The sequence below is a fragment of the Capra hircus genome, chromosome 4, assembly GCF_001704415.2.
Source record: "Capra hircus breed San Clemente chromosome 4, ASM170441v1, whole genome shotgun sequence".
In the NCBI taxonomy this organism is placed as follows: Eukaryota; Metazoa; Chordata; class Mammalia; order Artiodactyla; family Bovidae; genus Capra; species Capra hircus.
In genome coordinates, this window is record NC_030811.1 from 17,697,371 (window position 1) to 17,966,618 (window position 269,248).

A 269,248-nucleotide genomic window follows, 5' to 3' on the forward strand; every position below is an offset into this window, starting at 1 on the left:
TATACGGTGGCTCAGATGGTGAAGACTATGCCTGCAAATGTGGGAGACCTGGGTTCGATCCCTGGGTTGGGAAGTTCTGCAAAAGGGAACAGCTACCCACTCCAGTATTCTGGCCTGGAGAATTACATGGACAGACAAGCCTGGTGGACTACAGTCCATGGAATCCCCAGGAGCCAGACAGACTGAGCAACTTTCACTTTCACTTTTTTCTTTTATACCAACTCTGTGGGCTTAAGGGAGTCCCCACCGAAGGGGAAAAGATCGTGTCCAAATATTCAAAGAGAGGATATCTAGCTTAAGTCCTGGGATCTGTCTAAGCATGCCCGACAGTGACTAATTGCTATCAGAAATTAAGCCTTGCCTGGGGCACCTCTGTTGATGGTTATAGACAGGCAAGAATGTGTCAAGAAGTGGTTCTTCAAAGAACTCAAAAAAAGGTGAAAAAGCGGGAAAGCAATAATGATTGTTCTTGGAGAAGGTCGGGTGCTGAGAGAGACACTACCCAGTGGTCCCCGCCAGGCAGACCTCAATCTGGAGTCTGGGGGCCAGATTTGGGAAACCTTGGGTAGTATTCTGGCTCCAGCTGTTGGCTGTTTGCTCAGATTACTTCCTGGAGGAGAGTGAGGATAACACTATCTAACTCGTGGAGCTGTGAAGATTACTGATGCTGAAGCTGAAGCTCCAATACTCCGGCCACCTGATGTGAAGAGCTCAATCATTGGGAAAGACCCTGATGCTGAGAAAGACTGAGGGCAGGGAGAGAAAGGGGCGACAGAGGACGAGATGGTTGGGTGGCATCACCGACTCGATGGACATGAGTTTGGGCAAACTCCAGGAGATGGTGAAGGACAGGGAAGCCTGGCGGGCTGCAGTCCATGCGGTCACAAAGAGTCGGCCTGAGCGACTGAACAACAACAACTAATATCGGAGGCAGGGCGCGGGGCTCAGAGCAGGCGCTCTCTTGGGTCCGTTCTTTCCGGGGATGGGTGGGGTAGAGAACAGAGGGCTCCTCAAGAGGGCTCCCAAGACTCGCGTCATTCGCCGCCGCTTCGTCTGGCTTATAAAAGCTCTGCCGGAGCCGAGAGGTCATTTTTTTTTCCCCCTTTTAGTTTCTCTTCTTTCCGAAGAAGCCTCTCGGCGCCCAGCTGGGGAACCTAACCCTCCAGGAGACTGGAGACGAGGGGGCAGCCGTCCGGTGGTCTCCACGGTCGCCCGCAGACAAGCCCGCACTTGTTCGCTCTCTTTGCACGAGGTGGCCGTCGCGATCGGCTTTTGATCTGACGCAGGGACCGGGGTCGGTGAGATCTGGCCTCTCGACCCGAGCTTTTCGGAAACCGAAACCGACAGGCTAGGCTAACGGGCGGCGGACAGCGCACGCTCGCTCGCTGGCCCCGGGCGCGCCCAACCCGCGCTGCGCCCGCCCCCAGCCTCAGGGACTCTAGTAAGTTTCGATTCTCCCGGCAGCCGAGTCCCGCGCGGAGGTCAGACCAGTATAGTGCGCCATGGCGGACCCCGGGGTGTGCAGCTTCATCACCAAGATCCTGTGCGCCCACGGGGGGCGCATGGCCCTGGAAGCTCTGCTCCGCGAGATGCAGCTCTCCGAGGCGCAGCTCTGCGAGGTGCTGGAGGAGGCCGGGCCCGACCGCTTCGTGGTGTTGGAGATGGGCGGCAAGGAAGGGGTCACCCGGTCCGTGGTAGCCACCACTCGAGCCCGGGTCTGCCGTCGCAAGTACTGCAACAAACCCTGCGGGAACCTGCACCTCTGCAAGCTCAACCTGCTGGGCCGGTGCCACTATTCGCAGTCGGAGCGGTGAGTGCCGTGAGCGGGAGGGGCGGCTTCCCCGGGTCCCGGCTCTGGGAGGACGGTGGCTGCTGCTCTGGAGGGGCGCGCCCTCGCTGGGACCGCGCGCCCTATGCCTCTGCCTTGCTTCTCGCGGGGCCCGCGCTTTGTCTCTTGGAGGTTTCCTCCCCTCCAGCGTCGTCGGACCTTTCCTCCAGTATGGCTAGGGCGCTATTGCCCCGGTGAAGACTACGATGAACTCCCCACTTCCATAAGGGTCTGTCTGCAATGCGGAACACCCGGGGTCGATCCCTGGGTCGGGAAGATCCCTTGGAGGAAGGTATAGCAACCTCCTCCAGTACTCTTGCCAGAGGAGCCTGGGGGGCTACAGTCCATGGAGTTGCAAAGAGTCGGACACGACTGAGCAACTAACACTTTCGCTTTTCTCGTAAGAATAAATTTCTTTTGGGCATGCCAGGTTCTAGAGGGTTTGGAGGCAGGTTTGGGAACCACCGAAAATGCCTCCATCCTCTGGAAACTTAAGTATCTCCCTCTAGGCTACCTTACCCGCTAGGGCTTTTTGTGTGGTCTTCCCAGACCCCCAGGCGCGCCTGGCCCCTGGGATCTGTGTCCATCGCGGTGCCTGCGGGGCTCTGCTTTGGCCCTCCATTCCTAGCCACCTCTCTCCCCCCTCTTATTGTCCCTTTTTTTATACCTGACCCTAGACCGCTCCACTGGACCCGAATGGTCCTATTCAAGGTTACCAACGATGGGTCCGCTCACAGATCCTTCCTCGTGGTCGCTTACAGATCCTTCCTCGTGGTCGCCAAGGTGGCCTGAACATTTGGCCAACCACCCTTTGACCAAACCACTCTTGGGACCACTTTGAGACGGTGCTGCAGTGTCTCCCAGGCAGCCGCTTCTGTGTTTCCACTTGTTTTGTCTCCTGAATATAGGTATGCCCCAACGTTTGGGTTAACCTTTTTGATGGGCCTGCCTTCCACTTCTCTCCCCAAAAGCCCTGACACCACTGGGATCAGTTGTCACATTTACAAAGATGGCTCCCTTGTGTACTTCCACAGGCGTTTAGTAGACTCTAGGTTCTTCATCTCCAGGTGTCTGAGAAGTATCTGCATCTAAATATCGTACCAGTCGGAGTCAAACCCATTTTCTTTCCCCCAGGGCAGGGTTTCTGACACTCCCCTCAGCCTCTTCTTCCTCCTTCACATTACCTTAACCATTAATCAGTAAGTCCTTTCATTGAGCACTCCTAAACCTTCCCTTTCTATTTCCTACTTTTCAATCTCACTTCTAAATGAATGTCTTGTTGAATTAGTGAATGATTTTCTCTGACCACAGTCTTTCTCCCCATCTTCCCTATCTGTATGTACTTCTGCTAAATTGTTTTTCTTCATGTAGCATTTGTCATACTTCCTCCCTCCTTAAAAACTTTCAGTGGTGTCTTAGTGTCCAAAATGGTGGGTGGTCTTCAAACTTTTCAGCCTGCACATATTCACCAAGAACTTTAGATTTCTCACTCCCAATACTTGTGTGATAAAACATACAAGACAGAGGTTGTAAATGGATGAGATTAGATGAGATTATTATTTTTTTTAATTCGTTTAGAGCAAAATTTTCAAAATATGCTCCGTTGTTATTAAAAAGAGATATTTATTGTGTTGCGAGGCAACAATTTGAAAGTCTGTTTCTGAGTTTTAGGAAGGTATGAGTTTGGAAGAAGTCATCTAAGTCAGTAACAGATGAAACCAGGAAGGAGGAAAAGAGGGTAGAGATTAAGACAAAAAAAAAAAAAAGGAAGGAACGTTCTAGTGCTCTACCAAATAACAACGGGGATGAAAGGCTTTGTAGTCTTTCCTGTTTTGTTGTGAAAAATTCTTCACCAGTTAGTGCTGGCTTTTAGTTTAAAATACGTAAGCTTCTTGTCTTTACATTTTTTTTTTTACTATGAGTATTTTCCACATACGCTAAAGTAGAGAGGAGAGAATGATGAACCCCTATGTACCCATAGTTTCAACAGTTTTCAAAGTAAGGCCAGTCTTGGCTCATTTACTCTCCCCTTCGCATCCCCATTCCCAACACCAATGTGTTATTTTAAGCCAAATGCCAGAGTTTAGTTGCTTTGTAAAATACTCTAGTATCTCCAAGGATGAAGGACTCTATTAATATAACTGCAGTGCAATGATCACTTTTTTTACAATTATAATTTTAATATCATATAATATCTAGTTGGTTTTCAAATTTCTCTGACTGCCGTATATTTGGACTTGCATTTACAGGGAATAAAACCTGTGCAGACATAATCCATAATTGTTTTAATATGTTGCAATATATGTATTATATTTAGAAACAGTTTTATCACACACACTACATTTAGAAACTTTAGTTTGTTTCTTTATAATTATTATTCTTTGTTGTTTGAAACATCAAAACTGTTTTAAGTTCATAAATTGGGTAGTTGACCTGCACTTTTCTATATTTTAAAAGGGGAATAATATGTACTATATGAATAATATGGTCTGTAGGAATAATTTAGCTTATGCAAGTTTGGGTGGATTTTCTGGAGAATTCATGAAAGTCTTTTTTCTTTTTTTTAGTTGAGTGATAAAGTCTTATTTCTTAAGTGTATTGGTCTAGTCATATTTTTAAATTGTTTATATATCACTTTTGAGTTTGAGGATTAAAAAGTTTTAATCCATTAATGTAAATCATGTGCTCATAATAAGGACCATTGGAGAATTCTTTTTCTTTTGCCTCAAAGCCTAGAAAATATGTTTTTGCCCCAAGTATGTTTTAAAATATTCTCCCTTTCTTAGCAACTTATAAAACCTTATCTTCTAAAAGATGGGTTTGACGCATGGGAGTCTAAGGGCTTTTTTTGTGGATTACAGGGTGATGGGCTCTGTTGACCAATCGATGCCCATGTTGAGATTAACATTTAGTTCAGTAACTGTTCTCTGTTTGCGTGAGGACTTGTTTGCCTTTTGCTGGCCTTATAAATTTTCCTCTGTTTTACTATTATTTATAAATTGGATTTCTGCTATAAATTCTGCAGTTCTGATTTTTTTAAGTTGCTTTTAGCTAGACATTTTAGTTGATGACAGGGCTTGCTTCAGTTTCAGTTTCAGTTTAATGTAAGGAAACTCAGGCCTAGAGCTATTTAAAATTTTACCAAAGGTCACATAACAGATAGCTGACAAAGTTAGTGTTGAACCCAGATCTACATAACTTCTTTTTTAAAAAATATTTGTTTATTTACTTGACTGCAGTGGGCCTTAGTTGCGGATTTCAGGATCTTAGTTCCCTGACCAAGGATCAAACCCAGGCCCCCTGTACTGAGAGCACAGAGTCTTAGCCATTGGACCACCAGGGCAGTCCCCTGGAGAACTTAACTTAGCTACTGGCATTGGCAAGTAGCTGTAGGAAGTGTGATCTTTCATTAATTCAGGTTCAAGACATTTTTTGTAAGCATATTTTCTGTTTAACTGTTTAAAGCAGACTGAGTGCTTTCAACTAGCTTTGCGGCTTCTGCTGCTGTGGGTGTATCCTCTGGGCTCTTCCTGTTTGTGTGACTTTCCTGTTTGCGTAATTGAAACTTTGGGTGGGGGTGGGTAGATAGGAAGAGAATGAATCAATTATTCCATAAATTTAAAAAATTGCAAAGAATCGTATAACAAGCATCAGAGTCTATATATTCTGAGTATATTCCAAAAGCTACACTATATAAAACAATATATAGTATAATAAGCTTATAATTCACCTCTCAGAATAAATATTTACTTTTTCATTTTTGCTTCTTTTATTTTAAAATAAAATGAAAATCATAACATCCCTAAGGTTATTGTTTTTTTTGTCTTCATCTCATTTACCTCTTTCCCCAGAAACAACCTCAGTCATGATTTTGGTGTATATCCATGATTTTAAAATTTCCTCTCATCTATGTTTTTATTCATATACAAAATGTAGTGTTGCTTTACGTGTTTTAGAATTTTTACTCGGTGTCGTGTTTTGAAAATCGATTCATGCCGTTATACGGATCTAGTTTATTCATCTTAACAGCTGTATAGCATTTCATCGTATGATTTGTACCTATTCCCGCAATAATGGACTTTTAGAATATTTCTAATTTTTTGCTACAAAGAAGCATGCTACCAAGAGGATACTTGTCTCTTGGTGCTCATGGCAAAAGCTTCTCCAAGGTATATCATTGTGTTATGCTATACTTAGTTGCTCAGTCGTGCCTGACTCTGCGACCCCATGGACTGTAGCCACCAGCCTCCTCTGTCCATGGGGTTCTCCAGGCAAGGATACTGGAGTGGGTAGCCATGCCCTCCTCCAGGGGATCTTCCTAACCCAGGGATTGAACCCAGGTCTCCCACATGTCTGGGGAATTCTTTACCGTCTAAGTCACCACAGAAACCCATTAGGAAATGGAATTTCTGGGTTCAGTGCAGATTCTGACAAATCAGTGTAATAAATATTTTTACCTTGAAAGTGTTAGTCGTTGGGTCATGGCTGACTCTTTGTGACCCCATGGACTGTATGTAGCCCACCGGGCTCCACCGTCCATGAAATTTCTCAGGCAAAAATACTGGAGTGGGTTGCCATTCCTATCTTCAGGGGAATCTTTCTGACCCAGGGATTGAACCTGGGTCTTCTGCATTGCAGGTAGATTCTTTACCATCTGAACCATGGGGCCAGTTGACATTTTCATGTTTGGTAGTCTCACTTTCCTGATTTTATAGACAATTAGCACTTGGTATTATCAGACTTTTTCTTTTCTTTTCCTTTTAACTTTTTCACTGCACCTCACAGCATGTGAGATCTTAGTTCCCTGACCAGGGACTGAACCGCTGCCCAGACTTTGTATTTGTGCTAATCTGAAGGGTATACAATTGTATCTCATTGTTTTAATTTTAAAATTATTTTCTTATGAAAGTTTTAAATATGTGTTATTTGCTTATGACACTATATACATACAGTGAAAATCTGTGTATCCACAAGTCAGCTTCAGAAATAAAATATTACCAGTTAAAAGCCCAGAATTCTCACCTTTGATCAGTTCAGTCTAGTCGCTCAGTCGTGTCCGACTCTTGGCGACCCCATGGACTGCAGCACGCCAGGCTTCTCTGTCCATCACCAACCGGAGCTTGCTCAAACTCACATCCATCGAGTCGGTGATGCCATGAGATAGTTGGATGGCATCATCTTTCATTATCTCCCTCATTTTACAGGTGATAACTAGTGGTAAACATAACAGCTTTCAGTTTGTGCACATTTAGGATATACAATGTAGTATTTTGTCAAGGAAATGGCAACCCACTCCAGTACTCTTGCCTGGAGAGTCCCAGGGATGGGGGAGCCTGGTTGGCTTCCATCTATGGGATCGTACGGAGTTGGACACGACTGAAGTGACTTAGCAGCAGCAGCATACATTGTGTAGTGATTCCCTCTATCAAGCTGATTAACCTATTTATCACCTCATCTATTTACCCCCCATTTAAAAAAAGTTTATGTATTCATTTGGCTGTGCTGGGGTCTTAGTTGCAGCACGTGGATCTTAGATCTTCATTGTGACATGCGGACTCTGAGTTGTGGCATGAGGGATCTAGTTCCTTGACCAGGGATTAAACCAGGGCCCTGCAAGTTGGGAGTGGGAAGTCTTAGCCACTGAGGCCACCAGGGAAGTCCTATTTACCCCCATTTTTTTAAATGATGAGAACATTTAATAACAACTCTCTTAGCAAGTCTCAAGTATACGATATTTATTACCAACTACGATCACCAAGCTGTACCTTAGAGATCCAGAACTTCTCCATCTTACAGGTGAGCATTTGTACTCTCTGACCAACGTCCCTCCTCCTCCACTCAAATCCCTGGCAGCTACCATTTTACTCTCTTATTTGATGTGTGTGACTTTCTTAGATTCTGTGTGTAGGTGAGATCATGCAGTTTTTGTCTTTCTGTGTCTGGCTTATTTCATCTAGCATAAGGTCTTTTAGTTTCACACATGTCACAAATGGCAGTTTGCTTGTGTTTATGATTGAATAACATGTCATTTTGTGCATCTAAACCACATCTTCTTTATCCATGCATCTGCGAATGCACACTCAGATTGTCTCCATGTCTTGGCTATTGTGAATAATGCAGCGATCCACTTGGGAGTGCAGATATTTCTTCAAGATACTGATTTCATTTCCTTTGGATATACACCCAGCAGTGAGATCACTGGATCATATGTTGTTCTATTTTTAATTTTTTGAGGAACTCCATTCTGTTTTCCATAATGGCCATACCAGTTTACAATCCCACAACACGGTTCTGCATTTGATATTTATTTTCCCCCACATGTTTATTATCTTTCTACACATGCATTTATTTCTAAGCAATATTTAGGATTGTTTTGCCTGTTTTCAAGGCTGTAGATTACATCAGTGATTGGGTATGCAAATATTTGCTTTATTTCATCTTGTTTGCACAACTTAATGTTTGAGACTCACTCCTGCTAACAAAGCCCTGTTTCTATACACCTTGTGGCCCAGGCAAGACAAATTTCTGCCCTGTGCCCACTGCTGTATGGTCCTAGTTCTAGCCCAAGTCTATACCTACTCACCTTTTGAGGAGTCTGTGGAGTTAAGGAATCGTGCTCGTCTGGACCCAGTGGCCTCCCTCCAGGGCCCTCCCCCTCTCCCTCATCGTTCTAGACTATGCTGTGGATTCCCAGAACCCTAGAATTCCCAAGCCCATTTCCAGGGCCTGAGTGGGCCTCTTCCCTGTGTCTTCTGACATGCGGAAGGAATTTGGATGTACAGGCTGGCATGTTCATCGCCTCTGTCTGATGGCACTAGCAATGTGGGACAGAGCCTGATGGGGAGAAGAGAAGTGATGGACTGGAGGTGGGAGCCAGGGCTGACTTTCTTCATTCTACTGTTAATATATTCTATCACAGAACTCAAAGGAGTCTGAGCGTTCTAAATTTGAACTTGGCCTTCCAGGTCATTATGAAAGTGCGTTTGTCAAGATAGGAAGAGAGAACATATTTTATTGAACTATTTCTTAGCTTGATTAATTACTTCTAAGTGTCTAGGTACTTGAGTTCTGGATTGGAAAGATTCCCTGGAGAAGGAAATGGCAATCCACTCCAGTATTGTTACCTGGGAAATCCTGCGGACCAAGGAACCTGGCGGGCTACAGTCTGTGGGGTCACAAAAGAGTCAGACACGACTTAGCAACTAAACAACAGCAACACGGGCCTCCAAACCCCATCATTTTAAGAGAAGGGCTGCTCTAGTTCTTTCTTTTATAAACAATTGCTTTCTTTTGTACAAATGTACATGATTTTTGCATCAGTTTTCTTGTTATTAAAATGCAGGTTGTTTTCAGTTTTTTGTTATTATAAACTAATAATTTGGAATATCTTTCTTTGTGTATACATGGAAGAGTTACCTCGGTATCTAGTAGCAGAATTCCCATGCTTAAGTTTTAGAGGCCGATACCAAATCTCCAGGTGTGCACACCAAGTTTTAGTCCCACCAGGAAAATATGAACATTCCTTTGTTTCACATCCTTGCCAATTGATGGCATCAAATTGTGCCAGTACAAGGAACGTGAAGTTGTACCTCATTATGGTTTCAATACTTTCATATTTTATATATTGTTAGTTTATATATTGTTTATATAAATTTATTGTTTAGATACTGTTAGTTTATATATTGTTACTCTCTAGCACTTCTAAGTCATACTGCTTGTCTTAAAATTTCTTTTTTAAAAGTTTTAGGCAGTTTTTAAAAGTTTCTTTCCATTTATAGTTATTACAAAATATTGACCCTGTTCCCCAGTTTGTACAACATATCCTTGAGCCTATCTTACACCTAATAGTTTGTATCTCCTACTGCTACATTTCTCCTCCCCTTACCCCCACTGGAAACCACTCATTTGTTCTCTCTGTGTCTGTGAATCTGCTTCTTTTTGTTATATTCACTGTTGTACTTTTTTAGATTCATATATATGTGATATCACACAGTACTTTTCTTTCTCTGTCTGACTTATTTCAGTTAGTGTAAAGTCCTCCAAGTCCTTCTGTGTTTCTGCAAATGGCAAAATTTTGTTCTTTTTTATGGCTGAGTAGTGTTCCATTGTCAGAGAAGGCAATGGCACCCCACTCCATACTCTTGCCTGGAAAATCCCATGGACAACAGAGCCTGGTTGGCTATAGTCCATGGGGTCGCTAAGAGTCGGACACGACTGAGCGACTTCACTTTCACTTTTCACTTTGATGCATTGGAGAAGGAAATGGCAACCCACTCCAGTGTTCTTGCCTGGAGAATCCCAGGGTCGGGGGGGCCTGGTGGGCTGCCGTCTATGGGGTCACACAGAGTCGGACACGATTGAAGCGACTCAGCAGCAGCAGCAGCAGCAGCAGCAGCAGTGTTCCACTGTGGTATTCCAGAGTATACTACATTTTCTTTATCTGTCTGTCTGTTGATGGACACTTTGGTTTCATCCATAACTTGGCAATTGTAAATAGTGCTTCTGTGAATATCGGGTATGTATCCTTTTAAACTGGTGTTTTTGCTTTTTTCAGACATATACCCAGTAGTGGAATTAATGGATCATGTGGTAGTTTTTATTTTTAGTTTTCTGAGAGACCTCCATACTCTTCTCCACAATGGTTGCACCAATGTACATTCCCACCAACAGTGTATGAGGGTTCCATTTTCTCCACATCCTTGCCAACATTTGTTGTTTGTGTTCTTTTTGATGATAACCGTTCTGACAGGTGTAAAGTGCTATCTCATTGTGATTGTGATTTGCCTTTCCCTGATAATTAGTGATGCTGAGAATTTTTTCATGTGTTTGTTGGCTATCTGTATTTCCTCTTTGGAAAAATGTCTATTCAGTTGTGCCCATTTTTAAATTGTTTGATTTTGTTTTGATGTTGAGTTGTATGAGCTGTTTACATATGTTGGATATTATATACATTGGCTATTCATCCCTTATTGGTCATAGTGTTTGCAAATATTCTCTCCTATTCTGTAGGTTGTCTTCTCATTTTGCCGATGGCTTCCTTTGCTGTGCAAAATCTTTTCAGTTTAATTAGGTCCCATTTGTTTCTTTTTGCATTTATTCCCTTTGCTTCAAGAGACAGATCCAAGAAAAATATTGCTATGGCCTAATGCTTGTTTTTTAAGTTTGTCTTACGTGGTGTCTGATTCTTGGCAGTTGTTTCTTATTTGCATTGTTCTTTTTCTGTCCTCTTAGCAATATATTTTTGCCTGTAATTGCTTTTATTGTATTTTGTTTTTTATTGTAAACTGTACAGTTCAACAGCAGTAAGTACATTCACGATGTTGTGCAACCATCTCCACTTTCTGGTTCCAGAACATTTTCATAATCCCAAAAAGAAACCCCACACCCATCCATGGGCACACCTCATTCTTTCCTCTCCACAGCCTCTGGTAACCTCTAATCCACATTCTGTTTGCATGGATTTGGCTGTTTTGGAAATTTCCTGTAAATGGAATCATACAATATTTTTCCTGTTGTATCTGGCTTCTTTCACTTAGCACAATGTCTTCAAAGTTTGCCATTTACTTCTGCATGTTACATGTCTTTTGTGAGGGTATATACCCAGGAGGAATCTCCCTAGAAGTTCCCTTTGTTACTAATTGTGCTTTTCCCGTGGAGTCTTCCTGACATTTTAAATAAGTGATTAAAAAAGAATCTGATAACAAAATATTTTCTGCTTTTTACTTAATGTAGAGGTGACAGAATTAAACATTTAAGGTAAGTATAGATTTGTTTACATAAAAAGGTTCTAATTTGATTACTGCTCCTGACCACATTTATTTCCAAACTAGTATCTGTGACCTTTGGGCTTCTCCGCTAGCTCAGACGGTAAAGAATCCACCTGCAATTTGGGAGTCCTGGGTTTGATCCCTGGGTTGGGAAGATCTCCTGGGGAAGGGAATGGCTATCTACTCCAGTATTTTTGCCTGGGGAATCCCATGGACAGAAGAGCCTGGCAAGCTACAGTCCATGGGGTGACAAAGAATCTACAGACTACTTTAGAATTGGCAAGGTCCCAAGATGGTTTTAGAAAAGGAATAAAAGAAGAACTTCAGATCTCAAGTCCAGTGAGAAATCAGTTTAACCAAATTGGGGCACAAAAGTTGGACTCAGTTTGGGAGAAGAAAGTCGAGACCTCATTCATAATTTTTGAATGCTTCACTGAGAAAAAATTTTAATATGTTTCAGACCAAGGACTTACCTAGTGGTCTAGTGTTTAGGACTCCAGGCCTCCTCTGCAAGGGGGGGCCGGTTTGATCCCGGGTTAGGGAACTAAGATCCCACATGCTACATAGTATCTCCTGCTCTTCACCATCTTCCCTTGCTATGCTTTTTCCCAGTCCTGATGTGGACTTAGGGCAATGATGCCAAACTTTCCCTGCACATTGGAATCACTTGAGGAATCTTTTAAAGATACTGGTGCCCAGGTCCTACCCCTGGACGTTCTGATTTAATTGGTATAGGGTATGACTTGGGCATTGGGGTTCTTTTTAAAGGCCATGGGTGGGGCTTCCCTGGTGGCTCGGTGGTAAAGAAACTGCCTTGCCAATGCAGGGGATGGGTGTTCGATTCCCATTCCGGGAAGATCCCACATGTCTTGCAGCAACTAAGCTTACGCACTGCAAGTGTTGAGCCTGCACCCCAGAGCCTGTGCTTTACCACAAAAGCAGCCATGGTAATGAGAAGCTCTCGCACCACAGCTAGAGAGCAGGCCCTGTTCTCTGCAGCTAGAGAAAAGCCTGCACAGCAACCAAGACCCAGCACAGCCAAAATAAATAAAGACAATTATTAATTAAAAAAAAAAAAGGCCATGGGTGATTCTAACAGGGAGTAGAGTTTGAGAACCCCAGGACCAGAGAAATAGGTCAACCTGGGGAGCTTGTCTACAGTGTGTGGCACCTGTACAGTTTGCCTTACTTTTGGTACAATCAGAGATTACAGTCAGTTCCTCCGCCACGCGCCACAAGCAGAAATTACAGTCAGTTCCTCCACCCCGCCCCTCTCCCATTCTGGGAACCTTGGCCATCTGCACCTGCGCCTCACCACAGTCAGCGGTCAGGGGGCGCCTCTTCTTTGCAGCCGGTATACTCTGGGTAACACCGTTGTGGTTAAAGCAGACCCGTTTCTTCGGCTCCACCCTTTCCCTTCCTGCACACTGTTCCTTAGACTGCTCCTGTGTTCTCCGCTGGTCTACTCTGGTTTTCCCCCATCCGACTAGGAGTTCCAGATTTGGTGAATCATTCCTGCCTCTAGTAACTGGCAATCGAATCTCAAACATCAGAGGTACAGTCATATAGAGAATAGGAGTCTCATGACTTGGATACTTTTCACGGTTGGTTTGACTGACGCCATTTTACTCTGTAGACTAATGTTCTCTAGATTTTTATCTTTCACAGGTCTTGGTTTCTTTCTCTCTTGGCTGGCGTCGTGGTGAGCTATTTCCTGTGTTCTACGCAAACTGACTAACTCTTTGATTCTGTCCACCCTCCCCCCATGAGGTGTTGGGGAGCAGAGCAGGTGAAAGGAAGAGGTGTTTTGATACAAACAACTGTTGAAAAACAAGACTCTCTAGAGAATGGGCGTGTGGAGACAGCGGGGGAAGGAGAGAGCGGGATGGATTGAGAGAAGCACTGACATCTATGCACGACCACGGGCAAATTCGATAGCTAGTGAGAAGCTGCTGCGTAACACAGGGAGCTCAGCTCAGGGCTCTGTGATGACTTACAGGAGTGGCATGGGAGGGCGGCTCAAGAAGGATATGCGTATGGCTGATTCACCCGGCTGTACAGCAGAAACTAACGCAACATTGTAAAGCAATTGTATTCCAATTAAAAACACAAACTGGGGCTCCCCTGGTGGCTCAGTAGTAAAGAGCAGGCGGTAAGGGTTTGGTCCCTGGTCTGGGCAGATCCCACATGCCTCGGAGCAGCTAAGCTCATGTGCCTCAGCTATTGAGCCTGTGCTCTAAAGCGCATGAGCTGCAACTACTGAAGTCTGGGCTCTCTGTCTGTGCTTCACAAGAGAAGCCACCACATTAAGAATCCCCTACAACTAGAGAGTGGCTTCTGCATACCGCAACTAGAGAAAAGCGCTTGCAGTAACGAAGACCTAGCACAGGCCAAAAAAAAAAAAAAAAAAAGAGCGAGCAAGAAATAAAATTATTTTTAAAAATAAAAATAAAGTAAAACCAAGACTCTCCCTAAGGTTATCGTTTTCTCGTTGGTCTGGTTTAGGGTTGACCCTATGTTTATTGACTTGCGAAGTGCCAGAGCTCACACGTATGAATATCTAATTCAGGAACCTAGCTTAGAATTTCATCCAACAGGCCCAACCAGCAACTCCCAGCCCTGACTGTACACTGAAATCATCTGGGGTCCCACCTCCTGTCAAATTAAATAACCGTCTCTGAGGGTGTGGCCAGGCTTAGGTATTTCTCAGCACTGCCCAGTTGGTTATTATGTGTAGCCAGGGATGAGAACCTCTCTGCAGGCTAGACCTCATCTGTGGTTGGTGGAGCACTTCCTGCCAGGGTTAAAATAACCTTTCATTCCATGGCTGGAAGAAAAGAATGAAAAGATCATTTGTTTTTAGGCTTTTGGCTTGAGATTCCTGAGAGACCTTCTTGCCTCTCCCAAGGCCATCTTCGCTCTTTTTAGAAAAGTTATCATTTCCTATCCCAAATCATGCTGTTTGAAGTTTATCTGCTCCAAGGGCAGGCAGCCTTCTGCAAACCCTTGTCTCCCCCTGGGCAGCTCATAAGGGCTTATGGGTGAGCTCTTTTCTGTGTTGGGAGGTGGGGAGTCCCATGGCTGTGAGTCAACCTTTTGTTGGAGGAGGTCACCTTGAACATGCTTATCTAGGTGTGCCCTTTGGTCCAGCAGCATTAGCATCACCTAGGAGCTTGTAAGAAGTGTGCACTCAGCCCTTATCCCAGACCTCCTGATCAGGAACTCTGGGGGTGGTGTCTAGCAATCTGTGTTCTAACAAACCTTCTCAGCGATTCTGATGTGAGCTAGAAAGTTGAGACTCACTCTGTAGGTCTGGGACAGGGCCTGAGAATTTGCGTTTCTGACAGCCTCCTAGGTGATGCTGATCGGAGGACTTCACTTTGAGAACCACTGGTTTTGAGAACCTCAAGAGGCCTTGGGAGATTTTCACACCATTTCCTGGCTAAAGCCTCGTAGCCAGTATTAGGGACCTGGAACTGAGACAGAGTGATCAGAAGAAAATGAGAAGGAAGCTTCTGCATCTTAAACCTAAACATGACCTCCATCAAGCCCTGACCGTGACAGGTTCGGCTGAAGGTTGAATCAGTCAGCTGCTGAACTTGTCTCCTCAATGCCAATCATGAGAAACAGTTTCTTTTCTTTTTTAAAAAATAATTTATTAGATGTTCATATTTGCTTGATGAAGTACTAGACATAGCCTTTATGGATCTGGGAACTGCCATAGAAAATAGACTAGCATAAGTGAGCGTGCTCAGTCGTGTCTGACTCTGCAAACCCCATGGACTGTAGCCCACCAGGCTCCTTTGTCCATGGGATTTCTCAGGCAAGAATACTGGAGTGTGTTGCCGTTTCCTATTCCAGGGGACATTCCTGACCCAGGGAGCGAACCCTCGCCTGTTGAGTCTCCTGCATTGGCAGGAAGATTCTTTACCAAATGGCATCACCTGGGAAGCCCAAAATAGTTTCATTTTTTCTTTTGGCCTCGCTGAGATGCATGCAGGATCTTAGTTTTCCAACCAGGAATTGAAGCTGTGCCCCCTGCAGTGGAAGCATGGAGTCTTAACCACTGCACGGCCAGGGAAGTCCCAAGAAACAGTTTCTATCATTTATTGTGTCCCTCCTACACCATATTCTTCCTTGGTAGCTCAGATGGTAAAGAATCTGCTTGCAATGCAAGAGACCCAGGTTCGATCCCTGGAAAAGATCTCCTGGAGAAAGAAATGGCAATCTACTCCGGTATTCTTGTCTCCCGTGGACAGAGGAGCCTGGTGGGCTACAGTCCATGGGATTGCAAAGAACTGGACACGACTGAGCTGCCAAACAATAACAGCAACAAGGGAACAGTAACTGGGATGGTCTAGCATGGCTTTCTTTTTTTTCTTTTTGGTTTGGAAAATATTCAGTCCTGTTTGTTTTTATTTTTCCAGATTATGTTTTTAATTTTCTTGAGTTCTGAGTTCAGTGATGAGCTTTTCCTCTTATTTGAGTCACCTTTTATTTCTCATGTTACCTAGCCTCAGTTTCCCAAAATAAAAAGTAGAATATTTCCTCATAGGTTATAAATAACAGATCCAGTACCTGTCACTTAGAAACTATGTGATGAGTGTTAGCATCCGTACTTCTGGTCTTACTTGCATGCATATGGGCTAAGTCACTTCATTTGTGTCTGACTCTGTGGACTCTAGCCCACAGACTCCTCTGTCCATGGGATTCTCCAGGCAAGAATGCTGGGGAATGTTGGGGATCTTCCCAACCCAGCCATCAAACCTGAGTCTCTTAGGTCTCCGGGATTGGCAAGCAGGTTCTTTACCACTTCCCAGTGCCACCTGGGAAGTCCTTGGTCTTAGTCACTCCCCAGATAAGTGAGTGAGAACTGCCCCACTTTTTTGAAATTAGGGCGGAGATAAATCCTCTAAGAAGCTTGGAAAAGTCTAGGAAATGTGGGAAGACAGAGCAGGGCCTCCCAGGGATGGAGCTGCAGGTCAGAACCCAAGGCTAGATATGACATGCTGCTGACTGAAGCTGGGTTCAAGGTGAGGATAATAGAATCTAGAGGAATGAATAGATTGCCTGAGGATGGAGATGAGAAATGAAGAGTGATCTGGGCCCTCAGACAGGCAGCATCAAGGACCCAGCCAGCACCATGTGTGCTGGCTGAGCTCCTCCTATGGGCATGAGTGTCTTAGGTGGGCTGGGAAAGCCCAGACTCTTGGGGCTCCAGGCAGAGGGCTTCTCCATAGGCTTGCCTGGTTGCCTTTAGTTATTTAGAGGAAATACTGACTTCCAGGACCTTGGAAGTGCCCCACTGCCCCTTGGCAAGGGCAGAGCAGGTGCAAGACAGGTAAGACCGAGGCTGTGTGTTGCTGGAATCTGGAGAGGGGCTGGGTCTTCAAGTATGACTGTAATCCGGCCATAGGCGAGGTATGATCGTCTTGGTATTGTGACCACAACATCTGGACTGAAGCTCAAAGGAAAGAAAGGTTCTTAATTCCTCCCACCTACCCGCTGTCCGATATCTCTGAGCCAGAGGGTAGAAGCTGCCTAGGGGTGGGGTGTTTCAGTGAGCTCATTTTCTGCTCCGGATTGAGAGGGTCATTAGCGGCAATGCCCAGGGGAGTAAGAAGTCTAGAGAGGTAGGGAGGCTCACACATGTCTCGTAAAAGCTGTACTGGAGGGGTTTCCTGCTTTGGGGTGGAGGCTGGGCCCCTTCCTGCTGTAGAATCTCTTCGTAGATGCCCGCCTCCCGTGATGATTGGGAAAGAGATAAGGTGTAGTTTTGCGTAGCTGCTGAGGGCTCTGGGGAGTGGGGGCTGTGGGGGAGCAGTTATCTGAAACCACAAACCCCAAGAGCAAGCAGAGAGCTGATGTCAGCTTTATCAGGGAGTGCCAGAAACACACTAAAAGGCAGGACTCCTGGTGAAGAAAACCAGGAGAGTGCACGCCCTAGAAAATGGCTGGGATACAGGCTGTCAATAGAGCCTGACCACCTGCCTTTGACTTTTGCATGAAGCAGGGAGTGTGGGAGGGCTGGCTGGGTTTTAAGGGCTCAGGTGGCAGCTGCCATGGTTGTTGATTCTGACTTTTTTTTTGGGGTTCCTACAGCTAGATCCAAAAGCAATGCCAGAGTGTTTCAGAAATGCCTTACACACAGACAGTGGCATTTGAATAGTGACTTTCAAAGACCAGTTCTTAGAGAATAACTTTTATGTAGGTGTTTACATTACAAAAATCACTGTCAATTTCAATAAGATAATTTTGCAGTCAGTTGCATTTCTGTTTACAGTGACAACGAAAAACAATAGTGACAACTGATTTATGTTTAATATTTGGGAAATGAAAGAGAACTATGAAAAGAAAGATTTTAATTCTCAGTAAGAAAAATAGCGTAAGACTTGAATAAATGAAGAGATATTTTCTGTCCTAAAATCAGAAGATTTAAAATAGTAAGATGACATAATATCTAATCTAATGTATGGAGTTAAGACAAATTAGATTCCATATGATATTTTGTGGAAATTGACAAAACGATAATACAGTTTCTATAGAGAAAATAATACTTGAGCATATTAAGGAAATTTTTGAAAAGAACAGATAATAGGGTAAATTATTCTGTTAATATTTAAAATGTGGTACAAAGAGCATTTATATTGTATGGTATCAGATGCAAAGCAGAATAGTAAATTGATAAAACATAATAAGGATTCCCTGCATTCTAAATTTGCTAAAAAGTTAACAAACAATAGTTCTGGACAACAAAATAGTAAGAAAGGAATCCCATTCAATAGACATTACTGAGAAAAGATATAAAGCACGTCTGTCCTCTGATGCTGGTTTTCAAAATAAGCTCTAGATATTTTAAAGTTGAAAATATCTTTTTAAAAAGTGAAACAAAATGATATATTATAGTTATCCAGCTGTGGTGGAGGAATTAAGTTTTCAAGTATTAAAACAGTGGGCTAAATTACAAGTGGTGAATTGGAAGGATCTGACTGTATAAAAATTGAGCAATAGAAAGCTTAATAAGTTCTTGATAAAAAGGGAAAAGTGAAAAACTATTTGAAATAAACAAGGCTGGTAAAGATTAGCATTAAAATATAAAGAACAATTATAAATCTATAGATAAACAGTTAAAAGCTATGAACAAATAGTATAAGAGGAAATATGAGCATCAAACCTACATTTGGAATATTTCAGTCTTGCTAATAATTAAAGTGCAAATTAAAAGCATGAATCTGTTTTCTTAGTTAAGTAGCAAAAGTGATAAAACTCTATGTTAATGTGCTTGGAGGGAAAGAGACACACTCCCTAGATTTACTAGTATGTTTTCTGCAGAGCAGGAGGTCAAAATGAAACACCAACCACTTAGGCAATACTCTCAAATACATCTCAAGAAAATAATGTGAAAGAGGAAAGGTTTATGAAGGTTGTATAGTGAAAATCTGGCCATTACCTAACCACCTGACAATTTGATAATGGTTGTACAAACTGGAAGATATTAAGATCCCATCACATTAGCAACTATTAAAACCATAAATCTGAGGATGTTGGTGATATTATAGGGAATGTACGTATATAAGTTAAGAAGTAGAAGACATTTGTTAGGTGAACATTGCTAATTGTCAAGTTATGTTTGTCTGATGGAAACATCAGTGCTGTCAGCGTCTCAATGCTTGGTCTAATAACTCAGTGCTTGTGGGACATCAGTGTAATTATGATCTGGGGGTCTTGTTGAAAGGCAGATTTTGCTTCACTTGAGCTGGGGTGGAGCCTAGGATATTCTAAATTCGTGATAATGGTAAAGCTACTGCTCCCACCACATTTTTAAGAGCAAATGTTTAAATCTCTGCCATGCAGTCTTGTGGCCACTAGTCATATGAGGCTATTCAAATTTAGATTAATTGAAATAAAATGGAAAATTTAGTTTCCTAAGTCTTACTACCTATATTTCACGTGTGTGCTAGTCATGTCTGGCTTACATCTCAGAAAGCTCAGATTATAGAACAAGTCCATCATCACAGAAAGTTCTGTCAGACCTAAATCATCAGTCTTAAAGTGAAGGGGATTTTTATCACTTTCTTGGTAAAGTTGTTTGAAATATGCGATGACAAGCTTGTTGCATTCCTTTGTGGTCACAAATCACATAGGTATACATTCATAGAAGTGATAAAGCAAGGAACAGTTTCATCTAGTTTAGTTTGATCAATGAAATTCTCTTATCCCATTGATTTTATTGTCATTAGGATGTGTTATCCTAATTATTATTTGCCTCTCAATGAGCAGTCATTTCCACTAAATTGATTTCAGTTTCTTTGCTGTTTTTTCCTCGTCTTACGTAATTAACGTATACTAGAGGAGATGGCATCACTGACTCAATGGACGTGAGTCTGAGTGAACTCCGGGAGTTGGTGATGGACAGGGAGGCCTGGCATGCTGCGATTCATGGGGTCGCAAAGAGTCGGACACGACTGAGTGACTGAACTGAACTGAACTGACTGAGAGGAGACGTTTAAAGAAGGATTGCAATAAATTAAAGCATAACGTGTATGTTGTCAATCAGCTATACTCCGATACAAAATAAAAAGTTTAACAAAAAGAATACATGTGTGTAATTTATGAAGAGATCCTCATATTCTCTTTTCCTATCTACGTGTTTCATCAATTTATATTTTTAAAGTGTATTCTTGAAGCTGGACCAATCTTGTGTTAGTTACCCAAGGATGTGGGCATTGATTTTCACTTGAAAGGTTTCCTGGATGATTGCTTTTTCTTTATTTTCTGTGAAGTGGAAATGCTGACCATTGTTATTTTCTTCCAGGAATTTATGCAAATATTCTCACGAGGTTCTCTCAGAAGATAACTTCAGGGTCCTGACAAACCATGGGCTCTCTGGACTGAACCAAGAGGAATTGGCGGTGCTCCTCCTCCAAAGTGACCCTTTTTTTATGCCCGAGGTAAGTTCTGATTCCTCAGTTTGAAAAGCAAGCAGAATGCCTTTGGCAGTGTGGTGTCCTGTGTGTGTTGGCATGGGGGCAGAGAAAACCTGGCACCAGGGCTCAGCAGGTGGCAGTCAGCAGGTGGCTGTTGCTAAGTGACCTGGAGATTCCAACAGTTTCCTTCTTATTTGAAGTTTAATAAGTATTTGAGTCTGGAATTCCTCCTCCCCTGGGCTGCTAGGGGACCCTATGCGAGCAAGTGTGATCTGAAGAACTAACAATAAGACTAATTGATGACTTACATCCGAGGGACTTCCTGGAAGAGGTGGGCTTTGAAGCAAGATTTCGGAAGATGACAGGGTACATTGCTTGAGGCTAAGTTGTAACAAAGAGATCTCACAATGCAGTGATTCAAGTAAAATATTGCTTTGTTTCTCCATCTCTTGGTAGTGTAGATCTGAGGTCACCAAACTACTCCATGGACCACATCCCACCTGCCGCCTGTTTTTGTAGTTTAATTGGAACACAGTCACACTCATTCATTTATATATTGTCTATGACCGCTTTCTCATACAAGAGTGAGTTGAGTATTTGCAACAGAGATTGATGGCCTGCCAAGCCTAAACTATTTGATCATTTATGCTAATAGTTTGCTGACTTTTGGTCTTGCCTAGAGGTAGGCAGGCAGGTAGTCTGATGGTCAGGCAGCTGAATTCCATGATGTCATGTAGGGACTCGGACCAGTAGATCAGCCTTGTTATCTTATATATAATAGATCTGTTTTATTACTGGACCAGTAGATATCTCTGTTCTCTTTTAATATGTGGCTTCTTCCCCATGGTACAAGGAGGCTCTTCTCAGTGTCATCATTTTTCTAGCCAATAGGAACGTAGACAAGGAGTAAGTAAAAAACAAGCTGCTTCCTTTTTAAAAGGATGTGACTTGGATATTATATCTCATTCATTGTATGCTCCATCTCACTCGCCAGAACTTATCACATGATGGCACTTAGGGAGAAGGCATGCTGGGAAATGTAGTTTTCTGGCTGGGTAACTATGTGTCCAGCTAAAACTTGGAAGCTTCTATTATTAGAAGAAAGATAAGAATAATCTCAGATAATTAACAGTCTCATCCACCTAGGAATATTGACTTGAAAATCAGATGCTGCTGCTTAAAGAATGGTACCTGAGAATGATCTCAGAAAAATCCTTGTGTAAAGAAGTTAGCCTCACATTGGAAGAGTGGCGCAGAAACGTAATGGAAGCCTCAAATTGAGAGGGTGGAAGGGACTGAGATAAGATAACAAGGGTGAAATTCGGTCATACTTTTATGTATGACAAGATAGCTATTAGGGACTTCTGGAGGATTAAACATCTTTTGACTCTAAGCTCAGTGTGTTTCCCTGAGGACTTAGGAAAACTTAGGACACGTGGGGTGATTTTGTGTTGATTACTGAACTCAGGCAAGATAGGAATGCAAGACACTCTGTAAAAATGTCTTCAGAGAGGAAGGGTGGGGGAGGGATATTTAACTATATATAACTCACTTCCCCAGGCATTCTTTCATTTATGTACTTGAGTTTCTCTCTCTCTTATTCTCTCTGTTTCCAGGAACCCAAGGTTCAGAGGTCTTATCTTAGGATCTCTATGGCCCTTGGCCTATGTGCCAGCCAGCCCAGTCCTTCCTGGCTACCAGTATGGGGAAAATGCCTTACACCCTAACTCGTTAAAGGTCCCATTGACTAACAGAGGCACCCTCTCCTTTCCCTTTCATGTGAAAGAATGACAACAGTTGAACGCTTGTCATGACTCTTGAGAGAGTGTTGCCCGGGGTCTAACCTAGTGTTAAACTTGAAGGGTTGGAAACGTCACTCACCAGGTCAGCTCTCTGCTTCTGTTCTCCAGAATCACCAAGGACTTGCTATATCACGTCCCTGGAGAATAAGAGGAGCGGTGGCTCTTCCTTTCTCTAGGAAAGAACCTACTGGATGGTGCTGTTGCTGACTTAGCCCAGAAAAAGCCCATTGACAAAAGTGCTAGGAGGCTTCTCATAGGAGGACGCTGACCTTAATCACACAGAGAGTCTGAAGTGTCACCTGAGGCTCCCTTGCCGTACCCATGGATTTTAAGAATTCAGAACCCGTGATTAGAGGGTAGGGTGGAACGGTTTGTGCTTGAAGTTTATTTTTAGCTGATAACTTAATTGCCTTTTACCACCTGTTGGGGTAGGATCACAGATTAGCAGACTGTACTGCTTCCTGGGACCAGAAGTCTGAGAAGCTGGTTCCTGTGATGGGGAATCAACTAGAGCACCGATGACATAAGTCTCTGTTTGACTATTCTGGGCAAGAGTTGTCTCTGTAGGAGTGTTTTAACTTGGGGGAGTAAGGCGCAGTATTTCCAAGGTTTTAGCAGGGGAGGGGAGTGGTCAGCCAGAGTTCAACTAGTTCCAAGGATAGTTGATCAAGGATGGTTCCTCCATGTCTCTAAGTTCTGCCTTTGCCACCAACTACCTATGTGATCTTGGACAAGGCATTTCACCCTTCAGGGTCTCACTTAACTGTTTGCTTTGCAGTCATTCAGCTAACACTCAGGAGTGCAAGGGTAGCACTGAGTTAAATCCTGAAGCCACTGGTGGGCAAGGCACACGCCTGCCCTCAGATACCAAACACGTTCACACTTTTCCACTTTGCTTAACCTGTGAGAACATAAACGCATAAACCTGAACTTCTTGGTATATAAACATGGATAATTGAAGTGCATTTATTAAAAGGGAGAAATGGGTCTCATTTGTTCTGGCAGGAGCAGTCTTTTTTAAACATCAGAATAGTACTAGGAATGTTAACCAAAGTATCATTTGTGAAGTTGCTAATAATCCTTGTTTGACTTGAGCCCTGAGAATTCTGGCTCTTAAGCTTTAGAGTGGGTCAGAATCACCAGGAGTGTTTGTCAAACCCAGATTGCTGGGCTTCTCTGGCTGTTCTGACTGTAGATACAGGGAAGGGCCCAAGGGTTTGTATTTCTAGTTAGTTTTCAGTTGGAGCTGATGCTGTTGGTCCAGGGACCACACTTTGAGAACTGTTGGCCAAGAGTCTCGATTCTGGCTCCTAGACTCTATCACAATAATATGTATTTGCATCAGGTTTAGAAGTTGTTTGTATGGCTCAATCATGGTTGAATCCATGTCTTTCCCACCTGGATACACCACAGTGGCCCATGTTGATCTGGTTTGCTCAGAGTCTGTTGAAACAACTTACAAATGCTTTTGTGTTTAAGCCTCTTTGTGTAACGACTCAAACATTTGCATCACATTTTGTATTGTGCTCAAGACATTATGTATTTTATTATTTATCCTGCTCCACAACATGGTTAGGTGAAGGGAGCAAATATTTTTGTCTTCTACAGCAAGGGCAAGAGGCTGGGAGTAAGTAAGTAACTCAGATGTGAAGTCACTTATAGCTGCTTCCAGCTGCAGACTTCAACCAACATCCTCTAGTCCTGTATCACAGGGTCTGGCCTCACTGACGATATACTTCTCCTGCTCTCCTTTCAGTAAGAATTACATCTCTGTAGAGCTAGATATGTAGATATACCTATTTACATATAAAAATGTTCAACTAGCACTTGGTCTTTTGAGAAACTGCCACATTCTGCCCAGCTCCCAGCAGCTGAAAGTAAGACCTCACATCCTTTCTTTTCTTTTTGACTGTACTACATGGCATGCAGGATAACATGCGCCCCCTGCAGTGTTCTTCTAATTGAAGATGGTCTTTTAATTGAAGATGTGTTGATATCCAAAGGTGGGCCTTCCTCTTTGGGATTCCTTTATATGTAGGGCTCCCTTTGGGTCCTGTTTTGTTCTATCTATAGCTGGCCATCTTATATTGATTCTTCCAAAAGAGGTTAATAAAAGTCAAGTTCCTTTAAGTTAGTTTGTAGGCCTCTTCTTCCCCAAATAAGTCACTGATTGAATATAACTCAACAGAGATTACAGAGTTATACACATACAGTTTTTTTCCTTAGATATATCTCTGCTTCTGCTCATGTGCTCAGTCGTGTCTGACTCTGTGCGACCCCATGGACTGTAGCCCACCAGGCTCCTCCGTCCATGGGATTTCCCAGACAAGAATACTAGAGAGGGTTGCCGTTTCCTTCTCCAAGGGATCTTCCTGACACAGGGATTGAACCTGCATCTCCTGCAGCTCCTGCATTAAAGGAAGATTCTTTACCTGCTGAGTCGTCAGGGAAGTTTATATCTGTGCTTCTGTTTTTTTCTTTTTCTTTCAGGAAATAAGAAAATATGCATTTTTTTCTTACCAGGAAGTAAAAAAAAAAAAAAAAAAAATGCATTTTAATTATTTATTTATTTAATCAATATTTATTGGTGTATAGTTGTGTTAGTTTCAGGAGTGAATCAGTTATACCTATACCTAGACCCAACCTGTCCATCCTAAAGGAAATCGGTCCTGAATATTCATTGGAAGGACTGATGTGGATGCTGAAACTCCAATATTTTGGCTGCCTGATATGAAGAACTGACTCATTTGAAGACCCTGATGCTGGGAAAGATTGAAGGTGGGAGGAGAAGGGGACGACAGAGGATGAGATGATTGTATGGCATCACTGACTCAATGGACATGAGTTTGAGTAAACTCTGGGGGTTGGTGATGGACAGGGAGGCCTGGCATGCTGCAGTCCCTGGGGTTGCAAAGAGTTGGTCACGACTGAGCAACTGACTGAACTGATACATAGATCCACTCTTTTTTAGATTCTATTCCCATATAGATCATTATATTTACACAAACTTTCCTTAACGTGTGGCACATAGAGAAACAATGTTTTCTTTCTGGTTCTTGTTTCTTTCTTCTGTAGATATGCAAGAATTATAAGGGTGAGGGTGGAAGACAGGTTTGTAACCAGCAGCCCCCGTGTGAAAGACTCCACGTCTGTGAACATTTTACCCGAGGGAACTGTGGTTATGCCAATTGCTTCCGGTCCCATAACCTGATGGACAGAAGGGTGCTGGCCGTCATGAGGGAGCACGGGCTGAGCTCAAGCGTGGTCCAGAACATCCAGGACATCTGCAATAGCAGGCACCGCCGGAAGAAGCCCTCAGCGTGGAAAGGTAAGCTTGGTGGCCTTCTTAACAGGATAAACGGAAATAAACAGAAATCACAAGGGGAGGGAATCTCTACTTATACTCACCCTACCTCATCATGTAAAACTATTTTCCCTTTCAGACCTTGTCGATATGCATACACAATTTTTACATAATTATGATCATAGTATATGTGTGATTTTGCAGTTTGATTTCATGCTATCCCATGCATCCACGCCACACAGACACACTTCACACTTGGGCACGTTGCCAACATGTAAGGGACATGTGCCACACACCGTTTGTGCAAACCTCATGTACATACACATACACCCCTCACATGTCCACCACGTAGGCATATCACACACACACATGCACACACTTCACAGAAACATATATGAACCCCACATATAAACATCACATACAAGCACACCACACTTTTTGCACACACAAACACACGCACGCTCATTCCCTCCCTTCTCTTTGCTTCCCGGGGCTGTGACTTCAAATGTTTCTAGAAAGAGGTCAATTTTTTTTTTTTTTTTAAATTTTGGATATCGCTGACTTAAGCTTGGGGGCCAGATGAACAACTCTGGATAATTCCAAGCTTCAGTGAAATCAGACCTTTCCTTATTTTCTTTTTTTTTGTTGTTTTAGGTATTGTGACTTCTTAGCTTAGGTATGATTGTGTCAAAATATGGGTGAACTCTTAGTGATTTGGGGGCACTCGTCTCTGGTGAGCACTAGTCTATCTCTCCATTCACCCCAGCAGTGAATGTGGACTTGAACTTGAAGACTGTGGACAGCCCCACCTAAGACAGCGGGCATTTAGGAGCTGCGTCTAAGTCCCATGAGAGAAGCTGAGAAGAGCCAGGGTTAGCTCAACCTTTATCCTAGGCCAAAGGTGGTGTTTTCTGCTGGGCTGGCAGGAAGGGGGGATTTTTCCACCTTGACAAGATTTTCACACAAATTAATTTTTTTAAACTTTTTATTTGATTTTGGAGAATAGTCAGTTAACAATATTGCTATAGTTTCAGGTGCACAGCAGAGGGACTCAGCCTTATATATACATGTATCCATTCTCCCCCAAACTCCCCTCCCGTCTAGGCTGCCATGAACACTGAGCAGAGCTCTCTGTGCTACAGTAGGTCCTTGTTGGTTATCCACTTTAAATATAGCAGTGTGTATATGTTGATCTCAAATTCCCTAACCATCCCTTCCCTCCATCCTTCCGCCGCTGGTAGTCCTAAGTTCCTTCTCTAAGTCTATGAGTCCTTTTCTGTTTTGTGGATAAGTTCATTTGTATCATTTCTTTGAAGATTACCCATATAAGGCATGTCACAGGATGGTTCTCCTCTATTTGACTTGCTTCACTCTAGTGTGAAGTAGTATGACACTCTAGGCCCATCTGTATTGCTGCAAATGGCATTTTCCATCGTAGATAGGTACCGCGTCTTCTTTATCCATTCCTCTATCAATGGACGTTTAGGTTGCCTCCATGTCGTGGCTGGGCTTCCCTGGTAGCTCAGCAGGTAAAGAATCCGCCTGCAATGCAGGAGACACGGGTCCAATTTCTGGGTCGGGAAGATCCCCTGGAGGAGGAAATGGCAACCCTCTCCGGTATCCTCGCCTGGAGAATTCCTACGGAGAGCAGCCTGGTGGGCTACAGTCCATGGCGTTGCAAAGAGTCGGACACGACTGAGCGACTAAGCACAGCATGGCTCAGGTCCTGGCTGTTGCAAGCAGTGGCAGCGTTTGACTCTGCAGGATCGCCGAATGACAGTGCCAGGTTAATTCACCGCTTCTCCAGTGTGAACGTTTAGGGGTCCGAGGTGGAAAGAGTGAGATCCCTAAAAGTGGTCATGGGGACTTCCTGAAAAGATTTTTAGACCTCCAAATATACTTGCCCACAAAAACATCTGAACTTCTTTTGCCTGCTGACGGAGTCCTTCCTTTTCTTCTCTCCTGCTGACACTGTTTCTGCTTTACCCCACTCTCACTTCACCTGGCCCCTCTGAGGCCGAATGGGAGGCGGGTACAGAGTTAGTGACATTAAAGCTAACTTTTGTTGTTTGGTTTTTCTTTCCCAGCTCCTCCTCCCCATCGTAGAGACCCAGCATACAGAGGGAGGAGTAGGAGCAGAGACCGGGGCAGCGAGGAATTTCTTCCAGCAGCTTCAACTCCTGCCCAGAGGTCCTGCTCAGCAAGCCCAGAGCCTGCTGGCCACCGCGGCTCTGTCCCGAGTGACGGGCCTGTCGAGGATCTTGCCCACAAATTCTCGCATCTGGGAAGTCAGGAGTGTCCCCCGCCTGCCTCCGTCCCGTCTGCAGCTGTTGTTCTTGGAGGAACCCATCAAGGGGGAGGAAGCCAGAAGCTTGCAGAGAACGGCAGCGCAAAGGATCTTTTCTATGGGAATCATAGTGATTTGACACCAGCCTTCAACTGGAAGGGCCCTGCGTCCTGGCAGAATGACCAGGACACCGGTAAAAAGAGTTGGCTTTCCTCCAGTCCAGCCTTCTCCTTCTCTCCTCCCGGTTCTCCGCAAACACCTGAAACCATCACCACCAGAAAGAGCACCACTGTCCTTTCCTCGGACCATGTGAACGCGGAGTGCAGGAGTGGGAATCAAGACAGCCAGCATTTCCCGCTTTTTGATAATAAGGCTGATGGCATGGCCGTAGATACCACCTCCACGAGACTGGCAAATTACCAAACCCCAAGCAGTAGTCAGAGAGAAAAATCGTTACCTAGGAATCCAGACACCGGAACACCTCGGAGTCATCTGCCCACCGCTGGCAAGATGACTGGGGATGGAGCCGCGGCCTTTGTTAATGGTAATCACACAGAAGAGACCTTCTGGGCTAGTCAGTCTGTCCACAGTGCCAGTAGATGGATGGATAAAGTGATGGATAAAACTATCAATGTAGGTAAAACTGGTGCCACTGGGTTTGGCTTCATGGCGGCAGTCAGAGGAAAGAAAGATGTGTTATGTTCTGGAATTCGGGGGTTAACAAGCAGGTCCTGCCCACACGTGGGGAGCCCTCTGCCCCCGCACAAGGAACACTTGCTTTCCCCAAGGTCCCTTCTTTTTCTTTTGTATAAACATAATATTTTATACAAGGATGTTATAATAGTATTAATAATTGATATTAATGTAAGTAAAGATACTGTGGTTACACAAAGAAATGTATAATGAACTTTTCACTTATATTCTTTAATGTTTTTCTATACCTAGTTTGTTTACAGCTTAGGTGATCCTGCATAAGCAATTTTTTATGTTGCATACATTTTTTTACTGATTTATAATTTGGCACGTCTCACCTTGGTACAAGGATTCATAAACATCATTTTTACCAAGGTCCCTTCTGTTACACCTTCCTTAAGCAACAGAGCTGCAGCCTATGGGACCCATGGTCAGAACGCAGCTCAAATCCCTGTTACCCATGCCAGTGAGATGACAAGGCGGGCTCCAGGCTGGGTTCCGTGTGATCACTGAGGGACAAAGAGGGGCCCCATGTCTCGTGTTTGCGTAGAGTAGCCACGGCTGGTGGTTTCTCTTTGGATGTTCCTTAGCAGTACTAAAGGGCAAAGGGTTTGGGTTAAGCAGTGGTACTGATGAGGACATAGGAAGACAGAAGGACCAACCCTAGAACTGTGTAGAGTAAGTTGCTCCATTTATTTGAGAACAGGAGTAGTTCAGCCATGGTTTAAGAAAGCAGCATGACATGAAGTAACCCTGACTTTGATGTTTGTTTTCATATCTGGGCTCTCATGAGCAGTACATGAATCTTAGGAATTTTCTTGAACCTGGCCCCCATTTCAGATACTCTTTCCCACTGTTAGACCAAGTATCTTGTTTTTTGGTTTAAATGTTACAGTTCGCTTACATGCTTCCTCCCTGTCTTGTAGATTCTGTACCGGAGGCTGCCAGTACCATATCATCCAGGATGAAAGAACACAGCTCAAACGAAATTTGTCTTGACCATCTGTATAAGAGTTGTCAACTTAGTGAGTAACTACCTTAACGACTTTCTAGAAGCAGAAACATTATTAATAGCAGTATGGCTAGCATTTATTGAGTGCAGTGTGTCGAGCGCAGTGCTGAGAATCTTACATGCATCTTCTTTAACCTTCAAGTCAACTTTAGGTTCTGTTGTCAATTCATTTTACAGATGCACAAATAGAACTTGGGTTTTCACCCCAAACCACTTCACCACTGCGTGGTATTATACTTTCTCCTTTTACAATTCAGTTTTAGTTGAACTCTTACACTTAATCAGGGACCCCTCTTTTTACATACTAAAACCAAACAGAAGTAGCAGTTGTTGTTCAGTCACTAAGATGTGTCCAGCTCTTTGTGACCCCAGAGCCTGCAGCAGCCGGGCTTCCCTGGCATCTGTTTACTGTTCACTCTCCCCAAGCCTGCTGTAGAACTGTTTCCCACGGGACTGCCTGGGACACAGCACTTCCCTGTCACTCTTGCACCACGCTGTTCCTTTCCTGTCTCTGCCCCAGGCCTACGCCGCATGTCTGATTCACGTGTTTGATCACTTAGTGGTCTTAGAGTCATTCGCCTTGTGTCTGAGGAGGAGATTCTGCCCTGTGTTCTGTAAATCAAAAATCTTTAACTTCAACAAAAATTTATTTTTAACTAAGATAAAACACATCACATAGATTTTACCATCTTAACCTTTTTAAATGTATTGCTCAGTAGTGTTGCTGTGCGACCAATCTCCAGAACTCTTTTCATCTTTTGAAACTGAAGCTCTACCTCAGTTCAGTCGCTCAGTCTTGCCCAACCCTCTGTGACCCCATGGACTGCAGCATGCCAGGCTTCCCTGTCCCTCACCAACTCTCAGAGCTTACTCAAACTCATATCCATTGCGTCGGTGATGCCATCCCACCGTCTCATCCTCTGTTGTCCCCTTCTCCTCCCGCCTTCAGTCTTTCCCAGCATTAGTTCAGTTCGGTTCAGTTCAGTCACTCAGTCATGTCCGACTCTTTGCAACCCCATGAACTGCAGCACGCCAGGCATCCCTGTCATCACCAACTCCAGGAACTTATTCAAACCCATGTCCATTGCATCGGAGATGCCATCCAACCATCTCATCCTCTGTCATCCCCTTCTTCTGCCTTCAATCTTTCCCAGCATCAGGGTCTTTTCTAATGAGTCACTTCTTCGCATCAGGTGGCCAAAGTTTTAGAGTTTCAGCTTCAACATCAGTCCTTCCAATAGATATTCAGGACTGATCTCCTTTAAAACAGCAACTCTGTACCTATTAAACAACAGCTCCTCATTTCCCCCTTCTGGCAGGGAAGCCCCTGACAGCTGCCATTTTGCTTTCTGTCTACGAATATGACTCTTCTATGTCCCTCATATGAGTGATCTCACACAATATTTGTTTTTTCTGACACTGGCTTATTTCACTTAGTACAGTGTCCTCAAGGTTCACCCATATTATAGCCTTTGTGAGAGTTTCCTCCCTTATGAAGGTGGAACACTATTCAATTGTATTCTATCCCATTTTGTTTATCCACTCATCCACTGATGGGCACTTGAGTTGCTTCTACCTTTTAGCTATTGTGAATAATGCTGTTAGGAACACTGTACAAATATCAGTTCTTGCTTTCAGTTCTTTTGGGTATATACCCAGAAGTGGAATTGCTGGACTATGTGGTAAATCTGTGTTTAAGGTTTTAAGAAACTGCCACACAGTTTTCTATAGCAGCCTGTATCACTTTACATTTTTATCAGCAATGCACAAGGGCTCCAATTTCTCCATATCCTTGCCAACAATTGTAAATTTATTTTTGTTTGCTTATTTATATCAGCCATTCTAATGGGTGCGAGGAAGGTTATATTTTTCAATCAGTTAAATTCCTGGTGGTGACATTTCAAAATGATTTAAACAATGCAAATTGTGAAAAATAGAACTGTTTTCCGTTCTCCTGTATTATGAGCTTCTAACATTAATTCAGTATTCAGCAAGCAGTCATTGAAAGGGCATCCTTTGCTTGCCTACTCCTCTGCCAGTGAAGCAAGGAGACATAAGCTTAACACTGACAGAGGCCTTTCTTCAGGAAGTTTATCATTAAGTGAAAGTAGCTCAGTCGTGTCTGACTCTTTGCAACTCTTTGAATTCTCCAGGCCAGAATACTGTAGTGGGTAGCCTTTCCCTTCTCCAGGGGATCTTCCCAACCCAGGGATCGAACCCAGGCCTCCCGCATTGCGGGCGCATTCTTTCCCAGCTGAGCCACAGGGAAGCCCAAGTTTAAAGGTGGGCATCAAAACATCCACAAATTTGGGAATTCCCTGGCAGTCCAGTGGTTAGTCCAGTCTGTGCGCTCTCACTCCAAGGGCTTGGGTTCAATCCCTGGTCAAAGCACTAAGATCCCACAAGCTGTGCAGTGTGGCCCAAAACAAACAGAACATCCACAAATTAGAGAACGAATACAGCACAAACTGTGTCTAGAGCACTGGTTGAGGAAACATAAAACACGAGTCAGGTCAGAAGAGCACAAGATCAGCGGGGGAATTCTGGAAGAGATGAATTCCAGGCCAGGGCTTCCTAGAAAACACACAGGCAGTTGCCTCCAATAGAGAGCAGTTTGTCTCAATAAATGCATATAGAGGGAGGTGCAGAAAGGATAACCGGAGAAGAAAATGCAACCCACTCCAGTGTTCTTGCCTGGAGAATCCCAGGGATGTCACGACTGAAGCGACTTAGCGGCAGCAGCAGAAGAAGGGATAACTGTAAATTTCTAATGACCTCAGATTTCCATGTGGGTAACATGGTTCTTTTTTTGAAGGTGAGGGGAGAAGGGGACAACAGAGGATGAGATGGTTGGGTGGCATCACCAACTCAATGGACTTGAGTTTGAGCAAGCTCCGGGAGTTGATGATGGACAGGGAAGCCTGGCGTGCTGCAGTCCATGGGGTCGCAAAGACTTGGACACGACTGAGCAACTGAACTAAACTGAACATGGCTTTTGGGGGAGTGGAGAATTTTGTTTTCTGACGAGTCTACATGGGTAGTAAATGCATGTGGAAATAGGGGCTTGAGATGATGCAGGTAGGGGCTGGCATGAGCACAGGTGTAGATGGAAAGTGTGCCTACAGGGCTGGTAGGGTAAGAAAGGCAGGCCTTGATGGGGAGAGTCGGCAGTGAATTTGGTCGAATTGCTCAGACCTCTTTTCTATCTTTGTAGAGAGCTGCAACAAAGTTCATTTTCACCTGCCCTACCGGTGGCAGATGTTACTTGGAAACAGCTGGGTGGACCTTCCGTTCATGGAGGATATTGAGAAGGCCTTTTGTGACCCCAAAAACTGCAGGTAAGTTGGTGGCAGGTCTAGCTTTTGAAATCTGCAAGATCATCAAAGGGGAACCTAGTGCTGTGCTCATGGGAAGAAGAAAAAGCAGTTTTTCTTCAGAATCCCATTCAGGTTAACTCTTGAGATTAAGATGGCAAATGACTTCTAAGTTAATAAAGATAAAGGAATAGGTGGGCAGGTTTGAAGTCACCCAGAGCCTGGCTAATATGAGGGACTCTGGGAATATTTGCTAACTCAGGTGAAATAAACAGGGACACAAATATTTGTTCAGTTTATATTTGTCTGAACAACAAAATGCATAGGTTGGTTTGCAAACCTATGAGCTCAGAAGAGCCTTCGGCTTAATCTCATTGTTTGAGAAAATGATTTGAGTCATTTCATATAGTTCTAAGGAAGAATTTTGTTATATACTTCAGCATTTTATACCTGCCTCTATATTTGCTATTTTCTCTATCCTGGAGGTTTCTAAAAGGCTACTTTATATATATGTTGCTGTTAGGGCTGATATGGGTGATACTACCCATGACCATATTTATAAGCTGCATCCTACTTTATAAGGAAATACTTTAGGAGGGAAAATAAGGACTTGTCACCCTGTTCAAATTTAGTGAATCTCTGGTGGAGAGTGTGTTGCTGCATTTTGCCACTAGAGGGTGGCGTCAGCTGTTTTGTTTCTAGGTATGTGTCTCCTACCAGGTAAATCTGAAGCAGGGTTTTTCAACCTTAGCACTGTTGACTTTGGGGCCCAAATAATTATTTGGTTTGCTGGAGTATTTTAGCATCATCCCTGGTGTCTACCCACTACATGCCAGTTGCGAGAAACAAAAATATCTTTTGACATTGTCAATGTTTCCTGGGTCTAATATCATTCCTGGTTGAACATCACTGATCTAGGAGGTATTTTGTAGAGCAGTAACTCTCAAACTTTTTGGTTTCCAGAGCCTTTAATATTCTTAAAATGTACTGAGGATCCCAGCGATTTCAGTTTATGTGGATTTGTAGCTATTGATATTTCAGTTCAGTTCAGTCCCTCAGTCGTGTCCGACTCTTTGCGACCCCATGAATCGCAGCACGCCAGGCCTCCCTGTCCATCACCATCTCCCGGAGTTCACTCAGACTCGCGTCCATCGAGTCCGTGATGCCATCCAGCCATCTCATCCTCGGTCGTCCCCTTCTCCTCCTGCCCCCAATCCCTCCCAGCATCAGAGTCTTTTCCAATGAGTCAACTCTTCATATGAGGTGGCCAAAGTACTGGAGCTTCAGCTTTATCATCACTCCTTCCAAAGAGATCCCAGGGTTGATCTCCTTCAGAATGAACTGGTTGGATCTCCTTGCAGTCCAAGGGACTCTCAAGAGTCTTCTCCAACACCACAGTTCAAAAGCATCAATTCTTCGGCACTCAGCCTTCTTCACAGTCCAACTCTCACATCCATACATGACCACTGGAAAAACCATAGCCTTGACTAGACGGACCTTAGTCAGCAAAGTAATGTCTCTGCTTTTGAATATGCTATCTAGGTTACTCATAACTTTTCTTCCAAGGAGTAAGCGTCTTTTAATTTCATGGCTGCAGTCACCATCTGCAGTGATTTTGGAGCCCAGAAAAATGAAGTCTGACACTGTTTCTACTGTTTCCCCATCTATTTGCCATGAAGTGATGGGACCAGATGCCATGATCGTTGTTTTCTGAATGTTGAGCTTTAAGCCGACTTTTTCGCTCTCCTCTTTCACTTTCATCAAGAAGCTTTTTAGCTCCTCTTCACTTTCTGCCATAAGGGTGGTGTCCTCTGCATATCTGAGGTTATTCATATTTCTCCCTGCAATCTTGATTCCAGCTTGTGTTTCTTCCAACCCAGTGTTTCTCATGATGTACTCTGCATATAAGTTAAATAAGCAGGGTGACAATTTGGAACCAGTCTGTTGTTCCACGTCCTGTTCTAACTGTTGCATCCTGACCTGCATACAGATTTCTCAAGAGGTATGTTAGGTGGTCTGGTATTCCCATCTCTTTCAGAATTTTCCACAGTTCATTGTGATCCACACAGTCAAGGCTTTGGCATAGTCAATACAGCAGAAATAGATGTTTTCCAGGAACTCTCTTGCTTTTTCGATGGTCCAACGGATGTTGGCAATTTGATCTCTGGTTCCTCTGCCTTTTCTAAAACCAGCTTGAACATCAGGGAGTTCACGGTTCATGTATTGCTGAAGGCTGGCTTGGAGAATTTTAAGCATTACTTTACTAGCATGTGAGATGAGTGCAATCGTGTGGTAGTTTGAGCATTCTTTTGCATTGCCTTTCTTTGGAATTGGAATGAAAACTGACCTTTTCCAGTCCTGTGGCCACTGCTGAGTTTTCCAAATTTGCTGGCATATTGAGTGTAGCACTTTCACAGCATCATCTTTCAGGATTTGAAACAGCTCAACTGGAATTCCATCACCTCCACTAGCTTTGTTTGTAGTGATGCTTTCTAAGGCCCACTTGATTTCACATTCCAAGATGTCTGGCTCTAGATTAGTGATCACATCATCATGATTATCTGGGTTGTGAAGATCTTTTTTGTACAGTTCTTCTGTGTATTCTTGCCACCTCTTCTTAATATCTTCTGCTTCTGTTAGGTCCAGACCATTTCTGTCCTTTATCGAGCCCATCTTTGCATGAAATGTTCCCTTGGTATCTCTAATTTTCTTGACGAGATCTCTAGTCTTTCCCATACTGTTCTTTTCCTCTATTTCTTCGCATTGATCGCTGAAGAAGGCTTTCTTATCTCTTCTTGCTATTCTTTGGAACTCTGCATTCAGATGCTTATATCTTTCCTTTTCTCCTTTGCTTTTCGCCTCTCTTGTTTTCACAGCTGTTTGTAAGGCCTCCCCAGACAGCCATTTTGCTTTTTTGCATTTCTTTTCCATGGGGATGGTCTTGATCCCTGTCTCTTGTACAATGTCACGAACCTCATTCCATAGTTCATCAGGCACTCTATCTATTAGATCTAGACCCTTAAATCTATTTCTCACTTCCACTGTATAATCATAAGGGATTTGATTTAGGTCATACCTGAGTGGTCTAGCAGTTTTCCCTACTTTCTTCAATTTAAGTCTGAATTTGGCCATAAGGAGTTCATGATCTGAGCCATAGTCAGCTCCCAGTCTTGTTTTTGTTGACTGTATAGAGCTTCTCCATCTTTGGCTGCAAAGAATATACTCAATCTGATTTCGGTGTTGACCATCTGGTGATGTCCATGTGTAGAGTCTTCTCTTGTGTTGTTGGAAGAGGATGTTTGCTATGACCAGTGCATTTTCTTGGCAAAACTCTATTAGTCTTTGCCCTGCTTCATTCCGCATTCCAAAGCCAAATTTGCCTGTTACTCCAGGTGTTTCTTGACTTCCTACTTTTGCATTCCAGTCCCCTATAATGAAAAGGATATCTTTTTTGGGTGTTATTTCTAAAAGATCTTGTAGGTCTTCATGAAACTGTTCAACTTTAGTTTCTTCAGCGTTACTGGTTGGGGCATAGACTTGGATAACTGTGATATTGAATGGTTTGCCTTGGAGACGAACAGAGATCCTTCTGTCGTTTTTGAGATTGCATCCAAGTACTGCATTTTGGACTCTTTTGTTGACCATGATGGCTACTCCATTTCTTCTGAGGGATTCCTGCCCACAGTAGTAGTTACCATGTTAAAAGTCACAACTGAGAAAAATTGTTTATCGATTCATTAAAAAACAATGAGAATAAACTCATTCGTGTTAACATAACATTTTTAGATAATTATATATAGGTACATGCATACATAAATGTATATAAGTATAACTATAAAAATAACTTTTCCAAAACTAAAGCAAACCAAATTCACTGGGAAGAATGACATTGTTTTATATTTTCACAAATCTCTTTATGGTAAAATCAAACATTGTGTAGCCTTGAAAAACTCCACTGTGTACTTGTGAGGGTATGAAAGTGGAAAAGGTGGGTAATGTCCTAATATTATTATGAAAGTAACTTTGACCTTGCTGACTCCTTGAAAAGGTGTCCAACTACGCTTTGATAATGGAATTCTCCAGGGAAGGACACTGGAGTGCGTAGCCATTCCCCTCGCCAGGGGATCTTCCTGACCCAGGGATTGAATCCCAGTCTCCTGCATTGAAAGCAATTCTTTACCATCTTTGCCACCAGGGAAGCCCAACTATTTAAATAATGTGTAATAATTGAAAAAACTGACCTACTGTGAGTTTCAGAGTTTCTGACATCGAGCCAATCAATTGATTTCTTTGGGGGATATTTTTTGAGGGAAGAACATGTTCTGTGGTACCATTAGGTATGTGGCAGGTTACGTTCCCTCTCTGTATTTCCGTTTTTTCTCTTGTGTGTAAGATCGTAAACTGTATTAAGGGAATTCAGAGACCACTTTCAACTCTCAGTTTTTAATTCTGCCCTCTTATTAAGATCAGAGTAGAGAAAACGGAAGCGTTTTGCTTCAGTGAAGCATTTTATTAATGCTAAGCTTTTCCCTCTCAGCGTTTCTGTTGGCAATTATAACATCAGTTTCCAGAAGATGATTTGTGATTTTAATCCCGTCCGACGTATCTCCACACCTTCATCCGTCACAAAGCCGGCCAGTTCTCTGTTTACCACAAAATGGATTTGGTACTGGAGGAATGGAGCTGATGAATGGGTTCCATATGGGGAGAAGGTGAGTACCATTCCTTCTTGTGGATACTCTTGTATAAACTTGACAACTTCAGAAGAATCTAGTAGTACAGTGTCTGACACCTATGTGATTACCCATGGAGCATGGATGTGGTAGAGAAAGTGGTGGTTTTTTTATTATACTCAGCAAGCATGTATTCCAATTGCATTATAAAAAATTATAACTATTTTTAAGAAACTCCTTGATATATGAGCCAGCCAAATATCCCTCTTTCCTCGTTATCGGGGACTGTGGCAGAACCTTGAGATAGCTTTCTAGGTACTAGTACATAAATGGGCAGAGACTACCCCTTTCAGCCAGAAAAGTAGGCAAGAGTGAGAAATCAAAAGACTGATATATATGCTTGCTAGAATTTAGTCAGAGTCTGGATTCAGATGAACTAGAAGGTTCAGACTTAGCACACAGGGACATAGTAATAGGGGAGAGAAATTTAGATAGGCAGAGGTTCTGTCTCGTGTGCCTTCTCCCTTTAGATTCAGATGATTAAACAGAGAGGGAGGTAGCTAAAGTGGGCAATGAAATTGGAATGATGAGAAAGAAAAGAAAAGCAAGAGATGGAAGTGGAGCCAAAGACAAAAAAGGGATGAGGATATCTCAGCATAAGTCACTGGGCCATCCATTTGGTTCTGAGCTCCCAAGCTGCCAAAGCAATCAAAGAAACATACTCTATTACAAGATCCCTGGGGCTTCCCAGATAGTTCAGTGGTAGAGAACCTGTCTGCCAATGCAGAGATGCCAGAGATGTGGGTTCGATCCCTGGGTTGGGAAGATCCCCTGGAGAAGGAAATGGCACCTGCTCCAGTAGGAGCCTGGCAGGCTACAGTCCATAGAGTCAGAAAGAGTCACAAAGAGTCAGACACAACTGAAGCGACTTAGCACTCAGCACACAGTCAAGCTTAGTAGCGTCCCTTGAGGGGCAGGAGTGCACGACCTGAAGGAATTGCCCAAAGTGAGGGCGAGCCATAGCTCTAGAAAGCCAAAATCAAGGCTGTCATGTAGGCCCAAGGCAAAAGTAACAAGACCTAATTATTGAAACTGAGGTATAAATTCAAGTCTTGGAGAATATGTAACTGAAGGCTCTTACTCACTCATTCAGAACTGGAGTTCAGTGAGGGCAGGGCTAGAGGACGGTCCTGGAGATGGCTGGAGATTATATCTTTACATTTTGGGGGTGTTCCTTGCCCTGTCACTCTCGTTTGGACAGCGATACACCTCTAGGATGGAGAAGGAAATGGCAACCCACTCCAGTATTCTTGCCTGGGAAATCCATGGACAGAGAGGAGAGTGGTGGGCCACAGTCCATGGCCAAAGAGTGGCAAAGAGTCATGACTTAGCAACTAAATAACAAGGCACCTGTTGGAGTTTTATATGCCTTCTTTCCAGCTTTAGACTGTTCTTTCTCATTGTGTGATGAGACGATAGCTGTGATGGTCTACTTCATGACGTTTGTTAGACATCTTATATCAGGTGCAAGTTGCTCTGTACACTTGGATCATATTTTATGGAATATGTAAAAGACTATTGCAAAACAGCTCTATTTTTCAGGCCTCCACCTAGGGTATCGTCAGTTTCAGTAGCATCAACCCTGTACAGTGGAGACTAAAGACGGGTGTTGACTTGCCCCCACCCAGGAATCCTTGACAATCTGGTTTGGGTAGCAGGATGCATTCCTGTTCAAATCCCACAGCTGAAATAAAGTTACATAAGATATCATGATAGAAATTTCTTAAAAGCCTATCCTGAAGTTTTTACCTTTTTATTTTTATTTTTAATAGAAAGACAATGAGCACATTTCGAGCATTGACTCTTCATACCTGGAGTCTCTTTTTCTATCCTGTCGGAGGGGAGTTGTGCCGTTTCAGGCGGGTTCACGCAACTACGAGCTGAGTTTTCAAGGTAAGTGTCTGCATTTGGCAGTGGTACCTGTCTTTTCAGTCTGGCCTGTGGCATCCACGGGGGAGTGGGAATAGAGCCGTGGGCATGCTGCACTCAGGACCGGGTTCTTTCTAGCACGGCAGGACCAGTGGGTGGGAGCTGATGGCAGTCAGAAGGGCCGTGCTCTAAGCCTTGACTGTGACACAGAGTAGCTGGGAACAGCACCTGGCACCCTGTAAAATGGGGGGGATTGGAGTACATGGTCTCTGTGGACACTTCTGGTTCTGCCATTCTAAATTTCTTATTCTAGGTGGGCTGCTTCCCTGAGACAGACTTCAGGTGTTAGCGACTGCAGGAGAGACCTTGGGACGTGGGTCCTTCAGAATTTTAGAGCCATGCTGTTCCTCTTAGGCGTCATCATCTAGGTCAATGCTTTTATCCGTCACCTTTTCTAAAGACTTTGCTTTCTGCCATGTTTATTGGAGCCCCCATAGGAAGATTTGGTTACCTTCTGCCTGTCTGCCTGTTGTGTTTAGTAAGAAACCAAGGCAGAAACTGTTCTCCCTCTGAATGTAGTGTCCCATCGGCTGCCTCTGTGTCCCCCTGCCCCCAAATCCCGCCCCCGCCCCCCACACCCTTGCCAGCCCCATATATGGTCAGATATGTGCCCTTTCAGGACTGTCCTCATAGATGCTTTGAAAGAGATGAAAGAGACTTTTTCAGCTCCTTGACATTCCCAGGTGGTACCTGAGATTTGGGCCCTGTACCAATTACTGTGTTTTCATTCTTTTTCTTTTTTTTGCTGTGCCATGTGGGATGTGGGAGCTTAGCTCCCCAGTTAGGGATTGAACTTGTGCTCCACACATTGGAAGTGCAGAGTCTTAACCACTGGACTATCAGGGAAGACCCCAAATCACATAGCTTTGAGGGAGCATTAGACTAACTACTGTGGAAAGCATCCTGGCAGTACATATCAAGAGATATTAAAATATGCTTACTTTTTTATTCTCAGGAATCTTTCTAAGAAATAATTCACAAGGAAAAAAATAAGCTATAGAAATAAAGGTCTTTATTAAAGCCTCCTTATAGTACTAAAGAATAGGAATAGCCTGTGTACCAGTAGGATTGTGGCTGAACACATAAAAGTATTACATTGCAGTGGAGTATTAGGTAGTTGTTAAAAATTATGATTGTGAAAACTGTGCTATAAAAGCAAAATTTGATATTGTTAAATGAAGAAGGCCAAACCCCAAGTTTATGTTTCTGTAATTAAAACAGAAATAAATATTTTTTTCAGGAATGAATTTTTAAAAAATTTAATGTGTGTGGTAAGTGCAACAATGTGTGCATAAGGACCAAGACTAGAAAGCAATGGACGAAAATAAAAATTCCTTCTGTTGGGTTGTCAAATTAAAAATGGACTTAAAACATTTTTTTGCAGTGGTATTCTATTGTTCTGACTGTTTAAAAAGGTGGTGGAGAGATGAAAACCAATATATCTTGTTCCAGAATCTGGAGAAATTTTAATCCTATATATTTGTTCCCTTGGTTCATAGAAGCCAGTCTAGAGAAGTTTTCAGGGTTCCAGACTATTTCCTTTCTATTTCTAATATGCTCTTGTTCATTGAACTAGTATTTGAGCTGTGTTGCCAGGCACTAATCTGAATGCTGGCAAACCAGGCACCTTCAGAAAATAATAACAGCTACAGGAAGGATGAAGCAGTGTGATGAATCTGCCAGAGAATGGAGGGCTCGTGGGAGAGTGCCTGCTTTTATCTGGGGAGGACACTTTGGAAGGGAGTAGGCAGCCCATACATGCGGCAAGGAGGTGTGTAAGAGCTGAGAGTAGACACTGAAACTTAAATATTTTACAAGCTGGAAACGTCCAGAAGGTTTTGCGCGGAGTTACGGCAGGATCTGATTGCTCTTTTCCTTGTTGTTCATTTTGTTGATGTGGATGTAAACCTATGGTGAGGCATAACTGCTGCCATCAGGTATATCCATTTTAAGTGTCTAGTTGGATGAGTACTGACAAATGCATCCAGCTGCTATCCTAATCAAGATCTAGAACATTCCCATCAATCCAGAAAGTTTTCTCATGCTCCTTTGTGGTCAGTCTCCCCTCTGCAGCCCATTTACTTTCTGTCACTATAATTTAGTTTAGTCTGTTCTAGAACTTCATGTAATAGAACTCTGTGGTGTGTACTCTTCAGATGGCTGACTCCTCTCAGAATACTGTTTTTCACTCATCTATATTATTGCATGAAGAGAGGTCCTTTTTTGTTGCTGAGTAATATTCCATTGCATGGATATACAATGGTTTGTTTAACCATTAACCTGTTGATGGATATTTGGATTGTTTTCACATTCTGCTTATTATAATAATGTTACTAGGCACGTTGAAATGCAAATCTTTGTGTGGATGTAGATTTCTCTTGGATAAATACTAAGGAGTGGGTTTGTTGGATTGTATAGGTAGTGTATGTTTAACTTGGTAAGAAGCTTCCAAATTCTTTTCCAAAGTGGTTGTGCCATTTTATGCTTTTACTCACAATGTATGATGATTTACTTTTTAAAGAACTCAGGCTGCAGCGTAAACCCAGGTGTACAACGTGTGTGAATTAAAACTTAACATTTCACATTTGAGGTAGGAAAATACTTTCAAAATATACCTACCATGTTCCAACCCATAATCACTGATGCCTGGTTGAGGACAGTGGTCATGAGTGATGTAATCTGGCAGCCCTAGTTCCCTTTCCCACCTGACTTTGATTGAAAGATTTGATTAATTGCACTTTGCCCATTTACCTCTTTGTTTTCTGGGTCTTATACTAAGGCCAGTGAAGGATATTCATTTTTATCATGAGCAGTTTCCATCTAAAAGGATTTTCTCGATTCATGCATATATAGTTGAGTAATGAATATTAGCTATGTTAGTAGTCTCTGAAGAATAAAGATAAATCATTTCCTAGGACCAATTCATGATTTGTGTTTTCTCTTTGTTTTTCTGTCTAAAGGGATGATTCAGACAAATATAGCTTCCAAGACCCAAAAGGATGTCATTAGAAGGCCAACGTTTGTGTCTTACTGGGATGTGGAGCGGGTGAAACGCAGACAAGAGTGAGTGTCCGTGCTTGCTGGCACACATTGCGATGTTCGAGTCACTCATGAATCTGGACTCTGTTTTCTGAAATGTTCGTGCTCACAGAACACTGCAATTTCCTTTTGCTTTAACTATGAGTAAGGTACTGACTAAGGAGTACAATGTGACTAAAAGCATCCTAGAGTAGGAGGTGTGTCTTTTCTTCAGATTCACGGGGGACTTTGAGCAGACCTCTTACTCTGGGTTCAGTTTCTTCAGCTGAGAATGGCTGGCTGTGCCTAGGAAAGAATCAGATGCACAGTTACTGGGTTTTTGTTCTGTTCTGGGTTCTTCTGAGTATCTTTAGTTTTGTGGGATGGATTTACAGGGGGTGGGAGTTTGAGGGAGAAATGGGGAGAAAAAAGGGATGTAGCAGCTGCCTGGTAAAGCCTTTGAGGAAATAGAAAGTTGATGAAAATGGATTTTTAAAGGAAATGTTGCTAAGGGATTCAGTGTGACAGCTCTGTCTGCTCAAGAAACCCAGTCAAAACTACATTGCTGGAACTTCTCTGGTGGTCCAGAGGCCAGGACTTCATGCTCCCACCGCGGGACCTCAGTTTGATCCCTGGTCTGGGGACTAGATCCCACATGCCACAGCTAAAGATCCTGCATGCTGCGACTGTTTGATGCAGCCAAATAAATAAATATAAAATGAACTGAGAAAACTGTTTGTGGGTGTTTGTGGAAAGAAGTAGCTTGAATCCAATACTTTTGCCACCTGATGCGAAGAACTGACTCACTGGAAAAGACCGAGATGCTGGGAAAGATTGAAGGCAGAAGGAGAAGGGGACGACAGAGGATGAGATGGTTGATGGCATCACCAACTCCATGGATGTGAGTTTGAGCAAGCTTTGGGAGTTGGTGATGGACAGGGCAGCCTGGCGTGCTGCAGTCCGTGGGGTCACAAAGAATCAGACATGACTGATTGACTGAACTGAACTGAGCTTAAATCCTGCTATCACAAACCCAGAAGAGACACATGGCTTTAGGATAGAATAAAGGCTGTGAGTGCTACTCTGAACAATCTGAAGAGAAGTGAATGATAGCATTTTTGATGAGCACCTTACAACAAACATATTAATTGAATCTGTTTTGCACTATACCAGTACAGTATGAAAATCAGAGCTTAACATATAAACTGGGGCCAGCTTCTTTCTTTCCAAAAGAGTTTTCATTTTATGAAAGGAGGTTTTTAAAGAGTTTTTTCCTTAAAGCATTTTTTAAAATGTAATGTTCTCATAATGGAAAATATCAAACTTAAAGAAAATTATGTGATAAACCCCTATGTACATGTTAGGGGTTCTCTATTTGAGGGTGGAGAACCCTCCAATGTATGGTTACTCTTCCTGAAATACAGTTCATACAGGAAAGGCAGGATTCTTTTCCTATACCACTAAAGTATTTAAATATTTATCATTTGAGAGAGAAGCTGTAAGACAAACTTTTTAAATATTTTTTTTAATATTATTTTTTGACTATGCCTGGAGAATCCTATGGACCGAGGAGCCTGGTGGGCTATAGTCCATTGGGTCGCAATGAGTCGGACATGACTAACACAACACAAGGCATATGGTATCTTAGTTCTCCCACCAGGGATCAAACTCATGTCCCCCTTGTATTGGAAGCATGGATTCCTAACCATTGGACCACCAGGGAAGTCCCCTAGCCTTACTTAATGCTAACACATTAGGACTTAGAAAATTTCCAGAGGAACTTCAGCTTAGTTGGAGTTAAGCACAGAAAATCACTTGGGTGTATCAAACAGGGAGCCAGATAAATTTCTTTCTCTCTCTTGTTTCTAGCCCTCAGCAGGGGGAGACCTCCTCAGAACCTTTCGTCAATATATATCTTCCCCAACCGGACGCGAGCGTCTCAGTCTCGAATAGCTTTGAGGTACTTGCTTTTTACTCTGTAGTGGGTGAATTATTTAAAGATGCAACAAAGTACTTTGCTACAAATGTGTGTGGTTGAATGAATGAATGAATGAAGGAGTGAGTGAATCACTTCTGCAAAACTCTTGAAACGAGACTCAAAGGCTAACATCCGAATGGTGACTGTGTCACATGCCACTTTCCAAAGGAGAAGGGCACCTCGTTTTTTTCAGAGTTCTGGCACACACGATCTCCTTGGGACAGATGCTCGTGACAAACTTGTAAAATAGATATTTGCTTCTCTACCTTACAGGCGAGCAAACTGGAACTGACAGTAAGAGCAACTTGTTAACTCCTTTAATTGGAGTTAAAAAGCAGGTTTCTATGGGACTCAAAGTGGGCCTCAGCTTACCTGGTTGGGGCGACTCTTTAAAAAAATTTTGTTTAGTTATTTATTTTGGGGTATGCTGGGTCTTTGTTGTTAGTTGTCTCTAGTTGTGGCAAGCAGAGGCTAATCTCTAGTTGTGGTACACAAGCTTCTCATTGCAGTGGCCTTCTCTTGTTGCAGAACATGGGCTGTAGGGCATGCAGGCTTCAGTAGTCGCAGCACACGAGTTCAGTAGTTGTGGTGCCGGGCTTAGGTGCCCTGCAGCATGTGGAATCTTCCTGAACCAAGGATTGAACCCATGTCCCCTGCATTGGCAGGCGGATTGTTAACCACAGGATCACCAGGGAAGTCCAGGGGCAAGACTCTTCCTGGATCATTTAGCTACATCAGAGCCTAGCTTTGGGTGCAGGCTACTCTGCCTGGGCTCCTTGGGTACCTCCATTGCCTCTGCTCCTGCACTGGCTTTAAGCAAAGAACTCACCGGGTCACTGGACTGAATCACACACCTGGGGGTGTGGGGCTGGGAGGGGCGTGTGCTCCGTTTGCCTTCAGGCTAATGCTCTGCTAGCCTTGAACAGATGGGCTCCGGGCCATCTAGTTCATCACTGGAAGGAACTATCAGATGTGGAAACCCTAAGCCAGCTTATCCTACCTGCTGTCAGAGGGCTGGCAAGGGTACTCCATGGCATAGATGGCCACACATATGGACATGTGCTGTGCTAAGTCACTGCATCGTGTCCAATTCTTGGGAACCCTATGGACTATAGCCCTCCAGTCTCCTCTGTCCACGGGATTCTCTGGGCAAGAATACTAGAATGGGTTGCCATGCCTTCCTCCAGGGGCTCTTTCTGACCCAGGGATCGAACTCCCAGTCTCTTGGATCTCCTGCATTGGCAGGCAGGTTCTTTACCACTAGCGCCACCTGCGAAGCCCACATAGGGACATGGAGTGAAAGTGAAAGTTGCTCAGTCGTGTCCGACTCTTTGCGACCTCGTGGACTATACAGTCCATGGAATTCTCCAGGTCAAAATACTGGAGTAGGGAGCTGTTCCCTTCCCCGGGGGATCTTCCCAACCCAGGGATCGAACCCATGTCTCCCGCATTGCAGGTGGATTCTTTACCAGTTGAGCCACAAGGGAAGCCCCATCATGCCTTAAGTGTTTCCTGCTTCACATTTACATATTTTTAAATTTCTTTCAGTTGCTTGAAATCCCTAACAATACTCCAGAATATGCTAAAGTAAGTGATCATTTTAAAGCTTCCATGAGAAATTTCAAGATTGAAAAGATAAAGAAGGTCCAGAACTCACAGCTCTTGAAGGCTTTTAAAAGGTGGGTGGCCACCTTATCGGGCTTCTCTTGACATAAAGTTTGAAAGGATTAGTGAAGACCTATCTTTGAAGATTTATATTCACTTTTTTATTTTGGTGGTCAACAGTTTTTTCAATCTCTAGTTGTGTTTTCATAGTGTAAGCTCAAACTTCTCTGTTTCAGTTTTAGCTTTACAATTAAATGCTTTCATGCATCTATTATTTAAAAGTTTTCATGTATTTATTTTTTTTATAGCTGTTGCCTTAATGTTAGTAGCTCCATTCTGAAAGCTGGTGGAATACAATTTTACGATAATTAGACTTTAGTTGGGATTTATGTTATTAACTGGAGTGGGTGAGGAATGTTCTCCATGTTAAGTCTTACGTTTTCCGTATTAGCAAGAAAATGGAGATGAAGAGAGAAGAGCAAATCCTATTTTGTGCAGCAAGACGCAACAACGTGGCATCTATCTGTGAGAATAATTTTGACTGGTTCTTACATGGAAGTCATGACACCAAATATGGAAAAGGTTTGTATGGAATAGAGAAGCTGAACAAGGAGAGCCAACACTTGGCTCTACTGTACACTCTCCTATTATGAGATATATTATTTTGTATTAACCAGTACCTGCAGGCTTTTGCATTCCTGGGGAAAAAATAAGCTCATGTTAATCTGAAATTTCCAAATTAGAGTGGGAAGTCACTGTGGAACTTGGTTCCTGCACTTTAGCCCTGCTTCCTTCCTGTCTTCTGTGCTTTATGGGAAGGGTGGGGTGTGGAGACCAGAGCACCTCGTAGATCTTGCAAAGTCTTCTCTCTTGTTGATGACTTTGTCTACCGTTGCTACTCAGTTCTGGCCATGGCTCTTGCTGACCTATGTCCATCCCTTCTCTTGCCACTGATGGATTCTAATCAAAGGAGATGAGGTCTTTTCCCATCACAGGCCATGCTGGTCACACCAAATCTTTTTGGCTTTGTTTTTGTTCCTAAATTCCTTCATGCAACTCAAAAATCCAGAAACCCAACCAAACAAACACCAAAGAATTACTCACCTTAAGGCAACAAGTAATAGTTTATCAATATCAATTAATTTTTCACAGAATATCAGATTTTGCAATATAGACTCTTTTCCTTCAATGGGCAGAAAGACATTTTCTGTTGTTCAGTTGTTAAGTCATGTCTGATTCTTTGCAACCCCATGGACCGAAGCACGTCTGGCTCTTCTGTCCTCCACTATCTTCGGAAATCTGCTCACACTCATGTCTATTGAGTCAGTGATGTCATCCAACCATCTCATCCTCTGTTGCCCCCTTCTTCCACCCTCAGTCTTTTCCAGCATCAGGGCCTTTTCCAATGAGTCAGATCTTTGCATCAGGTGGCCAAAGTATTAGAGCTTCAGCTTCAGCATCAGTCCTTTCAACGAATATTCAGGGTTAATTTCCTTTAGAATCGATTGGTTTGATCTCCTTGCAGTCCAAGGGACTCTGAAGAGTTTTCTACAGCACCACTCCAACACCACAGTTCAAAAGCATCAATTCTTCGGCGTTCAGCCTTCTTCACAGTCCAACTCTCACATCCATACATGACCACAGGAAAAACCATAGCCTTGACTAGACGGACCTTAGTCGGCAAAGTAATGTCTCTGCTTTTGAATATATTATGAAGAATTGATGCTTTTGAACTGTGGTGTTGGAGAAGACTCTTGAGAGTCCCTTGGACTGCAAGGAGATCCAACCAGTCCATTCTGAAGGAGATCAACCCTGGGATTTCTTTGGAAGGAATGATGCTAAAGCTGAAACTCCAGTACTTTGGCCACCTCATGCGAAGAGTTGACTCATTGGAAAAGACTGATGCTGGGAGGGATTGGGGGCAGGAGGAGAAGGGGACGACCGAGGATGAGATGGCTGGATGGCATCACGGACTTGATGGACGTGAGTCTGAGTGAACTCCGGGAGATGGTGATGGACAGGGAGGCCTGGCGTGCTGCGATTCATGGGGTTGCAAAGAGTCGGACATGACTGAGCGACTGAACTGAACTGAACAATTGGAAAGCATCAGTTCTTCAATGCTCAGTCTTTTTGTGGTCCAACTCTCACATCTATACATGACTACTGGAAAAACCATAGTTTTGATTATATGGACCTTTGTTAGCAAACTGCTGTCTTTGCTTTTTAGTACGCTTTCTAGGTTTGTTATAGCTTTTCTTCCAAGGAGCAAGCATCTTTTTATTTAATGGCTGCAGTCACCATCCACAGTGATTTTGGAGCCCAAGAAAATAAAATCTGTAACTGTTTCTTTTTCCCCATCTATTTCCCATGAAGTGATGGAACCAGATGCCATGATCTTAGTTTTTTGAATGTTGAGTTCTAAGCCAGCTTTTCCGCTCTCCTCTTTCACCCTTGTCAAGAGGTTATTTCGTTCCCTTGGGAATAATAAAAATAAAAATAGGAAATTTGAATTTGTCAGGAAACGGTTGTTGCTCTGGTGAGTGTGGAGATATCAGTGATTATCAGAGGTTGTCTTGTAGTTGAGGACGATAGATTGAGCGTCTGACCAGCTCTGCCAGGGTCAAGTGTTGGCTCATGTCATATCTCTCCTCTCTCCCTTTTCCTTTCCCCAGGACCTTCCCACAGTAGTAAATGATGTTTCTTCCTTAAAATGTACACAATATAAAATGGCCTTTGTTGGAGTATCTTTGGTTTATTAGTTACAACTCAACTTGCTTGCATGAACTGGATTACTGTGATATCAACAGTTGGTTATTGTACCCAGTGGCTCAACATTGTACCTGTGAATTCCATAGAGTTGCAAATGTTTCTGTTAATTGTCAGGTTATACACCGTATTCAAGTGTACTTGCATAATAAACGTTTTCCTAAGTACAAAGGAAAGTTATTAGTATCAATAAGGTATTGCTGACATATACTTGGTCAATGCCTGTCATCTGATCATGTGTAAATAATCTTATAACTACATACCTTCTTTTATAATAATTCTTAACCTTTTTCTTCTGATTATTTCTAGGAAACTACTTCACAAGAGATGCCATTAGTTCCCATAAAAATTACCCGTTTGATTCCAAAAACATCGTTATGTTTGTAGCCCGAGTCCTGGTTGGAAATTTCATTGAAGGCCATATGGGTTACCAGAGTCCCCCTCCGCGGTATGACAGCTGTGTGGATACAAGATTGAATCCCTCTGTTTTTGTCATCTTTCAGAAAGATCAGATTTACCCAGAATATGTGATTGAATATACCGAACTAGAGAAATCAGAGAAACCAGAGAAACCCTGCGTGATTAGTTAGAAATGATGGCTACAGCCTCGTAAAGGATGTCATAACCATTCTGTTCACTTAAAGAACCCGATCTTCCACAAAGATAATAGTTACACTTATGTTTTCTCTCCTATAAATGCCTTGGATTAGTGGTTCCCAAACTTTGCTGCACATTTGAATCATCTAGGAAGCGCTAAACAACCCCACTGTCCAGGGGACTTCCCTAGTGTGGTTAAGGCTGTGCACTCCCAAGGTAGGGGCACGGGCTCAACCCCTGAACTAAGACCTGGCATGCTGCGCAGTGCGTGCAGCCTTAAAAACAATTAAAGATTTTTTTTTAGTGTCCAGATTACACACCACTCCAACTAAATCACTTTTTTGGGGTTGACCGCCAAGAAGAGGATTGAAATGTGTCATAAGTTTGGGAATCACTCATTACCTAGATGTAACTGGTAAAGACTCACTTCTAAAACTTCTGTTAATGCAGCAACCTTCTCTCCCCCAACTACTCTTAGTTGATTGCATGATTTGGTTTTGTTTCGGTTAAATTGAAAGAAAATTTATTTGGGAAATTTAAGTGAAATCTAAAAATTAAGGACATAAGACAGTACAGCCTTGGAAAATTGTGGAAAGCTGGGGGAAAATACATAGGAGTATAGTTGCGGCGGGTGGAAATGTCAGGGAAATTTAAATGCTAGCAAGACATAACTGCAGTACTGTACCTTATCTCTGGTGAGACTGATTTGAGGGCATGCATTTCTTTATCTCTACGTTTATTTACAGTACTTCATCCAAGTTGACGCTTTCTGAAACGCAATAAAAAGAGCTGCTAAGTATGGCTCAGAGCGCAGCAACCAACTGGAATTAACTGCCCATTTGGGCAAAGTAGACATTTATATTCTAACTAATATGATTACAGAGAAGGCTTTTTTTTCAGGTCAGACATACATGAAGTGCTGGTATTTTGGGTGGACCGAGTTGCAGTAACCAGATCCACACAATCACGACTGATAAATCCGAGTGCTGTTGTAGTTGTTCGCTGTGTTAGTTGAAGCTCACCAGGCAATTAGGGCCATTCTACCGAAGCACAGGCCCCCTGAGGAGGTGAGGTTAGTTTCCTTGGGAGACAGAATCAGGACGAAGGAACAGTGCTGCAAACAAGCCTCGCACCTGCGAGGGGCTTCTTTTTCTAAATATAACAGATTGTGTGGAATTGTAGCACAATCAGTTTTTAGAGCAGCTGAGGTGCCTGGACCAAGAGTTCCTTTCTTATTATGGATGAGGGTTTTCCTTCCAATTTTCAACATTCCATACCAGTCGCCAACATTTCATGTTATAATTACTTCCAGCAGATATGTTATAAAAATTAATTAGCATTAGAGTTGATTTTATATTAGATCTCTACAACTCTGGCTTAAAAGGGCTCCACCAGGGACTTACTTCCCTGGCAGTCCAAAGGTTAAGGCTTTAAGCTTCCACTGCAGGGGGCATGGGTTCAAACCCTTGTCAGGGAACCAAGATCCCATATGCCATGTGGCCGGACCAAAAAAAGTTTAAAAATCTAAAAAAAAAAAAAAGAGGAAATCTACAGATTGTCGAAATGGAGAAAATAAGGAAGTACTATATTCTTGCAGGCGAGCTGTAGGTCATACACGAATGTCTAGTGAGACATTCTACATTCGTATAGGGTGCAGAGCAATTCCTTACTGTAAGCAGCTGTCCAGTGCACTGCAAGATGGTCAGCATACTTCGCTCTCACATAATAAATGCCAGTAGCGCCCTCTCCCCCACCCGCATTATGATGGCAACAACAAACCTTATCAGATCTATTCACCATTTTCAGAGCAAATAATTTGTATGATAACATCCCCTTTGCTATCCTGAGATGATTCAAATACTACAATCTACATGAATTTTCTTCTTAAATAATCAATTTATTACCCTAACTATTATAATGGAGAAACAGAAGGCAAGAAATTTGTAATGATGATAAAATGAATATCAGTATATAAATGCTCCAGCATGACCACGCTATACGACATCATGAAATAGATATTTACTTCTACTGATAATGAATAGGTTTGGATTTAAGAGTCGATCGGAGGCTACTTCCTATAAAGAAGTACTGGAAAGATTAGAAGTATAGGTGACACCAGAATGAAAACCAGTATTAGGATAAGTCATAATAGACCATATATCTTTTCTGTATGTAGTTAGGGGAAGAACGAAATTATCTTAATTGAAATAAGTTTAGCAGGACAAGACCAATGACAGATTGTCTAAGAGGAAAAAAAGAATTATATCCTTTCAGGCGAGCTATGGATCCTATATAAGTGTCTAGTAGGACCTTAGAAAGTCGTATAGAGTACCGAATAAGTCTTCTTTGTATGGGACTGACCCATACACCATAGGGGCATCTCATCCCTAGCCGCATCCACTCAATGCCAGTAAAAGCCTGCAATTATTACAAAACCAACAAGCCATCAATTTCCAAAAGACCACAGTACGAGTCACTCAGTTAATACCTAGCATCTTTAGATTACTATCCTCCATAATGAGTCCTCCTATAGATTAAATTGGATGCTTGCCTCCTACATCCCTGGTTTTTAAAACACTTTGCATCTTGCTTTGATTATTTTTAGCACCTGTCTGACTTAAAGTTGTTCGCTTTTCGCGTTAGAGTGTAAGCTCCATGAGAGCCGAGTCAGCCTGTCCTGTTCACTGTGCCACACTGCATACCCAGCTGAGTGCTTGATACACTGGATAAATTTTGTTGAATAAAGTTCAACTGCTTATAATTCAGTAGCTGAGTTGTATTTCTTCTTGTTCTCCTCCCAGCTCCATTTGAGGTTCTAATACAAGAAAATAAATATTAACTTCGGCTCCACTGCTTGTATTTGCTCTATTTCCAGGTATCTCCTACAAGATAGTCACCTGCAGACACTTGTTCTTTCAGTGGGGGAGGAGGGCAGCTAAAGGATGTGAGTTGCCCCTTCCAGCTTCATCATTCCTGGACTCAGTGACCAAGGAGCCTTTAGCATACCGCCAGGGGAAGACCGGGTGGTGGTGATGGAGAAGCCCGCAGTGGGTTGGTACATCTTCTGTTTAGGGGAGAGGGAGACAGTGGAAACTGCTGACACCCCTTAGGAGTGGGAACAGGGCCAGTGGGAGGCAGCTAAAAACGTAAATGATCAGCAGAGTTGTCCAATTAGTAACGCCTTCAAAATTCTTTCTCCACTCTTCTTTTTTTTTTTTTTTTTTAAGGAAGGAGTATTTTTATTCATTTTTGGTGGCACTGGGTCTTTGTTACTGCATGTGTGCCTTCTCTAGTTGCAGAAAGCGTGGGCGTCTAATCATGTTGCCTTCTCTTGTTTCAGAGCACGGGCTCTAGGGCATGGGCTTAGTTGCCCCAGGGCATGTGTAATCTTCCTGGACCAGGGCGCGAACCCATGTGCCCTGCATTGGCAGGCAGCTTCTAGGGCTTCCCAGGTGGCGCTAGTGGTAAAGAACCTGCCGGCCAGTGCAGGAGACAAAAGAGACACGGGTTCGATCCCTGGTTTGGGAAGATCCCCTGGAGAAGGAAATGGCAACCCACTCCAGTACTCTTGCCTGGAGAATCCCGTGGTCAGAGGAGCCTGGCGGGCTGCAGTCCGAGGGGTTGCAGAGAGTTGGACACGACTGAAGTGACTTGGCACTAGCACTTCTTAACTGCCAGGAAGTCCCACCCATTTGTTTTTAATCACAAAGCTTTGGATGGAGACAGAAACCATCTGTATGGCAGCATGCGCTGCTCAGCTGTGCAGGACTCTCTGTGACCCCATGGACTGTAGCCTGCCAGGCTTCTCTGTCCATGGCAGTTCTCCAGTCTAGAATACTGGAGTAGGTTGCAACTTCCTCCTCCAGGGGATCTTCCCAACTCAGGGACGGAACCCATGTCTTCTAGACTGGCAGGCTGATTCTTTACCACTGAGCCACCTGGGAAATATGGTAGCATTCAGTTCGGTGCAGTTCAGTCACTCAGTCGGGTCTGACCCTTTGCGACCTCATGAACCGCAGCACGCCAGGCCTCCTTGTCCATCACCAACTCCCGGAGTTTACCCAAACTCATGTCCATAGATATGATTAAAGTGAAGGTAAAACTGCCATTTGATTTGGACCTCAATGGAAATAAAATAATATATAGCCAACCCATCACTGTCAAAGCACCCACACTCAAATATATAGAAGTGACATCAAATCAAGCAAATGTTTTGAGTTTTTCCATTTAGTTATATGTTCTATTTGTTTATTTGTCATAGCAGGCTCTCACATTTTTCAGAAATGTTTGATGTTGCTACTCCCCAAGGTTCGATCCTCCCACCTCTGCTTTTCTTTATTTGTGCTGAGTGAGCTTATCAACTGTCAAAGCTCCAATTTCCTTATACTCTGATGACACTCAAATCAATATTCTCTTCAATCTTTCTTAAGCTCTTGACCTGTAAATTCAACAGCCCACTGAGCATCTTCCCATGGACCATCCACTGCAAACTCAACACAATAAAAATTAAGACAATAATCCTTCAGCTGTTTCTCTTCTGTTTTTTCTTATTTCTGTCTTGGTTTTCTAGAAATCCATTCTTTATTATGGCCAGAGATCTTTCCAAAACATCTATCCCACATTAGAAGTGTTCAGGAAAATGACAGATACTTTGGTTAATTATGAAAATAAAGATTATGTAGGGAAATTACCATTTTTTAAAGTCATGCCTAATGAAGTATTTAGGATTGAAGTATCTAGAAATATCTACAAATTGAAGCTTATAAATTCTCAGCCCAAACAGTCAGGCACATAAAACAGGACAAAGTGTTAAGATTTTACAACTCGAGGAAATTGATATATATGGGTGCTTATTTCACGATCTTCTAATTTCCTGCTTGAAAAATTGTTTACTACTAATTAAAAAAAAAACAAAAACATAATTAAAAACACCTATCCTGGGACTTCCCTGGTAGTACACGGGTTAAAAAACTGCCTGCCAGTGCAAGGGACAATGGTTGGATCCCTGATCTAGGAAGATTCCACATGCCAAGAGGCAGCTAAGCCCGTGTGCCACAACTACTGGGCCTGTGTGCTCCAATTATTGAAGCCTGCGCTCTGCAACAAGAGAAGCCGCTGCAGTGAGAAGTCTGCGCACTGCAATGAAGAGGAGCCCCTGCTAGCTACAACTAGAAAAAACCTTCGCGTGGCAATGAAGACCCAGCACAGCCAAAAATAAGTATTAAATCAAATAACATTTATATGTAATATTATATATAATAATGTTATAATAGAATATTAAATAATCATAAAAAACACATCCTACAATATAGCCAAGCACTGTTGTTTCTTTTTTTTAAGATTTATTTTTTTATTTATTTTTGGCTGTGCTGGGTCTTCATTGCTGCATGAAGGCCTTAGTTGCAATGTGTAGACTTCTCATTGGAGTGGTTCCTCTTGTTTTGGAGCACAAGCTCTAGGTGCATGGGTTTCAGTAGTTGCCACATGTGGGCTCAGTAGTTGTGGCTCATGGCTTAGTTGCTTCTTGGCACATGGGATCTTCCTGGACCAGGGAGAGAACCTGTGTCCCCAGCACTGGCAGGTGGATTCTTTACCACTGAGCCACGAGGGAAGCCCCTAGCCAGGCACTGTTTTTAAGTGCTGGGGATACAGCAAGGAACACAAAATTCCTGCTCTCACAAGCTTGAATTCTACAAATATATAAATAAGAAGAAAAACATGAGTGATAAGTTCCATCCAGAGACCAGGGTGCTACTTTAGAGTGGAAGTTAGGAAAGGCCTTACCAAAGAGAAGACATTTAAGCTCAGTTTTGAATGACAAAAAGACTAGTAATTCTAGAGTGCGAGGCGATGATGATGCCGAGGAGCATTCTAGCCAGGCGATGATGCCGGGCAGCATTCTAGCCAGAGGGATCACTCCCCAGCTGAGATTCCTTCAGTTGCTTCCCAAAGTCTTCTGGAAGTCCAACTTTCTTAACATGGCAGAAAAGATCTTTGAGCATCTAGCCAGTGGACTTTCTCTTTAGCTTCTTCACGTGCCATTAACTTATTTAATCTTCACAACTACCTTGCAAGACAGCAACTCAATCAGGCGAGTTCCTCAATCATGTTTTATCCATCTCAGTACTCCATGGCTGCATTAAGAGTTGGCTCAAAAAATGCTCATTAAATCAGCATGGCCTTGGGCAAAAAGCTCTTTAACAAACATTTCCTGGTGGCTCAGACGGTATAGAATCTGCCTATAATGCAGGAGACCTGAGTTCAATCCCTGGTGGGGAAGATCCCCTAGAGAAGGGAATGGCAACCCACTCCAGCATTCTTGCCTGGAGAATTCCATGAACAGACTGTATTCCTGGCGGGCTACAGTCCCTGGGGTTACAAAGAGACAGAGAGGAGTAAGCCACCAACATTTAACAAACCTACAGGTCTAAACCAGTGCTGTCTAACAGAAACATTAAGTGAGCTTCGTGTGTAATTTTACATTTTCTCATAGCTGCCTTAGAAGTGAAAGAAACGATGAAATTATAACATTTTATTTAAATATTATCAATTTAACATCGTTAATATAAAATTTTACAGTTTCTGCATTCTAAAGCTTCCAAGTCCAGCGTATGTATATTTCACACATCCCACTGCAAACCGGTCACATTTCAGGCACCCAAAAGCCACCTGTGGCTAAGTTCTGAGATCGCCTCCCTAAGGCCGCCCAGCTATTCACCTTCTACCACATTACCTGTTCCATTTTTTTTGCAGCCCTTACTGCTGCTGCTCCTAAGTCGCTTCAGTCGTGTCCGACTCTGTGCGACCCCATAGACGGCAGCCCACCAGGCTCCCCCCTCCCTGGGATTCTCCAGGCAAGAACACTGGAGTGGGTTGCCATTTCCTTCTGCAATGCATGAAGGTGAAAAGAGAAAGTTAAGTCGCTCAGTCACGTCTGACTCTTAGCGACCCCATGGACTGCAGCCTACCAGGCAGCCCTTACTAGTATCTCCCAATTCCCTCCGACTATACAAGTCCCTCGAGGTGAGGACTTAACCTTGAAGGGTGCCTGACCCACAGCAGGCGCCGGATCAGGACTGTCCTCGCCTGATCTGAGCCCCTGATGGCCCAGGGTCCCAGGGCTGTTCTCTCGCACGGCCGCCCCTTGCCCGCCCTTTCCCAGGCCCTTCCCGGGAACCGGGTTTGAAGTCGTGGACGTGACTGGGAGGAGTCTGTCCGCCTCGGATTTCCGCACAGGGAGCCAGGCCGCGACCATGGCGGAGCCCACCGTGTGCTCCTTCCTCACCAAAGTGCTGTGCGCCCACGGCGGCCGCATGTTCCTGCAGGACCTGCGCGGCCACGTGGAGCTCTCCGAGGCCCGGCTGCGGGACGTGCTGCGCCAGGCCGGGCCCGACCGCTTCCTGCTGCAGGAGGTGGAGGTGCGCGAGGGCCCGTGGGACGCCGAGGCCGAGGTGGCGGCCGGCGCGGGCGGCGGCGGCGGCCCGGCGGCCTGGCGGGTGGTGGCCGTGTCCTCCGCGCGCCTCTGCGCCCGCTACCAGCGCGGCGAGTGCCAGGGCTGCGACCAGCTGCACCTCTGCCGCCGCCACATGCAGGGCAAGTGCCCGAACCGCGACTGCTGGTGAGGCTGCGGGCCGGGCGGGCCGGGGCGGGGCGGCGGGCGGGACGCGAAGGACTCCGCGCGGGGGCCGCGGGCCTGACCCGTCCAGCCGGGAGCGGGACCCAGAAGGAAAGGAGAACGGCGGTCGTCGATCCGGGCCGGACGACCTCTTCTGGAAGGGCCGAAGGGAAGCCCGCGGAAGGTGCCCCTCCGCGTCCTTCGGGCGGAGGCCTCCCCCGCGCTCCCAGCTGAGGAACGAGACGGAAGATCGTCTCAATTTGGGTTTCTCAACCACCTCTCTCCGCCTCCCCCCGCCCCAAATTTGCAGCTTCTTCCCCCTCCCCGCCCCCAGTTCTCCACATCAGGGCCGGGATAAATCAGGATTTGAGTTCCTTTCCTCCAGGGGCCTTTTTGCAGCCATTTACGGACCCCGTGGAATTCACGGATCCTTTGTCGAAGAGGTCGGCTCTTCCCACTTAAACACAGCTTTAGCAGAAGAGGGTCTGTGCTCTGTGGGTTTAGAACGCGCAATCTAGGTCGACCCCCGCCGGGAAACGGAGGGTGGGGTGATTTGTGGGAGGTCGTTTGAGTCTGCCTCCCGACTCCATTCTTCCTTGGTCGACTCGAGCGCCCCGAAGTGGGTGGGGGAGGAGGCATGCATTGTTTTTAAGCTTGGGGGATGGTGGGCTGGGCAGTCGTTTGGAGTGGAGAAGGCCAGTGCAGACGTCTGCCGACCCCACCGGCTGGGACCCTCCGTCAAAGCAGGTGACTGGGGGAGAGGGTCCCCTTGGCCATAAAGTGTCTTTGTTCAGCGTGAAATGGCTTTGGGAGGGGAGTTACTTTATCCCAGCTTTCTTATTATCAGAGCTTTCTAGACCGTAAGGGGGTCCAGGGTTTCCCTGGTGGCTTGGACCGTAAAGGATCTGCCTGCTATGCAGAATCTGCCTGCAATGCGGGAGATGGGGATTCGATCCCAGAGTCAGGAAGATCCCCTGGAGAAGGCAATGGGAACGGGCTATAGTCCATAGCGTCGCAAAGAGTCGGACACAACTGAGCGACTAACACACAGGATACACGCCAGACTGCAGTTGAAAGCCACCCTAGGATAGGGATTTGGCGATCTGGCTCCATCCTCGTCTGGGCCTCTGATCCAGACCTTTGTGGTTCTAGGTCCACCTGCACCCTTTCTCATGATATCCACACGCCTGTCAACATCCAGGTTCTGAAAAAACAGGGACTCTTTGGTCTCAACGAGGCCCAGCTTCGGGTCCTGCTTTTACAGAATGACCCCTGCCTTCTACCAGAGGTGAGTCACCAAGCAAAAAAGTCGGGGAAGAACATCAAATGTTTGCTTGCCCAGGACAGCCTGAGGGGAAGGGGGCAAGTGTGGTACAGTGGTGACCTTCCTGGACTCTGGTTTTATTGGGCTTTGATACACTTTGACATACAAGGAGTGATGGACCTGTATGGGACAGAAATAATAATAATGGTTTATGGAATTTTTTTTTTTTAGTTCTTACTAAATGCTAAGTATTGATAGTTCAATTATCTTAAGCTATTAGTAACTAATGAGTGAAGTATGCCTGTCCCCATTTTATAGGTGAGGCAACTGAGGTTTGATTAAATAACTTGCCCAAGGTCACAGTAAATGGCAGATTTGAGTTTAGTTTTGTCTGATTATGAAGCCTCGGTTTTGTAAATTACCTGTTTATACTTTTGCTGGTTTTTCTATCTAGGCATTTGTCTTTTTCTGTTAATTCATAAGATATCTTTAACTACAAATCCCTTTTTGGGTCACATTTGTTACAAGTATTCACCCCCATTTATTTTGGGGGATTTTAGATATTAATTTTAATTGCTTTGCAACTCCATAATGTAGTTTCAAATGCTTAAAAAGTACTCATTATAACTGCTATAATGGCAAAATTAGCACACTTGTATCTGTTATGCTATACACAAAGAATTTTTCAAACAAAAGAGTTGGAATCACCAAAGAAGATATTACAAGAGGTCTCCAATTAAAAGTAGAGTTTTCTAATCTAGCACAATGATTCTGTCATAGACACTTTCTATGTTGGTGACACTAGTGGTAAAGAACCTGCTTGCCACTTCAGGAGACATAAGGAGACACAGGGTCCATCCCTGGGTCAGGAAGACCCCCTGGAGGAGGGCATGGCAACCCACTCCAGTACCCTTGCCTGGAGAATCCCATGGACAGAGGAGCCCGATGGGCTATAGTCCATAGGGTTGCAAAGAGTCAGACGTGACCGAAACGACTTATCACACACACACACACCTTGCCAGAAAGGGGATGGGAAGAAGGGAGGATGTTAGGAAAACAGAATAGCTCATGATTGTGATCCCCCTTTAACTCAGAGGAATTTCAGGGTCTACAGGGAAGAAATTCAGAAGGCGGGAGGTTTGAGCTAGAATCTTTGGTAGCTCAAAAATGGGTAGAGCTCAGAAATTGGTAGCTGGTAGAGGCTGCCCTCCAGGCAGCAGTCTATACTCAGAAGTCTGGAGTCAGCCTTAGGGGCTGACAGGCTTCTACTCGGTGTCCATGTGCTTTCTGATTTCAGGTTCTGAAGCCAGGTTTGGTATGTCACGAGCCAGATTCGTTCCAGCCATGTTGCCTGATGCAGTCCCAGCAGCAGCTGGAGCAGGTGCTTGGCAGGAAGGGAGAGGAGGGTGCGGCACCTACCGGACAGTGCCAGTTCTATTTACCTTTAGTGTTAATGGATTTTTTTTTTTTTGACTAATAGAAACTTAGCGTTTTTATATTGTTAAACGTACTGAATTTTTTTCTTTATGGCTTCTCCCTGAGTGTCCTGGGTCCAGCCTCATCTTGTCATATTACTGTATGTCAGTGTTCTGTGAGCGGCTGAGGGGTTGGCTACATTTATGACAGGAGCCTGCCTTCAGGCTGATCATCTGAAGCTGGTGGTGTGTGTCATGGGGGCTTCCCAGGTGGCGCTAGTGGTAAAGAACCCACCTGCCAATGCAGGAGACATAATGAGACACTGGTTCGATCCCTGGGTAGGGAAGATCCTCTGGAGGAGGGCATGGCAACCCACTCCAGTATCCTTGCCTGGAGGATCTCATGGACAGAGGAGCGTGGTGGGCTACAGTCCATGGGGTCGCAAAGGGTTGGACACGACTGAGGCAACTTAGCACATAGCACAGTCATGTGGCGCAAAACACGGCCACTTAGCCAGCAGGGACCATGGACAAGCAGGTGGGTGAGGCAGAAATGGTACCTCGCGTCTCATGTGTGAAAATACCTGATGATCCCTTTTTACCTCTCTGCCAAAGATTCAGTACACAGTGCAGGTCCAGTATTTGTAAAACATCATAAGGGGTGGGACTTCCCCAGTGGTTCAGTGGTTAGGACCCTGCACCTCCATTGCAAGGGGCGCAAGTTCCATCCCTGAATGGAATAGGGGAACTAAGATCCTGCATGCCATGTGGCGCACCCCCCCACCCCAAAACAGCGGGGCCACGTATCGCAGTGTGTATGGACATGCTAAATTGCTTCAGTCGTGTCTGACTCTGTATGACCCTATGGACTATGGACCACTAGGCTCCTCTGTCCATGGGATTCTCCAGGCAGGAGTACTGAAATGTGTTGCCATGCCCTCTTCCAGGGTATCTTCCTGACCCAGGGATGGAGCCTGCATCTTTTACTTCTCCTGTATTGGCAGGCAGGTTCTTTACCACTAGTGCCACCTGGGAAGCCCAAATATTGTGATATTATGATTTATAATAAGAAATATTTATTTGCTTTTCATATCTGTCTCTGGTGCAGAGTTCCTAAAACTTTTGAAATTTCCTGAATATTGAGAGCAATAAAACATTACTTTTGTTATGTTCATGTGATGACTTTTGAAAAGTTCCTAGGTGACATGGGGACTGGTTTCCCTAAGAACCAATTACATGATTAGAAGGTTGGAACTTTCAGTCCCACGCCCAGTCCTGGGAGGGTAGCGGGCCTCGAGGTTGAGTTCAGTTACCAGTGGCCAGTGATTTAATCAAGGAAGTGTCAGTAAAACCCCAAAAGGATGGGCTTTAGAGAGCTTTCAGGCTGGTGAACACGTAGAGGTCCTGGGAGAGTGGTGGCCATAGAGAGTCTGGAAACTGCACCCTTCCCCCATGCCCTTTGTGTCTCTCCCATCCAGCTGTTCCTGAGTTATATCCGTTGATGCTTCCTCGGTGGTGCTAGTGGTAAGGAACTGGCCTGCCAGTGCAGAAGGAGGTCTAGTAGACGCCAGTTCGATCCTTGGGTCAGGAAGATCCCCTGGAGAAGGGAACGGCGATTCACTCCAGTATTTTTGCTTGGGAAATCCCATGGACAGAGGAGCCTGGTAGGCTGCAGTCCACAGGGATAATAAACTGGAAATTTAGCAAGTAAAATGTGTCTTTGAGTTATGTGAGCCTTTCTAGCAAATTAATTGAACACAGGGAAGGGGTTGTGGGAACTTCTAATCTGTAGCTGAAAGATCAGAAGCACAGGTGTCAACCTGGACTTATGATTTGTATCTGAAGTGAGGGCAGGCTCGTGAGTGGTGGTTGGGTTGCTAAGTCGTGTCCTTGTGATCCAATGGACTGTAGCCTGCTAGGCTCCTCTGTCCATGGGATTTTCCAAGCAACAATACTAGAGTGGCTTGCTATTCCTTCTCCAGAGGATCTTTCCAATCCAGGGATCGAACCTGGGTCTCCTGCACTGCAGGCAGATTTTTTTACCAACTGAGCTACCAGGAAAGTCCTGGGCTTGTGGGACCAAGCCCTAGCCCTTAACCTGTGTGATCTGACGCCACTCCAAGTCTGTCTCCTGGAGATCATGTCAGACTTGAGTTAAATTTGTGAGTACCTGGTCAGTGTCCACTGAGAATTGCTTGGTGGTGTTGGAAAACACACACATTGGAAATATGAAAATATACTTTGCTGATACATTTGAAAACTTTCATGAAATGGGCAAATCTCTAGAAAAATATTGCATGTCAATATTGATTCAAGAAGAAATAGGAAACCAGAATCACTTTAAAAAAAAATAAAAGCATTCAAATAAAAATGTAAAAAACTCACAAAATCAGAATGTTTGGTAAGTCTTCTACAAGGGAGTATTAAGCCCTTATGGATCTATTGCTCAACTTTAACATATCTTGAAGGAATAGATTATTCTGATATGGGGGCTAGATCTGGGATCTATTTTCTTTGATCTCCTGTACATTCTGGAACCAGTATTATACTGTTTAATGAAGGTATATTATATTTTAAGATATGATGTTATGAGTCTCTATGCCCTTAAGTCTTTTTCAATCGTTTTCCCTTTAATCGATTCTCACTTGTTTCCTTTTTTAGATACGTTTTTACAGTCATTTAAATTCCTAAAACTGGTTTATAGGAATTCTTTGGGGGAAGTAGGAATTGCACTAAAATTGTGTGTTCATTTCAGAAAATTGGCATCACAATTGCAGGTAGGAAGCCATTTTAAAAATTTATTGATTGAGATATAATTGATGTACAGTAAGTAGTATGTTAGTTTCACATGCATAATGTTTAAATACATTATGAAATGATCACCAAATAAGTCTAATAACCGTCTGTCTCCATACAATTTTTGTTGTTGTTCAGTCGCCAAGTTGTATCTGACTCTTTGTGACCCCAGGTTTGCCCAAGTTCATGTATGTCCAGTGAATCAATGATGTGTTGGATGGCATCATTCCATACAGTATTGACCATATTTTTATGCTGTATATTATATTTGTGTGACTTCCTTCAAGACAGGAAGCTTGTACCTCTCAATTCCCTTCTGCTGTTTCACCCATCGTCCACCTCTCTGTCCTTGGACAACCACCCCCTTGTTCTTTGATGTCATTTGTGGTATCAGTCCCTGGTCATCTGGTCATTTGTGTCCAGTAGAATTGCCCACATTTTAGGTTTGACTGATGTGTTCCTCTAGTATCATTTAACACGTTCCTGAATTTACTGTAAATTGATTGATCTGGAGCTTTGATTGGATTTAGGCTTGAATTATGTAGCAAGAATTTTTTGTACATGTGGTATATTGTTAGGGTGACTAATGGTCCCCATTTGCCTGGGACTGAGGGGTTTCCAGCCTTGTCAGACTTTCCTGCTAAAAGGTCATATTTCCTATTGCATCTTGTCAGGAGGTACACAATGTCTGGTCCCAATGCAAATATTAATAGTGCTCCTTTTAAAATGCCCTTGTCTGGATAATAAATTATCTGATCACGCTGCCTGTCCAGATTGGTTTCCCTGGAGGCAGAGGCTGACATAGGGATTGAGGTACGTGTGCTGTATTGAAGAAGGGATCCTTGGGAAAAATCTGTAAGGTAAAATAGTGGGAGGGGAGAGCTATAAGCAAGATGGAATGGCCTTGACTTGATTCACACAGAGGCTTGGGAGCAAATATTACTAACTTTGAGGTTCTAGCTTTGAGGCAGGGTCCAGCCTTTTCTACCTGCACTCATTGGCTACCGGCTTTGGGAGAGGAGGGCAGGCCAACTGTGAGTCAAGGTCAGAGAGGGGCAGCTGAATGTTAGTTGCAGCTAGGAGAGATGTGGGCCTTCCTAGGTGGCTCAGTGGTTAAGAATCTGCCTGCCAGTGCAAGAGACGTGGGTTCAATACCTGGGTCGGGAAGATCCCTTCAGGTAGGAGGAAATGGCAACCTGCTCCAGCCTGAAAAACTCCTTGGACAGAGGAGCCTGGTGGACTATAGTCCATGGGGTGACAAAGAGTCAGACACGACTGAGCCACTGAGTACACACAGGAGAGATGTGAGTGGAGGAACTATTTTATACCCATCTGCCTTTCACCCTTGGGGACTTTAACAGCCATCAATGATCCAAGGGTGCCATTTAGAGATACCGTCCTTTACTGTCTTGAGATACAGTGAACGCAAACATCCTTAGTGTTGCTTCATTTCTGTACCAGGTCTGTTTGCTCTACAACAAAGGTGAAGCCCTCTATGGTTACTGCAACCTCAAGGATAAATGCACCAAGTTGCACGTGTGCAAGTCCTTCGTCAGGGGAGAGTGCAGGCTGCAGAAATGCAAGCGGTCCCATCAACTCATTCATGCTACATCCCTGGAGCTGCTGCAGGACCAAGAACTGGAGATCTCAAGTGTCGTTAATTTTCAGATCATTTCCACCTACAAGCACATGAAGCTGCACAAGATGCTAGAAAATAAAGGTGAGACTATCAGAGATGGACAAAACACTATCCACAGTGCAGTGCTGAGCTGGAAGTGAGGAAAAAGCACTTTGTAGGTTGATGGCTGCTGGGTCCTTGGGAGGCTTTATCAGTCAGTGTTCTATAATATTGACCTGTGCTTCTAACCAAAGGAGGGAGGGTCGGGTTCGAGTTTATTTTCAGCACTACCCCCAAGTGTTTGGACAGTGTAGCTTCTTAGTAAGTTGGGGATCAGGAAGTAGGAAGAACAGCCTAACTTCTTTGTTAGGAAAAAAGAGGGCTTCCCTCGTAGCTCAGTCAGTAAAGAATCTACCTGCAATGCAGGATACCTGGGTTCGATTTCTGGGTCGGGAAGATCCCCTGGAGAAGGAAATGGCAACCCACTCCAGTATTCTTGCCTGGAGAATCCCATGGACAGAGGAGCCTGGCAGGCTACAGTCAGTGGGGTCGCAAGAGTCAGACATGCCTTAGCGACTAAACCACCAGGAAAAAAGAGGAGGAAGGTGGGCTAGAAACATATATAGTTATCCATACTGGAAACATAAGGATAATGTAGAGATGGCTTTCTTTTATTAAATTGAAATAAAATTTTTTTTCTTAAATTTTTAGGAGATTTTAAGCACATTACAGAAGAATTTGGAAAATAGAGAGTAGAACCAAAAATCACATATGACTCACCCTAATCCGCAATAATTGGTACCATTTAATTACAGGCCCTTGCAGTCTTATTACTAGAAAATACCAGTCCAGTGGTGGTCAGAGTCTGCGGCAGTTTAGTACCTTTTGTTCTCATGTTATACAGCATCGTAAATATCATCCCATATTACTGCATGGTCTGTCCTTTTTTAAGGTCTATAAAGTGTGAGCTTCCCTGGCGGCTCAGCGGTAAAGAATCCACCTACCAATGCAGGAGATTTGGGTTCAATCCTTGGGTTGGGAAGATCCCCAGGAGAAGGAAATGGCAACCCACTCCAGTATTCTTGCCTGGGGAATCCCATGGACAGAGGAGCCTGGCGGGCTTCAGTTCATGAAGTTGAAAAAGAGTCGGACACAACTTAGTGACTAAACAACAACAAAGTGTGGTTTGGTCTTTTTTTAATTATAGTGTGAGGGTATTTATTCCATGAGATTTGCTTATAGCTGAAAATCAGAGGGTAGTAGGCTTGGAAGAGTTGCTGACGGAAAAACCAGATATCCAAAATCAGAGCCTCTAAGCTTTAACATGGAAGTTCCTCGTGTTGGAATAGTAGAGACTGACCTGATGAGTGGTGGCTTGAAGGTAGGGAGGACTCTGTATGTATCAGTGTCAGAGGCTGTGTTGGTGGGTCCCTAAATGGTGGCAGGGACCTCCCAACCTATTTGATGAGTAGGGCCTGTCCCTGTCTTCATCTGGTCTTGTTTAATGGGTCTCTCGTAACTATGAATTGTGACTTTTTTCTTGCTGTCGAGTATATAAGTACATATGTAATTTTTTTTAATCCGGAAGACATGAACTCTCTAAATCCAGAGCACTGGGAGTCTTACCAGAGGTCTGACTAGCTTGGGCTGATGCTCCCAACATAAAACAAAATTTTGAGTGATAAAGGAGTATCTTAGGAAACCTCGTCTCTTTCTTCTTCTTTTTAGATAATTCAGCTTCTCCTGCTGAGCATTCCCAGGACCTTGAGAAACGAGGAGGACACGTAGCTGGGGCTGCAGAGGCTCGACCTCTGGTCTCTGGCCCTGCTGCCTCAGCCAAGAAGCCACGTGCAGGCAAACCTTAAGGGACGTCAGCAAGATAAGAAGATTGTCCAATCGGAAGGGCTAAAAACAGAGCTTCTGTTGAGATTCGATTTGTAACTGTTCATTCACTTAATCGTTTATTAATAATAGCCATAATAATATCTACCTCACAGGTTGTGGTGAGAATAAAAGAAGATGGGAAAGGAGAAGATGTCAGATTGGGAGGATGAAATTGGGGCTGAGTGGTTGGGGGTGAGGTTGGATGTTAAACAGGCTAAGAGAGTGTAAAACCTGGAGGGAGATAAGGTCAGTTCAGTTCAGTCAGTCCTGGGCAAATCCTGCAGTTCTGGAGAGCCTTCCCAGGCTGGCTGGGTAGAGTTCTTAAAGACACAGACTCCTGCTAACCTCTTCTGGAACCCAGCCAAGTGCCTATCTATACGTCCGTATACAGAGTTTACCTTGTGGTGTTCAGAGAGTACACACACTTTATACTGCTTTTTTTTTTAATAGTCCATAGCATTTCTCCATATGTGTTCACATTTATAAAGCATCATTTTTTATGCACAGATATACTCATATATCATCCTTTGTTTCACTAGTTCCATTATTCTGGGATATTTTGATTCTTCCAACAAATTTTGAATACAGCTCTTCTTAAAATCCACATAATATTAATTTTTAAGTTATTCTTTGCTTTTGCTTCACCTATATAGTTGCTGAACGATACTCTTGATTTTCACTTCTTTAAAAATATATGCAGGAATTCCCTGGCGGTCCAGTGGTTAGGACTCTGCATTTCCACTGCAGGGGGCACGAGTCAAAAATATATTGTCTATATATGTATGCCAGTAAATACTTTTCTGTGTGTCTTCTTTCTATATGTCTTTAGTTTGTACGTGCCCTTGAATTGCTGGAGCCCTCTGTGCTGATGTGAGTTGGCCTTTAATTAGGTTCCTTAAAGTTTTTATAAAAGGATGATGACTGTATATGATATGATATCCAGCCCTTGCGGATTCACCCTCAGCCAACACCGCAGAGAATTTAACTTTTGGGTGCTCACCAGAGATTTCTACCTCACTCTGTCTACTCTCCATTTCTTATTAAACTTTTATCAAAGCTCAGATTCCTATAGTGGGAAGGAAGGTAAAGGTAAGTCGCTCAGTCGTGTCCAGCTCTTTGCGACCCCATGGACTGTAGCCTACCAGGTTCCTCCGTCCGTGGGATTTTCCAGGCAAGAATACTGGAGTGGGTTGCCATTTCCTTCTCCAAGAGATCTTCCCAACCCAGGGATCGAACCCAGGTCTCCCGCGTTGTAGGCAGTTCCTCCAAGTTGTGTCCATTCTTTCTGTGATTAAGATGAACCATCAGAAATCTAAATACCTCGCCCATTCTGTACTGACTTCCTGCTTCCTCCTTTCTCTCTGCCCCTGCCTACCCAGCTGGCTCTGTCGAGTTATACCCCAGTTTAGTTCTTTGTTTTCATCAAGGGGTACCACAGAGATCAGCTTTGTGAATTTCTTTCCTGTGTTTGTTGTAGTAATAGCCCAAATATTGGTGTGTAAAGTTGTTTTCTTTCTTTTTTTTAAAATTTAACTGTCTGGCAATAACATAACATTTGAGGAATAGGCCAAATTGGTGAGCTTTTCATCCAGCTGAATTTATTTAATTTAGAAAATTTTTAATCATGAAAATTTTTCTTTTCCGTTGAGTGAGATGAGTAAATATGTCCTTTTAAAGTGAGAAAGTGCTGTGTTTTCTTCTGATGGACAATGAGAGCCGTGCGACTTAATGCTAATCCCTTCACTTTGATTGCCAACAACAGTATTTCTGAAAACTCTTAGGTTTTGCATATCTTGTTTCTTTTTTCCTTGTTATGATTGCTCCTGGTGATAACTTTGTAAGAAAAATATTCATATTTTATTATGACTTGCATTTTATTATTTTACTATTATATTTCTTTTGAAAGCCATGTGAAATCCTTAATGGAAACAGTGTAGCGTATAAAAGCATATTCTTTACATCTTTGGTAGATTCGTACATTATTGTGTTCTTTTTGTATATCTTTTTTATTTTTGTATATCTTATAATTATGCCTTTATATATGAAGTTATTGACTCTCTAATCTTTGTTGCAATATTTTATTCAATTCTGTAATATTCCATTTTAATCTTTGTTCCATTAGTAGTCATTCTGTATAAACATTTTATGTATTCGTACCTGTCTCTCTTATTTTAACTTGATGAGTCGGCTGTTGGAGAGTTAATCAGGTTAGAGTTTTCTTTGACAGTCCATCAGGGCTTATCAGATGAAGCTGCACGTCTATGGGCTCCCTCAACTCCAAATACCCTAAATTGAATGACTGACTTTCCTTCAGATTTGTTCCTCATTTTGTTCTTAATTTTGAAGTGTCCCCACTAAATGACTTAGGTGAAAACCCTGCAAAGTGTCCTCTACTTTTCTTTTCTCCTTATTCCGTGTCAGATTGGTTACCCCATGTTGGAGAATTTCCCACCTTAAAAATCTCTCACATTTTTGCCCTTCTCTACCTCTTTCTTTGCATCCCCAACCCACTGCCTTTATGTAAGCCCTCATCACTTCTTGTATTCATTTTATAGATGGATAACTGTGGTTTTCAAGTCATGTCTTGTTAGAATTTTGTGGTAGGAGTTGGTAGCCCCATTGTAATGTGCACTTCAAGGATGGTAGTGCCCTTGTAATTTTTCATGTAGGAGGCCTTTGCTGAGGGCATTGATCTCCTTACCACCCTTCTCTCTCTTTGCTGTCTGGTTAACCTTTTGAGATGCAAACCTAATGGCACTGCCATACCTAATGGCATTGCCATACCTTCATTGGTCCCCATCATGGAGAGTAGAAGCCGTAAAACTCAAATCCCTACAGGGACTAAAAAGTCAAGGTAAATGGATACAGTGAGATGCATGTGAGAGGAATGGGAGGGGAGAGGAGGTGCTGTGGCTGATTGTCCCATCTGAAAGGGGCACCTGCCACCTGCTTCCACGTGGGAATGCGGGACCCAATTTGACATATCGTCCAGTTTCTTAAAAGAAGCCAAAAATCCAGAAATTTTTATGAGCAGTTTGCTGATTTTTAAATATTGGCTTTTACTTGAGTTTTTAAAATGCAGGTCAATATTTTGTGAATTGACCTACTTGCAGTTTTTGGAATGTGCCATTTTATCTTGTGATTCTGTTTGTAAGTGATGCTTCTTCTAAGTAACGCTCTTTCCTTCCTCCTGCCTCAAAACCTGGCAAAATTAAGTTCTTTAAGGTTCCAGGTTAGCCTTTCCTGACCCCAAGACAGGCAGTTCTCCTCATGTTCTCAAAGCTCCAGCACTTACTACATTACATTGCAATGCTTTGTGTTTTTATTCCCTGGCTTTGAGCAAAGACATTATTTATTCTTCTAGCAAAATTATACACTTGGTGGTTAAATATTTTTTGCCGTATAATGAATTAAACTCTTCATTTTCATCTATTGAGTCAGTATCATATTGTTCTTCATTGATTCTCTCTCCTCACATATTTTTAATATTAAAAAATATTTTTCCCATAAGGAATGCCATATAAAGTAAACACCCTTTTGATTCTTCAATTTGAATTGTCTAGGTCTAAAATGACCTCTTTATGACCTATGTTTATGATGTAATTCCTTCCATCAAGGAATAAGTCTACATTATTGACATATTTCTTGATTTCTTTCTATATAATTTGTTCATGTTTTTGTCTAGATTTCAAATATACCTTATTGCATAAATTCTGTCCTGGCTAAATATGTCAGTATTGCTACTCTGTATGGGACTCTATCATTAGAATGCTATTGATTTTCAAAATATTTGTCTTTAGATGAATTGTCTTCATCCTGTCAGTATTAGATGGTTTGTATTTATCTTTTCTTATATATTTCTGTTATATCTTTGGTTAAATAAAATTGTAATAACATATTTTGGATATTCATTAAATATGAAGTTAATTCTTGGCTTTAAATAAATATTCTCTATTATAATAAGTGAAATAGCATCTTTTATTCTTGTTTATTGAAAGCTTTTGGTAGGAATTGTTATCTTTTGATATAATCGTAATTTTAATCATTTAAATCACCTAATATTATTATATTAATGGTTTTCATGATATTAAGGCATCTTTAAATTCTTGGGTAAGCTCCACTTGATAATGGTATATATTCTTTTAATGTATTTTTTTATCTTACTTGGTAATTTTCAAGTATACACTTCTAAACATTCATAAATAAAGTTCATTTACATATTATATGTGTAGTAAGTTCCTTTTATTGCTATATTCTGAAAAAAATATTCTAGGTACTGTTTTGACCTTTTGTAAATTGATGTGTAATGTTATTATAATTTTTATTAAAATTTTTGTCCAGCTTTATTGAGATGTAACTGACATATAACATTGTGTCAGTTTAAGATGTACAAGATGATCTGATCCGTCTGTATACATGCATATATTTCAAACTGTTTACCACGATAAAGCTGGTTAGCACATCCATCCCCTCACATTCATTATTAACTTTAAAATAATGGATTACTGTATCATTGAATTACTGTATTATTATTTAGGAATATTTTTCCCAAAGATTTTTTGGGGAGAAAAATACATCATTGTAGACGTTTTGGAGAGTACAGGAATTAAGTCGTAAGAGAGAAGTCATACGCACCCATAATACAACTGTGTAGAGACAATCACTGTTAATAATTTAGGATATTTTTTCAATCTTTTTTCATAAGCATTTTTTTAAAGTATTTGTTTGTTTGACTGCCTCAGGTCTTAGTTGTGGCACGTGGGCTCAGTAGTTGCAGCTTGCAGCCTTAGTTGCCCTGCAGCATGTGGGATCTTAGTTCCTTGATCGGGGATTGAACCTGCATCCCCTGCTTTGGAAGGTGGATTCTTAACCATTGGACCACCAGGGAAGTCCCTTATGCACATATTCTTAAACATTGAGAGTATACCATAAGTGCAACTTCATATTATGCACTTCTGGATTGATATTATTTTGTCAGCATTCCCCCACACAATTGCAAGCACTCATATTTGATAGCTGCATTATATTTTAAGGTATCATTTATTTAATCATAGTTCTATGGTTGGGCATTTATTATTATATTTTAGTACACGATTTCTTTTAGAGTAGTTTTAGATTTATGAGAGGAAGGTAGAGATTTCTCATATACCCTCTGCTCCCATACATGCATAGCCTCTCCCATTATGAACATCACTTACCAGAATAGTATATTTTTTTAGCAAGAATGTACCTACTTTCTGGAGAAGGAAATGGGAACCCATTCCAGTATTCTTGCCTGGAAAACCACGTGGACAGAGGAACCTGTCAGTCTACAGTCCTTGGGGTCGCAAAGAGTTGAACACAACTTTGAACAACAACAAAATTTACTTTTACACATCATTATCATCTAAGGTCCCTAGTTTACCTTAGGGTTCACTCTTAGTGTTGTATATTCTATAGGTTTAGATAAAAGTATAATAACCTATATCCATCATTATATTAATAAAGTGTGTGTGTTCAGTCTCTTCAGTGTATAGGACTCTCTAACCCCATGGACTGTAGCCTGCCAGGCTGCTCCATCCGTGGGATTTCCCAGGCAAGAATACTGGAGTGGGTTGCCATTTTCTTCTCCAAGGGATCTTCCTGATCCAAGGATTGAACCTGCCTCTCCTGCGGCCCCTGCATTGCAGGCGAGTTCTTTACCGCCTGAGCCGCCAGAGGCCATACAGAATATTTTTACTGCCTTAAAAAGTCTCTGCACTTTGCCTATCATCTCCCTTCCCCAACTTGGCAAACACTGATCTTTTGATTGTTTTCATGGTTTTGCTTTTTCCAGGATGTTATATAGTTGGAATTGTACAGTACATAGTTTTTTTAGATTGGTTTCTTTCACTTAGTATTATGCATTTAGGTTCCTCCATGTCTCTGGGGGCTCATTTCTTTATAGTGCTGTATAACATTCCATTGTCTGAATGTACCACAGTTTATCCATCCACCTACTGAAGGACATCTTGATTGCTTCCAATTTTGTAATTATGGCTAAAACTGCTAAATATGTCCATGTTGAGGTTTTTGTGTGGACATACTTTTTCAACATTGTTGGGTAAATACCAAGAAGTATAATTGCTAGATCATATGATAAAAGAATGTTTAGTTTTATGAGAAACTATCAAACTGTCTTCCAAAGTGACTGTACCACCCTTTTCTTGCCTTACCACATTAGCAAGGACTTCAGTTCTATATTGAAAAGAAGTGTTGAAAAGGGACATTCTTGTCTTAAAACTTTGAATTTCTCACCATTTAGTATGATGTTAGCTGTAGATTTTTTGTAGACAGTCTTTATCAACTTGAGAAAGTTCCCTTCTACTCCAGTTTACTGAGAGTTTTTATCACTGAGAGTTGGATTTTGCCAAATGTTTCTTCTGCATCTATCGATATAATCATGTGATTTTTCTTTTGTAGTCTGTCAATGTGATAGATGATAGTAACTGATTTTCAAATGTTGACCCAGTCATCTTGTGTATCTGTGATAAATCCCATTTGGTCATGGTGTATAATTTTTTTTGGACGTTTTTGGATTCAACTTGTTAATATTTTGTTGAGGACTTTTGCATCTGCGTTCTCAAGAGGTATTGATCTGTGTGTGCTTAGTCGCTCAGTCATGTTCGACTCTGTGACCCACTGGACTGTAGCCCGCCAGGCTCCTCTGTCCATGGGATTCTCCAGGAAAGAATACTGGAGTGGGTGCCATTTCCTTCTCCAGGGGATCTTCCCGACCCAGGGATTGAAACTGAGTCTCCTGTGTCTTGCATTGCAGGCAGATCCTGTACCTAATGAGCCATTCGGGAAGCTTTCTTATAGTATCTTTATCTGGTTTTGGTATTGGGTTAATGTTGGCATCATAGAATAAGTTACTAATTATTTCCTCTGCTTCTATTCTCTGAAAGAGACTATACAGAATTGGCATAATCTTTTTCTTAAATGTTTGGTATAATTCACCGATAAACCCTTCTGGGTCTCTTGCTTTCTGTTTTGGAGGACTATTCATTATTGATTCAATTACTTTATTGTCTATGTGATTTTTTAAAAATAATTACAATTATTACTTTGATAAACATAATAAAAGTTGTTTTTTTTTTAATGACATGAAATTGGAAAAAAAGAAACCAAACCCAGAACGATGCCAGTGGTCAGTCTACTGAGCATAATGAACTAGGATGTTTACAAACAGGACACAGAGATTTATTCCAGTGATTACCCTTTCACAGTTCAATAAGATTAGTCTGATATTTGACCAATTACTAGTGAAATGTCTCAATAAGGAAAGGCTCTTGTGCAAGTAGGTGGCACAAAGAGCCAGTTCTCTGGAACTAAGTCTATTCTTAAAAGGAAAAGAGCTGAAAACATTTTCCTTAATATTTGCCTCATTAAAATGACGCTGACTGATAAACTGTGCTTCTTGGTTCATATTCATTTAGTTAAAATATTTTATAAAGATGTTGATAGAATTAATTATGTCAATATTAAGAAGAACAATACACTAATGATTCTACATTTGTTACTGTTTTTTTAATCTCAAAGGTTGATCATGTGAACTGAAGGTTTCTAACATGGTTGATGCCCTAAATGTGAATTTACATTTTTTTAGCTTGTTTCTGAGATACAATGGATGCCCTACCAATAAAATGCAAGCACAGTTTTTTTGTTTTTTGTAGTATCTGCTAAAACTGACAAGATCTCCTAAAATACCAGTGAAAGCATTTGAAGCAAAATCCTCAACATCAAAGAGCAGTAGAAAAACACTCAAATAATGAAGGAAAGGAGAAAATAGCCTGAGGGGAAAAAAGTCATCTTACAAAAAGAACAATACCCAAACTAATTGTGGAAGTATTAAATTGTAAGCAGAATGTTAGATCTACTTGGGATCTCATGAAAATGCTAGAGGAAAAACAGATTAGGATGAAAAATATTTTAATGTATTTGTAAGTGCTATAAAAATTAAGATAATACTGAATTGTTTTGTGCTTAGTAGAAGTATATAACTATATAATTAAACCTATACTATATCTAATCAGCAATGCTAAAGATTAATTAAAAATTAAATTCAAGACACAGAGGGATTGAGTAAGAAGAGTTATAGTATGACTAGCAAAATTAGGCAACAGGACACAGAAATACAATTGAAGGTTAAAAAGAATTTCTGAGAAAGTGCTAGTCTAGCTGCATAAACAACATTGTAATAGAAGAGCATTTCCTAGGACTGGAAACAGAAATAAGTTGTGCTTGAAGTTCAAAAATACACCTGGGGTCCTGTCAAGTACTATCATTTAAAATAAGAAACCTGAATAAATATTTTAACTTGCTGAACTTATGAAGAATGCTTTAAGCAACCAAGAAGGGATAGATAACATTGAAAGAAATATCACAATACAACTATTTTTGGACTTGAAATCCAAATAAAAAACCACAGGGACTGAAATCAGGATCTTTAAGATATGTTGAGCTAATGGGTCTCATCAGCGATGAGAAATAGTGATAATTATGGCAGCTTCCCTTCATTGTACCTTTCCTGTGTGACAGGAAAGTCCTAAGTCCCTTTTAAAACAAATTTAATTGATTTATTTTTTGGCCGCGCAGCATGTGGGATCTTAGTTCCCTGGTCAGGGAACTAAGGGTTCCCTGAACCCTTGACCAAGATCCCCTGGAGGAGGGCATGGCAACCCACTCCAGTATTTTTGCCTGGACAGAGGAGTCTGGTAGGCTGCTCGCAGAGAATCAGATACAACTGAAGTGACTTAGCGTGCTCTCATGCCCTTGTGTTGGAAGTGTGGAGTCTTAACCACTGGACTGCCTGCGAAGTTCCCTAAGTCCTTTAAATAGGCTACCTTATTTAATTATCCAAACAGAGATGAGTTAGATCAGTACTGCCCTTAGAACTGGGCAAGGGCGTCTCTGCACTGGGCCTCGACTTTAGAAGCTCCTCTCTGCTGACAATTTACATCTTTTTAGGTCCCAGGAAAATCTTTCTCTACATCTCTTACACTCTGTCCTCAACACAAAAGGTGATCAAAGGACTTCCCCGGTGGTTTAGTGGTTGAGAAGCCACCTTGTAAAGCAGGGTGCTTGGGTCTGATCCCTGACTGGGGAACTAAGATCCCACATGTGGTGGAGCAATTGAGCCCACACGCCACAACTAGAGAATCCTTGCACTGCAACGAAAGATCCCTCATGACCCAACAAAGTTCAGGGATGTAGCAACTAACTTGTTGCAGCCAAAACAAAGTGATGGCTTCTGAAAGCTGTGCAGGTCTGTGGGTTGTACCCCTGCCAACAGTGGAGACAGGTATGGTTTTAGGCTTTGCAAAGGATTTCACTGGTGCAAATATGCAGGTAAGCAAAAACAAACGAACTCGTCAAGTCCTGCTTGTCAGAGGGGATGCAATAGAATCTTTTGAAATAGAATAACATTTCCCAGTAGTTTCCAGTGTCCGTTTCCCTTCCTCTTTGTGTTCCAATCAGCAGTTCTGCAGACGCAAATTAAATAGTATTTGCTCCTAGTACACACAGAGGCTGGGGAACATTTTTCATTATTAAACATTCCATACTACTCTTCAACATTTATAAAGTAGTTTTCCAGGTAATATATGAGACAAGATATTGAGTCCTTAGGCATTACACGCACACTGAATTGGGTACTGAATAGTATGATGTTTTATTTTTATTAAAGGATCCTTAAGATTTAACTAAATTTAACTAAAAATTGAATGGAGAGTTGCACTTCACCTCATGTTGCAGAAAGTCACAAGAAAAAGCCAGATCACCTACAAAATCATAACTTTTCTCTCTTTTTTAAAAGTTTTCATTTCTTTTTTGGCTGTTCCACGCAGCTTGCAGGATCTTGTTTCCCCAACCAGGAATCGAACCTGGGCCCCTGGCAGTGAAAGTGCTGAGTCTTAACCAGTGGACCACCAGGGAATCACCATAACCTTTCTTGAGCTCAGAAGAGAGCTGTGGTCACAAGTCAATCAACTTTACTGAAATCCAAAGAGTGACAAGATTCTGCCAAGAGAGACGTGACACAAAAACGAAGTCTCTTGAAAGAGCATGAGGGAAGGAATGGCCCCCATACAAATGGGTAAGATGAAATCACATAAATTTTAACAAATTCTTAAAGGCCGATTGTGGGCTAGCATGTCAGTTTATAGTAGGTGTAGCGGAGGAAAACACAGAAAGTTATGTAAGAACAGCCAAAACAAACAGACTGTGACGATTAATAGGTAATCTCTAACCCCAAAACTTTCAAAGATAAGATGACCTCCAGATTATAGAAATGTTTATGAATGCAGCAGAAGATAAAGAAATTATAATACCCAGTTGGACAAGGGGCTTGAAGGCTGTCACTCTTAGGCTCTGCGGGGAAAGGGTCACTGGAAGATAAGTTGGCAAGCTCATAAAAGGTCTTAAAAATACACATGTCATTGATCAAATAATCAGAAATTTGTCATGTGATAATAATAAAAAACATGTAGAGGGATTTACTTACAAAGTTGTTTATGTTTGTTAGGGTTGTGGTGAGAAAGACATGGCACACTTAAACTGGATAAGTGGGGCGAATTTAATGAAGGGCTCTTTACAAAGACATGGGTCAGGTGAAGGGAAACCTACCAGGGTTGGTGGAGTACATGGGCTAGCGGTGATGAGGGTGCCAGCCTGAGCATGAAGGAGCAAGGCGAGGGCCTGTTACAGGAGCCCAGGGAGAGTAGCCATGGGAGAGAACCTCCCACCGGGTACCGTCAAGCTCTTTCACTCATGGACACCAACAACTAGTAGCCCTTTAGGGAGGACCTGGGGAATAAATACCCTTGACTCCCTTTTCTCTATTGTCTAATTTCTTGCTCCCATTGATTGAACAGGAGGCCAGAGAAAAAAGAAGGTCGACGATGCAGTCTGGCAAAGGTCAGCTTCCTGAAGCAAACAGCATGGTGGAGAGGGAAGGATGGACGCCAGCTAATAAAACATTGAACACAGTGTCTGATGCAGCATTGCCTAGAATGGTAAAATATCGGAAACCACCTACATGTCCAATATTAGGGAACTCCTGAACAACTTAGGTTCATATCTGGGAATACAATGCCACCATTAAAAATGATGTCTGCAAGTATTTACTAAGATGGGAAGATATTATAGTGTTGAATGAAACAAAATTTTATCTACAGCGTGAACCCAATTTTATATTAGTATTGTGTGTGTGTGTGCGTGTGCGCACGTGCATGTGTACGTGTGCACACATATGCATTTGTAGTGTCTGGAAGAATATTAGGTCTAATGTTAACAGTGCTTCTTTTGGAGTGGTGAGATTACAGGGCATAACTTTGCTTTTTGGTATATTCTGCCTCTTCTGCAATGTGTAACAAAAAATTAAAGTTCTTTTTTGAAAAGTGAGAAATATGCCATAATCCCAAATTAATTCTGTGAGTTAAATAGGTGCTATTCTTAAAACTGATAAGGAAAATTCATTAAAAATTCTATTAGAAGCCAATTTCACTTTTGAACATGGTTACAACGTTCTTCAATGAAATTTTAGCAAAGAATTGAGCAACAATAATTACTATATATAATTAGATGCCAGTAATAATACCGAGTGACTTACCCAACTCTCTATATTTTTTATCCAACACTATGAAGTAGGTAGTAACATTTTCATTTTTAGGCAGAGAAACCAAGGCTCAGAAAAGTCATGCTCAAAGTCATGTGGTTATCAAATGACAAAACAGTATTCAAAGTCAGATCTGTCTTCATCTAAAATCTGTGTTTCAGGGAGCCCAGCCTGGCACTCTGTGATGACCTATAGGGGTGGGATGAGAGGAAGAGACAGAGGTTCAGGAGGGAAGGGATATATATATATAAAATTATGACTGATTTGTATTGTTGTATAGCAGAAACCAATACAAAATCATAAAGCAATTTTCCACCAATTAAAAAATAAATGAAAAAATAAATAAAATCTGTGTTGTTAACCACACTATGACTAAATAGAACTTATCTCCAAGTATAAGATGAGCAGATTGCAAAGAAAACTCTGAATACATTACTTCATGTCAACAACAGAATGATTAATGAACATCAGAAGATTATAAACACCGCACAGGCATTGTATAATATTTAAAAGACTCTCCGAAGCTAAAACCAGGTAGGTACTTGGCATCTATATCCTTAAAACGAGTTAAAGAGACTCACAGACAGAAAACTTATGGTTGCTGGGGGAGAAGGGATACTTAGGGAGTTTGGGAAGGTCATGTACACACTGTTATATTCAAAATAGATAACCAACAAAGACCTACTGTATAGCACATGGGGCTCTACTCAATGTTATGTGCCAGCCTGGATGCAGGGGGTTTGGGGAAGAATGGAGGCATGTGTATGCATGGCTGAGTCCCATACATACACGAGTCCCTTTGCTGTTCACCTGAAACGACCACATCATTGTTGATCGACTATACCCTAATGCAAAATAAAGAGCTTAAAGTCTGAAAAAATAAAAATAAAAACAAGTTAAGATGTGTGCATCAACTATACTTCAATTAAAAAAAAAGGTCAACATCGGATTAACCACAAATTAACTGGTCAATGTCATAATTATTTAGAATATTTTTAGGGATTATTGTCATTGCTTTCAAGATGGCAAGAGTAGTTAGGAAAAAACTCAGAACATTCATAGTACGGAAATTCAATCAGTAAATATTTGCTGGGAACATACTATGTGTCAGGCATTGCCCAAACAGTGTCAAAGGATAATAACAGTTGATATTAATGCAGAGCTTGTTTATATGCTAGACTAGGCTCTTTTCTGAGTGCTTTAGATACACCAACTCAGTTCTTATACAACCCCACGAGATAATGACTATTACTATTCTTCCATTTTATAGATGAGAACACTGAGGCACAGAGGGGCTAACATATCATATAGTTACTAAGTGGTGGGGCTGTGACACAAATATAGGTAACTCTGGCCTAAGAGTCTGAGCAAATAGCCATTGTGTAAAACGCCCCTCTCTAGACAAGGAGCAATGCCCTCTGTCCTCAGGAAGATTATGATTTAATGGCAAACACAGACATAAAACCAAACACAAAATTAAATATGTGGTTTCAAATAGTAAATGCTAAAAAGGGTAGAAGAGACTAACAGGAATGGCTTACTTAGATGGGGACAGGGCAGTCAGGGAAGGCTGGAGTCAGGAGAAGCCCATCAGAGGAAGGGCGGGTGAAGGACCGGGGCTAGTGGGAAAGCCTGTGAAGGGGCCCTGGGGCGGTGCCTGGAAGAATAGTCCCAGACACTGCTCATCCCTGAAGGAGTCTGTGAACATTTGCTGGTCAGGCCAAGCAACTGGTTTTATTTGAAGAGTGATGGGGAGATTTCGAAGTTTTGGTTTTTTATTTATGGAGTGTTTTTGTTCACTACAGATGCTTCATCTGCAGGTGTTTTTTATTTTTTTATTCACCTGATGGCTAAGCCATTCTGTCCATGGGACTCATGCCAGCATCTTCTGCGGTCACAGGTGACAGCGGCTGAGTTCCTTTCTGGCTGAGCCTCAGGCACACAGCCCGTCACATCCCAACGTAGAATTTCAAATTGATTCTTAGAAGGTTAGAGAGGTGGTGAGGGTGGTATGAGGTAGTTCAGCACAGTTCAGTCGCTCAGTTGTGTCCGACTCTTTGCGACCCCATGAATCGCAGCACGCCAGGCCTCCCTGTCCATCACCATCTCCCGAAGTTCACTCAAACCCACGTCCATCGAGTCGGTGATGCCATCCAGCCATCTCATCCTCTGTCGACCCCTTTTCCTCCTGCCCCCAATCCCTCCCAGCATCAGGGTCTTTCCCAATGAGTCAACTCATCTCATGCGGTGGCCAAAGTACTGGAGTTTCAGCTTTAGCATCAGTCCTTCCAATGAACACCCAGGACTGATCTCCTTCAGAATGGACTGGTTGGATCTCCTTGCAGTCCAAGGGACTCTCAAGAGTCTTCTCCAACACCATAGTTCAAAAGCATCAATTCTTCGGCACTCAGCTTTCTTCACAATCCAACTCTCACGTCCATACACGACCACTGGAAAAGCCATAGCCTTGACTAGATGGACCTTTGTTGGCAAAGTAATGTCTCTGCTTTTTAATATGCTATCTAGGTTGGTCATAACTTTCCTTCCAAAGAGTAAGCGTTTTTTAATTTCATGGCTGCTATTACCATCTGCAGTAATTTTGGAGCCCCCCAAAATAAAGTCTGACACTGTTTCCACCGTTTCCCCATCTATTTTCCATGAAGTGATGGGACCAGATGCCGTGATCTTCGTTTTCTGAATGTTGAGCTTTAAGCCAACTTTTTCACTCTCCTCTTTCACTTTCATCAAGAGGCTTTTTAGTTCCTCTTCACTTTACTTTTATGATTATTCCCATTTTTCAGATGAAGAAACTAATGTACAGAAAGCGGTGTTTGCCATAAATGTCAAATACCCATCATGGACCAGTGAAAATGAAAGTCGCTCAGTTGTGTTTGACTTTTTGTGAAACCATGGATGAATTCTCCAGGCCAGAATACTGGAGTGGGTAGCCTTTCCCTTCTCCAGGGGATCTTTCCAACCCAGGGATCGAACCCAGGTCTCCCACATTGCAGATGGATTCTTTACCAGCTGAGCCACCACGGAAGCCCAAGAATACTGGAGTGTGTGGCTTATCCCGTCTCCAGCATATTTTCCCAACCCAGGAATTGAACCAGGGTCTTCTGCAGTGCAGGCGAATTCTTTACCAACTGAGATACCAGGGAAGACAAAAATAGTGTATATCATGTGCTGTGCTGTGCTTAGTCATTTCCAACTCTTTGTGATCCCATGGACTGTAGTCAATCAGGCTCCTCTGCCCATGGGGATTCTCCAGGCAAGAATATTGGAGTGGGTTGCCATGCCCTCCTCCAAGGGGATCTTCCCAACTCAGGGACTGAGCCCAGGTCTCTGGCATTGCAGGCAGATTCTCTACCATCTGAGTTACTAGGCAAGCCCATCATGGACCAAGTCTAGGATTTATTAGCGAATCTGAATAGTGAGTTATAAGTTGGCAGTTTCTCTACTCAACTTACCACACAGCAGTTGTTGTACTTTGTCTTCATGATGGAGCTGTTCCATCCAATATGGTGGCCACATAGATATTCAACTTTAAATTCAGTAAACTGAATTAACATTAAAAATTCAGCTCCTTAGTCACACTTTGGATGCTCATAGCAGCTACTTCACTGGACAGAACAGATTTATAGAACAGTTCCATCATCGCATAAAGTTCTTCTTGACAGCACTGGCCTAGGAATTTCTTAATTTGCTCTTTTAAATGGTGGAGGAGTTCCACACACAGCTGTTTGTGGGCGGATAATTTTATCATCCAGCTTCGCACAATTTTCACCAGAGCCTATGAAATTCAAATTTTGTAAGCATATTTCATTGTCTGGAGATTGTCATCGCCTAAAGGGCAGAGATTGTGTTCTTTCTCTTTTTCTGTGAAGAGCTTTTAAAGTCATTCACTAAATTTAACAAGCTTTTGCTGATGCCAATGACTGTAGCTTACCAGACTCTACACAAGGCCAAGCTAATGTCATGTCTGAAGTGACCTTTTCTGTTTTTTAAGCGATCACTGGTTGATGGTTCATAGCGTAGAGAAGAGGAAGCCAGCATTTCTTTCCTTTTTTAAATTTTATTTATTTTTGGTTATGCTGGGTCTTCATTGCTGTGCACGGGCTTCCTCTAGTTGCAGCGAGCGGGGACTACCCTTTGTTGCAATGCATGGACTTCTCATTGCAATGGATTCTCTTGTTGTGAAGCACAGGCTCTAGGCCCATGGGCTTCAGTAGTTGCAGCATGCAGACTCCATAGCTGTGGCTCGTCTGCTCTAGAGTTTGGGCTCAGTAGTTGTGCTGCATGGGCTTAGTTGCTCTGAGGCATGTGGAATCTTCCCAGACCAGGGATCAAACCTGTGTCCCCTCATTGGAAGGTGGGTTTCCATCCACTGTACCACCAGGGAAGTCCCCAGCATTTCTTGATATTCTTTGAAGTCTGAGAAATTACTCTGTCTGTGTAAAGTTGGATAAGAAGATGCCCTGGTACATTTTTCTGGCTCTGATACCCAAGGACCATGGACAAACTCATGCTCTCCTAATTAATTTATTAGGTTAATTGTTCACAGGGGGCAGGGAAGGGTGAGCTTGGAGCTTAGTTCTTGTACATCCAAGTACTAACTGAGCCCTACAACCTGCCAAGTACTATGCTAGGCATCCAGGAATGAAAGAGGTGGAAACGACCTGGTCTCTGCCCTTGCAGAACTAGCAGACACATGTAGATTTACTCCACGTGGTCAGTGCCCTGACCAAGGCATCCCAGGGGCTGTGGGAACATAGAGGGAGAGCAACAGATCCAGGTTGGGGAGATTAAGGACCAATGAGTGGAAAAGTGAAGGATATAGCTCAAGAGCAGAGATCTCTCCTAGGAAGGGTATCCATCTAGGGATGTGCGTGAGCAAAGAGTTTTTTTAGAAAAGCAGGGAGATTAGGACAGATCGACAGAGTGGGTTTGGCTTTCCTTACTCAGGTCATTGATTCTCACTCAGGCCCAGCTGGAAGAACAAGGAAGGGAACTGAGTGATCATCATTTTCCTTCTCTGAAGTGGTGCCAGAGTTGATGAGTTCTAGAACCCAGTCATATGTGAGTTGGAGTTAGTAGAATGCCAGAGAAAGAGGGTGATTCTAAAAACAGCTTTCACCAACTGCTGCTACGGTTCTCCTATGGTGTTTTTTTTTTTTTTTTTTGCACATCTTAGGGGAGCTGCCTGTGGGTTTGGGGCTATAGTGGGAAACGGCCGAGGAGGGTGTGGGCAGAGGATTGAGCTGGTTGATCTGTGGCCATTTGTGTGCTGTGGGGAGGAGACTGGGGAAGGAGGTATGGGAAACTGCAACAGACAGGGAGGTGAGGCTGGGAAGCTTGCTTCAGGAACATTCTTATTGTCATTATGGCCAACAAATGGTGCGAGAGAGACAAAAGTCCCTGGCTTAGTCCATCTGAGACCAGGATCCTGGTTTTAAACCTTGTACTCTTGGTCACCAGCACTTGGAGGATCTCTTTCTCCACTGGCTTCACTTTTGATGGGCAGGAGGTCTTTCCTAGAGACTGAGGTCAATTTAGGTAGTTGTTTGGTTTAGAACATGGCAGGTCTAAACTTTGCTTGCCACAATCTGACCATACCTATTTGTTCTTCCCAAATTCCTCTAAATAGCTCTTCCTCCAGTTAGCAAGTGTCCCATCCTGTGCCCACATTCCACTCATTTCTACCTTCTTGTCTTTAGAATTTCTACCTTACCTTTCTTTGCCTTGTCTTCCTACCCTTGCTTTCTCTGCAATACCCTCTCTCCTTTTTTTTCAAAAAAACTTTTTGGCCACACTGCTCAGGCATGTGGGATCTTAGTGCCCCCATCCCCACCCCCACCAGAGATCGAACTCTCACCCCCTGCCGTGCAAGTGTGGAGTCTTAACTGTTATTTGGGGTTTTCCAAAAAAAAACCCCAAATTTATAGTCCCAAACCTGCCATGTAACACTGAGACTTAGAGTGTTGGAAAGGGAGAAATCATGTTAAGGACCACCAAACCCTTCATCTGAACTCATCTTTGTCTGTCCTTTCCTCTCCTCTCTTGGAGGAAGACACTTTTCAACACTTTTTTTATTGAAAACACAAATATGACAACATCTAAAGAGAGAATGGACTTCCCTGGTGGCTCAGATCGTAGAATACTCTTAATTTCATCTTAATACAACAATTTTAAGTATTACACCATTCCTTTCCAGTCATACTCATTGTTTTACATCATCTCATAAACCACTTTATATTTAGTTTTTCTCCATTTAACATCATAACCCAAACACGTCTTTAGTTTCCTCACAGTTCTTGTAGGGGAAGGATAATATTGCCTCTTGTTACTGTAATGTAATTATATCAAGCCACTCTCCTGATACTGGACAGGGGTTGCTGGCTCTTCCTTTCATTTTTTTTTTAAATCACAAATAATGCTTTTAATTATTTAGCTTCTTACAGTATTCACGTAACAGAAACTGAAAAATCTGTGTTGTTGTTTAGTCACTAAGTCGTGTCTGACTCTTTTGTGACCCCATGGACTGTAGCCCGCCAGGCTCCTCTGTCCATGGAATTTCCCAGGCCAGAATACTGGAGTGGGTGCTATTTTTGGCTCTATTTTTCAAAAGAATTACATGCTTCTCTTAATTCCATCTCCTCTGAATTTTGAGAATTTATATCAATTATCCTTCCCTTGTATTTTTTGAGGTTAATTTGTGCTTTTATTTGCCAGTATAATTTAAGTACAGTGGCCTGAAAAGTTTTTGACCTAAGAGATCAATTTTACATCACAATCCAACACACACACACACATATATAATGTGTATACATAAGTAAAAGTGAAACAAAAGTTTTGCCAAAAATGTCTACTCTGAGTGTTAATTATTTTGAGACTTTTTAAAAAAGCAGTTTTAGGTTCACAACAAAAATGACAAGAAGGTACAGAAATTCCTCATATACCCCCTCCACTGGAACACATAGCCATTATCAACCAGGTGGTACATTTTTTAAAAAAATCAAGAATGAACTGTATTGACACATTATAATTAACCAAGGCCCCCAGTTCATCTTAGGGTTCACTTTAAAGTGAGTAGTGTTATACATTCTATGGATTTGGACAAAAGTATGAAAACATATGAGCTTCCCCGGTAGCTCAGCTGGTAAAGAATCCACCTGTATTGCAGGAGACCTGGGTTTGATCCCTGCGTTGGGAAGATCCCCTGGAGGAGGGCATGGCTACCCACTCCAGTATTCTTACCTGGAGGATCTCATGAACCAAGGAGCCTGCCAGGCTACAGTCCATGGAGTCACAAAGAGTCGGACACGACTGAGCAACTAAGCACAGCACAGCACCATAAAAACATATATCCATAATTATAATGTCATTCAAAGTATTTTCCCTTGCATTTTATTTTCTCGCTGTTTTCGATACCTTCTCTTCTATCTACAGAGATGTTCAGGCTTATCTAACCTAAAACATATTTCAACCCTGCTGATACCATTCTCTGTAGCCTCCAGTGTTTTCCAATCAGTTCATTCTTTTAGTTACCCCTGTTATTACCCTCCTCCATCCCCATTTCGGCAGTCTCCTTTTAATGACCACATCATTGATACTTTTGAGCTGCGGTGTTGGAGAAGACTCTTGAGAGTCCCTTGGACTGCAAGGAGATCCAACCAGTCCATTCTGAAGGAGATCAGCCCTGGGATTTCTTTGGAAGGAATGATGCTAGAGCTGAAACTCCAGTACTTTGGCCACCTCATGCGAAGAGTTGACTCATTGGAAAAGACTCTGATGCTGGGAGGGACTGGGGGCAGGAGAAGAAGGGGATGACAGAAGATGAGATGCTGGATGGCATCATTGACTCGACGGACATGAGTCTGAGTGAACTCTGGGAGTTAGTGAGGACAGGGAGGCCTGGTGTGCTGCGATTCATGGGGTCGCAAAGAGTCAGACATGACTGAGCGACTGAACTGACTGATCAAGTCCAAAAAGATCTCAATTCTTACCACGCCTGACATTGACCATGCCCTTCTGAAGCAGTCCTCCAAGCCCTTGGTGATGTCACATTTCCTTTGTTCTCCAATGGCAACCCACTCCAGTACTCTTGCCTGGAAAATCCCATGGACAGAGGAGCCTGGTGGGCTGCAGTCCAGGGGGTCACTAGGAGTTCGGCACTACTGAGCAACTTCACTTTCACTTTTCACTTTCATGCATTGAAGAAGGAAATGGCAACCCATTCCAGTGTTCTTGCCTGGAGAATCCCAGGGACCAGGGAGCCCGGTGGGCTGCCATCTATGGGGTCGCACAGAGTCGGACACGACTGAAGCGACTTAGCAGCAGCAGCAGCCTCAGCTTTTGCTAGAGTCTTTCTCTGCTTTTATCGTAACCTCCTTTTTAGTTTTTCCAAAATGAAGGTCTTTCTAAAGATCTTCAGCCCTCTTCTCTGCTTTCCCCTTTTCTCAGGCATAGTCATTTACTTTCACATCTTTAGCTAATACTTCTGTGCAAATGATTTCCATATGTGTACTATTAACCCTACTGGCCTAATCCCCTAAACCCGAGGCTCACCTTCACCACCCACTTCTTGTGCTGACATCATTCCCTGTTAGCACTGGGTGCTAACCCAGCTCCTCAAATTTAGCTCCCAACCTCCTTCTTCCCCCACCCCAGTCTTTCTACTGGCTTCCTTTGGCTTACCCTTGCACATATGACCTCAAAACCTCTGCATCATCTTTTATTCTTTTCTTTCCTCATATTTCATCAGCTGATTTAACATCCAGAGTGGTGGTGGTGCTGTTCAGTCACTAAGTCGTGTTCAACTCTTTGCGATCCCATGAACTGCAGCGTGCCAGGCTTCCCTATCCTTTACGATCTCCCCGAGATGTGTGTGTCTCATCTGTTTTCTAATTTCCACTCAAACACACAGAGATTTTAGTTAAAATACAAAAGCATTATGCTTGTGTTAAAAATGCAAATGATATAATATTATTATACTATAATCAGATGTATTACCATATAGAGTTACAAATGAATGCTCCTCTCCGTAAAAGTGAACGTTCCTCTTCAAATATTTACTCCTCAATCCCTTTCCAAATATTAGTTCTTTTCCCAGTGGGAAAACTGGGGAAAAAATAATTTCCAATCAACACACTTTTTTCCATTAATGGGATTACACTATACTGTCTTGCTTTCTCTCCTCCCTTATGAGGTATATAGATCTCACATGGAACAGAATAGAAGGTCCAAGGTAAGACCCACATATATATTGTAATAAATTTTGAAAAGGTACAAAATTGGACTTCCCTTGTGGTCTAGTGGTTAAGAATCTACCTGCCAATGCAGGGGACGTGGGTTCCATCCTTGCTCTGGGACAATTTCACATGCCGCAGGGCAACTAACACCATGTACCACAACTACTGAAACCCATGTGCTCTCGAGCCCGTGCTCTGCAACAAAAACCAACTGCAATGAGATGCCCATACATCACAACCAGAGAGTGGCCCCCCATCACAACTGGAGAAAACCAGCATGTGGCAGTGAAGACTCAGGGCAGTAAAAACAAACATTAATTAACACTATAATTAATATTACTATATTAATAAAATAAAAATTTAAAAAGTATAAATAAATGGTGCTATAAAATAATGACTTTGTACGTGAAGGGTTAACGGCAACTTCTATTTAGCAAAATATATAGAAGTTGACTCAGATGAATTGAAGAGCTAAATATAAAAGCTAAACATTATATTTCTAAAACAAAACATAGAAAATATTTGTGACCTCGGGTTAGACAAAAATTTTCTTAGGACATAGAAAGCAAAAGCAAAAATATTTACAAATTGGACCTCATCAAAGTTAAAAATGTCTGCTTTTCAAAAGATATTGTTAAGAGAAAGACAAGTTATGGACTCAAAATATTTGCCAAAATAGTTGTCTGAAAAAGAATTTGTATCCAGGATAAATAAAGATACTTACAACTTGATAATAAGAAAACAGTGCAATTATAGAATGAGTAAAAGATTCACACAGGCACTTCATCAAAAAAGAAATATTAATGGAAAATGAACACACGGAAGGTGTTCAATAATATCACTCATCAGGAAAATGCAAATTAAAGACCATAACAAAATATCACTACATGCCTACCGTGTGCGTGCTCAGTCGATCAGCTGTGTCTGACTCTTTTGCGACCCTGTAGACCATAGCCCACCAAGTTCCTCTATCCATGGAATTTTCCAAGCAAGAATACTGGAGTGGGTTGCCATTTCCTACTCCAGGGATCTTCCTGACCCAGGGATTGAACCCACATCTCCTGCATTGGCAGGTGGATTCTTTAGCACTGAGCCACCTGGGAAGCCCCACATGCCTACTAGAATGGTCCAAATTAAAATGACTGATAAAAGCAAGTGCCGACATGGACATGGAACAACTGAAACTATCATACATGGCCAGTGAGAATGTAAAATATCATATCCATTTTGGAAGACAGTTTCACGTAAAGTTAAATATATTATTAGCCACATGACCTACCAACTCAAATCCAAGGTTTTTACCTAAGAGAAATGAAAACATTGTCACACAAAGACTTGGAAGCAAATGTTTATAGCAACTGTATTCATAACAGCCAAAACAAAACAAAACTGAAAACAAGCCAAATGTCCATCAATTGGTGAGTGGATTAACAAATTGTGGTATGGCCATTCAACAGAATACTAGTTAGCAACAGAAAGGGACAAATTGCTGATATACACAACAACCTGAATGAATCTCAAAGTAAACAAAAGAAACCAGCCACAAAAGGCTACATATCATATTATTCCATTTATATATGAAATTCTGGGAGAGGCAAAGCTATAGAAATAGAAAGCAGATTGGTGGTTGTTAGGGATTGGGAAAGGGGCACGGGATAGACTGTGGGCTGGCACAAGGGAACTTTGTAGGGCAGTAGAAATGCTCTGTGTCTTAAATGTGGTGGCAGTTACTTGTTTGTCAAAAATCAGTGAGCTGTAGGTATACTTTAAAGAGGTGAATTTTATCTGATTGAATTATTTGACTGAATTTACCTGTCTGAATTAAGCTTGATTTAAAAAAGGAAAAGCAATGAAGAAAAAGAAAGGAAGAAAAAGAAGCAGAAACCAAAGCATATATATTCCCAGGTGGTTCAGATGGTAAAACGTCTGCCTGCAATGCAAGAGACCTGGGTTTGATCCCTAGGTTAGGAAGATCCCCTGGAGAAGGCAATGGCACCCCACTCCAGTACTCTTGCCTGGAAAATTCCATGGACAGAGGAGCCTGGTAGGCTATAGTCCATGGGGTCACAAAGAGTCAGACACAACTGAGTGACTTCACTTCACTTTATATATATATATATAATATATATATTATATATATATGGAATTTTCTGTACCAGATGGTGAACTGATTTTAAATTTTGATAGATAAGGTTTAATCATCCTCCGAAATGGATATGCCAATTTACACCTCCACCACTAGAATCTGAGAGTGCCTGTTTCCCCACACTCTGGCACAAATGGATATAATCAATTTTTTAAAAAGGTCTATTTGATGGTGAAAAGCCTGTGATCTTTTATACTTCAGTCATGCACTGTTAAGATCTTGTTCTAATCAGTCTCTCCACTTGCAGTCTTTTCTCTCTCCAAATCATCTTATATATTGTTAATTGAGTAATCCTTCTTGTGTTTAGTTGTAATACTATCTCAAAAAAATCATTAATGATACCCCACTTGCTTACAAAGTTAAGTCTCGACCTTTTAGCCAGGTGTTTGAGTCCTTAGACTATCCCAGCTTCTCTACTAAGTTTCTGTCTTATTTTTAGTAGAAAGTTGGACTCAAACTTCTAGCTCAATGGTTCTTACCCCTTCCGGCTTTATTGAGGTGTAATTGACATATAACAAGGTATAAGTTGAAGCTGCACAAAGTGACAATTTGATACTCAGAAATATAGTGAAATGTTTACTGCAATAAGGTTAACACAACTTTCACCTCACATAATTACTATTTTGTTGTTATGTTAAGGCTATTAAAGCTCTGTGCTCACAACTTTAAACTATTATTGATTACAATCACTTTGCCGAACATTAGATCCCTGGAACTATTCATCTTTTAACTGAAAGTCTGTACTCTCTGACCAACATCTCCCCATTTCCCTCGGTCCTTGGTAACCACCACTCTACTCTGTTTCTATGAGCTCCATGTTTTTAGATTCCACAAATAAATGAGATCATACAGTATTTGTCTTTCTTTATTGCACTTAGCATAATGCCTGTAGAAAGTGAAAGTGAAGTCGCTCAGTCGTGTCCGACTCTTTGTGACCCCATAGACTGTAGCCTACCAGGCTCCTCTGTCCATGGGATTTTCCAGGCAAGAATACTGGAGTGGATTGCCATTCCCTTCTCCAGGGGATCTTCCCAACCCAGGGCTCGAACCCGGGTCTCCCACATTGTAGACAGACGCTTTACCGTCTGAGCCACAACATCACCACTCTAATGCCTGTAAGATCTATCCATGTTGTTGCAAATAACAGGATTTCCTTCTTTTCCATGGTTTAATAATAGTCATGTGTGTGTGTGTGATTACTTTACCATTCACCTGTTGATGAGTGCTTAGGTGGTTTCATATTGGGTCTTAGTTTTGACACATGGGCTCTCTATTTGTGTCTTGCAGGGTTAGCTGAGCCATTGCATGTGATGTCTTATTCCCCAACCAGGGATTGAACCCACATCCCCTGCACTGAAGGTGGATTCTTTTTAAAAATGTTTTAAAATATTTGGCTGTACTGAGTCTTCCTTGTTGATCTGGTTTTCTCTAGTTGAGGCGAGCAGGGGCTACTCTCTAGCTGTGGTGCAAGGGCTTCTCAGTGCCGTGGCTTCTCTTGTTGGATAGCACGGGCTCTAGGGCTTGAGGGCTTCAGTAGTTGTGGCTCACAAGCTCTATCTAGCTTGGTAGCCGTGGCAAATGGGCTTAGTTGCTCCTTGGCATGTGGGATCTTCCCTGACCAGGGATTGAACCCGTGTCCCCAGCATTGGCAGGCGGATTCTCAAGCACTGGACCAGCAGGGAAGTTTCATGCCTTCAAAGCTGGGATACTATGGGACACTAGGAATCTCATTTTCCTTAGAGAGTTGGTGGCCTTGCCTCATTCCTATCGAAGTTGCAATGTCTATTTCCAATTGATGTTGATCCTTTCTTAATGGCTGGGAAAATATTTCCTTTTTCTCGAATTGACTTACAATTTGTGAGGGCACCTCCCTTCTGTCACACCCTGTCTTCTAGGGTAGGTGGAAGCCTCCTGGAGGCTGGGGCCAGATCTGAAAGGTTGAACCTCTTCACTGGGCAGGTGGACTCTCTGATTCAAATCAACAAATGGATAACAAGGGCTGACTGGTGCTATGGGCAGTGCTAAACAGGATGACATCATCTTTGAGCTTCCTATCAATTTGGCTGGAGACACGAAGCATAAATTCATAAAAGATAACATTAACAGGACAAGAACAATTTAAGAATTACCCAAGGCAGAGGTCTGTGGTCAAATGAGGTGAAATCAGAAAATGAAGATCTAGGGCTGATATCCAAGGACCAGACATGCATGGATAGGCAGTGTCTCCATCTGAGTACTAACCTGTAGATTATGAGCTGGAAGCAAGGTTTGCAAAGCTCCTTATCTATGGAGAGTGGTGATGTTGTGGCTCAGACAGTAAAGTGTCTGTCTACAATGTGGGAGACCCGGGTTCGAGCCCTGGGTTGGGAAGATCCCCTGAAGAAGGAAATGGCAATCCACTCCAGTATTATTGCCTGGAAAATCCCATAGACAGAGGAGCCTGGTAGGCTACAACCTATGGGGTCGCAAAGAGTTGGACGTGACTGAGTGACTTCACTTTCACTTTATCTATGAAGGGACGTGATCAAGTGCTAAGAAAAAGGACTGTTTATGATAAGGAGGGATTAAAAAGTACAAAACCAAATAGGAATATCAACAAAAGTTATCTTTAACCTTTATTCTCAATTATCTTCTTCCCAATTTTTAGTATATGTGCTGCCGAAGCACTCAAATATCTTCCTTGAAACTAACAAGTAGGTACGTATAGGTAGGTACCTCAGCCTTATTCTGAGCAAGGGCTATTGCTGATTCTCCAATACTCTCACCACCAGACAGGAAGTTTAGTTGTGCTGGAGCTGCAAGGCTGGGCCTAGCAGGGAAACTGGACTGGAGAGCAATCTGCATCCTTTGTGGGTGATTCACATTCTCCACAGTCCACTGTAGTTTCCTGGGGCAATACAACAGTGTCCCCAACTCACACCTTTTATAATCTGACTGGTGCAAGCATTCCAACAGGATGCCAAGATCCAAAACTGTCAATTCCGTGTCCCAAGACCTTTAATCCATGGGGCGTCCTCGGAGTTAAGACACTCCACTTGCACAGCAGGCACCAGACAAATGTTAACTCATATCCTCGCTATTCTGATCCTCGCAACCAGTCCGAAAAATCCTCTGGCATTCTCTTCCCTTCCCAAGACCACTGCTTTCTCTAAGAGAGCCTGGGCGTGCGTGGTTCTCTCCCCAGTCAGTTCAGTTCAGTTCAGTCGCTCAGTCGTGTGCGACTCTTTGTGACCCCATGGACTGCCCTGTCCATCACCAACTCCCAGAGTTTACCATAACTCATGTCCATTGAGTCGGTGATGCCATCCAACCATCTCATCGTCTGTCGTCCCCTTCTCCTCCCGCCTTCAATCTTTCCCAGCATCAGGGTCTTTTCAAATGAGTCAGCTCTTCGCATCAGGTGGCCAAAGTATTGGAGTTTCAGCTTCAGCATCAGTCCTTGCAATGAATATTCAGGACTGATCTCCTTTAGAATGGACTGGTTGGATCTCCTTGCAGTCGAAGGGACTTTCAAGAGTCTTCTCCAACACCACAGTTCAAAAGCCTCAATTCTTCGGCGTTCTGCTTCAATTCGATTCTGTAGGCGCCTCCTGCAGGCCTACTACGTGCGCGATTTGCGGGCTTCCCGGGCGCAGAGCATCCTGTCTGTTCCTTTCCCAGTCACCTGGTCCGGAGGCAAGACCTGCAGGCGGGAGACAGGATGGGTAGGGCTGTGCGCGCGCTCTCCTCTACTGCACGTCGGACTCTTGGAAAGGGGCCGCCGATTTCTCCTTCGTTTTGTCCCCACTGCAGCCCCGAAGGCTGTCCTACCAACGCAGGAGCCCCAGTCACACCTGCTGCCCCGCACCGACTGGAGCCAGAGGAGGAACGAGAGGCCCGCCGCGCTCGCGCTGGCCAGGTTTTCCGGCTCTGACCCCTCCTCGCGGCGCCCCCTCCCTCCGGGCTCCCCCGGGGAACTGGACGCCGGGCCACCAGGGCGGCGGGACCCGGCGTTCGGTGCGGGTCCGGGCGGCGCCGGCCGCCCCCTGGTCCCAGGCCTCCCGCGTCCCGCGCGCCCCCTCCCAGGAGGCGGATCCCGGGGGCGGGCCGGGCTCGGGCCTTGCGCCGCGCAGCCCCCGCGCGCCCGCTCCCGCCGCCTGGCTGCCCCTCAGGCAGGTTCCCGGCCGGCCGGGAGGTGGTGCTCGCCTCCCCGCGCCCGGGCCCGCGCGTTGCCGGGCAGCGCCTCGGAGCCTCCGAAGGGGGCGGAGCGGCGAGGCCGGCGTGCGGCTGGCAGCCCCCGTCCGTCCGCGGTTCCGGCCCCCGGCCCGCCCCCGCCTCGCCGGCCTCTCTCCGCGCCGGTGCGCGGCGCCCCGTCCCAGCCGCCGCCGCCGCAGCGGCCGCCCCTCCCGGGCCTGAGAGTGCAGAGCCGCGAGGCCGGGCCGGGGCGCCGGCCGGGACTGCCGGGGGCGCGGCGCCGACGCCGAGGCGCGGCCATGGAGGGGAAGACCCGCGCCGGGGTCGCGCTGGTCCCGGGGCCGAGCGGCCGCGGGCCTTCCGCCCGCCGCGCCCGCCGCCGCCGCCGCCGCCGCTCCGGGCTGCTGCTGCTCCCTGGCCTCTGGCTGCTGCTGCTGGCCCGGCCGACCTCGTGCGCCCCAGGTAAGCTCCGCGGAGACCCTCCGGCGCGACCCTGCCTTTCCTTTATCGCTGCTCTTTTCAAAATCTGGCTTTCCCCGCCCATCCTCTTTTATTCTCCACCGCTCCCTCGCCCTCCTTTCTGGAGATGCTTTTCAATTCTCGTTGGGCCCAGCAGATAAAGGCACGGAAAAAATAATACGAAAAAGCAAGCAGATTCTGGCCAATCTTGCCAAAAGTCTGCAAAGCTTATTCTGCTATACACAGAGCCTGAGGCGGATCTGGCGGCTTCATCTCAGAATGTGTCTTTATTTTCCCCTGCAAAACGCAGGCACTGGAATTGTATTTATGCATGGCTGTATGAATTTGGTTACAGCAAATTCGGGGAAATACTTGATGGTCGGGGCTAAAGGGTACATTTGGTGTGTGTGCTTTAAAACAGTGTTGCATTACTCTGGGTGGCCCTGCGTCCCCCAGATGCAGGCAGCTGGCCGTGTCCCCCAGTGCACCAGGACACAAAGAACATTCAAAGAATATCTCTTGGAAAGAGCCCTGGCCATGGATCTTTCCAGGGAAATAGCTATTGCTGTTACTTCTGCAAAGGCATTGGTACAACAGAGTACTATTGAAAATATTGTGATTCTTAAGTGTCAGGGCATGAAAAGAGTAAGGGTTGTTTATAATAGAGGCAGTTTACTGACAGCGTGGAATTAAGAGGCATGATTTATGAAGAAGCATGTGGGCGGGTTTTGTTGTTGAGGAAATGATTTAATTCATATTGCTCCTCTGAAATGTTTATTTGTCCACCCTGAGCATACATGTAGGATGGTCTGCAAACCATCTCTGAGCTGACATGATGCAAGCCGGTGATTGCCCCAGCGCGCGCTTGTGCGCGTGCACACACAGACACAGACACACACACACACACACACAAGCGCGCACACGCACGACCACTTTGGGGGCAGAAAAGGTGGAGTGAGCAGTGTGCAGAGCGGCTGCACGCTGAACAAAACCAGAAAGCTGTGGAAGCAGCTCCAAACCCTCCCTTCTGGTGGGAGCAGTTCCAGGGGACCGCCAAGTGGCTCTGGGAGGAAATGGAACACGTTTGAAGGTGTCCCTGGACCTCACTGTTGGAATTATAACCAGTGCCACATAGAGGATGGGACACAAAAGCACAGGAAGGGACTTGAGGGATCACAGACGGGAACTGCTCCTCTTACTGAAGAGGAAATTGACACATAACTGACTTGCTCAAGGTCACAGGCTAGTTGGTGCAGAGTCCTCTGTTTTCCATTCGCCTCATGGCGCTTAACCTGTGAACTTAGGCACACCTGAGACCACCTCATAGCTTTCCCATAGCTGGGTGGAACCCTGCTCAGGGAGCCATAGCAGAACCAGGGGGACAAAATGGGTCTCTTTCGGGCATTTGAAAGAGACTGCGCTGCCTGACCCAGTGCCTCAGCTCTCAATCTGGTTCCTGTGTATTCTAGCCTGTGTGTCCAGAGAAATGGAGATCCTAGGTTTTTCGTGAGAAGAGGTAATCATCAAGTGGACTCTTGGCTTTAGTCAAGCAGTAAAGCCCATCTGATACTGATGGATTCATCTGCTATGGAACATGGCAAACTGATTGTTTCCATTTACTGAGTGCGTCCTGTGTGCCAGGCGCCGCATTTTATATACATGATCTGATACTCTGTGAGTTAGGCATTGTTATGCCCATTTTACAGATGAGAATACTAAGGCTCTTGATAAATTTAAAGTAAATGGAGCTGTTTGTATTGTCCCTCCATAATTTTCTCTTCTCTAGTCTTTTCCTGTTCCCTGTAACCTCCAATGCAAACATTAAATGCGGAGACTTGAAAGTCATTTTATTTCCGCTCTAGAGCCAACATCGCGGAAGCAGAGACTTCATCCTTTCTCTGGTTGGTGTATTGGGCCCCTCTGGTTTGCACAGCTGCTTCTAGGCTGCGTCATAGGATGGGAACTGAAGAAGGGGAGGACATAGTGCCTGTCCTCAGGGACCCTGTTGGGACCCAAAGTAGCTCATAAGCAAGAGACCTCACGTGGGCTGTCCCCGAGCAGGAGAGTCAGCAAGGGAAACAGCTTCCCAGGGAAGATCTCTTAAAAGGTGGAACCGATCCTCTGGAAGGCTGAGAGAGTGATAGTGGTGGAGGGTGGTTTCCTAATGTAGGACACCTGGGCATGGTGAGTGGCATGTGACCCTGAGGAGATGCTGCGTTTCAGTTGTTTGGCCCACATCTTGCTCTGTGCCACTAGGACCCTTGGGCTTCTCGTCCTGAGTGTTGTATTTTCCCAACTGGAGTGGGGCTGGAGGAGGCTATGCCAAACCCTGCTGTGCTGGTTCTCTTCCTGAAGAGTAAGTGGCACTAGAAAGTGTGTCTTTCTCCTGCCTTGGGTCTCCTAGGTTAGGCACTTGTTCCTTCTGTGGCTGCCTATAGACTCTCTCCTCCTTCCACAGGTTTGTCTTTCCTTGGTAACTTTGTTAAATGGAATCTGCCCTCCAGTTATCCCCATTTATTTCTGTCTTTATGTAAATTTCTGTGTCTTATTGATTTCTTGTCTATTTCTGTTTTATTCAGCATTTTGAATGTGCCCTTTTTTTTTTGTTGTTTGGTTTGTTTAAACATTTATAAGTTTGGTCTTGATGGTTCACTGTTGTGGAAACAAGATGTAATGCTTTGGACTTGTTTTTGAATGGAGTGCTTTAAGAATCCTACATCCCCGATGTAAAAAGAAAAGATTGTATCCCATTTCTTCATTTTATTCAGGGGTAAGTCTTTCTTAAGATAATAGTTATTATGAAAGTGAAACTTTGAAAATTATTGGAAGGTACAGATAACAGGTATCCTTAATCCCACAATCTATAGCCAACTCTGTAAATAACTTTGTCTTTGCTTTGTTAACATTAAAAAAAATTGAATTTATGTATTTACTTTTTTCACTCAATATTTAACTTAAGCATTTCCCTATTCATGAAATATTGTTTGCAAACACAGTTTCCATCCTAATAATTTACTCAATTATCCTTTTATTATTTCCAGCTTTTTTTTTTCCTGTTATAAATAATGCTGTGATGAATAGGTATGTAGGTAAGGCTTTGTCTAGATTTCTTTGTGTGTGGGCTCTTTTCCCCCTTTATAATACATTTCCAGAAGAGAAATTAGACTATTTTTAGATCTAAATCCACCAGCCTGGATCTTTGCATATTTTGTTTGGTGTGCTGGGTGTCTAATACGTGTCTCAGTAGGTGGTTGTTAAAGGAATCAGCTTCTGTAGTTCTGAAATTACCCCAAGCAGTCTATGCAGTTTACTGTTTCACTTCATCACCACCAGCATTATTACTTTTAAAACTTGTTAAATTTGTAACACATTGCTTTAATTTTTTATTACTTTTGAGTTGAATATTTTTTGTTTATTTTGTTTTTGTAGTCTGTGAATTTTCTGTTTTTGCTTTTTTATCCATGATATATATGTATAGTTTAGTCACTAAGTCATGTCTGACTCTTTTGTGACCCTGTGGACTGTAGCCAGCCAGGCTCCTCTGTCCTTGGAATTTCCCAGGCAAGAATACTGGAGTGGATTGCCATTTCTAGGTGATCTTCCCAACCCAGGAATCCAGCCCTCATCTCTGATGAGGTAGGTTCTTTATCACTGAGCCACCTGGGAAGCCCAATATATATGTATACACACATATATATGTAAATTTTTTTTAAGATAGCAACTGTTTTTTTCCCCTCCTTTTTGTTGTATTCTCCCCCTCCTAATGGATTTTCCTTTAAATTTTATATAGTCTTGAAATTTAATTATTTTAGTTAGCAAAATCTGCCATTTTGTTTTTTCATTGCGTGTATGCCTAATGGCATGTTAACTTTTTATCTTACTTAATGCACTGTTTTATTATGAACAATTTCAGTTGAATATTTGCTATACTTCTTGAGTGGTGTAGTAGCCTATAAGCGAAGACTTAGATAAATGTTCCGAAGGTGTGATCCCTAGACCCCCTGCATCATCATCATCCTTTGGGGACTTGGGGGTGCTTGTTAAGAATTTAGGTTTCTGTGGCTCTCCCTTCACCTACATTAGAATCTTTGGTGTTAGTAACTGGGAATCAGCTTATTTTTAGGCACTTCGACTTTTGGAACTGCTGATCCAGATGCCATAAACCCCTAGTTGAAAGTTGATGGCGTATGGGCAATATTCCACTTAATATCTTGCAATTGTCTTTTCACTATTGGAACAATTGATTTAAAACCATGACGTTGAAACTGTTTGGGATTCTATCTTGTTTGCTTGGTTGTCTCTGGGTTGAGAATCAAAGGGCACGGAGGACGTCATTTTAAATCCTCACCTCCCCAGCCCCTTGGGAACAGCTGCTGCAGTCTTTGTCAGGAAATGCCTCATTTAATCCTGAAAACAGAGCCCAGCCAGGGGTTGTGAAAAGTCACAGGGGACCTGGGAGCCACAGGTTTTTCTCTCAGTGCCCTGGGTGCTAGAGGCAGCTAATTACTGTAATTATAATTACACTAGGTTGATTTTCCCAGCTAGGAGATGCTGTTCTCACTGATCTAATTTGTTTCCAAGTTGTGACCACCCACCTTTCATCTGCGGGCTTGCAGTGACATGATTTCTCTTTCATGTGCTTAGGCAGCATGATTTGTTGGAAAGCACACCAAACTGAGTTAGCAGACCTGAGTGTGCTCTTCTCAGCCGATGACTTGCTGTGTGACTGTGGACAGGTCGCCCTGTGCTGGGTTATCTCATGGGTGTAAGAAGGGGTCACTGAGATGATGTCTCAGTACCCTTTAGCTCGTCTGTTTCAGGTCCAAGGTTGGATGCCTTGGGATGCATGTGTGATAGCAACTGTCCTGCTTCTACTGAATGTCTGTGTCACCATCTCACTGTCCTGAAGATGTTCTAGCCTAGTGACCTACTGAAGGCCATTGTGTTCAGTTCTTAAAAAAAAAAATACTCTTCCCTCCTGCATCCCCACCCCCAGGACACCCACTGTGTTAATTTTCTCACGAGCCCCTGCATCCTAGGTCCCTACTCCCAGCCCAGCTCATAAACCTCCTACTGAGAGTACAGGCTGTGGACTCAGACTTGGGGGATCTTGAGAAAAACAGGAGGCCCTACAGACGCAAAGAGGGCGGGAGGTGACCAGATTTGCCACTTATTGACTTCATGGGGTTGATGGAGATTTAGAAAACATATATAGACTTCATAGGTTATGTTCATAGGCATCATTGAAGAATCAGTAAAGAAGTGGTTGAAAATTTAAGAACGAGTAGAAGCACATAGAATCTCCAGTGGCTTCAGACGGTAAAGCATCTGCCTACAATGTGGGAGACCCGGGTTCGATCCTTGGGTCGGGAAGATCCCCTGGAGAAGGAAATGGCAACCCACTCCAGTACTCTTGCCTGGAAAATCCCATGGATGGAGGAGCCTGGTAGGCTGCAGTCCACAGGCTCGCAAAGAGTTGGACATGGCTGAGCACATAGAAGTAACTGAAGGATATTTCTCCAAAGTGAAGAAGTTCCTTTGGGCAGGCAGGCTTAAAATAGCTCATGTAGGAGAGAAATAATAATGGGAGAAGGAACTGGAGGGGACTGGTGGGAGTGAAGCCTGAGGCGACGGGAGATAGCGGTGGTGTTGCCAGGGCACATGTGATGGCGTTTGTCCGGTAGCATCTGACAGGCTGTGTGGGGCCAGGGGAGGGGGGCAGTTGGCTTGAGCCAGGGTGGGGAATCTTGGGCAGATGTAGTCAAGAGCCAAGGGGAGTGGGGGGATTTGTGAAGACATGGTCGGGTGGTGAGGTGCAGAGTTTGGGCTGGATGAGGAAGGAAGGGGAAGAGGAGGGGAGAAAGACTGAGAAAGGGGGTCCGGGGAGATCCCAGATAGCAGCGAGGTGGGAGGCGGGCTGGAGGGATGGCGGTTTCAGAGGTGAATCGGCGCTGGTGTTGGTCTCGGTTAAGGGTGTGGGGTGTGGCTGCAGGGATCGGTTGTCGGAGTGGACCGTGAATGCAGGCTCTGGGTGGATCCTCTGTGGGTGCCAGGTTCGCCAGGAGTGAGTTGAGAGAACCGGGAGCTGGGCACTGAGTCCTCAGTGAATGAAGGGCTGTGACCACCGGGGCCAGGGAGGAAGCGGCCCTTTAGTCTCTCCACCCCTCTCTCCATCACCACTGCCCCGTCCATGCTCCCGTCCTCTTCTCCCCCGTTCCTGCTCTGGCTCCAGCCAGTTCATCTCCCCACTTGCTCAGGTCACATCATCACTTTCTCGCTGAAACACCTGGGGGGCTCGCAGGGTTTCATGCTCCTTCAAGTCCGAGTCCACAGCCTGGGCGCTCAGGAGGAGGCTTGTGACCCGGGTGGGAGCAGGGAAGTAGGAGGGGGGCGTTCACGTGAACGTGCACACGGTGCAGGGTCTCCAGAGCGCTTGTGCCGGAAAGGGCCAACGAGAGGGGGAAGTGACAGGATCTGACGCCTGAAGGTCTCCCTCCTGAGATCCTCCATGGTTTCAACCTCGGGAGGCACTTGAGGATGACTGGCTGGCGGGGGGCAGGCAGGGGCCCCCAGTGCCGGTGAGGAGGGGCTGGGCTGGAAGGGGCGATGAGGGTGGGAGCGAAGGCTCCCGGGCTTTGGGGGGGGACGCAGCGGAGAGTGGAGGAGAGCTGGAGCTAGGTGGTGGGGGGACAGAGGTGGGCTGAGGAGCGGGTGACCGTTCCTGGGGATGGTGGGCCAGGACCTCTGCTGAGAAGAAGGCAGGTATGAGAGGGGACGGCGAGTGTGAGGAAATAACGCTGGTTTGTGGCGGGAAGCCGAGAGGAGGCGAGTGGACGAATGGCCAGGCCTCAAATGGTGTGGGTGGCAGGTGGGAGGCTGTCTCGGCAGTGGGTGAGGCGGGCACCATCCGCCTGCCTTTCCTGGTGGCCCCGGGGGCTGGACATGCACGGTGACAGCTCCCCTGGGCGGTGGGTGGCCCGTCCTGCCCGGGAGTCGGGGCCGGACAGGGGCTCCCGCTCTTGGTGCCGGGCAGGTGTTGGCCGCCCTGTGGAGTCCTGGGGAAGCCCTCCAGCTCCATTCTTTGCTCTCGTGTCGGGGCAGGCGGAGGGAGCCCTTCCTTACCGTGGTGCCGGGATTCACTTTGGAGCCACACAGCCTGAAGGGCCGTGTAAACACGGCCGGGAAGCCTCTGTAGAGGGATGCCTCACGCGCACACACAGCTAACGGGGAGCCCAGGAGACAGGAGTGAATTGTGGGGGGCGATGGCTAGGCCTTTGCTCCTGCAGGCTACGGGGCATGGAGCGGTCCCCAAAGCTCCCTGGGAGAGTGTGAGGAAGGCCCTTGCCCAGGTCTGCTTGGATCTATGGCGTATACCATAAGTCCAAGTCCACGTTTAAGTCCAAGTGGTGCTAGTGGTAATGAACCTGCCTGCCAGTGCAGGAGATGTAAGAGTCTCAGGTTCGATCCCTGGGTCGGGAAGATCCCCTGGAGGAAGGCACGGCAACCCACTCTAGTATTCTTGCCTGGAGAATCCCGTGGACAGAGGAGCCTGGTGGGCTGTGGTCCATAGGAGTTGCAGAGAGTTGGACACGAGAGGGACTTAGCACACTCAGGTTTGAGAAGCTCTGGCCTCATCAGTGTGTCCTTGAGGATGGGTACATTTCCCAGACTTGGTTTCACCTATCAGTAAGGAGTCTTTAACTGGTAAAAATTCAGGTTTTAACTTGGTTGGGAAGCAGGGAAGGAGCAGCAGCAGGTTCAGAACTGGGCTGGTGTCTGGCAGGTCGTGTAGCTCAGAACCGCCCCTGCTCCTTGTTTCCCCTCAGCCTGGGCATGTTTGGAGGCCTTTCGCTCCACCCTAGGTTGCCCTGCACTGATCTTGAACCACAAGGATTCCAGGAGCACCTGGAGGTGGCTGAAGGAAACAAGTGTCAAAAGCTAGGCGAAGGTGGAAGCAGCTCAGATGTCCATCAACAGACATAAACAAAATGCGATCTGTCCACACAAGGGACTAAGTATTCCTTCTTACAAAAAAATGGAAGTTCTAACTCAGGTTGCAACATGGATGGACCTTGACATTAATGCTAAGTGAAATAAGACAGTCACAAAAAAGACAAAATACCATGAGATTCCACTTGTATCTAGAGTTGCCAGAATTGCGGAAACTGAAAGTAGAGTGGAGCTGGCCAGGGGCAGAGGGAAGGAGGGCAGGGGGAGCTGTGCTCAGTGGGTGCAGAGTTTCACTTTTGCAGGATGAAAAGCGTTCTGGAAACGGGTTGTACAACCTTGTGAATGTACTAAACACTATGGTAAATTGTATGATACGTGGGTTTTTTTTAAATTGCAATTAAAAAAAAACCCAGAAGTGAGGCTGAATGGGAACTAGCTGGTCAGGTAGCAGGAGTGAACAGTTGTCAGAGCTGGGATCCACAGTGGCCTAGGGCAGGGCCAGAGCACAGGACAGGTGCTGGCTGACACAGGTGACTAGCAGAGGCCAGACCTGATGGGGACAGGTCGGCAGCTGGTGGCTAGGACAGCAGTCACATTCCCTGCTCTTGGCCCTAAGGCACCATCGGGGATCTCCAGGCTTCTCAGCCTCAGGACTGATTCACCTCACCTCACGTTCCTAGGTGGCGCTAGTGGTAAAGAACCTGCCCGCCCGTGTAGGAGATGTAGGAGTCACGGGTTCCATCCTTGGGTTGGGACCATCCCCTGGAGGAGGGCATGGCGAACCCACTCCAGTATTCTTGCTTGGAGAGTCCCATGGACAGAGAAACCTTGTGGGCTTTGGTCTATAGGGTCGCAAAGAGTCGGACACGAAAGAAGTGACTAAGCGAGCACCTTCACCTTATACTCTGTCTCTTATCTCACCTTTCACCTCATGTCACCTCACCTCAAAGCTTCTCACCTCATTTGTCACCTTCCACTTTCACTTCACTTTTCACCTCTCAACTCCCCCCGTTTTGTTGGAGGATAGGCTGGGGACAGGGCTGGGAAGGGGTTGAAATTTTCAGCCTGGGCCAGGATAGAGTCTTAAGAATTTATAAAGCCAGATTCTTCTTCCTTGCCCTTGGCATTGGGCTTTTAAATATTTGGATGCATTTTCAGACTTACAATAGCCTTATTATTATTATTTTTTCTATTCTGATTACACAAACAGTATGTGTTTATTGAACTAATCTGTACTTACTGTTCTCTGTGCCTGGAACATTCTTATCTCAGCTGTGATCTCCATGGTTTACGGGCGCCCCTTCCTTCAGGTCTGTGCTCAGATCTCACATCATCAGAGATGCCGTCCCTGACTCTGTTTTAAAGAAACAGCAGCCCTTCCTGAAATCCTTGCGCCTGACCCTGTCTTGGTGGCCTCCATGGTGCTTGTCACCACCTTCCACGTGTCTGCTTCTTCTGTCTCCCTCCACTAGAGAGTAAGCTAGGCTGGGCCAGCCTTGCTCTGTTTTGTCCTGTGTTGTTTCTCTGTGTAGCAGATCCTTCTTGAGTGCCTACTCTGTGCAGACCTTGTACTGGGCCCTGCGGATGCCTCTGTGAACAAAGGTGATTTCATGGCATGTTACTTGTTGGTAAATGCCAACAAGTAATGGAGCAGGTAGAGGGCTTGGGAGCGAGGGATGGAAGTGGGAGTCCAGTGGCGAGGGAGGCCTCGTTGAGCCCGTGACTGTGTTAATTGCTGGAGCCGCCATAATGAAAGGCCACAAAAATGGCAGCTTAAACAGCAGGAATTGATTGCAGCCCCGTGCTGGACGCTAGAAGTCCCCTGTCTGCAGGGCTGCAGCCCTCTGAAGGCGGGGGGTGGGAAGGGTCTGTCCTGTCCTCTCTCCTGGATCGTGGCGGGCCTTGGCTTGTGGCAGCGTCCAGTCTTCACGTGGGGCTCTCCCTGTGTTCAGATTTCCCCTTTTTGTAAGGACAGCCATTGGATTGAGGACCCACCCTACTCCAATATGACTTCCTCTTAGCTTCTTACATCTTCAGTGACCCTGTTTCCAAATAAGATCACATCCTGAGGTACTCGGGGTTAGGACTCCAACCTGTGAATTTGGGGACAGGGGACATGGTTCAACCTGTGACAGTTGCATTTACTCTTAAGATTTGAAGGAGGCCAGGGGACCAGCCAGCTAGGTCTTTGGGGGACAGTGTTTCCTGTGGATGAAGCAATCAGTGTGCAATTGTCCGGGCAATGGGGAATGGGAAGAAAGCTAATGTGCCCAAGGCAGAGAGGGTGAAGGTGAGGAGTAGGGGGCAGGGGCTCAGGTGTGGGAGAAAGTAAGTGTTGGGTGGAGCATCGTAGGTGTCACAGGACTCATCATCGCCCCCAGGTAAGGTGAGAATTAGAGGAGTGATGTGATGAGGCTTAACATGTCAGATTTATGGCAATTAAATGCATTCTTTTAGTATAAAAAGATGAAAGAAAGTGAAAACCACCCCAGATCCCTCCACTCAGAGATAACCACTATGCCACTCTGGTCTCTCCGTTCAGACTTTTTTTTTTTTAGCATGTGTAAGCCCACACACGTGAAGGAATGGTACTGTCTTCTAGTGTTGCTGGCTGACTTGCTTTTTATCACTTCACACTTGCTCATAGAATCTTCTTGTCAGGAAATACAGGTTCACATCATGATTTTACCCGATGCTGTGGATGTTCTATACTTTATTTAAGCGGTTCTCTGTTGATAGATAATTACATTGCTTTCAGCTTTGGTGTGATTAAAAAACACTGCTATGAGCGTCTTTGTATGTCTATCTTTATGCACTTTTCTAATTATTTCCTCAGGATAAATTCCCAGAAATAGAACTGCGGGACTAGACAGTATTCACGTATTAAATTTTAATATATATTACCAAATTGGTCTCTCAAAAGGTTGAAGCAATCAGCATTCTCCCTAGCAGTGACTTGAGTGCCAGTTTTACTCCACCTTTTTATAATACAGGCTATTCCCAATCTTAATTATTTTTACCAAAATCGTAGGTAAAAAACATCTCCTTTAAAGTTGCACTTCCTTGTTTGTTAGTAGGCACTTAGGCCTTTGTTTTTTTTTTGTTTTGTTTCTTAAAGACTTTTTTTTTTTGATATGGACCATTTAAAAAGTCTTTATTGGCCATCTGTGGCCCCTCACCAGCCCCCTGCCTGTGTCAGATGTCCTAGCTCTGAAGGCCAGCCCAGGGCTCAGCACATATGGGAAGGTGCTCACCAAATAGTGGTTAAGAGAAATGAAGGAGGCAGGCTTTTGAAAGTTAGGACATTATGTGAAGGTGCCATTTTTTTTTTTTAACACTAGCATATTAAAAATTTTTTAAAGTTTCAGAAAGTTAAAATTCATGTTGTGAACCCATATTCCATATCCTCCAACGCAGAGGATAATTATTTTCTTAATACCAAGTGACATTTTCTTATTGCATTTCCTTTTGTATCCTGTCTTGGATCATATCCTTGTGGTTTTGATAATATTTCTACTTTGTTTTTGACTATACTGTTTTTCTGTGGCTTGTTTCTGACAGCAGAGTGTGTGGGTTGTTACACATCCTCTTTGTTAATAAATTGGTGTATGCCGCTGGTTTAAAATCAATTTCTCATTAACTTTGAAATTTTGGTGGGAGGCAGTCGAGGCCTTAAAATTAATACGTTGTTTGAAACCCAGCCTGTGCACCGAGCTGCCCTACTTTCATTGTTTTCTATGCCCCTTGAGCCTTTTCAGTTCTTAATAAAACACAGTGTATTCATACCTTAAGGTATTGTCTGGGTCTGGCTTTAAAGTTTAACCTTCTAAATAATTCCCAGAAATCTTAGGCCTGAAACTGTTTTACTTATTTTTTACTGAGAGTTTTTATTAACTTTGACCATTGACATCTTTCAAGTTCCTCTTCTCCTTCTTCCAATTTAGGGTTCAGCTCCTCATGAGAACAAAGCTACATATACTTGTAGAAAATGTATTCCGTCCGTCAGGATAAACGAGTTGTGCTGCAGAAACAACCCTCAAAATTCAGTGGCTTTCATTCTGTGCATTTGACTGCACCATGCTGATTTTACCCTTTACCTCTTTCCTGCACCTTTTGACTTTTGTCTGGTTCTAGAAATTTTGCTTTCTTGGTTCCTATGTTAGTTTCCGTCTTCATCTTGGGTTTTCCAGTGCATGTCTGGGGTAAACCAGATGTATGGAGGTTCCCTTTATTTTACACATGCATACGCTATTCAGCTAACTTTTTTTTTTTTTGCCATGCCACACCAGCTGATGGAATTTTAGTTCCTCAACCAGGAATTGAGCCCAGACGCTTGGCAGTGAGAGGGTGGAGTCCTAACCATTGGACTTCCAGGGGAATTCCCTCAGCTAACATTTTTTTGGAGCACTCACGGCCACTTGTGGAATGTGCTAGCCGTGAGGATATTCAGATAGACATGACAGTCAGTCATGGCCCCAAGGAACTCTGTCCAGTAGGAGAGAGAGTCCTGTACATAAATGACCATCCAGCAGTGTGCTGAGTGCTATAACAGAAGACTGCAATGGTGATACAAAGACGTCAGTAACTGGTGGTAAACGCAGGGCTGAAGAACTGTGGGATATTCTGTTTTAAGATGGGATTACATGCTTGTAGTGCCGAAGGGGAGCATTGTTTCAGTTATCTCTTGTTGCATAACAGCTCACCCCAACATTGAGTGGTTTAAGACAATAATGGTATTTTATTTCTAGTGATTCCTGTGGGTCAGGAATTTGGACAGGGCTCAGATGGGCGATTCTTCTACTCCATGTAGCCTGGACTGTGGTCGCTGACTTGGCTTGTGGTTGGTACTGGAACTGGGCTGGAAGGTCCAAGAGGGTTTCCCTCACCTGTCTAGTATTTTTATGCTCTTCCACATACCCTCCTGCTCTCTTCCCATGTGGCTGTCGTGGGCTTCCTCAAAATGTAGTGGTCTCAGGATGGTAGGACATCATATTTGGCTTTCAATAGGGATAAAGCAGAAGCTGCCAGTTCACTTAAGATCTGGGGCTTGAAAGTTCCCCTGGTGCATTCACCTGGTCAGAACAAATCAGAAGGCCAGCCAAGATTCAAGAGGCAGTAGGGAAGAGAAGCTAACCACTGGTAGATGGAATAGCATATGCTTATGAATTGATGGTGGTCATCAAGATTATCTACCACAAGCACAAATTGTTTGAGGATAAAGGAGGAAAAGGTAAAATCCCCAGGGCAAGTTCTCAGAAGAGACACAAGTAAATTATAAAAGCAATAGCAATTATAATAACTTGTTCGTCATTCAGTCGCAAAGTTGTATCTGACTCTTTGTGACCCCCATGCAGCATGCCAGGCTTCCTGTCCCTCAGTATCTCCCAGAGTTTGCCCAAGTTCATGTCCACTGAGTCAGTGATCCTATCTAACCATCATATCCTCTGCTGCCCCATTATAATAGCTAACTCATGAGAAACACTGGACTGGAAGAAGCGCAAGCTGGAATCAAGATTGCCGGGAGAAATATCAATAACCTCAGATATGCAGATGATGCCACCCTTATGGCAGAAAGTGAAGAGGAACTAAAAAGCTTCTTGATGAAAGTGAAAGAGGAGAGTGAAAAAGTTGGCTTAAAGCTCCACATTCAGAAAGCTAAGATTATGGCATCTGGTCCCATCACTTCATGGCAAATAGATGGGGAAACGGTGGAAACAGTGTCAGACTTTATTTTTTGGTGCTCCAAAATCACTGCAGATGGTGACTGCAGCCATGAAATTAAAAGACACTTACTCCTTGGAAGAAAAGTTATGACCAACCTAGATAGCATATTGAAAAGCAGAGACATTACTTTGCCAACAAAGGTCCGTCTAGTCAAGGCTATGGTTTTTCCAGTGGTCATGTATGGATGTGAGAGTTGGACTGTGAAGAAAGCTGAGTGCCAAAGAATTGATGCTTTAAAACTGTGGTGTTGGAGAAGACTCTTGAGAGTCCATTCTAAAGGAGATCAGCTCTGGGTGTTCTTTGGAAGGAATGATGCTAAAGCTGAAACTCCAGTACTTTGGCCACCGCATGCGAAGAGTTTACCCAATGGAAAAGACTCTGATGCTGGGAGGGATTGGGGGCAGGAGGAGAAGGGGATGACAGAAGATGAGATGGCTGGATGGCATCACCGTCTTGATGGACATGAGTGTGAGTGAACTCCGGGAGTTGGTGATGGACAGGGAGGCCTGGCGTGCTGCGATTCATGGGGTCGCAGAGAGTCGGACAAGACTGAGCGACTGAACTGAACTGAACTCACATTTAATGTGCATTTACCCTGTGCTAGGCATTCTTCTAGCCACTTGACATGGATTAATAGTATTATTTTGTCCTGGAACAACTCTGTCAGCTACAACTATTAACTCCATTTTTCAGATGAGGAAACTGATACACAAGAAGATGATGTACCTCACCTTAGGTCACGCAGCTACTAACTGGGAGGGGAGGGATTCGAACTCCGGGGCACTCTTGGACAGGAAGACTAGTGCTGCTTCCACTGAGACAGATGGACTGGAAGGAGTGATGGGTACAGGTGTGGGTGGGTGCAGGTGAGGGGTGTGAGGATGATGCTGTGGAGGAACTTAGTGTTGGATTGCCTCTTTTTTTCTTTTTGATGGTAGGATGGTCATCGCTTCAGTGTGATGGGGCAGGGGCAGGTTGAACTTTGTGCAAAAGGTGTTTTTTAAGTGTAGTGTCTGTGGATCACAGCAGCAAGAGCAGAGCAGAAAGCTATAAGGCACATCGTCTGTACTCTCTCCCATGCCACGGAGTTCCAGGGGTCAACTCTTCTTCTCCTGGACCTGGTAACCCCATCAGCCTTTGACAATTGAGGTTGGGACATCACTCTAATTCCTGCTTTGATTCACCATATCCTGGATTAACTTTTGAAGCCTCTGACCAGACCAGATCTTATCCCTGTCAGGGAACTGGCAGTCTTTTCCATCTTTGCCCTCTAGTCCTGAGCACTGACCCGGTACAACACAGCTGTGACATTGTTGAAAATTGTTAGTGCTGGAGTGTTTGAAGATGGGTCACGTCGGGCTCAGAGACACAGTTCCTACCCAGGTGCCCCGTGATCACCACATACCCTTTGACCCTGCAGTTGAGCTTTTTGGAATTTACAAAGTTATAATTCTTTGACCGTAACACTTACATAATTTTATAAAGAGATTTGTTAATGGCTCCTCTAATTAAGAAAGTTTCTAATTTAACAGAAGTTTAAGTCTTATTTTGTAAACAAGCTTTCAAGATACATTTCATGCTGAAATAATTGATAACCAACGTCAAGGTTAAAGATGGTCATAACAATGATTACATATTTTCCGTTTATAAAATCAGGGTTCTAACTGCAGGCTTTTTATGGGAAATGAACACAAAGACCCTGTGCAGATTGGGCCTCTCAGCCACACACCCTCACTCCCTGTTTCCCACGGTGGGATCCCTGTTAGAGTTAGTCATCTGTATTCCATAGGGCTCAGCACTAGTAAATGAATGAGGAATTATCATCACTAGTGCTTATTTATTTATTACTTTTTTATTAAATTGTTTTTATCATTGGTACTTTTTCTAGTTGTTTATGGTCATGATTTCTGGTAGTCTTAGTTTTGATAGGTGGCTCATTGCCCAGAGGGAATAAATGAATCTACAGCAGGCTTTTATAATACTACTTAAGGTTGTTTGGTTAAAAAATAATGGATTAGAGGGACTTCCCTGGTGGTCCAGTGGTTGAGACTTTGTATTTCCAGTGCAGGGGGTTGCAGGTTGATCCCTGACTGAGGAGCTAAGGTCCTACATGTCCTGCAGTGTGGCCAAAAGGAAAAAGAAATATGAGTTAGAACTTTTGGCCACAGTGAAAAAACAAGTCCGTATTTCTTTAAATAGTGTAACTTGTGTGTCTGCCTGAACAGGAACAGTTTCTGAGCTCTGCTACGTTGTTTGGGTCATATCGGATTGTTGCTGAGTGAGGCAGAGTGTCTGCCGTCCATATTAGTCAGGGGCGACTAGGCGGAAGCTGGGCGTCTCCAGACCTGGAAGAGGAAGAGTAGGTAGTGGGACAGTGAGGCAGCGAGAAACTGAACCTGAGAGGGAGAAATACAAGTTTTAAAAATAATCCCAGGCAAAACTGTTGTCATGGGTAGAATATGACAGGGTGTTAAATAGTTCCTGAATCATAGAACTTTGCAGCTGGGAAGGTGTGTAAATATTCTTATGCGTGTCAATTTTTACTTCTGTGGTCCTGACAAGATGCCCCGGGGCCTGCACCTTGGGGATCCAGGCTGTAGGAGAGGGAGACCGTTCTTTAGGGCACAGCCAGTTGGGTGAATTTCAGCCTTTATGATTTTACTGTTCAGGATTCCAATTCTGAGGGGAGAGCCTGGGGCTTGGGCTAGGTGCCTGTCCCTTGGCCCTGAGGAAATGGACATCTTTAGTGACAAAGGCACCTTGATCATGGTGGAAGGAGTGTTCCCCAAAGCCATACTGGGGGAGTGGGTGCCAGGTGGGCTGAAACTGCAGATGACCACATCCCCACTCACGGTCAGTCAGCACATCTTTTCACCTGTTTCCATACATACGTGCACTCACAGATAAATATGCATGTATGTACCTCCAGAGGAAGACACTCAAAAGGTGAGGAAAGACAGAAATATGTGTTAACAGACATTTTCACAAATACTACATACACAGACATGTGAGTACATAAAAAAGCATCCTGTGTACAGGTACATAGGTTAATAGTAGCACATACAGAAATACACATGTATAGATACATGGACAATACATGATTAGTTAGACAGACTGGGGAGTACATGCCCTTGGCAGAGAGCCTGGGTGCTTGGAGAGAGAATGCATGGGGCAGGAAGGCTGAATAGTAGAGAGAGGATGAGGAGGAGAGTAGAGGGGACAGCAGAGATAAGGAGGGGACAGCAAGTGACATGCAATGTGAAAAGGGTCCACAGTTACATGCGTTAACAATGTAGTTGGCTGCGATTCATTAGTTGACTTTGGGCTTCTGCTTGCCTTGCTGTTCTTGGGCCTCTTGGCTCTGTTCCTGGTCAGCATGTTCGCTGAGTTCACTGGATCAGAAGGGCAGCGTGATGCCGCACGTGGCAGCGTTCCTGGCCTGTTCAGTCTTCATTTTTCTCGGTCTGCCTTTGCCAGTGGAACAGCCTTTCTTCGCTTTCCTGCTTCTTTCCTGTCCTCCACGACACCGCTCAGGCCACGTGTTCCTTCCCCATAAGGGGACCTGTGTTGAGTTCTTTATGTCTCCATGCCTTTGCACGTGCTGTCTCTGTGTTGTTCCTTCTCCTGGAATGCTCTTTCTCTTCCTCATTTCCTTGATTTTCCTCCATCCTCGAAAACTCAGCCCAAATATCACCTCCTGCAGGAAGCCTTCCAGAAATCCCAGAAAGGTTTAGATGGTCTGCGTACACTCCGTGATAGCACTGACCACTCTGTGCAGTATTTGTTTTTAATTAGATTGGAAGCTTCTTGGGGGTAGAAAAATGGTTCCTTTTCTAATTCGTGTCCTCACCACTTAGCACTGTGGCTGGCCCTCAGTGAATGTTTGTTGACTGATTAAATGGATGACTGAAGAGAGGAGTGATGCTGTCAGTGAAAGATTGAACAGAGATGTGATTGTGCTGTGTGTGCTAAGTCACTTCAGTCATGTCTGACTCTTTGCAACCCCATGGACTATAGCCCCTCAGGTTCCTCTGTTCATGGGATTCTCCAGGCAGGAATACTGGAGTGGGTTGCCATGCCCTCCTCCAAGGGATCTTCCCAACCCAGGGATCGAACCCATGTCTCTTACATCTCCTGCATTGGCAGGTGGGTTCTTTACCACTAGTGCCACCTGGAAAGCCCCAGATGTGATTATATGAATGGTTGATTGAACCAGAATAATGATTTAGTGAATGTAACAGGTGCTTCTGAAAGCCAGACTTCCTTTTATCTTTCACTGCCACTTACCATCTTCCTCCTCCTGAATCCTAACTCAGGACTCTTTTTCATACCCTCTTTTCTTTCTTGAAGATTTTACTCAGTCTCTTGGCCCCAGGAGTCCCCTCTATACTTTTGAGCCTCAAAAGTCCTCTGGGACATCTTTGTCCCAGACCTTGTCCTTGAACTTAAACCCATGTGGATATTAGATGTCATTTTAAATTTAATCCTGTCAGTGTCTGAGTTTCCTGCATGTCATTGATTCTTTCTTTCATGGGATAAGAGAAATTTATGTTTCTGATTATAACTAATACTTAGTCACAGGAGATGCAGGTTCCATCCCTGGGTCAGGAAGATCCCCTGGAGGAGGGCATGGCAACCCATTCCAGTATTCCTGCCTGGAGAATCCCAGGAACAGAGGAGCCTGATGGGCTATAGTCCATGGGGTTGCAAAGAGTCAGACATGACTGAAGCAACTTAGCACGCATAAATAATACTTATTTATATATTCTTTGGGAATATGGAAATATATTTAGATGAAAACAAGCACCTTTATTTTTACCATCTAACAATGACTATGGTATTTCATATACAGTTTGATATGTGTCTTTCTTATCTTTTAAAAAACATGTATCAGTTCAGTTCAGTCGCTCAGTCGTGTCCGACTCTTTGCGACCCCATGAACCACAGCATGCAAGGCCTCCCTGTCCATCACCAACTCCTGGAGTCCACCCAAACCCATGTCCATTGAGTCAGTGATGCCATCCAACCATCTGATCCTCTGTCGTCCCCTTCTCCTCCTTCCCTCAATCTTTCCCAGCATCAGGGTCTTTTCCAATGAGTCAGCTCTTCGCATCAGGTAGCCAAAGTATTGGAGTTTCAGCTTTAACATCAGTCCTTCCAATGAACACTCAGGATTGAGTCCCTTTAGGATGGACTGGTTGGATCTCCTTGTAGTCCAAAAACATGTATACAGGTATATATAATTAATAGACTGTTTTGTAAAATGTGGTCATACTATCTGTATAATTTTCCTTATTGCAATTTTCATTTGCAATGAAATGCAAAATATTTTCCAGGCCATTACATATCCTTTAAAGTATTTTTGATGGTTGCATAGTATCCCTTTATAGAGCAGAATTTTTCAAGCCATTCTTAGTTTGGTGTCTACATTGATCCTCATCCTTACCATTTTATGCATTTATGCTCTCATGAACCTCTTCGTACATAGATCTTTGGGCTTCTGGTTATTTCCTTTAGGATGAGATTATAGGAGAATTACTGGGTCAAAAACCCCTGTGTGTGTGTGTGTGTGTGTGTGTAAACCAGACTCATTTCCAGAAGAACTATCGCAAAATATGCCACTTGTATGGGAATTTAGAAACACGTTTATAGTTTGTATGAATGTGAAGAAAGGGCAAGCTGCTCAGTCGTGTCTTTGTCTTTGCAACCCCATGGACTGTACAGTCATGGAATTCTCCAGGCCAGAGTACTGGAGTGGGTAGCCTAGCCCTTCTCCGGGGGATTTTCCCGACCCAGGAATTGAACCAGGGTCTCCTGCATTGCAGGTGGATTCTTTACCAACTGAGCTACCAGGGAAGCCCATAGTTTGTATCATTCAGCAATTTTCAGAAAGAGAATCCCTGGCTGGGACTAATATTTCTTCCCTGCCGTGTTGCCTGATTATCTTCTCCTGCATTTCAGTGTGAACAGGTGTTTACCCATAAAGCAGTCATTACCCTGTGCACTCGTCTCGAGGTCCGGAGCCCAAGAGTCAGAGGGTATTTAGGAATCTTGGCCACACCGGAGATGTGAACAGCCATTGCCGTTACTTCCTGGGGGACGGGTGTGGGGGGTATGATCTCACGGTGAACGGATGGGAGTGAGAGGAACACATGCTCTTTTGGGAGCACGCTTTCTGCTCCTCTTCCGGGTTCAGCCCAGCTGTCTTTCCTTTGTTGAGCACCTCTTCCCTGATCCTCCTTTGTGCCACAACTATGTTCATTGTTTCCACTTGACTGTTCCTACTGTGTGTGTTACAGTGCTTCACTGGTTGGTTATTGTGGTAAAAATACCTAAGATTTCCTCTTTCACCATGATTAAGTGCACGGGTTTGCAGGGTACATTGTCGTGCAGCCATCGCTCATCCTTTCACAGCGAAACCCTTACAGTGACTTATTTTTAGTTCTGTTTTTACTATCAGACTAGCACCAACTTAGGGACAGGGACTGTGCCTGCAGATCCCAGAAGCCTGGTGCTGTCTCTGGCACATAGTGGGGCTGGTGACTTGAGTCCTGGGCGATCTGTTGGGGGGGGACTTTGCTGTGCTCAGCCTCTGGGGCATTGTGCCTCGAATGCTCCGTGGCTTTGCTGTCTTCTTGCCCTGGGTCGCTGGATCTGCCTTCCAGATGCCCCCTCACATCTGCAGCTTCTCTTCCCCACCTAAGTTCCCATCACGTGGTCCTGACATTGCTCAGTTTCTCCTGCACTACACGACTCTTCCTTATGATTCTTGCTTAAAGCCACCTTTCCCTGAAACTTGAGTAGCTCTGTATGATTCGTTCCCTTCCTGGAGAGGCAGAAGCTTTAGTGAGCCAGCAAGGATGGCTGAAGACAACTTTTGGAGGGGAAGCCGAGGTGGAAAACTGACTCTGGCATCCTTTGGGAGTAGAAGGGCCCAGAGGCAGAGAAGTACCCTGAAAGATGTAGGAGAGGAAGCAGACCATTTTTGGCCAGTGGGCAGGCACCCTGGGGAATTTCTTTTGGCTGTTGCAGAGAGCTTGCACCTTGGCAGGGGGCGGATGTTCAGGATGCCAGGCCAGCTTGTTCGATCAATTTGTAACTGCTTAGTCTGGCAGTTCAGGTCCTCAGGAGTCTCATCCCGTTATCCACCCCATCTCCCATTACATGTCTGAACTGCCCACCTGACCCAGGTTAATTATGCCCCAGATGGCCCCTCTGTGTTCTGTCTTTAACATCTTCCTCATGCTGTTGTCCCAAAAGGCAGCACCTGCCCAGGCTTTGCCAGTTTGCTAAATTCTTACCGTCTTCAGAGCAAAGTTCAAGACTGATTTTTACTGACAGAGTTCAATTGCTTGAATGCCCTCTGCTTCATAATCTTTTAGCAGTTTCTCTTGTTAGCACCCATACTACATACAGCCCCTTGTTTGGAACTAATTTTAATTATTATTCATCTAAGTTTCTCTGCATTCATCCTGTCTCCGTGACTATATTATTGGCCCCTTGCTGGCATAAAGCCTTGCCTGTAGTAATGTTATTGTCGATTACTAATATAACATTTCATTGGAACTAGGATGCCATCGAGAGTGAGATGGACTAGTTATTTTCTGTACTCTGAGGAAGAAAAGTCATGAAGATAAAACATCGCCACTTAAATGACAGCACACCCTTGGTTGCAAATGCATCCTAATTTCTTATAGACTGTGAAAAAAAGATGTGTCTTCGAATGAATGAATCATAATAGATGTGAAATAAGTGTTTATTTTGTTTCATGTGTATCTGTTTTCTTTTCGGGTTGTGTGGAAGATAGATGAGAAACTTTATGAAATTACAGGATAAAGTCTTAAAATTTTATTTCTTGAAGATTTTAAACTGCCATTCTCTCTCTTTTTGGGAATGGGAATCGCATAACCTCCTTTTTCGAATGGCGCACTACTACTTCCTTTCCTAACGCAGCTTTCCTCATTTTGTTCCCTCATGTTTTCTTTCATGTTCTTTTGTTTTCCCCTATAGAATTTTTTTCAGATTGAGGTTTTTTTGTGTGTGTGGGAGCAGTGCTTTCTGGAGGAAGGTGACCCTTAAAAAAAAAAGCCTATAGGACCTTCTAGAACACTTCATCAAGGAGCCAAGAATCTTTTCAAGTGACAGAAATGATCAGAGTTAGTGTCTGTGATGCCAGATGCAAATTTCAGTGGGTGAACAATGCATTTTTGGACTAGAGTATAACTGCTTTGCTAAAGTGGCCCATTTTTACTAGTGACTGGATAGAGCTTCAGGCCCTGGGGATTCACACCAACAATTTAGGTTCCTTCTCATTCATTCTGATTGATCTTCATGAACGTCACTTGATGTGTAGAGTCCTTAACTTATTCCTGGGAATGACATCTTTCTGATTTTACTATCCAAGAAGAGCGGAACAAACTTATTTCCCCTGAGGGTTCTTGGTTATTAAAATTCTCACTTGCCTTAGCCTGATTCTTTTAAGTGCCTCATCTTGTTTAGATCTGGAACCACGAATTCTTCCTTTCCCAGGCCATATTATAAATGATCGTACTAAAAGCTGGCATTTCGGAGGGATAGCTTTCCATACATTTGTTCAGTTTTTCTGGACTTTATGCACATTACAATCATCTGCAGAGTTTCCGAATTCCAGAGTATACCCAGACAGACTGAGTCAGAACCTCTGGGGGAGGGATTAAGGCACCAGTATTCTGTTCAGTGCTGCAGACAATTCTGATTGGCAGCCAAGGGTCCCCTGTGCTATTTTAATCTCTCTAATGACCCTCTGGAGCATGTATTTTCCACATTTCATGTTTGGAAACACCGAGGACGGGATTGATCAACCCAGCATTAGTGGAGATTCAAACCCAGTTTGTCTGATTCAAGAGACTGTTCTTTCAGTACTTATCAGTTATGTTTTGGAGCCGGACTGATTAAAACAGAGCAGTGGCATCCTGCAGTATTTACAGAGGTCACTCTGTAACATCGGTTCAGGAAGCACTTTTAAATTCCTGGTTAGTGTGCAGGCATCTGTATTGTGTTCTTTTCTCCTGTAGTCTGCACATCGGGACGTACAGAATTTCTGTTGGATCAGGAGTGTTTGCTGATTAGCGTTTTATTATTGATCTCTCAGATAGTTTGTGCGCGATCCCAGGGGGATGAGTTGTTGAGTTTTGAGTACTTTATTAAAAGGTGTCCTTCTCTGGAGTCAGTTGTTCTGTGGGGAGAGCAGGTAGTAGCATCCAATGAGTGGGTTGATAGCTTAAGCCCGAGCGGTTGTTCACCTGGGAGCAGCTCTCGCAGAACTGCGGAGATGGACATAAACAGTCCCCTGGGCCAGCCCCATGGGTGCAGAGCTAGCAAAGAGGACATGCACGGGAAGGAGGTCAAGGGTGCGTTCCAGGAAATGCCCAGGGAAGGGAAAGAGAAAGAGAAAGAGGGTGAGGGGCAGCAACAGGGTTAAGGAGAGGGCTTCAAGGAGAGGAAGCCTGTGCTGTTTGCAGGAGAGAGAGAAGACCCTGAGGAAAAGGGAGAGAAGTCAATTGATGGTGGGGGGTGGGGGGAGTGTCCTGCGGAGCCTGCCTTCTGCAATGCCCTGTTTGGGATTCAGCTTATTCAGAGAAGATGTGTGGTTGGGGGAAGGGAGAGGCACACCTGACCTTGGGGATGAAGGAACGACAGGGAGGTAACTGTGGTGACGGAGCGGGTGGAGGTGAGGGCGAAGGTGGCAGGGACCTCGTGTGAGAGGGTGCCGACAGTTTCAGCAAAGTAGGAGAGATGATCTGATGGGAGTGTGAGCTTTCAGCCCCAGGGGAGAGCAGGAACATGGCAGCTGCGGTGGCGATGGAGAATTTTCTTGCCTGGAGAATCCCGTGGATGGAGGAGCCTGGCGGGCTACAGTCTACAGGGTCATAAAGAGTCACACATGACTGAAGTGACTTAGCACACGCATTCTTTATATATGTATATATTTTTTAGTTGATCGTGCCTGGTCTTAGTTGCAGCATGTGAACTCTTAGTTCTGGCGTGTGGAATCTGGTTGCCTTACCAGGGATCAAACCTGGGTCCCCTGCATTGCAAATGTGGAGCCCCAGCCACTGCACCACCAGCGAAGTCCCTGGAAGTGATTCTTGTGCTGAATAGTTTTTAAATGACAAGTCCCCAAGGCATTTTGTATAGAATTTAGAGATTCCAGAGGCAATGGCAACCCGCTCCAGTACTCTTGCCTAGCAAATCCCATGGACAGAGGACCCTGGTAGGCTGCAGTCCACGGGGTCGCTAGGAGTCGGACACGACCGAGCGATTTCATTTTCACATTTCACTTTCATGCATTGGAGAAGGAAATGGCAACCCACTCCAGTAATCTTGCCTGGAGGATCCCAGGGACGGGGGAGCCTGTTGGGCTGCCATCTATGGGGTCGCACAGAGTCGGACACGACTGTAGCGACTTAGCAGCAGCAGCAGCAGCAGAGGCAGTTTTCATAGAGCTTTTCGAGAATTCATCTCACAGCCCAAATTTAAGCTCACACAGTATATTCTCTTTTCTTGAAGCCTAGTAAGGCTAGAAAGAGGGAAGACTTGTAGCCAACCTTTCCTTTTCCAAACAGTAGTTGAGTGGCTTTAACTAAGTGAGCAGCTTAGTGTGGGTGTTTGGATCCGTTAGAAGTGTCTTAAGGATTTTTCAAGTTTCATAAAAATTGAGCTTTTGAAATTTTGTGTATTTCTCACTCTACTTATCTGTCTATACCTTCGCATGCATTCATAGAAAAGTGCTCTTAAGTGTTTAACCCAGTGAACTCGCAGTGTCATTGTTTAGTCTCTCAGTCGTGTCCAGCACTTTGTGACCCCCCTCCATGGACTGTAGCCCGCCAGGCTCCTCTGTTCATGGGATTCTCCAGGCAAGAACGCTGGACTGGGTTGCCATCCCCTTCTCCAGGGGATCTTCCAGGATTTGAATCCTTGTCTGCTGCATTGGCAGGCAGGGCCACCAGAGAAGCCCTGCACAAACGATACAGGGATATAATAACACTGAAATCAAGAAATAGAATGTCACTCGCCCATCCGAAGCTCCGCTGTGTGTCCCCTTCTTCCAGTGTGATCCCTGCCCTGGTGTAAGAGCTGAAATGGTAAATTAGCATGTGCAGTCATGTAATACACAAACTTGTCCACAGCTTGTTGCCAGGGTTAGGGTTAGTTTTGTGCAGATCTTGAAGTAAGGTGGCCTCAGTCTTCTTCCTGAAAATGTAGTGTCAGTTAGGAGGCTTGTGGCTTGGCATGGGCAGCTGACTTCAGATCTGTTCACTGCACTCGTGGACTTGCACAGGCTGCCCTGTGCCCTGCCGGGGACTGGCTCAGATGTGTTTGCTTGATGTGTGTGACACACCCATGGGTCTCTGGGATCCTGGGCTGTTGCAGGTGGTTCTGGATCTCTCCCAGGTCCTGGGTGCCGCTGGTCCTCTGCACTCATTGCAGGGAATGCCGGCAACGCCTAGGTAGCTTTAGGGCCTCTTCATCCTGGCACAAACATCTCCTCTACTCTGACTTTGAGCTCAAACCTGATGATGTGGTTTCATTCACTTGAAGATTATTTGTAAATGTCAGAAGAATTGCCAGCACTTAAAAATCGGGAGATTTTGCATCAAAATGTAGATGTGTGTCTTTTCTTGGAATGAACTAATACTTGGCCTCACCAAGCCTGCTCTCCTCAACTGGGGCACTGTGCTGGGACTGAATCTCTGTGACCCCTTTTCCTTCACCCTGTCCCCTTTATTTTGTGAGGTTCACTCCTGAACCTCTTCTCCCCATTACGTCTCTAGGCTCTTGTGTATGAGTCTCCTGAGATCGCAAAAGGAAAACGAACCTTCAAAGACTCCGAAACTTTTGTATTGTTGAGGTTTTTCTTGGTTCCAGTAACTTAACTATTTTCCAGCAAGTTGCAAGGTTCACTCTTGAACTTCTTCTCCCCCTTGCTTCTCTAGGCGTTTGTATCGAAGAGTCTCCTGAGATTGCAAACGGAGAACCTTCAGACTCTCTGACACTTTTTGTATCTTTGAGGATTTTCTTAATTCCAGTAACTTAACTGTTTTCCAGCAAGTGTATTATCTAAACCCTGGATCACAAGCTTCTAGCCAGAATCAGCAGGCATGGTATTATACTCTGTTAAAACATTTTTAAAAATTAACCTTTTATTGAGCAGGTCATATTTTCACATGGTTCATCACTTACTAACAGAGTGTGTCACCCCATTAGTTTGGAGACCACCACCTGGGCTGTCTGACCAGAGGGTCAAGTGCTCAGGGCTAGAGGCTTGCATGGAAACCCCGATTCCATGACTTCCTAGCAGCCAGCCTTTGCAGGTTCCCTGACCTCTCTAGCTTCAGTTACCTCCTTTGTAAAACACCGTGTTGGGAAATTAAACGATATAATGCCTGCAGGGTGCTTGACACATAGCAGGCAGTCAATAAATATTAGCATTGATTCTCCAAGTGAATGCACTGCTGTGGCTTTCCTGATTCTGCTGTGGGTTTTCCTACACCAGATGGCAGTGGGGGCACCATGGTGACTTGGGGGTTATTTTCCACCCTCCCTAGGCCTCCCCAGTGAAGATGCAGCACACAGCAGGGGTTCTTCGCCGGGCCAGTATCGTTGCAGGGGCGTTTGTTGTCATTGTCAGGGTGGGGATGAAGACTACAGACAGTGGATTGGGAGACCACAGAACTGGGGACCTCCAGGTACCTCTAATAGGACTGCTTTAAGGCCTGCATTTTCAATTTTTGAAAGTTCTGTATTAAGATATTTTGCTGACTCGCTGGTAAAGAATCCACTTGCAGTGTAGGAGAAGCAGGCAATGCGGGTTTGATCCCTGGGTCAGGAAGATCCCCTAAGGGGGGATGGCAACCCACTCCAGTATTCTTGCCTGGAGGATCCCCATGGATAGAGGAGCCTGGCGGGCCACAGTCTGTAGGGTTGCAGAGTCAGACATGACTGACTGACTGAGCACGCACAGATGGTATCTTTGGTCTATGAGGGCCTTTTCTTTTTGCCTCTGCAGCCAAGCAGAAGAAGGAGGAATTGTATCATGACAGTGGGGTGGTTTAAAATTCTCACTGAGGATGCCCTGTGTTCCTTATTTAAATAGCATCAGCAATCAAGAGCTTTTTTCTCTTAGAGGCCACTGATGCCTCTAGAGAAATCAACCAAGGCTTACACACAAGCAGGAGGAAAAAAAAAGTTTATTTAAAAGAACAAATTGTAACCAGTATTTAAAAACAGAGAATAGAAACCTCCCTCAATAAATGTAACAATGTGTATACTTAATTATTTGATTTCATAATCTTATGTTAATCCAGTTGAGGAAAGGGAGAAGATGGGAGGCAGATAAGAAACACAGGACTGGGGAGAGGCTGGCAAAGGATGGAGAGAGACTGGGGGAGAGATGGGGGGGTTAGTGAGCTCAGAGAGGGGGAACCAGCTTAAACATGTTCTTTGCCAAGCTTGCTATTGACCTAGACTTGTGGATACATTTTAAAACTGCCACTTAGGTTAAAGTTATTGTGTTTTGAAGGAATTTTATTAATAATATGCCTAGAAGAAAACATGTTAGCGGCCTGGTTTTGAAGTGGGAATAGTCAGAAATCAGTCTTTGGGTAAGATGTGTGAGTTTATGCTTTAAACATTGGTAGATAAAATGCAATCCCTTAAGGCTCAGCAGGTAAAGAATCTGCCTGCAATGCGGGAGACCTGGGTTCGATCCCTGGGTTGGGAACATCCCCTGGCGAAGGGAAAGGCTACTCACTCCAGTATTCTAGCCTAGAGAATTCCATGGACTGTACAGTCCATGGGGTCGCAAAGAGTTGGACATGACTGAGCGACTTTCACTTCACTTCACTTCATCAGTCTCAAAAACAGGATAACCACCTCTGTGGATCAGAAGTGGAACAGAACTTCAAATAGTGGGGCCAATGTCAGCTTCTGTCAGATGTCGGGGCTTGACTTGGAAAGAGCAGCTGAGAGCTAAACACAGCAGATGCTAACAGCTCAGAGGTGGTAACCAGGCATCCACGGCCAGCAGGTGGAAAGAAGTTGATTAACACTTCTCTTTTGAGAAGCTTCAGTAACTGGCTTGCTGGCTAGAAGGACGGGGATGGGAGTCTTAGAGGTGATGCTGAGGTTCTGGGGCAGGTGTTAAACTGTGCATTCCTGCCGCCTTGGAGAGTCATGGAGAGAGGCCTGGAAATCCATATTCTTAAAAGCTCTTCAGGTGATTCTGAGGGCAGGACCACTCTGAGAAACACTGCACTGGTAGAAAGGAAAAACAGCTTGAGAATAATGAGAGCTTACCAAGAGTAAGTTGGGGTAAGGTTTACTTTGCACCTAGGAGTTTTTGTATTCAAGCCCTGGGACTGGTTGCTTAAAAAAAAAAAATTATAAGACTTCCTTGGTGGTCCAGTGGCTAGGAATCTGCCTGCCAATGCAGAGGAGACGATTTCAATCCCTAATCTGGGAAGATTCCACATGCTGCGGAGCCACTAAAACCTGTGAGCCACAACTACTGAGCCTGAGCTCTAGAGCCTTGCAGCCACAACTACGGAGTCCGTGCGCGGAAGCTACTAAAGCCTATACACCCGGAGCCCGTGTTTTGAAACAAGGGAAGCCACCCAAATGAGAAGGCTGTCCTCTGCAATGAGGAGTAGCCCCCATTCACTGCAACTAGAGAAAGCCCACATGCAGCAATGAAGACCCAGAGCAACAATAAATCAATTGTAGGAAAACACACACAGTCTGAAATTACCACTGGTGAACCTTTTGAAAGTGTGCAGTTCTGTGGCATTAAGTACATTTGCAGTGTTGTGTGTAACCACCATTCACTATCTGGTTCTGTTGCTCCCACCCCCAGCCCCTGGCAACCCCTAATCTGCTTTCTTGTTCACTGGATTTGTTGATTCTGGATATTTCATGTAAATGGAATTGTACAGTATGTGTCTTGGTGGGTGTGTCCGGCTGCTTTCAACTTAGCATAACCTTTTCAAGATTCATCCGCATTGAAGCGTGTTTGAGTACCTCGTTCTTTTTTATGGCCGGATAAAATTGCATTGTATGGATATACTACACTTTGTTTATCCAGTCACCTGTTGATGAGTGACTGAGTGGTTTTCAGGGGTTGGCTATTGTCAGTAGTACAGCTGGGAACATTCCCGTACAGGGTTTTGAGCACCTGGTTTCCAATGTTTTAAAGTATTTACCTAGGGATGGTATTACTGGGTCCTGTGGTGATTCTCCGGAGAAGGCGATGCACCCCGCTCCAGTACTTTTGCCTGGAAAATCCCATGGATGGAGGAGCCTGGTGGGCTGTAGTCCATGGGGTCACGAAGAGTCGGACATGACTGAGCGACTTCACTTTCACTTTTCACTTTCATGCATTGGAGAAGGAAATGGCAACCCACTCCAGTGTTCTTGCCTGGAGAATCCCAGGGTCGGGGGAGCCTGGTGGGCTGCCGTCTATGGGGTCGCACAGAGTCGGACACGACTGAAGCCACTTAGCAGCAGCAGCAGCAGCATGGTGATTCTCTGCATAACGGCAAACTCTCTATGGTAGTGGATGCATCAGCAGTATATGAGCATTACAATTACTCTACATCTTCCAGGACTCTTTTTTCTTTTTATTTCTTGTTTAAAAAAAAATTCTGGCCATGCTAGTGGGTGCGAATTGGTGTCTTGTTGTGGTTTTGACTTGCGTTTTCCTAATGACTAATGACATGGAGCATCTTTTCTTGTGCTTTTTGGCAACGGAGCTGCTTTTAAGTAGTCACCGTGTATTGAGGTGGGTTTGGTCTTCTTAATGCAGGGTAACAGTTTTGAATGTTGTTGGTGCTGGAGGCAGACGGCCCAGGATCCTAGTCCTGACTTGCCAGGCTTTGGGCAAGCTAGAACTCTCTGAGCCTGCCTGCCTTGTTGGCACAACAGCGATGCTAACAGCAGCTTCCTTGGAGGGCTTTGTGAACATCGGGAAGGACCAGTAAAAGCATCTGGGCAGCGTGAGCACTCTGGACGAGGCGCTCTGCCATTGTATCGGTGCTTCTTTCTTAGTGTTGAGGATGGCAACCTGGAGGGACACATTGCAGTTGCCTGTTGACTGTGTGAGGCCCTGGGAAACCGTGTTTAGATTGCCAGGGATAGTGATCCTCTATATTCATTGCTTGAGTTTTCCTGCTTCCGGCCCAAACTCCAGTTTATGCGGGTTGTCAGGGGAGTAAACGTGTTACCAGCCCAAAGCCCAGGAAAGCCCATTTCCTGGAAGGCTCCCATGGACCTAGGCAACTTTTTACCAGTTACAGAGTCCTCCTGGGGCAGCACCCTGTGCGGTCCTGATGCAGAGCTGAGCCAGGAGCCAGCTTCGTGCCTCTTTGGATTTAGTGTTGAGATGTTATTTTTACTGTATGGTTCTTTTAAATATTGTTTAATGCCTTTCAAGTTGATAGGGCTGTATTGGCATGTAAGGAACATATTGGGAAGCCATTTTTATTATATAGAATTCTTGGGGCCTCCCTGGTGGCTCAGTGGTAAAGAATCCACCTGCCGATTCATGCGTTTGATCCCTGATCTGGGAAGGTCCCATGTGCGTGGAGCAACCAAGCCCAGGTACCACAACTATTGAGCCTGTGCTCTAGAGCCTAGGAGCCCAGCTACTGAGCCCACGTGCTACACGCAGCTCCTGAAGCCTGCGAGCCCTAGAGCCCATGCTTCTCAACTAAGAGAAATCACAGCTGGAGAGGAGACCCCATTCGCCACAACTAGAGAGAAGCCCATGCCGCAACTGAGGCCCGGTGTGGTAAAAAACAAATAAAAATGTAAAAATCTTAAATATATATATAATAGAATTCTCATTTGCTGTGTAATTATGAAGATTTTTGTGTATAGCTGTTCAAGAATGATAATCTAGAAATGTGCCTTGAAAACTTTTGAGTGCAGTTCAACACACCCTCCTCAGAGAGGTTGTGTGGTGTTGTGAGAGAGCAAGGGGCTTTGGCAGCTGATGGATGCGTGTTCAAAACCTGAACCACTTACTGACTGTGGGCCTTGACCAAGGCACTTCATCTTTTGGGTCCTCATCTCCTTCACCAGTAAAGTGAGAAGGATAATGGATCCCAGTGGCTGGCAAGGAGTGGTGGTTACTGTTGAGAAGAGCCTGTAGCCCTCTCAGTTGACCATTGAAACATTTTATTTTGTTTTGCTATGGTAAAATATACATAATATAAAAGTTTCCATTTCATTGATTATTAAGTGTGCAACTCAGTGGCAGTCATTGCAACATTTTTATTGTTGCGTATTTCTTTTCTTTGCTGCATTTAGCCTCTTTCATCATCATACCTGGAGGTCACACCTGGCGACAGGTGCCCCTTCCGCTCGCCTCCTGCTTGCCCCAGGCTGGTGAAGTTCAGTGAGCTGGAAGTTCTCTAGCACAAGAGGAAAATGCAGGCGTCCTGGGAGGCTTGGCTATTGATGGAGGCTTTCTCAGGGTCATTAAATGGTTCTTCAGGTGGTATTAACTCTCATTGCCAGTTTTGGAGGCAGGATCTCCTGCTTCTATCCACACAGGTATTATACTGTTTATTAACATCTGACTATGGGATAGGGAAGAAAAAGATTTTAGGTTCTTTTTGGCTGTTTTCTAGAAACTCTAATTAAGAGCTTTGGGAAAAAGTAGAAATTGAAACTATTTAACCATCATGTCTTAAGGTTATTTTGGTACTTCATTAATCTCTCCTTTGGAAAGGGACTAAAATAAATGTACTGCTTTGGGAAATATTCTGCCATTTCTATTTCCTCCTCCCTTGCTCTTTCATAATTGGCATAATTTCTAAGGTTTTCTTGATTCTTTATTCACTGTCTTTTTGGAACTTTGAACTCCAGAGAGAGAGAGAGACAGACATAGAACTTTACTGTATTACATGCACAGTCAGTCATTTATAAGTAATCTTTCTAAAGAAAAGTCTAGGGGTCAGCATCTTTGTATTGAATTCCTAATTAGGTGACTTCAGAAATGTTCTCAAACACACACAAATATGTTATTGTTTCAAATACCAAATAAGAATTATTCTTTCTGTAATTGTATCTGTGAGTGTTAGGAATATCTTTGAGTACGTAGGGTTCAGAAACTCAACCTTCTTAAGGAAATAGCAGATGTGAGCAGCGGCCTTCTTGACTGCTTCATTGTTTGGTGAGATGTTGATGGAGGGCTTTATGACGGATAGAGCAGGCTGTCACCACCTAAAGCCCTGGATGAATGTTGGTATCGCTCCCAGCGGGACAGCCAGGGATCAGGCACCTCCTGATGTGATGCAGTGGGCCACCTGGAAAGTATTCTTGCCAAAAACATTGCTCCTGAATTTAATAAAGCCTCTTGATGTAACCCCCAGTTTATAGAAAATTTGAGGGTTGGAAGAACATGTTAAATGACACCATGAGAATATCGTCAACTAAATATAGAACATGGGCTGTCTACAGGGACAAACGACCTTTTTCTCTAGCAAGTGAATAATGAGAGATTTAAAAAAGAAAACAGGCAGGGGAGACCTGTTAACCAAGTAAAGGAGGCTTGGGAGACACATCGCCCTAAGCAGTTGTGCACCTGTGTTCAATCCTGATTTGCAAAAAGCAATTATACAAAAATATTTTGAGGCTGTCAAGGAAAGCTAAGTGTGGGATAGATAATTAGATGATATTAGGAATTACTTTTAATTTTGTTGGCTGTGATAATGATTGTGGTTATGATTTTTAAAAGTCCTTATCAGAGACACTGAAGTAGATACTAGTGAAATAAATGGTGTCTGGGATTTGCTTTACTTTCATTAAAAAAAAAAAAAGCTGTTGGGGAGGGAGATGGGAGGGGGGTTCAGGATTGGGAACACATGTACACCCGTGGTGGATTCATGTTGATGTATGGGAAAACCAATACAATATTGTAAAGTAAAAAATCAAATAAAATCTGAAAAACAAACAAAAAAAGCTGTGAAGAGGGGTAGATGAAGTGAGCATGGCAGAAAGGTGGTGTTCACACTGGGTAATGTGTTCAAGTCTCTTAGCTTCTATATGTCTGAAAACTTCATAATAAAAAGTTAAAAATGCTGAAATTGGTTTACTGGTGGCATTTAAACACTGGTAGGTTACAGTCCATGGGGTCGCTAAGAGTCGGACATGACTTGAGCGACTTCACTTTCACTTTTCACTTTCATGCATTGGAGAAGGAAATGGCAACCCACTCCAGTGTTCTTGCCTGGAGAATCCCAGGGACGGGGGAGCCTGGTGGGCTGCTGTCTGTGGGGTCACACAGACATGACTGAAGTGACTTAGCAGCAGCAGCAGCAAACACTTCACTTTAAATAGTGAAAACAAATACAGAACTCTCCAGGCTGGTAGAACCTCAGCTTTTGGAAAATTGCCTTTTGGCTTATCTGCATATTTGGTCTGGTTGGTTTCTTGGCAAATTAGTATTTACATTAACTTCATGCTATTCCTCATCCTGAAGTCCCCAGGAGCACTCAAATAAACCAAGAGAAGTCATAATTACAGATACTTAGAGAGTTAACGCTATGGATAATTGCTAATCAGTAGGCTGTTCATACCAATAAACAGGCAGAAGAGGGGGTTTGGGGAAGATTGTCAGTGAATGGAAATAAATTAAGTCAGGAGGAGAATAATTTGTGTGCTTGACTGAGTTGGTTTGTAGAAGTGTGTGTAAATAGCACTCTGTTTGGTAATGATTGCTAAAGGTGGTCTCTTGCAACTGCTGTAGAATCTGGGGCTCCCGCACCACGCCTTAAATGAGCATAGCTCTGTAGAGTGTGGGGTCAAACTTGTTTCTCTCTCTCTCTCTGCCTTGATGGAGTCATTTGACTTCAGTTTGTTACTATCTCTCTGTAGATGATCGCCAAATCAGTATCCTTGGCCCAAATGACTCAGTTGGGCGCTAGAATCACATTTCCATCCACCTGGACTTGGTTCCCTGCCTTCCACCCAGCCTCGCCCGAGGCTCCCCATGCTGGCTGAGCACCATTCACAGCAGCTCTTGGTGCTCTGCCTTGGGCGCCATTCTCCCCAGCCCTGCCTGTGTCCTTAGCCATCTTCTCAGTTTATAATGATTGTCTCCTCTTCTCCACTGTGAGGTCCCCAAGCAGGACACCTTTCTGTCTTGGTTGACACTTCACACCCTGCATTTTGCTTCCATCATGAGTAGACATTTGTTGGATTTACGAGTGAATGATTGATGAATGAATGGACACGTCTGGCTCTGGGCTAAACCTGGGAGACAGACTGGTGAATGATACAGTTTTTTCCTCCAAGCATCTTGGTCATCGGCTCGGGGAGGGAGATGAGTAAGTCAAACGTTACAGTTTTAAGTTTTATGAGAAATGCACACAGAGGTTCTGGAAGTGATGGGAACAAGACATCTGGGAGCATGATTGGAGTTAGGGAAAGGAGGAGGGATGGGTATTTGTAGGCGAGGAACCAGCCTTTCCAAAAGCAGGGCGGTCAGAGAAAACGTTACATAGTGGGAGTGTGTGGGCTGGTTGTCAGGGAGGTGACACCAGCAGGACAGGATGTGACCGGAATATGAGGACTGTTGTGTCACAGCTGAGGACTGTGGATTTCCGAAGGCTGTTAGGAACCCTTGGAGGATCTTAAGACTGGAATGTTGTGAAAGGATTATTTCTCTTCTTGCTTTAGAGAAACCTCAGATGCACAGAAATGGAAGGATTGGATCTGTGTGTTAGAACACCTTCCAGATGGGTTGAAGGTGCTAGGAGAGGCTTCAGGAATTTAGGGTGGGTTGTGGCTGGTGGGGAGAGACCACAGCCCTGATGGATTTCCGCGGGCAGGAGCACACTTCTGATCAGGCTGAATTTCCTGACGATTACAGCATTTCTTAGCATGGCTCCTCTTGGGCCTAGAGCACTAGGGGCTGGGGCACATGGGAAGCAGGCAGTCACACAGCTCTCAGGAGGCTGTGATGAACAGGAAATTGTCACGTCGGGGGTGTTCACCCTTACTGGGCCACCACCCTTTGTACTGGTGGTGTGTGACGCCACTAGGAAGCACTTGTCACCACAGCCGCTTCTTTGCCATCAGAGGAATGTTAAAGGATCCTCTGGGTTCTCCTGGCTCTTGAACCAAACTCAGGGTGAGCAAGGAAGCAGGTTTTGTGTCCAGGATGTCAGAACATCCCTGCCTCCTATGCTCTCCAGGCCCTTGGGAAGCCCGTCTCCTCACAGAGGCTAATGATGATCAAGTCTGGGTTAAGGGCCCAGATTTCAGTAGTGGCAGGGACCAAAGGATTTGAGAGTGAATTACAAGCTCCTGACTGTGAGAAGGACTTACTAATGTCTAAGGAGGGAGGATCAGGTTTTCCTAGGGGCCTGTTAGATATCTATTAGATACTCAGGGCTTCCCAGGTGGCTCAGTGATAAAGAAACCGTCTGCCAATGCAGGAGACACAGGTTCGATCCCTGGGTCAGAAAGATCCCCTGGAGAAGGAAATGGCAACCCTCTCCAGTATTCTTGCCTGCGAAATCCCATGGACAGAGGAGCCTGGTGGTCTGCAGTTTGTAGGGTCGCAAAGAGTCTGACATGCCTGAGCCCACATGCATTAGATAACCAGGTGGAATAGTCTGTAGTGGGCAGTTGAATCTGTGACTCAGAATTGCTCTGGACTCTCTTCTTATTTCCTGCCCCATCCATGTCATCAGTAACTGACTTTATTACTGGCCTTCTGTGCAGTCTCTCTTGTACCTTCGCTTGCATTCTCATCTGTCACACAGTCCTGTCTCCTTGCCCCGTCGGCTCTGTGCCTGTGGGTGCGATTGATGTTTCGTGCTTCTCTCTGCTTTGCCAGGTTTTTTTTTTTTTTCTTCTGCAGGGTAATTTTGATAAGAAGCCCACTCTGCTACAAATATCCAGTGGCTCCCCCATTGTTCACTGACATTCTCACGCTCCTCAGCCAACTTTCCTAGTGTTCTCTCCAACCAAGTGGAGCCACTACTGTTTGTTACACAAACACATCCCACATTGTCCAGACGTGGAGCCTTTGTCCAAGCTGCTACTTCCATCCAGCATGGCCCCTCACTCTCTCTCTTAGGTCTCTGGCTCCCTTGATATAAAGTCAAAACTCAGTTTAGAGGTGAATTAAGGTATTGAGCCTGTAGCATAAGCTCTTGGCTGTTGGGAGGGGAGCCACCCAGGAGGCAAATGTGTCTTCTGGTCACTTGGTTTCAGGCATGTGTGTTTGTGCAGAGACTGATGGCCTCGGGCTCCCATGTTTGGGGGTGAAGTGCCTTCTCATGCTTAGTCACAGGACGTCGTGTGCCATTCCAGCTCCGAGCGTAATTGGAGATGGAAGATTATCTTGAAGCTGATGGTGTCCTTTTCCCTGTTGTTCTAGGACTGTGTTTTGAATTAAATTATTTTAGAAACAGATGGCCGACTGAGAGTTTTTTCGCCTTTGTTCTTAGTGAATTGAGTATTTAGTTGAGTTTGTTTTGGTTACTTAAAGTGCTGACAGCCTTGCTTTCCAGGTTGGTAAAAGAGGATTGCATTTTATTTAGGAAAAAAATAAAGTGCGACAGAACATCTCCCAACAAATATTCAAACATGCTTTGAATTAAACCAACATTTTAATATCCTTACCTCCTCAAATGAGAAAATCGTGCAGAGAGAGAGAGAGAGGCCCAGATCCCAATGGGAAGCTGTCCTGGTGTTTTAACTATGATAGTGTGCGTTGTGGAAAAGCTTCATGGACCCATTATTTCAGGATTGTATGGTTGCAGTTGTTGTTTTCTGAAGTTGCTCGTTAGTTCTCTTCTTGTTTCAGTGATGTCACTAATTGTTATCTGTATCTCCATCTCTTGAGGAAGAAGGGGAAGATGTGACTAATTACAGCAGATTTCTTCCGGGAAGCTGAGCAAGTTTGATACAGAACAGAACCCAGTTCTGTTATCTGTGGAAGGTTCTGGAGCTGTCGTCTCCCTCTCTGACCAGGATTGTATTATGCCAGTGTTGTGCTTTTTATTAGCTTTTATTTTTCCAGTTAAAACTGAAGCCCCTACTACTGATGTAGTAGCCATTTGCCAGTTTGGGGACCACTCTTTCCCTTTCTGGGGAATCCATATTATGTCCAAGGTCCAAGGGCTGCAAGGTTGACTGGCAGTGTGGTGTGGCTGGTGGGGCACTCCTGGCTGGACTTTGAGCTTTGCAGGAGTGAGGTCATGAAGCAGAGGCCCAGAGGGTCCACTGACAGCTGTGCCAGTGGTGGTCCTGGCTGGGCGGCGTCAGCTGACTCTCCTTGCAGAGACCCCAGCCGGCTCCCTCACTGTCGGCCTCACTCGTCTCTTGATTGTGTTCTGAGCCTGAGCCACCTTGTTCGTTCTGTAGACCCTCGTGTGTCTTCCCACTGAATCCGCTCCAGCTTATGTGGCCAGAGCTGTTTCCACTGTGAACAACAGAGAACCCTGACTGAGTAACCCTCACAAGCAGGCAAGCAAGTATAGGGTCGCATGTCAGGCCTGGACAGGGGGAAGTCCACACTTTCACACCCATTTTCAGGAACCTTGTATCTCATGAGGAGAAGAGGGAGCCAAGACCCAGGGATGTGAGGTGAGTCGCTCAGGGTCGGCAGCCCCCGGGCCCGCGGTGGGCCGGGGCCGGGCTTCAGGGTCGGCAGCCCCCGGGCCCGCGGTGGGCCGGGGCCGGGCTTCAGGGTCTGCAGCCCCCGGGCCCGCGGTGGGCCGGGGCCGGGCTTCAGGGTCGGCAGCCCCCGGGCCCGCGGTGGGCCGGGGCCGGGCCTCAGGCCCACGGGTTTCCTGTCATCTCTGCTCCATCACAGAGCCTTTTGCTTGAGCCAGGAATGAATGGTGTTGTCTTGGTCACTCGAGCTGCCCTGACAAAACGCCAGGCTGTGTGGCGTCGACAGGAACTGGCCTCCTTCTAGCCCTGAGGCTGGGCCCACGATGGAGGTGCTGGCAGGGTGGGTGTCTGTCGAGGCTCCACGCCTGTGCGCACGGATGCTGCCTCTCACTGTGTCCTCGCGTGGCCTTTCCTCTGTGCTCGGCACCTGGGGCGGGCGAGCTCTGGCTTCCCTCTTAAAAAGGGTCCTGTTCTGTTGGATCAGGAAGGACCCTGTCCTCATGACTGCCTTTAACCTCCATCACCTCCCTAAAGGCCCCCATCTCCAAATACCGTCACAGGAGGGTTAGAGCTTCAACACAGACACCTGGGCAACACAGTTCCGTTCATGACTGATAGGAACTACAGCGATTCAGGAAGTTTACTGGTGTTTGTGACTTAATAAGAGTTGAGAAAAAAAGGATATCAAAGGAAGATTTCTAAAAGGAGTTTTCATGTAGTGCTGAGGTCTTAAAATACCCGGACTGGCCAGCATGCTCAGTTGCTTCAGTCATGGCTGACTCTTTGTGACCCCATGGACTGTAGCCCACCAGGCTCTCAGTCCATGGGATTCTCCGAGTAAGAATACTGGAGTGGGTTGCTGTTTCCTCCTCCAGGGGATCTTCCTGACCCAGGGATTGAACCTACGTCTCTTATACCTCCTGCATTGGTAGTTGGATTCTTTACCACTTGTGCCACCTGAGGTCTTTAAAATACTGAGGACTGGCCAGCAGTTACTATTTATTCACCTCGAGGTTGAGTCTTTTCTGTGCAGAGAGCTCTTTGGTGATTGTTCTTTGGCTGACCCCCAGATCTAACCTGAAACGCTGAATTGGGAACCACAGTTTCCCAAACCACATGGGACCTTTGAAGCCTGCCCTCTGGTAGCTCCCTGACAGAGCCTGGCTGTATCCTTTCATGTCTGTTTCAGTGTCCTCCACTGACCTGGTTGCTGCCGTCCCCACCCCAGGCCAGATCCCCTTCAGTACACTCCAGCAAGTCCGTGTATCGTGCCCTGTCTGCACTCACCCTCTCTTCCAGGTGAGGGTCAAGGGCTGCCTCCCCTCTGGACCCCATTTCCTTCTTCCTTCCCAGCCCTCTGGGCTTGGCATCTTTTGCTTCCTCCTCTCTCGTGGGTTGTTCCGTCAGCGTTGTTCCTAGTCTGGTCCCCACAAAGAAGAGTCTCTGTGCTTGGCGTTAGTATTACCCACGGTGTGGTTTTCAAAACAGAGGTTCCACCACAACAGGAGCAGCAGCAAACACAGACACCCACACCGAGTCCTGAGCCCCAGGCCCAACCTGCTGAGTGAGAACCCGACTTATTTTAGCTTTTATTTGGAGAGCATCTGAGACATCAAGCAAAGTTGCGAAATTAACAGAGTTCTCATAAGCGCATTTACTCAGCATCTGCTCTTGGCCCTAGTTAACCTGTTCTTCACGCTGTAGTAGGAGGGACTTTTAGATCATTATTCTGATTGTGTCATTCTTGCTTTATGCTTTTAAAGGATATCATGATGGCTTTTACTCTAGGGAAGGATTTAAGCTTTCCATCTTAAGACACAGACACATAAATCTCAAACGATTGCAGAAAAGACTGATAAATTTAACCACATTAAAACTGATCATTTCTGTTCATCAAAAGACCACATAAAACTCAGATGTTATGTGGTTAACATAAACCATTTAGAGTAACATAAACTCTTCATGTTACTATATATATGCGACCTGATAAATATGTCTTTATAAGTAGTATTTCTTATCTACTAGATATTTGGTAATAAAAACAGTATCACTTGGAGGAGAGAGAAGATAGGCGGTAGCTGGTAGAAGGTATTAATAGACAGTTGGGGTTGGAGAAAGAAAGAGAAGAGACACACTCTTTTCTAAACCAGGGAGAGAAAAATGAAAGGTAGGAAAAGGAGGAGGATGGTTTTAAGAACAGCACTAAAATCGCTCTTAGCACAGCCTAAGGAGTAGGATAAAAGGTGCTGAAGATTTGCCGCCTTGGGTATTGGTTTGATTGTCTGACTGCTTTTGTTTTTAAACACCTAGAGACTCTAGCGGGCTCTTGTTTTGTGGCGGACTTAATAGCCATGAAGTGGAGATGACTCACCCTGCTTTGCAAACTCCACAGTTCAGCAGAGAAGCAAAAGTAATGGTTCTATTTGGATGAAAGCTCTTTAGAGGTTTTTGATGTTGCCGTCCCTTGGGTTTTCCAGGCCAGCCCTCAGAGGATGTTTTGTTTTCTGAGCGCCCATGCCTGCAGCTGTGAGCTGCCCCGCGTGGACGGTGGGGCCTCACAGCTCAAACCACCTCACAGCTCAAACAGTGTGCCTTGGCATAGGTTTCAGGGGCACAGAATTTAGCATGTGCTTTCAATTCATTTATAACACAACTTAGCATGTTTTTCAATGTAATTTCTTCACTAGCAGTATTAATGAAATAGGCTGATTTGCCTCAGCCTGGTGTGGTGTGAAGAGCATTCAACCAGTGAGGGCTTAGGAACCTGCCTTTCTAGTCTGGCTCTGCCCTGATGCTATTTTGAGCAAGTCAGCTTAAACCCGGAGCCTCATTTGCCATGCGAGGGGGTTGCCAAGGTCTTAAAGGATCCATTCAGCTTGAAAAGTCCACTATGCCATGTTTGACTAGTGTATTTAGGGAAGGTTTCCAGATGGAAAAATACAACTTTCAAAAAGGATAAATACCAGATTATGCATGTGTGAATGAGACCAGCAACTTCCTAGAGCCAGGCAGCTCACGCATGAGTTTTAAAAAAGTTTTATTTTTAAAATATTATTTATTTATTTGTTTTGTTCTTTTGGCCATACTGTGCAGCTTGTGGTATCTTAGTTGCTCAACCAGGGATTGAACCCAGGCCCTCAGCAGTGAAAGCATGAAGTCCTGACTAACTATTGGATCACCAGGGAATTCCCAAGATTTTATTTTTTTTTTAAAGAACAGTTTTAGGTTCATTCAGATAGCAAAATTGAGAGGAAGGTAGAGAGATTTCCCATATACTCCCTGCCACCACCCACTCATTGTTAACATCCCCGCCAGACGGTACATTTATTACAGTAAATGAACCTACCCTGACACAGCGCTGTCACCCAAAGGCTAGTTCACTTTGGGGTTCACCTTTGATGTGCTTTCTATGGGTTTGCATTGTGAATTTTCATCACTATGAATCTGCATGGCACTTGGGCAGTTTCTGCTCTGTTCCATACAGTTTGGTAGGGACCTACAAAGGAGAAGGGGGTGCAAGGTATGTTGTACCGTCTATACAGGAGAAAGTGGCTCAGTACTTGTTACTTGGAATGTGGTTGGGTCTGGCCCCACCTGGGCGCCATGCAGAAGCTCAGCGGGCCCTCTCCTGCCCTGGCCCTGCCTGACAGTGCCTCTATCTTAACAAGATCCCCCATCACGCGTGTATCATCCCCATTCCTTTCTCTGTGTTGTCCAAGAGAGAACCTTGCACTCTTGTGTGAACTTGAGAGCTTGAAAATTGATCTCCAGGGCTTGAAATTAGAGTCTTGGAAGCCTTTTCTGCTGGGAGAGACTCACCTGGGTTTTCTAACCTCTTCCTGAATTAACTACAGAAGTGATTCCCATGGCATTTCAGCGGCTGTCTCTTTAGAGCTGATTTCTTTCTCCTGGGACTTGGCCAAAAGGAGGGGGGAGAAAGCACCATGGCTTGGCTCACCTCACAGTTCTTAATAGGAAGTTTTTGTTCCTCTGTTTTACTAGCCAGGAGAATTTTTCGTTCTTTTGATCACTTTGCCTTCCCTGTTCCCTGTCCTTTGTAGGCATAATTGATTGAATTCTAAGTTGCATCAGATACTTGGGCTCATAAATTAGCCATTAAATGCTTCTCTCTTTGCTGTTTTATCTCTTGCAGTTTTCCAGTACACTTACGAGTATGTTTCTGATTCGATTAAAAAGGGATCCTGCTCTTTCTTCAGGTCTTCTATTTCAAAATAAATTATAGCAGAGTTTTCAAACACATAAAATAATTTATTCTTAGGAAAACTTTTAAATCTATGTGCTGCATAGTTGCACATATTGTTACTTTATTACTTCTCAAATTTATCACATCTTAACCTTTACTATGGAGGAGAGCAGCTGCTACTTTACTGTATTTGTAGTAAGCATTATCTTTACTTTTATTCATGCTTGGAATGTGGCAGGTAAATAGTAAAAGCATATAGACTAGAAATGCTAGAGCCTAGTTGTAGCATGTGGCACCCCACTGCAGTACTCTTGCTTGGAAAATCCCATGGACGGAGGAGCCTGGTGGGCTACAGTCCATGGGGTCACGAAGAGTCAGACATGACTGAGCGACTTCACTTTCACTTTTCACTTTCATGCACTGGAGAAGGAAATGGCAACCCACTCCAGTGTTCTTGCCTGGAGAATCCCAGGGATGGGGGAGTCTGGTGGGCTGCTGTCTATGGGGTCGCACAGAGTTGGACACGACTGAAGCGACTTAGCAGCAGCAGCAACAGCAGTTGTATGGAAGACAACAGATGCCTAATAAATATTGCTATGAAACAACCTAAAATCTCTGAGAAACAGTTTTCTTCATTAATTATCTATTCATTTTTAAAAGTCATATTCCACAGAAAGTGAGCAGCTTTAAAGTAAGCAGCTTCTGTCTGGTGTAAATTTGTAACTTTCAGATGCTAACGGAACCAGCTAGAAATAGTTCATCTATGTAAATACATGATTGAATTTAATTTACAAATTTTAGTGTGTACACAGAAGATCTATTCAGTTTTGTCTAAAGGCTGCTCTTTCAACTTCTATGCCATGTAACAAGCTATTTTAATTCTGTATTAGGTCTCTTGTAACCTTATAGATTAAATAATATTTTTACTGTTCGTTTATAACATCAGTGCTTGTTTAGATTTAACCACATTTTATCATTCCTTTATCCTCTGTTTATTCTCAGATCTTCCCTCCAGGATAATCACCTTTTCTTTTGATGTATATCCTTGTTTAGAGAGACTCTTCTATGGGTCTTCTGTTAGTATAACCACTTTTTAAAAAAAAATCTGAAACTGTCCTTATTTTTAAAAATAGAGAGTAGTGCTGGTTATTCAAGTCTAGATGTCAGGTATTCTCTCTCAGCATGTTGAAGATGTTATTGTCTCACTGTTAGTTGGCTCCTGGACTGTTCGTTGGCTCCTGGTTCTGTGCAATAGTTACCTGACGGTTAATTGCCATTCCTCTTCTCTGACTATCTGCACAATTATTATTTATAAATAAATAAATAAATATATATATTTTTTGGTCTTTGGTGTCCTATGATATCATCACGTGCGTTGGTATGGGTTTTTGAAAAAAAAAGTTCACCCGCTTTGTGATTCTTTGTCTTCCCGAATTGAAGGATTCATGTCTCTTATTGAAGAGTTTCTAGCACTCTCTCTTTTAATATTGCCTCCACCCAGTTCCCTCCATTGCTTCTTTTAAACCTTTGATCCAATGTGTGTTGTACTATCTCATTTTGCCTTCTATATGTTCTTCACTGCTTTATTTTCCTATGCCTCCTCATTTTGTTTCTCTGTGCTCCATTCTGAATAGTTTCCAGGTCTGTTCCCCAGTTCACTAAATCTTCAGCTATGTCTAAGTTGCTGTTTGCTGTGTATTTTATATTGTATATTGAGTTTAAAGGGCTTCCCTGATGGCTCAGTTGGTAAAGAATCCGCCTGCAATGCAGAAGATCCGGGTTTGATTCCTGGGTCGGAAAGATCCACTAGAGAAGGGATAGGCTACCCACTCCAGTATTCTTGGGCTTCCCTTGTGGCTCAGCTGGTAAAGAATCTGCCTATTGCAGATCTGGGTTTGATCCCTGGGTTGGGAAGACCCCTGGAGAAGGGAATGGCTACCCACTCCAGTATTCTGGCCTGGAGAATTCCATGGACTGTATAGTCCATGGGGTTGCAAAGAGTCTGACACGACTGAGCGACTTTCACTTTTCACTTATTGAGCGGTTAGTATAAGTCACTCAATGTGCTAGGCACTAGGGAGAGAGATCAATAGTTTCTGTCCTCAAAATGCTCAGAGTGTAATGAGCAGACAGTTCATTTCAGTGGGACACAATCAGGGATGTGATAGCTAGAAAGCTAGGGAGAGACACTCACCTGCCTTTGGAGCATTGAGGAGGGAGGTGGTGCCTGGCCTGCATCTGCAGGGCCGGTAGAAATAATCCAGGTAGAGAGCAGAGGGGGGCATCCCAGGCAGCAAAGGAGGGGGATGTACAGATCACTGAGCCACAGAGGATCTGGGCTTGGGGAACTGCAGGTAGCTCATTGAGCCAGAGCGTAGTTGGGACGGTGTGAGAGTAGAGCAGGGAAGGATGGGAGGTGAGCCTGGAGGTAGTCTGCAGCCTGGATGTGGAAGGTCCTATAACTAGGAAACTGCTGAACTCTCTTCCCTGCTTAGCACGTGGTGCTGTCAGAATAGTCATGTTCATTTCTCATTAGGGCCAGCTTTTCTGAAAGAATAGGAAAACAGGCTTGGGCATCAAGGCAGGCTTCTACTAAGATTCCAGCTCCACCTGCCTCTGGGTGGTCATGTAACTGATTTAGTTACCTTCTCTGAACTTCTCTTTCTCAGTGATAAATGAGAAGAGATGAGACGGCTCTGTACGTCCTCCTCTATAGTATTCTGTGGTGGTGTGATAAGACAAGGAACATATCAATGTGTGTATATAGACAGACAGACACAACATGCTTAAGTAAAAAGTGGTGCTCAAATTTATGAATATTTGCAGGTATTATGCTGACAGTTAACTGGCAATTTCTGGCTTTCAATTGGTTGTTTAACTTTTTTTGAATCGTGGATATTCAGTGAGTGGGTATCTGTTGATGGAGAATATTTTCATATCTGAAACAAAATGTTATCAGTGTGACTTTTCATTGCCTTTCAACTAAACTTGGCTGTTATTTTCTTAGATGAGCTCCCTCTGGAACAGCACAATCTTTCTTTCTCCTCTGTGGAGCTCATGCCGAGGGAAAGTCCTGTGCCCAGCACTGCATATGTGGCCTTAACAGAAACCGCTCCAGGGTCCCCGCAAAGCAGTTCTCCCCACGTCACGTCATCTCTATCCACCACGACTTTTGATACAGCCTTTTTTAACCAAGGAAAATGGACCCAAAGTACAGCAGATCCCAGCATCTTTGCGGCAAATTATGTGGCAGTGACGAGCAACGAGGTCCTAGATGACGATGAAATGGACAACTTCTTGCCAGAGACTTATTGGACCACCTCCCGTGTGGTGTCTCCGGTACGATACGTCACGGTCAGTCCGCCAGAGCCGCCCAAAGAAACTTTAGAGTCCTTGCTGACTCCATCGTTACCCATAATACCTTTACAAGATGAGGAAGTGACGTTAGCCTGGCTAAACACAGTGCAGCAACCAACCACGCGTGCTGAACTCCCCGGTCATTTCAGTGCTTTTCAGTCAGCTTTTCCCGCTTCTGAGGGCGTAATTCCAATGCCCACTAGGAATTTGGTGTTTTATCCTTCTGATGCTTGTGGACACGTGTCAAGCAGGACTTTGCCGGAGATCATGGCTTCAGGAGCAGAGGGCTCAGGAACCCTCCTTCTTAGCTCGCAGTCTTCTGAGTCCTGGCCACTGGGTGATGATGTTACTCAGCAGCCATCTCCCCCGTCAGGGCAGGTCTCACCACCTCCAGAGGATGCTCTGGCCACAGATACAGACAGATACCCTGATGTCACCACTGCTTTGGGTCAGAGTCTAGACAAAACCGTCCCTCCAGGCACACACCGTCCTGCAGCTCTGTCCCCGAGGGTCCTTGCTTTCAGCAGCAGCAGTGCCCATTGGGCTTTGTTTCCGCCTCCTCTGGCACCTGGCTCCTTTTCTGCTCAATCAGCTGGCATGTCACATAACCCCTTTCTTCCCGGCGATTCCAGTGAGGCATCAGAATGGCCTGGCCACTCAGTGGTCCCAAGTCGTGCGGGTGACTCTCATGTCCGGAGCCCGGTGTCTTCGTTCAGACCGTACACGTGGTGTGTGTCCTGCGCTGCGGTGTCGTCCCGGCCCGTGCTGTCAACGAGCCTCACGGAGAAGGACGTGGGATCGGGCGATGGTGCTGAGACCCTGTCCCCCACCCCCTTGGAAGCCAGCAGCATCTCTCCACTGCGCAGCATCGTCACGGACTTCTCTGAATTTGAGGAAGATTCTCAAGAGTTTAATACACTTTTCCCCTCCAGGCCAATGGTCCCTCTCTCTTCTCCATCCGGGGAAATCTCAGCCACCAGCGTCAGTGTTTCAGCCGAGGGGGAGATGAGCAGTGTTGTGGCCGTGCAGGTGTACCCTCCCCATGGCCACCCCTCGGTGTGGCCTGATGCTGCTCTGGGCTCCGCCTCTGTGGCTCAAGTGATGCCGTCCAGCGTGTCAGCCCTGCCGTCCTCGGTCGCCCCTGACGTCCTTCTCGACTCTTCTTTCCCCATCACAGCAAACAGAAATACACCTTTGCTCGCTGTCAGCGGCCCAGGTCTTTTTACGTCTTACAGTTCAGACCCGCCAGCAGTGTCTTCGCTTTTCCCGGACCGAGAACCTGTCAGTTTTTCCCAACTTGAAACTGCAAGTATTTGGGGTTCTGCATCCAGCTTTTTCTCTACCCCACCACTGGAATACAGCAGCGGTGTCCCTCCACCTTCGGAAGTATTTGCTTCTCCATCTCTGAAGTCAAGGGATCTGTCTACCTTTGTTTCTCAGGCATTTTCCAGCTTGGTTGAGACACCTACATTGACTGACGCAATCAGTTCTCAGTCACTGCAGCCCTCTGTTCCTGGTTCCACAAACCTGGAGTTTTCTCAGCCCTGGCCAAGCTCAGACTTGCTTTTAAGCACATTCGCTCTTCTCCCTGGTTACTCTGCAATGTCACGGCGCTCCGGCTTCCCCTCTGATTCTCTGAAGTTTTCTGCAGCGCCCACAGTGTCGCTGGCAGACACTGATACTCATTTTACCTCAGCTTTCACTGAAACTACCTCCTCTGTTGAGTCTTCACTCATGTTGCATGAATCCGCAGTCACCACCCTGGTGCCCTCCAGCTCCGAGCCCGTTTTGACTGCGGACTCTCACTTCTTGTCACTTTGGACTGCTGTTCCGACATCCCCTGTGTTAACTGAACCTTCTCTCTTTTCAACCCCGACACCTTCTGGTTATATCAGTGCTGTAAACGATCACATGTCTGTCTTACCCTCTTTCCCGGAAGTCACCCCTACCAGCACAGTGCTGGCCACTGCCGGGCACCTGCCGTCAGCATCCTCGTCTGTTCCTGACGTGACCCCCTCGCCTCTGCCTACAGAGCCTGCAGGTGGTTCGCGTGGGCCGTCCTTCACACCCGCGGATTTACCAAGGAACACCTCCACTGAACCAAGCATATCTGATGCCAGTGGTGCCCCTGAGAATTCTGGTCACACTACCCTGAACAGCAGAACTGCCAGTCAGGATCCCCACGAGGGCGGCACGGTTCTCCCCGCCCTGTCCCTTCATCCCGTGACCACCCCCACTCCCGAAGCATCAGTTCATACTCCAGCACTGGTCACCACCAAGTCGCCATATGTGTGTGATATTACAGTTCCTGATGCCTATTTGATCACAACCGGTAAGCCCCTGCTTCACGTCCCTTCTCTCAGTTGGGGTGATCTTCCAAAGGTGCTAATACAAAACGTGTATATGATGTGCAGCTTTGGGGCAAAGTATAAGGTCTGGGTCCAGACAACTCCTCACTGCTTTACCAGCTCCCGTGAGTTCTCCGGACATTTAGCTTCTCTAAGCCTCAGTTTCCACAACTGTTAAACATGGAGGATGGTGGCACTTACTTCTTTGGGTTGTTAATAGAGATTTCAATGCATTAATGCATATAAAATACTTAACCCAGTGCCTGGCCTATATAGTAAGTGCTGACAAAATGTTACAGATTAGCAGCAATGAAAACAGATTTAAATGAACCTTAGAAGTGTTTGCTAGGATCTTTGTCTTTGGAGCTCATAACCCATTGGATGCATAGATGACACAGTTAAAGTAAAACATCTTCATGTTTAGTTCAAGCAGTTAGTTGGACAAATGTGTAAGGGCCTCCACTGCAGTTTCTTCTCACTTTTCCTGGAAAAGAGGGGGAACTTTGTTTTTATATGAAAGTGTTAGTTACTCAGTGGGTCTGACTCTTTGCGAACCCACAGACTAGCCCACCAGGCTCCTCTGCCCATAGAATTCTCTAGGCAAGAATACTGGAGTGGGTAGCCATTCCCTTCTCCAGGGGATCTTCCCGAGCCAGGGATCAAATCCGGGTCTCCTGCATTGCAGGCAGATTCTTCAGCGTCTGAGCCACCAGAGAAGCCAAGGAGAGCAACATGGGGTGACAGTGTCCTCTGAACTGGGTCACAGACCTTGACCTTCTCCCCAGCCTGCTGTCTGAGTTACTGGCCAACAGGCGGCAGCTTCTCTTGCAGCTGCTTGGCTATTTTAGTTGCAGGAACCTGGAGTACCCCGGATGTCATGTCTGAACAAGTCTGGCGACCATGGCCTCCCATTAGACTTTCCCACTTGTTCCTCCTGAGAAGCAGCAGGTGTGCGTCAAGCCAGCTTCCTGTTCATATGCACTGAAGTATAATGTGTGGTTGATCAACAGCCTGGTTCTCTGTGTTGGTTGGGATGGGGATAAGGGATAGAAAGGAAGAAGATGGCAGGAGAGGAGGAGCAGGCAGGGAGCCGAGTGGTCAGGGAAGGTGGAACTGGGAGGAGGGAGGAGAACGCACTGGGTCTTTTTTCTCCACACTGAGACCAAGGGAGCCCGTGGGTCCTCTGCACATTCATAATGACACTAACCTGCCTTGCAGTGCTGGCCCGCAGAGCCGTGCAGGAGTATATCATCACATCCATCAAAGAGGTGTTGAGGACCCACTTTAACCGCGTGGTGGAGCTCAAGGTGGGTCTGCATGGTGTGGAAATCTGGACAGGGAGCTTGGGTGGATTGCACGTCACAGTGGGAGCAGGACATTTGCTTTCCTCTCTCCCCCTCCCTCCTTCTGGTGGACACCTTCTCTTGCTTTGGATCACCCCTCAAATATCCAGTTCTCCAAGGAAGCCTTTCTGACCCCAGACAAGGCCAGGTTTAGTCCATCAGGGGACTGTTGGCAGAGTGGGAACAAAGGGCTCTAAGATTCGAGTCTAGGGTGATGACCTAAGGATCTTGCTTCCCTTGATTTACATGAAAGGGCTTGGATAAGAGTTTAGAGTGAGTGTGTATGTTTCTGTGCGTTGAGTGAGATGGGTTTCTAGGCGCTTTATGCTGGATGCCTGCTAGTGCCTCCTGTCCCCTGCTGAGCTCACAAAGCCACGTTCTAGGCTGGCGCCATCCTCAACAGAGCCATGAGCCACGTGTGGCTGTTGAGCATGTGGAATGCGGCTTGTCCTGAGTGAGATGTGCTGTCAATGCAAAATAAACACCAGATTTCAGAGACTCAGTGCAAAAGGGAATGCACAGTATCTCATTAATCATGTTTTTGCATCGCCTACAGTGGAGATGATATTTCATATATGGTGTAAGTAAAATGTTTTAAAAATTAATTTCACCTGTTTATTTTTATATTTTTAAATGTAGCTGCTAGAAATTTAAAAATTACCTTTGTGTCTCCCATATTTCTTGTGGATAGCTCTGCTTAATAGAGTCAGTGCTCCTTTTTATGTGGGTTAAATACAATAAAATACCTTGAATTTTTCTGAATTCCTTATTTGGTTCCTGTTTTGACTATTCTTCTTTTTCACAGTCCTTGATCTTGTAATTTTGTGCTTTTGTTGAGACAGTTGACAGATATGTGAGAGGAATAACTAAAATAAAATTTAAATTATCTCTGAAGCCATACCCCTTCATTTGAAATTATTTTAAAAACTTTATTATTTTTCTTTTTTTTTAATACTGGAGTGGGTAGCCTTTCCCTTCTACAGGGGATCTTCCCCACCCAGGGATCGAACCCAGGTCTCCCGCATTGCGGGTGGATTCTTTACCAGCTGAGCCACAAGGGAAGCCCTAACTTTATTATTTTTCTACTCAATACAACTTCCTTTAGTTTGAGTTATGTTACCCTCAGATTTTCTAATTAATGTCTTTTGTCTTTATTTTTATAGGTTTATGAACTATTCGCTGACTTCACTTTCCTGGTAACGTCTGGTCCCTTTGTTTACACGGCAATATCTGTCATCAATGTACTTATAAATAGTAAACTTGTACGAGACCAAACTCCTTTAATCTTGGCTGTGAAACCCTCCTTTCTTGTGCCAGAGTCCAGGTTCCAAGTTCAAACAGGTAAGAAGACTTAAGTATAGTTGTTCTGATTTGTAAATAGAATTTCATTTTATTTTTTTATGTTTTAGAATAGTTTGGGGAGGATTGTGTCAAAACTTGTTAATTCAGCATTTCAAAAAACTTTATAATGATGTTGAATTTCTAGCTTATATAAAAGTGCACAGAATAATATAATGAACCCCTAGGTACTCATTGTACGGCTTCAACAATTGGTGGCTCAGACAGTAAAGAGTCCGGTTGCAATGCAGGAGACCTGGGTTCAAGCCCTGGGTTGGGAAGCTCCCTGGGTTGTGAAGATCCCTTGGAGGAGGGCATGACAATGCGCTCTAGTATTCTTGCCTGGAGAATCCCCAGGGACAAAGGAATAGTCCATGGGGTTGCAAAGAGTCAGACGCGACTGAGTGACTAACACACAACAGTTTTCAACTCCTAGCCAGTTTTGTTACATCTTTGTCCCCAGATAAACCCCCTCCTCTCACGTTATTTTGATATGGCCTCGTGTCATCTCATTCATAAATATTTCAGCCTGTGCCTCTAAAAGATAAGATTATTAGGACTTCCCTGGTGGTCCAGAGTTAAGAATCTGTCTGCCAGTGCAGGGGACACAGGTTCGATCCCTGGTCCAGGAAGATTCCACATATCATGGGGCAATTAAGCCTGTGTGCCACAGCTACTGAGCCTGCGCTCCATAGTGAGAAGCTTGTGAACTGCAACTAGAGAGTAGCCTCCACTCTCCACAACTAGAGAAAGCCCACGCTCAGCCATGAAAACCCAGCGCAGCCAAAAATAAAAACATAAATTATAAAAAAAAAAGATAAGACTATTAAACATAAAACATACACATGCATGCATACACACATCTATTCACAATATCATTGTCACACCCCCTGAAATTAACAGTAATTCCTTAATGTCATTTAAATTCTTATTATGGACTTTTAAAAACATACAGAAGTAGAAAGAATACTGTAGTTAGCCCACATATGTGCATACAAACCTAAAAAATCATCAGCATTTTCCCAGTTTTGTTTATCTCACACAGACTTTTTTGAGGAAGCTAGAGTGTTTTAAAACAATATCAGATACCGTGTCATTTCACCCATACATACTTAAGAATTCATCACTAGTGAATTTATTTATATTTCAAATGTTTCAGTGTTGTATCTTTTGAGGCCCCAGTTATTATCTTAGATATTTTTCCATTTTAAAATGGTATGAGTCACCTTCACCTTGCTTGTAGTCCTTTGGTACAGTTGGCTTTTCACATTTCCATGATATGATACATGTGAATAATACATCATGGACTCCTGTATACTGTTGCTGGGAATGTAAATTGGTGCAGCCACTATGGAAAACAGTATGGAGGTTTCTCAAAAAACTGAAAATAGAACTACCATATGACCCAGCAGTTCCACTCTTGGATGTGTATCCAAAAAAATGAAAACACCAATTCAAAAAGATACATACACCTCAGTATTCATAGCAGCATTGTTTTCAATAACCCAAGACATAGAAGCACCCAAGTGCCTGTCAACAGATGAATGGATGAAGATGTGATATGTATGTGTGTGTACATGTATATAATGGTGATGCTAAGTCATGTCAGACTCTTTGCGAACCCACGGACTGTAACCCGCCAGGCTCCTCTGTCCATGTGAACTTCCCGGCAAGAATACTGGAGTGGGTTGCCATTTATTCCTCCAGGGAGTCTTCCTGACACACGGTTTGAACCTGTGTCTCCTGCATTGGCAGGTAGATTCTTTACTGCTGAGCCACCTGGGAATCCCTATGTATTTATATACTACTCAGCCATAAAAAGGAATGAAAAATTTGCCATTTGCAAGAACATGGATGGACTTAGAGGGTATTATTCTAAGTGAAATTAAGTCAGACAGAGAAAGACAAATACTGTGTCTTTGTGAATAAAACAGAAAAGAAATAGACTCAGAGAGAACAAACTAGTGTTTACAAGTGGAGAGAACCAAGGGTGGGGACAATATAGATGTAAGAGATTAAGGGGTTGCGAACAACTATGTATAAAATAGATAAGCTACAAGGGTATATTGTATAACACAGGGAATATAGCTAGTATTTTATAACTATCAATGAAATATAACCTTTAAAAATTGTGAATCAGCACGTTGTACACTTGAAACTTACATAATCGTGTACATCAGCTATCCTTCAGTAAGCTAATAATTTTATAGAGCTTAACCATGCACTATGGGACAGAGTTCATGGATTTAGACACTGTTTTGTCCCTCTCCTCATTTTAAATACTCAAGAAACGCCTAGTTCAGGGGACTTTGTTGCTGCCCTTCTTTTCAGTACTCCAGTTTGTGCCTCAGAGTGTGGACACCGGCTTCTGCAACTTCACCCAGCGCATCGAGAAAGGCCTGATGATAGCGCTCTCAGAAGTGAGAAAACACCACCAGGGGAGGTATAACCTCACGGTGCAGGTGAGAATAGCCTTGAGTGCAGAACAAGATGCTTTATCTTTTAAAGAGGAAGCCGTTTCTTAATGTTTTGTTTCAGACACACTTAACTCTTCCTAATTCACTCCAGCAGAGGAGATTCGGTTCTCATGGATTAGAGAGCATCTCTTTCCATGGCATTGAGCCCACAGAGCATGAGTAGGCTAAGTATATTTGAAAGATCACAGAGTGGCACAGTAACCAGGGAGCTCAGATATGGTGAGCTGAAGAGAGATGAGCCTACGTGGGAAATGTAAGAATGTTCTAAAAAAGAACAGTATCAACTTAAACACCCAGTGAGGGGAGTGCCTGAATACACTGGAGTTTCATAGTATGGAATTTCATTGCATGGAATACCATGAAATGCAGTGCTTCACTGTATGAACAGAATATAGTACCTATCAAAGAACAGGCTTTGTACTACATAGAGACTGATGCTTTTACGTTTCTTTGATATTTATTCCTCCATATTCTTTGTTTTTTCTTTTTCGAATTCATCTTAAAAAGGTCTTGGTGATCCTGGATCCCCCATGCATATTTCTTACTTTTTCCATCTCTCTCTCTCTCTCTTTAATATTTATTTATGTATTTTTGGCTGTGTCAGGTCTTAGTTGCAGCATGCGGGATCTTTTATTGTGGTGTGCAGGCTCTTCATTGCGGTGTGAGGGCTTCTCTCTAGTTGTGGCACAGGCAGGCTCAGTAGTTGAGGCTCACGGGCTTCATTGTCCTGCGACATGTGGGATCTTAGTTCCCCGACCAGGAATCAAACCCAAGTCCCCTGCATTGGAAGGTGGATTCTTAACCACTGGACCACCAGGGAAGTCCCTCCACCTCTTTTTGAAATTCCCTACTTTTACAGATTTCTAAATCTTGTCCTCCTAGTTATTGACGTAGTCTTCAGCTGTGTTCATTATGTTTTTCATTTCCTCTATTGAATTTTCCTTTAGCTATCATTTGTTTTTCATTGTTATTTGCTCTTTGTTTCTTTGCAGGCTTCCTATAATAATGCAGGCTTGTCTTGAATGATGTTGCAATATTCCCTTGAAAGTTTCTGAGGCTGTTAATTAGAATTTTTAATAAGTTGTCTTCCACGTCCTAAGTTTTCTCTGCATGCTTTGCCATTGTTCTGTGTTTATCTTGGGTCTTCACTTTCATGCTGTTAGTTTTCTGTAAACATCTGCTGGCTGTTAGTGATTGTCTTTAGGAATGAGGAAGAAGGTGGTTTTAGCACCTTGTTCATCTTTCCCCTTCAGCTGTAGAGTCTGTGTCTACATCAGCCCTCTCTCCTGATAGAGTTCCCTGGAGCCCCAGGTACCAGGCAGTATGTGGTCAGGGGCAGGCGACTGTCGTATGAGATGAGGAGGTTGTATCCTGGGGATGGGGTGTGTTGATGTATTTTTCATGGCAGAACAGCTCCTTCTTTCACGCTTTTTCCTTCTTTGTCTCTTGTGTGCACTGTGGTTATTTTCACCCACCTTCCTGCTTCGAGGCTGCCCCACGACAGGTCTTGGGCCCTCTCAGACCAGGAGCTCATCTTCCTCAGGGAGCAGTTCTTCTGCTTCCTGGGGTAAAGCTGGGGCTGCCAGCCCTTCTGAGTTGGCCTGGGTGTGACATGGGAAGGGAGAGGGGTGGGAGATACCTGAATCAGTTGTTGGCACCCAGTCTTTACCTAGTGACCCCAGTGGCAGTCCTGCAGCCCACTCTGGTCTCAGTTCCTACAGATCTCTGGGAGGAGGCCTCCTGGGGCCTCTGGAGGAGACCCTTCTCAGACCACTGTGGTCTGTGCATGTGTGTGTTTGGGGGTCTTGGTTCCCTCTGTTCTGCTTTGTATCAACATGATTCCCACCCTGTCTCCAGCTTCCAGTAATTTGACAGAATCTCTGGTTTTCTTCTTTTCTCGGTGTCTCTGTAGATTTATTCCCCTTTGTTCATCTTATTCTTATTTCAGTGGGATTTGGGATGGGAACAAAAAGGGGAGGAACTATAAATACATGTGCTCAGTTCTCTACTTAATGTAAAAAATGTTTTCAGTAAACTGAGGGTTTAAAAAATTATTACAAAAGGGAACCTGGTTGTGAAGCCAATTACTTTCCCTTTAAAAATATTCTTTAAAAAAAAAAATTGGTAAGGGAAATTGTAAGAGAGAAATCATAGTCAGGCTTTTAGCTAGATGTTTTAATTTATCTTAGAAACTTATTCCAATTTCTTTCTTTCAGATCTTGAATATCACTGTGGGATCTTCGAGGCTGGCTCCTCACCGGGGCCCGGTGAACATCATCTTTGCTGTCAGAGGCTCGCAGGGGTTTCTGAACGGATCTGAAGTGAGCGAGCTACTCAGAAACCTGAGCGTGGTGGAGTTCAGTTTCTACCTGGGGTACCCGGTGCTGCAGATTGCCGAACGTGAGTGGTGCTCTCCTGGGGAACGTGGCTGCGAGTGCTTGCGTTGGTGGACCTCTTCAAACAGAATAGCTAGCAGAAATCCAGAATATAAATCAGATAAAACTGGAGCTTCTCAGATCACGCAGGGGTGGACCTCCAGAGCCCTCCTCTCCTCCCAGGCTTGCTTTGTTATTCTCTTTAGAGAGCCAAGGGTGCTATCCAAGATTATACCAGTCCTGGAAGAGGTGAAACCAGAGGGACTGAGTAACAGATCTGTGGTTATCAGGGGTGAAGGATGTGAGGAAAGCAGCTTGGAGTAGGGGGTAGTGATGAGAGTGTCTTGTATATTATGGTGGTGATTACACACCTCTATGCACTTGTCAAAACCCATAAAACTATTAGGTTGGTGCAAAAGTAATTGTGGTTTTGCATTGTTGAACATCGCCATTTGATATCGGAATACCTTCTTAAATAAATTTGGTTATGTTATACATCATTTTAATGCCCATTTCTTGCTTTATGTTTTTTTGCTAGTGACTTATTACTGGCTGTGTATTTTATATTTATTTTAGACTATGGAAATGATGTTAAACAAAAAGCAAATTTGAGTGATTTCCTTATTTGAGTTCAAAATGGATCGTAAAGCAGCAGAGACAACTCACAACATCAACAAAGCATTTGGCCAAAGAACTGCTAATGAATGTACAGTGCAGTGGTGGTTCAAGAAGTTTTGCAAAGGAGAGGAAAGCCTTGAAGATGAGGAACGTGGTTCGGAAGTTGACAATGGCCAGTTGAGAGCCATCAACAAATCTGATCCTTTTCCATCTACACAAGAAGTTGCTGAAGAACTCAACATCGACGATTTTACAGTCATTCGCTATTTGAAGCAAATTGGAAAGGTGGGAAAGCTCGGCAAGTGGGTGTCTTGTGAGCTGACTGAAAATAAAAAACAAATTGTCATTTTGAAGTGTCCTCTTATTCTAGACAACAACAGTGAACCATTTCTCAATCAGATTGTGTCGTGGGTTGAAAAGTGGATTTTATACGACAACCAGCAGTGACTAGCTCAGTGGCTGGACCAAGAAGAAGCTGCAAAGTACTTCCCAAAGCCAGACTTGTACCAAAAAAGGTCAGTGTCACTGTTTGGTGGTCTGCTGCTGGTCTGATCCACTGCAGCTTTCTGAATCCTGGCGAAACCATTCCGTCTGAGAAGTATGCTCAGCAAATTGATGAGGTACCCTGAAAACTGCAGCCAGCTTTGGTCAACAGAAAGGGCCCAGTTCTTTTCCACAAAAACACCTGACCACATGTCACACAACCAATGTTTCAAAAGTTGAATGAATTGGGCTCTGAAGTTTTGCCTCATCTGCCATATTCACCGGATCTCTTGCCAACCAACTACCACGTCTTCAAGCATCTTGACAACTTTCTGCAGAGAAAATGCTTCCACAACTAGCAGGATGCGGAAAATGCTTTCCAAGAGTTCATCAGATCCTGAAGCATGGATTTTCACACTACAGGAATGAACAAACTTATTCCTCATTGGCAAAGATGTGTTGATTGTAATGGTTCCTATTTTGATTGATAAAGATGTGTTTGAGCTTAGTTATAATGAATTAAAAATCATGGTCCAAAACCGCAATTATGCTTGCACCAACCTAAATATACAGCAAAAAGACCAAAGTTTACTGTGTGTACATTTAAGAAGAAAAAAGAAACAGAAATGAAAACCAACAAAACCTTCCTTCCTGGTGGAAACAGTTCAATTCACAGTACAAAGGAAGTGGAGTCGGGATAGGGGAAATATTTACTTCCAAAAAACAGTAGATTCCAGAGTTGAAGTCAAGGAAAAAAAAAAGATATCAAATTCTTTTTCAGAATGGAACAGCCAGATGGCTTAATGATTATTACTGTGTTCTGTGTTAGTCGCTCAGTCGTGTTGACTCTTTGCAACCCCATGGACTGTAGCCTGCAAGGCTCCTCTGTCCGTGGGATTGTCTAGGCAAGAATACTGGAGGGGGTAGCCATGCTTTCCTTCAGGAGATTTCCTGACCCAGGGATCGAACCCAGGTCTCCCGCATTGCAGGCATATTCCTTCCCATTTGAGCTACCTGGGAAGCCCTTATCGTATTTTAGTGTAGTGTTAATTAAATGAAAAAGAATAACTTGTAAAATGCAGAAGTAGACAGGGATGAAATTGTTATTTACAAATAGCAACTTTCAGTGCTACATTATGCAGGTATGGATGAACTAATAGGTATGCCAGACATTGGGTCACTTTACCCTGGCTGAGTCATTGCTGGGAATTTCCAGGGCTCTGAGGAACACGGAGTGAAAGCTGGTTGCTCTGGAACTGTGACATTTCAAGGGGAACTTATGGGTGAGCTCTGTGAAACAGTGTCCCATGATGTCACCCTTTCTTTCCTTTTCTCCCTCTTTCTCCTAGAGGCTGACATGCTCAGGACCCTGTCACTGTCTCTGCCTTCACCCCAGCCTGGCACCCTAGCCTTGCTCCCACAGACAGAGCTGATTAGTGAAGGAGAGATGGCATATTGTGACTTTATCCCTTGCTCCCTAGAACACTCACCTTTCTGACTGTTGCAAACATGTTTGTTTTTTTTTTTTAACAGATCTTTCTCCTTTTCTAACTCTTTCCTTCTTATAGCCTTCCAGTACCCGCAGCTCAACTTATCTCAGCTGTTGAAGTCCTCCTGGGTAAGAACAGGTATGTTTAACTTACATAATGTTTTGAGAAACTGTAAGAGGAAGAAGCCTGTGCTGGTGTACTGAGAGGGACACCGCCTTTCCTGTTTCTGAGTCCTAAATTCAGGGCAATATGTACCTTAGATTCTTGGCAAAGAATGAATGAGAAAAGGGATTCAGATTCTACCATGAGAATATGTCCCACTGAGTTATGGCACAGAAAGGGTTGGCTTTCTTTAAAATTCATACGTCAAGTCCAGGACAAAGTCTAAGAGGAACTGACAGTCTTCTGACCAGAGCAGGACAAGATTCCAAAGCAAGGATCTCTTCTTTTCCCCTAAAAGCCTCATATTTCTGGTTTGACAAGGACAAATAAGGTAACTTGGTGAGCAGTTAAGAAGCATGTTTTAAAGTCTTGTAGGCCTGGGTCAGATATTCATAGCCATGGAATTGCAGATAAAGGGTTTCTAACTTGGGACACAAAAGAGTAAAAGACGCCCAGCCTGTGACAGTGTGGGAGCAGCCTGGTATGTCACTGGTCGTGGGAGGAAGCTTGCAAAGTGGGGATCATCACTATGGACAGGTTCCTGGGCCCTGCAAGTTCTCATTGCTCACGTACAACATAATGCCTGATAAAGGCCCCACCTCTTTGCATGGTACAGTGGCCTTATTTTTGAAATAATTTTCCTAGTGGTTAAGTGACTTGCACATGGTCCTATCTCAAAGGGAATTTGAGCCAGTTTTGGCTGAAAAACTCAGACTCTTTTCTTCTATATCATGCTGAGAAGCCGTTGTCTGTTTAGATAATCCAGATGTCTGAACACAGGCTTCCTTATCTCAAATCAGTTAATGACTCTGAATCTTGAGTCAAGATAGAATATGAGCTCAGACCATTTACAGAAATTTTGAAATCAGTGCAGACAAAACATTTGATCTTGTGTAGGAACTCTCAGCTCCAAAGCTCCTGCATTGCTCAACTCCTGGGACTTCTGGCTACCAGTCTTTGTGAACTTTAGAGATAAGACCCGTGACCTACCCTCCTGAGGCTCTCCCGCACCCCATTCGTCTTCCCTCTTTCCCCTTTTAATGTCTCCTTCCTAGGGATTGGCGTTTTATGGTAAGCCTGTGTTAATTTCCTTTACACACACTCTTTCCTCTCCACTGTTAACTTGTTTGGGGGCCTGTGTGTGTTTCGCCTTAAATGTAGTCCTCCTGGGTGTTGTTGAGAAGCAACTCCAGAATGAAGTGTTTCAAGCTGAGATGGAGCGTAAGCTGGCCCAGCTGCTCAGCGAAGTTTCCACCAGAAGGCGGATGTGGAGAAGGGCCACCATCGCTGCTGGGAACAACATGGTGCAGGTAAGGAGAAGGCCAGAGGAGGAGGGAGGGGAAGGAGAGAGGAGACGTCTAAAAATGGGCCATGTTTTCACGCAAATGGAAAATGCCAGGAGAAAAGTCTTGATAAATAGACTGATTGCTGTCTTAAGCAGCAGTGAATGTGTCAGCATTTCGGTTCCGCTAGAGTCTGGACAGATACTTCCCGAGTCCTTAATAATTGGTCAGTGCAGCAAATGGCCTTGTGGGGACCACAAAGAATGTATAAGTGGATTGCCTCTGGATGACCTGATTTTATGGAATGGTGCACATTATTGATAGCATTGTAGAGATAAATCATTCAGCTGTGAGAGGCCTTGCGAGACGGGAAAGAGGAAATGTACTGTCCTCTATCCCAGCGCTCTGTCTTCCCCACCTCCCGCCAGCCCTGGTTGTCTCTTGTTACCCAAATTGTCTTCACTACATAAACTGGCAGAAAGGTTGCAATGACAGATCCATTTGAATCGAAACGTGACCCATTTAAAAATGCACATGCTCAAGAGTTGAGGGTTGGGGCTGTAATTAATTCCCATCTTGATATGAATTATGTTATTTTGGATTTTCGTCTTTACCAAATGCTGACTTTTAAAGCTAGGGAAGTGGGATATTTAGAGCTATGTCATTTCAGAGACAAGAAGCCAGGGTGAAACCCCAGCGTGCAGAGACGTGGAGGCTGGTGGTTTAGAGGCTTTAGAGAGAAAGATGTGAAGCTGACACTTGGGTGGGGAGCTGGCCATTTTGCTGAGAACTGGCATCACCATCATCCCTCAGCTCTTTTACCAAGGTTTCCCCTGGAAATGTTGCTCTTTATTTTCCCTCCCAGAAAGGTGGTTGTTAGGTTTCTAAACTAGTTTCTTTGCCAGATGCTATAGAATATGGAGAAATTGAAAAACTAAAAAAAAAAAAAAGAGAGAGCAATATTAAACAAATAACTGTAATACTAAGAATAAAAATGAACATAAAAAGCCTTGCCTTATTTAGCAGCCTTGGCTTCATAGAGCTCAAGGTCTGGGTGAAGGTTAATTTATGCACATAAAATAGCTATAGAGGACCATAAAATTCCATAATGATATGCTTAATTAGCTGTGCGAGTTCCCTAAGATAGAAATGTGGAATATGTGAAAGTTAACCAAGTCATCCTAGGCTAATGGTGCCATCTAATGAATTGCTTAGAAAACATACCCTACATGTCTTCCGCTTTAGAGTGACCAAACATGGAGACGTAGGCAAGGATTTATGTACAACCAGGACTCTTCATCAAAACATAATGCTATGGCTGATTCATGTTGATGTTTGGCAGAAACCAATGCAATATTATAAAGCTAATAAATAAATTTAATTAAAAAAAAAAGAAAAAAGACCATAATGTGTAAAGACCCTATTGTATAGCATGCGGAACTCTCCTCATTGTTATGTGCCAGCCTGGATGGGAGGGGAGTTTGGGACAGAATGGGTTCATGTTTTATATGTATGGTTTAGTGCCCTTGCTGTTCACCTGAAACTACCACAATGTTGTTAATCTGCTATACCTCAACACAAAGTATTTTTGGTGTTAAAATAAAAAAAAACCATAATGTGTAAAAGTGAAAGTATTAAAACAAACTCAAAGGCCAGCAATTGGAGAATGGGCAAATAAACTGTAGTGAAATCTTTATGTTAGAATGTCCCATTATCATTTTTTTTTAATAGTGAGAGAATATACAAAAAAGCTCAAGTAAAAAGAGGCTGCAAATGAATATATGCAATGTAATCCAAATATTAATGTACATGTTATTAAAAAAGTGATGGGGAGAATATGCCAAAATATTTGCAATGATTTTCTTTGGTTGATTGAGTTTCAGGTGATTTTTGTTATATTCTTTATCCTAATTTTTCTGTTCTTCAAAATTTCTCCAGTGAGCATATAATCTGTATAGTTGAATATGTGATTTTGATCAGAAAATATTTTAAAAAAATAAAATAGAAAATGTTGCCCCAAATGATGACTGTCACAGCCTGGTTTTATGGATTTCAGATATTAATATGATAAGTCATCTAGAAAGGATGTTGGGATTAGATTTTACAGACTGTTACTTTCAGATTGGAGAAGCATGTAGCATTTTTAATCAAGGTAGATGTCACTGGATATTTAGGTGTATGGTTTCTGCAAGAAGAAGCATTTCTAAAACTTATCCGAACTTTACAATGGAATAAGTAGGCACATAGGTAGACAGGCAAGTGGATATAATCTGTTGTGTTTCAGTAGCCCTTTATAGTATTCCATCCTAAGGCTAATGAAAATCAGCTACTACAGCACAGTTCTGAGGGAGGAGGTAGGTGGTTAGGGAGCAGAAGTGGTCAAGGAACTAGCCTAGAAACAGCAAATGAAGGGCTGAACAGGTGAGCCGTTCTTAAGATGTAGAGGTATAAAGAATAGATTCTCCAGGGACAAGAGTTTGGACCTATGTAAAGGATCATTATACATGTTATGGAAGTAGGCGTTCACAATGAAATCATGAAATAGTGGCCCAAAGTTTGCCAAAAGTTTCCAGTGGTGAAGAAAGAGGCCAACAGCCATGTCCAGAGCACAGGGCACTATTACAGTTCTGTGTTGTGGCTAGAAAAGTAGCAGCTACATTTTGCCAATGGCAAATGTAGAGACCAGACATTCAAATTACATGTCTAAAATAGAGGGCTTGGGGTTACCGTTGATCATTCTCTCAGAATGTCAGCCCACTATTTTGCTAGAGTCTAAAGGGGCCATAAAGTTGTTGCATATTACTAAGAGAAATAGAAACAAAATAGAAAGCTATGTTTATGCAAAACTGTGATATATCAAGCGTCCTAGATTCTGAAGTACTGATGTAACAGGATTCCCTGTTAACACCAGAGAGATACAAATTTTGGGACAAATTAAAGTATTGCGTGACCCAGCAGATAATCAATTTATGAGATTTTTTCCCAACTTGATTATGAAGTAATTGACATATAACATTGTGTAAGTTTAAAGTGTACAGTGTGATGATATGCTTTATGTACGTTGTTTAGTTGCTAAGTCACGTCAAACTCTTTTGTGACCTCATGCACTGTAGGGGTTTCCTTTACCCATGGGATTTCTCATGCAAGAATACTGGAGTGGGTTGCCATCTCCTTCTCCATTGATTTATATATACATTGTGAAACAGTTACTAATACAAGATTAGTTAGCACATCCATGGCTTACATATTTACTTTTTGTGTGTGTGTGGTGAAAACTTTAAGGTCTGTTCTCTTAGCAACAAGTATGCAGTACAATATTATTGGCTGTAGTCACCATGCTATACATTAGATCCCTAGAACTGGTTGACTGGAAGTGTACCCGCTTTGACCACCATCTCCCCATTTCTCTTCCCCTCCACCCTCGCAGTCACCAAGCTACTCCTTCCGTGAGTTTGACTTTTTTAGATTCCACACGTGTGAGATCATACAGTATCTGTCTTTGTCGGACTTACTTCACTTACGTAATACATTCAAGGTTCATCCCACATAGTTGCAAATGATGGGATTTTCTTCTTTGGGATGAATAATATTCCACTGTGTGTGTACATGCATGTATATGTATCATATCACATTTTCTTAATCCATTTGTCCATAGATGGATACTTAGGTTACTTCCATGTCCTGCCTGTTGAATATAGTGAACTTGGGGTGCAGATATCTTTTCAAAGACAGTGATTTCATTTACTTTGGATATGTACTCCAAAGTGGAGCTCCTGGACCATATACTGGTTCTAGTTTTAAATTTTTGAGGAACCTCCACACTGTTTTCCATGGTGGCTGTACCAACTTACATTCCCACCAGTAGTGCACAAAGGTTCCCTTTTCTCTACATCCTCACTAGCATTTATCTCCTGTGCTTTTGATAATAGTCATTCTGATAAATGTGAGGTGATATCTCAATGTGGTTTTGATTTGCATTTCCATGATAATTAGTGATATTGAGTTCCTTTTCATGTACCCATTGGCCATTTGTGTATCTTCGGAAATATGTCTGTTCAGATCCTATGCCCATTTGTTTCCAAGGGAGATACCAAGGGAACATTTCATGCAATGATGGGCACGATAAAGGACAGAAACGATATGGACCTAACAGAAGCAGAAGATATTAAGAAGAGGTGGCAAGAATACACAGAACTATACAAAAAAGATCTTAATGACCCAGATAACCATGATGGTGTGATCACTCAACCTAGAGCTAGACATCCTGGAGTATGAAGTCAAATGGGCCTTAGGAAGCATCACTACAAACAAAACTAATGCAGGTGATGGAATTCCACTGGAGCTATTTCAAATCCTGAAGGATGATGCTGTGAAAGTGCTGCGTTCAATACACTAGCAAATTTGGAAGACTCAGCAGTGGCCACAGGACTGGAAAAGGTCAGTTTTCATTCCAATCCCAAAGAAAGGCAATGCCAAAGAATGCTCAAACTACCACACAGTTGGACTCATCTCACATGCTAGTAAAGTAATGTTCAAAATTCTCCAAGCCAGGCTTCAACAGTACGTGGACCATGAACTTCCAGATGTTCAAGCTGGATTTAGAAAAGGCAGAGGAACCAGAGATCAAATTGCCAACATCTGTTGGATCATCACAAAAGCAAGAGAATTCCAGAAAAGTATCTACTTCTGCTTCATTGACTTTCCTAAACCCTTTGTGTGGATCACAGCAAGTTGTGGAAAATTCTTCAAGAGATGGGAATACCAGACCACTTTATCTGCTTCCTGAGAAATCTGTATGCAGGTCAAGAAGCAACAGAACCGGACATGGAACAACAGACTGGTTCCAAATTGGGAAAGGAATATGTCAAGGCTGTGTATTGTCACCTGGCTTATTTAACTTATATGCGAAGTACATCATGCAAAATGCCAGATTGGATGAAGCACAAGCTGGAATCAAGATTGCTGGGAGAAATATCAATCACCCCAGACATGCAGATGACACCACAGAAAGTGATATCACTTTATCACTTATGACAGAAAGTGAAGAGAAACTAAAGAGCCTCATGATGAAAGTGAAAGAGGAGAGTCAAAAAGCTGGCATAAAACTCAGCACTCAAAAAATTAAGATCATGGCATCCATGATCACTTCATGGCAAATAGATGGGGAAACAGTGGAAACAGTGACAGACTTTATTTTCTTGGGCTCCCAAATCACTGCATATGGTGACTGCAGCCATGAAATTAAAAGGCACTTGCTCCTTGGAAGAAAAGTTATGACCAACCTAGACAGCATATTATAAAGCAGAGACATTACTTTGCCAACAAAGGTCCATCTAGTCAAAGCTATGGTTTTTTCCAGTGGTCATGTATGGATGTGAGAATTGGACCATAAAGAAAGCAGAGCACCAAAGAATTGATGCTTTAGAACTGTGGTGTTGAAGATTCTTAAGAGTCCCTTGGACTGCAAGGAGGTCAAGCCAGTCAATCCTAGATGAAATCAACCCTGAATATTCAATGGAAAAACTGATGCTGAAGCTGAAGCTCTAATACTTTGGCCACCTGATGTGAAGAACTGATTCACTGGAAAAGACCCTGATGCTAGACAGTGTATTAACAAGCAGAGACATCACTTTGCTGACAAAGGTCTGTGTAGTCAAAGCTATGTTTTTGTTTTTGTTTTTTAAAGAGAGCTGAGTGCCAAAGAATTGATGCTTTTGAACTATGGTGTTGGAGAAGATTCTTGAGTGCCTTGTACTGCAAGGAGATCAAACCATTCAATCTTAAAAGAAATCAGTCCTGAATATTCATTGGAAGGATTGATGCTGATGCTGAAGCTGAAGCTCCAATACTTTGGCCACCTGATGTGAAGAACTGACTCATTGGAAAAGACCCTGATGCTAGGAAAGATTGAAGGCAGGAGGAGAAGGGGGCAACAGAGGATGAAATAGTTGGATGGCATCTCTGACTCGATGGGCATAAGTCTGAGCAAGCTCCAGGAGTTGGTGATAGACAGGGAAGCCTGGCGTGCTGCAGTCCATGGAGTCGCAAAGAGTCGGAAACGACTGAGTGAACTGAACTGAACTGATGCTCGTTTGTTAATCAGATTTTTTTTTTTTTGCTATTGAGTTTTATCAGTTCCTTAATATATTTTGAATATTAACCCCCTGTTGAATACATGATTTGCAAATATTTTATCCCATTTCATAGATTGCTTCTTCATCTTGTTGATTATTTTGCCGTATAGAGGCTTTTTTGTTAACATGTAGTCCCATTTGTTTATGTTTGCTCTGTTGCCTGTGCTTTGGATGTCTTATCCAAAACCCATTGCCAAGACCAATGACAGAGCTTTTGCCATATGTTTTCAGGGAGGAGTTTTGTGGTTTCAGGTGTTTCCATTTAGAGTTAATTTTTGCGTGTGAGATGGTGTCCAGTTTCATCCTTTCCAATGTGAATATCCAGTTTTCCCAACTCCATTTATTGAAAAGACTTTCTTTTCCCCATTGAGTATTCTTGGCTTTTTTGTCACCAGGGTCTTTTGTGGTTCCATATGAATTTTAGGATTGTTGTTTTATTTCTGTAAAAATGCCATTGGAATTTTGGTAAGGACTGCATTGAATCTATAGATATCTTTGGATAGTATGGCCATCTTAACAGTATTCTTTTGATCCATGAATATGGGATATATTTCCATTTATTTGTATATTCTTTGGTTTCTTTCATCAGTGTCTTATAGATTTCAGTATACAGATCTTTACCTCCTTGGTTAAATTTATTCCTAAATAGTTAGTTATTTTTGATGCTATTTTGAACGGGACTGTTTCTTTTTGAGGTATTTTGTTATTAGTATATAGAAATACAACTGATTTTTATATGTTTATTTTGTATCTTGCAACTTTACTGAATTTACTTAGTCATTCCACTAGGTTTCTTTTTTTCTTTTTTTTGCAGAGTCTTTAGGGTTTTCTATATATAATATCAGGTCATCTACAAACAAAGACAATTTTATTTCTTCCTTTTCAACTTGAGTGCCTTTTATTTACTTTTCTTGCCTGATTGTTCCAGCTAGGATTTCTAGTGTTATGTTGAATAGGGGTAGTGAGAGTGGAGAATCTCATCTTATTCCTGATCATAAAAGAAAAGCTTTCAACCTTTCACCATTGAGCGCAGTGTTAGCTGTGGATTTGCCATTTATGATTTTTTCTATATAGAGATATGTTTCTTCTGTATTCAATTTGTTGAGAGTTTTTATCATAAACGGATGTTGAGTTTTGTCAGATGCTTTTTTTTGCATCTGTTGATATGATTATATGATTTATTGTTGAATTTGGTGTGCTAAGACTGTTGAAAATTTTTCCATTTGTGTTTCTTAAAGATACTGGTCTGTAGTTTTCTTTTCTTGTAGTGTCTATACCTGGCTTTGGTATTAAGATAATGTTAGTCTTATACAATCAATTTGAGAATGCTTCCTCCTCAATTTTTCAGAAAATTTTGAGGTTTGGCATTAATTTTTCTTTAAATATTTGATAGAATTCATCAGTAAAATCATCTAGTTCTGGGCTTTTTTTTTTTTTGGCTGGGAAGTTTGTGATTACCGATTTAATTTCCTTATTCAATATTGGTCTGAGTAGATTTTCTGTTTCATCATGATCCTGTCTTAGTAGCGTGTATGTTTCTAGGAACTTATCCATTTCTTCTAGGTTGTCAAATCTGTAGGCATGTAATTGTTCACAGTAGTCTCTTTTGATCCTTTATGTTTCTGTGGTATTAATGTAATGTCTTCTCTTTCACTTATAGTTTTTGAGTCCTGTCTCTTTTTATTGATTCAGTTCAGTTCAGTCGCTCAGTCGTGTCTGACTCTTTGCGACCCCATGAACTGCAGAACACCAGGCCTCCCTGTCCATCACCAACTCCCGGAGTTCACTCAGACTCACATCAATCGAGTCAGTGATGCCATCCAGCCATCTCATCCTCTGTCGTCCCCTTCTCCTCCTGCCCCCAATCCCTCCCAGCATCAGAGTCTTTTCCAATGAGTCAACTCTTCACATGAGGTGGCCAAAGTACTGAAGTTCAGTTCAATTCAGTCACTCAGTCGTGTCCAACTCTTTGCAACCCCTTGGACTGCAGCATGCCAGGCTTCCCTGTCCATCACCAACTCCCGGAGCTTGCTTAAACTCATGTCCGCCTTGAGACTTGTTGTATGGCCTAACATATGATCTGCACTAGAAAATGTTCCGTGTGTACTTGAGAAGAATGTATATTGTGTTGCTATTGGATGGAACGTTCTGTGTCTGTCAGGTTCATTTGGCCTGCAGCATTGTTCAAATCTGCTGTTTATTGATTCCTGTCTGGATGACCTGTCTCCTGTTGAAAGTGGGATATTAAAAAATTAATGAGACTTATTATCTCAAGAGCAGTGGTTCTCAACAGGGGATGATTTTGCCCCCCTCCCGCCCAGGGTACATTTGGCAATGTTTGGAAACTTTTGGTTTTCACAGCTGGTGAGGAAGGACATGGCTATTGCTACCGGCCTTTAGTGAGTTGAGGGCAGAGATGCTGCTAAACATCCTGTGATACTTGGGGTAGTCCCACATCAAAGAATCATCTGGGTCAAAAATGGCAATTGTGCCAAGGTTGAGAAACTCTGCCCTAGAAGAACAGGGAGAAAATGCTAATAGATGTGAGAAAGGATTGGCTCGAACCACTAATAGTTTCAGAGAACCAGGGGTGTTGGGAGGACAACGGCACTCTCCTGTGACCTGTTGGAGCTGGTTGATAGCAGTTCTAGACTGGACTTGGTATATTCTATGTACCCTCTTTGCTCTTTTGTCTCAAAGAAGACTTTGAGCAAAACAAAGCACACTTGTTATTCTGCAGAGAGGAGCTTTCATTTTAACTGTTTTTCTTCTCATCAAGAGAGCATCTTGGTGATTCTGGGATCTGGAGTGGTGTAATGACCTTATTAGGAGGATAGGAATAAATCCTGGGTAACACAGTCAAGGTTGAGTGCTCCCAAGAAAGGGCATCTGGAAATGTGAGCTTCTAAAATGCTAATGGTTTCTCTTATCTTTCAGGTGGTAAATGTGTCAAGGCTCGAGGGAGATGACAATCCTGTGCAGCTCATCTACTTTGTGGAGGATCAAGATGGAGAGAGACTCAGTGCAGTCAAGTCTTCAGATCTGATTAACAAGATAGACATCCAGAGAGCAGCCATCATCTTGGGTTACCGAATTCAAGGCGCTGTTGCCCAACGTGAGTGCGTGAGGCTCGGCCCCTCATAGTCATATGTGCTGAGCTGGGGTCAAAAGCCAGTCTTTTTCTGATGATAATCTCTGAATTTAAAACTTTCTTATGTGTGCATAGTAGATTTATGTCTTATATCTTTATTATTAGGTGTCATTTATATAAGAGGTCAGTCATTAAAATTAATTTGCCGGGACCTTCTTATTTCAGTTGCATGTAGTTGTAGCATTTTCTGTTCTTTTTCTTACCCAGCATTTTATATTCATAGTGTCATAGTGAGTTTTAGTAGCTTAAGTTAACTTTAATATTTTTCCCTTCTTCTTGTACCCCAAAAAAATTTATCCTAGGTAAAATAATGTGTTTTCCCTGTATTTATTCCAAAATCTTATATGTCACATTTTGAATGTTGGGGTGGGGACAATGAGTCAAACAGGAAGCTGGGAAGTACCTTCTGAATTTATTGGCTTCCTCCTGAGTCTTCTAAGACAAAGAATCCCTTGATCTTTACCCTTCTCAATCCTGTTTCTCTCCCACCCTGTCCTTAACACAACTCATAATTTAGGGGTGTTTTGATACTCTTTATTATTGCTGGAAGAGTCTAGGCTCCTGCCCCCACTCGCGATGGCTATTCTCAATGCCTTTTTTCCCCCCAACTCACAGATTTTGGTTATTTAAAAGTAAGAAAAGGAGACATGAAAGAGTATGTTTTTCTAAATATGGCTTTCTGAATCAGACTACTATTTTAATGTGGGTGTTTTTCCTTTATGTTCCTAGGAGCAATCCTTGGATATTTTGCCCAGAGATATTTCCTCCCAACAGTAAAGGGATTACTAAATGTTTAGAAGGAATTTAGCACCAGAGAGTGTTGAAAATCTCCCCCCAGATTTCAGCGATGAAGGCAGTCCTTAAAAAACGACAGCTTTGAAATGATCCTCAATAATGGAATGTTCTTTGTAAGAGCTGTTCTTGGAAACTAACGAAGATGAGGGCCAGTGGGCACACTTGCTCCATTTTATAGGTGATCATGGGAGAGTTGAAGCAATTAACCACTGGTGGTTTGTGTTTGTATATTTGAGAGATGATTGTATATTGGTGTGTTCTGTTTCAAAGCAGCCAGAAGAAATAATGAAACACTTACTTGCAATTCTTCATAGACGGTATTTCTAACTGTTGGATGAGTGCCCCACTCCAGCTGAGCACTCACTTTTTTAGAAAAGATGCATTGCTCTGGGCACTTTTCAAGGCTACTTCCATCTGCTCTTGTACCTCTCTTTGGCTCATTTTTGTGCTGAAGACCACAGGGGTAGCAGTCCTGGGACTGGAAGCCTCAGCCAAGCCTAGAACCAGCCCCCAAATCAGCTGTGGACCCCATGTCAGGCCCTCATTTTGATGAGTCACAGGGTTTTACTAGGTTAGAACTAAGAAGAGTCTCTAGTTGTCCCAGCTCCTCAGTTGGGTTGTGTGACTCCAGTATTGTCAGTTGTTTCCATGCAAAATAAACTACATATACAAACTATATTCACGGCAAACTAAAAGATGCAAAATAGTAACACCCTGTCACTTTCCCCGTTTCCTGCAGAGTCTTTGCTTTGTAATTTGTGCTTCTTTCAGAGTGCACGTGCTTTAAAGGGCTTCTCCCCTCCCTGGTCACTCAGGGGCCTAAACTCAGACTTAAACCAGCACTAAGCATCTTTTTTTATTGTTACACCTTCGAGTGAGAACATTCTGATCCCGTAGCATGTGTTAACCATTACAGGATATGAAAAAAGTAGAAAACTTAGTCCTTGCCCAGGAGGACTGAGGTTGTGTTTGAACAAAGCACAGTCATGACCATATTAATGAGCGAAGTGGTATTGTATATCAAGATGATACATTTATGTAATAACATGCATTTTGAAAGAATAGCACAGTACTGTTTATAAGACAAAGACATCCAAGGACAAAAGAACTTAGACAAGGGGAATCCACCGTTGTCATGGAGAGGTTGTTGTGAAGTGACCGTAATGGATGAGGGAGCTGGGCAGAGGGGAGGGGGTGTTTTGGTTTCCAGAGCCTGGTAATTGGAACCTGAGCTTTAAAAGCACCGAAAAGAGTTGAGCTTTTAAGAAGAGCTGAATCTTGCAAGAGGAGGAATACAAAATGAAGAGCATGAGGGCCCAGTACTGGGGGCTGGGTTAGGGAGAGGAGCCCGCGAAGGAAGTTGAGGAGGACAAAGTAACGGCAGCGTGATCGCCCCAGGCCATGGAAGATGGGGGGCGGTGGGAGGTAGGGGGGCGGAGGGTGGAGGATTCAGAATGTTAGTTGAGGGGACTTCCTTGACAGCCCAGTGGTTAAGACTTTCCTTTCCAGTGCAGAGAGTATGAGTTTGATCCCTGGTTGAGGACCTAAGATCCCACATGCCAACAAGCCAAAACATAAAACAGAAGCAATATTGTAGCAAATTCAATAATGACTTTAAAGATGATCCACATCCAAAAAAAAAAATTAAATATTTTAGTGTAATTGTAAAATTGACAACTGTACCTTAAGTAAAGCAGTTTCAATACAAAGTCCTATTTCAAGGGCTTAGAGAGAGACCCAGGTGAGGAATGAAGACAGTGCTCACAGACCCCTTACTGGGATTTCTGATTTTTGGTGAGGATTAGAAATCTCCCTGCAGCGAGAATTTAGGGAGGGACCTGGTAGAATAAGCTGGACGTCAGGAGACCTGGAATCAACCTCACTTGGCTGTTGAATTAGCGATGTTCCTTTAGACATGTCATGTATGTTGCTGTGATCCTTGCTGTGTTGTAGCTGGAACATCCTGGGTTGTGTTTACTGCGTCCCGCTTTTTTGTCTTCAGGGGGTCATCATCTCTCCCTGTTGTCTTGAGCTGAAATGACGTGGGAGGGTTTCTGCTAGTAGGCGGGGCATTCACTGTCCAGTAAAGGAATGCAGAGGACTCACTGGGAGACCTTGCTTTCTCGTGTGCAGCTGTGGACAGGGTGAAGAGGCCGTCCCCCGAGTCCCAGAGCAGCAACCTCTGGGTCATCGTGGGCGTGGTCGTGCCGGCGCTGGTAGTGCTGGTGATTGTCATCATCCTCTACTGGAAGCTCTGCCGCACGGACAAGCTGGACTTTCAGCCTGACACCGTGGCCAACGTTCAGCAGCGTCAGAAGGTAAGGGGCGGCCCCTCCACCGCCACGTTCATATGAGCGTTTCGTGGGCTGGGACGGGGCGAGTTCAGATTCCTGGTATTGTAGGATGGGGAGAGGAGCTAGTCAGGAAATCTTCCAGCCCTAGTGGTGGTGTCCCTTTACTTCCACATTTGTTTGCTGAAACCCAGGTCTTCTGTGGTGTTCCATAGCTGCCCAGAAAAAGCAGCTGTGTAAAGGCTTAGCAATGCTGCAGGCTCTGAGTTCCACTGTGATCTTATTTTTGAGATATTCAGTTACAAAATCATATCCATTCTGTGCATGAATTCTGATCTATTTTAACCCTGGACACGTTCAGAGAGCAAGAACCAAGGAAGGTTTTCTTTGATCTACAGCCTCTCTGGGCAGCTCCTTTATTTTCTGTCTACATTATTGCAAGCCTACTTACCCACCTTGATCAAGAGCACTGAATCACTAAAAAGTGGTAATATGTGCCTTTTTCATTTTGACTTTATATATATATATAAATATATGTATGTATGTACATAAGTTTTTGGACAATCTTCAAAAAAATTTGGAGTACTAGTCAACCAAAAGAAATTCTGTGTGGTCTTTCTTGTTAACAACACACAAAATGCATCAGCTGCAGTTCCCAGATTGGGATACTTTAGGGAAGAACGAAACAACCTGAGTACAAAATTTTCTATTTTTTTTCCCATGTCCCCCCTATCCAACCCTACTCTGCAATCTTTTAGAGTTAATTAACTTATACCTAATTTGACAATAGTTTCTTTCTTTCTTTATTAGTAGCTCCTTTTCCATGTCTTTCCAAGGCATTCCTTGGAAATTTATAATAGCAGTTTTTAGTTTTTATAATAGCAGTTCCCTTCTCATACTTATGTTTCAACAGTGTCTGCAATATTTGTCACATGTAAGTTTCAGAGCGAAGACACAGCATCTTGGTCAGTATCTGGCTCCTCTGGTGAAGCATGAACATGCCAAGTAAGAGAAGAGCTGGTTAGGTGCAAGCCCTGAGCTCGGCACACCTGTCAGCCTCATCCAGGGCATGAGAAGTGGTGGTTGCCGGCTCTGATAACATGTATCCACTATGGGTCACACATTTAGAGGACTCAATGGATTCTAAGAGTTTGGTGAGAAAAAGCAAGCAAGAGGCAGAGGAACAGGAAATAAAGGATCACCCTATTAACCTTCTAATTTTACTCTGATTTTCTGGGTATAAAAAAATCCTGTACGTAATAAACCTAGACCTGATGGATGAAAAAAGTGAAAGTGAAAGTCACGTCCAACTCTTTGCAACCCCATGGACTATACAGTCTAGGCCAGAATACTGGAGTGGGTAGTCTTTCCTTCTTCCAGGGGATCTTCCCAATGCAGGGATCGAACTCAGGTCTCCTACATTGCAGATGGATTCTTTACCAGCTGAGCCCCCAGGGAAGGCCAAATTAATTCAGCGCTATTTAAAGTCATTTTTGGGGTTGTTTTTTTGGCCACACTGTGCAGCGTATGGGATCTTAATTCCCAGACCAGGGATCGAACCCACATTCCCTGCATCCAAAGTGTGGAATCTTAATCACTTGACCACCAGGGAAGTTCTAATGGATGAAAAAAAGTATTTTAAATTTATTTTGCTTGTAAAAGTAGATGAAGAGCATTCTTCTTCTTATGATTTAACTAAGAAATGCAAACTCTTGATTAAATTGCAAGCTTATGGTTGTCCAGCATTTTGGAAGCAGTTTATACATTAAGGTCATATTTATTGCCCATCTTCATTTATTGTTGACATAGTCTGCTAAGGTTGTTTTGTTGTCAGACTGGTGAATAGCGCAGAAAAAAACCTGGGGGGTAAAGTCCTTGACGACTCGTCGTGTGACTTTCACCGTGACGACATCAGCAGGCGGTTTGGAGATGTTTCGGGTTCTGGTGAAAGAGCACTGTTACAGAGAGATGTAGCAGTGTAGACGGTTCTGTATCTGGGTCCGTACTGCGCTGTGCTTCCTCACATAAACACTCCTGTGGACACCTGTCCATTGTCTCTCACTTCAGTAAACTGTCACGAGAACCCCATCCCTGAAGTTCACAGCGGACTGTTCGGAAACATGCTAACCGCTGATGCTGCTACACCGCAAATGAACAGTTGCCAGTAGAACTTTCCGCCTCTGGAGTTGTGTTTTTCTGCACATGCTGCGTGGATTGGCGTATTCACTTTTACACCCTCTTTTCAGGAAGGGTTTTTTGTACCAAGGATTCCCCAAGAGAACAGCTGTCCTTGACTTGGTTAGGAGCATAGCAGGGTCTTTGCTTGGCTGGCATAAGAGCCCATCGTTTGGATCTTGTCATGTTTTTTTAATAAGAAAATGATGATATCCATTTAGTTTAAAAACAAGCATCTCTGCTTCATAAGTGTTTCTTCTAAGATTATCTGACAATAGTAAAGTGCCTCTAGCCTATTCTTCAGGGCACTTTGCAAAGATGCTGTCTTCCCTGTGACTCAAAAGAGCAGAGGCCCTTTTTCTTTCTAGTGTGGCTCTGTTTTCTTTCTCTGCTCTGCTCACCCCGCCTCTTGATGCTGTTTCACTGCTGTTCTCTGAAATCTTTTAGCAAATCCCAGAGCTGCAAACATCTGGAAACAATGAATCTGCTGACCCCAAATCCACACCCCTTTCTTCTTGTAACCAGAAGGAAACCTCTTCCTATTGTCTGGGAGTAGATTAGTTCCGAAATATGATAAGAGAGAGAAGCCATCCTATTTTGAGGCAGAGTCTTTTAAAATTTTGAGTGATAAAAAAACAAAAACAAAAACCCTAACTCATGTCTTTCTTTTTATCTGTATTCTCTTTAATCTGTAGCCCAAAAGCATCACTTTTTACTGCTACCAGTAAAATTACAGCTTGGACCTGCCTCGCCCTGTTGAGGTTCTATTTAAAGACATGAACAGCATTGGCTTAGATGTTGCCTGCTCCGTGAAAACTTGTTCCTTCTGATGGGGACAGTCCGCACCCCGTGGTTGGCCTGGGACCTGGTTCCCGGCTCGCGGGCACCGTGGGCGGCTGGATGGGGCTGCCTCAGATGCCGCGTGTTCATTCACCATATGCCGAGCCTTTGCTCACAGCCAAGCAGGGTCGGGCTGTGTGACAAGCACAGATAACATGTGGTCCCTGCCTTCGAGGGGCTTCCCTCGTAGCTCAGTCGGTAAGGAATCTACCTGCAATGCAGGAGACCTGGGTTCAATGCCTGGGTTAGGAAGATCCCCTGGAGAAGGAAATGGCAATCCATTCCAGTATCCTTGCCTGGAAAATCCCATGGACAGAGGAGCCTGGTGGGCTACAGTCCACAGGGTCGCAAGAGTCGGACACGACTTAGCGACTAAACCACCTAAACCAATCTGCCTTCGAGGGCTTTCGTGAGGGAGGACGTGGCTCAAAGCTGACACACAGCAGCGTGTCTGTCCAGGGCTCTGTGGCAGCTCAGATATAGGGTTGAAGCTTGGAGGTTGAGGAGGGGAAGCCAGAGGAAGTGGGCCCAGGCGGTGGGGGAGGGCAGGTGTGGACGGCAGGAAGGATGGGGCGAAGGTGAGTGGAACGAAGGGCACAGCCAACACCGAGGTGACAGGTGTAGGCAGGAGCCAGGCTCGGAGGGTTTATGGGACGTGTCAAGGGGTGGAGGTGATGCTGTCGGCTTGAGGGAGCACTGAGGGGTTCTCAGCGGGGAGAGTAGCTTGGGCATAGTGATTTGTTTTTAAATTTAGTTGCATTGGGTCTTTTGGTGTGTGCATGGGCTCTTTGCTGTGGCTCCCAGGCTGTCTCTGGTTCCGGCGGGAGCTCCTCCTGCTGTGGTGCCCAGGCTCTGGAGCTCATGGGCTCAGTAGTTACAGTGCTGCGTGGGCTGTCCCCCCGAGCATAGGGGATCTTAATTCCCCGACCAAGGATCGAACCTGTGTCCCCTGCATTGGAAGGCAGATTCCTAACCATGGGGCCACCAGGGAATCCCCTGGACACACTGATGTTTGAAACAGTCCCTAAAGAGGGCAGTGTGATCAATGGGTTGAAGTGAAGCTGGAAGAGTTTCTTCCATCTGAGCAGAGTTCCTCTCATCCTTTCTCTGCAAGGATCGTGCTAACACCTAAAATGTTGGTGGTTCCAGGGTGCCCTCGGTCAGCTGACCAGGACTTCCTGGGGCCTGGGGGTGGGAGGATCTTGGAGAACTGCTTGCCCACCTCCTAGACCTCGGGTTGAACTGTGGCCCCACACTGGGCTGCAGTGGAGACCTGGGGTGGCAGTAGGCCCGCCTTGTCTTCACTTCTTCAATGGAAACAGCACGGTGGCCATGGTGGCTTTTCACCAACCACGTCTATCAAATAGCAAGCGCTTAAACGATGGCGCTCTTTTGGAGGTGGTGCGTTTTTGTTCAGCCACTTTGGGGATCAGCTCTGCGGTTTCTATTGTCATCTCAACTGCTCCTTCCTAAGGGGGCTCAGGCTAACCCGAGTCCCGGGGACTTCACTCTGCATTGTTCCATCTGGGTCACATTATATTTATGGCTCACACATTTTAAAATTAATCTGGCGTCTCTCCTGTTACTTGGCTGACCTGCCGTACCAGCCCACCCCAACTTGTCAGCGATGTATTCCAGTGAGACACAGACAGTGGGGTTGTCTCCTCTGTGATACATTAAAGAAGGAACAAAAGAGCTGTCTTTCCTTAGAAAAACTGGGTCCTAATAGGAATATTGAAAGCGCTCATGAATCTTGGCTCTTTTATAAAATGCTGATTGATGCTTATTTCTGTATGTGAAGGCTGGAAGCACAGTACACCAGACCTAACTCTATAGATTTTTTTAAGACATGGAAAAACTAGAAAAAGTGTTCCGGGAAACAGGGATGAGACAAAGGGAGTTAATAGTTCCATAAGTGAGGGGAACAGTGTTTTCTCTAATTTTTTCCTTCTGTGTGGAGATGGCCTTTGTTTTGTGTATAAGCACAGACTGGTTGCCAAATCTCTATTGTCATAGGAGGAGACGACTCACCCAGCCTGAGAGAAGTCAGGGATCTAATGAACGTATTTAAAGATGCTAGTCGGAATGAACCAAAGCCAACAGGACTTCAAAGCTGTAACGGATGTGTATTTCATTTATGATGTCTGCAATATCATATATGATGATACCCTTTTCTTGGTTCCCCACAAAATCCAGTAAGTTTGGTGACCCTTTTAAAATTTGTTCAGTCATCAGATATTTATTGGGGTCTACCACAGGTCACGTTGCTGCATTAAAACATTATGTATCTAAATTTATATCTATAGCCTTATCTGGTCTCTGAGAACTCTCAACTGACTGTTCATATCAACTGCATGATCTTTCATCGACCAACAGCAAAAACATCGCTGTCAGTCTCATTTGTATGGTGCCTTTGCATGTGTGAAGCATTTTGACATTGTCGGGGAGGAAGGAATTTTCTAGGTTCTCCTGGCTGGTCTACAAATTAAATTGACCTGAGACAGATTGACAGGAGGAAATCACAGAAAGGTTCAATAGTGCAGGTTCATTGGAGAGACCCACGTATGGAACTGAACAACGTACCGCAACGGCCAAAGTGCTCACCTTAAATACACCAGCAGCTGAAGACGAGAGAGGGTGTCAGAGGCAGTGGGTTGGGACTGTAGAGGGGAGGAAGGCAGTTCTCAGGGAGATGGAAAAGCAAAGGTTTGGTAAATAAGTCTTGCTGAGTCTTGCAGAGACAGGGGCCCAGAGAGGAAAGGTGATAGCTCTCTTTCTGGAATAAGTCCTCTGTATTTTGAAGGCAGTTAGATGAGCGGGGGAGGGGTGAATATCAGAGTTTTTCCTGAGTCTTTTGGGCCTTGCTTGTTTTCATCTTTGCATTGATTGCTGAGGAAGGCTTTCTTATCTCTTCTTGCTATTCTTTGGAACTCTGCATTCAGATACTTATATCTTTCCTTTTCTCTTTTGCTTTTCGCTTCTCTTCTTTTCACAGCTATTTGTAAGGCCTCCTCAGACAGCCACTTGGCTTTTTTGCATTTCTTTTCCATGGGGATGGTCTTGATCCCTATCTCCTGTACAGTGTCACGAACCTCTGTCCATAGTTCATCAGGCACTCTATCTATCAGATCTAGGCCCTTAAATCTATTTCTCACTTCCACTGTATAATCATAAGGGATTTGATTTAGGTCATACCTGAATGGTCTAGCGGTTTTCCCTACTTTCTTCAATTTCAGTCTGAATTTGGCAATAAGGAGTTCATGATCTGAGCCACAGTCAGCTCCTGGTCTTGTTTTTGTTGACTGTAGAGAGCTTCTCCATCTTTGGCTGCAAAGAATATAATCAATCTGATTTTGGTGTTGACCATCTGGTGATGTCCATGTGTAGAGTCTTCTCTTCTGTGTTGGAAGAGGGTGTTTGCTATGACCAGTGCATTTTCTTGGCAAAACTCTATTAGTCTTTGCCCTGCTTCATTCCGCATTCCAAGACCAAATTTGCCTGTTACTCCAGTTGTTTCTTGACTTCCTACTTTTGCATTCCAGTCCCCTATAATGAAAAGAACATGCAAAGAAATAGAGGAAAACAACAGAATGGGACAGACTAGAGATCTCTTCAAGAAAATTAGAGATACCAAGGGAATATTTCATGCAAAGATGGGCTCGATAAAGGACAGAAATCGTATGGACCTAACAGAAGCAGAGATATTAAGAAGAGATAGCAAGAATACACAGAAGAACTGTACAAAAATGATTGTCACAACCCAGATAATCACGATGGTGTGATCACTCACCTAGAGCCAGAAATCCTGGAATGTGAAGTCAAGTGGGCCTTAGAAAGCATCACTACGAACAAAGCTAGTGGAGGTGATGGAATTCCAGTTGAGCTATTTCAAATCCTGAAAGGTGATGCTGTGAAAGTGCTGCACTCAATATGCCAGCAAATTTGCAAAACTCAGCAGTGGCCACAGGACTGGAAAAGGTCAGTTTTCATTCCAATCCGAAAGGAAGGCAATGCCAAAGAATGCTCAAACTACCGCACAATTGCACTTATCTCACATGCTAGTAAAGTAATGGTCAAAATTCTCCAAGCCAGTCTTTGGCAATACATGAACCGTGAACTTCCTGATGTTCAAGCTGGTTTTAGAAAAGGCCAAGGAACCAGAGATCATATTGCCAACATCTGTTGGATCATGGAAAAAGTAAGAGAGTTCCAGAAAAACATCTATTTCTGCTTTATTGACTATGCCAAAGCCTTTGACTGTGTGGATCACAATCAACTGTGGATAATTCTGAAAGAGATGGAAATACCAGACCACCTGACCTGCCTCTTGAGAAACCTCTATGCAGGTTAGGAAGCAACAGTTAGTTTTAGAACTGGACATGGAACAACAGACTGGTTCCAAATAGGAAAAGGAGTATGTCAAGGCTGTATTTTGTCACCCTGCTTATTTAACTTCTATGCAGAGTACATCACGAGAAGCACTGGGCTGGAAGAAGCACAAGCTGGAATCAAGATTGCCGGGAGAAATATCAACAACCTCAGATATGCAGATGACACCACCCTTATGGCAGAAAGTGAAGAGGAGCTCAAAAGCCTCTTGATGAAAGTGAAAGAGGAGAGTGAAAAAGTTGGCTTAAAGCTCAACATTCAGAAAACAAAGATATTGGCATCTGGTCCCATCACTCCATGGGAAATAGATGGGGAAACAGTGGAAACAGTGTCAGACTTTATTTTGGGGGGGCTCCAAAATCACTGCAGATGGTGATTGCAGCCATGAAATTAAAAGATGCTTACTCCTTGGAAGAAATGTTATGACCAACCTAGATAGCATATTCAAAAGCAGAGACGTTACTTTGCCAACAAAGGTCCATCTAGTCAAGGCTGTGGTTTTTCCAGTGGTCATGTATGGATTTGAGAGTGAGACTGTGAAGAAAGCTGAGAGCTGAAGAATTGATGCTTTTGAACTGTGGTGTTGGAGAAGATTCTTGAGAGTCCCTTGGACTGCAAGGAGATGCAACCAGTCCATTCTGAAGGAGATCAGCCCTGGGATTTCTTTGGAGGGAATGATGCTGAAGCTGAAACTCCAGTACTTTGTCAGCTCATGCGAAGAGCTGACTCACTGGAAAAGACTTTGATGCTGGGAGGGATTGAGGGCAGGAGGAGAAGGGGGCGACAGAGGATGAGATGGCTGGATGGCATCACGGACTCGATAGACATGAGTCTGGGTGTACTCCAGGTGTTGGTGATGGACAGGGAGGCCTGGTGTTCTGCAGTTCATGGGGTCGCAGAGTTGGACACGACTGAGCGACTGAACTGAACTGTTTTCATCTTCAAATAATGCACCTGCCAAAGAGACATTTTTGTTCAGTCGCTCAGTAGGGTCCGACGCTTTGTGCCACCCTCCCCCCTGCCCCCCCCACCCATGGACTGCAGCACGCCTGGCTTCCCTGTCCTTCACTATCTCCTGGAGCTTGCTCAGACTCATGTCCATTGAGTCCATGATGCCATCCGTCTTGTCCTTTATTACCCACTTCTCCTCCTGCCCTCATTCGTTCCCAGCATCAGGGTCTTCGCATCAGGTGGCCAAAGTATTGGAGCTTCCGCATCAGTCCTTCCAATGAATATTCAGGATTGATTTCCTTCAGGATTGACTGGTTGGATCTCCTTGCTGTCCAAGGGACTCTCAAGAGACATTTGGGGGTAGCAAATTTTGTTCCCCTAAGATGTACATATATGTTTCATTTTTTCTTGCCAAGGTTTTCATCTTTTTTTTTTTTTCAGTTTTTTTAAAAACTTGTTTTTAATTAGAGGATAATTGCTTTACAGTATTGTGTTGCTTTACAACAATGTGAGTCAGCTGTAAGTATCCTCTTGAGCCTCCCACCCACCTCTCTAGGTCAGCACAGAGCACCGAGCTGAGCTTCCTGTACTATATAGCTGCTTCCCACTTATGTATGTTTCTTATATAAACCTAAGAGTATATCAGGGCAGGTGTTTAGTTCCTAGACCTGGCTACACAGACTGTACCAAGGAGGCGATGCTGTGTATATTTTTTCGCTTATTCACTTCAGAGACCTTTGCTTAGAGGAGGCAATCTGTGGTTCTTCCTTCAATTTTGATAAAAGCAAATCATCCTAACTTTCAAAAGAGGAGAATTTGGGTTATGATTAGATGACTATTGATGATATCTGTTACTCTCTCATTTAGAGGAAACTTATGGAGCTAAAATGAGGTGTAGCTGGGGTAAAAGCAGCCCCATGGATGAGAGATGTGCCTTTCCTGTAAAGCAGGAGAAGGATTCTTGAGAAAGGAGGAACCAGAAGTTTATCTACAGAGGTTGTCTGTTTGGAGTTTGATTGCTTTAAAAGGAACACACGCCCCCAGGAAGGTGTGTGTGTGTGCGTGTTCAGTTGTGCCTGACTGCGACCCCATGGACCGTAGCCCATCAAGCTCCTCTGTCCACGCAATTTTCCAGGTAGGAATATTGGAGCGGGTTGCCATTTCCTTCTCCAGGGGATCTTCCCGACCCAGGGAGTGAACCTGTCTCCTGTGTCTCCTGCATTGGCAGGCAGATTCTTTACCACTCGCTCCACCTGGGAAGCCCACAGTCCCAGAGATTTACGGAGCCCCAGTGACGATGACTGGGAGGTAGGGGGAGTCACGGAGATGCAGGTTTGGGCTCATTGTTTGGGAAACAACATTTTTGAGCCAAGAAATGTGCACCACGCACAATCTGCTTGTGTGTGGTGAAGCTGACTGCTGGTAACAAGATGTTATTAATTTAGAAAATATAGGCATGCCAGTCTTTGCCTTTTGTTTCAAAGCAGCGTTTTTGTAAGCATGATTTATATCAAGTGCTGTCCCCCTCTGCTGGCGTAGTCGGTATTGCAGACTGCTTTCCTTCTGCCCATCCAGCCTAGCTTTTTAGTGCTGAAAGACCTTAGAGATCACAGATAGAAGCCGCAGATGTTGTCACTCACCTGTGCGTCAAGTTAGTGCAAATCAGCAAAACCTTTCACTTCCACATGCAGTATATTGTCTAGAACAGCTCCTTAGATGGGTTGGACTTTGTCTTCTGACTGATGGCACTCTCTGTGGGTGTAGAATTCAGCCTGATGGAATTGCATGGGGGATTCTTGCCAAAGAGACCCTTGGGACCACTACTAATATGTGGCTTATTTTCCTCTACTTTGCAAGCCGAGTAAAGGAAACAGTTAATACCCACCCCTGGGTATTACAGTCTGGCCTTCTCTCATTTGCCTCCGTCCTGACCCTTCTAGTGCAGCTAATGTGATCTTTTACCAGATCTCAAGTCTTCTCTGGCCCCTGACGCAATTGAGGACGTTCTCTGAGTAGCCACCTCTTTTATTGCTGTGTTTGGTCTGTCCTCCGAGTCCTGGCACAAGTCCCTGTTCTCTGAGAAGAGTCTTACCCCATGCCACTACCTGGGCTTGGGTCACTGCTGTGACAGTGGTCAGGCGTTGTCTTGTGATGTCTTGTATCCTGGTCTGACTTTTTAATCTTTGTATTTTAATCTGTAGCAAGTATCTGTCTTTTCTGCAAACTCAAGGTATAATTCTTGCATGGGTCAGTGTTCTAAAGATGCATGTTGAATTTGATGGGTAAGATTGCAAGCACACTTTTGGGTCAGAAGCTGGCACTCACCATCAGCTTGACTGTCTCACTTGTACATGTGTGTGTGTGTGTTTCAGTTGCAGATCCCTAGTGTGAAGGGCTTCGATTTCGCTAAGCAGCACCTGGGTCAGCACAATAAGGACGACATACTGATCATTCATGAGCCAGCACCACTGCCGGGACCCGTGAAGGACCACACCACGCCCTCTGAGAACGGAGATGTGCCGAGCCCCAAGGCCAAGATCCCTTCCAAGAACATCCGTCACAGAGGAAGGTTCTTACTGGGCTTTCTGTATTGTTCTCTATCGTGACCTGTGGTTCTATTTTCCGTTTGTTAGTTTCCAGTAGCAGAAGGGCTGACGGTGAATGTTGCCCAAGTCTGCAGCCTGGAAGACTGATGAGATTGGCCCCCAAAATCAGCACACCCAAGGGCCCTTGATCCACTCTAATGGACTCCCAGAGGAGGCCCATGTGCTTTCTTTCCCCAAAGTGGGTAAGGTTATGAATCACCGACCCATATGGTTTGATGGTTCCCCTGGAACTTCATTAGGGATTGACCAGCTTGAGGGTATATATTCTGGGGTGACCACGCTAGGCCCTATGGAGGTGATGTTAGGAATAATGGACAAAAATGTATAAAAAGTGCATGGCTTATGATACACACTTGGCCAGCATTGGCTCTGCCCTTGACTGTTGTGCCAGCGGCTGGAGCTGTGGCTTCCTCGCTCAGTCTGCAGGTGACCTTCGTCACACCCTACTTTCTTTGCTTGGCTTTTCTCCATCTGCCACTCTTGTCACCCTTCTTAGCATGTGTGCATGGATTCTTCATCGCGCTGCTCCCCACTCCCCTGCCCAGCTCCCCTTTCCCAGTTAATTCCCATTCCTCTTACTAACATTAAGTACATGGGGTACTGCTGTTAACAGTACATGGGGTAGACCGTGCTGTTAACAGACTACCTACTGTGACCCTATGACCCTGTGAAATGGGCTGCCCTTCTCTAAAGAAGACAATGTTCAGGGTCAGATTTTATTAACTTGGCTTTAGTTCAAAGCGTGATTAGGCTTTGGTAGTGAAGCCTCAAATTATCAGCCTTCTTTTGAGCTTTGGAACACCAAATTCTGGTTTTCTGTTGAGAGGGGAAAAGTGTGTGATCATACCAACATTCAAAATGACATTGTAATTTCTGATTTATCAGAAAACATACCCCAGGTGTTCTGGCCTAGTTTTAAGAATTTAATGAATGTTAGAACATGATCTTTACAAAAGAAGATGAATAATGTAGAGAGAGATCATTTGCTTAATTATTTTGCAGAGTGAGAATAAATCAAATCATTAAAGATTATTGAATATGCTAGTACCATTTAATAAAGTCTTTTTTTCTCCTCTGGAAGCCTCAGCCTAGACACTTAGTCACAACATCTCAATGGTCTGCATGGTTAATATCAGAGTTTAGCATCCCTCAAGGGCACTAGAATGTCTGGGCATTTCAGAAAGTTCAAAGAGAAGGGGTGTTAACTGATTAAGGCTTTTCAATGAATCCTGGAGCAACTTGGGTTCTGTGACACACTTGCTTTTTATATATAGAATCAATTAACAGCAATAATCATTGCCTTTGTGTTAGAAGTGTAGGCTTCCTCCAAAGATTTGGAATTATATGGGGTGACTACAGAATGACCCTGGCTTCCTAGAAATTCTGCAGGCCCAGCTAACCCCTAACCAAACTTGAATCCCAGATCCTCTGATTCAACCCACAGCAGTCCCAGATTGCCAGGTTTCCCCTGGGAGCTGGGGGGACTGTCCTCCAGCAAGTACTTGGTTTTCTAGCATTTGTTGAAATGAGTCTGCTGAGCCATTTAGTAAGGCATCTCATGCTGTCCTCAAAAGGTGACCGTGCTGTCACTGCGGTCCTTGAAGTTGCTGCGCCTCGAAACAGGGTTTTGGACTCTTTGACTTCTCTCAGTTTTGCCCAGAAGCCTGACTTCCACATCCAGATAAATGTGACCTTTCTGCCTGCTTTCTTTCTTTTTCCTAACATCTGCATTTGTTTTGTATCTGCAGAGTTTCTCCCTCGGATGCTGACTCCACAGTAAGTGAAGAGTCCAGTGAGAGGGAAGTGGGGGACAAGACTCCAGGAGCTGTGACCGATGGCAAGTCCCACAGAGCCCCACAGAGTGGTCTGTGACCCTTCTTGTTCTCCACTTTAAAAGTAGTAATTATGAGGGACTTCCCTGACAGTCCAGTGGTTTGGACTCTGCCGTTTCATTGCAGAGGGTGTGGGTTTGATCCTTGGTCAGGGAACTAAGATCCCACAAGCCCTGCAGTATGGTGGGAAAAAAAAAAGTCATTATGAGGTTTCAGTAGGCTAGGCTCTTATACTACTTCAAATGCAGAATGTAAAAAAGCCCTGTGCATTAGAATATTCGTCATTCATACAGGGGATTTTTCAGATTAATTGTCACCATCTAACACTATATCGGTGTCTGATTTGAGCTGGTGGGCCAGGCTAGAAGTTAAGAGATTCACTGATGTGTGTTTTGAGATAACTGGTCATGTTTGAATCTAGTTTGGGGTCCTAACAGTTTTCCTCTTCAAAGGATAAGGAGGAATCCAATTAAAAATGCATCCAGGATTCAGTGACCTTCTTAGGATCCCGTTTAAGTATTTCACAGCTGTCACTGTCAGAAGGTTGATTATTTATTCTAGGTCCAAGGGCATTGTATTTGGTCCATGTCCTAGGTCTATCTTCCAGTAGATAGTTGAGTGTGGTCAGATGGTTGTGTGTGTTGTCAGATGCTGTCGCTTCTTAGGCCAGGTTTGAAATGTACTTCACTCCCCTTCTAAACAGTATTGTCTTAAAACTCATATGTCTTGCAGTAGAACTTAGCTCATCGGTCTTACTAGACTTGGAACCTTTTTTGGCCTGATGACAGGGTAACTTTGGTGTTAGTTTAATAGATTCTGTTAAATAAATGCTCTTGTACTTGCTGGAGCTTTATTTATATTTCAGGGTTGTGTTTTAGTAGTGCAAAGAAAATGGAAGTGTCTCTGGATATCATTTTATAATTTTTTTATTTGGTTGTATCACGCCTCTTTTGGGATCTTAGCTCCCAACTAGGGATTGAACCCAAGCCCTTGGTAGTGAAACTGCAGAGTCCTAACCACTGGACGTCCAGGGAATTACCAGGATATAATTTTTAATAGTAATTTGTATACTTAACGTTTTCCATTACAAATATCTCTGTATAAAATTGTAGTACAGACTGAACCATATTCTATAAATGAATAGATTATGGGCAGAAGCTGGAGGGCCTGTTTCATCCACTGTCATGTTTGTGACCTTGTGTGTCCCTTAGTTGTGGGAACTCCCCTGGGACTAAACTAGCTGATTTTTGAGATGCCTTCCAGTTGTTTCTTTTTTGGTGTTAAAGACAAAAGCAAAAAAGAAAAACCTTAGAATAAGGGAAGAATTTTTTTCTTTAGATCTAATGATCTAATTTCATAGAATCTTAGAAATTAGTTAGCACCATGGTAACAGGGGTACTGTTTCAGATAGACAGGATTAAAATCTAATTTTTATCCTGGGAAAGAAATATTTGGGGAAAAAACAATCAGCTCTGGAGCTTCTTAATTTCTGTTAATTGTATGTCTAAGAAAACCTTCCTCTTTAGCTCCTGCTTTTAACTCCTTCTGTGCTTAGTCGCTCAGTTGTGTCTGACTCTGTGACCCTTTGGACTGCAGCCCACGAGGCTTCTCTGTCCATGAGATTTTCTAGGCAAGAATACTGGAGTGGGTTGTGATTTCCTCCTCCAGGGGATCTTCCCAACCCAGGGATCAAACCATTGTCTTCTGTGTCTCCTGCATTGCAGGCAGTTTCTTTACCCACTGAGCCTTTGGGAAAGCCCTTTAACAATCCTTGCTAACAGTATTAGAACCAGTATATTATACATGGCTAACAAAAATCAAATATCACTCTCAACATATATTCAAAATCCAGGTAATAATAAGCATGTCAGTGTTGGGGCTCAGAGTTGACTATGGAAGGAGACAAGTGGCCTAGATGTTCTTGGGGGTCCTAGAAGGCTCACATGCTGCTATTTTGGTTTAAAGATGTATTTACTTATTGATAATGGAATTAATATTCCTTTATAAATGTTCTGTTGCTTTGGTATTGCCGTAATTCAGGTTGCCCTTTGCTGTGTCATTCTGTTCTGTGGACATCATCTTATACTATAATTTCTATCCTGACTTTTTTTGTTGTTTGTTTTATAATTTTTTAAGAGAAAAGATTTTAATACCTGCTTGCCTTAAGTAAGCAGTATTCATGCAGCATTGATCTATGTAGCCCTCGTACTTTCCATTGTCATTATTATCCAGATTAGTTTTTAAAAAAATCATGCGGTGGATAGCAAACAATAAAAATATGTATTATTATATGTAAAATAACATATGTGTACTAATCCAGTTTGTTTATGTATATAGGTGTATGGAGGTACATATATGTCTCTTTAAGGTATAAGTATGGCAAACAACATATCGCACTTTTCAGCCTTTTGGAAGGGCTGAGTTCCAGGCAGTCTAGAAGTTGAGGGTTTTCTGTGCATCTCCTGCTTCTCCTATTGCAGCTGGTGAATTATAGAGCGAGGATCCGATTGAGGGGTGGGAAGGGGCAGGGCAGGAGTCAGTACTAGGCCTGCAGCCCCAGGGACCCAGGCAGGCAGATGGCACGAGCAGACGGGCCTTTCTTCCTGTCACCTTTGCACCCTGGGTTTTTTTTTTCACCATCCTGGAGGAGGCCGCCTCTGCCTTCAGTATCAGTGACTTAATGGGACACCCTTTGTGACATTTGCCATTGGTTTAAAAGTTTGGCTTAGTAAGGCTGCCTTATCTGATAGAGCTAATTATCTCCTACTAGGCTTCATGCCTGTAATTTGAGTAGCTCCCTGGTGAATGGTGCTGTCTGGCTGTGTTTGCATTATACAAAGGGTCAGGCTCCCTCCAGGCAGGGAAAGAAAGCCCAGGAACAGCCTGAATGCAGACAAGTGTGCCTCCTCGCTAAGAGACACCTTCATTCACAGAGTTAAGTATGTAATTTCTAATTACTTGGGATGAGTATTACTGAACATAAATGAATATAATTCAAATTGAGAGGAAATAGAAAGATTTGTGTCCCACTGCTGTGCATTCCTTCTATAAAATATCAACTACTACTCGTTACTGCTTTGCTCAACACTTTTTTACACTGAGGGGGAAACTTCTATATTTTTCACTTATGGTTGAGGTTTCAAAACTCAGTCTTTTGTTTAGAAACAGTTTCTACATGCCCTCACTCCTTCTCTTGGCCTGTGTGTGTCTGCTCAGTCATGTCCGAATCTTTTGCAACCCCTTGGACTGTAGCCCGCCAGGCTTCTCTGCCCATGGAATTTTCCAGGCAAGAATACTGGAGTGGGTAGCCATTTCCTTCTCCAGGGGATCTTCCAAACCCAGGGATGGAACCCATGTCTCTTGCATCTCCTGCATTGGCAGATGGATTCTTAACCACTAGTGCCACCCGGGAAGCCCCTCTTTTGGTGTTTGGCCATTTATTTTCGAGCAATGTTAGAGTAGCCCAGAGGTGACTGTGGCTTAGAGGAAGGGCATCAGGGATCTTAGTGCATGTAACTGGAGAGTTCTTTTCATCTATTCGGCCCTTCTTAACCTCTCTCTTTGCCTTTTAAAAGTTAAAGTTTATTGAGATTATTTCTATTATAAAAGTAATACTGACTAGAGAAAATCCTCATTATAGAAAATACAAAAAAGTGGATAAAATGACCCATTACACCAAGATCCAGTCTCTATTAACATTGTAACGTGTTTTTCTTTTTTCTATACATTTAAATGTCTTTCTTCTTTGCCGTTCTGATTACTTAAAAAAAATTCATTGTGGTGAAATATATATAGCCATACAATTTACCCTTTTAACCATTTTTCAAGTGTTATCTGCATCTCTTTGTGAAGAGGGAACTAATTCCTTGCAGCAGCAGCTTTTTCTTCTCCTGACTCTTCAACTTCATTTTTTGCTGCATTCGAACCGAAAAGCCAGCAGCATTCACCATTAACCAGTACTTGCTAGCAGGTCCACAGTCCCCTTGGTCTTTTGTTTTCTCGACGGTAAGTTGCCTTGGCAACTAAATTTATATGACTCTCACTCCAGATGAGCATGGACGTTCAGAGCTGTTAGAAATGTCCTCCATATTCTGTAAATCACTCCTGGCTGGCCAACCTCAGGCTCCTCTTACCCTTTACCCTGTCTTACCGAAGACTTTGAAACACCTTTAGACTAAACGGGACCATCTGGGGCACAAAGTGTCATAATGATTTTCTTATCTTCCCTACAGATATCTGTAATTATTACTGAGGTTGAAGGAGACACTATTTAACCCAGACAGTTTAGGCTCAAAGAGTGACATTTCAAATATTCTGCCATGGAGTTGTGGATGTGTTTTTGGTCTGGTACCCATCTAAGGCTCCTTTAGGAAATAATCCATAATTGTGACGGTTTGCTCTTTTCTTAGGGTGGTGGTGTTTATTAATTCTGCTCTTCCCTGTCTTCCAGGGGCAGCACCCAGCTCAGGGAATGAGCAGCATTCGTCAGCCTCCATCTTCGAGCACGTGGATAGGATCTCCCGCTCCTCGGAGGCCAGTCGGCGGGTCCCCAGTAAGATCCAGCTGATTGCCATGCAGCCCATCCCAGCTCCTCCGGCTCCGCACCCCATCCTGGCTGACCGTGTGGCAGAAACCAACAAAATTAACAAAGAGGTATTTGGTTTTATGGAAAAGTATAGTATTAAAAAAAAAAAAATCCTTAGATTCTGATTTGGTCACTGCTTAAAAATGAGTGAAAGTTAGTGTCAAAAGGTTGCTAACGATATGAGCTGCTCATGTGCGTGCATGCTAAGTTGCTTCAGCCGTGTCCAGCTCTTTGGGACCCTATGGACTGTAGCCCACCAGGCTCCTCTGTCCATGGGATTCTCCAGGCAAGAATAATGGAGTGGACTGCCGTGCCCTCCTCCAGGGGATCTACCTGACTCAGGATCGAGTCTCTTATGTCTCCTTCATTAAGTGAATTCCTTACCACTAGTGCCACCTGGGAAGTCCCATGAGCTGCTCACAACTATTCTTAACTTTAAATCTGCTACTCAGTATTTTTAGGTCAGATACTGATCGTGGACACGAGGGGGCGCATTTGGAGATATGCAGGTTAAAGACCAGGGCCGGCTAGCCTTAGAAAGTCTGCCTTAGCCCGTGGCTGGGGTTTGGGAATTAGATTTTGGAAAGATCCCCACCATTCCCAGAATGGAGTGGCTCACTGTACCTAAACAATTTTTGTACAAACAACATGATTTATGCTGAACACCTCTTCCTGGAGTCTGAAATTTTGGTACATGCTAGGCAGAGGGTGCCTATGTGAGCAGTCTCCAGTAAAGACCCTGTGAGCATTGAGTATTTAATAAACTTCCCTCATAGACGTTTCATGTGTGTTGTCACAGGTCATTGCTGGAGGAATTCAGTACATCCCACATAACTTCACTGGGAAAGGACTCCTGGAAGTTTGTGCCTGGGTCCTCCAGACCTCACCCTATGTGCCATTCCCTGATGCTGGTTTTGCTTTCTAGCCTTTTGCTGTAATAAATTGGACTGAATGCTGAGTCCTGGGGGTTCTCCCAGTGAATCACTGAACGCTGAATAATCTTGGGACCACAGATTCTGTGAACTCTGATAGAGCTGCTCTGGCCCCAAGATCTAAATCATGATTGGTAAAATACCCTGTTCTAGTGACTCCTGGAAGGGTGAGTTAGATCTGCTTTCCTCCTAAGATTCTGGAATCAGAAGGCCAGCTCACGTCACTGTTAAGTTGAACTTGGGAAGTTTGACCTGGGCTGGACCATGAGTGCAGGGAATAGTATTGAGGGCTACATGCACGACAGCATCGTGCCTGTCAGTTTCCTGCCTCTAAGAAATACCTGCTGCTCTTGTGAGTTCTGCTAGGTGAAGTAACAATTAATACAACTGAATCCTTAAAGTGGATTATCTTATAGAAGTCTTATCAAGAGTTCTTACACTTTCTCTTCTCCATTGGCTCCTTGCCAGGGACGTGACCACAAGAACGTGCGTCATGGGTTCAAGGTGGCATGTGCTGTCCCTTCTCACCAGTGCTTGGGAGCCCTGGGGTTGCTCACATGACCCCCATCCTAGCCTAGACCTGTTTCCATCAGTCCAGTGCTGCAGGTGCCTCACACCAGCCATGAGTAAGCACTCTTGAGTGGCTTCTCTGTGTGATCGAAAGAAGAGAAGAGAAGGAGTTCACCAGTCTGTGGCCTCACCACTGGAAAGCGTTCATCTCCACTTTGTTCTTTTGCTATCTTTTAAAAATGTATTTGATGGATACATATGGTATAGGAAACATATATACCGATTATGAAGCATAAAATGAAAAACCAACTTAGGACTGATGGAAACAGGAGCGTTATCCGTTCTGGTGGACCTACCTGTATGGTAGGTACGGACATCTCAATGGAAATGTTTTCTTCGTAGGAGATTCTGGCACAGATTCCTAGCAGATCTTAGTCCTCCTGTGAGACCTCATGCATTTAAAAAAACAGATCCTGAAAGAGTTAGAGGGGCTTCCTGAGTTCTCCTGCTGGGAAGTTTGTCGAGACTCTCATCTATCTGACCCTCCTTCTCAAACAGTCTCAAGGAGGACATGGCTTCTGGTCTGCTGTGGTATGGCGGACCATGTCCGGTCTTGGACAGCGTCCTGTTGTTTCTTTCCAGTTGGAGTCTCATCTTGGTTTCCCTTTTTTCCCTCTGTCTCCCTCCATCTCACTTGCTGTTAAGTTCTCTGAAGCAGCTAAGGGCTTAGAAAATGAGGTGATGTGCGTTGATGAAGGCAGGCATTCCCCGTCTCTTCTCCACCACCGCCCGACAGACTGGCTGCTCCCGGAGTCATGGCGTCCTTCCCCTAGACCTGCATCTGCATTCCTGTTTCTGGCCCTCGCCCTCTGCCCACTACCCTTCCTCTCCAACTCTTCCAGACCTAGTTCACGCCCCATGGAGCCAGGAGGATGTGTTTCCATACCTGTTGATTTTCTTCTTTGAGGAGGGGGTCTCCTGTCAGGGGGCTTGTTTCGTAACACTGAAACATCATTATTAAATGGCTATTTTGTGGTATAGTGCAAATATCATCTTTGAACTGTCTTAATTTAAAAACTTATTAAGTAATGATACTATTGGGTATGGAAAATATTTACTCTTTGCTTAGGAAGAATTACATCTACGAATCACTGCCCCTCAGCATCTTCAAAGTTGCCACTGGACGATTTCCTGGATTTGAGTACTTTTGGCCTACCCAGGTCGCAGCAGTGGTACAGAATCCACCTGTCAGTGCAGGAGATGCAAGAGGCATGGGTTCCCCGGGTCGGAAAAATTCCGTGGAGGAGGAACTAGCAACCCACTCCAGTATTCTTGGCTGAAAAAAATCCCGTGGACAGCGGAGCCTGGCGAGCTGCAGTCCATGGGGTTGGAGAGAGTCAAGCATGACTGAGCGCACAGGCACGCATGTTTCGGGGCCAGTACCGAGGCTTCTCCCCTCACATGCACCGCGTGGAGGCTGGGGAGGCAGCTCGGGGACGGTGGCAGGCTCTCTGCACCCGGTGTGGGTGTGTCTGCCCCTGTCACCCCTTTGGTGCCTCTTGGGAGCCTAGGACAGCTTTGGGGGGCTCGGAGAGAGGGCAGGGGAGAGACACAGGATGCCTCCGGACTACTTTGTGCGCGGGTTCCTGGAACCGTGCAAACGGTCGGGCCGTCTCGCTCCCCAGATCCAGACGGCGCTGCGGCACAAGTCTGAGATCGAGCACCATCGCAACAAGATCCGGCTGCGCGCCAAGCGCCGCGGGCACTACGAGTTCCCGGTGCTGGACGAGCTGTCGTCGGGCGACACGCGGGAGCGGCACCGCGTGTACCGCAGGGCGCAGATGCAGATCGACAAGATCCTGGACCCCACGGCCAGCGTGCCCTCTGTGTTCATTGAGCCCAGGAAGAGGTGGGCGTGCTGCCGGGGGAAGCCTTTGGAAGACTCCGGGCTGCCGGGAGGGGGCAACCCCGCCTGGCGATCACCTGTGGGGAAGGCCGCTTCCACCCCAGTTACCCCGGGAGTCGGGAGTCGCCATTCCCGGTTTTCTTGTCTCCTGGAATTCAGCTCTCTGAAATGGGAGCCCCTTCCTTCTCAGACGCTGAGCCTTGGCTCCCCCTCCCCCCGTCCTCGTCCTGCCCTCCCCCCAGTGTCGTCACCGCCTCCCGTGCTTGGTGGATGCTCATTTCTTTTCCCACTGCTGCCCTCAGCCTCTGTCGTCTGTCTCTCAGACCCCTGCCCCTTAAGGGAGAGGCGTTTTCTGAAGGTCAGCTCTCATTTGTGTCTCACTGGGCTCACCCCTGGGCTGGCTCGCTCCTGTACCTGGTGGGGCCCCGAGTCTCCACCCAGCTGCTCCCCACCGAGGGGCTTGCCGCCCTACCAGGCAATAGCTTCATTGCCCTCCAGACATTGATCTACGTCCCGTTTCTGGCTCTGGGCAAGATCCCAGCTGCACCTCACACTCCCTCCACCTCTCTCCTGATTTATTATTTTTGTTGGATAAATTGGGCATATCCAAAGCTCCTCCTCCCTCTTCAAGACCTAGGTCAGGTCCCAGTAGCCAGCGATGATGTTATTCTGTATTGCCCTGTGTGTTTGGTATTGTCTGCCCAGGTGGACTGTGCCTTTCTTAGAGCAGAGACTGTGTCTTACACGTTGTTTATATCTGGTGGGGTGTTTCATACAGTGGCCAGGAGGTCCTAGGTACCCAAAAAATCCTTAGCCTTTAGTTCATGAGCCAGGGCAGGAAAGTGATTTCCTATGAAGATAATGTCTTTTTCTCCTGGCAGCTCCAGGATAAAACGTTCCCCTAAGCCACGCCGGAAACACCAGGTCAACGGCTGCCCTGGAGATGCTGAGAAGGACAGACTTATCACCACAGACAGCGACGGCACTTACAAAAGGCCGCCTGGTGTCCACAACTCTGCCTATATTGGTTGCCCGGTGCGTAACGCTGACCCTTGCGTCTGGTGGCCATCGGGAGATGAGTGAGCAGTGCCAGCTGCGGCCACGTGTGGTGTTGATGCTCCGGGGCCAGCTGGGTCGTGGGGCGCATGTGGGTGCAGGCAGGGATGGGCTGCTCATTTGTGGAGAAACTTGAGTCCTGGAGACCAGGGGGCTGCTGGGGGCGCCCTCTGGAAACATGCTCAGTGTTTTTCTTTCCTCTGTGCAAGGCCTGTCCTCTCGGGCTTCAGATAGGGCACTTTTGGGGATTCACTGGAAAACAGAAATGTCCAGAAAGTTTTTTTTTCCCCTTCCCCTGGTTGAGGGAACTGTTTGGATTTCTTGGTGGTAAGAGGGATATTTAGGGTTTTGTGCCCCCTTCTGCTCTTGGAGTGCTAAGATGTTCCCTCTGTATGTGTGTATTTGTGTGTGTGTGTGCATATATATATATGTATGTATGTATGGCTTCCCAGGGGTTCAGCTGTAAAGAATCCACCTGCAGTGCAGGAGATACAGGTTCAATCCCTGGACTGGGAATATGCCCTGGAGAAAGGAAGTGGCATCCCACTCCAGTACTCGTGCTGGAAAATCGCAATCCATGGGGTCGCAAATGAGTTGGACATGACTGAGTGACTAAAGAGCAATGTGTGTGTATATATATATATTTCTAATTTTAATGGAAGAAAGAGCTTCATGGAAATTAAGAAATAGGGGCTTAATTTTATTGGAAGGAAAAGGACGTGTTAAAGCAGATTGTTGACAACATTAAAACACATACAGACCCCACTAAGTAGGGAGGAAAGGGCTAGCCTCCCCAATGGACCATGAGAAATACAGATATAAAAATACTCCAAGATGGAGGGCTGCCCCAGATACCCAGGTATCTTCTTGTTAATCCAGTTTTGTCCACTGTGTCCAGCAGCACTGGGACACACAGTGGATGTCTGTGACCCTGTGCCAAGGTGCAGCCCTGACAGAGCTATCTTTGTTAAAGAAATGAGCGAAAAACACACCCTCAGAGAAAGAGTTTGTGATGTACGTGATCACTTCAGATAAAGCTTATGTAACCAGTGTTTCATTTGAGTTTTGTATTTTATCCCTCAAATTGCACAAAGATCTAACGCTGAGAGACACTAAGCATAATTACACATATGTACCAAAGGCCATGCTGACGTTGGGACTAAATATAATTGCATCATGGTCGTCTGGGAGGTGACCCCAGGCTTCTTTCCCCAGGCTTTTCCTTGGAATCTTACTGTGATTCTGGTGTCCTAAGACTGACTGTCCCTTCCTAACTGGCTTGTGAGGGTTGATGTGATTCCCAAAGGAATCACAAATTAGCAGTCTACAAATTAGGCTCCTTCGCTCCTCAGCAGGATGAATGAGTGAGTCCTTTCTTAAGGCTGTGAATAAATTCCTCTGGCTGGGGAACCAGCATTGGCAGTTCTCACAGTAGATGGCGATCTTGAGCTACCGCTGGGTTTTTGGACTGGTGTTTGGGCACCTGTGGTGACTGGCTTAATCCCGGAAGGGATGTATCCTTGGCTCCCCAGGATGGTCCCTTGGACCTTTTGATTTTGTCTAATCTGGGATCTCAGAGACCGTGTTGTATGAAACTAAAGAATAGATTAGTTTGCTGGGAGAAATATCAATAACCTCAGATATGCAGATGACACCACCCTTATGGCAGAAAGTGAAGAAAAACTAAAGAGCCTCTTGATGAAAGTGAAAGAAGAGAGTGAAAAAGTTGGCTTAAAGCTCAACATTCAGAAAACTAAGATCGTGGCATCTGGTCCCATCACTTCATGGCAAATAGATGGGGAAACAGTGGAAACAGTGTCAGACTTTATTTTGGGGGGCTCCAAAATCACTGCAGATGGTGACTGCAGCCATGAAATTAAAAGACTCTTGCTTCTTGAAAGAAAAGTTATGATCAACCTAGACAGCTTATTAAAAAGCAGAAACATTACTTTGCCAACAAAAGTCCATCTAGTCAAAGCTATGGCTTTTCCAGTAGTCATGTATGGATGTGAGAGTTGGACTATAAAGAAAGCTGAGGACCAAAGAATTGATGCTTTTGAACTGTGGTGTTGGAGACTCTTGAGAGTCCCTTGGACTACAAGAAGATCCAACCAGTCCATCCTAAAGGAAATCAGTCCTGAATATTCATTGGAAGGACTGATGCTGAAGCTGAAACTCCAGCACTTTGGCCACCTGATGTGAAGAACTGACTCATTGGAAAAGACCCTGATGCTAGGAAAGATTGAAGGCAGGAGGAGAAGGGGATGACGGCATCACCGACTCAGTGGACATGAGTTTGAGTAAACTCCAGGAGTTGGTGGTGGACAGGGAGGCCTGGCGTGCTGCGGTGCATGGGGTCACAAAGAGTCGGACATGACTGAGTGACTGAACTGAACTGAACTTGTCCTCCCCTTCCTGTCTTGATCCTAAATCAGGCTTCTTTCATGGTGGCCCAGGCCATCCTTCTCTTCGCTTTTTTTCTTAGCAGAAAGTGCAGAGTTTCCTCCCTCAGCTGGAGGGAAGAAGCTCTTCCCTGGTGAGTACCACCTCAATCAGCTGCTTCATCTCAAGTGGCTCCAATTTGCAGAGGTACCCTAAGAAGACATTCTTCCTTTATATGGACTTTTTACTTTCTCTCCTTAAAATTCTGAAATGTGTACTTTCTTTTTTATTTTAATACTTATATTGTATGATTTTGTTTTTATTTTATATTGGAGTGTAGTTGATTTTGGGATTCCCAGGTGGCATAGTGGTAAAGAATCCACCTGCCAGGGTAGGAAATGCAGATTCAATCGCTGGGTCAGGAAGATGCCCTGTAAAAGGAAATGGTTACCCACTCCAGTATTCCTGCCTGGAGAAGCCCATGGACAGAGGAGCTTGGAGGGCTACAGACCATGGGGTCATAAAAGAGCGGGACCAAGCTGAGCACACACACACACAGTTGATTTACAGCGTTGTGTTTCAGGTGTATAGTAAAGTGATTCAGTTATACATATATCTTTTCTTTTTCAGATTCTTTTCCAATATAGGTTATTACAGGATACTGAGTAGAGTTCCCTGTACTTGTTGGTTATGTAATTTATACGTGTGTGTGCTCAGTTGCCTCTGACTCTTTGAGACCCCATGTACTATAGCCCACCAGGCTCCTCTGACCACAGAATTTTCCAGGCAAGAGTACTGGAGTGAGTTGCCATTTCCTACTCTATGGAATTTTCCATGCTGAGGGTTCAAACCCTATCTCTTGTGTCTCCTGCGTTGGCAGGTAGATTCTTCACCACTGAGTCACCTGGGAAGCCCATGTTATATATAGTAGGGTGTATATGTTAATCCCAACCTCCTAATTTATCCCTCCCCCAGCCTTTCTCCTTTGATAAAGCCATAAATTTGTTTTCTAAGTCTGTGAGTCTGATGAAATGTATACTTTCAAAGATAATGCCTTTTTGAGCACTCACCTTTTTATAGGTAGTATTTCATCTTGAAGGTTATACTACGCATACCTGCTTTTGAACTGTCTTGAATTTTGTGCTTTCCCCTCAAAATATCTTCTTGAGAACTTTCTTCTCCTGAAGTAAAAGAAATATTCCTGGACTTCTCATAAACAGGGTTACCATTATAAATCAGGATTCGGCAAACTATGACCCTCAGGCCAAATCCAGCCTACCGCTGGCTTTTGTAAAGAAAGTTTTATTGGAACAGAGCCACACCCATCATTTTTGTGTTATCTATGACTGCTTTTGCTAAGGTGGCAGAGCTGAGTAGTTATATGGCTCACCAAGCCGAGGATATTTACTCTCTGGCCCTTTATGGAAGTTTGTCAACCCCAATATAATTTATTTTCCAAGTCACACCCTTGTAATGGTGACAGTAGATGGGATTAATTATCCTAGGATAACGAGCATGAACCGAGATTGTCCTGAACCAACCATAGGACATGATCACTCTCATAATATGAAGGGTTGCAGAGAGGCACCAGAATACATCATAAAAATAACATAGCCCCCCCTTTTTTTTTTTTACTAAAGGTAAAAAAGTTCTCATATATTTCTGGGGAGTGATAGGTGAACATGTATTTGTGCCAAGGAAACGAACAAAATGTCAAAGTCATCAAACTTGGATTCAAGAGAATGGAATTCAAATTCCAACTCCTGGGTATTCTAGGTAGATCGCAACTTCTGTTGATCATAGTGCCATCTGTTAAGTTCCATCTACATGTGAAACACTGTGCTGGATGTTGGGACACAGGAATAAATAAAATGAATAAAACTTCCTCTTGGCCTGCAGGTTGCTGAGAGTCTAGTCTGTGGAATTTGGGGGGTGGGGGCAGCAGGAAGGCCAGAGAGCAGGAAGCTCTCACATCATAGCTCTATGGCTCTTTGCCTTCATGGCAGGATTCGTGGGACCAATGAGACTCCAAGGGAACCTAACTTCACACCTTTGCAACAGGTCTCTCTTGCTATAGAAGTTATACCTTCTTTAAAGTTACACCCACTGATGCTGAGATTGGCAGTGGCTGTAGCTTTTGGGGACTCTCCTCAATATCTATAGGGTTTGTCCCCCATTTGAATCTCAGTTTGCACTGTAGCCACAGTGCTCTCTTCCTTGCGGTGCAGTTGTTGAAAGCCACCACCAGGAACATTGCTCCTGGTTTTAGAGAGAGCCTCTTAATTACCGGTAGGACGTTTCTACAGATATACTTTTCTTTTTTGCCATGAGGTGTTGGGTTGGTGGCCCTCTACTCACCACATTCTTCCTGATCTGCTCCTCAAGAAAGCCAAAAGCAGGAGAAGGCATGAGTGTGGGCCATTTTTGTACCTGTAAGGAGCGGAGCACAGAGTCTTTCCAGAGTTATGTCATAAGCTGGACACTTTTGGAGCTCCACATCCTTCCTCGATGACGAAGTCACTTAGTGGAACTTTACTAGAGTGTTGTAATTTTGGAGAAGCAGTCTTTCAGGACCCAGTGTGTATGGAAGGGAGTGAGACCACCCACTTGCAGTTGTGAAAGACAGCACACCGGCCTATCTCAGGAGCAGTCTCTGCCCAACAACACTTGTTTCCGTGCAGGACGAGGGCCCAGTGCTGCCACAGCTTCTGAGTCTGCCAAGAGAATCCAAAAATCTGAGTTTTCGTAGGAAATTTTCAGATTTTTAAAATATTGACTGTTTTTTAAATACTGTGTGGGCCAAGCAAAATAGGTTTGTGAACTGTTGGTGGGTTTGCCAGTTCGTGTGTTTTTCTCTCTGTTTGGAATTACATAGCTGCTGCTCTTAAGTGTTTGATGCTGGTGTGAATAATAACTGATCCTTGGTGGACAGACCATAGTCATTAGGAAGTGTTTCAGACAGTTGACTGAAAGTAAGGATGTGACTCTGGAATAGAGATTTTCTTTGTAAGAGATTCACTGATCCAAACAAATATGGGAATTCCTTTGGCCCTTCTGTGGGATGATCCAACCAGTGAAGCTGAAACTGTGGACCTGTAGGGTAAGCAGAGCATTCCAGGAAAAGGTACCCACCCAAAAAGTGGTAACAGAAGCAGAATTTATTTTCTTGGACTCCAAAATTACTGTGGACTGTGACTACAGCCATGAAATTAAAAGACACATGCTCCTTGGAAGAAAAGCTTTGACAAATGTAGACAGTGTATTAAAAAGCAGAGACGTCACTTTGCTGACAAAGGTGCATATAATCAAAGCTATGGTTTTTCTAGTAGTCATGTTGGGATGTGAGAGTTGGACCATAAAGAAGGCTGGTACTGAAGAATTGATGCTTTCAAATTGTGGCGCTGGAGAAGACTCTTGAGAGTCCCTTGAACTTCAAGGATATCCAACCAGTCAGTCCTAAAGGATTGAAGAATTCTAAGGAATATTAATTGGAAGGACTGATGCTGAAGCTGAAGCTCTAATAATTTGGCCAACTGCTGTAAAGAGCCGACTCACTGGAAAAGACCTTGATGCTGGGAAAGATTGAAGGCAGGAGTAGAAGGCAGAGGATGAGATGGTTGGATGGCATCACTGACACAGTGGACATGATTTTGAGCAAGCTCCATGAGACAGTGAAGGACAAGAAGGCCCAGCATGCTGCAGTACATGGGGTTGCAAAGAGTTGGACACGACTGAGCAATTGAACAACAACTTTTTCTTTGAGGACATGGGGCCACCAGCCCACTGAGTAGAACCTCTTCTCTTTTCAGTGTGTCAGTTGAAGTAATTGTAATTTAAAAATTTTAATTATTACTTATGTCCCTGCCTCTTAGACAGTGGGTATAGAAGTTACACTTTTCTTGTCGGCTCATGTTATCCAGGGACACCTCCATTTTAAGAAAGTAGTTTCTGAACAAATAATTGATACTATTTACTGTTTATAAAGAGTTGCTGCAATAAGTATTAAAATGGTTTATACACGCATAGTTGTAATATGGTGGTGACTTTGAATTCTTTAGGGTTGTATAGGGCTGTTCTATTATTAATAGTCAATAGACTGCTTTAGTGGGGGGGGCGGTTTCTGTATCTATGGAACGTCAACTAGGTATTTTAGTATGTAAACTCTGACACATCATTTTTGGTTGTTGGGGGCTTTCAGGAAAAATATGAACTTCTAGGTACTGAGATACCTTTCAGGGAGTTGATTGAGTTTTGCCTGACAAATGGTTGTTGAATATTTTTACTTTTTTTTCTGATTTCAAACTTTTTGCCCCAATGAAAGGTAACACACGTTCCTCGGCTGTGATTTGAAAAATTTTTATGGTAAACCCATTCCTCAGTGGCAGTGAAAACGGTTAAAAATTCTGTCTTGGTCCTAGAATTTTGTTCTCCACAGAAGCTCGTGTCTGATTCTCTCTCTCTCTCTCTTTTTTAATGTAATTGCTTTACAATGTTGGGTTTGTCTCTGCTGTTCAGTGGAGTGAATCAGCAGTGTGTATACATGTATCCCCTCCCTCTTGGATCTTTGTCCCGCCCCTCTTGGTCGTCACAGGGCACCGAGCTCCCTGTGCTCTACAGCAGCTTCCCACCAGCTGTCTGTGTTACACACGATAGTGTGTGTCAGTGGTGCTCTCCCAGTTCATCCCACCCTCCCCTCCCCCTCGTGACCACATCTGTTCTTTATCTCTCTCCCTGCCCTGCAAATGGCTTCATCTGTACCATTTTCTAGATTCCACTTATATGCATTAGTACGCAATATTTGTTTTTCTCTTTCTGACTGACTGCCCTCTGTATGACAGACTCTAGGTCCACCCACATCTCTACACATGACCCAGTTTCATTCCTTTTTATGGCTGAGTGATGTGATTCTCCACTTTGCTGTTTCCCCTGCTGTAGTCTGATCCTGACCTCCCGGCTGATGTGCCCACGCCATCATCGGCTGAGCTGGGGAGGTATCCAGGCCTGCCCTTCCCGGCCTCCCAGTACATCCCGCCCCAGCCGTCCATCGAGGAGGCGCGCCAGACCATGCACTCCCTCCTAGATGATGCTTTTGCCCTGGTGGCCCCCAGCAGCCAGCCCCCCAACGCTGTGGCTGCAGGCCCTGGGGTCCCAGCCGGCCTGCCCGTGAACAGCACCCCTTCCCGGGAAGAGAGACGAGCCACCCAGTGGGGGTCCTTCTACAGCTCGGCTCAGGCGGCCAACAACCCGTGCAGTGTAAGTGTGGACCTTCTGGAATTCTCTCATGGGCAAGATGTTGTCTGACTGCCTCATTTTCAGGATCCCTGCAGTACCCTGATTGGATTCGACTGGAATCAAAGTTTGGATGAGTCTTAGTTTTATTATCTTCTAAGTTAATTCACAATATTGAAAACATTCTTTTGTGCAGCTTGGATGTTTCATGGAGGTACCTTCCTGAATTTGCCTCCATGAAAGGTATAAAATTCATTGTCATAAAATATATGTGGAGTAACTGTCAAAATATATTCTTGTTTTTTTGTTTGTTTAGTTGTTCAGTCCTGTCTGACTCTTTTGTGACCCCATGGACTGTAGCCCACCAGGCTCCTCTGTCCCTTGGATTTTCTAGACAAGAATACTGGAGTGGATTGCCATTTTCTACTCCAGGCGATCTTCCCAACCCAGGGATCAAACTCACATCTCCTCCAGCTCCTGCATTGGCAGGCGGATTCTTTACCATGGGAAAGACGTGGCTCAGTGGTAAAGAATCCACCTGCCAGTGCTGGAGACATGAGCTCGACCCCTGGTTCGGGAATGTCCCTTGGAGCAGGAAATGGTAACCCACTCCAGTATCCTTGCCTGGGAAATCCCATGGACAGAGGATCCTGGTGGGCTACAATCTGTGGGGTCGAGGAAGAATCAGACAGGACTTAGAGACTAAAAACAACAACTGGAAAATTTTCATTGATGTCTCCATAAAAGATACGGTGAAGAATGCCCCAGAGTCATTCAGCTTCTTTTTGTAGGCCTCCTGGGACTGAAGAGGCTAGGGGAGGCCCTGGGAGGGGAGGGGCTGAAGAGGGGAGGGGAGGCTTCTAGTCCACGAGGAGCCAAGCACAGTTGTCTTCAAACACCAGGTTTCCATCTCGGGAGCTGACATTTCCCTGCTTCATCTGTTTTTATTATCCTTTATTTTTTTTCCATATTCGGTCAGTGCTTTTAAAGGTGCTTTCTCAAGTCATGGACAAGAAGTAAAACTCAGGGATGTAATATTAAAAATCATCTTTTACTAATTTCAGATGATCAAACTGAAACATTTGACTCTGGAAAGATGTTAACAGATTACAGTTAAAATTTCTTCTTCAAGGAGTGTTTATCCACGGTTCCTCTAGTTTTGTTAACTATATTAAGGTTCAGTTGGGTGATCATAACATATGTTAACAGAATTTTCAGCTCTGGAGATTTCCCTGGTTTTCTGGTGGTTAAGACTCCATCCTCTCAATTCAGGGGGCCCAAGGTTGATTCCCTGGTCAGGGAACTCGATCCCACATGCTGCAACTAAGACCTGGCACAGATAAATCCGTCTTCTTTTTTTTTTTTTTAAAGAAGAATTTTCATCTCTGAAATTGGTTTGGATTTTCAAAGTCGGCTGTTAGATAGTTTTTTTCAAGGCATAGTGAGCACGTATCTGAGGTATAGATCACAGCCACCACGCAGGAGAAAAATACTATCTAACCTAGTCATTACTGGTTTACATATTAAAATATAGATTGTTTCGAAAATAAATGTTAAACCGTTTCATAATCATAGGTGGTACGTAATTATAAACTAGTAGTTTATAATCTTTAAGGAAATGGATGATAACAGAACAAAACTCAGCAATGAAAATGAATTTGACCATATCTGCTGTCTGTTTACTTTAAGCTTATCTCACTTGTTTATTCATTCAAATGTATTTCTGAAGCACCTGCTTTGTGCTGAGTGCTCTGCGAGGTGTTGGGCTATAGAAGTGCATAACGTACAACTCCAGCATCCCATTGGGGGTATGTGGGCAATGGAAACAGTAACTCGGTTCAGCATAGGGTGGGTGTGGCGCAGGAGGAGAGTATGTGGGAGGAGCCCCTGACCGGAAGTGTGGGGAAGGAGTTTCTAGACAGAATGGCAGTTAAAGAAGAATATTCCAGGTAGTGGGGAAGCTAGCGGAGACCCAGAAACAAAAGTATCTGGTACAAACTCCCTCTTCTGGACAAAATGGAGGAAAGGCTCAGGATTTATCTTCCCTCCAGAAACAAGTAAAATAACTGAACAAAATGTGTGGGTTTTCACCACATTGGACTTGAGGCAACGAAAAAGAGGGATCAATGAGAGATGAGTAGAAGCCTACAGTCACCCCGGCTTCCCGTCTTGAGAGCGTTTCTAGCTATGGTGCAGGGAGGAATACTCCAGGGAGAACTCCAGGGAGTTGAGAGAATCGAGTGGGAGTGTGGGAAGGAGAAGAGAGCTAGAGTTCACAACAGACAGTATGGGAAAGCAGAGAGAAGCACGCAGAGATGCTTCCAGAGGTTGCAGAGAATCTTCATTTGAGTTTTGATCAGTTTTAAGGTGTGAGGAAACTACTCGAAATGAAGGAAAGAACTGCCCCATGAGATTAAAGGGAACAGTGCTTAGAGCTCACATAAGCATGGGAAAATGTTCCTGCTGTGGATTGAATTGTATTCTCCCAAAATTTGTATGTTGAAGCATAAGCCCGCATGCACATGTATTGGAGACTGAGTCTTGAAGGAGGAAGTAAAGGTTAAATGAGGTCATACGGTTGCATCCCTGATCTGATAGAACTGGTACCCTTATAAAAAGAGGACGAGACACTGGGGCCCGCTGTCCACCATGTGAAGACACAGCAAGTAGGCAGCTGTCCACAAGCCAGGGAGGGAAGCTCCTGGCAACAACTGAACCCTGCTGGAAACTTGACTGTGGTTTTTCCACCTCCAGAACTGTGAAAAAGTAAATTTCTGTGTTTTAAGCCACCCAATCGGTGGTATTTTGTGATGGCAGCCTGAGAGGACTAGTAGTTTGTTTTTTTTTTTTTTTTTTGGTACACTGTAGAAGACCTCGTAATTCACGGAGCATCACTTAGTGTACTGAGAAGAGTTTTGCCTTGGTAGTGGGGCAAATAGCCCCAGGTTAAAGCTGCTCTCATTCTGCCTAACACAGAAAAAAGTAAGACCTGAAACTGAACAAAGCTCAGGAATATTTATATAGAAAACCAAAAATATACAGCATCCAACAAGGTAAACTGAATAATGTCTGGCATCCAATCAAAACTAACCAGACAAACAGAGAAGCAAGAAAATGGTACAGATTATAGCATTAGTAGACAGACATATTAAAAGAATTATTATAATGGAGTTTTGTATGTTTAGGAACCTAGAGGAAAGATTGAACACATTAATTAGAAGCATTGGAAATTTTAAAGGATACAGATCAAGTTCAACCATTTAAAAATATTAGTGTATTGATATTTATTTGGCTGCTCTGGGTCTTATTAAATAGTTCTGGCATGCAGGATCTGGGATCTTCGATGTTCATTGCAGCATGTGGAATCTTTAGTTATGACAAGACTCTGAATTGCAGCATGTGGGATCCTGTTCCCTGACCGAGGATTGAACCCAGACTCCCTGCATTGGTTTATGTTCTCACTGTAGAGAAAGCAGAGTCATCTCTTGAGAATGAGAGAAGTGTAGCAAGGCAAGAGGGTTGAGGGAGAGTAGAACATGAAATACTTATGGAGGAGAATGAGAGAGAACAGACTAGGGACATGGAAGTAATCACTTAGCCTTGAGGCCGCTGTTGAGACTGATGATCATGAAATTATAGTGGCACAAATTCAAGTTTTGTAGTTTACCAGCATTCAGATACCCAGGTGTAGACAAGGAGAGAATAGGTGATCGGACTGATCCAGGACTGGGGCTTTATCAGGCATGTGGGATGATAAGACAGCTGGGAAGAGATGTGCAGCTCAGAGGGTACAGCTGAAGTGATGGCAGACCAGCACTGAAAGGGGAAGTAGAGGAAGTTGAGCTTGATTAAATGTGCTAGAGCTTTGGAGACTCTTCCTCTCAAATCTATCCACTGTATTACACTGGTGGAGTCGTCATCATCTCTCACCAAGATTACTGAAAGATTTCCTTACCACCTTTCTGCCTCTGGTTTTGAAAGTAGGGTGTCAGGGGGGTGGCTGACAAGTAAAATGCTGTTTATTGGTTTTGAGGAGCTGAGAGGCTAACACAGTAGGTGCATCTGTGGGGGGCAGGAGGACTTGAGTGAAGAGGGAGACCTTCCAGGAGCCTCTTGGGTTAGTCTTGTGTTTTCTAAAAGGAGGATTCTCATCTCACTTCCCAACCTACACTTGTTGGCTCCTGGCATCTACATGTTGCTGCTTTCTGCTCCTTGAATTGTTCAGTGCAGAAATCTGTGGCCTTAATTGCTCCCTACCTGATAGAAGATGTACGTGTCCTGTCCTCTGGGAAGCATAAATAGTTCTTGGCATTCAACCAATTTTTCGGAATCATTTTCCCCCCTGAATAACCAGTGTCCATTTAATCTTCATATTCAGTTCTTTCATTCATGTCAGGGAAACTTTCTTTCATTTCTGAAGCAGTTTTCTTTGTTGAATTGAAGATAACCATTATTTTTGTGTTGGCTCATCTTTGTCCCTTTTCTGTATCTATCGGTTTATCTGCAGCTTTAGCTACTTTGTTCTTTTTTCTCTGCCTTCAATTATGATTGAAGGCATTGATTTGATTGTAAGTCATATCTATTGTTTTCCTTACTAGTTGATTATCCTTAGTGTTTTGATGGGAGTGGTAGCAATTTAATCTAGCAGAAAACCAGATCACTGGTTGTATTTGGGCATATCTAACATAACTTAAACATGCTTAGAAATTGGTTGTAAAGTTATTGTTTGTTGCCAGGAAGAACCTGATCACCTTTTATTTGCTCCTTCTGACTATAGTAAAAACCGCTGAAATATGGATTTCAGGATGGTTTCAGTGAATGTTTATAGACCATCTGATGACACTTTTATCCCTTTCCTGCCAGTGTAAAAGTGTTAGTTATGCATTGGTGAGTCAGGCCACTTGAGAGGTGGTATTTCTGCTTTCCTAGGTAAAGTTAACCTCCTTGGATTTGTCCTCCAGGTGGCAGGTGTGAATACCTGAGATTTTACTAGCGTTCCTTGCCATCTGGTTGCTTTACCTCAGGCCTCTCCCAGACTCCACCCATCACTTGTCTTTCTTGCTTTGTTGGCTTGTTTTATATGGAATAGAAAGAATGCATTAAAATGGGGTTTTTATTCACCTAGATGACTGCAACCTTAAAATTCTCTTTGTCCTCCAGACTTTTTTTTTAACAAGTGTGACCCACGTAAAGGAGATGCCTGCCATCATTGGGGGCATGTAGTCTCTAGAAAAATAATACCCTTTTTCTAACTACAGTAGAGTAGAAATGCCAGTAATAGATCAGGTAAGGAGTGGTCAGCTACTTTGCATTGTTTTTCTTTTTAGTTTTTCACTTATTAGACCTTGTGAAATCCTGACAGATAAACTGTGAAGTCTTGACCTTTTTAAAAAATATTATTTTTAAATTGAATATGAATATGTTCATAAGAATTGAATATGAATATGTTTTTTAAAAAAGCCAAACTGTGCTGAAAGCGCAGGGGCCATTTTATTCTGTAGAGAATAATCTTGATCCAGTCTCAGCTTTCTGTTTAATTATTTGGAAAATAAATTGACTCTCCTTTTCATCCTGTTCCTCTCTTCTTCCATAATCCACTCTGGCTTCTTTTACCTCCGTTGTGGAACTCTGAGGGGTTCTGAATTTCTCTCCCTTTGCCAAGGGAAGGAAAGCAGTGAGGGTCAGAGGTGAAGTAATTTGAGTACAGTTTCAAGTCTAGTAATCCCTTTGGGACTCTATGAGGTGCAGAGATTGTTTCTAAGGAAATAGACCAAGGGAAATAAGAGTGCTTTGGTCAGTGTGTTTGACACCAAAGCTGTTACTCCCTATCTGCCCCCCTGCCTCCCACAAGTAGAGATTTATTTAAGAGGGAAAATCTGGTTTTAGAAATCATGGGTGGTGCAGCCCAGTAATTAAAAGCATAGTCTTTGGAGTCAGAAAGATAGATTAGGAGGACTTTGTTTAATTTCTTTGTGTTTTGGTTTCATCTGTAAACAGTAGGTAGTGAACACTTTTTAACATTGCTGTGGACCTGAATCAGTGTTCATATAGTGCATAGCAAAATACTAATTCAGTTAATGGCAGCTTAAAAAAAAAATCTCATATGAGAGCAAGTCCAGAAGCAAGACTGATGTAGTAACTTAATATGGAACTCCTACCCTGGAGCCAGTTAATTTAAACTGAGTGAAGTTGGGTATGATGCTGTCCAGAGTTACTATCCTACTAAAATATCTGGCTCCAAAATCATGATTCGTAGTTGTCGAAAAGAAGTGTTAAAAGCCCGAGTCCCAACTGTGCTAGGGTTAGGATATAATGATTTCATGAGGAATGTAACATAAGTCTAGATTTCTTTAAATCTGGTGCCATCTTGCTTTAGTCAAAGAGCACTTGGTTAGTGCAGGTTAGTTCAAATAAGAAGAGTGGATTGAAGGATACATGGACGTAATGGAATTTGAGGGCAGGGAGTATGGCTGGACCTCCTTGGTATTAGTCATAACATTAGGAATGTGTTTACTTCATCTTTTAGGGTCTCTCTCAAATTACGGTTCTTCTTACAGTCTTTCTCTTTGTATAGCATTGTACAACATGGAACAACTTTTGCATTGTTTGGTTGCTTGAGTATATTTGAATTGCTAATAGGCACCCACTAGATCTGGAGACCATTGTGGTCCTTGTTGATAGAGTCATTTACACTAAATATGGCAATGAAGGCCATCTGGTTAGCAGAAGATACAGGTTTGTGGAGGATAAGCCTGCAGGGAAGGGCAGGTGCAGGAACCCTGTCTCTTGTTAATATTTTCACAAAAGAAAGAAAGATCTGGAAGCTAGTTGCATATTAGCCCAGTTCCCCAAACTGAAGCTTCTAGCATTACATGGTGGCGGAATGCCATGAAAGCATGCTAACTTTTTATGAGAAAATAAATCTCTTGGAAGCTGATCCTGCAAATCTAAATTTGTAAGTTTGCTGTTGTCACTTCATAATAAGGATTGAATGTTCATCTTCATCTTCTTTTGAATTTCTTCCAGAGATATGAAGACTATGGAATGACTCCCCCATCAGGCCCGTTACCAAGGTAAGGTTTTTAGGAGAAAATGTATCAAGATTTTTTCACACAGGCTCTTTCTTAAATTTTGAAGCTTTGTTTCTTTTAGCTAATATGAACAGAAATGAAACTCTGAGTTGCGTGTTATCTTAATGCAACCAGAAGAGGAGGGAAAAAAGTTAGAATTTAAGTCCTGCTTCTAGTAATGACAGACTAGATAATTTGCTCATGATAACTGGAAAAGCTGGACAAGATTTAAGAACAAAAACAAAACACCAGGTAGCCATCAGGGCAGTGAAACAGAATGGAGCCAAGATCTAGCAAATCCAGAGAAGTGAGCCCTGCTTTTGGGTCCACTTTCTCCCACAGATACTGCTGATTCCAGACAAGGTGGCTGAGAAGCTGAGCAAAACTTTTGACAAGACTCATGAGATTTGGAGTCCTGAAAATGTACTGTATCAGAAGTTTTGGGGGGACTTCCCTGGTGGTCGAGTGGTTAAGGCTTCGCCTTCCAGTGCAAGGGGTGCAGATTCATTCCCTGATAAGGGAGCAAAGATCCCCTGTGCCTCGTGGCCAAAAAACCAGGTCACAGACAACAGAAGCAATAGCGTAGCAAGTGCAATAAAGACTTTTAAAGTGGTCCACATGAAAAAAAGTCTTAAAACCTAGGGAAGCAGAGGAAGGAAATAATAAAAATAAGAATAGAATCAATGAAGTAGAAAACAAATGCCATACTAGAGAAGATCAGCAAAGCAGAAAGTTAGTTCTTTGAAAAACTCCTAGAAAGAGAAGACCTGAATAGTCCTATAACTATTAAAGAGATTAAAATCATTATTAAAATTCTTTCTACAAAGAAAACTTCAGGGCCCGGTGGCTTCAACAGTAAATTCTACCTAACACTGAAGGAAGAAAAGATACCAGTATCATACAAACTCTCCTAAAGAACAGAAAGAAAGAAAACACTCCCTAACTCGTTTTGTGAGACCAGCATAACCTTGATAACCAAAAACAGACAGGACAAGGACATTGCAAGACAGGAAACATGAAGGGCCAGTTTCATTCGTGAACATAGATGCCAAAAATTTGAAACTGTATATTAGCAAGTGTATCCAGCAATATAATACAGTAGGCTCTCACATCATAATCAAATTGGATTTTTTCCCAGCAGTACAAGAGTAATGTAATATTTTAAAAAATCATCGTAATTCACCACTTTGAAGTGAATAAAGGAGGAAAATCTTCTCATTTCAATAGATACAACATTTGATAAAGCTCAACATCCGTTCATAGTAAAAATCTTTGTGAACACAGGATAGAAGCAGACAGATAGGAATCTGATAAGAGTATCTTGGCAAATACTGGTTAATGGTGAAATGTTAAAAACTTCCCCTTTGAGAGCAAAAGCAAGACAAAGTTGCCTGCTTGTATTACTTCTATTCAGCATTGCCCTGGCCATCCTGCTGCTGCTGCTGCTGCTAAGTCGCTTCAGTCGTGTCCAACTCTGTGTGACCCCATAGACGGCAGCCCACCAGGCTCCCCCGTCCCTGGGATTCTCCAGGCAAGAACTAGCCAGTATAATAACACAAGAAAAAGTAACAGAAAGATTAAGGAATTCAAATAGAGAATTAATAGTGTTACTATTAACAGATGATATACTTTTGCAGTAGAAAAATCCTAAAATGTCAACATATGAATTGTTAGAATTAAGGAACTTTAGCAAGATGGCTAAATAGCAAGATCTTAATAATTAAATTACAAAGTAGTTGGATACCAAGATGAACAAGATCAGTATACATTATAAGACCAGTACACAAAAATCTCTTCTGTGCATGAGTAATGACAGAAAATAAAAAAAATTTAAAGGTACTATGTAAAATAGCATTCAGAAATATGAAATACCTCAGGATAAATCTAACTGAAGATATTCAAGCCTTCTAAAGAAAGATATTCATGGCTTGTGCAACTCAATATTTTTAAAATGTCAGATCTCCCCAAATGGTCTATAGATTCATTGCAGTCCCATTCAAAATCCCAATAGTTTGTTGCATTTTTTATTTTTATTTTTTTTATTTTTTATTTATTTTTAAAAATTAATGCATTTATTATAATTGGAGGGTAATTACTTTACCATATTGTGGTGGTTCTGGCCATACACTGACATGAATCAGCCACGGGTGCGCATATGTTCCCCTGTCCTGAACCCTCCGCCCCCAGCCCATCCCTCTGGGCTGTCCCAGTGCACCGGCTTTGAGTGCCCTGTTTGATGCATCGAACTTGGGCTGGTCATCTGTTTCACATATGGTAATATACATGTTGCAGTGCTGTTCTCTCAAATCATCCCACCCTCGCCTTCCCCCACAGAGTCCAAAAGTCTGTTCTTTATATCTGTGTCTCTTTTGCTGTCTCTGTTGCATTTTTTAATATGTGGAAATTGATGAACTCACTCTAAAATATATGTGGATATGCAAGGGGCCAAGAGTAGCCAAGACACTTTAAGAGAGAAGAATAAGATGTTAGGACTATATTCTAAATGTTGCAAATTACTGTCAAGGAACGAGGAGTGTGGTGTTGCTGTAAAGCAAGACAAGTAGACCAATAGAACAGAAAAGAGCATTCATAATCAGACCCACATGTGAATAGACAATTGATTTATTAGAGTGAAGGAATTGTGATAAAGACTTAGTCTCAGAAATCACATTCAACTATCCCTTGCATGATTCAGCTATCCCTCTAGTCACACAGAAGTAGGGGTGTTATCTGCTTTCTCCTTACTTTCTCTTTATTTGCCCTCATTTTCAGAAGATTTTGTTTTATTTTTCCCCAGCCCTTCTCCCCTTCTCCAGGCACTGCTTTGTAGTCCAAAAGCAACAAAGTAGAGGGAACAGGTGGAGATTAGATGATCCAGGGCAAAAGCTAATGCTAGGGGGACCACATGATCTGGTTTTGCCTGGTTCAATCCTAATTTACTCCTGTTGTTCAGCATAATTGTAAATTCTACTCTCAACAGTGTTCTGGTTTGGATGCTAAATTTTATGGTCACCCAAGGTAAATTAGAGTATTTGGATCACACAGAACTCTCTGAGTATACAGTTTAGGATGAAAGGGGTGTAGATATAGGCAGAAGGGTGCTAATTGACTGGATAAAGCAGAAATCATTAATAAAAAGGCAAGCTCTTGTTCCTAGGTTAATGGTCCAGAGATTGTAATTAATTTAGCTGAGCTCTAGTTTACAGGGCTGGAAGGAGGAGTGTGTATTGGTTAAGCTCTTAGATCTGTAAGGTCAGAGATGTCAAACACCTCTTTCCGAGGTCAGTCAGAAATAGCAGCAGTTATTTAAAGAGAGTAATACAGGTTGCCTGGGTTTCAGTTTATGGACTGTACTCCAGAAATGACAGTGTAGAATCAGAGCAGGTTGGTGTACTTTCTAATCAAACTGATTTAATCTATTAATCAGTTCAGTTGCTCAGTCATGTCCGACTCTTTGCGACCCCATGGACTGCAGCATGCCAGGCTTCCCTGTCCATCACCAACTCCTGGAGCTTGCTCAAACTCATGTGCATCGAGTCGGCGATGCCATCCAACCATCTCATCCTTTGTCATCCCCTTCTCCTCCTGCCTTCAGTCTTTCCCAGCATCAGGGTCTTTTCCAGTGAGTCAGTTCTTCGCATCAGGTGGCCAAAGTATTGGAGCTTCAGCTTCAGCATCAGTTCTTCCAAGGGATATTCAGGACTGATTTCCTTTAGGATGGACTGGTTGGATCTCCATGCAGTCCAAGTTTTAATCTATTAATTACTGGTTAACTGTCATTTGCAAGGAATTATAACTAAACTATCGTTCTTTTTTAAATTTTTGAGTATCTTTAAGAGAGTGGTTCTCAGGGTGAGATTCTCAGATCCCTAGAGGGTCCTTGAGGCCCGTTGAGGGAGGTCTGTGAGGTCAAAGCTATTTTTATAATAACACAAAGATGTCGTCTGGCTTTTCTCATTGCTTTGACCTTTGTACTGAGGTATGAAAGCAGTGGTGGGTGAAGCTGTGGTGCCTTGACTCGAATCCAGACAGTGACACCTAGCTGTTCAAGGACTCATTCCAGTCTTCTTCACTGCTGGGCAATCACAGATTTTTTTATTTTTATTTTTTACAGCATTTTTTAAAATGCCAGTTTTATGTTAGTATATCATTGAAGCAGTAAAAATAAATTTTAAAGACTCATTTGTTTTGGCTGTGGTGAGTCTTAACTGCTGTGCAGGCTTTCTCTGGTCGTGGAGAGCAGGGGCTACTCTCCGTTGCGGTGTGGAGGCTCCTTGTGGCAGTAGCTTCTCCTGCTGTGGAGCACGGGCTCTAGAGTGTGCGAGCCTCCGTAGCTGTGGCCTGTGGGCTCTGGAGACAAGGGCTCAGTAATTGTGCTGCGTGGGCTTAGTTGCTGCATGGCCGGTGGGATCTTCCCAGACCAGGGATCAAACCTGTGTCCTCTGCAAGGGCAGGTGGATTCTTAACCACTGGACCGCCAGGGAAGCCCCCAGATTAATTTTATTAAACCTAGACCCTAGAGTCTCTTGACGGTCTGGATGACAGGAGAGGAGATGCATATAAAGCACTTCTGCTGATTATGGCCTTGCAGTTGAGAACTGATCTAACTGTGGCCGTGTTTTTGCTTGAGCAAACAGCCTGTGGGCTTGAGTGTTTGGCTTTGAAAATGAGCAGTGGGCAGGAAAACAACTGACAGCAGTTATTGCCAGTGATCAGATTGAGTTTTCAATTGGAAATGAAAATTTTACAAACTTGTCTGCCATGGTGAAATGGACGGTTTCCTAGTACTTAAAGCCTTTTCTGATGAGCTCGATGGTGATATTAATGAATGTGATTTTGGGTTACTGTAAAATAAAATGTGTCAATATCAAGAAAGTCTGCATAATGCAGTGAACCATTATTTTCCAAATGAGCAATGTCATCCAATCATGCATGAGTCTATTCAAAGTGCAAGGAAGACCAGTAGTTTTAGCATAACAGAAGATGAAAAGTTCAGATAGTTTCAGAGTCAATATTGCCACTAACCTTCATAGGAAATATTGTTGAGTTTTGGTGTGGTTTCAGAGAAGAATATTTAACGGAAATACTATTTGAATATTATTTGGTAGGCTATTAAAATCTTCCTCCTTTTTCCAACTACATATTTATGCTTTTCTTCGTAAAATAACTGATGGAAACTGATTGAATACAAAGTGTAAGAGAATCTAGATAGCTTCTGTTAAGGAAAAAATTTTAAAAACATAGAACACTTCTCATTAAATTTGGCGGGCATGTGGGAAAATATGAGCTTCTCTGGTGGCTCAGATGGTAAAGAATCCACCTGCAATGCAAGAGACCCAGATTTGATCCCTGTGTTGGGAAGATTCCATGGAGAAGGGAATAGCTACCCACTCTAGTATTAGTTAATTCTGTGAAAAATGTTGATATGTAATAGGTTTAATATTGTTATTTTTAAATGAATTTTTCATTTGCTCTGTTTTAATTTTGAACATGATATTTATCTATAGATATGCTCCACATAAACAAGGACTCTTGAAAGCATTACTCACTCAGTTGTGTCTGACTCTTTGTGACCCCGTGGACCATAGCCTGCCAAGTTCCTCTGTCCATGGAATTCTCCAGGCAAGAATACTGGAATGGGTTGCTATACCCTCCTTCAGGGGATCTTCCGGAGCCAGGGACTGAACCCCAGTCTCCTGCATTGCAGGCGGATTCTTAACCATCTGAGCCACCAGGGAAACCAAATAAACAAAAGCTCTTGTGAATCCTTCCCTCTTAGCTCAGTTGGTAAAGAATCCGCGTGCAATGCAGGAGACCCCGGTTCAATTACTGGATCAGGACGATCCACTTGAGAAGGGATAGGCTACCCACTCCAGTATTCTTGAGCTTCCCTTGTGGCTCAGCTGATAAAGGATCCGCCTGCAATTCGGGAGACCAGGGTTTGATCCCTGAGTTGGGAAGATCGCCTGGAAAAGGGAAAGGCTACCCACTCCAGTATTCTGGCCTGGAGAATTCCATAGAATAGCCCATGGGGTCGCAAAGAGTCGGACACTACTGAGTGACTTTCACTTTCACTTGTGAGTCCTTATTTTCATGAATGCAAGAACGTCCTGAGACTAAATGGTTTGAGAACCACTGCTTTAGAACACTAGTTTTCAGCCTTGATGAAACTCAGGGACATCAGTGGAGCTTTAAAAACTACCATGGTGTGGGTCCCATGTCTAAAGATTCTATTTTGGGGAGGTCTGGGGTGTGGTGTGGGTTCCCCGGGTAACCCTAATATACAGCCAGGGTTGAGATCCACTCCTTTAGTCGACTGCTGGAGATGAACAGGCCCTGGAGATTGAGATGCACCCTTTTTGGATCTGTAAACTAGAGCATTTTTTTCTCCAGTCATCTGGCAGATTTGTCAAGCATCAGCTGTGTTCCAGCGTGTGTACTGGATGGTATATATACAGTTTGTAGCACAGGAGATTTGTCAGGGAGCGAATAGAGTCCCTGTCCTCAGGGAGCCCATGTTCTGGGAGAGGCGATGGCTAATAAGCCAACTGACACAGAAGTCTTACATTGCTTCAGGGCTGAGGGTGGACCTAATAAAATACCAGAACCAGGCAAGTGTGGTCCTAATGTTTGGATGTGCTTCACCTTCAGACCCGGTTTCGGACCTGGTTTGCTGCAGTCTTCAGAGCTGGTGCCTCCCGAGCCCCCACAGCCCCAAGCATCATCTGAAGCCACCTCATTTGCTGCCCGAGGGATCTACTCTGAGGAGGGGCCGTCAGTGGCTCGGCCTCGGCCTGTTGGGGGCACCACAGGTACACGTGGGCATTTCTTTCTGGCTGAATTGTGCAGAGAGCACTTTAGACTTCAGGGTGTCAGAATCCCAGCCCTGGCCTCTTCTGGCCGTAAGAGCTGTGTTTCTTTGGGTCCTCTGGGAGATGCATGGCTGGGAGGTGGGAAAGGACAGAGTGGCTGAGATCCCAAGACGTGGGGCCTCTGATTTGTTCCTGAGTCAGAGTCTCGAAAACAGTCCCTTTGTGTGAAATTCCCAGCACATGGCTTCCAGGGAAAACGTTTCTGAAAACTTAGAGTGAACAGAAACACCTATTTCTGAGTGCTTACGGTGGCATGAAAACAAGCGTTTATTTTAAAGAAGGCAGTTTCTAAAGTTGATCCACAGGGGCTACAGGGAGATGTGTGTTTTATTTGGTCGCTTCTGGGAGGGTACAACCACGGTTTTGTCCTCGAGACTTACCTCCCTCATTCTTCCCCTTCTACCTTTATCTTCTTCTCTTTTCTGAAACATCCTTGTCATTTCCTCATGCCTCTAAGCCTGTCCCTTCTCTGCAGTCACTCCTGGGCAGAGTCGGCAGTGGAAGGTCAGGGGAAGCCGGTGGCAACGTGAAACGGTTCTAGGGCTTTTCTGCCTGCTCTTTCAAATCCTCATTAGAAGAACAGTCTTAGAAGATAACAGATATAAAGTGCTTAAAATAGTGCCTGGAATATCATAAATTGTAATACATATTAGCTGCCATTATTATTATTACTATTATTTCTGGTGATGGTGTAAATCATTAAATTTTTGGAAAGCAGCTTGGCAGTATAACTTTATAAGCCTTTGATTTGGTAATTTGGGAATATGGGCTCTTCCCTGTCCCCTGAAGAGATCCAAAATATTGGAGAAAAACTACATGTGCAAGGATGTTTATTGAAGCATTATTCAGAATAGCAAACAACTGTGAGCTCCCTCAATACCGAGTTATACGGGCATCAGCGAGTAAACTTGTACAGCCATCTAAAATGAAGAGCTCAGAGCCAGAAAAAGGGAATTTAAGATTTCCTGATTGCCTCCTATGCATTTGGTACTTGACCTATTTTATCTCTTTTAATCCTTGAAATAGCACTGTGAGATAGATTTTTAAAAAAAATCTCCATTTGAAAAGTGAGGCATTGAGTCTCAGCTGGAGTGATTACTGGGTGTCCAAGGTCACAGGCTTGTCAGTGGTTGAGCTGGAATGCCAACCCCTGCCTGCTGGGGGGTGATGGGTGACTTGAATCACGAGGGAGCCTGTGCTGTCTCGTTAAGTGAACAAAGCAAAATACAGAATTGTGTCTCAACTATGATTTTAACTGCTGTTGCAAGTCTAACACAAAGGTATGCTTTTCTCCCTGTGCGGTTGTCTGAGCCTTCACAAGTGATGACGGGCACTGTGCTGTATTTCTGTCCTTTGCAAGATTTGCTCAAACAATGTCTCTTGGGCAATGTCCATTGTCTGATAGTTCTAATAATTTTAATAGTGTTAGGAGTCTTCAGTAGCAAATGCTTCAGGACAAGTGCTCCTGTAGAGTACATTTTTAAAAAAGGTATTTGATTAACAGAGGCTGTTAATTAGGTAACTAGAGTAGGAACAGCCTTGAAGATGGAGAGGTCTTACCTCTGGAAAACCCTGAACCTTTGTGGGACTAGCCTGAGCATCCCAGATGAATGAGACAATCCTAGGTGCATTGGAAATCAATGTTTTATTTCACAGCATTTAAAGATCTGGTTTTTTTCTCCCTCGATCTGTTGAATAGGGTTATTTCCATATGCCAAAGTTGATGGGAGATTAAAATATGTTATTTAAAGGCTAGCTTTCACAGCCACACAAGGCTATGGCGTGCCTAAGTGTAGAATGAGCGCTAGAGATCATCTGTCTTTGCTTCAGTATACCTCGATGAAGAGGTTGAGTGGGTGGCTTTGTTGACTGAAAAAGAGGCGCAACTTGAGAGGTGAGTTTTATTTGGGGCAAAATGAGGACTATAGCCTGGGAGAGAGCACCTCAGATGGCTCTGAGAGACTGCTCCAAAGAGGCAGTGGGGGAAGGTCAATATATGATTTTGGTGAAAGGGGAGTTCAGTGCAACCAGGCACTTCCTTTACAAGAGGTTTTCTGCTAGTCCCCAGGAGCTGATGGCATCATGAAGGGATTTAGTGCTTTTCTAGATATGAGGAGATGCAAAGATTGGGATCATGAAATCAGTTCCTAAAAATACCTAACTGTCTAAAGACTTGCTCCACCAGATTCCCTGGAGCACAGAGCGCCTCACTCCACCCTGAACTCCCTTGGGTGTTGAAGGTCAGCAGCCGCAGCAGCACAGGGTTTGGTCTCTGCAGAGGCAGGTGACATGCCCGTGCTGCTAGGTCGCTGGCACATGCTCTTGGCAAGTGCCCGTTTGTCATGGATAGTTTTAAATTTTTAATTATGATATGACTAGATTATGAAAACAATGTGAGTATCACAAAAATGTACTTTAACATTTTGAACTCAAATGCACACTCTGCCTGTTTTTTTTTTTTAAAGGCATATTGCACTTTCATTTCCTTATGAGTCTGAAAATCATAAGTAAGAACCAAGTTTCAGTTTCTTTATGGCTCCAAAACTTTTCACTCCTTTTTTTCTGAATGAATAAGGTCCCCATTATCTGTAGCCTCTACAGAAATGAATGGAAGGGCCCTCCATTATCCCCTTTATTCCCCGTCCTTTGATGTCTGACCAGGAAAATAGGAACATCACTAATAGCCACTGTATTGAGAGGAAGTAAAAGCCCACAAGCCCAGAAGCTCAGGTCTGGTTTTCTTAGGAAGTGTCTTTTCTGGGGGTAGAATTGGTGCCACATTTGAACAATGCTCGTGTCCCCAGGGCGTGCCGAGGTCAGAACCAGAGTATCTCACTTGAGCAGCCTTCAGCTCCCCTGCTGATGTTCACTGGGCCCCTCCCTGTGTTCCTCCAGGCTCTCAGATCCAGCACCTGACGCAGGTGGGAATCGCCAGCAGAATTGGAGCTCAGCCAGTGGAAATCCCACCGAGCAGAGGCGGCCAGTATGGGGGGCCAGGCTGGCCTGCCTACGGGGAGGACGAAGCTGGCCGGAGAGAGGCTGTGAGTATCTCATGTTGGGATTGTCGTTGAGAATTCAGACACGATGGATATGGATTTCAGTTTTATAAGATGAAAAGAGCTATGGGGATGAATGATGTGAAGGCTGCATGATAGTGTGAATGTATTTAAGACCACTTAAGCATGGTTCAAATGGTAAATGGTATAGCTGCTGCTGCTTCTGCATGGGAGATCTTGATTTAAAACCTGCATGAAGTTTTAATCTCCGTCACTTTTTTTCTCCGAGTGTATTTTTCTTTTCACACAGTTGTGCATGCATGCTAAGTTGCTTCAGTTGTGTCTGACTCTTTGTGACCCTATGGACTATAGCCCGCCAGGCTCCACTGTTCATGGGATTCTCCAAGCAAGAATACTGGAGTGGGTTACCATGCCCTCCTCCAGGGGATCTTCCCCACCTAGGGATCAAACCCGGCTCTCTTTTTTCTGCAGCATTAGCAGGCAGGTTCTTTACCACTAGCGCCACCTGGGAAGTCATTCTTACAGCCTGTAGATGGCAAATTCCCTCTGACCAGACTGGAAGACTATTGGCATTGAAATCTGGAAACGTATACTATTTTTCTCCAGGTAGATTTCAGGCTTGAAGTAATGAGGTTTCTAAAATAACCTAAAATAACAAAAGCAGTATTCATTATGGAAAATCTGCATAGAGACCTAAGTAACAGTTACTTTCCCCCCCCATTTTTTTTCAATTATGGTAAAATGCATAGAATATAAAATTTACTATTCGAACCATGCTTAAGTGGTTTTAGATACATTCCATACTATTATGCAGCCTTCACATCATTCGTCCCCATAGCTCTTTTCATCTTATTAAACTGAAATCCATACCCGTGAAACATGAATTCCCCATTCTCCCTCCCCCCAGTTCCAGGCACTACCTGTAATTTTGACTTTTAAGTTGTGAGTTTGAAGCTATAAAAGCTGGGCTTGATCTTTGAAGTGATAACTATATAAATATTCCTGATCTTATGTACCTCCTTGCTCAGCATTTGAGTTTTATTGTGGGTTTGTTAATGTCATTTCCATTATGACCACCATGTACGCGTGTTGAGTCACTTTAGTCCATGTCTGACTCTTTTGTGACCCTGTGAACTGTAACCCACCAGGCTCCTCTGTCCATGGGATTCTCCAGGCAAGAATACTGGAGTGGGGTGCCATTTCCTCCTCCAGGGGATCTTCCCAACTCAGGGGTTGAACTTGGTTCAACTTGGTTCAACTTGGATCGACGTGAATTTGATCCCTGGGTCAGGAAGATTCCCTGGAGAAGGAAATGGCGCCCCACTCCAGTATTCTTGCCTGGAGAATCCCATGGACAGAGGAGCCTGGTGGGCTACAGTTCATGGGGTCACAGAGAGTTGGACATGACTGAAGAGACTTCGCATGGATGCATTACAGCCTCAGGTCTGCACTTTACCTTTGCTGACATTTTGCTTTTTCTGTGCCTGGCTTAGTTTCCTGCATTGTTTTGGGTTTTCCCATCATATCCAATGTGCACTTTTTGAGGGCCTCTTGGTCACAGTTTGCAGAAGTGAAATGTGGAAGTTATTCCAGGGCTCAAATGTCCTGTTTACCAGGCTATCAAGTTGCTCTTACCACAGGTGAAGTCACAGATGTAGTATGTGCATGTGTGTATAAAGAGATTTTTTCACTGAAAAAATATGAAAAAAAAAATCACTGAAAAGTATAATTCTTATCAAAGGAATGCCCAGTTAATCCATATTTTGCCAGTGTCAGCAAAGCTAGTGTGTGCTTTTGTGCAGATAGCTTAGAAAAAAACAAAGCTGTGCGGAGCACTGACACATAGACACACAGACAGACAGATGAGGTGGAAGATGACTTTGTGATCTTGTTGCGGTTCCACGGGCCCCATATGTGTTCTCGTCACCCCTTCCTTGGGTTCCAGACTCAGAGCAAAGGCAGTTGCTCTTCCCGTCAGTCCGTCTGCCAGTTTCTGCTTATTGCTCTGAGCAGACATCCGCATCAGACCTTGCCCTCTCTGGGATGCTCCAGCCTTCCTCCCTGTCCAGCTCTGCAGGGCCCTTCCTGGTTCCCCAGTGGCCCACTCTCCTTGCACACGTGGCAGCCCAGGGATTAGCCAGTGGGGCCAACTGCACGTTCATTCTTTCTGTCTTTAATGAAGTGTGTATAGGCCCTTGTTAAATTAAGTTCAGGGGCTTCTTTAGTGGACTACTTTCCCTTGCACAATTTCTCTGCAGTTATATCTTTGCATTCTGGTGGTGGGAGGCTGAGTTGTTGGTTGGGAGGTGGATGGAGAGCATCAGATGCCAGTTTGCCTCTGATCTTCCCTCCTGTTTTCCTGTGTTTGCCGTGGTTTTTCAGACACATGTGCTCGGACATCAGGAGTATTCATCACCGCTGTTCCAGGTGCCAAGGACTTCAGGTCGGGAGCCCTCAGCTCCTCCCGGGAACCTCCCTCACAGGGGGCTGTCGGGTGCTGGATTGGCCTACCCCACCAGTTCCACGGAAGACCTCCAGCCCAGCCACTCCTCAGCCTCTCTCATCAAAGCGATCCGCGAGGAGCTCCTCCGGCTCTCGCAAAAGCAGACCGCCGTGCAGAACTTCCACAGCTGATCAGCCTCGCCTTGCACATTTGCCAAGTATCCGCTTCCTGTGGAAGCAAGACTAAAAGGAAGTCAACTGAGCAGGTGTTTTAAGAGGAGGAGCATCTCTGGGGCGAGGGGCCCAACTAAGGGAACAGGTTGCAATTTTAGAAGATGTGACAGCCCATGATGCTTTTCATATGTTGGCAATTTTGTGACCACCTGGATTCAGTTGAAATTTATGTACTTTTGGCCAAAAGCCAGCAGCACTTCACAAAAGACCAACCACAGTTCTAAGCTAATGAAATTCCTAAGTCTCTCTCTTTTTTTTTTTTTAAAGGTGAAAGATCACAATGTGTAGATGGTGTAGGGATTAAAGGAACCTAGTATTTCCGTGGGAAGATGTGACTCAGACTGGTTTGTACGATGAACCTGCTGCTTTGTTTTCTGAGAAAAAGAGTTTTGAAGACATTTTATTAACTGCTTGATTTTCACCCTCTTTTTCCTCCTTAGGAACTTCTTTTAGTAGTAATATTAACAACAGGAATACTAAGACTGTTTGGGAATTTAAAAAGCTACTAGTGAGAAACCAAATGATAGACTGTAGAGCCTGATGATTCAAAAAGAAGCCATCAACTGCATTTTCCTTCTTCTGGTGCTACAGCTCCAAGAGCCCCTTCACCTTGTCCGTGAAATGCAATTTTGGCTTTCTCAATGGAAGAACATGTGGAAGGTTTCATCTTGTTCTAGAAAGAGGGCGTAAAAAGCCTCTCCACATAGGAAAAGCTTAATAGTTATTTGGTTATTCAAAATACATATCAAAGTTTAGATTTACACTCCTTAATTGTATTTGCTATTTGTTGATTGGCAGAGGTAACTGCCTATTGCATTTCATTTGAGTACATATCTTCATCAAGGCCAGTCCTATAGAATGAGGCTTTGAGGAGGTCCCGACGAATCCTGGCACTTTGCTGATACGTTGCTCCCAACTTTGAATGAGGAATCTTACATAAGCAAAAATGCTTTGTCACAGTTCCTAGGACCACCGAATGGTTAGTTATTTGTGAATGCATCGGTGGTAATCGCGTTCCCTGTGTTTGAGACCTGGAAATGAGTTCTTTTGAGCCTCTTTGTAATGAGCCAAGAAAGGAAAGAGGAGCTGTGAGACCATGGGGGAGAAAGAGTTACTCCTAATTTCTGATTTTATTGTGTATAACTGTGCTGAGTGACTGTTAACACCACCTTTGGGCCTGACGGAGGGGTCCTCTCACTTGAGATTGCCTCCTGAAGGGACTATTTCTCCACTTCCCGAAGTGGAGTGAGGACTAGAGGAACAAGGGCTGTTCTGTTTTCTGGGACCTGAGTGAAACGAAGAAGAGCAGGTGCAGATAACACTTCGCCATGAATCCTTTTTTATTAGCTCAATTAATATCTTTAATTAAACAACGGATAACACAGGCAGAATCTGGGGCTCTGACTAATCAAAATCTCTGTATCTGTGTCAAATTTTAAGAATCCCGAAGCAGCTAAAATAGGCCCCCAAAGTGTAACCACTGGGCTCCAGTGTTATGTTTCTGCCCTTCCTGCATTAAGTCTGTTATGTAGACTCATCTCACAATCCAGGGAGAGTCAGTTCTGGGAAATTAAAATGGAGGCATTTTTTATCTTTATGCCTCTGAAACAGGAGAGGTGCAGAAGGATGTCTGTTGAGAATATGAAATAAAGTAATGGGAGCTCCTTTTCAGGTACCCTTCCTGGGCTCCAAAGAGCAAGGGAGAGGGGCCCCTCATGTGGGCTTGATCTCTTACCTGTCAGTCTTGATTTAATACCAGACTTGCCCAGAGTGGAGGGGTCTCTGCCTGTCGTTCAGAAATACCAGGATCCTGAATGGGTAAGGAAGAATTTCAGAGATTCATGCAAATTTTTATTTCGGACACCTTTTGGTGAATTCAGCTGATAGCCCCACCCCTCCCATCCTGCTCAGTGTCCTAAGTGTTCACACTTGGAGTGTACAAATGTGGTTACCTCCTTAGCACGTGGCAGAAATGGACCTCTGTTTTAAATGGGGCTGTGACAGCAGTTTTGATGCCTTTCAAACTAGCATAAGGGGATTCTGTCTCTATTTTTCTTCTTAGAAGGGATACACTTTTAAACCAACGTCAAGACCAAAGATGACGTGTAATAGACAAACGGTGGTATGTGGTGGGTGTGAGCAGACCAGTGAGATCCCCAGCACTCTTGCGTTGGTTGTAAAGCACACTCAGTTTGCACTCAGTTTTACCGTCAACTGACCCAGAACATACCAGCTGTCGTGGGAATACCACCCCGAGTGGGGCTTCAGACACTCAGTGAATGGAATCTACTTAAATGAGAGGTCCTCATGGCAGTTGTGTGGCTTTGGAGTTCCATTTATTGAAACACTGCAAAATGAAAACTGAAATTTTATGTCTGTTCTTTTTTTTCTGATTTTAAAAGTTTTCATGGTAATAGCAAGAGCTATCTATTTGAGTCAGAGTTTTAGAGGAGACTGTTTGGAGAAATGATCATTTTCAGATTGTGCGCAGTCACTACCTGGCTGTGTCAGGCCGCTTGTCTGAGCCTCATTCTCCCCATCAGCCACGTGAGAACGGGCCTCCCCGGCCCTGGATTTCTCATTGCAAGGATCAGGCGTGGTCATGTGGGCAGACATCCCTTGAGGAGGGAGCACAACGCAGTGAGAACGTGGGCTGTCTGTGTGATGGTGCTGGGATGGATGTCTGATCTGCTGTGACCTCCCAGTGAGGGAGTTCACGTGGAGGAAACCAGAGCAACGCCAGAGGCCCCGTGGGACTCCACTTCCTCCCTCCCGATTTGCTTTCAATTCACTTCCTTCACCATTAACTTTCAGTTCTCATGCATTGTTCAGATTTTCTGCTGTTTCTGGCACCAAACACGAGCTCTGCCTTCTGAGATTCTAGGATCTGAATCAGACAACACCCTCGGGTGTAAAAGATGGAAGAGATGGAAAAACAACATGGTTTAAACATCAGTAAAATGCAGCGAAGTACACAAGTACATTGGAAGGAGGAATGGAACTTACACGTTTGGAAACAGTGGGATCTTGGGGAGAACTCAACATCAGAAGCCACGGAAGACAAGAGCTTCCCAGGCACATGGTGAGATGGTGTGGGAAGAGCTGAGAGTGGGCCTGGGGAAGGATGGAAAAAGTGGTGAAGCTGCTGTTGAAAATAACCTTGAACCTGGTCTCCAATATGGAGACGAATCCCTAACTGCACCTTCGAAGGAGTTTTGTAAAGAGGAAGAAGTGATGCTCTGAGGAAATGTCTGCAGGAACCCAACAAGAAAATGACCAGGCCTGGGAGGAAGGTCTGTGGAGGAACACGTCTGTTCTGGAGGGGACGGGAGAGTCCCAGAACTGCCAGAGGGCCAGTGTCAAGTGTGAAAGACGTCTGCCGAGGTCTGCTAAGAGCAGATCTCAAGGGTCTGTCATTCAGCCACATTTAATCCTTTGTGGAGCATAGTGGGTTATAAGTAAATATATTTGACTTTACAGCTACCTACACCTTTTCCTCCAAATTGTATTTAATTTCAGAGTGTCTTTTCATTTTGGTCATATGTGGCTTTTGAGCTGCAGACTAAGCCAGTTTCTGCCAACCACAGTTTTTCAGGGCATGAGGCCTGCAATGCAGGGCACAGGTGAAGGGACGCCTGGAGGCTGCGGGCTGAAACAGGTAATTCTGTGCTTTACGAGCCTCCCATTGAACTGTGTACAGGGTCAGTGTTCACTGCGTTTGCACAACTTAGTGCTCCAGTGACCAAACCAATCACTCGGACGCAGATTGGCATTTGTAGTTAATTCAGGAGTTAATCATTAAATACATCTCTCTCTCCCTTTCATATGAGATTCCTAGACATGAATGAATTTGCTGATTGGAAGGAGAGCTGGTGAAAGGTTCTGGGTGGGTGGGGAGGGGTACCACACATGCTTTAGCTGTAGATGTTTTAGCCATTTCATTTCTACCTCCAGAGCAGGTCCCCAAAGCCAGACTCCAGAGCCCACCTAACCCACCTTTGTTCCAGGCAGGAGCGTGAGGAAGTCCACTTCTGCACCTGCAAGTAGGCCATTTGAACACAAAGCACATTTTTATGGGATGGTAACCTGAACTTCATTTTTACATTTAATCCAACACCATCACGGATATTCTTACAACAGGTGAGAGAGGTTTCCATCAACAGCTGCTGTAACACACTCATACACTGTATTAGGCTTACACTTGTTACCTAGTGAACAGGGAGTGTGTGCATTTCAGGTTTCTTTTGATACTCTTGGAGGTGATTTGTGGTGTTTAAGACTCCTTTCTCTAATTTTATGAAAAAGACTTGAAAACCGAATTCTCACGGTAGGATCCTAATTCCATGCTGTGCGTGTAACAGTACACTTGAAAATTTATCTTAACACGCCAGCAGCGTTGACATTTAGCAAAAGAGTATCAAATGTCTTGGAAACATGAAACAAAGTTGGGAACCAGCAAGCAAGTGAAAGAAGGACGGAATGTCACCCTCTGAGACACCCTTCTCAAAATTGCTTTCCCACAGGGTAGATTATCATGCAGACTCTTTGCTTTTCCTTCTTTCTCCGGGTTTTTCTGCTCTGGGACCACTTCACATTTAAAGAAAGAGTGGATAAGTAGAAGGGACAAAGAGAGAAATTGAAGTGATTTGGGTCTCACGGTCCCTGATTCCACGGAATCTTTCTGGACAACTTGTAACATGAATGCCCCTTCTCACGTCCACCAGGTTTCCAGCGTTCATCACTTGACTCCTTGAGTGTGCAAGGTCGGAGTAGTGCCGGGTCAGCTTCTAGCCAGGCTCCCCATACTGTTCCTCCTACAAATGTGGGGAAGGAGGAGGGGGCCCTAGGGGAACAGAGGCAAACCAGTGGGCTCGGTTGCTCTAAGCAGCAGAGGGTTAATTTCAGAAAAGGGGAGTAGAAACTCTCCACTTTGCCCTCCTCCAGGGCATGGTCTAGGGAGTGTGGGGGTGGGGTGAATTGCACCCTTCCAGGAAAGGCTGTCAAACCGAGCGCTCTGAGGTGCCCACTGGCCACTTCCGACTTTGTCAAGGTCCATGTTCTTCTGAGTTCCTGCACTCTCATTCCTAGATTATGAGTGTTAATGTACGAAAAAATGCAGAGTAAATTGAGGCCACTCCTGGCATCAATCCTGCAACTTTGAACTTGACAATCATGGTTTGCTGGTCTCAAATGGGCCCTTAAATTTCAGTATGGGTAAATGATTTAGTAATCAAGCTCTCTCTTCTCTTTGCTGGTTGTTTCTTCCCTTCAATTAGCTGCACTGTTTTCTAATGTGCTGTAGAGTTTTTGAAATAATTTATGCAAGTGTTTGGTTTCCATGTTTACAATTTATACAGCTTTCCTAGCATTTTAAATGGAAATGTCAATAAATGCTCTGAATTGGTGTCAAGTGATATTTTCTGTTTATTTCCTTCGCAACATGATAGTTCTCTCATGTGCAAAATGTGAAAGTTGAATGCAGTGTTTTTTGTTCTCTGATTTTTGTGTCCGTCGTGAGAACACCTGATGCTTTCATTTTCCAAGGAATTAAGTTGAAAGTAGTCTATTCAGTGCATGGAATTTGCAGAGTTGTCACGCAAGGTGGTTGGCGCCACTCCTTTCAACTCACTGTTTTGCTTTACAGGCTCTCCACTAATCAAATTGATGCTTCCACTAAGAGCAGATTCATTTTGGAATTAAAAGATTAGGACTATAATCTAGAAAGATAACTGAGAAGATCCTCTTCTGTGCAAACTTGTAATAGGATAAACCTGGAGTTGTTTACGAAACTCAAGAAAACAAAAACCCCTTGAAACTGAGAAAAGCAAGAGGAATTGCAAAACACAGAGGAACTCGACAAAGGAATGGAATGTGGAAGCCTGGATAGGATTCTGGACAACAGAAAAGGTTATCAGTGGGAAAAGGATGAAATCTAAGTACAGCCTTCCGTGCAGTTAGCAGTATTCTACAGAGGTTCCTTTATTGATTTTGCTAATTTTAGTATTAGGAGAAGCTATGGAAAAGGTATACAGAAACACTGTTTTTGCAGTTTTCCTCTAAAGTTAATTGAAATTTTAAAAACTAATCTGGTACAGATAAAGCCCAAAGGTCCTCGCAGAGACTATTAAGAGCCTGCCCTGGGCATCGATGACCCAGAACTTGCCTCGCTTCTCAAGGCAGTCAGCTCCTGGTGAAGTGGAAACCACAGTTAATGATTCCAAGTCTTGGCAGAAAATAAGGCTTCATGACGGAGAGTTCACAGGATCAACCAAAAGGAGAATTTGAGCCTAAAAATTGGAGGGAGTAGTCCACTATGAAGAAAGTTTACAAAGCTTAAAAAAAAACTAGTAAACAGAAAGACAGGATATCAGGAAAGTTAAAGCACACTGACAAAACTGAAAATCCATGAAAGAAAAAGAGATTTAAAAAAATACATATATACACACTGGTAAGATATGCCAATATTTTAGACATACCTGAAGAAATAAATGTGATAGTTTTAAGATACTTTCATGTTCTGTTTTAATCAATATTGAATTGGATTGAAAGTTGCTCAGTCGTGTCCGCCTCTTTGCAACCCCATGGACTATATACAGTCCATGGAATTCTCCAGGCCAGAATACTGGAATGGGTAGCCTATCCCTTCTCCAGCGGATCTTCCTCACCCAGGAATCAAATCGGGGTCTCCTGCTGTGCAGGTGGATTCTTTACCAACTGAGCTATCAGGAAAGCCCTGATATACTTCAGATTAAAACCAGGGGACTGTCTAGCACACGCTGTTCCCCTAAGAGATTTCACATGCTCTGATTGTAAAAAGGTTCAAAATAGTAGAACAGGGAATTAGGAGAAGCAGCTAAGACTTAGGAGAAAGGTCAGGCTGGTCCCATGCCCAGACACTGACCACTAGGTTGACATAAATGTGGATTTAAACCAAATTGGCATTTTTTCTCCCTCTTTCTCCTCTTCCGTGTTGCGCCTGCCAAGCTCAGCTTCAGGTAAGAAGAAAACAAGAAGCAAAAACAAGAGATCCTTGGGCCAGTGCCTGGGTATGGTGATTAATGAAATATTTTTATCGTTGAGTTGCATACTATTTATCTAGTAACTTTCTTCCTCTAAAGATCTCCCTCTCCTTCCTTGCCGGACCTTCCTGGGGGAGTAATTGGAGGTGGTATGTGTTTGATCTCTCTGGTGTTGGGAGACTGGAACAATTATAGTCACAAATCTCAGTAGCCCACATTCATGTAGTTAAACTACTGTTTGTCATACTTGTGCCAAAGGATAGAATTACAGAAGTGTGGAACACAGAACATATTTGGACAACTCCTGTTGTAAAGTTGTTTTAGAGTAACTGGCTCATAGGTGGTTACATCAGTACCCTGAAAATACTCACTAGTTTAAGTATTTAGATTTTGATTTTGTGATGTGATGATATCCCTGAAATCAGTGGTTTCTTTCATTTCAGTTCAGTCGCTCAGTTGTGTCTGACTCTTTGCGACCCTATGGATTGCAGCACACCAGGCCTCCCTGTCCATTGCCAACTCCCAGAGTTTACTCAAACCCATGTCCATTGAGTTGGTGATGCCATCTAACCATCTCATCCTCTGTCGTCCCCTTGTCCTCCTGCCTTCAGTCTTTGCCAGCATCAGGGGCTTTTCCAATGAGTCAGTTCTTTGCATCAGGTAAGTACTGGAGTTTCAACTTCAGCATCAGTCCTGCCAGTGAATATTCAGGACTGATTTCCTTTAGGAAGGACTGGTTGGATCTTTTTGCAGTCCAAGGGGCTCTCAAGATCTTCTCCAACACCACAGTTTAAAAGCATCAATTCTTCGGCACTCAGCTCTTTTCATAGTCCAACTCTCACATCCATGCATGACCACTGGAAAAACCATAGCCTTGACTAGATGGACCTTTGTTGGCAAAGTAACATCTCTGCTTTTTAATATGCTGTCTAGGTTGGTCATAACTTTTCTTCCAAGAAGCAAGTGTCTTTTAATTTCGTGGCTGCAGTCACCATCTACAGTGATTTTGGAGCCCCCCAAAATAAAGTCTATCACTGTTTGCATTGTTTCCCCATCTATTTCCCATGAAGTGATGGGACCAGATGCCATGATCTTAGTTTTCTGAATGTTGAGCTTTAAGCCGACTTTTTCACTCATCTTTCACTTGTATCAAGAGGCTCTTTAGTTCTTCGCTTTCTGCCATAAGGGTGGTGTCATCTGCATATTTGAGGTTATTGATATTTCACCTGGCAATCTTGATTCCAGCTTGTGCTTCATGCAGCCCAGCATTTCTCATGATGTTTCTTTCATTTAGCATTTTACAATTCTGAGATTTTTCTAAAGAAAACATCAGTACGAAGAGTTTGTTGTTTGTTTTGTTTAAGAATGACTTAAAAGCTCAAATGGAGTTGCTGCATTTTAGTACAAATGTTGGTCTTTTCCCCCTAAAGTAGTTCTGCACTGTCCCCGTTTTTGAAGAACAGTAGATATGTTCTGCTTTTAGAAGAAGTGAGAAGTAGCTATTCCCTTTAGAAATTCCTAAAGCTGTGTGTGTGGGGATCGGTGGTGGGGGTTGGGGGTGGGCTGGATTTGAAGTCAAGAACCAGCAGGTGTTTTGAATGTTGTTTTACTTTTATATTTCCCTGATACTGTTCTTTCTGGATTCTTTGCAAGACAGACATGATACACAAGTTACGAGTAAAGTTCTTAAAGAAAAAAAGATGTAATTAATCAAATTTAAATCAGAACATCATATTACTGCAGGTAGCCCATTAACCCCAATCTTTTTCATTTTATCTTTTCTGGACAAAATGCAGGTTAGCAAAAAAGGAAATAGAAACCAATATAACTTCACCATTAGAGATACTGCAGTCAAAAAAAATTTTTTTTTAATTTTAATAAATCTCAGTCAATTTAATCTTGTTTGGTGATTGGGACTGATCAGGGTGATTTGCTTTCTAATTGATCTTCTAATAAGCTATTGATTTGGTTTCCAAAGTATGCAAGGGCTGGAGGAGGATTAGGAAGAGGGCAGAAGCATTAGAATTGGTGCAGGGTGTAAACTGAAAAGAAGGGTGGGATGTGTGCCTGGGGACCTTCCGCTGCTGGAGGAAAATGGCACCATCACCTTGAGAACCTCATCCCTTGTGGCTAATTCTGCGGCTGCCTCTAGGGAGCACTGCCTGATTGACCTCCTGACACATTTCGTGGAATTTTGCAGGAACTTCAGTGCTTGTAGCTGAGATAGAGGACCTCATGGACAGGGAGGCCTGTTCAGAAAGCAATATCCCATTTCTCGCCTTGGCTTTAAGGTAACTCAAAAACTCTGCCTTCTGCACATAAACTGCTTTAGGGGGACTCTGGTGAAAAGTGTCTGCCTCAGTGTCTTTCTCTTCACTGGCTAACTGGGCACAGACATCAACTTTCCATAACACATTTCCTCCCAGACTGCCTACCTCTCTCCCCCCAACCCACTGATGGATGAACCAAGAGTAACATGTCTAGTATTTCTGTAGTATCAAAAATTGCTTTAGCCTATGACAGAGTCCTCCGTGTTTCAACCCCTTTCTGGATAATTAAGGTTTCTGTCTTCTGAGGTTACTGGCCCCTGGACCTCAGAAGTTAAAGAGTTTGTATGCGCTTTCCATCAATGGGTTCAGAGTGACTTACTGAATTTGAGATGCCTCAACATGTAGAAGGATGGTATTGTGACAAATGGCAAGCAGAATTATAAATGAAGTTGACAGGCTAAAACACAGGAAAAGAATGTTAACAGAATTTCATTTATTCCTATAAAATTTAAAGTTCTACTCCCAGGTTTAAAAAATCTATAATATGCATATATGATAAAGGGAATATGGTCTAACAGGATTTTATGGGAAAAGATTTGAGGATGTTAACTGACATTCTAGGGAGCATTAGGGGCACTGGAGATGTTTGGGGAGCAACCCTGACTTAGACATAAACAGTAACATGTTGCCCTGTAAGAATTTCTATCTCCCAGGTTGGCTACATGAAGAATTCAGGCACCCTATTTTGAAAGAAATGCTCATGAATTGGATGGAAAGACTAGGAGAAAGGCAGCCAGAATGTAAGGACTGGAAACCACCTCCTTTGAGAAGGAAACCGAGAAACTAAATGTTTGCCCTGAGGAGTGAAGGCCTGTAGGAGACAAAGCTATCTTCACATGTTCAAAGTGGCATCATGAGAAAGAGAATTGGCTGCTTTACATATTTGATTGTATCCTGGAAGACATAACTATCAACCCAAGAAAGTCGGTCTTGGCCCAGTTAAAAGAAAGAACTTAGTAATGATTTCAGTAGGTCAGCACAGAAAAGCCATCTCTAGAATTTCTTCCCGTTGGCCTCTCGTGAGGACCTTCTTCCATGGCACTAAGCCTGTCCCCTCATGGCCTCCAGCAGAAGGACTGTATCTCTGGGCATTGAGTCCTCCCTTCCCACTCAGTTCTTTTCCAAGATGCTCATGGGGCAGTGAGGAAGAAGGGGAGGCTCTGGACAGCTGGAACGAAGATGATGCTATGGATAGGACTGAACAGAAGCAGCTCCGGCTCTCCCCAGAGTCAGTACGGCGAGGGGATGCCCATCTCCCTGCTTCATTGTGCTTAGTTATGCCATAAAATGAAGGAAGGGCAAGACGTTGTTTAGTACATCTTGGAAACGTAGCTGTGAATAAAGTTGAGTGGCTTAAAGAGTCGCTTCTATAGTTAGAACATGGCGTGTTATGTGTATATGAAAGTGAACAATTTCAACTCCAGCATTGAGAATCTCATGGAACGGCAAATAAATTTGCTGAAAACTGACCCGTCTGATAATACTGTAGCTACCTAAGTGCACTCATTAAATAAACATTGATCGAGTACCAGCTCTGTGATAGGTACTGTTATAAGCACCAGGAACTTGGAATACACTGGGGAATAAGACCAATTTCATGCTCCAGTAAACAGCATGGAGGCCATCAGTCTCTGGAGTGCTGGCGAAAGAAGTTAGCTTGGACACAGAGTGAAATAGGACTAGGAGGGGGAATGGAGAGAAGGGAGAATTCAGACAGCTCTTTTCAGGCTCTTTGCTGAGAAGGGAAGAAAAGGAAAGGGACGGTAACTGGAAGACAGGGCTGTAGGGTGAGTGATGTAAGGTTGCCAAATACAGGGAATCCGATTAAGTTGAATTTCAGAGAAATAGGAAGGCTTTGTTCTCAGTTTTTAGTATGTCGAATATTGCATGACGCTGCAGTCCATGGGGTCGCAAAGAGTTGGACACAACTGAGTGACTCAAATATTCCATGAGACACACACACTAATAATGTTACTTGTTTACCTGACACTGAAATTTACCTAGGTATCTGTGTTTTTACTTGCTAAACATGGCAACCTTAAAATTAATGGATACTAGGCATGCTGTGAGCTAATGGGAGGGAGTCTTCTCTTGAAGACAAGAGAATAAAGTGAGGAGGCTGGGATTCAGTGGATAATGGGGGAGTAGGAATATTATGGGGGAGTACAAATATTATTCTGCAAGAGGGGAAACAGAACACAGCCCAGATTCAGGTCAGTCTGTAGAGATGCAAAAACTGACAACCTTTTTGCTTTGGAGAAAAAATTGATTTCAAATGAGTAGGTTACCATTTCTTTAGATTTATTAGCTTAGGATTTTTTAATAGGCAGCAAAAATATTATTTCACAGTCAGAGAAGTCAAGTTGCTCAGTTGTGTGCGACTCTGCGAATTTTCCAGGCAAGAGGACTGGAGTGGATTGCCATTTCCTTCTCCAGGGGATCTCCCCGCCCCGGGGATTGAACCCAGGTCTCCTGCATTGAAGGCAGACGTTTTATCCTCTGTGCCACCAGAGAAGCCCAAAGATTGTCTAATTTTGTGCTTTTTATAAGATGAGCTCTGCTTCATTTTCCATGGCTTGAAAGATACATTCAAATTAATAGTGTTTGTTACTTGGGGTATCATGGGCTCCCCATGTGGCCCAGTAGTGAAGAATCCAACTGCCAGCAGACACACAAGAGAAATGGGTTCAATCCCTGGGTTGGGAAGATCCCCTGGAGTAGGAAACGGCAACCCACTCCAGTATTCTTGTCTGGGAAATCCCTTGGACAGAGAAGCCTGGAGGGCTACAGCCCAGTGGTTTGCAAAGAGTCAGACACAACTACGGACACGTACAATGGCTGCGTGGCCGGGAGCTATTTCTTTTAAATTTTTTATGGCCCAGAATATAGTCCATCTTGGTGAATATTCTGTGAGTTTGAGGAGAATGTGTAATCTGTTGTGGTTGGGTGAAGTAGTCTATGAATGTCAATTACATTCAGTTGATTGATGGGGCTCTTCTGTTCAGCTATGTCCTTACTGATATTTTCTGCCTGCTGGGTTTGTCAGTTGCTGATAGAAGGGTATCGAAGTCTCTAGCCATAATAGTGGATTTATCTGTTTCTCTCTGCAGTTCTATCAGTTTTTGCCTCATGTATTTTGTTGCTCTGTTGTTAGGAGTATGCACAGTAAGAATTGTTATATCTTCTTGGAAAATTGGCCTCTTTATCTTTTTGTAGTGCTTCTCTTTATCCCTGACAAATTTCTTTCTCTGAATTCTGCTCTGAAATTAACATAACTGTACCAACTTTCTTTTTATTAGTGTTAGCATGGCATATCTTTCTCCATCCCTTCACATTTAATCTAAGTGTTTATATTTAAAGTGGGTTTCTTATCGACAACATGTAGTTCAGTCTTTTTTTTCTGTGCATTCTGATATTCTTTTAATTGGTTTTTTTAGACCACTCACATTTAAAGTGATTATGACATGTTTACTATTTTCATTCATTGACTTGTTCATTTCTGTTTTTTTTTTTTTTTGTCTTCTGCTCTTTTAATACCTTCTTTGCTTTTATGAGCATTTAGGTCTTCCCCTGTGGCTCAGTTGGTAAAGAATCTGCCGGCAATGCGGGAGACCTGGGTTCAATTCCTGGGTTGGGAAGATCCCTGGAGAAGGGAAAGGCTACCCACTCCAGTATTCTGGCATGGAGAATTCCATGGACTGTATAGTCTATGGGGTCGCAAAAAGTCGTACACGACTGAGTGACTTTCACTCACTCACTCACTCACTATATCATTCCATTTCTCTCCTCTCTTAACATTTCAGTTTTACTTCTATTTTTACTTTCTTAAGCAATTGCCGTAGAGTTTGCTATACACATTTATGACTAGCCCAAGTCCATTTGCAAATACTATACTGCTTCACAGGTGATACAAATACCTTGTAACAGAGTTTCAGGTTAACAGAGTTTCAACTTTACATGTTGCATTGCTTGATGGTCAATTAAATACATACACATGTGCTCCCCAGACATACCTGTTCTCCTGTATAGTGTTGCCCAGGGTTACTGTGGGGGCTTCCCAGGTGGCACAGTGGTAAAGAATCTGTCTGCCAGTGCAGGAGACACAAGAGATTCGGGTTTGATCTCTGGATTGAGAAGATCCTCTAGAGAAGGAAATGACAACCCACTGTAGTGTTCTTGTCTAGAAAATTCCATGGACAGAGGAGCCTGGCGAGCTACAGTGCATGGAGTCAGATATGACTCAGAATCAGATATGACTGGGCCCATGCACGCACGCACAGACACAGACACACACACACACAGGCACACACACGCACACACAGACACACACACAGACACACACACACACACACACACACACACACACACACACAGAGGCTTGCCTGCAGCCTATTCAAATGGCTCTCAATTTTGGATGAAATTCCTTCCAGGCTTTTCCCTATGCTTCTTACTTTCCATAGCTGAGGGACATAGCATATATATAATTTTCTATCCTGTTTTCTTTTTCAGCGTTGTCATAAACAGTATCTCATGTCACTAAAGACCTGTGTTTAGACCTGTCTAAATAGATATATTTTTTCCAACTTCTTTATAATTCATTATCTTATAGCTTGCCTATATCTGAGTTAACTTCTTCACTAAAAACATTTTTCCTTTAGTAACTTGATTGCATTTTTTTCTTTGTAAACTTTTGTGGTTTGCACTCCTGTTTCCTTTAACACTTCAAGGAAGGAATTCCTGGTTCCTTCACCATTCTTGCCCAAGTATGAAAAGTGTGATTAGTTCTGGAGGTGGAACTTGGAGATTAGGGTATCAGCACAGTGGGGTGAGGCACCCCTTCTGGGTTGCTGACCTCTCACTGTGCCCTCACGTGGTAAAAGGGGCACTGTGTTCTTCTGCATGACACTCCTGTCTGTGATCTACCGTGATTTTAACCATGTCCCCGGTGGTTAACATTTGGTTGTTTCTAATGTTTTGCTCTTGTGAAAAATGCTGTGATAAATATCTTTGTGTATAAATTGTTTAATTTTCAGATTCTTTCCTTAGAATAAATTCCTAGAGGTGAAATTACTGAGGTGAATAATCTGAATAGATTTAAAGAGTCGTATTCCATATCATCAATTATTTTTTAGAATTCCTGGGCCAATTTATATCCTCCAGGTCCACCTTGAGAATACATCTCATTGTATCCTCACCAGCACTGAGTAATAAAGTATTTTTTTGTATACTTAATATTTTATAATTTGACCAATAAAAGAGTTTCCACATACTTTTCATAGTTATCATTTTATATCTGTATAATATCCCATAGTTGTATTACCTTTCCTTGACCTTTTTCTTTGCTATTTAGTGTTCTTTTCTGAATAGGTTACGTTATCTTCAGTAGTGAATACTGGAAACAACTATTAGGTTTCCAGATTATTTCCTAAGGGTTTTTCCCTTTGAATGAATTTGCTTTCAATATACATGGAATTTAAGGGACTCTTTCATAGTGTGATGAACATAATTTTCTGGAAGTTGTCAAGCAGACAAGTCATCTTTCTCAAGGTGTAATTAAATGTGTGTGTGATGGGGATGGGGGTGGGGGAGGGGCAGGGATGGGCAGAGAAGGAGATGGAATCTCTTGGCTTCTAAGTTCCCTTCCAGTTCTGTGACTCACTACATTGTCCCCGCATCCCAGGCGGTCTTGCTGATGAAGATTTAAAGCAAAGAATTCCAAGCCTGGAGGGGATCAGATTTATTATTATTATTTTTTGGGGGGCCATGCCACACAGCATGTGGGATCTTAGTTTTCTGACTAAAGATTTAACTCACACCCCGTGCATTGGAAGTGCCAAGTCTTAACCATGGACCTCTGGGGAGGTCCCTAGATTTATGAATATTTTTAACCCAAGCTGAGCTGCTTAGACTGAAATGACTTGGGTCAACTCACATTATCTCCCTGGATTTCACTGAAATCCCTCAGATGCCTGTAAAAGTAATGCATGTAGATAACATTGAATGTTAAACTGAACATCTCTGGGCAAAAAAATTTAAAATATTATCATGTGGTATACCTTAAATATATAAAATTTTTGTCAATTATAATGGACAGAAGCCTGGCGGGCTGCAGTCCATGGGGTCACAAAGAGTTGGACATGACTGAGTGACTAACACTTTCACTCACAAAACTGAAAAAAGCAAAAAATGTTCTCATCCTCAGACTGTTGTGGAAGTCTGATTTGTTCTACATGCAAATTGCTCCCATCACACAGGTCTTATCCACCAGACTCCCTGCCACCTCCCACCCCACCTCCAGCCCCACTCGTGGGGTTCTTCAAAGGGGATTGCCCTTGGAAAGCTGGAGGTAAGAAGTTTGGTTCTATTGAGTTGGCAGCCTTCCACGTGACTTCATCCAGAGACGGGCTAGAAGGCTGACATCTGAATGCAAACTGGAGATGTTATGGTACTCTGGAAGGTTCTTTTTACCCCCTGGAACATTTAACTCTTGCAGTGGTGTATCATCTGTGGAATTATTTTAAAATATTAAAAAATAATTCTTAAAATTATGAAAACCCCCTGCCTCCCTGACATTTCCATTGAAGTGTTCTATAGAATCTGAAATATCCTTGGCATAAGCCCTGTAGGTTACTGTGTCTGAGGTTTTCTCATTATCTTAGCATGGAACACAGCTGTCATCCAGCCTCATGGCCCACTCTGTTGTTTCTTCTCACTGCTGGGATGGACTTTCAGAACTGACCAGTAGAAGCCGCATTTTGATTCCTTTCTGGGAAAAACACACTGAGATATATCATAGTTCCAAAAAGATCCATCAGGGTTGCTCTCTTAATAAGACAGCTTCTCTGCATTTCCTCAAACCTGGCACAACCCTGGCGTATCTGAAGGTGAGAAATCTGCCCTGGAGCCAGGAATAATTGGGCAGAAATTTTTATTTTTCAATTCAGCTAAAAATGCACACTTGCCCAAAATTTCATTTATAGTGTGTGTGCTCAGTTGTGTCTGATTCTTTTGTGACCCATGGACTGTAGCCTGCTAGGCTCCTCTGTCCATGGAATTCTCCAGACATGAATACTGGAGTGGGTTGCCATGCCTGTTCCAGGGGATCTTCATGACCCAGGGATCAAACCCACATCCCCTGCAGTGGCAGGCAGATACTTCACCCCTGAGCCATCTGGGAAGCCAGAATTTCACTTATAGATAACCTTAAAAAAATCACATTGGAAAGAAAAATGCTGATGGAAATCAATAGCAATGCTATCTTCAGATTCAAGATAGAATTGAATTGAATAAATTGAATTCAGCATGTAACAATGGGAATGTTATGTGTATTATTCTTGAGTGAGGCGTGGAAATGATGGATGTCTATTCTGGAATAGGGAGATAGATAGAAGGAAAAGTCAATTTCAGTTTCTGGGACAACTGAATGAAATAACTATGCTGATTAAAAAGCAAGTTATCCTGTATTACTTTAATTAAAAGTGTGTTTCTCCTGTGACACAGCGTTACTGTAGCTGGTAGTATTTGCCCAGGGAAATACATTCACAAACCCATAAGGGGAACTTCTGAGGATTTCGGTGGCAGTGTGGCGTGGAGGTGGGCTCTGGAGGCAGTCTAGGGGTCCATTCTGGGAATGCGGAAGTGAGCCAAGATTGCTCATTGGTAGAACCCAGCAAGATGCTTTGGTCTTACTGACATAGAAGAACACATAGGTCTTAAAACAATCACGAGTGTGTGAACAAAGTAAGAGGCAGGATGAGATCTAGCTTATTCAAAGTACCTACACTTATAATAGTACTTTATATTTTACAGGAGCCCGTATAGGCGCTATAGGGTTGCCTTCAGTTCAGTTCATTTCAGTCACTCAGTCGTGTCTGACTCTTTGTGACCCCATGAATCACAGCACGCCAGCCTCCCTGTCCATCATCATCTCCCAGAGTTCACTCAAACTCACGTCCATCGAGTCGGTAATGCCATCCAGCCATCTCATCCTCTGTCCTCCCCTTTTCCTCCTGCCCCCAGTCCCTCCCAGCATCAGGGTCTTGAAACAGGAGAATAAGAGACAGATGGGGGTAAAAGTGAATACAGAGTGAAATGAAGACAGACTGGACTGACCATTGACTGTCTGCCATACATTTCCCCCCAATTAAATAAGTGAGCACAGTTCTCCTAAGAGAAAACAAATACTTAACAATTTTGATTTATTCAGTGATCCTAAGAATGGACGTGATAAACTAATTTAGGCATTAAAGTTTGGTGCTAGTGCATAAGACACAGAAGTTACCTTCCTCTAAGTAGCTTTCTGTTCAAGATTGTACATTCAAGGATATTTAATTTGATGCATAAAAAACCACCCTTCTCTGGAGTGAGTACTAAGATTCTCCCAGATACTTGTAAATCTGTTTTTAAAAATAGACTTTTGCTTTTTGGACCTTTAGGTTTGGAGCCAACCTGAGTTGAAGGTACAGAGATTTCCCATAGATCCCTGCCTCCACAACACAGGGCTTCCCCAGCTCTCAGCACCTCCCACCAGAGTGATACATTTGTGACAGAGCCTACATTGACACAGCATTATCACCTGAAGTCCATGGTTTATATTAGCATTCACTCCTGGAGTACATTCTACGGTTTTGGACAAATGCATAATGACATGTATCCTCCGTTGTTGCCTCATACAGAGTAGTTTTACTGCCCTAAAAACCCCCCGTGAGCAGCCCCTTCATCCCTTCCCATCTCCAACCACTGGTCTTTTTTTTTTTTACTGTCTCTATAGTTTTGCCTTTTCCAGAATGTCACATAGTTGTAATCATTTAGTATGTAGCCTTTTCAGACTGAATTCCTTCACTTGCTGATGTGCATTTAAGTTTCCTCTATGTCTTTGCATGACTTGATAACTTGTCAGTTTTTAAAAGAATATTTGGGAACTCGTGTACACCTGTGGTGGATTCATGTCAATGTATGGCAAAACCAATACAGTATTGTAAAGTAAAAAAATAAAATTTAAATAAGAAAAGATAAAAGAAGAATATTTGATTTCATCATCTCCAAAGTATAATTATTCCCTGTATTGCATATATTGCTTATAACCATACAGAATTTGAGAAAGAAGCTAATTGCTCAACCAGTGGAACCAGAAATATTTGTTTACTCTTCCAGAATCAGTTTAGCTCTTATTCCTTCTTGGTAGGAAGGAACATGTCACAGAAGAAATGTGATGAATGCATTTGTGGGCCTGTCTGCTTTACGCGGGGAGGAAGAGTGGCTCCTTTGACTGTGGAAACTGCATAACTGCATGTTTATAGTCCACCAGACAGTGTCGCCATCTGTGCGGTGGCTGTTTTCATCACTGGCACTGTATCAGTCTGGCCAAAAAAAAAAAATCAACTTTTTCTTTTTTTTTTTTAGCTTTAGCCTTTTCAGTAGTTTGTTTTGTTTTGTTTCTTTCGCCATGCTGGGTGGCACGCAGAGTCTTAGTTCTCCAACCAGGAACTGAACCCACGGCCCCTGCAGTGGAAGTTCAAAGTCCTAACCACTAGACTCCCAGGGAATTCCCATTTCAATACAGTTCAAAGAATGCATTTCCAAATATGCTATAAAGCAAGGGTGTTTTGTAGCCAGACAAGCATGTAATTGAAGCCAAGTATTACGTCTTATGTGTCATTTCTTTTTTCTCAGGTTTCTGCATAGAGGTTTAGAACACCTCTATGCAAATTTTCAGTTCAGTTCAGTTCAGTCGCTCAGTCGTGCCCAACACTTTGCAACCCCATGAACTGCACCATGCCAGGCCTCCCTGTCCATCACCAACTCCCAGAGTTCACTCAAACTCACATCCATCGAGCCGGTGATGTCATCCAGCCATCTCATCCTCTGTCATCCCCTTCTCCTCCTGCCCCCAATCCCTCCCAGCATCAGAGTCTTTTCCAATGAGTCAGCTCTTCACATGAGGTGGCCAAAGTACTGGAGTTTCAGCTTTAGCATCATTCCTTCCAAAGAAATCCCAGGGTTGATCTCCTTCAGAATGGACTGGGTGGATCTCCTTGCAGTCCAAGGGACTCTCAAGAGTCTTCTCCAACACCACAGTTCAAAAGTATCAATTCTTTGGCTCTCAGCTTTCTTCACAGTCCAACTCTCACATCCATACATGACTACTAGAAAAAAACATAGCCTTGACTAGGTGGACCTTTGTTGGCAAAGTAATGTCTCTGCTTTTGAATATGCTATCTGGGTTGGTCATAACTTTCCTTCCAAGGAGTAAGCGTCTTTTAATTTCATGACTGCAATCACCATCTGCAGTGATTTTGGAGCCCCCCAAAATAAAGTCTGACAGTTTCCACTGTTTCCCCATCTATTTTCCATGAAGTGATGGGACCAGATGCCATGATCTTTGTTTTCTGAATGTTGAGCTTTAAGCCAACTTTTTCACTCTCCTCTTTTACCTTCATCAAGAGGCTTTTTAGTTCCTCTTCACTTTCTGCCATAAGGGTGGTGTCATCTGCATATCTGAGGTTATTGATATTTCTCCCGGCAATCTTGATTCCAGCTTGTGCTTCTTCCAACCCAGCATTTCTCATGATGTACTCTGCATAGAAGTTAAATAAGCAGGGTGACAATATACAGCCTTGATGAACTCCTTTTCTTATTTGGAACCAGTCTGTCGTTCCATGTCCAGTTCTAACTGTTGCTTCCTGACCCGCATATAGGTTTCTCAAGAGGCAGGTCAGGTGGTCTGGTATTCCCATCTCTTTCAGAATTTTCCACAGTTTATTGTGATCCACACAGTCAAAGGCTTTGGCATAGTCAATAAAGCAGAAATAGATGTTTTTCTGGAACTCTCTTGCTTTTTCCATGATCCAGAGGATGTTGGCAATTTGATCTCTGGTTTCTCTGTCTTTTCTAAAACCAGCTTGAATATCCGGAAGTTCACAGTTCACGTATTGCTGAAGCCTGCCTTGGAGAATTTTGAGCATGACTTTACTAGCATGTGAGATGAGTGCAATTGTGTGGTAGTTTGAGCATTCTTTGGCATTGCCTTTCTTTGGGATTGGAATGAAAACTGCATTTTTCATTGCAATGAAAAATGCAAATTTTAAAAGGTGCCTATTCCTCAAGGAAACCTGGGTAAGTGGATGTGAATAATCTGAACTACGCTGGAAGAGCTTTCTAGATCCCAGTGGGCAGTAGCCTCCGCCCCATACTCGCTTTCACGCTCATGTGCACTCCAGGCCCCAGGCACCCTGCCTTGGGTTCCCAAGCATTCTGCGTTCCTCTCCCTAGGACCATTCAGAGTCAGGTGGGGAGAGGGAGGACCTCGCGTGGCAGTGTCAGGCAATAGGTAGGGAGTGGACCAGTGAGGGAAGTGGGCTCAAGGGCCGTAGTTGTGGCCAGAACAAGGCAACACTGTGTGTGTGCTCTCCTGAGTGTGTGCACAGCCTTTCGTGCAGTGTGGGTTTATTAGAGGGGCTTTCTAGAAGGGGGCCTCCTGCCACCCCAGGACTGACATGAGAGCCCTCAAGTCCTGCATTCCCCACCCCTGGCTTCCCCCAGCTCTCAAACAGTAAGTCTGGCTGCAATGGTGCTTTCATGCTGTGCACCATTTGTGTGTGACCCTGGGGCTGGCATCTCTCGCTTCCAGGTGTCGCATCTTCCGAGGCAGCATCTCCACCCTCTTGACCTGTTCTTGGACAGGTAGTGTGTGGTGTGGAGAGGAGAGCCAGCCTGGGCCGTGAAGAGGTGCAGAAAGGTGGCCAGGGCCTTCCTTATTCCTTCTTTAGGTTCACTGCAAAATTGTCACCACGGGTGACTCACTCCATGTGCCCACGGCTGAAGCTCCATAGGAAACCATCCTGCCTAATCTGTTCACATTCAATGTTTCATTGCAAACCGTGGGCACCAGACTCCCCTTGATTTCAAGTTGAAGCTGCTCTTTTTCAGAAAGCCATACTCTTTGTATTAGTTTGCTGTGGTTGCTCTAAGAAAGTACTGCAGACTGGGTGGCTGAGACCAAGAGGGATGCACGGCCTCACTGTTCTGGAGGCTGAACACCTGAGAGCAAGGTGGTCGTTCCTTCTGAGGGGCGTGGAGGGCCTCTTCCCACCCCTCCCCCTGCCTCTGGCAGTTGCTGATGACCTTTAGAAATTCTTGGCTTGTGAATACATCACCCTGACCTCTGCCTTCATTACATGCATCCTCCCTGTGTGGTGTGTGTGTCTGTATTGAAAATCTCCTTTTTACATAAGGACACATCAAATTAGAGACCCAGTTGAAGTCTGTTCCAGGGTATCCTTATCTTAATTCGTTACAATTGCAATGACCCTATTTCCGAATAAGTTCACATTCCAAAGTCCTGGGGGTTACAATTCCAACATGAGTTTTGGGGGACACATGGAATACTCAGCCCATAATAATCTCTCTCAATAGCTTGCTTCATTTTGACCTGGTAATAGGAATCTCCCAGATAAAAAGATCTCCTTCAAGATGCAAAGAACGAGACAAATATTTCAACAAAGAGGTCAATAAATCATCACTGTGGAAATAAGCAAAGACCACCCAACTAAGAACAAGAAAATACTATTTTTTCTGGGAGTCAGCCACCATCATTTATGTTTGGTAGAGACTCAGATGCAGGCAGGGGCGTGGGAAGGCTTGATGGTGAAAGGAGGGAGGCTTCAGATATTCAGGTGTGCTCCCCCAGAGGCTGTAGGCCTGCGATGACTGCTGATGGACTGAGGAGGAGTGGGGCATTCTGTATGACTGGTCAGGGGGCAGATATTTGGCTTTCTGTGCTTGATCCTAAACTATCTGAAGCTGTCCATTATTAACCAAACCCTGACTGTCTGAGCCAGTTGCTGTGGAGGTGGTTTGATTTCCTGGATTAGTTGCTGAGGCTGGTGGGTTGGCTTCCTGGACTGGTTACTGTAGATTGTGGGTTGAAGTTCTGTTTTATATATGATCTGGCCCTTGTCCATTTGTATGTTGAATCTCTTATCACAGAATCGGCTTTTGGGGTAGGTCTGCCAGGTACTTGTTTCCACAAATGACTTAATTATGTATAGTTATAAACATATGAAAACAGTAATTTAAAATTTTCCCAACCTTGAAACCTCAAATTTCCCCAAGAGCCTCTTTCTTTGTCTTCATAGCTCTCTCGCTTCACTGTGGTGGTTTGCACAGGCCACGGTCCTGGGTCTCCTCTGATGCACTAACTCATCAGATGTTTATGGAGTTTTTGCTGTGCACCCGGCTCTGGGCCAGTGGAAGGAATCAGAGGTGAAAGACAGTTTCTGCCTTCAGAGAGACCAGTGAGAGAGGCAGGCAGGTAGATACTATCATCCACAGTGCTCAGTTGTCCAAGATAAATAGAGCCAGACACTAAGAGGGTGAAGACAGATTTTAATAAGAACTACTGCGACAGAGAAGAGAGTCTAGGATAATACTGTACAGATGTGACTGGGAGTTTTATGGGGAAATGAGGGAGCAGGGGTGGGTGAGGGGGGTCAGCAGAGTGAGGGAATTGAGAAATTATAGAGTTGGTGAGTGTGAATGCTGATCAGGTCAGCTCTGCTTGCTCTCTGGCATCATTGAAACCAGGGTTCTGTCCCCCCCACAGAGACCAGGGAGGTGGGGAACAGAGGCCCTATCCTTCCTGATGATTAAATTTTAAAGGAATGGCTTTCAGGTTTTGAAGTGTAGGAGATACAGATGGATGGATAGACAGCATCAATATAGAGACATCTCGATAGAGACATTGATCTAGATAGAGACATCTAGAAGGGACAGAGGAAGAATTCACAACGAAGCCCTTTTTAATAAATGCTCTAAGTATGGTCAAGGCCTCTTGTCAGGCACTGGCTGGAAGAAGCAGCAGGTTCTCTGGCAGCCTTGAGCTTTCTCAGACAGGCACTTTAAAGGGGGCTATGCTTTGGAGAAGGAAATGGCAACCCGCTCCAGTGTTCTCGACTGGAGAATCCCAGGGACGATGGAGCCTCATGGGCTGCCGTCTATGGGGTCACATAGAGTCGGACACGACTGAAGTGACTTAGCAGCAGGAGCAGCAGGGCCATCCTAGGGATGCAGTCTTGAGCTGTTAGAAACTAGGTTAGTGTTTGATCAAGTCTTTAATATGGGGGGATGGGTTGGATAAAGTTATTTATGTCGAGAGTCTGTAGTTTGTATAGACCAAGTTGAGGCCTAGTTGAGAAGAAGGCTCAAAGAAGTTTGGTCAAGGAGAGAGTGTGTGTGTGTGTGTTTAATTTTTATTTTGACTGTGCTGAGTCTTCGTTGCTGCATTCAGGTTTTGTCTAATTGCGGAAGGCTACTCTTCATTGCAGTGCATGGGCTGTTAATTGCAGTGGTTTCTCTTGTTGCAGAGCCCAGGCTTTGGAGTGTGCGTGAGCTCAGTAGTTGCAGTTCGAAGGCTTAGTTGCCCCGAGTCATGTGGAATCTTACTGGAGCAGGCATCGAACCTATGTCCCCTGCACTGGCAGGGGGATTCTTTTTATATATGTATAATTTATTTGTTTTTAATTGGAGGATATTTCCTTTACATTCTTATGCTGGTTTCCACTATACATCAGCATGAATCAGCCATAGGTATACATATGTCCCCTCCCTCTTGAACCTCCATCCCACCCCTTGAGGTTGTCACAGAGCACCAGGTTGAGCTCCCTGCATCACACAGCGAATCCCCACTGGCTATCTATTTTACATATTGTAGCGTATATGTTTCAACGCTACTCTCTCAGTTTGTCCGACATCCCCAGTGTCTCTGCAAGTCTGTTCTCCATGTCTTTTTGTCTCTCTATTGCTGCCCTACAAATAGATTAACCAGTACCATTTTTCTAGATTCCATATATATGCATTAGTATATGATATTTGTTTTTCTCTTTGTGACTCAACTTTCTGTATGACAGACTCTAAGTTCATTCACCTCACTAGAGTTGACTCAAATTTATTCCTTTTTATGGCTGAGTAATATTCCACTGTATATGCGTACCGCAGCTTCTTTATTCATTCAGCTGTTGATGGACATCTAGGTTGCTTCCATGTCCTGGCTATTGTAAATAGTGCTGTGGTGAACACTGGGTTATATGTGTCTTTTAAAATTGTGGTTTTCTCAGGGTATATGCCCAGTAGTGGGATTGCTGTGTCATACGGCAGTTTTATTCCTAGTTTTTAAAGAAATCTCCATACTGTTCTTCATAGTGGCTGTACCAATTTATATTCCCACCAACAGTGTGGGAAGGTTCCCTTTTCTCCCTTAAGGGAAGAGAAAGTCTTTGTCACAATGCTGCCCTGGAGGTGAGCACAGGCCACTGAGGGAGGTTATACATGTGTGCATGTATATGTGTGTGTATATGTGTGTGTGTTGAGAGAGGAGAGGATAACTTGACTTGGAAGACCAATCCCAATAAACCCAATAAATCCAATCAGCAGAGGGAGAAGGGAGAGAAGAGCAAGAGCAGGTCCCAGTTTATGGGACCTGAAATGTACATAATTAGAGTGCCCTCATCACAGCAGATGGTGATTGCAGCCATGAAATTAAAAGACGCTTACTCCTTGAAAGGAAAGTTATGACCAACCTAGATAGCATATTCAAAAGCAGAGATATTACTTTGCCAACTAAGGTCTGTCTAGTCAAGGCTATGGTTTTTCCAGTAGTCATGTATGGATGTGAGAGTTGGACTGTGAAGAAGGCTGAGTGCTGAAGAATTGATGCTTTTGAACTGTGGTGTTGGAGAAGACTCTTGAGAGTCCCTTGGACTGCAAGGAGATCCACCCAGTCCATTCTGAAGGAGATCAACCCTGGGATTTCTTTGGAAGGAATGATGCTAAAGCTGAAACTCCAGTACTTTGGCCACCTCATGCGAAGAGTTGACTCATTGGAAAAGACTCTGATGCTGGGAGGGATTGGGGGCAGGAGGAGAAGGGGACGACCGAGGATGAGATGGCTGGATGGCATCACGGACTTGATGGACATGAGTCTGAATGAACTCCGGGAGTTGGTGATGGACAGGGAGGCCTGGTGTGCTGCGATTCATGGGGTCGCAAAGAGTCAGACACAACTGAGCGACTGAACTGAACTTCTAAAAAAAGATACAAAATAAGAAATACAAAACTATATAGGTGGTCTTGGAGAGGGGCAAACAAGAAAGAGGGCCAGAAATTAAATCTTTTGTTGTTGTTCAATTGCTAAGTTGTGTTCAACTCTTTGTGCCAGCCTTTCCTGTCCTTCACTATCTCCTGCAGTTTGCTCAGACTCATGCTCATTGAGTCGGTGATGCCATCCAACCATCTCATCCTCTGCCACCCTATTCTCCTCTTGCCCTCCATCTTTCCCAGAATCAGAGTCTTTTCCAATGAGTCGGCTCTTCACATCAGGTGGCCAAAATATTGGAGCTTCAGCTTCAGCAATTTGATTTCCTTTAGAATTGACTGTTTTGATCTTCTTGCTGTCCAAGGGACTCTCAAAAGTCTTCTCCAGCACCATAGTTCAAAAGCATCAGTTCTTTGGTGCTCAGCCTCCATAATGGTCCAACTTTCACATCTGCCCATGACTACTGGAAAAACCATAGCTTTAACTAGACGGACCTTTGTCAGCGAAATGATATCTCTGCTTTTTAATAGGCTGTCTAGGCTTGTCATAGTTTTTCTTCCGAGGAGCAAGCATCTTTTAATTTTGTGGCTGCAGTCACTGTCCACAGTGATTTTGGAGCTCAAGAAAAGAAAAAAAGTGTCACTGTTTCCACTGTTTCCCCATCTATTTGCCATGAAGTGATGGGACCAGATGCCATGATCTTAATTTTTTGAATGTTGAGTCTTAAGCCAGCTTTTTCACTGTCCTCTTTCACTCTCAAGAGGCTCTTTAGTTCCTCTCTGCTTTCTGCCATTAGAGTAGTGTTATCTGCATATCTGAGGTTGTTGATATTTCTCCTGGCAATCTTGATTACAGCCTGGCATTTCATATAATGCACTCTACATATGAGTTAAATTAGCAGGGTGACAAATCTTCTCTTGGTTCATGGCAAATCTGCCTCTTGGGAAGGGTATGTTTCAGACTGTGTGAATAAGAGTGAAGGCTTGGAGGATAGAGAGAGAGCTGAAATAATTCATAACTGGGTGTGTGTGAAGGATACAGAAGAGAAAAAGCTAGAGAAGATCCTATGGGTCAGGTAGAAATATGGTGTGGGTAGTCACTGGAGGATTTTAGGCAGATGAGAGTGACTCAATTCCTTATTCATGGATTAGACAGATCACTCTGGAAAGAAGTACAGAGGATGGACTGCCTCAGGTAAGGTTGGTTGTAGACCCAGGGAGAGGTTGTCTGCACGGCCCTCCTGCCATACACTGACGAAGACCCAGGAATGTCAGTGCATGTCCATATGTGACTTCAACACGGAAGTCAGGACTCTGACAGAAAGAAGCATTCTTCATCAAAAACATTTTTAGACTGTTATTTAAGTTTAAAAATATGCTTTCATATATTTTTGTGGAAAAGAGGCCCAAGTTACCCTAAGACTTGTTTTTTATTAATCTTGCATGGCATAGTGTTTCATTTTAAATAGAAAAATCATATGTTTGGTTTATTTATCTTTGGGTATCATGCATCTACAAAGGAATAGATTTAAAAAGTCAGATAATTGTGCACACCTTAATGTTTAAAGATTCTATTTTTGCATAGGATATTGATATAGAAATGCCCCAAACTGGATATGCCCTGTGTTACACAGTCTGTAGTGGTGCTGAGGACCACACTGATCCCTAAGGACAAAGTTTTTAAAATGAAAAGTACATCTACTGTGAGGCAGGTCCTGCTGGTTATCACAGGAAATTCTTAGATGGACATCAATCCCTGGTTTTCCCCTGGTGTTCCTTTTAAATTTCCTGACAAGTCTTTGCTTTTCTAGAATAAAGACACTCCATGTTGAAGGTAGATCTGAGAGTTAGCATCTGGGTCACATAACCACCAGATGATAAAACCATCTTTCTTTCCAGTCTCAAAGAAAAGAGTGATTGTTTGGATCTGATCTAGCCTTCCTTCCTGGAGAAGGAAATGGCAATCCACTCCAGTACTATTGCCTGGAAAATCCCATGGACAGAGGAGCCTGGTAGGCTACAGTCCATGGGGTCGCAAAGAGTCGGACACGACTGAGCGACTTCACTTTTGCCTTCCTTTTGTGAAAGAAAAGCAAGTCACAGAATGCCTGCATTTCACTGAGACAGTGGCAGCAACTACATGTCATTCTTTTCAGTGTAGGCTAAGCGTCTACTCGTCTCAGATGCCAACTGGTGCTCTGACTCTCCCCTCTTTGAAGCAGCAAATGCAGTCTGGCCACTGAGGTCCACACGTGCATGAAAGAGATGAGAGCCCCGCTGCTCTGGTTGCAAGGAAGAACCTCCCACCCACCCACTTACATGCAGAACCTCAAATAGCTTCCTGAGCTTTTGTAATCTGGTTTGCATACACATGTTTGGTCCAGTTCTTACATTCTTCAAGTAGAAGGTTGATCCTCAGCAAGGCAGCGTGAGTCAGTTCTGTTCATGTTTGCCAGAAATAAATCTTAATCTCCCTTCTTTCTTTTTTCTTTTTGAGACAGTGCTCTTTCATTATTGCACACTGATTTATTTTAAAAATATTTGCAGATATGAAAGCAAAGTTGGTTTCACACTGAATCTTTTCATCTTGAAAGAATTAAACCATCATGTATGGTGGAGACTCCTTGAATTTCTAAAAAAGTGAAGCACCACCCATGTGTATGTCCATGATGTAGCTCGGGCATTTATAGATACTTGTGTCCATATGATCAACACTCTGAAATAATAAATCCATCCTGTTTCACTAATTAAACAACTAAGATTCTGATACAATCTGGATCTTCAGAAGAGAGCAAACTGTGCTGGGCAATCCCTTCAGTTCGAGGAAATTTATTCAGACTTTCTGAAAGAGGAGTAGGGTGGCTTTGAATCATTTGAAAATATTTCTTCCCATTTCAGAGGCCTCTCACTTTTCCTTTTTGTATTATGATTATTTAGAGTTTATCCAATCTAAACACATATTTGCTGTCGAAGGGCAAACGTGTTTTATTAAAGAGTCACTTTCTTTCTTCTGATGATCCCATCCATCTCTCCTCCTGACTCCCACTGAAAGAGTTCACAGTGATGCTGACATCTGGGCCCTAAGTGATTGTCCCTAAGCTGGCCAGAGCCAAATGGCTCCTCCAGAGGTCAGTTTGGTCAACCAGCTCCAGAAAAATGGAGGTTCTGGATGCAGAGCGACGATCAGAAAATTTGTTTAGGCCAGAAACTCATTTGTTTGTTTATTCATTCATTCATTCATTGGACAAACATTAAGAAGAGCTTTCTATACCCCCGGAGCATGAGGAAGTACAAGCTGATTGTGAAGAGGCCTGCTGTTCACAGTGACTGTGCTCAGGGCACCACACAAGTGCCCGAAGACCACCAGCTCCTGGTCCCCAGAAGACAAGCCTAGAAGCTTGAAGGCAGAGCAAGCGTTGGAGCTGGACTTTGAGGAATGGCCTTCGTTCTGGGGTGGAGGTGGAAAGCAGCCACCCCTGCAGAGGGAAGGGCAGCAAAGAAGTGGAAGATGTTGGGATGAGGGGAGGGACAAGCTAGGGGGTGGGGGGCAGATCCTGAAGGCAGTGAGAACAAACTGAAGTATTCCTGACGTGGTGGTGGGATGGGGTAATGAGGGCCAGACCTAGGGTGCCGGCAAGGAGAATGGGCAGGCTCGACATGAGGACATGCCAAAGGAAGAACAAGAGCCCAGGAAGCGTTGGACGTGGGGCTAAGGAAGCTGCCAAGGTGGCTCTCACATTTTGAAATGGCAGTGATGCCCTTGACTGAAATAAGGGATAAAACACAACCACTTGTTTTTGGTGAGAAGGTTCTGAGTGTTGTTTTGAATGGGGTGACTATAAGACTGAAGTTTATGTTTCTTGTGTATCACATACCTGGAACGCAGAAGAAAGCCATGGTCAAAATACAAGCAATTCCCCCCTCCCCACACAAAAATACAAGCAGAGGAGTCAATCAGGGAGATGTCAGATTATAAAGGACCCAAGTACATTTTGAAATTGGGTGTGTTGGCAGCACTGGTCTTGTCTTCCTTGGATCCCTGTCTCCTTTCCTTTAAAAGTAACTGAAGGTTATGAGGGTAACAAGGCTTTGGGACTTCCATGGTTGTCAGTGGTTAGGATGCTGAGCTTTCACTGCCAAGGCCCGGGTTTGATCCCTGGTCAGGGAACTAAGATTCCACCAGCCACCCAGTATGGCCAAAAAACAAAACAAAAAAAACTCCAAACAAACAGAAAGGGGTGAACGGACTTTGAAATATTGGAAACCACATCAGCGCTCTCCCCTCCTGCTCTTACCCACAACTTGGTGATTGACATTCTTGGGACTAGGATTCTAAGTCTCAGGCTTGCAAGTCCTTGGGCTCATCTGGAGTGAGCTTCATCAGTTTGTCCACACAGAGCAGGATGAGGGTGAGAAACAAGAGACTCCACCCAACAGCTGCCGCGATCCAGCCGTATTCATCTACTCCCGTGTGGCAACACCGGGCTGCTTGTGGGCAGAAGTCAGCGTCTGGCGGGGAAGAGAGGGCAAGAAGGACAGTGTCACCCCAGCCTCCCTTCCCCCCAGGCTATTCTCTGATATTGATATCATTAAGACCAGTAATAACAGGATAGCACCATTTACTAAGGCACGCCCTGTGCTGTGCTAAGAGCTCTACACACGTTCCCTTTATTCCTCACGAAATGGATAGGCACAGTTATTCCTCCTGTTTGACATGCAGGAACTGAAGCTATCACCTGCCCAGGGGCACGAGATGGCAGAACTAGAACGCAAACCCACGTTTGTAGGAGTCCAAAGCCATGTTTGTAGCCTCTACATATTGCTGCCTGTTACTCTCCTTTGTTAGTGCCCAGAAGTAAGCACATGTGGTCATTCAATGGGGGCAGAATCAAGGAGCCAAACTTAGAATAAAGCAAACTTCCTATTAATTAGACATGCACCACAGTGGTTGTTTTATGAAGCACTAGGCTCCTTACCACTGCAAGTCTTCAAGTGAAAGATGAACAGAAAAATGCGACAGGTACCAGAATGAAGCTCCTGCATTGGGCAGGAATCGGAATGGCTCATGTTTAGGATGTTTCCACTCCCAAACTTCTATAAGCATTCGAAGTCAGGGGGTGACTGCTGCTGTCCTGAGGATGGGCCATTAAAGCCGACTGCACCAAAGAGTGTGAGCTTACATGGGGACCATGGCCAAGACAGCTCTGTAGACATGCCCTGCAGATGGTTCTGGGGCCGTGAACAAACCACACCGGGGTGCGAGAGGGCCAGGCAGGCGCTCAGTCACTCAATGCCAATGAACAGAAAGCAGGAGGCTTAAGTGTCCCTCCCTGTTCCGAGATGAGCCCTGGGCTAGGGCAATTGCCAGGAGAAGCTTACTGGGGCACTGCTCCAGGGTCTCAAGATCCTCTGGATGGTGGACGGTCAAGGTTGAGTTGCTGCTGCTGCTTGCTTCTGAAAGAAAAGATAAATGACAATCTCAGGCAGTAGGAAAAGCCATTCTCAGGCATGGAGTTGGCAGTTTTTGCTTGAATCAGTAGTGAGTATTATGACAGTATTATAGAAGTTCCAGTAGAGGTATGTTGAGATTTCATGCAGCAAAGTTCTGTTATAGCCTGAACTATGTCCCCCAAATGCGGTAGTGCTTTGTTATGGAAATAGGGCTTTACAAGAGGCAATTAAGGTGAAATGGTTAAGTTAGTCCAGTGTGACTGGTGTCCTTGTGAGAAGAGGAAGAGGGACCAGGGATGGGAACTCATAGGGAAAAGAGGATATGAGGACCCAGTGCAGAGTGGGGCGATCTGCAAGCAGAGGAGAGAGGCCTCGGGAGTAAACACAGCTGGTGACACAGATCTGGAGCCTCCAGATCTGTGAGAAAAGAGGCTTTTGTGGTTTCAGCCACCCAGGCTGTGGTATTTTGTTGGGCAGCAAACTCACACACTCCCCTTTTCCAACCACTTCGTATTCCCATTGAGATGCTTTATCTTTATATCTCATCACCCTTCTGTCACCAAGGGCCTCTGTTTAAGCTGCTTTCTATGCAGATAAGTACATCTAAGAAGTGTTTTTTTTTTTTTTCCCCTAGCATATACTAACACAGTCACTTAAAAATCTGCCACGTTTTTTCATAACTAGCTTCAGTTTCCTTCAAAAACTTGAACTAAACAACATCGAAGTCTGACCTTGATTCTTTATTTCTGATGATTATGATGTTAGTATTCGGAAAAAGGGTGTGAAAAACTAAACACCCGACAAGCAAGTTGAGAGGTTTCTAGTGTATACAGCACTTAGAATTATACAGCCCTTGATTAATAAACAAGGCACACAATGATAAAAAGGCACTTTAGCAGAAAATATCAGAGTCTGGGGAGTAGGGAGAGATTACAGAGATGAACATAAGGATCCCCAAGGGAGAGAAACCATGGGCTGTGTTCCCTCCCATCACTGAGAATAAGAAGGTAGGCAATCTGGGTCCACTGTGTCCAATATGGTGGCCACAAACCAGAGTAGCTGTTTAAGTTTATTAAAATGAAATTAAATGAAAATTTCAGCTACTTGGTCATACTGCTGCTGGTGCTAAGTCGCTTCAGTTGTGTCCAACTCTGTGCGACCCCATAGATGGCAGCCCACCACGCTCCCCTGTCCCTGGGATTCTCCAGGCAAGAACACTGGAGTGGGTTGCCATTTCTTTCTCCAATACATGAAAGTGAAAAGTGAAAGTGAAAGTGAATTCGCTCAGTTGTGTCCAACTCTTAGCGACCCCATGGACTGTAGCCCACCAGGCTCCTCCATCCATGGGATTTTCCAGGCAAGAGTACAGGAGTGGGGTGCCATTGCCTTCTCCATACTAGCCACTTGCAAAGTGCTCAATCATGTGGCTGGTGGCTTCCATGTTAGAAAGATAGCACAGACATGGAACCTTTCCACAATCAAAAAAGTTCTGTTAGAAACAAACTCACAGACTCAGAGAACAAACTCATGGTTTCTAGGGGGCAAGGATGTGGGGGAAGGGATAGTTAGGGAGTTTGGGATCTACACGTACACGCTGCTATATTTAAAATGGATGACCAATAAGGACCTTCTGTGTAGCTCAGGGAACTCCGCTCAGTGTCCTGTGGCAGCCTGGATGGAAGGGGAGTTTGGGGCAGGATGGATACATGTACACATATGGCCTAGTTTCTTTGCTGTCCCCCTGAAACTATTACAACATTATTAACCAGCTATACTCCAATATAAAATAAAAAGTTAAAAAAAAGTTCTGTTAGACAATGCTGATCTAGGTAGAGCAAGACCGAGAGAGCGTTTGAAAGAATCTTTCTGGAAATTGTATGGCTGCTCAATCTGCTTCTTTGGCAATGACAGAAAAAAGTTTGGAAAATCTCCAGGCCCCACTGACTCTAGGTTAGCATGTCCTTCAAAGGTACTTGCTGTCACATAGTAGAATAACTTGGGAGGAGACTTCTTGATTAGCCAAAGCCAGGAAATTTCTGCTCAGACTAATTTTACACTACCCCCTCCCCAGCCGCTCCAGTGTCCTGCTAAAATATAGTAACTAGCTTGATGCAATCTGATTGCTACTGTAAATTATTTACAGCTAAATGCCTCAGAGCTTGGTTTTTATTTGCTTTGGAAAAATTGATTCCTCCATGTTTTAATTTCCCTTGTTACCTGAATAACTTCCTTGACCCTGACTTTCATCTCCCCTCTACCTTAGTAGGGAAGTGGTCCTGGTCTAGGACTGGTATGTGGAAAAAAATCAAGTTAATGAAACACTAGTAGTAGGTTAACCCGTATAAAATCGCCATTTCTATAGGTCCAGAATTATTCAATATCAGACATTTTATATGATTCAAATCAAATAACCTAGTATAAATTCTGAAGAACTGAAACATCACCCACCTCCCTCATAAGCAAAGCCAGCCAGGGACTTGTCCATTTGGAGTCACTTCCAAAGTAAAGGCTACTGGAAGGATCCAGCTGTTCAGTGCAGTGAAATGGGCCAAGTGTTTGAGGCCTTCTCATAAGCAAGGCACCTCCAGGGTAAACAGAAAACACTCTTACTTGGAGAGGGCTGATATTGGAAAAAGTAAAAGGAACATGCTAACCTTTGTTGAGTGTTTGAAATGAAGTGAAAGTGTTAGTCATTCAGTCAGGTCTGACTCTTTTTGACCCCGTGGACTGTAGCCCACCAGGCTTCTCTGTCTGTGGAATTCTCCAGGCAAGAATACTGGAGTGGGTTGCCATTCCCTCCTCCAGGGGATCTTCCCCAACCAGGGACTGAACCTGGGTCTCCTGCATTGCAGGCGGATTCTTTACTGTCTGATCCACCAGGGAAGCCCCGTTGGAGTGTTTACCACATGCTATTTTATTCAAAGGTCTTTTTGCGCAGTTACCCTATTTCATCTTTACAACAACTCTATATATAAGCACTATGATTATCTCCACATTAGATATGAGCGAACTGAAGCACAGGGAGGGTAAAGAATTTGCTTGAGATCACACAACTAGTCAGTTGTGGAAGCTAAAGTAGAGTTGAGGCTCAGAGGCTTGAGAGCCCACCCTCTGAACCTCCCGAGGAGAGACTGTGAGGAGAGAGATGGACGCTGCTTGGCATGGGGGACCGTGAGGGTTGGCTTTGAGAGAGGGAGAATCTGCCAGGGAGCAGGGCAGGCTGTTCTGAGGAACCAGGTCAAAGCCAAAGGCAAAAGCCAGGAGCATGAGAATGGGAGCGAGGTCCCTGATGTGCAGAGCCCAGCCTGGGAGGGCGCTTCCTAACACCCCCCTCGGCCTCCCTGAGAAAGTGGGGTGATAATCCAACATCTCCTGAGCCGGGTGAGATGGGGGAAGTTTTAACAGCATACGGCAGCCTTGTGTGTTGAGGTTTGGTGAAAGCTGCAAAGGATGCCCGGGGTTAAGGGATGGACGGATGTCCTTAGGTGAGAGGAGGGCATGCAAAGGGAGGATGATAGCCACAAAATACAGAACTGCAACGCAATTACCCTGAGCAGGGGCCACTGAGAAACAGCAGCCCAAAGATGCCGTTTTAGGTGCACCTTCCGTCTCTGATAGGAGGGACTCGTGCTAGCTCCCATCTTGGCTTACTCTGGTCTTAGGCAAACCCGCATCCCACCCTACCCTCTCCAGCCTAATCCTTCAGATGAGAAAGCCCTGCTTCCTCTTTCCTTTGAGCAGGACCAACCCGAGCCAAGGAATCCTCCTCCTGCCTCCTTCTCTCCCCCACCCTCCCTCACTCTTTCCAGTGTGGCAAGAATAAAGCTCACGGTTCTACCTGCCAAGTAAACCGGGTGCAAGGAGAGGAAAGCCAGGCCGAGGACCAGGGAGGCCCAGGGTGCCAGGTGGAGGCGCTTCATGCTGAGGAGAGAGGCTTCTGTGTGCACTGCCCCTGCAGAGGCGAGCTGAGGGCTGCCTGCCATGCACCCCGTGTGTGTCTCGTCCTGCAGGAGCTTGGAAACAACGCTGGCAGAGGTGAATTTCTGCTCTGTGTTTGGGGGAGAGAGAGGGGGTGGAGCAAAGGGAGCTTGGGCTGTCACACCTGGCTTTCACCTCTCCAGGAGGGAAGCTGAGCTGTGTTGGCTGGGGGAGGAAGAGAGGGTAAATTTTGTGGTTCTTACTTAGGTTTCATTTTGTCCCTGCTGAGAAAAAAGAGGACAGGGGAGGCAATCTGGGCCCTGCTGGTTCCTTGAGGATGAGTTTGCTGTCTCTTCCACTTGCAGGCTTACGTGCTATATTCCCTGGTCTGTCCTGTCCAATATTTTCTGAGCCCATACCCTCTTGCTAGGGGCTTCCTTGGTGGCTCAGATGGTAAAAAATCTGCCTGCAATGAAGGAGACCAGGGTTTGATCCCTGGGTCGGGAAGATCCCCCGGAGAAGGGAATGGCAACCCACTCCAGTATTCATGCCTGGAGAATCCATGGGGTCACAAAGGGTCGGACACGCCTGAGCAACTATAACACACGCACACACACTCTCTTGCTAAAGTCTAGAAATGCATGTCCTCAAAGTGCCTTTTTACAAATATGCATCATTAAAGTACAGAGCAGTAGTTTAGAAAGGACCTGAGAAAGACAAAGCACTTTGCTTCTCAGCAGCTCTGGGCATCACCTGCTGCCGCAAAAGGAAGATAACATTTGGGTTGGGTCTTGATGGACGACTAGGGTTTCGACAGGCAAAGAGGAGAAGGGGACATCATAGGCAAAAGGGATGGGCAAGCAAAGCCCCAGGGGTAAGAGATGCTCAGAAGTCCACTGTGGCCAAGAGGCTGAGTGTCCCATGTGTCGGGCTTGGGGGCTGAATTGTCAAGAGACGAAAGGCAAGTTTTGTGAAGATTTTGAACTGAGTAGTCATTTGATTGAGGGGGCTTCCCAGGTGGTGCTAGTGGTAAAGAACCTGTCTGCCAGTGCAAGAGAGACATAAGAGATCTGGGTTCTCAGAATTGAGACATGTGTAACCCAATGTTCATCACAGCACTGTTTATAATAGCTAGGACATGGAAGAGACCTAGATGTCCATTGGCTGATAAATGAATAAGAAAGCTGTGGTACATATACACAATGGAGTATTACTCATCCATTAAAAAGAATACCTTTGAATCAGTTCTAATGAAGTAGATGAAACTGGAGCCTATTATACAGAGTGAGGTAAGTCAGAAAAAAAAACACCAGTACAGTATATTAACGCATATATATGGAATTTAGAAAGATGGTAATGATGACCCTATATGCAAGACAGCGAAAGAGACACAGATATAAAGAACAGACTTTCGGACTCTGGGAGAAGGTGAAGGTGGGATGATTTGAAAGAATAGCATTGAAACACGTATATTACCATATGTGAAATAGATCGCCAGTCCAGGTTCAATGCATGAGACAGGGCGCTCAGGGCTGGTGCTCTGGGATGACCCTGAGGGATGGGATGGGGAGGGAGGTGGGAGAGGGGTTCAGGATGGGGAACACATGTACACCCATGGCTGATTCATGTAAATGTATGGCAAAACCACTACAATATTGTAAAGTATTTAGCCTCCAATTAAAATAAACTAATTAATTAAAAAACAAAAAGAGATCTGGGTTCTATCCCTGGGTCAGGAAGATCCCCTGGAGGAGGGCATGGCAACCCACTCCAGTATTCTTGCCTGGAGAATCCCAAGGATAGAGAAGCCTGGTGGGTTAGAGGAGCCTAGTTGGCTATGGTCCGTAGGGTCGCAAAGAGCTGGACATGACTGAAGCGACTTAGAAGGCACACACATGCAGTTGTTTGATTGAAGCACCACCTTCAGTCCAAGGCATTCACTGAAGGCCCACCATATATTTGAAAGGCATGATCCAAGGCATTCGAGACCCAAAGATGATTAAGATTCAATCCCTCTTCTTGATGCCTACTCACAGTGCAGCCATGAAGGCAGGCAGGAAGGAAAGAACTGGGAGGCAATGTGACAGGTCTCATTGCGGGTATCGTCCTGGGTGATGGGGATATAAGAGGGAGCAGGAAGTCTGCCTGAGAGGAGCAGGGAGAGAGTCACAGAGGAGCTGACCTTTGGGCTGGGTATTGAAGTTCGCATGTGCAGGTGAGAGTAGATGGACCTCGAGCGAAAGGAATGACACCTACATGGGAGAACTGTCTGTGTGTGCTGGCTGGCCGCCATGGTCTTGATATGGGCATTATGTTTCTATGCAACCTTGGGTCTGGTTGAGAGAGTGAGGGATGAAATATAGCTCGTTCAAAGCTCTGTGGCAGCATTACAGGAAAGAGGACCCCTCCCAGGGCTCTAGAGTGGGCTCTTGTCTAACACTCAGAAATGAATTGTTTGAGGAGATCCAAGTCCTGACAAACCAAGACACTTTATTGGAGAGGGGTGCCCAGGCAGAGAGCAGCAAGGTAAGGGAAACCCAGGAGAATGGCTCTGCCATGTGGTTCACAGTCTCGGGTTTTATGGTGATGGGGTTAGTTTCAGGGCTGACTCTGGCCAGTCATTGTGCTTGGCCTGTAGTTGACTCTGGGTCCTTCCTGGGGGCTCAAGCAACTCTCAACCAAGATGGATTCCAGTGCTAGGGCTTCTGGGAGGTTGGCAGGGCACATCCTCTCCTCCCTCTTCCTTTTGCCTCCCCTCACTCCCGAATTCTCCCAGTTGGTTTCAGCACCTGCCTCAACATTCCTTATGAGACCTCCTGTTGTGAGATAACCATGCAAATGGTTATCATTGTGCCTGGCCAGGGCGGCTGGTTTTAATCAATGACTCCCTACCAGGAGGACTTGTAAGCCATGGGTAAGCCCAGAATAAGGATGTCTAATTGTTATATATTGGGCTTCCCTGGTAGCTCAGCTGGTAAAGAATCTACCTGCAATGCAGGAGACTGGTTAGATTCCTGGGTCAGGAAGATCCCCTGGAGAAGGGATAGGCTACCCACTCCAGTGTTCTTGGGCTTTCCTGGTGGCTCAGATGGTAAAGAATCTGCCTGCAGCGCAGAGACCTGAGTTCGATTCCTGGGTTGAGAAGATCCCCTGGAGAAGGGCACAGCAACCCACTCTAGTGTTCTTGCCTGGAGAATCCCCACAGACAGAGGAGCCTGGTGGGCTCCATGAGGTCCCAAAGAATTGGATACAACTGAGTGACTAAGCACAGCACATTGTTATACATGAGCCTGGAAGAGACACTTTTTTTCTAATCTACCCAAAGGTACAAATTAATGGTGGCCCTCTACTCTTGGGTTTGGGAGCAGGGAGCAGAAGTGCCTTAGGAATGTTTATCTTCAGGCAGTGTACCAAAGTCCAGTTTAGACCTACCACTCATTTGACTATTCAGCAATTACCAAGCAGCTGCTGTATCCAGGCCCTTGGGAGTGGGGATTAGTGGGTGGGGGTCTGATGTGGGTAAGGCCACATGGCCCCCGTCCTCAAGAAGCTCAGGGTCCAATGAGCAAGATGGATGAACAGTGACAACGCAATGAAATAAGTGTAGTGAGGAGGGCTGGGGCCTTGAGGATTCAGAAAACATTTTACAAGGGAAGTGGCACTTTGACCTGAAACTTAAGAGATGTGTAGTTTGCCAGGCACAGGAGAAGGGACCAGTGTGTGCTTGGCCTCTGAGGCATGACTGTGTGCCTCTTGTTTGGGGAGTAATTATTGTCCTCGGGGTATGGGCTGGGTCACTGTGTATCTGGTTAGACTGAGAACAGATTGTAAGCAGGCCTACATGCCAGACTGAGGAAATTGTCTATCATATATTCGGGGCACCTATAAGGAACTTGTAGACAGGGCCACCTTTGTATTTCAGAAAAAATACAGGATAAAGGGCGGGTCTGGGTTCAGAGAGATTATCCAAGAAGCTGTTGCAGAAATCCCAGACAGACAGCAAAAGACACAGACACACACACATATACATGTGTTTGTATATCCCCTTTATGAATAACAGGCTTGTCGTGGTGAAGGGACTTGAATAACTCAATGAAACTGTGAGCCATGCCCTAGAGGGACCGGTCACAGTGCAGAGTTCTGACAAAATGTGGTTCACTGGCGGAGGGAATGGCAAGTCACTCCAGTATTCTTGCCACGAGAACCCCATGAACAGTATGAAATGGCAAAAAGATGGCACTACAAGATGAGCCCCCCAGGGAAGAGCAGAGGGCAATTACAAATAGTGCCAAAAAGAACGAAGTGGCTGGGCCAAAGCAGAAATGATGCTCAGCTGTGGATGTGTCTGGTGGTGAAAGTAAAGTCTGATGCTGTAAAGAACAGTATTGCATAGGAACCTGGAATAGTAGGTCCATGAATCAAGGTAAGTTGGACGTGGTCAAGCAGGAGATGGCAAGGGTGAACATCAACATTTTAGGAATCAGTGAACTAAAATGGACAGGAATGGGTGGATTTAACTCAGATGACCATTCTATCTACTACTGTGGGCAAGAATCCCTTAGAAAAAGTGGAGTAGCCAGCATTGTCAACAAAAGAGTCTGAAATTCAGTACTTGGGTACAATCTCAAACCAACAGAATGATCTCAGTTCATTTCCGGGGCAAACCATTCAATATCACAATAATCCAAGTCTATGCCCCAACCACTAATGCTGAAGCAGCTGAAGTTGACCAGTTCTATGAAGACCTACAAGACCTTCTAGAACTAACACCAGAAAAAAGGGGTCCTTTTCATCATAGGGGGGCTGGAATGCAAAGTACTCAAAAGATACCTGGAGTAACAGCTAAGTTTGGCCTTGAAATACAAAATGAAACAGAGCAAAGGCTAATAGAGTTTTTTCAAGAGAATGCTCTTCCAACAACACAAGAGATGTCTCTACAAACAGACGTCAACAAATGGTCAGTACCAAAATCAGATTGATTATATTCTTTGCAGCCGAAGATGAAGAAGCTCTATATAGTCAGCAAAAACAAGACTTGGAGCCAACTGTGGCTCAGATCATGAAATCCTCATTGCAAAATTCAGACTTAAATTGAAGAAAGTAGAGAAAAACCACTAGACCATTCAGGTATGACCTAAATAAAATCCCTTATGATTATACAGTGGAAGTGACAAACAGATTCAATGGATTAGATCTGATAGAAAGAGTGCCTGAAGAACTATGGATGGAGGTTCATGACATTGTACAGGAGGCAGTGATCAAGACCATCCCCAAGAAAAAGAAATGAAAAAGGGCAAAATGGTTGTCTGAGGAGGCCTCACAAATAGCTGAGAAAAGAAGAGAAGCTAAAGGCAAAAGAAAAAGGGAAAGATATATCCAACTGAATGCAGAGTTCCAGAGAATAGCAAGGAGAGATAAGAAAGCCTTCTTAAGTGATCAGTACAACAAATTAGAGGAAAACACTTGAATGGGAAAGACTAGAGATCTCGTCAAGAAAATTGGAGCTATCAAGGGAACATTTCATGCAAAGATGGGCATGATAAAGAACAGAAACAGCAAGGAGCTAACAGAGGCAGAAGAGATTAAGAAGAGGTGGCAAGAATACACAGAACTGTACAAAAAATGTCTTCAAGACCCAGATAACCTCGATGGTGTGGTCACACACCTAGAGCCACACATCCTGGAGTGTGAAGTCAAGTGGGCCTTAGGTAGCATTACTACCAACAAAGTTAGTGGAGGTGATGGAATTCCAGCTGAGCTATTTCAAATTGTAAAAGATGATGGTGTTAAAGTGCTGCACTCAACATGCCAGCAAATTTGGAAAACTCAGCAGTGGCTTCAGAACTGGAAAAGGTCAGTTTTCATTTCCAGTCCCAAAGAAGGGCAATGCCAAAGAATGTTCAAACTACCACGCAATTGTAATCATTTCACATGCTAGCAAGATTATGCTCCAAATCCTTCAAGTTAGGCTTCACATAGCAGTATGTGAACCGAGAACTTCCAGATGTACAAACTGGGTTTAGAAAAGGCAAAGGAATCAGAGAAATGCTCTTGATACCGTTTTCCCCTTGGGTCCCCACAGAGATGACATCACTTAAGAGATTGAGCACTTTCTTAGATTTTTTTTTCCTCTCATCATTTGATCTCTGTTCTCGACACTTCTCTCCAGTACATCCTGCTGTGAGTTTCACAGATTAGAGCTGGTTTATTTAACAGGCACTGAAGACGACAGCAATATGTGGGGTCTAAGGGATTCTCAAGGGTCCTGAAAATGTTTGAGACCTGAAAAAATGTTCTCTGATCCAAAATATGAACAACAGCAGCAACAACCAAATCTTTTCCAGCAAAAACATTTATTTCAGGAATTCCTGGTGATCAGTGGTTAGGACTTGGGGCTTCCACTGCAGGGGGCAGCTAAGATCCCGAGCGTTGTGGCAAGTCCAAAAAAAAGAAAAAAAATTATTTCAAAAGCAAAGTTATATAATTTATTTCAAACATTTAAATGGAAATAGTTTAATGTAGGATGTTGTGTGCATTCTAATATGTTTGATGTGAGCAGAACATGTCCATCCAAAATGGTCAGAGCCTGGGACATAGGTTTGAATCAGCCCTGGATGGGACTGTTGTGATGAGAGTTTGAAAAGCACACACCCATCAACTTAGATGCATCATATTAGATGCATTAACTTAGACAGCATCATATCAAGTCATACAACAGAAAGTAATTAAATAAAGGGGATGGCAATGACCCCCTCCCTTTTCTTAAACACATTTTTAGTTTATTTGGGCCTGTCTTAGAATAGGTGTTTGCAAGTCAATTTTAAAATCAAACATTCTCTTATCAATAGATGAAAGGATTTTATTATCCTAAAATAGGATGGACTTCACTGGTCTCTGATAGCTCATTATTTCCCCAAAGAAGGGCTGTGTGGTCACTGTTTTATAAGGGTCACCATTATTAGCTGTCTTTCATTTTAACACGTCTATAAATAGTAAATCCATGCAGTAGGTTACCTTGCCTCATCTTTCATTTTACATCAGGTTTGCTCTGGAAACTATACCAGGAAGTTGCATTGCTCAAAGCTAGACATTCTGCAGGAACTTTCTCAAGACTTTTTTTTTTTTTTCTCCCGTGGTTGAGATGGGTGTTTGGTTACACACACTTTAAAGTCCAGGCTAACGTACTTGTGACCAAGCTCCAAGTTGGGGTTGGGGTGACCTAGAGGATTGGGTTCCAGGACCCTTGCTGCCTCCAATTTTATCTGTTTTCCTTGATACAATTTCATTTGAAAAAGAGAAGGGGAAAAATGTTTCCTGTACTAAATGATTAAAACCAGCATTCTCTGGCCTGGAATGGTCTCTGTGTTTGGGAAGGATATTTTATGTTGAGAGAACTTCCTTTGTGATTACATACATACATACATATATATATATATATAAAATTCATTTTATTGAAGTATAGTTCATTTCTGCTATACAGCAAAATGATTCAGTTGTACATATATATATTCTTTTTCTTATTCTTTCTTACTATGGTTTATCACAGGATATTGAATATAGTTCCCTGTGCTGTATGGTAGGGCTTTGTTTATATATTTTATATATAACAGTTTGCCTTTGCTAATCCCAAACTCCAAATCCATCCCTCCCTAGGCCCCCTTGTGATTCTGATTGGCCCCTCTAACTGCCCCTCCATCTCTGGGAAGAGACCACTGACTTTGAACTTGGGGCTTTCATTTCTGCTTCATCCACTCTGAGAATCATGGTCCTACCAACACTTGTGTCTGCTGTCTCCTAAAGTATGGATGTGAGAGTTGGACTGTGAAGAAAGCTGACCACTGAAGAATTGATGCTTTTGAACTGTGATGTTGGAGAAGACTCGTGAGAGTCCCTTGAACTGCAAAGAGATCCAACCAGTCCATTCTGAAGGACATCAGCCCTGGGATTTCTTCGGAAGGAATGATGCTAAAGCTGAAACTCCAGTACTTTGGCCACCTCATGTGAAGAGTTGACTCATTGGAAAAGACTCTGATGCTGGGAGGGATTGGGGGCAGGAGGAGAAGGGGACGACAGAGGATGAGATGGCTGAATGGCATCACTGACTCGATGGACGTGAATCTGAGTAAACTCTGGGAGTTGGTGGTGGACAGGGAGGCCTGGTGTGCTGCAATTCATGGGGTCGCAAAGAGTTGGACACAACTGAGCAACTGAACTGAACTGAACTGAACTTCTCAGCAGAGATGAGGTCTTTGGCTCTTCCTATGTGTGGCTTTGTCAGTATCCCTTTTCATAAAACAATGTCGGTTGCTAGCTGCTTATGGGACTAGAACACCTAGACCTTCCCCTGAGCAACACTTGGTTTGTGGAGGAGCTTCAGTTCAGTTCAGTTCAGTCACTCAGTTGTGTCTGACTCTTTGTGACCCCATGGACTGCAGCACGCCAGGCTTCCCTGTCCATGACCAACTCTGGAGCCTGCTCAAACTCATGTCCATGGAGTCAGTGATGCCATCCAACCATCTCATCCTCTGTTGTCCCCTTCTCCTGTCTTCAGTCTTTCTCAGCATCACAGTCTTTTCCAGTGAGTCAGTTCTTCGCATCAGATGGCCATGGTATTGGAACTTCGGCTTCAGCATCAGTCCTTCCAGTGAATATTCAAGACTGATTTCCTTTAGGATGGACTGGTTGGATCTCCTGGCAGCCCAAGGGACTCTCAAGAGTCTTCTCCTACACCACAGTTCAAAAGCATCAGTTCTCCAGCGCTCAGCTTTCCTTATGGTCCAACTCTCACATCCATACATGACCACTGGAAAAACCATAGCCTTGACTAGATGGACCTTTGTCGGCAAAGTAATGTCTGCTTTTAATATGCTGTTTAGGTGGAGGAGCTTAAGTTCACCCAATGTCATTCAGTTACGGGTGTAAGGTTTGGAGAGAATGAGGAGTACCCTAATAAGAAAAATGGAGGACGACACTGAGTCCAATTTGAGATCATACCATAGAGCTGATAAAAGGAACAAAGTGACCAAGGCCTGGAGTCTGCTATTTGGAACATTTCCAAGCAGTTCCTGGGGTGACCCATTCAGCTTGCTCATACTCCACAGTTGCACTAGAGGTTGGTGATACCGTGGCCAGGACAGAGGTGGGTTTAACAAATAAGAATGTGACTTCTGCTTGGCAAAGCCCATTTTCCTCCTCAGCCCTGAATTTCATCATTTTCCATCTTCTCAGAGTATATTTCTGAATTTTCAACCATATGGAAGTTTTCCAGTTATCATTTTGTTTTTGATTTCTAGCTTAATTCAATGTAATCTGCGAACATACTTGGATGACTTTTTAAAATTTGTTAAGAACCTTCATATGGCTGTGGAGAAGGAAATGGCAATGCACTCCAGTATTCTTGCCTGGAGAATCCCATGGACAGAGGAGCCTGGCGGGCTACAGTCCACGGGGTTGCAAGAGTCGGACATGGCTTAGCGAGTAAACCAACCACCATCATATGGCCAACTTTTATGAATGTTTGATGCTACTTGAAAAGTCTGTTTTGTGTAGTTGTGGGGGTTTCAGGTTTCTGCCTTAAGTTAGATTAAGAATGCTAATGGAAAAAAAAAAAGAGTACTAATTATGAATAGCTCACATCTTCTATTTTAAATATAGTGGTGTGTCCATGTCAGTCTCAAACTGCTCATCTATCCCTTCCCTACCCTGTAATGGTATGTTCTTTCTCTAAGTTGGTGAATCTGTTTCTGTTTTGTAAATCTGTCCAAAGTCACTGCAGATGGTGACTGCAGCCATGAAATTAAAAGACACTTACTCCTTTGAAGGAAAGTTATGACCAACCTAGATAGCATATTCAAAAGCAGAGACATTACTTTGCCAGCAAAGGTCCGTCTAGTCAAGGCTGTGGTTTTCCCAGTGGTCATGTATGGATGTGAGGGTTGGACTGTGAAGAAAGCTGAGCGCTGAAGAATTGATGCCTTTGAACTGTGGTATTGGAGAAGACTCTTGACCATCCCTTGGACTGCAAGGAGATCCAACCAGTCCATTCTAAAGGAGATCAGCCCTGGGATTTCTTTGGAAGGAATGATGCTAAAGCTGAAACTCCAGTACTTTGGGCACCTCATGCAAAGAGTTGATTCATTGGAAAAGACTCTGATTCTGGGAGGGATTGGGGGCAGGAGGAGAAGGGGATGACCGAGGATGAGATGGCTGGATGGCGTCACTGACTCGATGGACGTGAGTTTGAGTGGACTCTGGGAGTTGGTGATGGACAGGGAGGCCTGGCGTGCTGCGATTCATGGGGTTGCAAAGAGTCGGAAGCAACTGAGCGACTGAACTGAACTGAACTGAAATAAGTTCATCTGTGTCACTTTTTTTAGATCTCACACATAAGCCGTATCATATGATATTTGTCTTAGAGTCAGTGTAATTAAAAAAAAAATCTGTCTCAGACAACTTCAGTATCTGCCCACTCTCATTGGTCTGTTTCTACTGTCTATTATTTCTGCTGGTTTTCATTCGTGTTGTTGTGTTTCCTTGTGTATTTTTTATTGTATGAAAAATTGTAATTGCATATGATTGTTTGTAGAAATAACGTGAGACCTGGGATGACCTAGGATGACACATGATTTTTTTTTATTTTTCTGGTTGCTTTAATCAGGTGCTTGTGGTTACAACAATATGCCCTTACATCAGTCCTTGCTTAGGAATTGAGATGATTTATACCTGACTTGTAGACCTCGTTTCAGTTCAGTTCAGTTGCTCAGTCGTGTCTGACTCTTTGCGACCCCATGAATTGCCGCACGCCAGGCCTCCCTGTCCATCACCAACTCCTGGAGTTCACTCAGACTCAAGTCCATCGAGTCCATGATGCCATCCAGCCGTCTCATCCTCTGTTGTCCCCTTCTCCTCCTGCCCCCAATCCCTCCCAGCATCAGAGTCTTTTCCAATGAGTCAACTCTTCACATGAGGTGGCCAAAGTACTGGAGTTTCAGCTTTAGCATCATTCCTTCCAAAGAAATCCCAGGGCTAATCTCCTTTAGAATGGACTGGTTGGATCTCCTTGCAGTCTTTAGTTCAGCTTATTTTGGTCACCTTTCCTTCAATGGGGCAGTCTTTATAAATTTTTTTCCTAAAGGAAATAGAGGTGAGTGTACACACATGTGCAGAAAATATATGTCCAAGATTCTCCATCTCAACATTACAATATTTATGAAGATAAAAGCTTAGAAGTGGCTTATAATGGAATAAAATGTTAAACACTTTTAAATTAAGATGATATCTTTGAATAACATTTATTATTTGGGAAAACACTTGCTATATAATACAAAGCAGAAGAAGCAGGATATAAAACTGTATATTCCAGTAACACTCCAGTTTTGTAAGACTTACATATACAAAGAAAAAAGTTCGAAAAGTACCCTACCAAAATGTTAGCAGTGAAGTGAAAGTTGCTTGATCATGTCTGACTCTTTTGGACCCCATGGACTATACAGTTTATGAAATTCTCCAGGCCAGAATGCAGGAGTGGATAGCCGTTCCCTTCTCCAGGGGATCTTCCCAACCCAGGGATTGAAGCCAGGTCTCCTGCTTTGCAGGCGGATTCTCTACCAGCTGAGCCACCAGGAAAGCCCAAGGTGTTAGCAGTAGTCCTATATAAAATTAAAAGAAAATTTATATTTTCTTATTCACATTTTTTTATGTCTTTCAAATACTCTATAAGGAATGTGTATTACTCTTAAATCAGGAAATACAATCAAGTTATTACATTAAAAAAAAATTGTTCACAGGAAAGCAATGCAGTCAGAATGGAGTAGATAGACCATAGTTTGCAACATCTGTCTGATTGCCTGGGGAAAATTTCAAGGTCAGGAAATCTTTCCCATTTAAAGAATAACCTTATTGAAGTTTCAAGTTGCATATGCTACAGAGAACTGCTTATTGGACAGTCTTTGTGCTTGAGGTGCCCAAGATACATAACAAAAGTGCGGACACACCCAAGAAGAAGACTGGAAATAAGACTCAGAAAAGAACACCAGTAACAACATAGAATCTCGGTGTTGGAAAGGCACCTACAGGCTGCCTGGCCCAATCCTTCACCCGTAAGAATTCTCTCCTACAAAAAAGTAGTAGGTTACAGTTTGGTATTGCAGTGTTTGACCTCTCAAGGTTATTCCTTGGACTTCGCTAAAATGTGTCAAGTGACAGGTTTATTACTAACTTTGAAGGCAGCCATTTCCAAGGTGGGGTAGCTCTGGCTGGAAGAAAGTTAGTGAGTTACTAGCCTGGAGCCCAGAAGGGCGTACTAAGGTGAGGTTAATCAGCAATGGAGGGAGAGCCTGTTGACTCCCAGCCTCTCTGATTGGCAGTCCCTGGCTCCCTTCAGTTTCCAGGCTGACCATTTGTGCAAAACGCTTCTGTTGGCAAAACAGAGCTTGTGGTTGGCTTCATCCTTTGTTTGATAAACAGATGTGTGTTCCCCAAAAGTAATTTTAAGCTAAGGTTTTTGGGAAATAAGCTGCATGTTTGTAATAAACAGCCAATTTTTTTTTTCTGGTTTTGTCTACATGCAACTAAAAAGGACCAGGTAGTATTCAGCTGAGTGAGAGGTTGTTGGCCCTCTCATTTCCAACATCTGACTTCTCTCCTCCATGGCCTTGCAGCCTCTTCTGTGATGTTCCATTGCTCTCTTTCTCTCTCATTTTCTCATCTCTCCTGCCCAGGCTGCCCAGAACCTCTTAGGGTCAGCAAAACTAACCCTGACTCAGGATTCCTGGATTCCAGTTTTCATGTTGTCACTTCCTGTGGGACCCTGGGGGAGTCACATCACCTTGCTGATGATGTTACCCGAGAGAGAGAGTGGGTGTGGGTGTCCCTCTGGGAGGGAAATCCATGGAAATGGAAAATTCAAGCATGGGGGAAAGTCCAAGGAAATGCTGCCTTCAATCCAATGTGGGAAGACCTTTGTTTGGGGTCCCCAGAACTCCCCAGAGGGGAGAGAGGGATTCTGCTCCATATGGTGCCTACACAAAGGGATATAGAAACAAACTGTGAGAAACAAATTGGGAAGTTGTGGGGCTGAAGGGAAAACCTTGTGTCAGGAGCCCTGGCCTCTGTACCCAACTGTGTCCCTGAGTAGCTCTGTGACCTTAAGCAAATCCCTCACCTCCCTGGGCTTGTTTGCTTACCTTTAAAGTAAAGGGATTGGATAGATCTCTAAGTTTTCTTCCAGAAGCGAGATTCCATGACTCTGTTCAATATTGCACATTAAATGGAGAAAGAGAAATGAGCTAGTAAGGTGTTTTTTCTTTCTTTCTTTTTTTTTTTTTTAAGAAAGTAGAAGTAGAAATTATGCTGGGAAGAAGCTCCCTCAGAGAATTTATTTGTAAAAAAAGATTTTTCTTAAAAAAAAAAAAACTTTATTTTTAATTGGAGGATCATTGCTTTACAATATTGTGTCAGTTTCCACCATATAGCAACATGAATCAGCCATACATATACTTATGTCATCTCTCTCTTGACACTTATTTTTGGCTGCACAAGGAAGACCCATCTCCTTGCTGCATGCAGGCTTTCTCTAGCTACAGTGAGCAAAGGCTACACTTCATCGTGCTTCAAGGGATTCTCATCATGGTGGCTTCTCTTGTTGCGGTTCTCGGGATTTGGATCACAGGCTCAGTAGCTGTGGTGCATGGATTTGGCTGCTCCACGGCATGTGGGATCTTCTCAGACCGGGGATTGAACCCATGTCCCCTGCACTGGCAGATGGATTCTTAACCACTAGACCACCAGGGAAACCCCCTACTAGAATTTAGAGTAAATATTATTACAGAAAAGGTGAGTCATTGGGGAGATGCTCCCCAGTGAAAAATCTAGAGATGCAACAGGTGAAGTCTGTCCATGACAAACCTAGGGGCAGTATGTTCTTTGTGATGAAATTTTATTTTCCTAAATCTTACTCCTAGTCAGACTGTGACTTCAAGTGAAGAATGAAAGGGATGTAGAGTAGCTCTGCTCTGGAGAGAAGGGAAGCAGAGTCAAGACTGAGGCATGCTGAGGTGGAGAAAAGGGGACCCAGAGGGCGCCATGATGGAGGGTCTTCTTGGGAACAAGGTGGTCGTGGGCTGAGGGTGGGAAAGGTGGTGAGATGGGATGGAGGGGAAAGAAAAACGTTGCTGTCCCTGAGAGAACTGGGAAGGCTCTTACTCAGGGCATGATCTAGAGGATGGAAAGCTATAGAACAACAGTGAGGGCCCAGCGGATACTGGATGGCACCAATACATCCTGAGACCCATCACTGGAGCAGGTCCAAGGCCTAGTGGGAGGGGACGGTCCTGGCTCCAGCCAGCATACGTAATATGGTTATTGGTGTGCTGGTAACCTGGACTCATGAATGTTGCTGTCAACAGACTGTACATGTTGTTACGTGTGTGGAGCTGAATGTCATTTCCTCTCTTTTGAACAACTTCAAATCATTCTCTTTCCATCTCCAGCACATTGTCTGTTAGAGCCTGTTGCGAAGGCTCCTGGCATGTGGGCTCAGTGCCTGGCCTGAGGCGGACGAGTGCTAGGTAAGTGGATGGTAAAATCAGTTCTTTGAAGGAAGGTGGCCAGGCTAGGTTTCAGTTCAGAGAGATCTGATATTGTTTTAGAAAAATCAGGTTGCTACTGTTGCAGATTGCCTATTTTTGGCATTTCTGGCATAAATTTCTTGCAGGCATTTTGGCTTTTCTTCACTTAACCCCTTTTCATTTTTTTAAAGATGTGATTAGCATTAAAAAATTATTTATTTTTAATTAAGGGATAATTGCTTTGGTTTCTGCCATACATCAACACTCTTTTCATTTTTTAAATTATGATATCCTGAAAATTGATCTAGTAGAGCTGAACATGTGGTTGTGCCCAGCGTCATCCTAATCCCAGGTCCAGGGCTACGAGAACAAAGGAGGCCCTTTGTTTTAGGTCTGCCTTGAAGGTGTATAAGGTGAATGCTTCCCACTTCAGCTTCTCAGGAGCCATTTTAGAGACAGTCTGTAGGGCATGAAAGTGTCTTTCTAGAAGCCTGCATGGACAAGTATGTAGTGGCTGCAGCTGGCATTGTGCCCCAGACTTTCTATAGAGGACAGTGGTATTAAACACTCAATGTCAGAAACAATGTTCATTTGGATAATGTAGGGGATTATTTGCTCTAAGTGGTAAAAGATCTACCTGCCAATGCAGGAAACACAAGAGATGTGGGTTTAACTTCTGGGTCAGGAAGATCCCCTCATAGGAAATGGCAACCCACTCCAGTATTCTTGTCTGGTAAACCCCATGCACGGAAGAGCGTGGGGGGCAAGAGTCCATGCAGTCACAAGGAGCTGGACACGACTGAGCACTCACTCCTTGGCCCTTAATAAGATGCAGTTCAGTTCAGTTCAGTCACTCAGTCGTGTCCGACTCTGCGACCCCATGGACTGCAGCATGCTAGGCCTCCCTGTCCGTCACCAACTCCTGGAGTTTACTCAGACTCACGTCCACTGAGTCAGTGATGACATCCAACCATCTCATCCTCTGTTGTCCCCTTCTCCTCCTGCCCTCAATCTTTCCCATCATCATGGTCTTTTCCAATGAGTCAGTTCTTGGCATCAGGTGACCAAAGTACTGGAGTTTCAGCTTCAGCATCAGTAAGTAACTACTTAATAAGGTAGTTTCTTTCAAGATCTAATCCCAAATTTAACTGTTATTTGGGATTTTAAATATATATATTTAAAATATTAAACTTTTTTTCTTATTTATTTTTATTGTAGTATAATTGATTTACAATATTGTTAATTCCTGTTGTATGGCAAAGTGATTCAGTTATATTCTTTTCCATAATAGTTTATCATAGGAATTTTTTAAATTGGAGGATAAGTGCTTTACAATGTTTGTTGTTTTGGTTTCTGCTGTACAAAAACGTGAATCAGCTGTCAGCATATATATATCTTTCCTCCCTCTTGAACCTCCCGTCTCATGCCAACTCCCAGCCCTTTATACTCTTAAAAATTACTGAGAACCCCAAAGAGATTTGACTTATGTGGATTCTACCCACTTGATACTTATCACACTAGAAATTAAAACTGAGAAATTAAGTATATTAAATTTAAGTATATTAATTTAATATACTTTAAAAGTATATTAAGTCATCTGAAATAATATTAACCTGTTATATGTTGATATAAATATATATTTTCAGGAAAATAACTATATTTTCCAAAGTGAACAATTTATGGAGAAGAGAGGCATTGTTTTATTTTTGCAAATTTCTTTAAGGCCTGATGATAGAAGACACTTTTTGTCTTTTGCATCTGTTTTTTTCATTTAATCTGTTGCTATTTGTTATTTTTGAGTATATTAAGAAAGTCTGGCCTAACTTAGATTTTGTAGTGTTAAAAGGGGGGGAAATGTTTTACCAGCTTTTTCAGAGAGCTGTGGATATTTTTCTTTGATACTACACCAAAACTTAACAAGTAGTAATTTTTAAAAGCTTAGTTGCAATGTGGGATCTGAAACCAAATCAGTTACTTTTTCATTAAAACCTACTGGCTAATCATTCACTTTTGATGAATCGTTTGCCTGCACATGATTTTATAACATCATCCTTTAGTCATTTGGAAAATATTGGTACATTCAGTTATGAAGATCTTCCAATGTTGTCACATTTCATGATATGATACACCAAGAGAAGATCATGTTTATTAATATCCTCACAGAAATAGCCCCATTAGAAAAGTTTTTAGTCTTAGGAAGCTGTCAAGTCTTGGTGGCAGCTAAAAGTTTTCTAAAATTGTATCTTTATTATTGGCAACAAATGCTGTCAGTTGTTTTCCTTTGAAGTGACAGAATCATTTGGATCCTTTTTTTGAGAAAATGCCTGCCAAATGCCAAAATCTGTCAGCTGCTCTTTCAAGTAAAAAAATTGCTCTTCAGTGAAAATAGCAGCTAATTCAGCCTGCAAGTCAAATAATTGCTTTTCTTCTTTATGCCATAGAAGTGTTTTATGTCTACTTTCCTTTCTGTCACACAGGATATTGAAAATAAAAAAACATTTTCTCTTTGGCCTGGACCACTGTTCCAGTCTCATAACTGTTCCACCTAATGCTATTTTTTCCTCCTCTTCAATCCACCCTGTCATTAGAAATATATTTTCAAAGCTTCACACCTATCTAGGCCTTCTTGTTGCTTTCGGGACAAAGACACCACCTGTTTTTAAATTATTATTTATTTATTTGGCTTCGCTAGGATCTTTGTTCTTCGTTGCAGCATATGGGATCTAGTTCCCTGACCAGGGATCAAACCTGGGCCGTGGCACTGGGAGTCTTAGCCCCTGGGCTACCAGGGAAGTGCCAAAGACACCATCTTTAACATGGATCCTGAATTTCCTTGTCCTTCCCACTTCCCCAGCCTCATCTCACAGGCCTCCTTCTTTCTCTCCACACTGTTTATTCTGCCTTCTCTCCCCAAGAATGCCTTCCTTTAGCCGAGGCTGGGTCTGGTTATGCAGCTCAGACCGTGTGTATCCTCCTTCAGGGTGTTCATCCCAGTATATTCCATGTTGGTCCCTGTAGTTATTAGATGACTTGATGACTGAGGTGAGAGTGTCTCAGATCTGGAGCCATCGTCTGGTTCAAGTCCTTTCTTTACCATTTACTAGCTGAGTGACCTTGAATAGATCACCTCTCTTTGCCTCAGTTTCTGAATCTGTAGAACAAACAATCAAGAAACCGGGATCCTAATCTTACCTATTTCTTAAGGTCCTGTCTTAAATTAGCCCACAGGAAGCAACATCTGTGTGTTAGCCATTGACATTAATTAGGGTTGTTGTGTCCGACTCTGCCGGGCTCCACAGAAGCAGAACTGTTTTGCCTGCTTTATTCTAAGCACCTAGTACTTTCCCTGGCACATTTTCTTTTATTGCCATTAAAACTTTGATTTTAATTGTTTAACTGTCTTCATATTAATAAATGGATGCAAATTTTAAAAATCAAGTAATAAGAAGGATTTATTTAAAAAAATGCTTAAGTCTCCTGGTACTCATCTACAGTTTGTTCTATAGGAACGACTTCTTTTTTAAAGACTTTTTTTTTTTTAATGTGGACCATTTTTACAGTCTTTATCAAATTTGTAACACTATTGCTTCTGCTTTATGTTTTGGTTTTTTGACTGAGAGGCATGTGGGATCTTCCTTGACCAGGGATCAAACCCACACCTCCTACATTGGAAGGTGGAATCTTAACCACTGGACCAGCTGGGAAGTCACCCTGAGAGCTACTTTTGACTTCTTCCTTCTTGTGTTTACCTTCAAAATGTTTGAATAATATGCTCACATTGCTATTCTTGATTTATCTGTGTTAGACATCATCTGTTGACTTGTATACAGTTGTCCCTCTTAATCCCAGGTTTCACTTTCTGTGGTTTCAGTTGCCCTCAGTCAACTGTGATTTGAAAAAACAACTAGTCCCTAGGTTTTCAGTTGTGCACTGTTCTGAGTCATGTCATAAAATCTTGTGCCATCCTGCCTGCATCCTTCTAGCATATGAATCTTTCCTTTGCCCAGCCTGTCACTTAGTAGCCCACTTGGTGGGTTATCAGATTGGCTGTCAGGGTATCAGAGTGCTTACATTCTCGAAACCCTTATTTTACCGAGTCATGGCCACAAAGCGCAAGAGTAGCGATCCTGGCAAGTTCCTCCTTAGTGAGTGGTTATAGACGAGGAAACAGTATTTGTGAGGAATTGATAGGACAAAGATTTGGGGTGTCCAACTAGTGAAGACTCTAAACAGCGTTTGGGCTTGGGGCAGTAAATTAAAGAAGTCACAAGGTTTGTTCACATGAGCTTCCTGAGTTCCCTGGCTTTGGTGATAAGGGTGTCCTTCAGAGGCAGGGAGAGAGAGTATCTTTCACATAAGAGATTTATTTCCTGCTTGCAGGGAGACTGGCTGGGGGTGTGTGTCAGAGTGCCCCACATGAGCTGACTTTCTTAAGTGACTTTAATTCAACAGAGTGCTAGTCATGTTCAACTCTTTTCAACCCTGAGGACTGTAGTCTGCCAGGCTCCCCTGTCCATGGAATTCTCCAGGCAAGAATACTGGAGTGGGTTGCCATGCCCTTCTCCAGGGGATCTTCCTGACCCAAAGATTGAAGCCAGGTCTCCTGTGTTGCAGGCGGGTTCTTTACTGTCTGAACCACCAACATGCTATTGGGCACAACGTGGGGTGACCTACCCTGGGCCCCAGCTGCACCCTGGCTGGGAGGAGCAGAAGTGCTCGGCTAATCAGGTGACCTCCATGTCCCAGTGGAGGGTGGCTTCATTCCCAATTGGCAGAGGGGAACGTTCTGATTGTCTCCTCTGACAGTACCCCCACACAAGTTAACGAGGAATGCCCTGTTACTACAGGTGGGCGGGGAGTCCAGGCGCCCCACTTAGCCTTCTCTGACACTACCCTGGGGGTGTTGTTTTGGTATAACTGCATGAGGGAAGAAGTCTAGGCATGGTGGCCTGCGGCCACATTATTTTTCTGGGATGTTTGGCTGTGTTAGAGTGATCCTATCTGAAAGTCTTTCTGGCTAGCCTGCCCCGTTCCTGTTCTTTTGGCTAGAGAGAGCAGGCTTTGGAAATTTTTTTCTTTTTTTTTGTCTGCATATCTTGCTGGATTCTGCAGCATTTCATCTAGGATATATGAAGCAGAAGAAAACCCAGAGGACACAGCCCGGCCTTGTTCCTCAGACCAGGAGGTCCTTAGTCTATCTTCTCTGTACCTTTTGGAGCCTTCTAATATTTATTGTATATATAATGTTTAGGGTTTTACTTTTTCTTCTTGATAAGTAAAACTATTTCTACTCTATCCTTCCAGAAGCAGAAGTCAAAGTAATATTTTAAAACTGTTAATCTAGGAATTTCCCTGGAGGTCCAGTAGTTAAGACTCCTCACTCTTAATGTGGAGGCTACAGGTTCGATCCCTGGTTGGGGAACTAAGTTGCCACATGCCACATGGCAAGGCCAAAAAATAAAAAAGAAAAAAGTGAACCAAGTAATGTCACTCCCCTGCTTCAAATTTCCCAAAGGGCTTCCCAGTGTGTTTAGAATAAAATCCAACTTTCTTATTGGCCCATCAGCTCTCACATGGCTTGGCCCTTGCCTCCACCTGACACACCTCGTATGACCTCTCCCCATTCCTCCCGTGTTCCAGCCACACTGGCCTCCTTTCTGTTCTGGAATACGTTGAGCCTTTTTAGACCATAAGACAATATCATGCAGTGGTTGTAAACACAACCACTGTGTCAAATGACCTGTCATGAGTGACTGTGTGACCTTGCACAAATGACTTAATTTCTTTGTGCCTCTATTTCCTCATGCGTAATATGAGAATAAGAACACTGCCGT

General features: G+C 43.9%; 4 protein-coding genes across 6 annotated transcripts; 3 read left to right on the forward strand and 1 right to left on the reverse strand.

Annotated features, from left to right (window-relative positions):
* Positions 1,000 to 52,325, forward strand: ZC3HAV1 (zinc finger CCCH-type containing, antiviral 1). Its single transcript, XM_018046885.1, has 13 exons — positions 1,000 to 1,810; positions 20,411 to 20,546; positions 25,400 to 25,652; positions 27,716 to 28,459; positions 29,535 to 29,633; positions 32,835 to 32,958; positions 37,472 to 37,646; positions 39,440 to 39,560; positions 42,557 to 42,659; positions 44,484 to 44,574; positions 46,141 to 46,271; positions 46,649 to 46,779; positions 49,273 to 52,325. The coding sequence occupies exons 1-13, from the start codon at positions 1,503 to 1,505 to the stop codon at positions 49,551 to 49,553; spliced, it is 2,697 nt and encodes an 898-aa protein (XP_017902374.1). The 5' UTR covers positions 1,000 to 1,502; the 3' UTR covers positions 49,554 to 52,325.
* Positions 56,480 to 70,375, forward strand: ZC3HAV1L (zinc finger CCCH-type containing, antiviral 1 like). Its single transcript, XM_018046886.1, has 4 exons — positions 56,480 to 57,178; positions 58,328 to 58,463; positions 64,112 to 64,370; positions 65,997 to 70,375. The coding sequence occupies exons 1-4, from the start codon at positions 56,814 to 56,816 to the stop codon at positions 66,131 to 66,133; spliced, it is 897 nt and encodes a 298-aa protein (XP_017902375.1). The 5' UTR covers positions 56,480 to 56,813; the 3' UTR covers positions 66,134 to 70,375.
* KIAA1549 (KIAA1549 ortholog) lies at positions 88,443 to 219,454 on the forward strand. The gene is made up of 22 exons (XM_018047488.1): positions 88,443 to 88,456; positions 92,768 to 92,859; positions 92,977 to 93,819; positions 138,375 to 141,056; positions 142,291 to 142,379; positions 143,579 to 143,756; positions 146,085 to 146,215; positions 148,447 to 148,630; positions 151,275 to 151,334; positions 152,520 to 152,668; positions 161,713 to 161,890; positions 164,855 to 165,039; positions 175,740 to 175,936; positions 177,722 to 177,837; positions 182,256 to 182,458; positions 185,518 to 185,741; positions 186,620 to 186,773; positions 194,112 to 194,429; positions 201,432 to 201,478; positions 208,127 to 208,287; positions 211,243 to 211,388; positions 213,747 to 219,454. Exons 1-22 carry the CDS (start codon positions 88,443 to 88,445, stop codon positions 213,996 to 213,998), a joined length of 6,603 nt encoding a protein of 2,200 aa, XP_017902977.1. The 3' UTR covers positions 213,999 to 219,454.
* Positions 242,654 to 248,969, reverse strand: TMEM213 (transmembrane protein 213). Of its 3 annotated transcripts, none has more exons than XM_005679518.3 (4): positions 248,768 to 248,969; positions 244,858 to 244,932; positions 243,774 to 243,987; positions 242,654 to 242,954 (listed from the first exon to the last, which is right to left on the reverse strand). In XM_005679518.3, the coding sequence occupies exons 1-3, from the start codon at positions 248,910 to 248,912 to the stop codon at positions 243,818 to 243,820; spliced, it is 390 nt and encodes a 129-aa protein (XP_005679575.2). In that variant the 5' UTR covers positions 248,913 to 248,969; the 3' UTR covers positions 242,654 to 242,954; positions 243,774 to 243,817. The 3 variants fall into 3 exon arrangements, with proteins under 3 accessions (XP_005679575.2, XP_005679574.2, XP_013818977.2); XM_013963523.2 differs by having other exon boundaries at positions 242,657 to 243,353; XM_005679517.3 differs by having other exon boundaries at positions 242,654 to 243,987.

Excerpts from the sequence above, each read along its gene's own strand:
- KIAA1549 (XM_018047488.1), top strand. Across the intron at positions 151,335-152,519 it reads GTCCTCCTGGGTAAGAACAG|TCCTCCTGGGTGTTGTTGAG; the intron begins GTATGTTTAACT and ends CCTTAAATGTAG. Across the intron at positions 152,669-161,712 it reads CTGGGAACAACATGGTGCAG|GTGGTAAATGTGTCAAGGCT; the intron begins GTAAGGAGAAGG and ends CTTATCTTTCAG.
- ZC3HAV1L (XM_018046886.1), top strand. The coding sequence starts at position 56,814 with ATGGCGGAGCCCACCGTGTGCTCCTTCCTCACCAAAGTGCTGTGCGCC. Across the intron at positions 58,464-64,111 it reads ACCCCTGCCTTCTACCAGAG|GTCTGTTTGCTCTACAACAA; the intron begins GTGAGTCACCAA and ends TTTCTGTACCAG. Across the intron at positions 64,371-65,996 it reads CAAGATGCTAGAAAATAAAG|ATAATTCAGCTTCTCCTGCT; the intron begins GTGAGACTATCA and ends TCTTCTTTTTAG.
- ZC3HAV1 (XM_018046885.1), top strand. The coding sequence starts at position 1,503 with ATGGCGGACCCCGGGGTGTGCAGCTTCATCACCAAGATCCTGTGCGCC. Across the intron at positions 1,811-20,410 it reads CACTATTCGCAGTCGGAGCG|GAATTTATGCAAATATTCTC; the intron begins GTGAGTGCCGTG and ends ATTTTCTTCCAG. Across the intron at positions 29,634-32,834 it reads GTATAAGAGTTGTCAACTTA|AGAGCTGCAACAAAGTTCAT; the intron begins GTGAGTAACTAC and ends CTATCTTTGTAG.
- TMEM213 (XM_005679518.3), bottom strand. The coding sequence starts at position 248,912 with ATGGCAGGCAGCCCTCAGCTCGCCTCTGCAGGGGCAGTGCACACAGAA. Across the intron at positions 244,933-248,767 it reads GCACCCGGTTTACTTGGCAG|AAGCAAGCAGCAGCAGCAAC; the intron begins GTAGAACCGTGA and ends CTTTTCTTTCAG. Across the intron at positions 243,988-244,857 it reads GACCCTGGAGCAGTGCCCCA|ACGCTGACTTCTGCCCACAA; the intron begins GTAAGCTTCTCC and ends CTTCCCCGCCAG.